The 283,171-nt window shown below is 41.7% G+C and overlaps 20 protein-coding genes across 47 annotated transcripts in view; 7 read left to right on the forward strand and 13 right to left on the reverse strand.

The window, feature by feature from the left end:
- Positions 1-2,252, forward strand: part of tas1r1 (taste receptor, type 1, member 1) — a gene marked incomplete at both ends in the record, with an annotated part of 4,531 nt that extends 2,279 nt beyond the window's left edge. The window contains 4 exons of the mRNA XM_079559002.1: positions 1-296; positions 553-771; positions 996-1,116; positions 1,327-2,252. The exon at positions 1-296 is cut by the window's left edge and continues 463 nt beyond it. Of these exons, the coding sequence (XP_079415128.1) occupies positions 1-296; positions 553-771; positions 996-1,116; positions 1,327-2,252 (1,562 nt within the window). The remainder of the gene's footprint in view (positions 297-552; positions 772-995; positions 1,117-1,326) is intronic.
- Positions 2,253-5,628: 3,376 nt separating this feature from the next.
- Positions 5,629-7,116, reverse strand: her12 (hairy-related 12). Its single transcript, XM_079558941.1, has 2 exons — positions 7,036-7,116; positions 5,629-6,575 (listed from the first exon to the last, which is right to left on the reverse strand). The coding sequence occupies exons 1-2, from the start codon at positions 7,096-7,098 to the stop codon at positions 6,012-6,014; spliced, it is 627 nt and encodes a 208-aa protein (XP_079415067.1). The 5' UTR covers positions 7,099-7,116; the 3' UTR covers positions 5,629-6,011.
- Positions 7,117-11,800: 4,684 nt separating this feature from the next.
- Positions 11,801-12,823, reverse strand: LOC306964456 (transcription factor HES-5-like). The gene is made up of 2 exons (XM_079558446.1): positions 12,705-12,823; positions 11,801-12,604 (listed from the first exon to the last, which is right to left on the reverse strand). The coding sequence occupies exons 1-2, from the start codon at positions 12,759-12,761 to the stop codon at positions 12,188-12,190; spliced, it is 474 nt and encodes a 157-aa protein (XP_079414572.1). The 5' UTR covers positions 12,762-12,823; the 3' UTR covers positions 11,801-12,187.
- Positions 12,824-17,376: 4,553 nt separating this feature from the next.
- On the reverse strand, positions 17,377-58,130 carry ubr4 (ubiquitin protein ligase E3 component n-recognin 4). Of its 18 annotated transcripts, none has more exons than XM_079558890.1 (106): positions 58,005-58,130; positions 55,999-56,096; positions 55,797-55,900; positions 55,567-55,696; positions 55,057-55,205; positions 52,447-52,546; positions 52,216-52,357; positions 51,227-51,351; positions 50,998-51,122; positions 50,847-50,906; positions 50,587-50,777; positions 50,413-50,512; positions 50,170-50,307; positions 49,965-50,082; positions 49,359-49,397; positions 47,438-47,625; positions 47,206-47,362; positions 47,037-47,122; positions 46,790-46,959; positions 46,306-46,585; positions 45,453-45,585; positions 45,267-45,346; positions 45,062-45,190; positions 44,397-44,579; positions 44,147-44,269; positions 43,749-43,978; positions 43,477-43,595; positions 43,290-43,387; positions 43,055-43,212; positions 42,777-42,983; positions 42,589-42,690; positions 41,917-42,017; positions 41,456-41,843; positions 41,304-41,367; positions 40,918-41,109; positions 40,771-40,841; positions 40,355-40,547; positions 39,271-39,504; positions 38,803-38,973; positions 38,374-38,556; positions 38,136-38,294; positions 37,879-38,031; positions 37,572-37,799; positions 37,226-37,383; positions 36,963-37,137; positions 36,524-36,725; positions 36,266-36,429; positions 35,976-36,192; positions 35,638-35,854; positions 35,215-35,247; positions 34,840-34,903; positions 34,577-34,711; positions 33,380-33,551; positions 33,153-33,275; positions 32,944-33,065; positions 32,744-32,855; positions 32,541-32,671; positions 32,291-32,468; positions 32,062-32,166; positions 31,670-31,807; positions 31,257-31,425; positions 30,988-31,192; positions 30,777-30,890; positions 30,495-30,704; positions 30,269-30,418; positions 29,813-30,040; positions 29,652-29,730; positions 29,148-29,387; positions 28,869-29,037; positions 28,646-28,790; positions 28,478-28,563; positions 28,316-28,403; positions 28,051-28,244; positions 27,738-27,977; positions 27,498-27,636; positions 27,239-27,364; positions 26,749-26,877; positions 26,222-26,571; positions 26,049-26,139; positions 25,887-25,971; positions 25,668-25,795; positions 25,458-25,587; positions 25,233-25,393; positions 24,933-25,042; positions 24,682-24,823; positions 24,459-24,540; positions 24,210-24,383; positions 24,002-24,123; positions 23,697-23,894; positions 23,287-23,367; positions 23,125-23,212; positions 22,896-23,023; positions 22,692-22,799; positions 22,492-22,608; positions 22,098-22,288; positions 21,841-22,014; positions 21,668-21,767; positions 20,891-21,109; positions 20,585-20,698; positions 20,366-20,508; positions 20,174-20,299; positions 19,907-20,101; positions 19,090-19,314; positions 18,927-19,017; positions 18,686-18,848; positions 17,377-18,508 (listed from the first exon to the last, which is right to left on the reverse strand). In XM_079558890.1, exons 1-106 carry the CDS (start codon positions 58,127-58,129, stop codon positions 18,444-18,446), a joined length of 15,582 nt encoding a protein of 5,193 aa, XP_079415016.1. In that variant the 5' UTR covers position 58,130; the 3' UTR covers positions 17,377-18,443. The 18 variants fall into 18 exon arrangements, with proteins under 18 accessions (XP_079415016.1, XP_079415020.1, XP_079415013.1 ...); XM_079558894.1 differs by having other exon boundaries at positions 40,400-40,547; positions 49,359-49,400; XM_079558887.1 differs by having other exon boundaries at positions 49,359-49,400.
- A 1,174-nt stretch (positions 58,131-59,304) lies between these two features.
- On the forward strand, positions 59,305-72,697 carry emc1 (ER membrane protein complex subunit 1). The gene is made up of 22 exons (XM_079559081.1): positions 59,305-59,440; positions 59,979-60,106; positions 60,262-60,327; positions 60,401-60,494; positions 60,786-60,914; positions 61,066-61,192; positions 61,564-61,713; positions 61,926-62,093; positions 62,173-62,244; positions 62,447-62,545; positions 62,632-62,728; positions 63,462-63,578; positions 64,251-64,450; positions 64,550-64,699; positions 65,260-65,421; positions 65,518-65,637; positions 65,892-66,029; positions 68,634-68,807; positions 69,103-69,313; positions 69,880-69,964; positions 70,038-70,167; positions 71,614-72,697. Exons 1-22 carry the CDS (start codon positions 59,349-59,351, stop codon positions 71,791-71,793), a joined length of 2,889 nt encoding a protein of 962 aa, XP_079415207.1. The 5' UTR covers positions 59,305-59,348; the 3' UTR covers positions 71,794-72,697.
- A 2,151-nt stretch (positions 72,698-74,848) lies between these two features.
- On the reverse strand, positions 74,849-86,322 carry errfi1b (ERBB receptor feedback inhibitor 1b). Its single transcript, XM_079558534.1, has 4 exons — positions 86,162-86,322; positions 79,504-79,657; positions 79,142-79,197; positions 74,849-76,661 (listed from the first exon to the last, which is right to left on the reverse strand). The coding sequence occupies exons 2-4, from the start codon at positions 79,548-79,550 to the stop codon at positions 75,748-75,750; spliced, it is 1,017 nt and encodes a 338-aa protein (XP_079414660.1). The 5' UTR covers positions 79,551-79,657; positions 86,162-86,322; the 3' UTR covers positions 74,849-75,747.
- A 27,900-nt stretch (positions 86,323-114,222) lies between these two features.
- LOC306964843 (hydrocephalus-inducing protein-like) lies at positions 114,223-145,699 on the forward strand. The gene is made up of 61 exons (XM_079559003.1): positions 114,223-114,328; positions 115,823-115,920; positions 116,066-116,205; positions 116,275-116,402; positions 117,390-117,506; positions 117,712-117,789; positions 118,514-118,648; positions 118,723-118,962; positions 119,034-119,154; positions 119,226-119,315; positions 119,443-119,613; positions 119,691-119,861; positions 119,934-120,061; positions 120,138-120,212; positions 120,289-120,472; positions 120,693-120,943; positions 121,566-121,715; positions 122,526-122,711; positions 122,780-122,962; positions 123,031-123,143; positions 123,227-123,409; positions 123,492-123,611; positions 123,680-123,839; positions 123,903-124,075; positions 124,239-124,437; positions 125,222-125,315; positions 125,394-125,484; positions 125,557-125,725; positions 126,020-126,102; positions 126,175-126,318; positions 127,242-127,314; positions 127,390-127,594; positions 128,358-128,599; positions 128,673-128,821; positions 128,890-129,085; positions 129,466-129,574; positions 129,670-129,897; positions 129,970-130,112; positions 133,413-133,646; positions 134,094-134,254; positions 134,420-134,493; positions 134,575-134,788; positions 134,913-135,101; positions 135,172-135,298; positions 136,390-136,555; positions 137,184-137,331; positions 137,422-137,629; positions 137,701-137,922; positions 138,624-138,793; positions 138,870-139,068; positions 140,261-140,413; positions 140,514-140,681; positions 140,762-140,871; positions 141,643-141,862; positions 141,943-142,152; positions 142,991-143,154; positions 143,519-143,669; positions 143,741-143,971; positions 144,056-144,280; positions 144,348-144,617; positions 145,339-145,699. Exons 1-61 carry the CDS (start codon positions 114,257-114,259, stop codon positions 145,546-145,548), a joined length of 9,816 nt encoding a protein of 3,271 aa, XP_079415129.1. The 5' UTR covers positions 114,223-114,256; the 3' UTR covers positions 145,549-145,699.
- A 1,089-nt stretch (positions 145,700-146,788) lies between these two features.
- LOC306964844 (tripartite motif-containing protein 16-like) lies at positions 146,789-149,078 on the reverse strand (the record flags this gene model as incomplete). The annotated part of the gene is made up of 3 exons (XM_079559004.1): positions 148,399-149,078; positions 147,966-148,258; positions 146,789-147,619 (listed from the first exon to the last, which is right to left on the reverse strand). Exons 1-3 carry the CDS (start codon positions 148,976-148,978, stop codon positions 146,789-146,791), a joined length of 1,704 nt encoding a protein of 567 aa, XP_079415130.1. The 5' UTR covers positions 148,979-149,078.
- A 1,343-nt stretch (positions 149,079-150,421) lies between these two features.
- Positions 150,422-155,877, reverse strand: LOC306964075 (uncharacterized protein). Of its 2 annotated transcripts, none has more exons than XM_079557926.1 (5): positions 155,737-155,877; positions 154,578-154,684; positions 153,330-153,442; positions 151,827-152,103; positions 150,422-151,284 (listed from the first exon to the last, which is right to left on the reverse strand). In XM_079557926.1, exons 1-5 carry the CDS (start codon positions 155,870-155,872, stop codon positions 150,439-150,441), a joined length of 1,479 nt encoding a protein of 492 aa, XP_079414052.1. In that variant the 5' UTR covers positions 155,873-155,877; the 3' UTR covers positions 150,422-150,438. The 2 variants fall into 2 exon arrangements, with proteins under 2 accessions (XP_079414052.1, XP_079414051.1); XM_079557925.1 differs by having other exon boundaries at positions 154,554-154,684.
- A 730-nt stretch (positions 155,878-156,607) lies between these two features.
- Positions 156,608-159,875, reverse strand: LOC306964845 (E3 ubiquitin/ISG15 ligase TRIM25-like; the record flags this gene model as incomplete). The annotated part of the gene is made up of 4 exons (XM_079559005.1): positions 159,234-159,875; positions 156,921-157,091; positions 156,657-156,716; positions 156,608-156,624 (listed from the first exon to the last, which is right to left on the reverse strand). The coding sequence occupies exons 1-4, from the start codon at positions 159,736-159,738 to the stop codon at positions 156,608-156,610; spliced, it is 753 nt and encodes a 250-aa protein (XP_079415131.1). The 5' UTR covers positions 159,739-159,875.
- Positions 159,876-160,576: 701 nt separating this feature from the next.
- On the reverse strand, positions 160,577-163,076 carry LOC306964928 (tripartite motif-containing protein 16-like). Its single transcript, XM_079559098.1, has 3 exons — positions 162,384-163,076; positions 161,980-162,245; positions 160,577-161,510 (listed from the first exon to the last, which is right to left on the reverse strand). The coding sequence occupies exons 1-3, from the start codon at positions 162,928-162,930 to the stop codon at positions 160,689-160,691; spliced, it is 1,635 nt and encodes a 544-aa protein (XP_079415224.1). The 5' UTR covers positions 162,931-163,076; the 3' UTR covers positions 160,577-160,688.
- Positions 163,077-164,740: 1,664 nt separating this feature from the next.
- alas2 (aminolevulinate, delta-, synthase 2) lies at positions 164,741-172,613 on the forward strand. Of its 2 annotated transcripts, none has more exons than XM_079558149.1 (10): positions 164,741-164,865; positions 166,741-167,106; positions 167,431-167,526; positions 167,848-168,070; positions 168,233-168,417; positions 168,678-168,857; positions 168,973-169,137; positions 170,462-170,730; positions 171,411-171,573; positions 172,182-172,612. In XM_079558149.1, the coding sequence occupies exons 1-10, from the start codon at positions 164,748-164,750 to the stop codon at positions 172,343-172,345; spliced, it is 1,929 nt and encodes a 642-aa protein (XP_079414275.1). In that variant the 5' UTR covers positions 164,741-164,747; the 3' UTR covers positions 172,346-172,612. The 2 variants fall into 2 exon arrangements, with proteins under 2 accessions (XP_079414275.1, XP_079414276.1); XM_079558150.1 differs by having other exon boundaries at positions 164,827-164,865; positions 166,745-167,106; positions 172,182-172,613.
- Positions 172,614-174,127: 1,514 nt separating this feature from the next.
- ttc34 (tetratricopeptide repeat domain 34) lies at positions 174,128-181,474 on the reverse strand. Of its 2 annotated transcripts, XM_079558962.1 has the most exons (8): positions 181,131-181,474; positions 178,912-180,580; positions 178,048-178,270; positions 177,676-177,868; positions 176,680-176,846; positions 176,243-176,516; positions 174,771-174,985; positions 174,128-174,699 (listed from the first exon to the last, which is right to left on the reverse strand). In XM_079558962.1, exons 2-8 carry the CDS (start codon positions 180,570-180,572, stop codon positions 174,157-174,159), a joined length of 3,276 nt encoding a protein of 1,091 aa, XP_079415088.1. In that variant the 5' UTR covers positions 180,573-180,580; positions 181,131-181,474; the 3' UTR covers positions 174,128-174,156. The 2 variants fall into 2 exon arrangements, with proteins under 2 accessions (XP_079415088.1, XP_079415089.1); XM_079558963.1 differs by lacking the exons at positions 178,912-180,580; positions 181,131-181,474 and having other exon boundaries at positions 178,048-178,310.
- Positions 181,475-183,768: 2,294 nt separating this feature from the next.
- LOC306964846 (tumor necrosis factor receptor superfamily member 25) lies at positions 183,769-188,019 on the reverse strand (the record flags this gene model as incomplete). The annotated part of the gene is made up of 3 exons (XM_079559006.1): positions 187,991-188,019; positions 187,744-187,843; positions 183,769-184,106 (listed from the first exon to the last, which is right to left on the reverse strand). The coding sequence occupies exons 2-3, from the start codon at positions 187,814-187,816 to the stop codon at positions 183,769-183,771; spliced, it is 411 nt and encodes a 136-aa protein (XP_079415132.1). The 5' UTR covers positions 187,817-187,843; positions 187,991-188,019.
- Positions 188,020-196,626: 8,607 nt separating this feature from the next.
- LOC306964847 (uncharacterized protein) lies at positions 196,627-199,126 on the reverse strand (the record flags this gene model as incomplete). The annotated part of the gene is made up of 1 exon (XM_079559007.1): positions 196,627-199,126. The coding sequence occupies exon 1, from the start codon at positions 199,099-199,101 to the stop codon at positions 196,627-196,629; it is 2,475 nt and encodes an 824-aa protein (XP_079415133.1). The 5' UTR covers positions 199,102-199,126.
- Positions 199,127-204,480: 5,354 nt separating this feature from the next.
- Positions 204,481-213,467, forward strand: znf362b (zinc finger protein 362b). 4 transcript variants are annotated; one of them, XM_079558045.1, is made up of 9 exons: positions 204,481-204,617; positions 206,363-206,426; positions 206,839-207,112; positions 207,189-207,293; positions 209,027-209,321; positions 210,080-210,304; positions 210,379-210,457; positions 210,532-210,690; positions 212,748-213,467. In XM_079558045.1, the coding sequence occupies exons 2-9, from the start codon at positions 206,364-206,366 to the stop codon at positions 212,865-212,867; spliced, it is 1,320 nt and encodes a 439-aa protein (XP_079414171.1). In that variant the 5' UTR covers positions 204,481-204,617; position 206,363; the 3' UTR covers positions 212,868-213,467. The 4 variants fall into 4 exon arrangements, with proteins under 4 accessions (XP_079414171.1, XP_079414172.1, XP_079414170.1 ...); XM_079558046.1 differs by having other exon boundaries at positions 206,866-207,112; XM_079558044.1 differs by lacking the exon at positions 204,481-204,617 and adding an exon at positions 204,638-204,862 and having other exon boundaries at positions 206,866-207,112.
- Positions 213,468-219,266: 5,799 nt separating this feature from the next.
- On the reverse strand, positions 219,267-238,943 carry ccdc30 (coiled-coil domain containing 30). 5 transcript variants are annotated; one of them, XM_079557987.1, is made up of 29 exons: positions 238,877-238,943; positions 236,942-237,115; positions 234,565-234,717; positions 234,189-234,309; positions 233,667-233,857; positions 232,578-232,664; positions 231,863-231,940; positions 230,416-230,572; positions 230,112-230,183; positions 229,840-229,955; positions 229,645-229,760; positions 229,368-229,560; positions 228,125-228,220; positions 227,806-227,934; positions 227,548-227,685; positions 226,710-226,888; positions 226,341-226,593; positions 224,249-224,371; positions 224,011-224,181; positions 223,725-223,934; positions 223,358-223,515; positions 222,359-222,524; positions 221,876-221,997; positions 221,664-221,805; positions 221,006-221,142; positions 220,412-220,529; positions 220,279-220,328; positions 219,953-220,156; positions 219,267-219,907 (listed from the first exon to the last, which is right to left on the reverse strand). In XM_079557987.1, the coding sequence occupies exons 2-28, from the start codon at positions 236,954-236,956 to the stop codon at positions 219,973-219,975; spliced, it is 3,675 nt and encodes a 1,224-aa protein (XP_079414113.1). In that variant the 5' UTR covers positions 236,957-237,115; positions 238,877-238,943; the 3' UTR covers positions 219,267-219,907; positions 219,953-219,972. The 5 variants fall into 5 exon arrangements, with proteins under 5 accessions (XP_079414113.1, XP_079414114.1, XP_079414112.1 ...); XM_079557988.1 differs by having other exon boundaries at positions 219,267-220,156; positions 231,863-231,937; XM_079557986.1 differs by having other exon boundaries at positions 219,267-220,156.
- Positions 238,944-241,915: 2,972 nt separating this feature from the next.
- On the forward strand, positions 241,916-246,832 carry emp3b (epithelial membrane protein 3b (MAM blood group)). Its single transcript, XM_079557927.1, has 5 exons — positions 241,916-242,008; positions 245,087-245,173; positions 245,535-245,637; positions 245,725-245,865; positions 246,619-246,832. Exons 2-5 carry the CDS (start codon positions 245,096-245,098, stop codon positions 246,792-246,794), a joined length of 498 nt encoding a protein of 165 aa, XP_079414053.1. The 5' UTR covers positions 241,916-242,008; positions 245,087-245,095; the 3' UTR covers positions 246,795-246,832.
- Positions 246,833-247,490: 658 nt separating this feature from the next.
- Positions 247,491-259,600, forward strand: zmynd12 (zinc finger, MYND-type containing 12). Its single transcript, XM_079558066.1, has 8 exons — positions 247,491-247,642; positions 252,644-252,773; positions 252,941-253,112; positions 254,578-254,747; positions 255,308-255,430; positions 255,517-255,601; positions 258,241-258,386; positions 259,464-259,600. The coding sequence occupies exons 1-8, from the start codon at positions 247,509-247,511 to the stop codon at positions 259,575-259,577; spliced, it is 1,074 nt and encodes a 357-aa protein (XP_079414192.1). The 5' UTR covers positions 247,491-247,508; the 3' UTR covers positions 259,578-259,600.
- A 5,302-nt stretch (positions 259,601-264,902) lies between these two features.
- Positions 264,903-283,171, reverse strand: part of rimkla (ribosomal modification protein rimK-like family member A) — a 21,448-nt gene continuing 3,179 nt past the window's right edge. Inside the window, exons 2-5 of the mRNA XM_079558061.1 lie at positions 274,469-274,699; positions 271,816-271,902; positions 267,642-267,845; positions 264,903-266,580 (exon numbers count right to left, since the gene is read on the reverse strand). Coding sequence (XP_079414187.1) covers positions 266,069-266,580; positions 267,642-267,845; positions 271,816-271,902; positions 274,469-274,699 — 1,034 coding nt within the window. The 3' untranslated portion in view covers positions 264,903-266,068. The remainder of the gene's footprint in view (positions 266,581-267,641; positions 267,846-271,815; positions 271,903-274,468; positions 274,700-283,171) is intronic.

The following is a 283,171-nucleotide window of genomic DNA, read 5'->3' on the forward strand; positions in this document are numbered from 1 at the left end:
TGCTCGGAGTGGCGGTGAAAAGCGCAGATGTTCACGGGTTTGCACAATTTGAAAAGACAGATTTTGAGGAGTCCATGCAATACAATGGAAGCGAAGAGGGTGGAAGTTCTGGAGGTGATTGTCTCCAAAGCACTAGTTTGTACAGTATGGCTAAAAACGATTATGCTTTGGAGACATACGACCTGACCTCGTCGTTTAACGTGTACAAAGCAGTGTACGCAGTTGCTCATGCGCTTCATGAACTTCTAGAATGTGATTCAGGGACGTGCAGCAACAGAACCGTGCAGCCATGGGAGGTGAGAGACTATTTATTCAGTTATAGTATTTCTACTCCACAGCCTAGTACTCTACAATCAGAGTGGCAAAGCAGACACTGCTGCGGGCCCCAAACTAAAGGGTGTACCATGTGAATGTGACAGTAGTTATGACAAGCATGTTGCTTCTTGCCTATGGCTCCTATAGTGTCTTGAACAGGCTAAGCTTTGGTCCCACCCAAAAAAATGTATGGACTGGGGGTAACAATAAAAAGTGTTGCTGCTTTCCGGTCCACAGGTGCTGCACTGGCTAAAGAGAGTTCGATTCTCTTTGGACAACACTCCAGTTTACTTTGATCAGAACGGAGACCCGCCCACAGGATATGACATAGTGACGTGGATCTGGAAGGGCCCAGTGTGGTCCCTGAGGCTGGTAGGGTCTTTCAGTCCGGACCCAGTCACACTTGTCATAAATGAAGAGCTGGTTGAGTGGCACAACGCTGGAGCAAATTACACAGTGTCACAGGTTAGTTATGTTAGTTTTCTTTTGTAAATTCTGGGCACTACACTTGCATGTAGCAGCTTAATGAAACTTGATAAACACAGTATTTGGTGTCATGACAGCACAACCTAAACAAACAGCTCTAGCAGTGGCTTTCTTTTTTCCAAAGACCCAGCCAGCCAACTGAGAGAGTACTTGTGAATGTTTACAATGGGGAGTTTGCTTCTGTTTCTGTACAGGTACCACTGTCAATTTGCTCTCCTCCCTGTCCTACTGGACATAAGAAAATCCAGACTGGACAACACGTTTGCTGCTTTGACTGCGAGGCCTGTCCAGCCGCCACGTTCTTCAATAGCTCTGGTAAACCAAACAACAAAGCCGCTTTCTTCAGGGTAGGAAAGGGAAAATACTCGAATACGCAAATGTACACAAACGATTTACTTTAAGCTGCATTGCCCGATTTCTCCTGTTATAAAACTGTAAAAAGAAGAGGAAGTTTGAACAATTGGATGTTCATGTGTGTATATTTTTAACCAGTAATAATTTTTCCCTCCTAATCATTTTCCTCAGATCCCACCGAATGTCAGCCGTGTCCTGCTGAAGAGTGGTCCCTCGAAAAAAGTGAGCACTGTCTGGCCCGAACCATGTTACTCCTGACTTGGGACAACCCACTGACCATCGCCCTTCTTTTCTTCATGGCCTGCTGTCTCATTATGACAGTCAGCTCCGCCATTATTCTCCTGCTCCACATAACCTCGCCGGTCGCCAAATCCGCCGGGGGTCACACCTGCCTCGTGATGCTAGCGGCGCTAACATTAGCCGCTTTGAGTTCATTGTGCCACTTCGGGCAGCCATTTCAGATACCATGTCTCATCAAACACCCCTTATTTATCTTTAGTTTCACCGTATGCTTGGCTGCCATTACAGTGCGCTCCTTCCAAGTCGTTTGTATTTTTAAATTTTCTTCTAAGCTTCCCCTGATTTATGACAGGTGGGCTAAAAAGAATGGACCGGAGTGGACGATTTTTGTTTTGTCTTTTACAGTCCTGATCATTTCAATTTTGCGTGTTGGCGTAGACCCACCAAAACCATCCAAAGATTTTGAGTTTTACCACGATAGCATAGTCATAGAGTGTAGTAATACCTTATCTATTGGCTCAGTGGTGGAGGTAGCTTATGTCACGATGCTTAGCATGCTATGTTTCTTATTCAGCTACCTGGGAAAAGACCTCCCAGCCAATTACAATGAAGCTAAGTGCGTCACCTTTAGCCTGATGGTGTACATGATATCATGGATTAGCTTCTTTACACTGTACCTGATCAGCAGAGGTCCATTCACAATGGCCGCCCACGTCTTTGCAATTCTCTTTAGCGTCTTGGCATTTTATGGAGGCTACTTCTTGCCCAAAATCTATATTATTGTTCTTAAACCAGAACTGAACACCACAGCACACTTTCAAAACTGCATTCAAATGTACACTATGAGCAAACAGTAAAAATAAAAACATTACCTACACATCGGTCATATCATACCAAGTCCGACTATTAGGGAAAAGCAAAAGTCAGAGATATGTTTGTTATTTTCTTTTGAGCAATCTAAAAGTTAGTTTGATAAATTACAAATGGATGGACAATATTTTGTACCTGTGCATTGCAAGACAACAGTAATGCCTTAGAGGAGGTCTGACAACACCATAAATACTCAATTATGTCATTATTCATGGCTAAAAACTACATAATCTTTTATATTGCCATTGAATTTAATATTATTGATTGTATGTGTAATTAGTTTTAGTTTTAGTTTATTTGAGCAATTTCAAGTTCCAAGTTGTTACAAAAGAAAAGAAACACAATAATGCCCAAAAGGGAGTAGGCTGAAGCAAACAATGCTTATTTATGCCTACCCCTTTCAACGTATTTACAAACTTTACAACTGCCGTTCTTTTACATTCCGGTTTGTTCTCTGAGACCAGCTCATTATGGTACAATTAAGATATACATAACCATAATCAACACATGGATTTGGATTTGGTTTCCTTCTTGTGTGTCTTAAATATTTGTCATCTGTGAGTACATTTCAGTGTGTCCAGGTCTATGCGTTAAAAGAGGCAAGATTTGAGAAGCTGTTGCCAAAAGGGGGCACACATAGGTAAATGCAATAAAAAGAAAATCGGATGACCATGCAATTGCAAACTATGACCTCAAGATGGTGCCACACACATGGTGCTCACAAACAGAGGGAGGTCTAGAAAAGTGTCATATAAGGCAGTTTACAGTATCTGAAACTTTGATTCTGATTTTTTTTTCTGAACATGTTAGTATGGCCAATAAAAGTTAAACATGTTGGAGATCATTGCAAATATTCTATTGGTAATAATTATCATAAGTTATTAGGTCCAACACACCAGGTTTTCCAGGTGCTAATAAAACAAATGGCTAGGGATTTTTATATCCAAATGTTGGTGTTTTAGTCGAATCAAATACAATGTTTACAATCACTCAATCTAATCATAGAACTTTAGAAATGAACAAGTGAAAATAAAATGTGTAAATTTGTTCTATGGCTTGGCTTCGGCCGTTATGCAAAGTCTACTAAATGACTAAATGAAGGCAATAATGTACTTTTAGATCTAATTTCATCTCGGCTAATGCATATTTGAAGACTATCCCAGGAACTATGGGCCTAAGGCGGAGCACACGATTTAAATTTAGGCTATTAACCCATTACTAACCCATAAATCAGCTCATGACTTAGGGGTGTTTGCCACAGCTGTTCACAGGAAGGTATGTGAGAAATGCGTGTTGTGGCTGGTTAGGGTCAGACTCATTGACCTTCAGTGACCCCTGGAGGAGAGGAGGGGTGATGTTCCCACAGTATGAACGATGCTGGGGCTGAGAGAGGAGTGTGCCACCACGGGTGAGCGGACACGCGGTCACATCCCACACTTAGAAGGCTACGAGGGACAAGTGGAGACATGTGCTGTTCAACTGGAGCTTCACTGGCTGTGCTTCACTGTGGGAGTGTCCGGGAGGTTTGCCCCCAAAATATCCAAAATGTGCACGGTGTAGAGTAGCGTGTTCAAGTTTTAACCCTATAAATGAAGAAAGTATATGATATTGTGATGTTTTCCATTTGTTATGAGTGTGTGAGATTTAATTTTTATTTGTTTTGTGCACAAGCAAGAAGCAATAAATGCATATAAGTGAAGTGAAAGGGCAAATCCAACAATACAACTTGGATCGTCAAGAATAACATCACAGACATAGCCACTCAGTGTTCTTATGCTATGTTATGACATCACATGCATGACCTCTACTTATAATGATGTAGCCTATGCATTGTAAACCCTCCTGTCTATGCTTTTTGTTTCTTTTTGTTTGTTGTACATTAATTTGTGCACTATTATTTATGTATTTTGCTTGGTCTGTATACCTTGTTTAAACTAAAAATATATATCTTGCATTTTAGCCAAACTAAACATCAGCCTCCTGCCTAATTGCACAAATCATGGGGAATATTTGGGGGATTTTGGAAGATTTGAAAAGACACTTCAGAATACTCACAGAAATGACAGACAGATGTGTTTGTAATGGTATAAAGATGTTGGTAAATTTCAAATAAATGCAACAGGACACAAGAGTGGGCCAGTTTTGATTAAGGCTAGATTATTTTGTCTGGTTGTGTAAATTCATCTAAATCTTTAACAAGTCATTCGGACAATATTCCACTTTATTTCTTTTTGCAATGTTGTTCTGATAGCCTACACCACACGACCATTCCCGCTCTGGTACATCCCACAAAATATACTCAGCATCCCCCGGATAACCACATCATACATTATCTCTTCAGTTTGTATGTGACAGAAATCTCCCGTTATAAATCAGTAAATTATAACCTGCATATTGGTTGGACCCGCGGGTCAAGCAGTCTCGTCAACCCACAGGTGTGTGTCGAGATAAACACAGCTGACCTTTGACTCGGCCACTTAACACTAATCTATTCATTAAACTGGGGTCTCTCTGGTGCAGTGATGACTCTTATACTCCCCATAGGCCGGCGCGGGAAACTGCATCAACAGATAAGGATTCCCTAAGGACGCAGACTGTCAGCACGTGAAAACATCAATCTGCTCTATCTCATCAGCTCAGCCATGGGATATATTAATGAAGGTGTAGCCCCATTTATCTGTGAGGATCATAGAGGTTGTCTGGGATTGTGTACTCTCTTGGGGAATAGTTATCAACGTGTGGCAGCTTATGAGACAAGGCTACATCGTTTGGCACTGTGCTGTTAGAAAACCACACTGCATAACATTTCATCCAGTACATATTTATGTATTTGGTAAAGCCAGTGCATGCACATAAACACACATGGGACCCGGCAGACTGTAGCTAAAGGGCTTCCATTGTTAAGCATTCGCACTCACTAACACATGCTAATTCATCCTGGCCTATTATACATGTTTTTAAGTGGAGCACCCAGATGAAGCCTACACAAGCACAGGGCGAACATGTGCTTGCCCCACACAAACCCCACACAAAAAGTTCCTCCCTGGCCTGAGAATTGAACATAGGACTTTCTTGTCGTACGGCACCACTGAGCAGATCTGACTTCACTGCGAGCAGAACATCGGCCTCATCATCCTTGATGATCTGATATACAGAATTATGCTGGATTTAATTATTTTACAAATTATCTTGACATGGCTTTTGAATGTGAGAGGAACAAAGAGCCACTCCACAGTACTTTAACTTTTACACATTTGAACTATCTCAGAAATACATTTAAATTTCTATGGATTTTTGGGAATATCTTTCAAAAAAGAAGTCAGTTTTTGTTAGGATTGCAACTTTTATTCATTGTCATACAAAACGATACGTCTCAATTAAGCGCATACAATAAACACCACAACACTTAACGCTCACACATCATTCAGCCTCACTCGCTCATTCTTAGCTTTATTTGGCAAAAAACACAAGAGAAATATTCTCAAAAACAGTTGCATTTAACACACAATTGCTTTAGCACAACCTTCACTCCACTGGAGTAACTACAGTTTGGTCCACCGTCATTGACAAAATCAGCAAAACAAACATCTATGAACAAGCACCACTGGAATATCCATCAATGTGATGATAAGAGTCACCAGATCTGGCCTACAGGGGGCACCACGGAGTCACTTGGTCCAGACTGTAAATCATCATCCTGATCACATGAACAGCCACAGATTGTCCCATAGTCTTTGAATAGCTGTTCACCAGGGCCTCCACATGGGGGCGCTGTTGGTGGCGATGTCTCGGGGCTGGAGGCTGGTGGTGGAGCCCTGGAGCCAGGCCTCAGTATGAGGTAGCCTGTGGACCTCCGTGCGGGGCGCTCTCTGAATCTGCTCTTTGTGAGGTACTCTTTGGACCTCTGTGTCGGGCGCTCTTCGAACCTCTTTAGTGGACACTCTTTGGTCCTTTATATTCGAGGCTCTTTGGGCCTCTTTATTGGATGCTCTCTGGACCCCTATGTGAGGAACTCTGTGGACCACTTTATGGGCTCCTCTTCGGACCTGTGTGTGGGGTGCTCTTTGACCCACTTTATGGGGTGTTCTTTTGAGCTCCCTGTACGGCGCTTTATGGGCCTCTACCTGGGGTGCTCTGTGTGCCTGTCCCAGCTGCTGTTTGAGGAAGCTCACGGTCATCTCCAGAACATCCGCCTTCTCCAGTTTGGGACAGGCCTCGCGGTGCAGCTCTGTCTCCAGGAGGACTTTGAGCTGCTCAATGCAACCGTTGATCCGGTCGCGGCGCATTTTTTCCACTATGGGTTTTCTCAGCTGAAGACAGAAAAAAGGATTAAGATGAATCAACGCAAAGGCATCACTGCTTCACTCCTCACTTCTGGTCAAAGTGCTTGGAAAACCAAAACCAAAGGCCCTTCTTGACCTGGACCATTATTCTAGACTTAGTGCAATTATAATTAATACAAAGATCTATAATTCGCAATGCTACCTGAGCATGCTGTAGTTTAGCCAGTAAGATTACACGATTTGAACACTAGAACTCAAACACTTCAAACTAGACAAAAAAATCGATACTTTCAGACACAAAGATGGCCTCTGTAATAACGAGTAATAACAAATTCTTGCCGTCCAACATTAAGAACTTAGCAAACTCTTTGATGAGAAATAATCCCAGGAATACATTGCACCCTTCCATGAAATTAAAAATACAACATACTATATCTACTAAAGCTTAAATGGCCAGTGGATCCATGAAGGGTCTACCTGCACTTACTTTGATGGGATCTCTCTCATTCTTGGCTTGCTGCAGGGTAGAGAAGCCGCCGCAAGGAGCCATCTCTGCTCAGTTCCGTGGTCACTCAGTTGAGAAGCTCTTTGAGGCACATGCTGCCCCTTATATACAGTGGCATTACCATAACAAAGACCCTATGTCCCGGGAGGCACTGGAGTTCCCACACTCCCCACTCCCAAGGGAACAATGCTGACCTGCGCATAGCAAAAAGGCCATTTATATACAGTGTCTGCTTTCCAGAGATAAGCAACAGGTAAAGATTGATGCCGGAATGTCCAGTTAAATTGTTTAATTAAAAATAGAAATAAATGGACTCTTCAAATAAGGGGAGCAGCTATCAGAAACCACATGCTTAAAGGCAGGCAATAAAGCAATAAAAGAGTGTGATTTTAAGTTCAAAGAGAAGTCTGTTCTCGTAATAAAAGCATTTAGCAGCTATGTGTCAGTTTGCTATTTGAAGGTACAAAAAAATCATAAATAATAACTATTTTAAGTATTAAGTTATGTTGGGTACGTAACAATTTGTCCTTAAGCTTTAGCCTTATGCTTTACACGGGACAATGTTCATTCACTCCACACATGGCAGTGGTCAGTAAATGTAGCCACAGCTGCCCTTTGGGACGGACCGACAGAAGCACGACATGCAAAACTCCACACAGAAAGACTTCATCCAGCATGGGGGATTGAACCTGGGGGGCCTTCTTGCTGCCCACTACTGCTATAACTAATACAACTATAGGACTGTGCCCCAGGGCAGGGGTTCCCAAACTTTTCAGACCACGACCCCCAAAATCACTCATCTAACAACTCGGGACTCCTCTGTAAAATGTACTCATCATTTAAAATAATTCAATGGTTTAATGATGTTGGTTTGGATACAGTTTCATATTTGGCTTAATTTCACTAAAATATAATGTTTTCAATCAAAAATACAGCAAATTCTAATGACCCACTTTGGGAACCACGGCCCTGGGACATGGGTTCCTAAAGTGGGACTCCAGACCACTTAGGGGGCGCTGAACTTGGGGCGCAAGATTATTTCAAGTTTTCATAAATAGTGACATTGTTTTTACATTTATCTAGGTGAATGACAACATGTTAAAGCCACATTTGAAACGTTTTGACCCTTGAAAGTAGCGACATATTTGGGAACCCCTGTACTCGGACCCTGTACTTTCATTACTGTAGGCCTTCAATTATTAATTACAATCACGTATTGGCATCGTAGACTTGTTAGTTAATCTATCTTGATCCAAGTCTAGCTGCTAGAAAAACTGAAGCTAACCTTTATGTGTCGGCATAGCCAGAGCCAGAGCCACGCGCGCTTGTCGCAGCCCTCGGAAGTCGGAGGTGAAGTTGGAGGTGTGCATACGCGTGTGGTTTACAGCTGCGGCGTCATGGCGTGAAATCCTCTGAGCGCGTGGAGGTGTGAAGAGCGCGAGGTTCCCACAGAGCCAAGCACGCGGGAGGGACAGCCGGACCAAGGCACGCGGGCTGGAGATCAAAGAGCCGAGGGCAGCGCGTGTCCTTCAGGTGTGAAAGCTCTCACCTCACCTGGGGCACGAGCCAGGCCAGCGCGTGTCTCCTGTCTGCTGCTCAGCGGGCAGCGCGTGTTTATGACAGGGTTCCCACGGTGCGGAGCGGCTCAATAAGAGTAAATAAAAGGTCTCATTTCAATACGGTGGAAGTAAAACATGTGGGCTAACGCTATGGCTGTGCATGAGGGGAAAGTTTGTCATGTTCAAAGCACCTTCCTGCTTTCACTGTAGCCACGGGAGCCCAGACCACGTGGGCAGAAAGGGGGGGAAATGGTCAACATGTCCGTACATTTAGTCACATTTAGGATAACTTAAATGTGTAGTTTTATCACAGTATCAATAGTTTACTTTGGCTAATAACGCGGTGGGCATTATTTCGGATTAGGGCAGTGTTAATATTTAGTCTTAATTTTAGTCAGTGATATTTTTCTTGACTAAAATTGGACTAAAACTAAATTAAAAGTTTTTCATGAGACTAAAACTAAGACTAAAATGTCCATATATTTTAGTCGACTAAAATAAGACGTAGCCTAAATAAAAATGAAAGGGAGAGACTAAAATCATCCAAACTTCTATTGACCGTCTGAAAGAGCCTCAGATCATTTAAATTCACTGCCAAATGAACAGGTCTGAGCTTTGTTCATGTGGAGCAGCTCCATGAAGTCGAGGACCTTGATTTAATATGACTATAATGAATATTATAAATATAAGTCGTCTTAATTAGTCTTAATTTTAGTCGACTAAATTGGCTGATTGATTGATTTTTTTACTAAATCTTGACTAAAATTAAATTACATTTTAGTCAAAAGACTAAAAATAAAATATGTTGTCAAAATTAACACTGGACTAGGGTAATTTACATCAAAATCAATCAAAATCCCAAAGTACACAATATATTTAAAAGAAAGAACAAACAAAAAGATTGCATAAAACAGACAAAATGGAAAGACCATTAGAACTGCGGATTTAAAAGAAACATTGCCACATTTGGGGAATGGTTCAAATCGGCTACATTGTTGTTAATGTCAGAACTTGCATTATGCTCTTAGGTCAGTGATTGTTACAACTGGCAGAAAATGAACAATGTCTTAATACTGATTTTATGTCCAGGCTGACGCACGTCCCTGTCTGGCCCCTGGCAGTGGCCCCTCGTCCTGACTCCCGTCCCAGATGTGGACCCTGGGGGTCTGTGGGCAGTCCAGCCTCTCCACTTTCCCGCAGCTCTCGGCGTTGACAGGTATGCAAATGTTAACTGTTTTTTTGTTTTGGCGCAAACATGGAAAACGCTGTGTCCACGACGTCGTCCGGGAGTAAATCTACTCCGGTCTAACAGACTGCAGGGAATTTAGTTTAACACACGAAACAGTTGAAGCTGTTAAAAGAGTAAACAATGAGCTGCTAACGGTTAAACACTTAAAAGGGTAAAGAGTGAACAACAGTATATTAAAGGCTCTGCATTTTAGAAATGTCTCAGGTTTCCAATGCTTCAACCAAACACCAGCCAGTGTTTTTCTAAAACCTTTATCACCAAGTAGGCAAGGCAAGGCAAGGCAAGTTTATTTGTAGAGCACAATTCATACACAAGGCAATTCAAAGTGCTTCACAGTTGCATAAATATGAGAAAACAAATACAATCAATAAAAACATCAACATAGAATTAATCAATTACAGTAAGAGGCAAGAGTGTAGATAAAATACTTTCAGTTATATGCAACTGAAAGTTATTATGCAGTTATTAAGTCTTGTTTAGATTCGCTCTGTCTTGAGCACTATTTTTAAGTCTTGTTTTGACTCGCTCTGTCTTGAGCACTATTTTTCTTGCTCGTTCACACAAAGTGACCTAACCTCTGTTTTTGTCGCTCCTTCTCCTCTGGACATCAACATAAAATTAATCAATTACAGTAAAAGGCAAGAGTGTAGATAAAATACATTCAGTCATATGCACGGGCAAACAGTACCACCTCATAAAATATTTGTCTGGTATTGGCTGGTTGCAGCAGGTAGAGTGTCTTTTTTGGTTATTGGATAGGTACACAGATACAAAAGCAGCCCAACAAAAGCTAATCTGCTGCACTTATGCACTATATGCTTTTATGAACTGTCGAGAGATGTGATGACAATGAATACTATAGCTGCAGCTTTTGGACTAACAGTACATGTGTAAACGGTCTCTAGTTGAACATGTTTAAAAAGACGAGTCCTTATTTAAATCAATAGTTTGGGGACAGCAGCAGCAACATGGGTCACAGAAATGGCTTCTCAGGAAAACCACAGCACTCATTATTTGCCCTCTCCGTCGACACATTTTTGCGAATAGTTCTCTATCTGTTCCTGCACAGTCCGCGGGGCAGCGTGAAGAGCAGCGTCCCTCCCAGAGCCCGCGGCCCGCAGCTTTGAACCCCGTCATAAAACAGCAGCAGTAGAGCTGGAATCTGTGAGTGTGCTATCTCCAGTTTCCCACACTCCACTCCATTCATTCAGCCCTCTGCACGGGACAATAGACGTGTGTCCTGTTACACATCGCATTAGCCCCACTGTTTGATCTCCTATCCACAGACAGGGCAGGGGCCGAAGGGGGGCCAGTGGGGGACAGCTGCTCTGGACAGTCGGACCCTGAGAAAGTCCGAGGACAGCCAAACTCCGTACCACTGAAGAGAAAAGTTTCAATGAGTCTGTGGTGGCACAGTTTGGAGGCGTGCTTTAGTGGAACATGGGAACACGGGGCGGGGGTGTGTCCGGTGTGGGACAGATGTCAGAGTGGGGGCTGATGGGAAAAATCTCAGGACAACAGAAACAGGACAGATTCACACACATTTGTCAGTGTTGAGGAATGTGCTTAATCTAGTTTCACACTGCACTGACACATGACGAATGATCTGCCAATACATGTGTCAAAAGGATTTAAATATAGGCCAGTTTACAGTCTGCCCATCCAGTCCACTGGTAGATCTGACCATACAAATGAGCCTTTGGTTTGGTGTTCTTTATCGTCACTTAGACATCTGTAAATGTGCAATGGCAGGTGCAGAGAGCTGAGATATAGAAAAACCACACTGACTTCTTATAACACCTGTTACTCTTTGCTAAAGTGAACTCTTTGAAAGAGGAAATGATAACGAGCCACAGACAGTGATGTTTTGTTTAACTTCATTTGAAGTTGAATTTATTTCATCTGCTTCTCAGAAGCATGATAAATAAGACAATCCTTTATCAAAGGCATTTCACGACGAACATCGTCTCACTTGTATCACAGACATTATAATTTATAACATTATATTAGACATGGGACACAGGTCTCAGTTTAAATCACTGTAATCATTTCAGATTTACTCAAACAGATCCACAGGATCACAGGCTCAGCAGATACTCAGTATCACATAGTTTCACTCATGACTCCAAAACACAACATGGTTTAACATTAGAACAGAGGTTTGTACAACAAACACAGAATAAAACTGTCCCAGAGGAACATCTACAGAGCTTCTACAGAAGTACACAGTCCACAGTGAGCACGTCACTGTCTCGGGTCTGACATCACAGACTTGGCTGAAGTCCACACTTGGTTTTGTACTGGCTCAGTCTGGTCCAGGTTAGTCCTACCAGGGCCTCCACAGGCCGTTGCTCTGGATCTGGACCTTGCTGTGGCCCTGCTGCAGAGGGGAGCGTGGGGGGCTCACAGGGGGACTCTCAGGAGCCCGTCCCTGGAGGTGTCCCAGCAGCCGCCTGTGGGCCTGTGTGTGCAGCTCACAATGGGACAGGAAGCTGACTGCCTCCTGGACGCAGCGAGAGTACCCCTCTCCAGAGGTTCTGATGGTGGGGGCGGGTGCTCCTTTAGGACCCCCGTGCTGCTGCCAGGCCCGCAGGTAGGCCACGGTCATCTCCAGGACGTCCGCCTTCTCCTGCTTGGAGTCAGGCTGCTGCCTCAGGAACTCTGGGCCCAGCAGAGCCTTCAGCTGCTCGATGCAGGAGTTAATCCTGTCCCGACGCAGCTTCTCCACCATCGGCTTCCTCAGCTACAGAGAGAGAGAGGGGACATTAGTGTTTCATTCATACAAGATATAAATAACATTTACAATCTGAAACATGATCAGCATGTGCTGGAGCGTAGCTTACCTTATGAGCTGAAGCCAGCGTGTCCTTGGAGCAGTGCTCAGTGACAGTGGGTGCCATCTCAGTCGTGGTGCTCGTGCTCGAGAGAAGAGCCAGTTGTGTGTGATCTGCTGCTGCTCTGCCTCTGCCTGTATTTATACTCCTCCCTCTGTCCCCCAGCGTGTGGGTCCAGAGCCCGCCGCACTTTCTCACAGTCCCTCGGCCAATCAGAGCGCTGGGAATGAGCTGCCACACGATCAATGGACTGTTTAGGGTCCCGGGACAATGCCTTAGGGCCTCATGGGAGCAGGTGGAGGCGTCTGGGGAAGAGGGGGGGGGGGGGGGAGTTGAGGCCAGGGGAGGGAGGGGAACCCGCATGGGAAAGCCCTGACCCCACACACAGGCAGGACGCTGGGGGTGATTAAGGCACACGTGGGGCACACACTTCAGCGCTGTGCGGGGAGATGACTTGTGGAGCGGAGACGTTTGGAGATGTTATAGGACACAGGCCGAGGCTTTCAACATTACAGAGCATTTAGATCAATGGCAAAGATTAACTTACAAATATAATGATAGGATAAACTTAAGTGCAGACCTGCTGGGCCTTCATAAATGAGACATGACCCACCTGTTGACAACCTTGTTTCTGCACAAAGCAAAAGGACCGAATAAAACACGTACATCCAACTGAAAACTACCTCGTTCCTACCTGGGTCTGGGAACTGTTTTTTTCCAATATCACTTGGTTTACTTGGTTTTTGATGCTTCGATACTAAAATATTTGTCATCCAGAACCAGAAAACAGAATATAGATTTGATGAAGATAATAATGCAAATCTAGAATATTGGGTTCATCTCAAATGTCAAGAAATGTGTGGGAACATTGGGAATAATTTGGGAGAAATTGGGGAAAAATTTAGGGAAATATAGGGGAAATATTAGTTAAAAAATGAGGGGGAAAATTGGGAAAACAGGAAAAAAAAATATGCAAAAAAAAAAAGTAAAAAAGAAAGGAAAATATGGGTAAAATAGGGTAAACAAAAAAAAGTAGAAAAATATAAATAAATTAAAGTTGGGACCAACAGCATCAAATTTGAATCTAAAGCTAAACGTTTTGTTTTTTTACTATCGATACTTTCATTTGTTCTAGCTTTTTTTTGTTTTAGTCCGACCTCACTCCCGCCCGCTCCTTTTGAAGTGTGATATTTACAATGTTATGATAGCGGTTGTTGTAGTTTAACAGGTGTCAAATGTCTCAGTTTCGGGGGGCACACTTCACTCACACCTCTCTCCTCCGCTTCCTACAGCAAACAAACAAAATGCTTCTTTCCTCTGGCTAGAATGAGTAGATCATATTTTCAGCCGTCTCTCCAATGTTTAACTTTTCTTATTACTATTATTTTGCAGACTTTATTGTCCGTTTAACCAGCGGCAACCTGTCGAGGGGGGGGGGGTTTCTCTCCAGAAATCAAATGAGGGGATCTGGAGGAATGCATGACGCCACACGATTAAAGCCCTATTACGAGGAGGCACACTTACCCCCCCCCCTTTTCCTCCCTCTGTCTTAGGACGTGAGAGCCCCGAAGTCCCGCTCATTCCCACACTCCACTCTCCTCCTGGACACTGCCCCGGAGCGAGTGTGCCACAAAAGAGAAGTGTGCCCCCCTCCTCCTCCTCTCCCCGCTCACCAAAGTCCAGGCTCACCATCTGGACCAGGGGGCTATTATTGAGGGCCGATTTGGCGTGAGAAACGGACACGAGGAGCCAGGCCAGTGGGAAAAAAAAAAAGTTGGTCAATAGTTTCGGTTAAGTTTGAAACTTTCAAGTCCACCGATTTGATTTAATTTTACGTTCCATTATAAATGAAATGAATGTTCCTGATTCATAAACTTAGCCATAAACTTTATGGCACAAAAAACCTCCAAAATTAGCTACTGTTTCTGCAGAAGAAATGTTGTAAACCTGTCGATTGTGAAAATTAAACCTGGCGGGTCGGGAGCCAAAAGTGGGTTGTGGAACCCTTTTCAGTGGGTCACAAGCCTATCCTAGAAAACAAATATTTCAATATTTATCTACTGATGAAGTACAGAAACACTACCCAAAGTCTGTTATTTTATTTTAGGTTAGATATAATGTTCAAATCTGCTTTGGGTCACAGCCTGTCCCGACACATTCCAATCGAGAACCACTGGAGATATAAAGATTGGGCACATTGCACTAATTTTAACACACAAAAACTTTCTTCATAAAACTAATACACTATTGTTATTCAAACAGTTTGTAGTAATTATTTGTGTCACTACTTTTCATGTAAATAATTGTGGCTATTCTACCCACCTCTGATCCTAGATTACACACTTATATTTAAGAAATGTACATAGTTTTTCTTGGTTTGACATATTTTTTTGAGGTTTTCCACAACTGTACATTGGGTCATGAGTGAGTACTTGTCCCCTTCCCTTATGACATGTACTTACTGTATGTCTTTATTTTTGTTTTACATAAAATGTTCAACTTTTGTTCATTACATTGCCACTTCATTGGTGTCAGATTATGATTGAAACAATACCACAAAACCACAGGCTTTATCCCATCATAACCTGTATTTTGTTAAACATTGGAGATAGTGCCAATTTTGTCTGCCAGAAGCTTAACTCAAAATAAAATCCATCACATTCTCATAGTCATCCCCTCATGTGTGGGGAACTTAAAGCAGGCGTGGGTAACTTTGACAGCGTCGGCCATTTTGAATTTGTTACATCTTGAAGCAGATGTTTCTGGTCCACGTTCCCACCACATTTCACCACGCACTCACCCCCTTTCAGACCAAGACCTGGACCAGATCTGAACCAGGACTTTCTCAGGACCTGCCCCTCCCTCCTGTTTGTTTTCTTACGGCTCATTGTTGTCTGTGAATTTACTCTCGTGGATTCACGTCATTGTTCGAGCCCCGGGATCTGATTGGTGGACTGGAAAGCCGAGCAGCGATTGGGGCAAAGTGTGAGAACCAGAGTCTCCTTTTGGTAGTTTGTATAAAAGGGAAAATGAAGTTGTAAAGTCAGGAATTGGACAAAAGCAGAGACTGGAGACGGCCGTCATGGAGGACCACAGTGCCATGTAAGGCCTTAGCATTATTTATATACTTAGAGAGACTTATAGATGTAATTACGTATTTGTAGCCTATGTATTTATTTTATGTTTTTTTTTTTTTTTATCTATCAATGATTTATCTTTTGTTATTATATTTATTTGATCCTTTTTAAATACAGATATTTCCTTTGCAATTGTTATGATTTATTTATTTGATCATAATAGCACACAATAATGAACAGTCATATATAAATTTTACGCAAATTGTAATAGATTGGATGGATGGATGGATGGATGGATGGATGGATTACTCAAACAATATTTGAAAGTAAATCGTGATAAATGCTTTTAACAGACTTTAGTGTCCTAATACTTTTATATAAACGATAACTCCAGTATTTTAGTTTATTACATAGATATATAAATCTTATTATAGCGGTCATGAAAGTGCTGCCGTCTTCCACAAGAGGGCAGCAAACTACCATACTCACTACCATGTTCTGAACATGTGGATAGTACTAAACTTTTAAGATTGTCTATTTCTTTTTCTCAGTTGGTGCAAGATCCTGGATTTGGAGAGGAAGCGTCCAACAAATGTCTGCCCTTCCTCGCAGAGAAAAAGATGATAATGATGCACAAAGCGGCCAGAGATTTAGAGACTGTTCCCTTCAGCAGCAGCAGATTGACCTGCAAAATGTACATAGAGCTGCATTATTGTGCTGTGTATGTACGTTTATTTAGTCATGCTGGATCTGGATCCAGGCTTTGTGGCATTTTCCTGCCTTAATGTGTTATTTTCTCCGAAAGTTAATCAAATGTAACCAGGGATTTAGACCCATTTAGTGATAATCCTTTGTGTAAAATGAGGAGTGTGTTTATGCCTGTGCATAGTCTGAGTAAACTAAACTATACTTTTTTTTTTACGTGAACTTGCTGTAAGAAAACAAAACTGCAGATTTGTGTGTGTGTGTGTAGGATAATATACTTAAATAGGACGTATTGCTGTATTTGTAAATAGATTTTGCCGTTATCCTTAGAGCAGGGGTGTCCAAAGTGCGGCCCGCGGGCCAAATGTGGCCCTCAGACCAATTTTTGGTGGCCCTCGGGCTGCTTGCTGTATCGGTACACATCAGAGATGGTCCTTTTTATTTAATATGTAATAATTCTACACAATTCTAACCTAACAACTAGCATTTTATTGTGAGACAGAGCTGGCATTAAGGTTTTAAGCATAAATAAAGGCATGAGGCACAATTTATACCTCTGCTACTCGAAGGTTTCGTGGAACTAACCACCGACTCATGGCCCTTCACCCCGTGTACGCTCCAATGTGTGGGCCCCCCATGAAAAAGTTTGGACACCCCTGCCTTAGAGCAACCACTGCGCCCTCCAGTGGCCAATCGGAAGACTTTCAACCACGTTGTCCTGGGCGCTTTACGCTGGTGTTTTACGTTGGGTTAGTTTGAATTGAGTTTGTATTTTCTAGTAAAACTACATACTTTGAGAAAAGTTCACAAATCATTGACTCTGGTTTCCCTTTCCTGAATAATCTGTCTGTACTGTGCAATAAATGTTTATAAAATAGTACAGTAGAACACGATCAGGTTTGGATTGGGAATAAGTAGGGCTTTATTAATCCTCAGTTAAAGTTTCCAAAAGCAGACATTCAGCGACAGTTGGACAAAAACACTTTCAGCAGCGGGAAAGAAATGACAAGAGTTCTGGGTCAACTCCACACTCCATGCGCTCGGCTTTGCTTCACATTTCCAGAAGTAGATTTGGATAAAAAAAACAACTCAAAAACACAAAGAAACTAGAGCCACAAAAGCATTAGTCAAGGCAGAAACGTGTTTCAGATATAACATAAAAAAAAAAAAATCTATTCTGAATTTGATAACTAAATCCAACGATTGTGGCGCTCATTAGGGAAATGAATGCTTTCTTTTTGTTACTCTTGTGAAGTCGATAAAAAACAAAAAAAGGGGAAAACAATTCCAGTTACACGACGACCAAAGCTTTAATGAAGTAGAGACATTACCAACTGAATGAAAACCTGCTCCTGTTTAAAAAGCGTCAAACCAAACATTAAAAAACAAATGTCACTCATAGTTTAAACATTGCACCCAAAAATGAAGAGAAATAGAAGAGAATGGTACGACTGACAAAAACAGGATTTATGGCGTAATAAATAAAGACAAACCTAAACCAACTGATTGTAAATTTCGATTTATACAATTATTCAATACATTTTGGGCTTTTCCTATTCAAACTAAACAGATTTCAGTGTAGTTCGCCTGGTGTTTTAAGATTCACTTCAAAAGTTCCTTATGATAAAAACTCTATGAAAAATTAAAATAAATTACTAGCGTCTTCATATCACAACCATGAGTCCTGTTTTGGGGCGTCCTCTTTTGAACCAGCGTTCTATTTTGAAACAAGTTTTCCAGAAGCGAGTCCATCATCGGAGTCTACGTTTTGTTAATTTTCTATTTATTTAGTGGGAGAGGGAGGTGAGTGGAAGCATGGTGTTACTGTGAGCGGTGCCGTGAGAAGAAATCAAATGTATTTGTTTTTCGTTGTTAATCATTTGAGCGTGTCCTGGTTTTAAAATCAGGGTTGTTGTTTTTTTCGGATGAGTTGTTTGTCGGAGTTAGAGAAGACGGGTGGGAGATGTTAGGGCACAGAGTTCAACAAGTCCTGTAGGAACGAGTCTGCGTCGGGGACTTCAGAGAGGAGACCTGCGGAAGGAGAGGAGGAGCGATTTAGGCACTGAGAATATCATCCTACAGAAACACTGACATTCTCTGCAAATGAAAAAGCGGAGAAAGGGACATTCGGGGACTGTTTTAAACGATTGTGACAGGATTTTCCCCATATTTGTGAGTCATTTGTTCGACCCTCCGCAGCGTACTGACCTACAACATCGAAGAACTCTAACAGGCTCTCTGCGGGCATGAGCTCGTCCTGGAAGGCTCGGAGCACCCTCTCCGACGCCTCGTAGATGGGCATGTCGTTGTGACGTACGTACTCTGCCAACGAGAAGGACCAGCCGCCCTCTGTGGTGCTGGTGGGCACCTTCTGTGGGACGAGCGCCACAGGGAGAGGGTGTTAGTCGAGGTTATGGGAAAGAGTTGGGACCACGGGTTAGACTCTTACCCTAAACATGTCGTAAACCATGTCCACCAGCCCCCAGAACAGAAGAGGAGACCGATAAACTGCATATTCCTTTGGTGCTTTATCTGTGAGTCTGCAAAAAGTAGAAAGAAAACAGATTAGTTGAGGTTTCCCTTGTACGGCTCTGGACAAAAGCTCGTCTCACTTGTTGATGGTTGTGGCGGAGAGCTTGCGGGCGTGTGCGGCGAGCAGCAGCCGTCGGAGGAAGTAGAGGCGCGAGGTCCTCCAGCGCTCGGGCGGCAGGATGTGCATGGTCAGCGTGGTGTAATAATGCGGGCCCTCCACGTCGTACGAACTCTCCACCCACTTCTCGCTCGGCTGCTCCTGGAAAGTCTGCAGGTTCTTCTCCTCCCGCGACGTAGCCCTTGTTCTGGGGGGGAGAAAGTGGTCGACAGAAGTGGACTTGAGTTACACATCCTGACACATGAACTAGTGTTTAGGGCTGGGTACCGTTAAATGATGCCAGTTTGGTATTGGTAATGAAGTTTACGTACTACCGGTATTGGGAAATTAAAGCATCAAAAGCAGGTACAGAAAAAAAAAAGCCATATCTTTAGATCCAAGTTTTGATGGTGTTGGTCCAGGAACAGTGTTAAAGGAAGTGACTTGGTTGTTTCAGCTCAAATACAAAAAATGTGCCTAATTTCTTTCCCCTATTTTCTAAAAAAATGTTTCCCAATTTCTTACATTTTTCATTACTAATATTTTTCCTGTTTCCCCCAATTTTTGCAATTTTTTTTTAACACAATTTCTCTCAAATTATTCCCAATTTTTCACACATTTCTTGACATTGGAGATGAGCCCGATTTTGTACCTTTGCAGATCTTCCACACATCATTGTTCTATTTTCTGATTCTAGACGACACAGGTTTTGGAAAAAGGATCTTTGCGGTATCGCTATCGAAAACCGTTAAAGTATCGTTAAAGTACCAGTATCTAAAACGGTACCGAGTCCTACGTACGTGTTGAGTACGTAGAGGACTGTGTGGATGATGTAGGGGATGAGGTGGATGTTGCTCTCTCTGCCTCCTCCGCCGGTGTCCACGCTGAACGACTGCTCCGTGGCGAAGCGTAGGAACAGCAGTTTGGTGTCGTGGATGTTGAGCTGGTACGTGGGTTCCCGCTGCCCCGTGCACTCCTGCAGATATGTGTTGTGCCTGGGGGGAGGGGGGGGGGGGGAGTACGATCAGCAAAATGTCAGAAATGAGAACAAACTGCGGTCGCCGTACCTCGCTAAACATGTGGCGAAGGCTGATTCTGGCACATGTGGCCCCCAAACCGGTAGCAGCCCGTTGCACTTGGTACTGGCGTTCTGTAAAGCTGCGCTCTCCCACTCCTCCCGACCCCGAGCCAGTCTGAAGAATTCAAAACGTTAAAGCAAAGATCGTTTCACTGGGAGACGGTAGCGGTGACGTGTTTACCTGACGGCAGCTAAATGGCAGTCGTAGTGGACTATGTTAAAGTGCGACACAGTGCTGTAGCCCTGCTGCTTCCGGGGCTTGTTCTCGAACTCCTCCAGGTTCACTCGCTTCGTAAACGTGTAAATCCCCAGCACTTTGGTTGGCTGCAAGAACACACACACAGACACACGCTTTAATATCAAATTCACTGTCCAGAGCAACAGTCTCGAGTCGCGTTACCTGAAACTTGTAACCCTCTCTACAGATGCAGCAGGTCAGGCCCGGCTCCTCGATGAGCTCCTCCATCTGCTTCAACAGCGACGTCTTGGTCACCACCTGCCCCTTTTCATTGGTCTGAGACGAGACGAAACAAAAATATACAAGCCGTTTCATTTTTATACACCATTTTTCTCTTCCCGTTAATGGCATGCTAGCAAATAGACGGGTCTTTGCATGTTGTCACCTCCTTTTTACTAAATATTTATAAGTTATCTATAATATATAATATTATATTTTCTATAAAAAAGAAGTTTCAAGAGTGCGTACCGTCATGCCCAGTGTCCCCAGCGCCTTCTGCCTCATGGCCATGGCCATGCGTTTCTTCTCTGCCCTGGTCTCCCTCCGAGCGGCATCGATCTTCAAATTGACGTCGCCGTGTTCCCTCAGAGCCTCCAGGAGGTTCTCCGCCAGAGTCCCGATGCCCTCGTCACTGGAAACCTGCTCGAGTTTGTGGAGGTTCGTGATGGAGTCTGTACCTATCAAAACCTGCAGAAGAATTAGAGTTATACGTCTGTTAAGGTCATGTGATGGTGGTTTACAAGCGTTTTTCAGACTCTGCCTTCGTTACATAACCTCAAAGTATAAGTACTTCTTTGCTGTGTAAAAGTAGCTTATGAAATCTGGTCATTCATTCAACCAGTTCCCTGCCATCCACCACCTTTAAGTTGTGTTTTACTCCCACAGACATTACACATATTCTCAGAAACTACAAGGTCTTCCCTTGAAAACACAACAAAAAAGCAACGAAAAACACAATAAAAAATCTGCTGAAAACAAGACAAAACAGGGGCAAAACACCAACAAATAAACATGAAAAAGTGACAAAAAAGCATTGAGTAGGCATCAAAAACACAACAGAAAAGTGGCAAAAAAAATAGACAAAAAAGTGCCGGAAAAGCAACAATAACACAATAAAAAACCCAGAAAAAGGACTTTTAATAGCTCGGATTTCTAGGCAAAATAGCTGGGGGGTTGCATAAATAGCAGAAGAATAAGCTGCTTAAAAAAGTAACCTAAGAATACCCTGTGTTTCACATGGAGTACCTGTGTTGGAGGGTGCTGTGTTGCTAAACCACGGAGGAGTCTAAGAATGAATGGCAGCGCTGGCCGAGAGAGGAACTTCTTCCACACGTCGGCATCGAGACTGAAAACAAAACCAGGTTGAGTTCATAACAAAAACAAGCAAGTGTTAACTGTCTTTTGGAGACTGTGTTTACTTTTTAGCATTGGGGATGTGCTTCTTCATGTAGTCCAGCGCGCTCTGAGTGATCCCTTTCTGAAGTATCAGGTCTTTGAGTTGGTGCCCGTTACTGTTGTTCTTGATGCCTGCTGCGATTTTACAGAAACAGTCCAAGAACACCTTCTCGTCCGCGCTGTGCTCCTCGTCATACCTAAAAAATTCAAAGTAAAACACATTTAGTTGAGCAGATTGTTAGATGTATGTGTGAAGAGAAGTGTGGAGGGAAACGCTTACTTGTCGAAACTGCAGCACGGTTTGAAGCGCTCCACGAGAATCCTCATCTTCTCAAGTTCTCCGAAGGAAAGGTAGGGGATGATGCGCAGGAGGCCTTGTAAAACACTGGGGTTGGAGCGAACGAAGGGAGTGTTGATCTGATCCAGCAGCATCACCAACTGGTCTTTGTCTCCCGTCAGCAGCAAATTACCCTGGAACGACGACGAGTGTACAATGCTCAAAGTCGCTACAGTTTAAGAAGTCGAATAGAAAGCCAATAAACAACCTAAAGAACAGAAACTAGAGCACAAGTGTCTTTAAAAGAACTCTTGTGAATAAAGAAACAATACAAGCGTCATCAGTAAAGTCAATATTTACACAGTTTTAAGTTTTTAAGGTTTAAACAGGGCTGTACCTTGTCCTCAGAGATCTCCGCATTGGCTTCATCCAGAATGATCTCCATGATGCTCAGGACCTGCTCAGCTATCGAAGCCCCTCCACTGTCTTTACTCTCCTGCTCGGCCACCAGCGCCTGGGATGAACAAGAGGTTTAGTTTGAACAACAGTTTACACGCCCTTTTATACAAATGCTCTGCTATGAAGATTCTCTCGCACCAGGTTGAGCGTCCCCAACATGACGTTGAGCGTGTTCATTTCTGGTTTGACGAGCTGCTGCCGGTTGATCTTCACCTTTACACAGTAACTGAACAACTTCAGCAAGACCTAAACGTGTGAAGAAGTAAATCATTAAGTAAATACATAGAGAAAATTCCATTATTATTATTACTGTTAATCTGTTGTGTTGTAAAAAGGTCTTACCGTGAGCAGATGTCTCCCCTGTTTGAAGTCCTTGATTCCTGACAGTCTGTTCAGCATACACTCCAGCCCTCCACACTGAGCCATGACTCCAGCCATCTTATACACCTCTTCATCATCCTCCTCTTCATCTACAAACAACAAGACATATACAGTTAGCTTTCATCAATTGACCAAAGCTGCAAATAACTTGTAATCCTGGAATAACCTGTGCCACCCTCATCGTACTGACCTGTGGTAGAGTCCAGAGACTCGATGAACTCCTCTGTGGCATCTCCCAGCAAACCTCTCATCCTGTAGATTATTCTCATTGGCTCTCCCTAAAGGAATACACATCAATTAGAAAACAAGCTTTTTATTGAGGCGGCTAATATCACTCAGTAGAAACACGTACCTCATTTGTCGGGCACCACACTTTCTTATAAACCTCTGCGACCGACAAATCCAAACTGATGATTTTGTTGTTCACCAAAAGCTAAAAAGATGAAGTTAAAAGTCAATAAAGATTATTTAAAGAGGTTGCTTTCAGGACATTCAAGCATTTTATGTTATTTTAGATTGAAGCTGTTCTTGAATGAAATAGTGATCTTTCTTTGAGGGATAGGGCCCACAAATCTTATCCTTACAAGTCAAGGTCCTTTCAAATGACACACTGACATACTTTTTAATACCATAATGAGATGACAGAAGACCTAAACTTTAAGCAACAGGGTTGACCTCCATCTCAATGTCAAACTAGGGGCTCTTTAGAATATCTTGCAGCCTGATTAAAAACTTTGCAGCGGAGCAAGGTCGCCGCCGTACCTCCATGCCGCTGTCATCCTCGAGCAGTGCCACCAGGTCACAGTCCTGGCAGATCTTGTTCTTGATGTCCCTCATGAGGGGCCCGATGCCCGGCTCGTTGCTGCTGTAGGGGTTTCCCGGCATGCGGCCCTGAAGGAAGTCCTCCTGCTGCGGGTCCTTCTCAAGAGTCACAAAGAACTCCGTCACCTCGTTCTCCTCCTGGACGTACGGAAAAGACATGTCACTCCATTTATATGAGAACTTATACGTCCGGCTCAAGCAGACAGATACTTTCTTACAAGATCATTATAAAAACAGAAACTCACAGGATAAATGATGCTGCAGAGTCTTTCAAATATAAAGACCGGGGTCCTGTAGTCGTCCAGATTGTACCTCTTCGCTGTTTCGATGCAAACCGCCATGAACGCTTTGGTCTCAGACTCCGTGCCTAGATGACAAACAGCAAGCCATTATATGTAGTTCCCTCAAATCGAGCAGCACAACGTCCTGTTTGCAAACGTGAACGTGACTCACCTGTGGTCATGTCTTCGAGCATCTCCAGCAGCATGTCCTGAGTCTCGTCGATGAGTTTGGTTCTCTGCACCACCAGTTTCCTCAGACACAGATAACCGTTGAGCACCGTGCCCACCAGGCGGCTCTTAAAGTGACGCTTTATGGACTCCACCTCCACAAAGGATGAGAGCAAACCTGCCAAAAACACACACATTTAATAGGATATCATTTCAGATTTAACCATCAATAATGAATTAACAAGTTACTCACCAGTAAGGCTCTTGAGGGCATAGCCTTGCTGCAGATCTGTGCTGAGAGTGGCCTCCTCTAATGCCAGAAGATTTGCAATTTCCTAAAAAAAGATATTAAAAATGAGTCCATTTATTTGATCAACGTAGGTGCACATTCAAAGACAGTTTTAGGCTTAGTTTTAACGCATTGGTGGGGCTTGAAAATCTACAGATGACATTTAACTGAGGCCAAATGTTTTTACCTTGGTGATGAGGTTGCCGATGTAGGGCAGGACTCCCCGAGCAGCCAGGTAAACCTTCCAGTGAGTGGGTTTGATTAACTTCTGGTACAGGCCCAGATACTCCACAGCGCACTCCCCAGCAACACTCAGCTCATCCAGGTAACTGCAGGGACACAGGCAGGTTCAACTTACAATACAGTGCTCTAGGCAAATACTTTTTAAACAATTTCCCCTATTCTACTTTGTTTTGTGAGGAACATCATTTTACATACCTCGTGAGAAGGTCGAGAACTTGCTGTTTGCGGCTGGGGATGGTGGTCAGAGCTTCCACGATGGTGCAGGCGGCCTGTCGAGCAGCTTGTGTGGCTGGAGTAAACAGAACCTGAAGCAAATAAATCCATAATGAAGACAATTGGATAAAATGAACAGTAATTAGTAAAGACTGGACTAAATAATGTGATTCAACAAAACATTCTGGATCAGGCATTGACTCCAAATTTCGGATACCCGATTCACTCCTTTGTTTGGGTAGTAGCTATAAAATGGGCCTCAAAACAGTCTTTATGACCTACCTGCCGGAGCCAGTTGTTGTGGCTGAGTTTGAGCAGTCGAGGGAACAGCCCGTCTCCCTTCCTGGACCTCATGAACTGCTTCCACTTCCAGGCGTATTTCTCCAACAGGTACTGCCTCCTCAGCTCTGCTTTGTTCTGAGGCTTGGGCGTGTTCTCCTGGCCTGTAGACATTTAATCATTACACACCTACACAGAAGAAGAAGTGAAGAGACGTTATAGTCTTACATCTCGCTGGGAGGCACTTCTTCCAAGCCTCGTATGAAGCTTTGGGGTCCTTCTTGAGCCAGAGCTGGGCCTGAGCGTGGATCTCATTGCTGTACGGTCTGATGGTGGTGAGGGACTCCACAGCTGCGTCCTGAAAATAAGGCGAAAGGACAGTCTTAATGTATATGTTGAAAATGGTATTGTTTTGTAATACAAGTGAAGGGCTTGTACCTTGTTTTTCTTGCTGGTGGGAGCCGGAGGCTTGATGAGCTTCTGCAGGATCCTCAAACACATTAAAGTGATGTTCTCCACAACAACGGGGGTTTTTATATTCACGGACATCAGGAACAGGCTCAGAGCTGCAACAAACAAATGAGGCATGGTTGTTGAAATGTTTAGATTCTTATTGAAAAGGCTACTTGATAAAAGGAGTCAAATAAATGCCATTACCACAACGCAGACGCAGCTCCCAACATCCTCCCTCTTTGGAAATAGAGTCTGTGAGCAACAGCATCTCGTACTGAAGGTTACTGACCTGTAAAACGGCAAAAAGACAGGTTGAAAACAAAGACTGACCATATAATACCTGCTTGTTATATTTGCGTGACTTACTAGGTCGGGATTGGCCCAGTGGCCTTTGAGAGCAGCGGAGACTTTGGCGATGATGAGGTCGTTCATCTGTTGAGTGGCCTCTGGGTGATCTCTGAAAACGCGCATAGAAATTAAAGCCACACAGCGGAACATTCTAGGTTGCACAAAGAGGGGCTTGAAAACGGCAGACAGACCTTGTGAGCAGGCAAACGAGCTGCCGGACCTCCTCCCTCATGGCTGCAGTTCCTCTCCTCAGATTGTACTCGAACAGCTCTCTGATGAGTCCCTGCAGTACCAGGATCTGCCTCAGGGCGGGGTTCGTGGCCAGGGCTCTCAGCAGAGTGATGCAGTGGCCGGTGACGGCGGAGGCACAGCCGTAGCACTTGTTGGAGGAGGTGTGACCGCAGCCCAGCACCGACAGCGCGCGGTACTGGGACGCCGTGAACGTGGGCTGGTGGCTGCTGCTGCTGCGGGATGATTTGGTGGCAGCTTCTCGCTGCTGAAGATCGTACTCCAATAGCTCTTTACGGGAGGCGAGGACTTTCTAGAAATGCAAAAAGAGAGAAACATATTAGTCAAGTGTTGGAAATGTAGTTGTGTCGCTTACAGACAATATTATGTGAGCTAAATTGCAGCCGTTGAGATCTGCTATCTGAGACTGTTCAAATAGGGATTTCAATTGGACTGCGATTATTCCTTAGGCTCTCCTGACAAGCTTTACCTGAATAATCTTGGAGAGGTCATCAAATGAGTTTTTGCAGTCTCCACTGTACTCCTGAGCCAGCTGCTGGATGTAGCGGTTCACGTTGGCAGAGGATGTGCCCAGGCCTGCTGCTGCTCCAGTGTCATCCTGAGAGAAGAGTAAATTACACACGACATCAGGTAAAGTTCAGCGGTAACTTTGTCAACTAATATATGTAATTTTTTTGTCAACGCATAATTGTTTTGCCTAAATCACAAGTAAAGGTAAAAAATACTAAAAAATAATAAGGCCTACTTAAAGTGACTATACGGAGTTTAAAAATGTTAAAATTAAGTATTTTCCTCCCCCTACATGTTCCAACAATGTCCTGATGTGTAGAATGAGCCCAGACCTGTTCACCACAACTGCCTCTAAAATCCTGCACTGTCACTAAAAACTGTGTTACTTCGGGTCCGAATTGCTGTCATGCACAAGCTTAATATATAAGGTGCAGTTTTTAAAACCCCACCTGTGGTTTCTCTGGAGCCGCCTCGTTGACCTTGGACAGCAGGCTTTCCAGCTGAGGCCTGTGGCCCATGAGCTGGTGGTAAACTCTGTCGGCTTTGTCCAAAAGAGTGTTGATGTTCGTCACAGCCTGGAGAAAAACGCACAGCGGGTTACTTATAGGCACTTTATATTCAAATGGAATATATCCAGTTTTATTTCGTCTTTGTTCTTTCTTTGAAAAAATAATAATAATAATAATAAAAACGTAGAAGTCCATCTACCTTCTTCCTGTCCTCTTCATTCTCAATGGGGTCCACGGCGCAGCATGGTTTGGCATAGAGCATGAAGTCGAAGCGAGCGTATTTACAGAAACCACAAGCATTGCACAGGAATGGGTCTTTCTCATCGTAGTTAATTGACCTAAAAAGACAGTTAATAGCTTATCACATTGTAATAAGCTTAACCAATGAAGTTTTGCAATCTATGTATCTTAAAACAAGACCTAGCTGGTGAGTACCAACCTGCACTTGTGGCACTGATAGACGTTTTCGCCGCAGTTGCCGCAGACCCCGGGGTTGGCCGGGACAGAGGCGCTGCAGCGGGGGCACTGGAGTGTCTCAGTGGACGCCTGGTAGTTCTCATAGAAATCGGAGAACTCGATCATGAGGTTAGAGGCGACGATGGGCAGAGGCAGGTCGATCTTCACCTCGGTTTGCCCGGGAGTCAGCTGCACTTTCTTCGCTTTGTGCCAACGAGCTGGTCTGGAAACGCGACAAAATACCTGTTAATACCGTTCAAAGATTAACCATCTCCAAAGCAGTCGCATAAACCCACTTGTTCTTCAGCTCCACGATGGCCTGCACGGTCCTGTTGTTGTAGTATAGGTTGATGGTTCGGACCATTTTGGTGCGCTTGAGGTCGCCGATCTTCACCGTGACTTTGCTGATGGTGTGGCTGCCGATGAGCTTCACCACCTGCTGTGTGGTGGTGTAGCGGGTGTCCACTTTGATGGAGGACAGCTTAATATTCTGGGGGAAACAAAGCATTAGCGTTATTACGTCTCCCAACACAAGAGGTTGGTTATTGACTGCAAACTTACTGAGAAAGGAACTTCCGGATTGTTGCACACCAGGCAAGGGTCACTTTCAAGGTAAAATCCATCGAACTCCACCAGACCTGACAGAGTGCTACAAGAGAGAGGATCAAATGGGATTGGCTTGTTGTATATCAAAGGTTCACTGTAGTAGAAACAAATACATACTTGTAAATATTCGAGTTGGGATGGTTCGTCAGGATGTGGTTCTGTGCCCTCAAGATTTCCACAGCCTTTTGAGAATACTCCTTGAGCTAAACAAAACATTTATTTTATTTCTGTTACGAGTAAACTTTATTTGATATATATAACGATGAAGGAGGCATCCAAACCAACCTTCTTCTCAGTCTGGGGGGTCTTGAGAGAGAAGTATCCGAGCAGGTCGACAAACTGCGCTGCTTTCCGGCCGTAGGCGGGCAGCTCTGGCCAAATCGCCCAAGTGAGCTCAAGAAGTAGCTCCTGTTGGGATTTACTGGAGTTCCTGAAACAAAAATATGAAAAAGGGCAGTGTGGTGGTAGTGGAGGCAGGTGTGAGAAGAACACTTGGCTAGTGCATTACCTGTAGATGTGCAGAGCGAGACAGTGGGCCTGCCAGCGCACTGCAGAAGAGTTTGACTCCAGGAGGAAGCAGCGCAGAAACTGGATGAGGGTCTCTTTGTCGGCGAACTTGTTGAGCTGACTGACCAGAGCCATGCACAGCTGGTCCTCTTGGCTTCCCGCTCCCTCACCTGCAAAAGAAATCAACAGAATTATGACGACGACAAGGAGTAAAGAATAAACATTGATATTTGTCTTTCCAATCTGACCTAGTATTAACAGTTGATAAAAATGATATTACCTTCTTTGTCTTTTTCCTTGTCCTCCTTTTTGCTCTTTTTGCTGGAGGACTTGCTCTGGGAGGATTGGGAGGCGCCGCTCTGTCCCGTGTTGGAGCCCCCCGCTGAGAAGGAGGAGGAGGTGGAGGAGGAGTTGGCCAGGACTTTGCTGCCACAGAGGGCACAGGAGAGAAGCTGCAACAGGACCGGAGACACGCCCTCATCCACCAGGAAACTCACTTGGAGCAGGAAGTACAACACCGCTGGAAGATGCAGAGGAGAACACAGCGTAAAGTACCAAATAATTAGACATTTATCTGAATATAAGGCGAAATGACGTAGAAGGAAAAAAAAACTAATCGCAGTTATGCCTTTGTTTTTAACTGTTTAAAGTGTGGGGGGAAAACGAGTGTGGGTGACTGCTTTTAAAAACTTTTGTTACAATAGAAGGCGTCTGGAAGATTGAGTTATATGATAGATATGGCCATCACTGTCTTATCAATCCTACAAGCCAAAAAAAGACTCACAATCATCCTTCATGCAGAATTTCTGCCAGTTAACGGTCCTCTGAGAAGCAATTTCAGCACAAGCCTTCAGGTGCTCCATCTGAGGGACAACATAAGATACATGTTTAACAACCAGGGATGTATTCATCTAAACAATCACAAAATTGATCTCAAACACTGACCAGGCTGATGAGCGTGTCGTACTGCAGCGCAGACCCAGACGTGGCAGTGACCACTCCCGCTCTGAGGAAGATGCCCTGCTCCTCCAGTAGTTTCTTGATGCTCCTCACGTGAGAGTCCAGAGTGTGCAGGTCTCGGAGCTGACGGTACTTCTCTTTAGAGCCGCAGATGAACAGCAGCAGCTTCCTGACCTGCCTCCGGACAAATGGAGTCTGCTGGATCATCAGGTACTGGGGAGAGAGATGGTTGGAAAACATTGTTATCCAATGCTTTGCTGAATATTCAGACTTTTCAACATGGTGAAAAACAATGTCTTCAGTTAATAAACTTAACTGCGATTTTAGAAACATTCTTGCTGCATAAAAGTAACTGGTTGGACTTCCATAAATGTTCTACACACCTTTGGAAGTCCAGTATATCTAAATATTAAATATAAACTTCCTACATTACAAATTTACCTCAGACAAAAAGTAGAACCAGGAGTGATCAAAGACAGGCGGAGGGATACGTGGGTTGGTGTCTGCAATTTTCTTGATCTGATAGGGCAGCCGGAGCACCATCTCTGTCAAAAGCTGTGAGTAGGCTTCAAATACATCAGCAGCATGGCCCTGCGGTGGAACAACAGACACAGTGATCTAAAGAAACATGCAAACTTACACTCAAACAAGCATTTATCTGCCATACCTTGACATACTGTCGCAGGAAAAACGGGCTCATGTCTGGGGGAGAGGAAGCCGTGTGGGGCCGGAGCAGCTGACTGGCCGCCACTGCCTCCTCTTCGCCCTGCTGGCTTTTCCAAAACTCTAACAAAGACTTGAGCACGTGCAGGCAGTAGTCGATGGCGCCCAGGCTGAGCAGGGCAGTGGCCGTGGCGTTGGAGATGAGAGACGACGACTGAAAATAAGAGAAATACATTGTCACAGAGATATTCAACTTTCTGGGTGTATTTGTGATTTGGAGAGGTACCTCAGATGAAGATTTGGAGCCAGACTTTGTTCGAGACATGAAGACGCTGAGGAGTCTCATGATGACCAGGTGGACTTCATTGATGGCGCTACGATCGTTTTTCTTAGATACGTCCTAAAAAAAAAGGAAAAACGCAGATGAGAAAATAGAAATGAGACAAATAACCTTTACATCATCACTGTTCCTCTCTAGCAGTTTTCATGGCCAATACCTTTTTGTTCATGCCCAGTTCTGCAATGAGCTGAGCGAGCAGGTCGTCCAACGCGCCCTTATCTTTCTCATCCTCTCCGTCGAGGTCAGAGGTCAACATGAGGATGACCTGCATGTACGGGATGGCCTGGACGCCGCCCACGTTGTGCAACTGATGGAGGTGCTGGAGGAGGCGCTCCAAAAGCATTAGGCGGACCATGTGCAGCCTGATGGGGACACAGTCATGGATGTCATATGTATCATACCATGAAAGAGTTTTGAATTGCTGACCTGTTGCTGGTGTGGATGTCACCCTCGTTCTCTCCCTCTCCCTCTGATCCCTCTCCCTCCTGCTGGGCGGTGGTGGTGCTGATAGCCCCTGTGCTGGAGCTCACGCTGCCTGGTCCGGCGGGGTGGCCCTCCACGGTGGTGTCCCCATAGGCACTGCTGCGACCGGACACTGGAAACATAAACCTTTGTCAGTAAATTACAGAATCAGATCAAATACTTAAAGAATTTTAGGGCTTTAAGGGGTAGGTAGCCTGCTGACATTTTTTGTTTTGAGAGGAAAGGTATAGGAGTTAAGTTCCGAAATTAATTGCTAGATGTGGTTATTAATAGAACTAAATAATAATTTCTTTCTTCTTCTTATTGTCTTTGTTTCCTAAAGTTCATATGTTTTCAGGGGTTTTTGAGTGACCCACCACTGTGCTCGCCGGCCACAGAGTCTATGGCAGACCCCCCGCTCTCGGAGCCCACGCTGCCCCCGTGTTCGGCCGGAGACGTCCTGAGCGTGGAGCCGTCTGTGGCCGCAGTGCTGCCCTCGTCGTCCGAGGCTGGGGCTGAAACCAGAGCAAGAGCTGCAACAGTAAATACCTTGCCGTCATCTGGACATTATTCAGCGTCTACACTTGCTCCAACCGTGCAACAGGCATTGCAAAAATTTGATTTTTTTTTAACTAAAAACTGAATAATCTTAATTTAGTTGGTCACATTGTAATAATATTGGTACGATTCGGGAGGTGGGGGGCACTCAGAATATAAATTAATGACTCAAAGGGCATGTTAGCCAAAACAGGTTGTGAACCAGTGTTACCTGATGCAGTAGTGTCTGAAAGAGTTCCAGCGTCCAGAGATGAGGAGCTCGGGGCCTGTCCAGAGAGACCCAGGCTCTGCAAGCCAAGAGCGCTGCTGCTGCTGCCTACACATGCCAGAAATGGATACAATTACTTTGCATATTTCAAGACACAGCAGTTGGGTAGCACAAGGCATGATGAATTGTCAGTTTTTCAGTTTGAAATGTTCAGTTCACAATGACTGACTACCTTGCTGATCTTGTTGCAGGCTGAGGGCTATGGCCAATTCCACCATTGTCTCATCATCAGCATCTGGAGGGATGTCTAACATTGGGGGGAAGCCCTCAGCTCCAGCCAGCAGAGCCTCCAGAGGAGACGGGTTTCCATTGTTCACATTGTCCGACGTGTCCAGGACCATCGACTCAGACTGAGGACGACAAAGAAACAATGTTGTACACTATTTTGACCCTTTGTTGACGCTCACAATGTTTCCACTCACCACCATCTCAAAGCCCTCGTGGTCCACCTCGCTCTGCTCCTGACTCTCCTGTCGGACCTCCTCGGATCCGGTCAGAACTGAAGACTGCATTTTGTCATCTGCATCATCGTCGTCGTCATCGTCCTTGTCTCCTAGGCGAGAGCAAACAAGTTTAATTGTTTGCACCTTTTGGCTTGAAACCACCCCAATGAAACGAATCTCACCTATTGGCGTGTTGGATCGTGGAGGAGAGGGGAGGGTCACATGGCGCCGCTTGTTCCTCGGTCTGAGCACTCGAATTAGAGCCTGTTTACAAGCGAAGCTCACCGATGTGTCCTGAAAGACGGTCAGAAAAACCCCCGTAAAGACCGGCGAAACATTTTACTGGTATACAGTCAAACAGTGATAAAAAACCTGTACTTACTGGACACAGTAACATTTGCATATAGATCTTGGAGGCTACGTTGATGTAATCCAGTTCACAAGTGCAGTAAGCATGAATGATGTCCACCAAAGCATTGACTGTGGCTTCTATATGGGTTAAACCTGTATCCACAAAGACAAACATGGGTGTAAGTATTTCAAGCCACTCTGGACCATCGTGAATACAATCTATTTAAACGAAAGCCTGACCTGGCAGACAAGCCGGTGCAAGAAAAGCGTTCTTTGGTTTCAGAGCGTGTAGTTTCCAGAAGTTATTCATAAGTTGGGAGATGAAATTGCTGTTTTCTCCATCAACGTGTTTGTGTCCATCATCTGTTTGGTGAATACAATGGAAATATCCGTTAATAACCACTGATTAAGTCCATGAAAACAAAAATGAAGTAAATCAACCAATTCCAGTGCTTAATGTTTCATACCGTCGTGATGCAGTGCCTTGTTCTCAGTGAAGTGAACCAGGTTGTTAGGTCTCATTATAGCGATGGAGCGAGCGGTGATCACCAGCCGCTGAAACACGTCGGGGTCTAACTCTTTTCCTTCTCGAGTGCTGCTGTTCAGACACTGCACTGCGTTGCTCAACAAGGACTGGTCCTAAGACACACACACCAAACATATGGGACTGTTACTGTAGTCAAAACAATACATTGAGGGTGCCTATAAATTCAAATGTAAGTCTAGAGGAAGGCACTGTTTTTTGCCTGAGGCTTAAGTTGGCATGGAAACATACATGGAGTTTAAAGAAAATGCAAAACAATGAACACAATGGCAATAGAGAATCGCAAAACAAAAATCACAATATTTACTATACATCATGGGCATGAACTTAAATGCAATTGCACACATTTCAATTATCATTTCAATGGTTGCAATTACAAATCACAATTCATTTAGGCCATGGTATATTCCTCCCAAAGAACTAAATATTCTTAATATGTAGCAAACCTGCAAACTTTAAACTTATGCAAACATGCTTTGAAATGCATGTTCTTCTTGTATTAGTTTAGATGCTTATATTTCATAGACGTCTAAAATCAACACAGTGATTAATTTTCATTTAACTAATATGCAAATCCAATTGCAAATAAAAAAAACAAAAAAAAACAAGTAAAAATATGTTGAAAGCTTAAGAAAACATTAAGCTCAAAATAAGAAATAATGGACATGGACTTAATTGTAAAATAAAATAGAAGTAGAATAAACCAAAACAAAGTATCGAGGACGGTAAGTGCAGGGGAGGGACATTCGACAGCCTCAGATTCTTTTGTCGAGGCTTAAAGTTGCACTACCTGAATTACTCAGTTATCAAAGCGTGAAAGTTGAAGGTAGTGGTGTAAAATCCCTCAGCTGCTGCCAAAATGCATGTATACCTCTCACAGACACTTCAACACATCCCAATTGTCTCGCTCGCTATGAACTTCGGCTGAGACAAGCTTCTAATCAAGTGAACAGAGAAGAGACGTGAACAGGGTGACAGCCAAACTAACACTGTCCTAATTTAGCCTCTGAAATGCAGCGTTTATAATGTAGATCTATGGCACTAAATGATGCTTACTCTACAACAAGAAAATAGTTTGATTAGAAGAGCTCTAAGTGTGGAGTCTAGGGTGGAACTTTACTTTGTGGTTGTGGTAGGCTGTGCGGCTGGTGTGCAGACTGGCCAGGAGTCCCTTGGTCTGCTGCTGGACTCCTGTCGGGGTGGGCATGGACAAGAGCAGAGTGGCCAACTCCAGAGCAGCAGACTTGTTCTTCTCCTGCAAAAAGAGAGGGTCACTTTAGGCATAAGACACTTTATCTGTTGCCGTTTGCGTCAATTTAAAGATAAAATGTGTAAATATGTTGCACTTGGACAGCTGTTCTGAGGCCAACCTGCATGCATTACCTTTTCGCCAGAAGAGCCCACGGCAAAGCAGCTTTCCAAAGCCTCCAGAGAGTTTACAACCAACCTGCAAAAGACAAAACAAGATTAACACCACTTCCACTCACTGGAAGGAAAACCCAAGCAAAAGAATAAGTAAAAAAAAAAAAAAGGAAAGTAAAAAAAAATCAGATCCCAACCTTCTACATATGCGCTAAACTAAAAGCAAAGGAACAACACTCAATGCAGGAGGAAAATGCCACTGGAGGGAGGAGAGGGTGAGTGTACAAGTGGAGATGGTGCATGGCATGTTCACTTTCCACAGGCAGGGGGCACCAGACAAGCAGCAAGGCAGCACAAAAAAACGTTCAAGCAAGCAGAGAAAGGTCAGTTACTAACCGGTCCAATGTTGACAAGGACTCAGTTTCAGAACTTTTTATAGTGTGTTTGTGGGAGCAAAAGAAAAAAAGAACAACAAAAAAAGAGTGAGGTCCACAGAAATAAACCAGTGACTTTGAATGATTCAGTTGAACAGAAGAGAGGGCATGCGAGACAGATGAAGTCACCATAGCCATGCGATATTTACAAGATATGATATGGAAAACATCTATGTCTAAGAGATTCTAAGAGAACAGGCGGGTTTAAGCCCGTTTACAGTTTAAAATGACTATGCCATCACTGGAGAAGCTGAGGTTGAGCACTATAATGTCTTAACTTAAATAGTATTAGCATGACTTATGATTGTATAGGACATATAATATTTAAAGCCAAGAAGTATTTGCCATAAAATACTAGTTAAATTAGAATGCACGAAGCCGGTACCTTTCGAGCACAGTGCCGCTGGCCGCTGTGGGGGTGGAGATCTCCCCGTCGCTGGAGCCGTTGCCCTGGTTCAGGTTGGGGCTGCACACGTTGTTGACCGAGGCAGAGGAGAAGTCCTCCGGAGTGTCCTCAGGCCAACCAAACTGCTCCTTGGTTTTGCCGTAGATCTTTATGGAGTCGAGCATAGTGACTCCAGCTGGGTCCACTGAGGCGCCGACTGAAGAGAGGATTCACAAAGCAAAGGGTGTTCATTTTTTAGACTTAATCTTTAGACAAATACTGTTTTCCTTTTTGTTTAGTGAAGATTCTGTCAAGTGATTGAACGTAGTCGCTCTTACTAAATATGGACAGCTTCTTGTCTGCCTGCAGGGCCTCCTCTCGGGTGAAGGGGAAGTCGAACCAGCGCGCTCGGGTCAGATTGATCTGCATGGTGCGCCCGAACACCTCCACGTAGGAAGGAGCTCTCTCTATGGCCTGGGTCCCCACCTGGACCCTCATCCCGGTCATCACCATTGAGCTGTTATTGTTCACAGCCTCCACAGTGAACCCGCCAGGCTGAGTGTGGAAAGTGAGCTTTAGTAACAAGGGCAGGCTAGTGATAAAAGCTTTTCAGCTCATTGGTACACACCTTGGTGTTGGCCACGTACATCCCGGTGGAGTTGAGCCTGTGTTTTATCTGCTGTCCATTGTAAACCTGGAGTAAGTCGTTACCTCCAAACTCCACCTCTGTCAGCTGCTGGTTGTGCTCAAAGAAATCCACAGGGAAGGTCACCTGACTGGAGGTCCGTGTAGCTAAAAGTCAAAGGTTTACTGGATTAGCCAGATACAAGTTCAACTAAATTGGTAAAGACTTGAAAGATAAATGAGTAATTACTTGAGTACTCACTGGTTGCAGCAGCCTTCCGTTTGCGGACAGGCTTCATGATGCTGATGCCACAGCTGGGCTGCAGTGCTGGCTGTAGCCAGTAGGAGGTGTTATCCACATTGGCCATGTAGATGCGTAAACTGCCATCTTCACACAGAAGAATCATGGTTGTGCGTTGCTGTTCATTGCTGGCAGTGTGCCGGATAGCAACCATGTCCTGAATCTAAGAGAAAGACAATGAGAAAATTGGAGAAAGTGTATCATTGTAACTGTTGAATACAACAGCAGTAAATAGTAACTAGAGAATGGTAAACAAGTGGCAAATATCTAAAAATGTACTGAAATGAACAAAAACAAATGGCTACAAATTAAAGAAAGAGAAATACGTCTTCAGAATAGCAATAAATCAGAATGAAACGTAGAAACAGTATGTAGAATCAGTGCTTTCTGTGATCCTTACTTTGGCTTTGGCCGGCAGAGTCTTGATCTCCTGGATGAGGAAAGTGTCTGGTTTGACCATAATGACCAGAGGGATCCCTGTAGTTTGCTGAACGCAGCAGACCAGTCCGGGGTGGTTCATGACTTCAGACCACTGGCACAGAGCGGGGGACATCTTACTGCTGCCTCCGTTTGACCTGAGGAGACGACAAGCGTTTCATTGTTCTTTTGTCCTATAACTTATTTGTCATTTCCAATCATTTCACTGTAAGCGCCTGCAGTTACCCTTTAATGTTGATGGTGAAGAGGCGCTGTACTTCGGTGGTACTGCGGCTCACTGTGGCAGCGAAAGACTTGCCCTGACTGTAGCTGAAGAAGAGCATCTGCAGCACATGGGAGTAATACACAGAGACGCCTCCCCCAGCCACCTGCCCATTACTGTCCTGTAGGGAGGGACAGGGACATAAGAGCCTGTTAGTAGACTAGCATTAGCAACCACATCAACGTGCGTCAGTGCAGTGAATCATGTTTGACAGACCTCAAAATCGTTCTCAGTAAATGTACCTTACCAGCCACAGAAATACATTTGTTCCGAACATTGTACAATCATTATACTAGCAGTTGGAGCTACCTTTAGGTCTTCGTGGGTAATCTCCAGGACATTGGTGACGTAGAAGGGGCCATGTTGAGCGCTGCTGGATTCATCCATAACCTGAGTGTACATGTAACCCGCCGAGGACATGATTACAATGATGTTTTTGCCTTCTTCGTTGAAAAAGAAGGTAGCGTCGCGAATCTTGGAGCTGGGAAGCAGGAAGTAGTACATCGGGCTCAAGGCATCCACGGACAAGTCGTAAACCTGTGTGACAAACAGAGGAAAAGTTAAAGCAAAAGGTCTTCGTAGTTAAAGGGTGATATAAAGACTTGTTAGACTGGACCTTGACAAAGTCTGCAGTGATGATGGCCAGCTCGGTCTGGGAGCCCGGGAGCCAGATGGCTTTGATAATGAAATTGCCGGTGGCAAGTTGTGGATGTAGCACTAAGTGATCCGACACGGAGCCTGTACTGCTGAAAGTGAGCACATGGCAGTCCTGGAAGAAAAAACAGAAAAGACTTTCAGACTTAAGTTCCAGAAATCTTTAAAGTGAATGAATAAACTGCAAGTGCAAATCAGACTGTAGGAGTTGTATCTGACCTTGAGTCCACAGACAGCCAGGTAGTCCTCGTTACAGGGATTTCCTGTGAGGCTGAGCACAGTGAATGGCACAGGAGCTGAGGCCAAGCGCGTCAGAGTCAGCTTCCTCTTACTGGAGTCGGCCTGCTTCAGGAGAGTGGACAACTGCAGCACTGTGATCTGCGGAGAAAACACAGGAGATTTCAGCACGTCTGACAAATTTGAACATTTCTATAACACATAAACTACTTCTCATTACCTTTCCCTTCTCGTGGCTGACTGCGAGGTGCTGTCTGCGTCCGTGCGGTGAGGATAGCACGCACATGGCGACGCGCCTCAGGACGTGTGCACTGATGAGCTGCCGAATGGTCTGGCCCTGGTCCCCGCTGTAGTTCATCCTCACGTTTTCAAAAGCTCCTTCCTGAGAGCCAAGAGTGGGCACCTGGAGAGAAAAACACAGTGAGACCACCTAACAAGACCTCACTTTCCCAGTTTAATAATAATAATAAACAAGGCATGCCACATTGTTGTTATTGTTAGAGGAAAATGTAATTGGCTCTCTTTTCTATTTTTAAATCTGTTTTAAACCAAATGTTATTGCATCAAAATCTTTATTTTGAAGCCCACACATATCTGTAGAGAAAACTAATTAAGTTAATAGCGTATTGAGGTTTTCTGTTTCCAATACCATGAGCTGGTCCGTCATCTCCACAGCTTTGTCCTGGGTGTGCAGTTCGTTCAGAGCCTGCTGGGCGCGGCTGCTGCTGCCCACAGCAGAGGCCTGCTGGAAGTTGGTCTGGATGGCCTCCATCAGGAACATAAGCATCTCCAGGATAGCTGCTGCTGTGGATGAGCCCATCTGTCAAAAAACAAGGCAAAATGTATTTGAGTTGGCGTTTTATCAGCAACCTCAAATGACCACTTCTTTGAACATTTCTTTTAACAACTTCAAATAATCCCAATGTGTAAGCCATATTTGCCAAAAGTCCTGGATCAGAGTTCCAGAGACTGTGGATATTCCTGACTTTACTGAGTAGAAATGTATACTATTTTAGTGGATAAAGATTAATATGATCTACATGCAATGTCTTATTAACTTAATTAAGTCTTCAACCTAGATTAGGTATTACGAGACTATAGTAATGCTTTTTCATACCACTTGAGAGAGCAGCTCCTCCTGGCAGCCCTCGATGCTCTTGCACACACTGCTCTTCTTGGGCCTGTCCTCGTCCCCAGGTTTACCGTCACAGATGGTCACCTTCCCCTTATCGGATGGAGAAGAGTTCTGGTGTCTGATCGCACTTTCGGGCATCCGCAGTTCACTTTGGAAGGCAGAGGACTCCTTCAAAGTGGAGCTAATGCCACTGCTCGGGCTGCGTTTGACCAAAGCCTACGTGAGAAAGATGGAGGGAAATGTATTAAATACACAACATTCACAAGTAAAAAATAATTTCTTATAATTTGAAGTGAAAAAATGCCTTAAATAATGACAAATGCAATAAAGTAAAAAGAACATTATTGGATGGAGGTGGAATCTTGGGAAACTTTTACCCATAAAGCTTTAGATTTAACTTTAAAAACATGCCACAGATAAAATGTTTGTGTTTTATCTAAAAGTAAATTAAATAAACTTAAGTTGTTAAAACTAAAATGATTCCTGAATATGCTTAAAAACACAGTATCAAAGGGGGAATTAACTTATTCCCAACAATAACTATGTCAGCACACACACAAATGCTTTACAGCAAATATTTACTATGATCATTTTTCAAATTGCATAATTGAATATCAAAACATGTCATGTTTACTGTATTTATTTCCCCCAGGTAATCCAGTTTAGAGCAGGGATGTGCAGAAACGCTGGATTCTGAATACCTGACACAAAACTGATACGTTTCCCTCCCCTCTGTTGAAATTGTCAGCGTAGAACTGCCATATAAATGTTCTACTGAAAGCTCATTCCTATAGAATTCAGTCATTGAATTAGTTGTACATTTTGTAATCATTTGAAGGTTGTAACATTTGCATTTTGGTTTATTCAGTGTCGGTATCAAAATTAACACTGAATCTCTAGTTTAGTTTTTTTTCTCCTTGTGCTGATCATACACTTGTGTGGGGAATAAATTAAACACATATTAAACACTGTTCAGTTGTATTCCACATGTGGTGCTAGCTATGGCCCTGTCTGGTGAAATGAGTGATGGAAGTCAATGGGAGAATGACTGTGGAGCCAAAGTTACCGCTGTTGTTCTCTTCCCATGATGACCTGAGGTATTCGGTCTCACCTGGCAGCTGCCATCCTCTTTGGCCCCGCAGTCACAGAAGAAAGAGCCATACTTGGCATAGGAGATCTCATGGTCTTTATGACAGACCTTGGCGCACACTGTGCACACACCTACCCCATCCACCATCTTACAGGTGTGACAGTGGTACCTGGAGGAGAAAGAGGTTTCAAACATATCATACAATGGCATCATTGTGGAGAACAATCTTTTAAACCATGAATGTGTTTGTGTATTCTGGGACCACAAAGATAACGCTTTCATCTTAGTGTAAAAACATTCTGTGGAAAACTGAATCTCAAACCACCATCCATTGACACACTGTCGTCACATACTCACAGACTGAAGAGCGTAACAGTTGAAAACTATTTTACCAGTGCTGGTTCATGAACTCCTTCTGCGTGATGGTGAAGGTGCACAGTTTGTTACAAAGCGAGTCTTCATCCTATGAACACAGGTAAGATGTTTTGTATTGAAACAGAACCATTTAAATTGTTTAAGAGCATCTGAACGCGTCTTACTGAATCCTCGGCCTGAGAGTCATCGTCCTCCACTGCCAGCTCCTCCACCCAGTCCGAGTCCACCTCCATGGCCTTCTCCTCTCCCTCAACCAACAGAGAGGAGTTCCCCTGCCCACTGCTCTGTCTCAGGGCATTCATGACGTCCGCCAGGTAGGAGATGATGTGGCACGAACACTCCAGCATACTGGCATGCTGTGGACACAAGAATAAATAAATACATCTTCTCTACGGCCTCCTTCTTGCCAACTCTAGTCCCTAGTCCATTTATCTTTATATTTATTTTCAGAAGTGGTGCAATCGCGATTAGATTTGTGAATTATGTTAAACACAGAGGCAGTGGCATTTGAGAGCAGCGTTGAATATACAAACAAATCAGTGAAACCTACCTTCCCTTGGGTCAGATTTGTGCTCACTTTTTCAACAACATTCTTTTGTGTCAGATATTTTTTGCTAGAAAGACAAAGAGGAAAACAATCAGATCCATTTGTCTTTGTTGTTGTAACATTTATTCAAACTTTAGTGCAGCATGAAGCCCTACCATCTTGTCAGCCAGTCGATCGCTGCCCTGTGCAGCTGTAGATGCCCCGCTCCTTGTCCAGCGCTGGCTAAAGTGGCCATAATAACCATAAGCTCTGGAAAGCCTGTCCCGTCCCCATTGGTTAGCATATCTGTAGCCATTGGTATAAGCGTACTGAGGAGGACAGTGCACACGCCCTCTCCGACCTGGCTGTTGTCCCGCACTATGTGTGTGGTGAGAAGCTGCAGAAGCTGTCGGTTTTCTTGAACTATGTCGAGTTGCTCAGAGTCTTTGGGAGGAGTGGCCGTCATTCTCGTTAACCAGGATTGCAGCCGAGACGGTTCGACACAGGCCAACTGGGCCAGGGAGCCGCATAGACACAAAAGGCTGGGATTGGGGCTCTTCTCAGCTGGAAATAATGGAAGATTTAGAAGATGTCTTATTACAGATTATGATTTTTTTTTTGCACTGTTTGAACTTACTGAGTTGGAAAAGTTTCGTAAAGAATTTGAGGACTCTGTTGCAGAATCTGGCTGAGAGGCTTTCATTGGCTGTTGCCATCATGATTTGGACGAGCTCACCACTGAGGAAGAGGCAAAACATTAAAGTGGACCTATCACGCTAAATGGACTTTCTTGAGGTTTAAGCCATGTTTGAACGTTGTTCCTTTGTCAAAGACAGACCTGGAGTAGTATTTCACAACATTCACGCAGTTTTGAGAATTCAATTTAGCTGTTTCTTCTTCAACGGTGTCAGTGCCTCGTTCTGTACATCCTAATTACAAGTGTGTCACTGTTCAAACCCAAAAACTTTTTAAATCCCATAATCCAACATTTTTGATTCTGAGGCGCTCTTTGCTCGAAGTGTTCATCACGCACTGCTGGAGCTGCTCACCACGCCGTGTCCAACCAGGAAGTTATCTTTTAAGAAAATTATTTCTATAAAACGTAAAATATTAAAGCAGAGGCACCAAAATAAGGTTTTTATGTCTATTTTTAGGCTCCATATGCATGACATGTTCACTGATATTATTGCTGTACCACGCTGCAAATACATGTAATAGCAAGTGTGTTAGCCCTAATCTCTAGCTAAATGCACATCCAGACTTAATTTTGAGCACACTGCAATAAAAAACACATGGCTATTATGGTTACCCGAATGAGAAGAACTCCTCCATTGCCTTTCGGACTTGACTGCTTTCCAGTTGTTTCTCGAGATACTGAAGGCACTCCTCCAGGACAGACTCATCCAAACCACTGAATGGGAGACAGGCAAATGGCATCACAAAAACATGTACATTTAGAGAAATATGCAGAAATATGCAGTTTTAAAGGCAAGTCACCAATTGGGGTCAGAGTGATTGGCGATGATGTTGTAACAACCCGTCACCAGACGCTCGTATATCCGGGCAAGGAAGGCGTCGGACTCTGAAGGCCCCAGGATCCGCTCCAGAGACGTGCTGCTGATTTCCGCCACGCTCTCTGTACTGCTCTCCAAAAGCAGTGGCAGCAAGGTCCGCACGACCTGGGACGGATTCAGCTCCTCCGTTCTAAACGAAATAACAAGTTTTTTCCACACCTTCGCTCTTTGTTTATTGCTGAAATGTTTGATTGCACGTACACAATGAGGTCTCCAATGAGGCGAACCAAAGACAGTAGGATGTGTTTTAATGAAGAGGCGAGCGGTAACGACTGGCAGCTCAGTGTGCCCAGATGAGCGGCCTGGATGGCACTGATGTAGCTCTCAGAGGGGATGGTGTCATTGGCAAACGCATTTCGCTGAAGGAATAAGCAAATATCCACGTCAGACACAGAGTCAGCTATTTTATTCTGGGGGAAAAAAGGTCTGTACTAACCCAAGAGCCAATGTTGGGAAACTCATTGGTGTGGATGCTGTTCCACGTCTCACAGACCGTCTGCACGGCAGTGGGCAGGTTTTGCATCACACTGGGGCCTGGTCAACAAAAAAATAAATAAGGTTCTTAAGTTCTTCTGACTGAGTAACAATGAACCATTAGTAATATGAAGTGGATATTCATCTACCGAGCGTGTTGGCCTTGCAGCGGGTTGACCCGATTGACAGAACAGCCGCGTATCCCTGAAGTTTAGCGTCAGTCAGTTTATTCTCTCCTTCCTCCGGGATGTTCATCAGCAGGTAGGACCTAAATCAGTAGTAATTAGTTAATGATATAATGTACATACTCACACATAGTTGAGAATCTAAAGGGCATTAGTGTCATTTGTAGCAAATTGAAAAGCGATTTAAATATCTCTCTGAATGAAGTGGAAAAGTCTTCTCCAAAAACTGTCCTCACCGTGTAAAAGCCGTGTACACGTCCGTCAGCTGCAGCGTGGCCGGTAACAGGTTCTTGGTGATCTCTGAAGACTTCTGCGTGTCCGCTTCAATGGCCACTTTGGACAGGTGTTCGTCCAAAGAAACCTGCACTTTGGAGATGACCGCATCCAGAGTATAGATGGCCTGTAGGGACGGCAGCTGGCGGAGATTAAGGATGGCACTGGGGTCGACGCTGGAGAAGGTGGAAATCTGGGGGGATTCAGGAAGAATTCATATCACGTTTTTTTATTCCAGTGTTGCCATTTTGAAATCTGCTACTGAAATGCTAATGATTGAGAACAATGGAACTGCAGTCTTTTCCAGAGTCAGTGTAGAATAAAAAGATATATATTTAAAGATCCCAGATTTGCACTTTACCTGTCTGGCGATGTACTCCTCTGCCAAGTCCACGTCGTATTTGACTGTACTGCACATTGCTGCCGCGGATTCCACCAAAGTGGCCGCTTGGTCGGCTTTCAAGCCCTGTTTCACCAAGTGCTCCTACAATGACACGCATGTAGGCTTTGAGAAATACAATAATACTCTCAACAGTGTTCAACAAACAGACCCAGGACCAACACTTCAGATACTTAGCATAGCAGTTGTAGCACGTTTTCTTTCAACCAACCTTGATCCAGTTGACGTAGGTGGACACTCTCAGACGCGACGACCACCTGAGAGTGTGGAGGATGTCGCTCTCACTCGGGTCACTGCAGCCCGCTTTCAGTTGTTCAATGTAGGCCTTGGACGGAGGCAGAACTCCCAGGATCCTCCACAGCACCAGGAAGTAGTACTGCAGTGAACACGCCTCCTGTACAAAGTCACAAGCATCACTCGGTGTAGATCTTTTACACATTGAGTGCCAAAAACGGAAAAACTCGTTTTTTGTGGGTTAAGTCTTCAATCCGAGAACCAGGCTGTTTAAATGCACACGTGATAAAAGGTGATCGATCTGCAGCAACACGAGGCGTTTTAAAACATGTCAACTATGTTGTCGTTGAAAATTGACTTGAAAATTAATATATTTAGGCATTTGCCTCTTCCCATAACGTTAGTGCCAGAGGAGAGAGCTGGAGAGAGGAGTTAATCAGAAAGGAGATTTTGATCCAAATCAGCCTCTGTTTTGCTTAGGATTTCTCAGGATGTTTCCATAGCTATAACATAGAATATGCTGTGGTGCTACAAATAGTACCACAGCATGAAAAATGGTCTGGATTGTTGGCACTCAACAGCTAAATCCCAAAAACAGCGTAGCACTCAATGTGTTAAGTCTGGGTAAAGAGTTGTCCATACCATTGCTGTGACTGGCTTGTTCTCCTGTCTTCTGGCTGTGTCAAACTGGGAGCCTGCCGCCAAGAGCGAGATGAGCCAAGTATAGAGGTCGTCATATTTTACAGCTCCACCAAAGAGTTTTGGAAAGACCTGTAACAAAAGTAAAAAGTCAAAGGTTAAGTGTGTACAGCATGAAAGCATAAACAAAAGATGAAGGGTGCATTACCTTCCCATCTAACCGACTGATGTCATCTTCAGAGGCCTCAGGAGACAGGACACAGTAGAATTTGGGTTGAACATTAGAATCTGAGGAAGAGAAGATAATTTTATACCCAGTTGCAAGTACACAAGCAGCTTAGATGTCAACAGTCTAAACTATTTTAGTAGCCAGAGGAAGTCTTTGTTTCCTCACCTGCAGAACAGTGCTTGGCCCAGTTTTCCTCCACCTCTTTGAAGCCATAGTACAGGGGCAAACTGCTGCGCTTGCCTCCGTCCTGAACAGAGCTGGGCCCAGAGGAAGGCGGGGTCAGGAGATTGTACTGCACCTATGAAATAAAAGGAATTGCACCATTTATTCCAACGCATACCAATAGAATGACCAATACATCACATAGTAGTAATTATAGTGGCGTTTTGACCTGCTGCTTCATTGCACTTCCTGGTTTACCTTGTTCAAATCAGAATTTCATTCTGCAATTCACAAATGGGGGTTTGCATTTCTAGATTCAGTGCTGTCTGTTTAATCCCAATCCAATCCAAATTTATTTATAGTACTATAGTAATGATTAATATTAATTAATTATCTATTAATGACTGTAGACATTAAACTTCCATAAAACCCAGTTTGCTTTGGCATGAGCTTTTTTATATCAGAATATGGGTCAATGAAATTGATTCAGGAATTCACCTCCTACAGAGACATGTGTAAAAATTTGCCTTTTATTGCTTGATGAATGTGAAATATAAAGTCATATATAACATACATTAATCAAGATGGTGTCCCAAAAATAAAAAATAAAAAAACAACAAACTATTCATCTTTAGGCTAATTTACCAGCCTATTGATTAAGTAAGTAAGTGCTTTATTGTCATTGTACAAGCGTACATCGAAATAGTGTTCAGGTGTCAGTCCTGAGCTGCTGCGGCTGAGCCGCACTGCCACTGTTCGTCAACCTGACGATTAACAATTGATTAATTAACTAATTAATTAATAAATCAATCAATCAATCCAATAAAACAAGCTCAATAGAAAAAGAAAAGCACACCTGTTCGAAGAGGTAGAGTGGAGCTCTGGAGTAATGCCGCAGCAGGTAGTCAAAGACCAGCAGCAGGCGGGCCAGGTTCAGGGGCACGGCCTTAAGCTGGGAGTCTCTGCTCTGAGCCACTTCGGCAATGGACTGCGTGACCTGGGTGAGCACGGTCCGCCGGCCACGCTCCGACAGGTTGTGGAAAAGGAGCAACAGCAGCTGGAGGTGCTCGACATTCAGGTCGTCTTCTCCGTGGACTGTGCCCTGGAGAGTATGCTGCTTCAGGGTGCCCAGAAATCTAGAACAAGAAAGTCACATGGATCACAAAATTACAATGTAACTGATGTACATTTTGAGAAAATAAACAGCGGTGCCCCCCGACAAAGACGAGGAGCCAAAACACAGAAGACAATAGTGATTGACTTTAGAGTTTTTGGATGCTAAACCACAATTTCACTCCAGTATTGAGCTTTACAAAAATTAGTAACGCCGCTAAACTTACCTTTCCCAGACCTTCATAGACTCAGGTACGTCTGGGTCTCCCTGGACAGTGGCTTTGTGCTGCCAGATGAGCAGCAGGCGGGACAGCACCGACAGAGACTGAGGGTGAATGTACAGAGGCCAGGGACCCTCTGAGAAAGGTGCGACTCCCAACTGCTGAAGGAGGGTGCTCTGCAAAAGACATAAGGAGTTAGGTTACCAAACCAACTACATGCAGTGGCTTTAGGAAGTAAAGTCTGTATTATTACCTGTAGGGCCGGTGATGGAAGATCAGAAGTCACCAAGGTGTGGTTGAAGTGATAGAGAGCTAAAGAAAAGGCTTCATCCGACGACCCTGGAGAAAAGAATTAAAAGTCAATCTCATTGGAACATCTAGAAGTGGTAAGTCTTAGTAAGAGTAAGAGAAGTAAGAGTTACCTTTCACGTCCTTATCCACATCCTTAATTATGCTGGCCAGTGTTGCCATGTGCTGCTCGGTCAACGACACGCTCAGGTAGTTGCGGATAAAGTTGTTTCGAGATTTGAGCATTGAGGTTGTGATGAAGTTCAAAATACTGGAAGCCAAACTAAGAAACTGCAGAAACAGACGGCCAGAGTCAACCCATTGTAAAGTGGAGTTCATGACACACCATAATGGATTTGTTAGTACCAGCTCCGGGTCTTTGCGTCCAGCTAAAATATTGCCATTCTCGGTTGGGTTTTGCTTGCTCGGGCTTTTTAACCTGGGGGATGTTTCCAAAGGAGGAGGTGGCGGGGGAGGCGGAGGCGCAACTTTGTCTTTAGATGGGGATATTGTCTCTTCAAACCACAGCCCCAGAATAGGTTCACTGTCATCATCTGCAGACATTTACAAATAATTAATGCACCAGAAAGATTATACACAACCCTGACGGTTGAAGCGCTTGTAGCGTGGCGTCACATTTAAAGCCAAAATGTAAAAGCTTAAAAAACTTCGGGACACCTACGACACTGTGAAGGAGGTGGACAAAAGCCAAAGGACTACAGTGCCAGTTTTGTGTTGGTGGAGAACAGCAAAAAAGAGGACAATAAAATCAACTTGCTCTGGTTTAAAATAAAAGCACCGACACCACAATTTCTTTACATGCAGAAAAAGAGAAGCTAACATTATAAGCTGTAGCAGCAGTTGTACATGTTCTCCCAGTAATCAAAAGGCGTCTTTCAATAGTAGCACTACGACACGGTACTCATGAGAGCAGATTTTAACAAACCAGTATTCTTGCCCTACTGCTTTATTCAAACTACACCACGCAATGTAATAGACTTTACTAATATTAGATGCTTACCAAATGTTCCAAACAAAAAAAGCTTTTATTCTCAAAACCGGAAACGGCTGTTTGTGAAAAAGCTTTGTTTTAGCTTAACATTTTATCTCCAAATGAATGTGGCAATATCACGACATACACTGATCATCGCCTAAGCCGGTGAGCACATGGTTAAATATGAGAAATGTTTATATATTTGTGCTTGTTGCCCTTTTCCAAACAAACAACTCTGCCTCCCATCGCAGAGGTGGCCCTACGTTTGAGAGGCATGAACCTCAGTCTGCTCTGTCCCGCCTCATACCGCTCCTATGGAAAGACGCCTAAAAGCTCCCAGTTATCAAAAGCTTTGCAAAGATTACCAAGTCAGCAGCAATAAGCTGTTCTTCTTCTTAGAAAACTATTATATGTAATAACAAAAGTTGGAGACAGTAATCAGTGAATTCTACCATCTGCAACCCGTCAGACCCAGAGCTAAAAACCATGTAGGTGAATCCAAACCCTTGATCTGGCGAAAAATCTATGTAAAGATTTTCTGTGTTGTTCTGTTGTACTTCCAAAAGAGCTTTGTCGGACCTACTACATTGTGAAGAATATCACAATATTTTGATATTCATGTGTGCATGCAACATACACAATCAGAACTGTTCAGGTGACAGCCAGACAGTGATTGAGCCCAACAAGCACAACGTCTGTTCAAGAACAATACCACTGTTTGACAATGTGTAGAATATAGAAACAAGTATAATATAGGATCAATTACAGTCTGGAAAACTAAAAAAAAAAAAGAAAAAAGGCACATTGCTGATCTGCAGTATTTATCACAATTACAGTTAGTGCTTATTAGTGCGTACAGAGAACAAATGGACACATTTGTCAATGTTATATTTAATTGTTTTTTTTGTTTTTTTAATTAATGGGTGGACTCATTAGTTGTTCATCAGCAAAGTAAGAAATGATAACAGGATGGAGAATGCCTGAAGGGAGTCCTGAAGTCCGTGTGTTTCTTGTTGAGTGGCTTTAACCAGCCCATTAAATTTGCTTTGATTCAAACCATGGTTACACATGTCAACACCATTGGTATTATCCTTACATCTACACTGAGCCACGGATGAATGACTTTGTCAAAGCAGAGTAAAATGTGGAATAAAATGTGGGTCGTGGCGTTTTGCCAAAGCTCCTTCACCAGTGGCTCGGTCCTAAACTACAGGGCCACAGCTCAGCCTACTGTGAGACAAACAGAACAGAATGATTCTGGGACAGTGAGGTGGACACTGAGTCTGTGCTGACCTGAGACACAAGCTGCACTTGTCTTCTCCTGTCTTCTCTCTGCTGAGATAGAGACTGTCACTACGCTGACAGCAGTGGTCAGACAGGTCATAGTAACAGTACTGTGTGGATGCAGTGTGTCGTGTGTGTTTACCCTCCTGACTGCTCCTGCCACGGGCCGCAGGCTGCACTCCTGTTCTACTGCCTCCTTTAACAGCTCAGCACTGACACTTGCCCATACAAACAATATAGAGGGTATGCAGACAGCGTTCCAGATTTGACACTCAGGACACTACAGAAAGTTTAGGGCTCTATTTAGAATGAAAGAAAGCATGTGCATACCCTCTACACTGCACATTCATTTCATTTCAACAGCAAACCAGTAACACTGTTGTCAAATGCAGAGACGGATTACACTGCTCCGATCCTGTGAGGGTTCCTATAATTACGTAATGTTACAGTTACTCACTTCGCACATTCATTACCAATACAGCATAGGCGATGTTTCACCACTCCACATGCAAGTAAAACAATCGTTAAATCTAAAATCTCTGCACTTGTCTGTAAACTGCAGCAGGAGCTCCGCACTCAGACGTTTGTCGTTGTATTTGGCCCGGGACGACGTACCTTGGCTACTGTCCTCCTCTGTGCTGCTAAAGTCGTCCTCATAGTAGGTGTTGGAATCCGTGGAGGCACTGGCATCGCTGCTGACTGACCCTTTCCTCTGTCGCTGCAGAACACAAGCCTAAAAACACGACCAGAGCATTTCATTTCACATCTACTGCATTTGAAAGACATCGAATACATTGTAAGTGAACTGTAGTGTCAGTACCTTTTTGTAAGAAGTGGAGAGCAGTGTGAACAGGAGGTTGGTGAGTGGCACAGAGTCTATGAGTCTTTGAACTCTCTGAATAGATGTGCTCTGGGCCATAATATTGAGTTCGGCAGGAGGACCGTCACTAGCCCATCCCTGTGAGGAAAATGGTGGGCTAGTAAAGCAACTCTGTATAACAAATGATCAAGCCTTGGAATTAAAACTAGCCAACATAAAAATTAAACGAGTTTGGCATTTTACCCTGTGCAGAGCCTCCACTTGCAGGTCCTGGAAAAGCGACGTCAGGAGCTTGATGGCGTGGTTTGCCAGGATGACAGATAAAACTCCAAACCCTTGGTGCCTTAAGCACAAAATCAAGATGGACTTAGACAAAGTGCAACAGACAAACATGCACAATCCAAAACATTCCCTTACCCTTTTCCAGGACCAAGTTTAGGTGAGCCAGCGCCGTCTTTGGTGCGAGCCGCGATGTCCCGAACTCGGAGAGCAGCCAGAGGGTCCTTCTCTTTGCCCTTGTCGGCCAGAGCAGTGGGGCTTAAGTTCAGAATCAAATACAGGCTGTTCAGCAGGCACCAAGCTCCCAGCAGCTGGAAGTTCTGGTAATGCTGTGGAAAAGGGGGAAGAAACATATGAGAAATGTGATCTTTGAAATGTCGTTTATCTTACAAACCTACCTCTCCCCCAGCTCTGCGAGAGTTACTGATTGCCTGCCCGATCATTTCATAGATTTCAAGCTAAGGGGGGAAAAAAGAGGTTGTGGGTTTTCAGTAATTAAAAAGCGCTCATGAGGGGGTAGGCATCAACAAATTCAATTCATTTACTTACACATTTTTGTACAATTGTGGCTGCATCATTTTCATAGTCCTCCTCTTTAGTCCCAGTGGAGGCAGAGCGGAGCTGTAAGCCACTCCCGACCTGCAGAATGGCCATGCAGGTGGCCACACTCACACCTGAACAAAACAAAAACAATCATATGATTCAGTGATAGTCATGAGGCTTGATATGTATATTAGCATGTAAAAGAGTGACATGGATTTTGCCTGTCTAAACCTACCTGCATACAGACAGCTCAGAGCCAGCACTGTCATGTCCAGAAGTCTCCCGGGTGTAAGTGGTTCAAGAACAGGGAGCGAGAGTGTGTCCAACGCCATTGTCACATCTATCACTAAAGAATGGAAACTGGGAAGACACACACACAAATGCAAGTTCAATAAAAAAAAATGAAGTCACACAACACTAAGCCGTGTCTTCAAATAAATGCTAAATGATCAGACATGTGCAGATTACATCGAGGATATGTTCTTACTAGATTGTACAAAGGCCTACGCACATAGGATGCACTTACTGTTGGGTTGAGTGGCTGTGGGCGTGCCAACCGCACAGGCCAGAAAGTATTACTGAGACGACATTAAATTTGTATTCATTGTTGTTGTATTTAGCATTACTGTGACTAAATAACCTGGCTAACACCATGCTGCTGTGTGCGCTCGAATTATTTCGAACTGCACAACAGCCTGGGGACCATGGCCGAAATCTCCGGTGGATTTGGGAACCAATCACAGAGCGAGGAGGGACGGCAAGACGATGACGCGCTATTCGATATATGGAAGCTTGTAGTTTATTTACGGATAATAAAAAAATATTTATTTACGGATCCAACGTGACAGCAGCAGACACGATGGTATTTTTTGATCAAGCTTTAGACCTTGTTCTAAATAATTTAGCTCAAAAGTTTACAGCGGGTACGTCATACGTCATCTCATACGATGATACGATTGGCCATGGCTACGTGCAGACGCATGAGACTTTTTTTTTTTTTTTCGTATCGCCCAATAAACGAGTATGGACGATCGTAAACCACACCTCTCCTACGAGAAAATGAATTGGTGGTCCCCAGACTAAAAATCACTTGTGATTTTAGTCTGGTGTTAGCCAGGCTAGTGACTAAAGAAAAACTCCCTGAAAGTTGTGAAGCAATGTTTTCTTATTCTCGCCTGAAAATCTTGTTTTTAAAAAGGCATGTGTGCACTTTGTCAAACATACCCATTGCGGACAGCCGTAGCATCTGCCACAGTGGCGGGCATGATAAAGAAAGAGTTGGCTGATACAGCATCTTGGAAGCGATTGATGTAGCGTAGGAAGTAGGGCAGGTTGAGGCACACTCGAAGCAATTTCTCAGACCCACCTAAAAGGCGACGTAAAGCGTATTTAAGTGCACTGTGAAAATAATGGCCAAAACAAATGCAGTTACAGCAGAGCAAGGTTCAAACTCACCAAGTTCCTGTAAGCTCGACACATTCTGAGATACAAAGGCATTTTTCATTTTAGCCTGGAGAGCCTGGTCTGACGTCTGATCATCACAGTCACTCTCCGCCTGGAAAAAGTAAACAGAGGGTCACATTAATATAGGGCTGTTTTGTTACCTTTATGACCAAAGCGTTTTACATACAGGAATCTTTCACATATTAACAGGGGCACACAGATGGAGAAAACAAGGACTGGGAAGTGTCTTGCATATGGACACCAAAAGTAAGCACAGCTGATTGGTGATCAAGACAACCTTCAACTTAGCCGGCAAATGTGTAGTAGGCAATTATTATTCCATTTCTAAAATTACAGGGAGAAACTGTACCTGCTTTTGTTTGTTCAATTGGGTATGTCGCAGATACTTACGCACGATGGCACAATGCGTTACGGGGCTCCCGGTAGCAGATTGCAATAGATTCACTCTCGCCGCAGTTTTATGAATTTAATAATGATGGCATTTTCCCAAATCTGCAAAGGGAAAGCTCACTGGAAGGACAACAACAATTTTCCTATATATATATATATTAGGGGTGTAACGGTTCACGGGGATGTATTGAACCGCTTCGGTTCGGCCTGTTCGGTTCGGTCCACTTGCGTACCGTTTCGGTGTATTATTTTCATTAAATAATGTAAATTTATTATTAGCGTCATATTAAGTGCCGCGGAACAAAGTTCCTACGCGGGTTTCCGCACGGACGCTATTGAAGCTGCATGAGTAGCTGAGAGAAACTCAGAAACTGCAGTCGTTGAAGGCGCTGGCTTTAAGTATTTGATTAAAAGTCTTGAGCCTCGCTACAATATCCCATCACGTCCGCACTTCAGCCAAAAAGTTATACCAGCGCTCAGAGCCGGTTCTTCCTATACGCAAACTACGCAAGGTGCGTAGTGTTGTTTCACTGATTAACCAACGCGTTGTTACGGGGACAGGCTCTTCCAGCGCGCACTCACTCTCCGCCTACTTCGCCACATATAAAACCAAAACGGAGTAGTCTGGTGAAGTGAATGAGCAGGAGAGACCGACCACCTTCCCCCTGTCTCTTCCAAAGCGCGAGTGCTTGTCCGCTCGTGTCCCGCTCGGCCGTCTGTTTCCCGGTTCCTCCGCGGCTGCATCATGTCACCCGTGTCCCGGGCGCAGCTCTCATGTTTTCTCTGCGCGGACTCTGGGCCTCACTCTCATTTAAACTCTCATCTTATTGTGTCTGGTGAGTCTAGAGTATCCGGACAGTAGTTTGGCGAATGGACGAGAGTAAAGCCGTTCTCCGTGCCCTTTTTGTTGAGTTGAATCCACATGGTTCTCATGAGCGCAGTTACTTACAGTAACTCTGGTTCTCTGAATGTGCACAGTCTAAAACGGATTGGGCGACTCGCAGGCTAATTCTCAGCGGTAAGACAGAGACAACAGTCAGGAGCAGGTTTCAGTTAGTTTTAAATCAGCGGTTCCCAATCTGTGGGTCAGGGACCAGAGGTGAGAGAATGGGACCATTTGCCATTTACTATTTTAAAAAGGGAAATAGACTAGTAGTCGTCCTAAATCCCAGTCTCACAGTGGTTTAGTGGTTAGTGGTCCTCACACAGGGGGTCGCTTTTATTTGTTTTATGCAAGAATTCTATTGTGTATTGGCAGCTTTTCAAAAGAAAAAATGTGTTAGTTCTTATTTATTTGTACCGAAAATTAACCGAACCGAGCCCTCCAAAACTGTGAACCGAACCGAATACAATTTTAGCGTACCGTTACACCCCTAATATATATATATATATATATATATATATATATATAGACGGTTTATCTTCGTTCCTGACGCTATAAATAGTACATGTAATACCCTCGAAACGATCAACAACACATCGTTATAGTTCCTTTACTTTGATGTGAAAAGGCTTTGTCTGTATTTTTTTATGTAGCAAGCACTGTTAAACCTTTTTGAAACGATTTCAGTTTGTGTAGGACTATCAATGCTTTCTGAACATATTAACACACTTTTTTTTTTTTAAATACCGCGATAATACCGAAAACCGTGATAATTTTGGTCACAATAACCGTGAGGTAAAATTTTCATACCGTGACAGCCCTACTTGCTATTTCACCAAATATGCTCTTACAGGCCCTAACGCATTCAAACCTTGTAGTCAAACCTATAAGCAAAGCAAAGCAGCAATATCTCCATGGAAACTGGCTAGTGATGTCCCGCTCCCAGATGAGCTCACAATAGAACAGACTCTGAGGTCATATTCAGCATTTAACCACCCATAATATGAAATGAACAATTCCACTGCATCCATTTTATTCAGAGCTACGTTACGCAGAACATAAACATGTACGTACCTCGAGCACCGGTGACTCAAAATGGAACCTAAATAATCAATATGATTTTGCCAGAGAAAAACAAAAACAATCTTTGCTTCTGTGTTTGTTTACATGTTATGGGGCCACAGAGCAGGTATGAAGCATGAGAAACATGTACAACGATTTCTAAGGGAGACCATATCCATGAAGTTTAAGTAGAGAATAATGGAAATAGAGCTGTAGGTGCCTTGTCATTATGAGCCGATTGACTAAATAACATATCCATGACATACCTGCATGTGCGCTGCTGAAGGGGAGGCCAAGATGGTGGTAAGGTCCGGGTTAAAAACTGAAGTCAGCTGATTGAAGAAGTTCATCTGTACTTCTTTCTGTCGAAGCTCAGGGTTCACAGTTGCAGTGGGTAGTTCCTTCTGGTCTTCCACTTTTAGACAAAAAAAAACACAATTACACTCTTAATCTGCTCTCAATTTATAAAGACCCCCAGAACCTAAACACAGCACGTCATTTCAATTTAGTCAACAACAGCACGTAAAGTGTTGCAGATAGACTGAATATTTAGTTACAAAAAAAAGTCTTAAGTAACTGGTTGACCCGGCTTTAAAGTTGTTTTTGTTCAGGCAAGTTTGTAGCATTAGTTCAAGGAAGGAAGGTGCTACATTGTGTGTGTGAAGCATTGTGCTGTCGTTTTAGAGGCTTAAAATAAATAAATAGTGTCTGTAATGGACATTTTAACCCCTAGTTAACGTCAGTCCTGGCATTATTGTGATACTCCTTCCACTTACCATCTGAGAGGGTTTTGATGGTTTGAGGCAACTTGGCAGACTTCATCATCGCCGTGAAAGTAATTATCTCTGTGCGGTCCAGTCTGCTGCAGCCGGTGCAAAGTCCTTTTATGAGAAGAATCAGGTGTTTCTGTGGATGAGGATGCATAAAAGGATAACAAATAAGACTCAGAAAAGACAATGGGATAAAAGCAAACAAATCAGACTTCTTTTCGCTGATCATTTCTCACCTGCGAAACTGCACATGCTTCATCCGGGTTCTCCAGGCGCAGGAGAGAAAACTCGATCAATACTTTGCACGCCGTTGCAACGGACAGCAACTGATTCCTTGGTACTATACGAATAAGGAGGGAAAATGGAGGATGCTTTGTAAAATGGGCATGAAGTATTACGGATGAGGATTATTTTGGTTGCGCTGGCTTTGATACATACTTTGTCCGCATACTGTGGTGATGTAATGAGCAGAAAGGGCCACGAATGATGAGTAGAAAGGCTCGTACTGTTTGTCGTGATGTAGAATATCTGTTTCACTGTAATGATAAAAAATCATAAAAAATAAGAAGGCACATAATATTCAAGGTGGCGTCAAAAAGTCTCTACACCGATTGTTGTGAAGAAAAATACTGGTGGTGTAAGATTTTTATACCATTTTTAATTATATTCAGACTAATAAATATATACACAACTCCTCAGCCACACTTTGTTATTACATTCCACCATTCAACTTCAACATTTAGAGCAAAACAATCTCTTCCTCCTCCACCTTGCCTCATAAATGTTGAATCTATCTGAGTCAAAAGCAAGTAGTAGGCATTTCAGATTTGATAGCATACACTAGAGGTTAGAAATTATGTAGCCTTGCACAAGACTTTAAAAAAGGGGATTTAGTCACAGCAGATACCAGCCACAGAAGCCTGTTAACCCAGTACATAAGCTGTAGTATGCAAATTTCTCAGTTTTGAACAGGGAGTTGGTTATCTTTAAATATTGAAAAATAGAATCATTCACCAAATCAAAAAACAGTCACTTAAATACAAATGACAGTTTACAGTATTTATTATGTGGGGGAAAAGAGGCAGGACCCGTGCAAGGCCATTGTATTATGTAGTCGGTGTTACAGGAAATGTTGTGCCCTCTCTATAGAAACAGAAACGCAATGTCAGCACTATGCACACACTGCTAATTGTTTAATTTACAAAATAGATTCTCTGAGTCTTTACATAGAAAAAAAAAAGTGTTATTTATTGGATTTTTGCAATTCATTATGTGGGAACAACTAAACCTAAAAAGATTATGAGTTTCATAGATAAAATAGATATATAGTGCTTTAAATCCCAGTGAAAGTCTTAAATAGACGCTCCTCATCTAATGGCTAATCATTAGCACATTGACACTGAGATTAATAATGTTATTTAAAAAACATTGTACATTTCCAGCCAGTGAAGTTGCATTAGTCTACATGTTAGCCAGAGTGACAGAAAAAGGGTGAACGACCATCCTTAAAAATGTCAACAAACAGCACAGCAGTTATGTTTCGTTTTCAGGAAAACAGTCGCAGCACGAAATGAATATGATCAAAGCTGTCAAGCTTCGAGTTGAATGCAGAAGATCACACTGTGGTCCCGTTAAATGTGTCAGGTGTGAACTGTGAAGGGAGAACCTAAAATACCAACACTGCTACATCAAGGCCCTATAATAAGGATCTACACTTATTTATCTAAGATCGTTGGAATATAGTATTACATCTGTGGAAGTCCATACAACATCCAACAACACATTATAGGGACAGATAGCTACATGCCACTGATCCCACCAATCAGCTAAAAATAAACATTAAGCCATATAACAACACACAACAAAACGTCAACTCAAAGTGAGTGGAGGGTCCCCGCCTACTTCAGCCCAAGCAGATGTTAACTTCACACTGCACCCTTTATTTTCATTTGTCATGTCCAAATAGACAAAATTATCGCCATGCAACAAAGTGAAGTATGAATTCTGTATGATGTAGTCGTATATCAGTGGTTAATAAGTCAGGTTAGAGGGCCCTTTACCCACTTCAGCAGCTAATGTTTGTGTTAGCTAGCTAATGATGAAGCAAAATTTCAACACGCTACATTCACTCTTCCGTAACATATTGTGCAAATGTGCCTTTCTGGTTTAACACCACAGCACGCTAAATGTGGAATACTTCAAGCAAAGTGTCACAACTACAAAAGCAGATGAACCGAAAGCGTTTAAAGTAAGTTGGCTAACATTAGCAGTGGAGCAAACGTCTCTCGCTGGTTTGCTGCAGTGTAAAGCTGCTAATGTTGGCTGTAACTTGATGCTAACTGGGAGCTAAACTAGCATGTTAGCCGACCAGCTGACTCCCGAGTGGCCACAGCCCCAAACTGGGCAGCCAAAGCAAGCAAACAAATTGACATTCAGCCCCTCACCTGTTTATTATAGACCCGACAAGCTGAGGTAGCTCCTTCGTTTCAAAAGCGGTGTACGAGGCTGATAAAAGCGGTCGTACGGCCGCGGTCCATTCGTGTTCCACATCTCCTCCGCTTGACGCCATCTTGAAATCCCACAGTAAAAAACTGCTCCTGCAAAAGATACCTTACAGGGGGCGCTGAAAAACACACTTTTGACTACTCCTGTATCAAAACTGCTGTGGCCACTTCAGTTTAAAAGAAATACATTACAGAATAAGTGTAGAAAATAATTAGTAATTAAATTAATAGTAGTCTAATAAATATTTTTTCCCATAAATGCATCCGTTGCTACACTTCTACGTTTGCTGATGGTGACTTTAACTTCTTACAAGCGTCACATAAATGTAGGTAAGAAGGAGTTTTATGGATCTGACATTTTTATTAGTTTCCAAATCACAAATATTAATCTGTGTTCCAACAGAAGATAAACATATTTTGTACGATTTATGTAATTTAATCGTAATTATGTTCTCTCTTTTTCTTCACAGTTAATTTCCAGCAGCAGACTGAAGTGTCCACAGCCCTGACTCCTGACTGAAATGAACCAACTCAACACTTGCAAGTTTTTGTTGGGCTACTTCAGCACATTACAGCAAATACAAGCTAAAGTAAGAAAAACAACCATGTATTTGACATTACATTGTTGTTTTCTAATAGAAAGACTTCAGTTCTCAACCTGATCGAGCAGTTCTTTTTCCCCAGACTAGAATCCTCAGCAGCAGACTGAAGTGTCCATGGATAATAATACTTTAGGATGATGTTTTATATGTAACTGCATATGCGTTTTAAATGTATGCCGTTTGTATTTGCGTCTGTTAAGTAGAATGAACCCATGCACCAACAAAACAACTGGGTAGAATAGGATCTAAATAACCCAATGGCCAGCATTGTGTTGGCTCATAGTTGTCCATTGGATGATATAGTTAATAGCAACCCAATTTAGGTTATTTTATCCAGATTTATCTATATGGCACTGTGTAGTTGTCAACTGTATATTCCCATTTGAAAGCCTGTATGTGATCTGTTGCTGCAATCAAAATTAAATTAAAATGCCGTGTCAGAAGATGATGACAGACCTAACCTGAGTCTACACATTGTTACATTATAACCTATCTATTACTTTAAATCCTTAGTAGCCAGAGCTGAGACATTATTATAGATTAAACCACAACATAAAGATAAGAAAATGTATATGTAGTTCTACTCCTAAACTCCAGGGGGCAGAACTCCTCTTGCGAATGACAGCAGTGACGAGCCACTTCCTTCTTCCTCCTCCCCCGATCAGCTCCATCAGCTGCTGCAATGGCCAAGATTATTCTGCTCTTTCTGAAATTACTTGGGGTTCTTTACACTGCCCAAGCTGTGTTTGAGGACCAAGTCGGGAAATTTGACTGGTAGGGGAAATATAGCTTAATCGGCTGCCTTTATAATGTGTTGCACGCATTTCATTCAAATAAACAGCTAATGCTAACACCTGCCATACATACCAACTAGCTCCGATCCCTGTTAATGTGAGGTCATTTTGCCATGGGGGAAAAAAACTGTTGTAATATAATGACATGGTTTATTTTGACCAGCTCCAATAATTCATGCTGAATGTGTATTGTTGAATGTGTATTATTGTGTATTGTGTTCATTTTAGATTTGCAAATTCATTTAAAAAAAAAAAATGGGTATTTGATTTGTCTTGAGTGTTGTTGTTGTTTTGTTTTATTTACATTTTAATTTTAGTCTTCAATATATAGCTTGCATCATAATCTATTCCAGTATTATTGGCTGTTGGAAATTGCTCAAGCCGTTGTACTTTTGTATCAGTGTTACCTGAAGTATTCAGAGGAAGACTTCCCAATTATGTGTTGACAGTCTGTTTATAAACCTATATGACTGCTGCCCTCATGCCTTCTCACAATCTCTTATTCTCCCTTTCACCAGGAAACAGCAGTATGTCGGCAGTGTCCGCTTTGCTCATTTCGACAATCAGATTCAGTCCTCCAAAAAGGTGCTTGTAGCCACCGAGAAGAATGTCTTTGCGGCCATCAACACAAGGACTGGAGAGCTGTGTAAGTAGAACCCTGAGTTCAGACGCCTCCACCTTTGATGTTAACGTATTTTTGTTTGAAATGAAGGTTTTAGAGTGAGTCCATTTCGATTTGCTGTTCTTAGCATGTGGCATTAGAGCTGACTTTAAACTTAAATTCTTGATCCATTGCTTTAGTCTGGCGCCATGTAGACAAGGCTGGACCAGAGGGGAACATTGATGCTCTTCTGTTGCAAGGACAAGGTATTGTTACGCTCGTTGTAGTTATTTTTTGTGTATGAATTTTGCATATTTAGATCTTAACATGTTTTTACAGATGCAGTCATGGTGGTCGGTGATGGTCGGATTCTCCGCTCTTGGGAGGTGAATGTTGGTGGACTGAACTGGGAGATGGTGCTCGATTCTGGAAGGTTTGTTATTTTAACCTTTCGTTTGGGCGCAAGTAATGATTATGAATGAGAGGATGTGGTCGTTTATTGTTAAGGGAAACAGGATTCTTTCATGAAGTATAGAAGTTAATAGCAGTGATACTGGAAGATGAGCTGCTTTACAATGTGCAATGTGTTACAGTACTATACGTTAGACGGACAGTTACAAATTACTCCAATATTAATATAGTAAATCAATTATGATCATTCATTAGCAGCACAAGCCATTAAAAACTCTTATTTTGCATTATTTCTTTGTTTTTTTATGTTTAGTTTTCAGTCTGCCTCTTTAGTTGGGCACCAGGAGCATGTGAAGTATGTTGCTGTTCTGAAGAAGGCTGCCATTTCTCTTCATTACCTTTCTAATGGACATCAGAAATGGATTGAGAATCTTCCCGAGAGGTAAACAAGACAAACACAGCTTGAATATGGCCTTTTCCTCGTTAAGTCTAGTCTGTTGAATATCTTTTAACATTTTGCTTTCAAATTTTACACACTAACGCAAAAGTTTGAATAAACCTGAATGATTTTTTTGTGTGTGGTTATTTACCAGCGACTCCGTGGATTACCAGTCTGTGTATTCTGAAGGAAAAGGAGAGGTGTTTGTTCTGGGGCTTGTACCGCACTCTCACATTACGGTCGTGGTTTACAGCATTGATGACGGGGAAATACTCAAACAGGTAAAACTATAGCGATTCCATTCAAAACCTGTATTAGTCTCATCGACACCATCTGCCTGAGATGTTTGTTTTGTACTTTTATTATATCTCTGTTTATTGTTTTATCAGTGGCGATTTACATTAACATGATAATAGAATCGAAATATAAAATCTAGCATGGTATGGGCAGAACAAGGCAGACCAATTCTCATGTTATAACCATAGTTACAACTAGGAAACACTAACTGTTAAGCTTTATGTTAAATCAAACTACATGTGAAGCGCCTTAGAAACTGTCTTGTTTAGAAAAAATGCTATAATAATACAGTAATAGCGCATTTTGCAGAGAAGGAATATAAAGTTCTATTCAATATGGTTATTTTCGTGTTCAGTTTACTGTTGAAGCTCCATGGATGTCCGACCTCCAGTCCAGCTGCTCTGTGATCGGGAAGGGCATGTTGACCTGTGTGGACGCTAGCTCGCTGTCCCTGAATATGTTAGACCTGCACGCACACTCTGAGATGAATCAGATCCCTCTACAGGTAAAGCTGCTACTCAAGGACAATATCGTGTTCACTCTGTCTCTTACAGTTTGTTTGTAACATGTTTGACAATATTATTATGCATAATCCCCACACTACTTTTGCAGATTATTAAATTCACAAGCTTGTTTTTCATATTATTCTGTGAGTCAATTGCAAACACAGTGGTTTCCTCTGCCCTTACATAGTCTTGTATATTTCTTCCGCTGCAGTCGATTGGTCTGGAGGCGTCGTCTTCTTTCCGCCCGGTGCTGGTTTCCTCTCAGCCCAACGCAGCTCGACCTCCGCTCTCCGAGTTCTTCCTCCAGATTGGACCCGACCAACACGTGCTGCTGCAGCTCAACAATGGACAGATACTCACACTCAGGGACTTCAAACCAGTATGTCATAGTTATTTCTTTATCTTTGTTTATCTGTGTACATACATTTGGGAATCTGTTCAAATGTCTTTGCGTGTAGGCCATGCTGGTGTCATTTGCTACCACCGGAGAGAAGACGGTCGCAGCGGTCATGTCGCCCAAAAACAAAACCGTGAGTAGATTTTGTTTTTATTTATGTTCATGTTTTTCGCCTTCTTAATACAAAATAGCCATATTTTCTAAAACATGGACAGTAGACGAATTCTCTAGCTTTGTGCTCCTGCCCAAGATGCTTCAATTATGTGGTTATTTGATTTCGATAATTGAAATTTTCCCAATAATTTAACAAAACATTGACTTGTCTATTTGAATAGGCCTCTAGTATTAACCTCTTCAGTGCTGAAACTGGACGCAGACTTCTGGACACGACGTTGATTTTTACCATGGATCCCAACGGAGGGAATCCAGAAAGGGTCAGTATAAGCTGCAGCTTTTCAAATCATGATCGTCAATCTTTCAGTCATTTCTATATGTGAATAATATACTTGTTTTTTTCCAGCTGTATGTGCAGGCGTTTCTGAAGAAAGATGACTCTGTGGGTTACAGAGTGATTGTGCAGACTGAGGATCACCAGCTCACATATATACAACAGCCAGGTACCTGCTATGGCAACTTCGTCGACTGAAATATTTTGTTAATTAATAATTTTTGCTTTTAGCTTAATTTAAAGTAGTTCATGATGACTATGTCTTGATACATGAGTGGACCGATGAGAAGTCTCATTGAGAAGTCAATGAGTCAATGACCAATGAGAAGTCTCATTTAACTTCTCATTAGAGCTATAAAAAACGTCTAAACATCCAGTGACAGTACCATAAATTTAAACGGAACAAAGAAGAAAAAGAAGAAATTCATTAGTCAACTTAATTTACATCACATTTTCATCGACTACAACTGCTTTAAAGCTAAAAATACAACAACAAAAAACAAACAACTAAATATTGACTAAAACAAAGAAAAAAAATGTCAAAAGACTTTACTAAAATTAAAGTTTGCTATCAAAATAAGAACTTAATGTGGAAGAGTGTCTTGATGGGTTTTGATCTGAAAGACTGGAGGTCTCTTCTTGATCCTACCACAGGAGGGCGATAAAGACACAACTTGAGATGATGATCCTTATTTAAGTCCACAAGACAGACACACACTTTAAATATTTTCAGTTAAGTTTCCACTATCCTTGTACTTTTGACCATATTCACACTGATTCCTTAATCTGTGAGCAAGGGACCCACTTTTTTTATTTATTTATTTTTACATGCATGGACCCTAGATTAAAATTATCATGATTTAACTTTATTGTTGAAAGTACTAAGGGCAGTTGTTTCGCAGGGCGAGTGCTGTGGACCCGTGAGGAAGCTCTGTCTGACGTGGTCACAATGGAAATGGTGGATCTGCCGCTCACAGCCACACAGGCTGAGCTCGAGGGAGAGTTTGGCAAGAAGGCTGGTAAATGCTAGGTTGAAGTTTGTTTTCTAAAGCGCATTTTCATATGAACTCTTGCAACAAACGATATTAAGATTCCTCAAGGCTCTTTACTGCGTACTAATTTACTCACTGTTAACAAAGATTTGAGGTGGCTTCTGGTGTTCTGTTGCTTCACTTGCTTTTGCTTTTGTCTTCCTTTTAATGCCTGACTTGGACACAGCAATTCAAGGTAACAATTTCTGTTGTCTTTTTGCACTTTTTACTCAATATTTAGTAGTTTATAGGATATAAGGGGAGGACAAGCCTAAATTCTGTGATTAAAAATATTTTTGATCTGGTGTATTTACTGGGCCTATCGGCATGAAGTTCAGCGTCTTCTCTGATTGAACATAAACTAAGGAGTTTTTATTTGGAGAGATTTTCATTCATGGTTAAATCAAACAGTTGATTTGTGAACGGTAAAAGAGACAGTCGTTCATACAGTTTAGATAGTTCCTTTGCAGCCTTGATCCCTAAAACACAAAGTCTATTGCAAAGCTGAACACATGTGCTCATAACTGTGTTTTGAAAAACTTTCAATGTAGAAAGTGCTCCATTTGCTTCTTGTTTTTTATCCATTTACCACAATAATTTTGTCCTGCTTCAACATGACCTACTTGTCATTGCCCTGACTGTATTTTCCTCTCCCTGCAGACGGCCTGATGTCCATGGTCCTGAAGAGACTCTCCTCTCAGCTGATCCTGCTCCAGGCCTGGGTCTCTCACCTGTGGAAGCTCTTCTACGACGCCCGACAGCCACGGAGCCAAGTCAAAAACGAAGTGACCATCGAAAACCTGTCACGAGACGAGTTCAACCTGCAGAAGATGATGGTGATGGTGACCGCCTCTGGGAAGGTAAACGTTTTGTTCGTGAGTTGCGACGAGCAGGAAATGAATACCATGATTATTTTCTGAAGGGATTTTTCGCCTCTTTCACCTCGTTTTTTCTTACAGCTTTTTGGCATCGATAGCAAGACGGGCACTATTGTTTGGAAACACTATCTGGACAATGTCCCGTCAAATGCAGCGTTTAAGCTAATGGTTCAGAGAACGACTGCACACTTCCCTCATCCTCCACAGTGCACTCTGCTCATCAAGGACAAGGTAATGGTGTTTTCATGTGTGGGTATTACGCAAAATCGACTTTTTAGAGCTCTTTACCATGTTACAATGTTGTTCTTGTCATCTCATTTTGTCATTTTTATGTTGCTCTTGGCTATTGTGTGGCTTTATTTTGTTTTTTTTACATTTTTGCCACATTTTTTGTTGCACTTTGATTGCTGTTATGTCACTTTTTTGTTCACTTTGCTGCTTTTTCTTTGCCCTTTTGTTACTTTCTCTATTGTGGTTTTTGGTCAAATTTTGCCACTTTTTTGAGTTTTGGTCATTTTTTTTGTCGCTCTTTTGTCACTTGGGGTTTTCACGCTTTTGTGTTGGGTTTTAATCCCCATTTTGGTCTTGTTTTTTTGTCACTATTTTGACGCTTTTTCTCAAGAAGCTTTTAAATTTGATTAAAGCCAAACTGGAGAAAATGTGCTCGGTTCAGGTGGGGATTAAGAGGTATATTTTCGAGTGTATATAATATATCTATGAAATGAAGGTCCAGAGTTTGTTGAATATGGGGAGAACAAAACCCCCATGACTTGTATCTTTTCTCCCTTCAGGACACAGGCCTGGCCATGCTCCATGTTTTTAACCCCATCTATGGAAAGAAGAGCCACGTCACCCCCCCTCTGCTGCCCCAGCCCATTCTCCAGTCCATGCTGCTGCCGCTGATGGACCAGGACTACGCCAAAGTCCTGCTGCTTGTCGACAACCAGTACAAGGTTTGTGATTCTCCAACTTTGCCACTGAATATTCAAATCCTTAACCACAATTTGATTATCTATGCATTCATTTCTGCGCCTTTGATCTTCTTCCAGGTTTCTGCATTTCCTTCAACAAAAAACGTCCTTCAGCAACTCCAAGACGTGGCTTCCTCAGTCTTCTTCTTTCTTATCGATGCAGATCAGGGGAGGCTGAGCGGCTACAGGCTGCGAACGGTAAGTTGTCATTTTGTCGTGATGCAGAAACAGCTCAACAGTTTTCGCTCATGTGATTTCTGTGTGTATTGATATTTCAGTAAATGTTTTTAGAGTTCTAAAAGACAGAGATAACATGTGCAGAAGACCACTTAGGATAATATAGTACTTTATAATTACTACCTCATGCGAGGCCACAGAAGTCTGGAAGGGGAACGGCTTTGTTAATTATCTTGGACACATTTCTTTCTCTTTTAACATCATTATATTTCCAGGACTTGTCCACGGAGCTGATCTGGGAGGTGGTGATCCCTGCAGAAGTGCAGAAGATTGTCACTGTGAATGGGAAGAAGGCAAACGAACACGTCCACTCTCAGGGCAGAGTCATGGGAGACCGCAGCGTCCTCTATAAGGTACTGATGTCACTTTGACAAAATATTTTAATTTAGCTTTTAAGTCATGCTAATTTAGTCGACCAAATCTACAGCCAAGCCCTAAGCAAGAATGGTTTGATGGTGAGGCCCTTTCATGCTGTGTCACTGTTCTAGTCTATTATATACTTTTCATTTGTCTTTAGATTTAGTCTTATTTTAGTCAGCGAAAGCATTACTTTGACGAAAATAATATAATTCATGAATTCATGAAGCTGGCATTGTTCTATGCTTCATTTTGCTCTGCTTCCCTTTTCAGCACAGCAGCAAGGGCTTGTTTTTAGCGCCCTCTGCTGGTGTTTTGCGTCACTACGTTTAAGTCTTAGGGGTATTTTCTAAAGTACCAGGGCTTGTTTTACAAGCTTGACTGAAGCATAATAAGAGGACTTGAAAGATGTTTTATTCATACTAAGCCAAATACACAATTAGCCTTTTGGCATCCGGTATTCTACATTAGGCTTGGTCTTGCAAAGTATTGTTTCCCAACCAAGGGCATGGAGATCCCTGGGGGTTGAATTGAACTAGTAAATTTCCCACTGTGATGAAAGAGAACCAGTCACATCGCTCTGTGTTCGATAAAGTCGTTAAAATGTTTCCCGCTAAGAGATGGAGAAAGTCGCCCACTGCTTGTTTAATATATCTGCTCGTCTTGCTCAGTCTTGCCTTTGTCACACCCTCGTTTTCACACATCACACCCTCTCGCTGAATCAGCTCCTTTTCTTTGGAGGGTGGGTGTAAAAATGACTAAAATCTCCTGTGATCAAAAGAGCGGGTGAATAAACCCTGACACAAGTGCACTTTGGTTTCTCTTTGTACGTGACGATCCCACTTTCATAATTGTCCTTCTGAATCACTTCCTCTCAGCCACTGTAGAAATAATGCTGGGGTTAACCATGTCTCCATTCACCAGCTCCTCTTTGTGTAAATTGTGGCCTATTTTAAGCTCTATATAAGGCATGAATCATCATCATCGTCGTAACTTTCAAGGAGCGGGACATCGCCTGCTTGTTTCCAGACAGATGATGATGCTGCTGCTTTGCTTTACGTTTTGTATTGCGTCCTCATGCAGACTATGTTTTATTTGATAACCCACTAAAAATATGCAATTGTCATGCACATCACCCGCCATTTTTGTGTATGCCTCATAATAAACTACTGCACAAAATTTTATAACAATTAAATCGTGTTAGTGGTTCTCATTTTAAGCAAGTCTAATATGTGTGAGAAGACAGAAACAGTTTATGGAAACAGGTTTATGGAGAACTCAATTGGGATAGAAGGTCTTGTACATCAGTAGTTCCCAACCTTTTTTGTTTTGTGGACCCCAAGTACCAAGAGATGGTGTTGAATTACTTGAAAGTGATAGAAAAAACATTGTATTTTATTGATACAAAGTAGATTCAACCTAATAAAGCTAAAACACTCAAAATCATTCATATTACTGCAAATTATCATTAAGCGCTAAAGTCACAAAATAAGTGATTTTACCAACAGGTTTTCTTACACGGTTCAAGGTTCTTTATTTGTCATTCCAACATGCCACAAAAACATGACACAATGAAAATCGGTCCTCAAGGCCCAGTGCCGAATCAGAAAAGATGTTTTAATTAGGCACATACTGTATGTTTCCTTCAGAACTCTATCTGTGGTTTATCAGGAGCTCTACCCACACAACAAAATCCACTTGTAGGGTCAAAGTAAAGCTCAAGACTGTTTTTTTATTATATAAAAAATTGAAAAATGAAAAATTGGTGCCTATAGATTTTCCATTCAAAACCATTTTCAAGCAGTATTCATATAATTTTCACTTTCAATTTAATTCCATGTACCCCTGGTTGGGAAACATTGTTGTAAATAATAACCTCATGGAAAGGAGCTATTTTGTTGCTTGTAACGACTGCCACCAAACGAGTCCATGTAAATCAGGGGTGTCATCTCATTTTGGATCTTGGGCTGAAATTCAGCTCCAATGGCGGGTCATGGGCCGCATATAATGTAAAGAGAAAATACTATTGAAAAAGCAACATTTTTCAATAAATGATTAAGAATATTGAGCGGTGATTTTCAAATGGTGCTGATTTGGTCAAAAGCCCGACAGGACTGTAGCCTAATGAGCATTATCCATTTACGCCACACTCGGTGGTAGTAAGCTGCTGTTGTAGCCGCAGCTGCCCTGTGGCAAGCTGACCATTTAGCACGTGGCTTTAATGTGGTGTTTATATCCTGTTCTCTGATTATCTTTTCTGGAAGTGTGGAATTCTTTCTTTCTTTCCTTTTTTGGCTGGTTGTTTCTTTAAAAATTCATAACTCTGCACATGAATGGTATTTTTTTTTTATTGTCATACTCAAAAATGTATACTCTACAAGTGAGGGCCGGATGTGGTGTTTGAACACAGTATACATTGTAGCGTCACATGAAATGGGAGTGGAGGACTTCCTAGGGTCACTCGGGTTTTTGCTTTAAGGGGTTCTTGGTTCCAAAAAATGTCGGAACCCTTAACCCAAATAACTTTACAAGCTGTACAACCATTAAAACTGAGGCCCAATGTCAAAACCTTTTTTTCCCTCTTCTTTTTAACCTTTTAGTACCTGAATCCAAACCTGCTGGCCCTGGTGACGGAGAGCACAGACCAGCATCAGGAACGCAGTTTCGTGGGAATCATTCTCATCGACGGAGTCACCGGAAGAATCATCCACGAAGCTGTTCAGAGGAAAGCCCGAGGTCCAGTCCACATAGTGCACTCAGAGAACTGGGTGGTGGTGAGTAGGAGGCATCCACAGACTAAATAACTGGGATTACTAACCGCATTCCCGTAAACATCTAATGGGGAAGTGTAGAGGCTTAGTCTACAAAGTAACAAATGTGAATATATGGGTGGAAAACTTTAGGAGGTACGAGAAATGAGCTACTTTGTAATGATATTTGCAGGAAATGTACTATCTGTTTCTAACGTCATCATAAAAAAAGAACAATTGAGAGCTGACGCACACAAACGAAAACAAACAGTAAAACCAAAATAAAAGCGTTTTGTAACCAGCTTCGTCTTTCCCACAGTACGAATACTGGAGCACCAAGTCCCGCAGAGTGGAGTTCTCTGTGATCGAGCTGTACGAGGGCATGGAGCTCTACAACAGCACCGTGTTTAGCTCTCTGGACCGGCCGCACGCGCCTCAGGTCCTGCAGCAGTCCTACATCTTCCCCTCCGCCATCTCAGCCATGGACGCCACCCTGACGGAGAAGGGCATCACCAGCAGGCACCTCCTCAGTCAGTTCCATAAATCTGTCAATAATCTCAAAATGCAGCAAAAATGAATAGCTTGAACAAAATTTCCTTTATCTGTTTCTGATGAGGAGATGACCTAATAACGTGGTTAAAAGCTAAAAGCATTCTGACTCTTGGACAATAGTCTACAATAGCGCACTCATTTGTTGATTTTAAATAGCATTTTTTTCCTTAGAGTGACTCGGCTGAAATGCATCTTTTTCATTGTGGAGTTATGCGGCAAATGTCATTAGGTGCAGCAGCTCCGTCAGACTAACCTACTTTCTTAGAGAAGAACAGCCCGCTCTGTCTGTGCGAATGAGATTTGCCACACTGCAACGTGACTATACATGTGGGCTATCTTCACGCGTGAGAAAACGGCTTCTCTTTACATTTTAACCTGCGATGTGAAACCTTTCTAAATGACATCTGAAGGGCTCTTGCGAATTGCTTTTTGCAGCAGTGACAAACCTTTACAGTAAACCACACTTGTACTTTTAATAAACTCTGTAATAGAGGGAATAACTTCATGTTCGGTCAAGCTAACACTTATTGTCTTCCTCTGTCAGTCGGTTTGCCATCAGGAGGGATTCTATCTCTACCGAAGATGTTCCTGGACCCTCGCAGACCTGAGATCGTGTCAGAGCAAAGCCGGTAAGTGCTTTCTGCTTTTTTAGAGGATGTGTTTTTTACTTTCCATATATATATTTATTGTTTTTGCTCTCAGTGAGGAGAACCTGATCCCATACGCGCCGGAGCTGCCGATCCGAACGGAGTGGTTCATCAACTATAACCAGTCTGTGTCGAGAGTCCGTGGAATCTACACTGCCCCCTCTGGACTGGAGTCGACATGTCTGGTGCGTTCGCTTTAGTTTCCCTTCCTTTCAGTGTAAATATTTTTACTTGCGGTCGATCGTACACTCTAAATAGATGATTCAAGAAACAGGTAAAACATTAAAGCAGTACTAAGTAACTCTTGCCCCTTGAGGCCATAAGCGCAACTGCAGGTGTCATGGCAAGTTACGATTTTTTAACTTATTTATTGTCTTGGAGAGTAAATACTACGCTGACAGGAAAGGCGAAGGGAGAGAGGAATATTGTACATCCAATTATACAATGAAAATATATTTTTTCACTCAAACTTGGCTGTAAATACTGTTTAAAGTGACGTTAGCCTGCAGTTAGCTTTGCCCGTTAGCATGTTAGCTTCTTCTTGGTGATTCCATTAGTGTGTATTGGTTGCTCCGGTCCGGTGGCAGTCAAGTTGCAAACATGGTTTTCTGGCCAGAGACACCAGAGGGGAATTAAAGACCCTCCAATCATCCCATAAACACTTGTATTACCCCCACAGGGACTACGAAAAGGATTTATTAAGGTAAACACGTTACTTAGTACTGCTTTAAAGGGGGGGCATTATGCAAAATCGACTTTTTAGAGCTCTTTATCATGTGACAATGTTGTTCTCTCATCAAAAACATACCTGGAGCTGTGTTTTGACTCACTTGCGCGTCTTTGAGTGATCTTTTAATCTTCCCCAGTGGATGCTCTTAGCAGAGCACCACCTAGGCCCTACCTATTTAGGAAATGCTTCCATAACCTCTTGATCTCTTGCTAAGCTTAATCCTCCTCAGTAAAAATACTCGTCATAGCTTCACAATAGCCACACAAGCCGAGAAATAAAAAAACAATCTCTTTATTTAAGCCAGCAGCACAGCAAAGGTAGGTGGTGGGAGTGAAGCTACCTGGGCCTGGAGGCGTAACTGCACCGTTGACAAGCCTCTCCCGACAGCACGTTGTTCAAGCACCCATCCGCAAACTTGTTCCCCTGGCTGTGGCCATCTAGCTTTCAGCCCGCGATGAGCTTTTTTTGTTTTCTTCATTGCCGTAAGAGTAACCTCCACTTTTCGCCAGTCCCGCACAAGTTTCTCGCTCACTCCAAATTCTTCCTGCTGCTCGATTACCGTTTTTTTTTTAATCTTCAGTAATACAGGAGTAGCAGATACAAGCCTTGAGCGCCCTCTAGTGGCCATCAGTGTGAAAATAACAAACATTGTAGGATTATATTATAAAGGATTTTGATATATAAGTCGCACCTGAGTATAAGTCGCACCCCAAGCCAAACTATGAAAAAGTGCAACTTATAGTCCAGAAAATATGATGAAATATTTCAGCTGTTCTCGATCAACATCGCATTTTCTAACCACCAAAGTGTCAGTGATAAAAATGTGTGTCGAGGTTATTACCAAATACCTGCCTAAAAATATCTAAAAGCATAATACGCCCCTTTAATTTCTTTTTTTCAGGTTGTCGCGTACGGCCTGGACATTTACCAAACCCGTGTGTACCCGTCGAAGCAGTTTGACGTTTTGAAGGACGATTACGACTACATGCTCATCTCCAGCGTCTTACTGGCTCTGTTTTTCGCCACAATGATCAGCAAACGTTTAGCCGAGGTCAAACTACTCAACCGGGCGTGGCGATAAAGTCCAAAACACAATAAAAACCCATCCGACTGCTCTACGCTGCACTGAGGACCCCCAGCTCTGAAGACACGAGGCGGCTGAGGAAGTGCCTGTAGAAAAACCCAGGTCTTAAGTTTGAACTGTAGGAACCGCACTGAACGGGTGAACCAAGGGATTAGAATGAGTTTTTGTGTGTTTAACTTATTTTGTGAGATCATTATAATCGTGCCATTAAATTTAACTGATAAAAGGTAGGTTTATTAAAATTTTACTTGCAAGAAATGAATAGGATAATTTTATATATAGCGTTTTTGCCTGAATAGAGAATCAACTGAAAGTGTGAAATGTAGTAATGCTTGTGATTCACTATAGCAGTAACACTGACTACTGTCTCCGTGCGGTACCCACTGCTATTGTTGGAGTTTACGGCAACTGAACTGTGAATGATGTCGGCCTGCTGCTGCTGTGAACGGATGTGCATTTGACAGGTTTCACAAAAGTAGTGTTAAGATTTTTGCTAAAAATGTTGACAGCTTTTCCAGGTTTAAACATCTGTTATCCTCGTCAGAAATGGAAGACGAGCATAAGAAGAGGAAAACGCTTCATAACTGTCACCTGTACATAAGGGCCATGAGCCAGTCCCAGTTCTGTCCTTTAAATACGGAGCTCTTCCTCTTCCTATGTCAAATACCATAATGTAAACTTTTTTTTGTCAAAGTCTCTTCTCGTATTCCCACTTTGTTGGTGTACAGACCAAGTAATAATTTGAAAAACACGAAAACCTGTCGTATGCTTCATATGTTTTTATAAAATACGTGTTTCTTTTCCCTTTGAACACTTTCAAAATGTCATGTTTTATGAACAGGCTTCATTTTGCAGCTCATACAATGTTTGTCTTACTCATTGTCAACCACAGTGGTCAATTAAAAGTTCTCTACAAAACTTTCTACACATTAAGTGGCAGTACTTTTAACTTCAGCAATACACGATTCAGGATTCAAAGACTAACTTTTGTCTTGGTGTTGCATTATTATTACAGGTAGTGCAATAGATTAGGGTCTATTAAAGAGCCCAGTTTAACATTGAGGTGCAGGGCTGGTAAGAATTACATGGCGTAACTATGGCAACTGTAACAATGCGGATTTCCAGTCTTAGTTTATTGCTAATTTCTTTAATTCCTGGGCCAGTTCACATGGCACAAAAACTGTCACAAAGTTCATCTCTTCATATGAACTGTGGTCTAATTATTCTCATAAAGGCATCCAAAAGTGGTGACAAAATTCCAAAACGTGTGTGACGTTGGCCAGTAAAATAACTTTCAGCCACAAGAATAATATGGCAGGTTTGTGAATCCAATCAGTGAAATAATGATCAGGGAAAACAGATATTTTATTTTTGGACATTTCTTTCAAAATCTGTTTCTCTCCCATTGGATTGTATTGGATTGGCACTTTCTCCAACTGAAATCGAATTCTAAAACATGAACACGACCTATTGATGCTTCAGTTCACTCATGTTTGAAAACTTGTGTGTAAAATGTGGCTACATCATAACATGAACAAATGTAAATTGCTAAAATAAGTGCAATCAAGACAGATTCAATAAGTGAATAAGTTACTTTATTTCTATAAATAGATTAAACATCAATGTTACATAAACGGCTCTTCTCAGAAACCTTTGACTAACAATATTGTACAGAGAAGGTTGTAAACACTCAATGTAACAAATCTACACCATTATGGACGGATAAATTAGGTCAGTTCTTTCATCTTTGATTCATGTCCTCAAAAGTTAAATCTTTCCACAGGTATGCGAGAGCATTTCAATGACATGTATAAAATGCTTCAAACTAGTACATTTTTAATAAGTGAGACAACGATAACTACATTAACTACTGGTGAAGGTGATAAAGTAAAAAATACTGCAATAAGTGACTATTCCATTTAAACAATCTTAAAATACATTTACTAATTACATTTATAAATATGTTTAATTACAGTAAGATTTAAGCAGCAATGTCAAAATACAACACGCAATACGTTTGGTACAAGCCCAGCTCGTACATAATTAAGTCACGAGGAACAGTTCAGTCATGATTAAATTGTAACTACATTGCCGGCCACATTAGAAGGCACACCTATGGTAACCTTTCTGAATAGCAGCAAAGCTAATCAGGTCGGTACGAAAATGCAGCAAATGAGTGATTTTAGCCTAATCAACGGTTGACTTTGTATGTCCCGTAAACTTCATTCTAGGTGGAATTTGGAGAAGCAAATTTTTCTAAGATTTCTAAATAAGTTGCTGCAATGTAAATGCATTTCTGCAGTATCAGGACATGCTGTGCCTAATAAAGTGGCCTCCGAGTGTAGTTCAGCCGATCCGCCGTAGCTTTAGGAGGTACATTTTTCAAACATTGGTAAAAAAAAAAAATACTGGAATGTTCAGTTTCCATGTTGACATCAAAATACTGGTAGGTAGCTCAGGATTGTATGTAGTTACAAAATTTAGGTCAAGAGGACTTAAAGTTTGATATTGTATGAACATTTCAAAGGCTTAAAAACCTAATCTTTTGTAACTATAGACTGTAAAAGAAGGGGTGGAGATGTAGTTGAGTCACAATTTTTCAAAAACCTAAAGTCGTCATTGTTCCAGTCCGAGTCACATAGGACTGGTTCAAGTCTGAGTCTAAATGTTCAAGCCCAAGAACATGTTCTAAATGTGTAAAAGTCATGCCACTATCACCTAAAACCGAGTCGAAGTCACTGGAGAGTTTATTTTTCAAGCAGTGAGCAGTGGAATGAGTGGAATTCAGCATTTAAGTATCCTTGAACCTAAACGTATCCTTTAAAGCGTGTTTATAAAAGGCACATGTGTCTCAGTCCTTTAGAGCAGTGGTTCTCAACTGGTGTGGCTTAATTGGGACCCACCATTACCCCAGAATGACGAGCCATGACCCAATAAGAAGTTGATTTGCTATGTACAACGCAAAATACTGCAGTGTCCCCACAAATCATGAGTGAATAACTATCATATAAGCCTTTAAAGCTGAAATTATGATTGAACTCGATAACAGTCACTTTATTGAACTCCGGTGGGGTTTCTCCACGTCCTTTACCTAAATTTTGAAAAATGTTTTCTGGGAAAGTCTCGTGACCCATTGACAATGATTCCGTGTTTGAGAAGCAATGCTTTAGACTGAACCTCAAGTTGAGTCATTGGTCACTGCCCCGAGTGGAGTCCCAAGTCCTCAGTCTGATGTGAGGGTCGAGTCAAGAGTCCTGGGAATGACTTGGAAAACAAGTCACAAGTTTGAGTCTGCTCCATCTCTGGTTACCCATAGCATTCTTTACAGTCTACAGTAAGATAGGAACCTGCACATTGGCCCAATAAAGACCTAACCTAGATGCAGGCGTCACCTCTCTTAAGAAGAGCTTGCTGCACTCAGTTAAGCTTTATAGTTAAGTGATTTATTGTTTAGATTGAGAGTGAAATGAATAAGTCTGAAGTGTAAGGCTTGTAGCTCTAATAACAGACATGTCCTCTAAAACAAATGATGTTGTGACCCTGTACTATCCTGGATAACCCATAAGGCGAATAGCAGATAATTTATGTTGTCCTCTCGGTTGTTTACATGCCAAGTTCCAGCCTCTTATCTATGTTAAACTAAGATACAATGAATTCCTTTGCATGAAAAATATTCCACCAATTATACATAACATTCTGACTACTGGTTGGAAAGCAGCATCCGTAGATTGTGGTTGTGATACATCTACAGTGGTCCCAAATAGAACTGTTGCAATTGGCGGTCCCGGTTAAGGCTACATTTCGGACATGTAGTCACAATGTTACACCCGATTGGTCCATTTCTATACCTCAATGTTGCAGACCATCCCTCCTAAATACTTGTCTTGCAGTGACAACGGACCTCATTCATACCTCCTTCATAACATCCCTTTATTGTCCATTTCAGTTCATTTATCGCTTTTTCCAGAAGCCTCCGTTTGACTTCCTGGTCGGTTCGCTCTGCAGCCGGTCCCTCCTGTTCGCGCTCGCGGGTCGACCCGGAGGTAGTAGGATGTAGTGCGTGGCGCTGGCCTGCCTTCCGTCTTTCAGAATGGGCACTATGCACGGCGAGGACTGGGCCGTGCTCACCGCCCTTTCGCTGTGATGTCTCTGTAGGGCCTTGCTGACGTAATTGGGATTAGCGGCGAAGCTTTGAGTGGGCGGCATCACTCCGTTGATGTAGATGGGCAGGCTTTTCGGACTCGGCGTCCTGGGAGGGCAGGGTGGGACTAAAGGAACTCTCGGTGGTATTCTCGGGGGTTTGTCATCGTGTGAAAGAGTCAGGTTTTTAGGTTTTATCGGTATGCGGGGTGGGACTTCAGGTTTGTCAGCTGGAACAGGAGGAACAGCACAAGAGTAACGCATTTTAGGGGTTAAACATGGGTCCGGTTTTGTCCAAAACACGTCTCCGCTGTCCCAGTTGCTAGCCCCAAAATGGCTGCCTCTAGCTGCCCCTCTGTCGTCGCACCCAGGCCACGAAAACGCCATATTCCCAGCGTCTCTATCAAGCGAAGAAGCGTCCTGATACGCATGGTTCACTTTCCCGTTCTGTTTACTGCTCCCCTTGCACGGGACTTTGGGGAAGGGTTTAGGAAGCAGGCAGCGTCGGTCACTAGTGAAGAACTCCACCTCCTGGTCCGCAGCTTCGTCCGACATGAGCTCCTCGGGGTCCGGAAGAGGAGGTAAAGGTTTGGCCTCCCGTTGGCCCAGGGCGTTGCAGCCTCGCTGGGCTGAAGGCACAACCTGGTCCCCTTCTTGAAGAGGCCGCCGCAGGGATTCAGAGCTGAGGTAAGAGTCGGAGAAGTAAGGCGTCTGGGACAAAGAGGCTGCGGAGGGAGGAAAAAGAAATTGTTGAGCTAAATATGAAGGATTTATCACATATGTGTGCAACAAGATGTACAACAAGCAAACATGTTTAAATCAAATGTTAATTTTAGTAAAAATATTTGTAATGTTGATTTATTCAAAATTATAAAAACAAAACAAAAACTGAGCCTCATGTTAAACTGTAAATTATGACTGGACTAAAGGATTGGGGTCTGGCTCCGGGCATTCCTTGCTCTCATGGACTGTTCCTTTTTTGATCCCCATTATTGAACACAGGCTTGGCATTCTGACCTCCATGTGTTTGTCATAACATGCGCAACATTTTTTTTCTTTTACTCTTTTTAATTTATTCTACATATAGTTTACTAGCATGAGCGAGCTTCAGTTAGCACAGGCTGAGCACTAGTTCATTCTTAATTAAAGTGATGGTCTGTAAGTTTAAGTGAGGAGAGATAGAGTGAAATTTGAAATAAACAAATATATTCCTCCGCTCTTTAACCACAAAGCCCTTCTTAGTTTGCAAAATGAGGAATATATTTATATTTATAAATTGTTTATTAATGGAAAGCCCCTTGAGATGCATACATTTGTAAAACAGACTTGTACTCTATCAAGTCTATCAAGTCAAAATAGTGCAAGTTCAGGTTTCAATTAGTTCAAACTAAGTGACTGAATTCTGGAGGTTCTGAGCTGTCAAGTGAGGTATGCCATGTTCACAAATACACTTGTGCCCACAGTATGCAGCTCATGGGAAGGTTGAACCTTGTTTTAAACACATGCTCCATAGCCTACCTCTAAATTTCATTCTTATTGCTTTATATTTTATAACTGGAGAAAATTGTGCCAAAAGTCTTGTATCTATGGTTTTGTTTTTTGTGGCTTCAAATGTGAGAAAATGTTACATTGTTTTGATCTCTGCTGTCTATAAGGGAACCATGGTTTGAACAACATTTGCCGAGGGGATTCTGCCATTACTGAACTGTATGCTTTATGTCAATAAATATCAAATATAAATCTTTACATTTTGTGCCTGTGAGTGGGAACTAAAAAAATAAGCTCCCTCATATGACTAGAAGGAGGGCACATACCAGCATTAGTGGGCGGCTCTCTACAGACATGTTTTTGTTTCTGACGGAAGAACGACTAAAAACACATTGAAAACTGAGGCTTAACCTATCGCCCCCTTCGTCAAACATCAGCCACAACACCCAGATTAAAGCTTTATCCACAACAGAGCCTTCCCACAACATCCGACCAGCTGGGACAGATAAACTTGTACTTTCCAGCAGATTAGGTTTATTTTCTACCAACTGCTATCAATTGAAGTCTGAACAATGGGCTGCATGAGCTAATCGACTAAAATACTAAAATAATTGTCAACTTAGTAATTCATGAATGGTACAGAAAATACAAAGACTCGCGGTGAGAAAAAAGGTTTCTTCACTCAGAAAGATCAGGGATCACATCAAAATTACACTCGAAATATGAAAATGTAGTGTTTGATGTAAAACTCATATGTCTGTTAGTATCTTCAATCATAATGTCCACAAGCAACATGAGTTACGTGGCTCAAATTTTGTAATAAAAAACAAAACAAAAAACAAAAAAAATGGATCGATTACTCTAGTACAATTGTTGAAATTAAAAAGCATTTTTGTGATCTTGGTGGGGACAAAAGTTTATTTCATTACAGTTGTAGTGTTTCTAGGGTTAATTTTTCACTGTTGTTATTCCCCCATTGAGCAATGGTCGTGACAGTCATGGCAGCGGGCTTACATTGCTGTATTAGCATCACAGTCACAGTGGTTCGGCGTGAATTCAGAAAAGCCAATGCAATGGGAAAACCAATGGGGACTTTATACATTGTAAAGCCTGGTTTTGCAGAATGTTAGACTTTCTATAGCTAGATATTCCTCCTGTGATAACTCTGGGGTGGGTACAGTTGAAGAAACCATGGAGTTTTTCACTGCATGTATTTTTAAAGTTTAAGCCCTAGGTTTTGATTGACAGATTCTCGAGAACTGAGGAGACTTGCTGCTGCTCAGCCCTTCTCACGGGGGCGGAGTCTCCCACTTTATTGTCCTTTTTTGGAACATGACTGAGCTGCCATGGATTCTCTCTCAACTAGTGTACTTAACGTAAATGGGAGGAGAGAGAAATGACAACTGAATATAATCTCTATGCTATTGGCACATAAAAACATAGGTGCAAGGTAGATAACTTTCCCACATACACACCAGCAGTACATACTACTCTGAGTGAGGATCAAACTATCTAAATAAACGCAATTTTAGAGCAAGCAGACCATGGCATGACATTATGCCAAAGCATAGTAAGGAGCCTGTGATAGATAAAGCTATAGCTTGTCAACAAGGACTACCCTACTTGCATTCAGTTCCCTATTTATTCACAATTTGCAAAGTTCGCAGGACAAATCAAAGGCTTAAACATCCAACTGCATGTACATAATGAGACTCACCGAATTCCTTGTGGATGCCCCTGAGGCTGTGGTCCATGTCCAGTCCGAAGCAAACTCTGGGGAAACAGGCTCAAATCAGTATAGAGCCGTGCACCTCGGAGTCAATCATTTCTAACAAGGGGCTCAGTGGTCACCCATTACATGTTCAAAAACACACACGACATATGCCCAACACACTCCAGACATGTCTTGTGATGTCCTTTTATGCAACTATTATTCGCTCACAAGATGCGACCATGTCCGGAATAACAACGTTTGAAAAAAACATGAGGATGCTTTAGATCAGAAAAAATGTTGACTACTATTTTAACCCTTATTTAATGATAAAAAATATTAATGCACAACAATCACATTACTCTCACCTGCTTAGATCATGTGGTCCCCAGAAGTTATTCTCATTCCCAGCCATTTTTTAAGCCCAAAAAGATATTGCAATGTTTTCTAAAAAGCATCAAAATTTGTCTGGTATCGGTACAGGACTCGCTCCATCACTGCCTCAGGCCACACACCGACCATCTGTGTAGGAAAGAAAGAAAAGGCGAGTTACATTCAAAGGCTTAACATGTTGACAACTTACAGACTGTAAAATAAACAAATTCCCCGACACATGTGGTTTCAATCGGAGCTTATGGGAGGCTTGGAGGGAAGAGGGAGATGTGTAAACAGCCCACATCTGGGACTGAATGTACTGCACAGCTGCACGGGGCAAAGGCCGCGTCGTGAAGTACAACAAACACATACAGAACGCATCAGGAAACAAGGTGCAGACAAATGTGTGGAGGTAATAGGTTTCTCAAACACTCAAATCTGGCTATTTATTGATCACGGAGACAAATAAAACTAGGACACTTTTTAGTGCTGCACGAACAAGTATCGCTATATTAGGAGATGCAATATATATATAATATAACATGTTGTAACTTTAAATGGGCAAAAGATACAGTTTTAGGCACGATTTTCCTAATTCACTTCCATTTTAGTCATGTTTTGGTCCCGACTTGATAAATTGTAAATTTTGCCTCATCTTGTCCAGTTCTACTTTATAATAGGCTTGCAAAATTAATCCACTGGGCTCAAATTTGCAATTGGTAAAGTTGCATTTAACACACAAAAGCCCCTTCCTGTGATCTAGGGCTGTGCTCAATAACAATATATCGTATCGGCAATATATATCGGTAACATGTATCGTATCGAGGCGCTTTTAGAACGTATCATAACAACGACTCCAATAAGACTTAAATTGCACATTGACTACACTGAATACACTGTATCTTGTATTATGGAATTGTGAAGTTGTGGGCAATACCCAGCCCTACTGGGGTCTGTACAAAAATACAAAATGTACAATTACACACAGATAAACACAGACCTAGGATTTATAAATGCATAACTGACAGCAGGTGCCAACATTATTAACATGTAATGTGCAAGTAGTATAAAAATATGGTTGCTGATGTCAGGCACAGATAATAAATGTCTTTTTGAAGTCTCTTGCTAAGGCATTAGGTGATTCTTAAATTGGTTGCTTTGGTTTATATTTCAACAGCACTGTGAACCGTTCAACTAGTTGGGAAAATATATCAAATTAAATTTGGGGTCAACAGACAAAAGTTTTTCTTTCAAAACAGTCACAGTCAGTGGCCACATAAACTGAAAGAATGACTGCACAAGCTCCCACTGTAGGCTATAGGTCGAGGAAGTGCTTTGCTAGAGGACAAAAAAGCAGAAATGCAACTGGGGGCGAAGGGTTTGAACTACGGATGTGACTCACAGGTTGATTTTTAGTTATTCAGGATTTAGATGGCAATGCTTTTCTCACAATGATCAATCAAAACACACAAAAAGATCTCTGTGCTTTGTCTACTCAGCTCCTCTGTGTGTTTGCCAAGCTCGCGGTTTAAACCCTGCTCTAGCACTTTTCAGCAACGTCCCGGCTCAACTCTGAGGGGATGTGGGATGGGTAGAGAGGGGCGTAGTGTCCTCCTCTGTCCCGCTGTCCTGACCGTAACCACATGAACAGCTTGTAACCGCGGTGACAACAGGGAGGATTGTGCGGCGTTCCTCTGAAGCCCGGAGACCGCCACCCCGCCGCCTCCTCCTCCAGCTCAGGCCAAGACCAACGGCAACTGCGCGTCAAAGGCAGTCCTGTCCTCTCAGGGTCAACATGACGGAGGGACATCGGACGTTTCAAGGAGATTACGTTGAAATTGAGCCGAATGAATTAGGAAAACGATGAGCATATTATGAATCATCTACATGGCAATCACCTGTGCTGTCCGGTCTAAAGCCAACGGAAGTAAAACTGCAATACTTCACAGAAAATAAATATTTTTTTAAAAAACGCAATTATTATTTTTTGCAATAATCGAGCAGAGCTACCTTGTAAAGAGTTGAAAAAGCTCCTTCCATGTAGCAGGGCTTCACAAAATATCGCAAAAAATATCATATCGCGATACTAGGTGATACAACATCCGTATCGCAAGGAGCAACAATATATCGCAACATCACTAAAGTCTTCATCTGACTGAGGTCGACAGATTTTTTTGACACAATTTGCTGAAAAGCTAGTTACTTTTTTGCGTTTAATTAGAATGGAACATATCAAATTGAAATGGTTCAGTGAAATATCGCAACAATATCGTTATTGCGATAATGCACAGCCGTATCGCATATCGCAGGTTACTTCATTATCGTTCAGCCATACTTTCGAGGCATTCTTTACTTTTGCTTACTTTTTTATCTTAAAGGAATAGGCCACCGTTTTTACATACTGAGATATGTTCTTATACCTTAGCTTTGACGAGTTCTTTAAGACCTGTCAGATCTTCACCCGTGCCTTCAGTCACGTGAACACAGCGCAGACAGCGTTAGCATTTAGCCTATAATGTAAGGCGTAGTAATACCAGGAGTAGTTTGGCATCCGCACAGTAAAGTGAAGATTACTGCGCAGTAAACTGAAGATTACTGCGCGGATTTCGAACTACTCCTGGTATTATTACGCCTTACAATATAGTTCCCCCTTTTATCCGCTTAGAAAATCCACATTGTTTAATTTTGTGTAATTATACTTTGTAGTGGAACACTTCACGTAACCATATTTAAATAGGGAAAACGTGGAAGAGCTTGGTAGCTTCTATCTTGACCTGTTTTGGAGCTATAGAGGAGAGAGGGAGAGGCTAAATGCTAACGCCGTCTGCGCTGTGTTTACGTGACTGAAGGCACGGGTGAAGATCAGACAGGTCCTAAAGAACTCGTCAAAGCTAAGGTAAGAACATATCTCAGTATGTAAAAACGGTGGCCTATTCCTTTAACGCCAGTGTATTTCAGCCCTGAGGTGAGTCTTTATTGGGGCACTTTCCACAGGAGGTGCCTAATGATTTGAATGAACAGTGTGTCAAGTTGAAACGTGTTGTGTTGGTCATGCCTGGATGATGGAGCTTTCTAACTGCCGAAATACAAAACATGGGCAATCATTATCAGGTTGTGTAAATGTGTAAAATAGCAAACTAACTTTAAAGTTGTGTCGCCACAATCCCTTATACCTATAAACTCCCCCATTGTAAAACTGCTGAATAAACCATGAAAAACCCTGTTACATAATGCAACAGCATACTGTGGGTCGACGTCAATCCGAAACATCCATAACTCAGCATCAAATCCACTACAAAGGGCTTCCACTTGAATATTTACGCCTCTAAAACAACCCAACATGGCGTCACATCCGTCAGTGGGGCTCGGAGATGGAAGAGGCTGAACAATTACGAATTCTACCCACAATTATTGCCATGAATGAGGCCACTCTGGGCTCTGAATGGGCGCTTTGTGCGGGTCTGCTGCAGCCTGAACTATCCCAGGAGGTTCGGACACAGGGACACTCCATGGTGACAAGAAACCCGTCCGCAAGCATGGAGTTTGGAGCGAAACGCGAGAGAAAATAGTTTGTTTATGTGGAGCAGAAGGCATTCGGTGTGTTGTTAGCCTTTAGTGATGTGTAAAGAGTTCTGTTGATGGGAAAAGGGAGACTTGGTCGTTTTTTTGCAAAGGGCTGACTAATGGTCCTGGCATGAATTGCAAAGGGACTAGTGCAAAATAAACAGCGACTAATTTGTCACTATTGGATACGCTGCCTTTGTAAGAAATCTCCCATTTATCAAAAATAATGCAGTGCAGCACCGAGAGACCCTTCCCAAAGTAGAGAGATTATCTTGGTCAAGAGTGCCTCGCTGGAAGGTTAGCCAACTGTGCGTGTGCCTAGTTTGAACTCCGATGAAACCTGCCCTGACACAGAGAGAATATGTAAACAGACAGACATCGGATACGGCCAATGCAAAGTCAATCAGACGTGCTTCCCATTTACAATGAGGCTCTGCCTGAGGGCAAAAGCAAATCTGTCTGTGGAGATAGTGAATGGGATTTTCACTTATGCTCCAGGACTGTTGAGCTCCATAACAAAACTATTTTTGCAATGCTTTGAGTAAAAAGAAAAAAAGATGAAAATGGAGTTCAGTAGTAACAACTGTTGAGCCATTTGTACTTTGTTTAGTGGTTTAGTTGTTAAGGTTAATGTCAAGTTTAGATTTAGCCAAATTACTTTTTTGCTACAGTTAATGATTGACATATTTTTAGTCATTTTGCATCTGTCCTTGACCGCGTTTATCATTTTTGCCTATTCAGTGCAGTTATTTTTAGCAGCGGAAGGAGAGACCGCGGTAAAGCGTCGCCTGTATGCTTGTGAATAAACCACCTCAGATGTATTTCTGGAATAGACATTAGTTTGTTTTTTAAGTGTTGCAGAAGTTTCGCTTCTCATTCAAGAAGCTCCGTTAGTGACTAAAGATTTGTATTTACCCAACACTTTAAACAACCAAGTACATATGTCAACTTCAGACCTTTTGAATACAAAGGAATAAACTCCTGTATGGCAGAGCTAAACATGAACAGCGGCGCATATTACAATTAACTGTATTTTAGTTGGGATTCAGTCATGACATAACGTAATGTTTATTACAACAACAAAAAAAGAGATAAAACGCAATTTTTGATGATGTAGTTAAAAAGCAGTTTCCACTTGTATAAACAGGCTTCTTAACTTTACTAAACCCATCGTAGTGGTACGGAAAGACTGGAGCATGCATTCTATCTTTTCTTTGCATAGGCCTACTAGTTTTTGTTTTCTATCCAAAAGAGATTGATAGACTGTTTTCTTGTCACAATACGTGCAATCTTCTCAAATGAGTATCCACTTTAGATAGCTCTTTAGTATCATCTCGTATCAGCGTATCAACTTTGACAACCCTCATCTAGTAAAGATACAACATTCTGCAGATACAGTTGCTGTTTCGTCACAGTGGAGGTGGAGTGGAGAACTTGGCAAAAGCTTTTGTTTCTCTTTTTCACATTAACCAAGTAAAATGACGTGAATATTAATGCACTTATCTAAAAAAAATGCCATGTTTTACCACAGTTTTGCTCCACTTTTCAGCCACATACGTTTGGCAGACGAGTTCCTAAAAGGAGCATGTTTCAGCCAAATCGTCAGACTTCCTGAAGAGATTGCATTGTTGTCATGATTTCGATTTCAACCGCAAAAAAAATCTCATCGGACAATAGAAGGCGTCTGCTCCTCATAAACAATGACGAGCACATTCTGCAGCTGAGATAATATTGTCCACCAATAATACGGACACAGAACTTTACCGCTTCACTCAAACTCTCCTTGAGGTCTCCAAGTTCATGCTTCTTCCTTTTCTTTTCTTTTCTTTTCTTTTCTATTCTTTTCTTTTCTCTTTGCTTTATTTTTTGTTGGACAAGGCTTTATGAGAGATATTAGGATTTGCAAAGGAAACAGAGAATGTAAACACAAGATAATAATGTCACACCGGAAATTATATGAGACAGCAGCAAGTCAGGAGAGTTCAAGAATAAAGTGTGGTGTCTACAGGAGCAAAAGAAGGCGCAGTGCGGTTTAGTTCTGGGTTTGTTCCTGGTTTAGACAGTCCTGAAGTCTGCTTTTTGTCACAACCGGATTTATTTAGGTTAGCCCAGCTCTATTTTCGGAGTAAATATTGTATCCTTTGGTTATACTTTATGGTTTAGCTATACCCAATACACACCAAGTCCTCACTTAGTCCCACTTTAGCCCTGGTTTGAATCTTCTTAGAAACTGTCAAGAGTGTAATATATTGTTTTGTGACTGGCTTAGTCCAAGACCAAAAATGTGACATTGTTTAAGTGCATCTTATGTAGCCTACCATATTTTTATCCCAGTGTAGACTTTCTCATGACTTTCTTTAGTCCTTTAGGTCATTCATTAGTTCTGTGACAAGATGGAACATTGTATTTCTGGTCACTTCTGGGCATTTAAAGGTGCCAGTAAATCAGTAAGCTTATTTGCTTTCAACTGTGGGAAAAGATGGTCAGCGTGCATCTCTTATAAGGAAAATATTCACCAAGATGGTATAAAAGGGGTCTTCGCTGTAAAAAGAAAACATGGTGGTGTCTATATTTTGTATTCATACAGAAACTGCTCAATAAATTAAACAGGAATAGGAGGCTGATGCATTTTTTACTTTTTATAACAGAAATTTAGTACAGTATTTCTGATGAAGTCCCTCTTTCCCTTAATGTAGATGTTAGAATGGATTTAGTTAGTTAATGTTAGTACAATGTTAATACAGCTGGGGGCCTCTGTATTTACATTTGCTGCTTTTTAGGGAGAGAGAACTGCGCCAACTTGTGGCGTTCAAGTCAACCTCCCTTTTACTCATAGATTTTCATTGGAGAGATTTGAAGAAACTTTAGCAAGACTAGAACTTTAGCCAGACTCAAACAATTAAGGCACCAAATACGCAAAGAACGCGCATTACGCACAGCCTTGTAGACAACATGACTGTAAATACACAGAACTAGATTTGCCTTAATTGTGCAAAACGCTGTAAAAAGTGTACAAGAAAATGCACTGAGTCGATGTTTCAACTCAACTTTTTTTTACATCATTACTAAGATTTTAACATGTCTTACCGCGTATAACGTGCCTGGATAGTCCCATTGTGGTACCAAGAGCGGTTTATCCAATCCTTTTACGCAAAATGCCAAGTTTTTCTTCGTTTTTACGCAGCGAGTTCCCCCAGCGAACCTCGGACCATGTGCACATCCCAGTTCTGACAACACTCCGGGGCGGACACAGGCGTTTTGTCACGGTGACGCGCGCTTCCTCCTCGCCTTTTATAAACTTTTCAGCTCTTTCCACGGCTTAGACCCCGCCCCGTCGGTCCTTAAAGGGAAAAATACCTCTAGAACCCACCAGCAGCCAAACTCTGAGGAAATCTACTACAGTGTTTGGATCAGAACAGAAGAATGTTGGAGAAGAATGCTGCGTGAGCTGAATATGATTAAGTGGATGCAGCTGAGTTTTACGCGTTTCAGTGGAAGAAGACTTTACCAAAAGTGTGGACGTGTGTGGAGGTGGAGGTTGTAGACTACACAAATTAAGCCGTTTTGTGCATTCCTGGATGACAATTTACGTGCAAAAATTCCCTCCACAAAAGTCAGCCAGCGCCACTGGAACATAATAAATATTTACAAATATGGAACTGAAGTGGTGTTGTGTCTGGAAATGTGAGTGCATTGGAGACAGCGGGTGTGTGCTTGTTACTTGGTAATACAAACATTTTGGATCGGATGTTTTGGCCATTTTTCTTCTTTTTCTTTTTTTCATCTGGGGAGGCTTTGGTTTGGTCAATTTGGTTGTTTGGCATAAGGCACACGTTTCGTCTTTGTAACGCAGTAGCCACAGCTGTCCTGGGGTAGACTCTCGAACTTTCGAGGTTTTATCTTGGATAAAGGCTTCAACCAACTGAGCTGCTGTTGCCCCTCTACCTATGGGCCTTAACTGAGGGGTCTTGGTGTGTTCTTGGGTATTGACACTTGGAAACATCTCTATTGGCGTAAGAGACCACAGGCGTAGAATGGTAGCCAAGTATAAAACCAGTCAGTGGTAAACTGATTGAAGCCTAGGCGTAAATTCAGCCTGGAAGACTAATTCCATGCATCACGACCTACCTCCAAACTAATGATCGCGTCTGGAAGGGTGACACCTCCACCTCGGCCACATCTTCGTCGCAGCCAATCATCGCCTGCGGTCCCGCGTTTAAGCTCAGGCGTCCGCTTCCCTGCTGTGCTGCGACACACCTCCACCCCTTCACCGCTTCTTCTGTCCGTGGCTTCACCCTGCTACATACTTCATTGATCTCCAATACTACCAACAGTGTCCAGGCTCCAGGGGAAGACATCCCTAACCTACTTATCCATACTAACCAAGATCTGTATATTGATATCTACTGCTGGGGTCTGATCGCCAAAATATCACTGCTTTTGTCTCAGAGTCTATCCAGGTTGAAATTTGAGCAGAAAAGCACTGAGCCCATTTGGATCAGGATTTTCACAGTAGGCTATAATGTAAGATGGATAGCTGATAAAAAAAAATGCTATTACGATATTCTACTGTAGCTATAATATGAAATTATTGTAACCATTTTTGCTCTGTATGGAATTCCCTCTGACGTCCCACTGCAGTTGCAGGTCCTGCCCCAGTCCAGTCCCAGTACATTGCGGTCCTCTGGGAACTTACCCGTCATGCACTGCAGTAAACAGACTGCCCCAGCGGAGATGCGTGGGCGGACGACGCCGGAGCCTGTTTTTGAAGCCTTATGTTCTGGGTGAGAGTTCAGTGTTTGTGTTCAACTAGGAATCTAACAAAAAAAGACAGACTAAATACACAGGAATACTAATCTGCTGCATGTAACTAAGTAAGGATGCAATCATGCCATAATGTGTACAACATAGACTATTTAAGCTATTAATCAATTCACCTTTGTATTGGGCTTTACAAAGGCACCTGCTGAAGTGCTTCCCAGAAATGCAGTACTAAAAACACATTTCAAATACAAAATTAATAATAATAATAACTGTGATTTATAGTGCCAGAAGCAATTTTAAACAGGTCATTTTATAAATTAGTTTTAAATAAAGGCAAGTCACAGAGTCAGTGATGGTGTGTTGAATGGTCCACTGTAATAGTGTAGGCTAATTATTTCACTTTTCAATACACGATTGGCCAACTTTAAATGAAACCATGTTTACAATTATGATATAATTATATAGGCTACAGTTTTTGGGTGCTCGGGCCAGTGAAAACATAAGTTACAGGACAAAAACTGTAATATTTTAAACCTACGATACCACACAATTGGCCTAATACCAAAACCGTCCTCAAAAATCCCTTTTAACAGGTGTTGCAAGAATCTCTCATAATTGCTACTTACTGTATATTTTCCACAGGCCCTATGCAGTATGATTACTATTTAGTATTTACAACTGAATAATAACTACCAATGTCATATATTCTTCCACATCACATTCTGGGTATTTCCACACTGACCTTGTCTTTGCCAGTATCAATGGCGTCTGTTTGCTCAAACGAACAGTCACTCGTCAAATACACGGTTTCACCTGTTTCCTGTTGAGTAACAAAATCAATGGAGGACAATGGTCATCAATGTTCCCATAGTCAGAGGCAAAAAGGAACCGGATGCTACATCTGATCACGTTGGGTTCACATTCTAGAATTTGATAGTGGTTAAATATCCAATGGAAAACAATCGGGTACATTTTTGACACTGTTCTTTAAAGAAATATTCAGCATGATCATGTTAATCTTTTTTTCAAACAATGAAAGAGGAAACCACTAATTAAAATGTTGGTTGAGGTACAAACTCATCCATAATCCACAAATGTCTGAGTTTACAATATACTAAAGGAAGACAAGAGTAATTTCATTCCAAAACTGGATAAAGATTAGACATTAGCAATAAATCAGGCAGGTTCAAATGTCAGCAAAATGAGTGCAGTGCGGTATTTGTCTGTTAGAAAGATGTAAGTGTCTAGTTCAGTCTCTTTTGCCAATGTCTTGTGTCTAGCGCCTTAAGTTGCAGTTTTGTCCAGGGGGTAACATGCATATGCTACTTTCATGTTAAACATTAGAAACAGCCCTCTGTCCGTGTGGGCCGCTCTCCCACAGGACGGGGTCAGGGCACTTCCTGCTCCAAAGGACCTCTGTCCTACAGCTGTCAGTCCCGCCTCGGTCGTGGTTTAGACATAGTTAAGTCCCTGGTCCTAGTCTAACCTGGTTTGGTTCTTTAAGTCCTGGTTTAGTCCTGATTTAGACGTCTTTTCATGTTCTTAGTCCTTGTTATTCCTGATGTTTGCCAAGTTTTGTCAAAGTGTAATCCCAGTTTAGTCTTAAATCAACATACTCTTATAGCTCCCACAACTTTTATTTTTAAATCAAAATGAAATGTTCTGGCTTATTCCTTTTGCTCACAAGGTTACGTTAGCATGTACTTCATCACCATTTATGGACATCCGACTGTGCATTCTCGGGCCAAAAAATGTCATATCTTTTTTATGGACCTGTTGAGAGAACTGCTCCTATAGCACTCCTCCTCTGACACCTCGGAGACATGAGTGCAGTGTACGTTAGGCTCTAGTTTTTGTGAGGGGGTGTTTCCTGGTGGGTCGCAGCCTCAGGACGGGGTCAGGTCACTTCCTGTCCCACTGCAGACAGGACAACCTCCCACAGCCGCAGGAGATCTGTCAAAAACATCAGCTACATCCATTGCTACAATTAATCATATTTTCATACCATTTTCTAGATACGTTTCTTATTTGTTCATTTTACTGTTTGATAAAAAAAAAATGTAATGTTTAAGTCTGATTTTTGTTAGAATCATGATTTATTTATGAAATCACTTGAACAGTGAGTGATCAGTGCTCTTCTTACCTCACACCAAGAAGGTCTCGCTTCGATTCCCTGATCGTGCGGGCCTTTCTGTGTGGAGTTTGCATGTGCTCCCTGTTTCTTGATGAGGCTTTCTCTGGGTGCTCCGGGTTTCCCCCATCATCCTAAAACATGCACAATAGGTAAATCCTCCAGCGAGGGGCTCCAACCAAGCTCCAAACCTAAGGGATCAGTCCATGGGTCGTTGCTGTTGTTGTTGTTGTTGTGGTCCTGTTCTTGATGAGATGAAGGACAGGTCAAATTTCCCTGTGGGGACAATAAAGCAACATGATCTGTTAATGGAAAAAGAAATTTAGATCAAGTTTAACAAAAAAAAGAAAAACGTATGGTTTAATGTTACATGGTCTGTTTAATAACCACCGCAATCACTGACACAGGCAAGGTGGGTGATATTTTGTCCAATAACATGGAATTGCATAGAAACATGATGCTTACTTCCTGTCTGTGTTGTATCCCTATGGAGAGTTAGCCGTGTCTTGCCGAAATAACTATTTAAACAGTGCGTGGCAGAAACCAAGCAGCTGTTAAATAATTACTTACATGTTAAAAACTTTACTCAGAATGTAAATTTCACCGGAGGAGACTTTTGTTTTAGCCTTGAAGCTAAAGGCTAATGATGCTAACATATGGTAAAACAGCACTACAATCTGAACCATTTCTTTATGAATTGGACTTGACGTTGGATTAAAATTTCTTCTTTTATTTATTATTCATGATATAATTTTTTTTTGCCCTACACAGGCCAACAGGAAGCTAGCCTAAAACATTGCATGTACTGAGCCTTGTATTAGTATCAGATATCCGCTATTCTGGTAACTGGAATTAATTCAACCACCAACCTGGAGACCTACATAAATCTCTTGCAAATGAAGTACATTACATTTCGAAGACTGTCCATGATACCCCTCATATGGAGCACACATCTCTCAGTGTGGCTGTTTCACTGCTCGCTGTGTAAGTAGGTGCTAAACACACGTGGCTGGCAAATTCATTAGAGTGGGCCTTTAGAATCTTATAGAGGAACCAGCTGTGTACAAACATGAAATAGTGATTACCGCGGCGTGTTTGTAGAGTCACGCTCGACAGGACCCCCACATTCCACTCATATATGAAAACTATCAGTCATTTTAATCAGCGGGCTGGAGGACGCATTTACTGTAAAACCGATAAACCATATGGGAGGACTCCAAAGGAAGTACTCGGTGTATTAAGGTGTTTTAACTGCCCTGAACAAAGATGTGAGTGCACTATATGTGAATTTAAAAGACGCCTTTAAAATGATCACAGAATGAAATGAATTCAAAATATTTACCTTGATTTCACTAGTATTGACAAGTTTGGATTCATTGATTTGATCTGGACTGGTGAGTCGGGGCACAAAAGTAGCTCACAGGGTTGTTGAGAGTCATTAACCTTTTCCAAATATGATTGCAGATATACTGTTTTGATAGTCAGACTAGGGATCAGTGCTTAGTGAGGAATTATATTTATTGTTGTCAAAATGGTTTTCGTACAGGCTCGAAGATGAACTTGTCATGACCCGTGGGCCGTGACTTATTATAATAAGTTGAATGTGGGTCCTGATGCTAGACCAGTTGACTTAACATGGTTTTAATGTCAGCAATGGACCTGCCAGTGTCGTAATTTTTTATTTCATGAAGATCCCCATTGAGTGTCCTACCAAAAAGGAGTTTACTAAAAAGTTTACCAAAAGCTGTTCTGCTAAAATATGCTTAGCAGGACAGTTCAATGGCACAACCTGTCAGGATAAGTGTGCGACTAAGTGTAGCGTCTTGGGACCATTGTCTGAAAAAAACATGGACGTAGCATCGTTAGCTGCTAAAGCCAAATAGGAAGTGGGGGCAGGCTCCAGAAGTTCTTTGCTGCTTAAAGGAACAGGCCACCGTTTTTGATTTTTTTGAGATATGCTCTTACCTTAGCTTAGACAAGTTGATGCATATCTGTCTGGTCTTTACACATGCGCTCAGTCATGCAAAAATACCGAACATGTTGTTAGTGTTTAGCCTCTCTCCTCTATGGATCCAAACGAGGGTGAAGTTAATAATAATAATAATGCCTTACACTTGTAATGCGCTTTACAAGCCTGTATTAACAAGTTTCTCAAAGCGCTACATTGTCGTCATTATTCATTCACTCCATACTCGGTGGTGATAAGCTACTGTTGTAGCCACAGCTGCCCTGGGGTAAACTGACGGAAGCGAGGCAACCAGTCTGCGCCATCGGCCCCTCCGACCACCACCAACCACTCACTCACACACCACATTCACCCCAGGCTTCCTGGTGTTACCAAACGGTCTCCCATCCAAGTACCGACCAGGCCCTTCCCTGCTTAGCTTCCAAGATCTGACGGGATTGGGCATAGCAAAGGCGGTATGACCAAGTTAGAAGCGACCAAGCTCTTCGACACGTCCCTATCTAAATACGGTTACGTGAGCGTTTACAGGATCCAAGTATAGTCACATATCCACTTAGAATGTTGATTTTCTAAGCAGATAAAAATGGGTACTATATTGTAAGGTGTAATAACACTATAGGAGCACTTCAACTTAACTGCGCGGACATCGAAAATAGGGAAAACATGGAAGAGCTTGGTCGCTTCTAACTTCACCCCCATTTGGGTCCATGAGGAGAAGAGGAGAGGCTAAATTACGCACTTACGCACTCATAAAGACCAGACAGGTACGTGTCAACTCGTCTATGCTAAGGTCAGAACATATCTCAGTATGCAAAAATGGTGGCCTATTCCTTTAAGACTTTCAGGCATTATTGACCACAGGCCTGTCATCCTTACCTCAACATTCGCCTTATAACGCGCATCAGTGTCCTAATTTTTTTGGTCCTATTTTTGTTTTTCTATTTTCGCCCTTTTCTAAATATAAGAGCTGGTTCCAAAAACCCAAATTGTTAGCATGAACCAGCTTCCGTTAGCCCGTGCTATGGGGCAAGCGACACTGTCACATAGTCAATGCTGGAAACCCATCTCCAGATCTTCAGTGAAGTTCATGGTCAGACTACTGATGATTTTTGTATAGGGAAAACCAGAGCATCCAGATGTATGTTTTAAATGAATGCTGCATGTCTTGGATACAGGATCTCTATATACATAAAGAGTCCCTTAACTCGATATTCACATGTCTACGGCTGACAAAAGCATTAGCTCAATTCAAGCGATATTGATATCCCTGCCACAACTTAAGCTAACCTCAAATTGACATTGCATCTTTACATTGTACTAACTGTGGCTAGGTTTTGGACGAAGTGCTATCCTCTGAATCAGGCTTCTCGAATGTCTGATGAGTGGGTTTTTGTGCACAGCTTTTGGCCTTGAGACAGCTCAGTTATCAAAGAGCGGAGAGGGGGAGGAGGAAGAGGAGGACAGGAGGAAGAGTGATGGTCCGGGCGACTTTGATGACTAAAGCTGTGTGGGCCTTAAACAAAGAACCGTGTGAACTGTGCGGAGGTCATTACACAGCAGCAGACGGATAGGGTCAGCGTGTCAAGGGCTGCTGATATGGGACAATGACAGACTGCTACAAAGGTGCATTGTGGGAAATGTAGTTGGCTTCCCCGTCATTGAAGTGAGTACGTTTTCCTGCTTTTCGGGTAAGGAGGAGCGATAAAGGAGAACTGTAAATCACATACATAAAACCTCCGGGTTTGTTTGCCTTCCATAAGAGAAAAGATCAAAATATGTAACAATTTTCTTATAATTACAAGTGTTTAAACCCATACAGCCTACATCTGACCCAATCAATAGTCAAATATGAGCATTATTCAAACAAAAACAGGGTGATTAGTCTAATGCAGTGTTTCTCAGACTGTGGTACATGTACGACTGTGGTTCTTGGGCTTTTTCAGGTGGGTCGGGTCATCTGAAATTGTATACTTTATTCATTTAAATTAGATATAAGATCTTTAAAGCGACACAAAGACCCCATTTAGGATTTGAACCATTGGAATTTGGGATTTGAACCCAGGAAACCTCTTGCTGTGAGACGCAGGTCAGCAGAGGGAAACTTCGTTCACTGTGAGGATTCTCACCAGTTTCTTGAACTTCTGCCAACTCCTTTTGAGTATCGACAACACTGTATTCCTGTTTTCTTTCTGTGATTTGCTGAATATTTTACACCCACATTAACACCATCACAGCAATTCTAGTTTATGAGGCAAAACCGGAAATAGCTGACACACTTTTCCACTGTTATCCAAACCAGACAGACAAATATTGATTTGACTGGTACAGAAGCTAAGGTCAGACTGTTCCACTTGTTTCTACGAAAAATCCATCGATTCTGGAGAAAACTGTTTAGCAAGTGCTGCAATAACAGTGGATCCCAATGCAATTTTGTTTAATGTCTGAAGTCAAGCAAGGTTTGGAACTGCTTGAGCCCACCACTCGTCGCCTGCCAAAAATTTAAATAACAAAAATCACAAAAGTTATAAATTTGCTCAATTAAAGCAAAGTTGGATGGATTTGAAAATCACAAGGTTCCATAAAGTTTGTTTTCAAAAGAACTGTCTGTTTTTGCCAGAATTTCATTTGGAGCAGGGGCCTGTGCAAGGCAATGGGAGAGGCGCTGTATTGGAAACAAATCTCCAAACAGAAAATCTCCAAATGTTTTCCGTGATCGTCATTTGGAAGTGATTGGATTCACAAACCTGACACATTCCTCTTATGGCTGACAGCCCTTACATCTAACCAACATCAAGCACGTTGTTTTGTTGTCTCCACCTTTGGACATGTTTATGAGACAGTCATGTGACGTTGGTTCATATGTGCCGAGAGAGGAGACGTTGATCCTTGTGACAATTTTTGTTTCATTTGGATCGGTCCAGCCATTATCGAGATAATAATCCTAAAAGAAATCGACAATTCAGTATTTTCATGTTTATCACAGTTACCACAATGGGATTCGTAGCTGCAGCAACAACATTTTTTAAAGCAGTACTAAGTAACTCATGCCCCTAGAGGCCATACGCGGCACTGCAGATGTCGTAGCATGTTGCAGTTTTTTACTCATTCATTGTCCGTGAGAGTAAATACTACGCTGACAGAAAAGACAGAGAGAGGGAAGGGAGAGACGGATATTATACATCCAATTACACAATGGAGATATTTTTTTCACTCAAACTTGGCTGTAAAAACTGTTTAAGTGGCGTTAGCCGGCAGTTAGCTTTGCCGGTTAGCCTGTTAGCTTCTTCGTCGTGATTCCATTAGTGTGTATTGGTGGCTCTGACCTGAATTTGCAAATGTTCTTGGGCTTTTTCATGTGGGTCGGGTCATCTGAAATTGTATACTTTATTCATTTCAATTAGATATAAGATCTTTAAAGCCACACAAAGACCCCATTTAGGATTTGAACCATTGGAATTTGGGATTTGAACCCAAGAAACCTCTTGCTGTGAGACGCAGGTCAGCAAAGGGAAACTTCGTTCACTGTGAGGATTCTCACCAGTTCCTTGACAACACTGTATTCCTTTTTTCTTTCTGTGATTTGCTGAATATTTTACACCCACATTAACACCGTCACAGCAATTCTAGTTTATGAGGCAAAACCGGAAATAGCTGACACACTTTTCCCCTGTTATCCAAACCAGACAGACAAATATTGACTTGACTGGTACAGAAGCTAAGGTCAGACTGTTCCACATGTTTCTACGAAAAATCCATTGATTCTGGAGCAAACTGTTTAGCAAGTGCTGCAATAACAGTGGATCCCAATGCAATTTTGTTCAAAGTCTGAAGTCAAGCAAGGTTTGGAACTGCCTGAGCCCACCAGTCGTCGCCTGCCAAAAATTTAAATAACAAAAATCACAAAAGTTATATATTTTCTCAATTAAAGCAAAGTTGGATGGATTTGAAAATCACAAGGTTCCATAAAGTTTGTTTTCAAAAGAACTGTCTGTTTTTGCCAGAATTTCATTTGGAGCAGTGGCCTGTGCAAGGCAATGGGAGAGGCGCTGTATTGGAAACAAATCTCCAAACAGAAAATCTCCGAATGTTTTCCGTGATTGTCATTTGGAAGTGATTGGATTCACAAACCTGACACATTCCTCTTATGGCTGACAGCCCTTACATCTAACCAACATCAAGCACGTCGTTTTGTTGTCTCCACCTTTGGACATGTTTATGAGACAGTCATGTGACGTTGGTTCATATGTGCCGAGAGAGGAGACGTTGATCCTTGTGACAATTTTTGTTTCATTTGGATCGGTCCAGCCATTATCGAGATAATAATCCTAAAAGAAATCGACAATTCAGTATTTTCATGTTTATCATAGTTACCACAATGGGATTCGTAGCTGCAGCAACAACATTTTTTAAAGCAGTACTAAGTAACTCATGCCCCTAGAGGCCATACGCGGCACTGCAGATGTCGTAGCAAGTTGCAGTTTTTTACTCATTCATTGTCCGTGAGAGTAAATACTACGCTGACAGAAAAGGCAGAGAGAGGGAAGGGAGAGAGGGATATTATACATCCAATTACACAATGGAGATAATTTGTTTCACTCAAACTTGGCTGTAAACACTGTTTAAGTGGCGCTAGCCCACAGTTAGCTTTGCCGGTTAGCCTGTTAGCTTCTTCGTCGTGATTCCATTAGTGTGTATTGGTGGCTCTGACCTGAATTTGCAAATGTGGTTTTCTGGACAGAGACACCAGAGGGAGATGAAAGACACCCCAATCATCCTTGTATTACCTCCAGAGGGACTACGAAAAGGATTTATTAAGGTAAACAAGTTACTTAGTACTGCTTTAAGGGGAGACACTATGTGAAAACATGTAACTAACATGACTGAAATAAATAAATAAATAAATAAATAAATAAATAAATAAACACTACAGGCAAAACTAAAAAAAAATCAGTTTTCAGGTTTTGGGCCAAATTGGTCTCTGAACATATAAGCTTTCACCCGGAAACAGAAAATATGCCTAATCTTCACAATAACATGTTTAAATATTGCGCTGATGTTTGCCCATAGACTTATATGGGACAAGGCAATTTCAAGGGCCTTTTTCTCAAAACACATTTTTCTGTCATTGTGGCGACACGATGTCCACGTCAGTCGGACCTAAAGACTACAAATTTTCCAGCCTTGGACTGAACAATATTTAGAAGATTTTTTCAGAGGGATTTTTTATTATATAATCCCTGGCCCCATTTATTGAGTTTTGATTGTCAAAAAAAAGGCGAAAATTACATTTTTACAATTTTTTCCACTAAAAAACAGCTTATTTTCAAACTAAACATCCAAAATCCCCCCTGAAAAAGTCTTGGTAACTCATTTATCAATAAAATGAAACCATAAATTTGAATGTAGCTCTATCCATTATTCAGATTTCGTCACCGAAAAGATGGGAAATTTGGGGCATTTTTAGACATAAAACACCTTGTTCTTATATGAAAAGATAAAATGGCAGAAAACTTGCAATGTATTTTTTTCTCACATTTATGCCAGTGATCTACAGTAAACGTTTCAAATTGATATCTGTAAATATACATTTTTTCCCTATTCACCTGCAGTGTCTCGCCTTATTAAGTTATAGGCTGTTTTGAATATGTCACATTGAGATGTCACGTAGCCACAACCATGTTTTATTTCATATAGGATTAGTTTGCTCAGTAAAGAACAAAACACTTGAAAAGAAGATAAATCATGGTGTATTTTGACTTGAAATTAGAAAATATAATGAAAACAATGCAATAAATAAATGGAGTAAATCTACTAGAATTCCATTTATGCTGCTGACATTCCTTTTAGCAAGACGTCTTTCCGTATCAAATTGCCACTTCACTGTTGTAAAACTATGATTAATGAATACATACCGCCATCAAACTAAGTAATGACAAGAAAAACATGCGAACCGTCATATGCACTGGTATAATTTGGTTTGACATACTCTGGCACCTCCCTGTAAAGTCGCATTAGTGTAGTATTAGTGAACTCATGAGGCGAGCAGATGGGTTTTATAGACCCGTGCGTCCTCATTAAAACCTGTATGTTTGGTGTTGATTGTCTTGAGCTGGCCATAAGTCAAAGTCCAGATCACCCTGTCATCCCGCACTCCCACCTGCACAGGAAGGACTTGCGGTGCTGGGTTACATCCTTTTGTATCTGCGATCTGTCACGTCCTGTTGACTCATGGTGACATTGAGCTTCAGTTGTTAGCCCTTAACTTAGTCACGGTCCACACTTGTTATCTTGCACTTAAGATTTCTCTATGCCGGTGGTTTATAGGCATTTTAAGACTGTCAACGTGATAAGTACAAAACCAACCCTCCGAAAAAAGCATGAGAAATCTGGAGAAAGGCTCCGCAAGGTTAAGGAATTGAGCTAATACCTGTGAGACAAATCCCGACCACTCCCCGAATAAAGAGAAAGACAATGGATGGATGATGATAATAAGGAACTCAATGTCAAATGAGCAAACCTGCACTTGGATCACTTGTATGTCACTTGTCTGTGGACCTGCTGAGGAAGGATTGACCTCGAAAAGAAAACCGGACCCATTTAGTTTGATTACTTCAGCTCCTGTGGGAGGATCAAAAGAGAAACTTAGAAAATGTATTCCCAGGGTTTGATAAAGCCCTATTCTGTGCAAATACATCTTCAAGGGTGTCCATCGTCTCCCCTAGGGCCTCGTCTCAGTGGGACATGCCTGAAACGCCTCTCAAGGGAGTCATCCAGGACGCATCCAGAACAGATGTCGAGCCACCTCAGCTCGCTCTTCTTGGAGGAACAGTGGCTCTATTCCAAGCTCTTCCTGTGTGATTGAGAATGCCGTGCTGGTCAGTACTCTTGATTAACTGTACCTTTATTTTAAAATTAAAGTTTACACTTTGAGGGGCCAGTTCTCTTCCAGGGTGTGATCTTCCCAAGGTTCAAGGGTTCTTTATTGGTACCCGTAGGTACTTTTGTTTGCAGAAGGGAATACAGCAGTCCACAACATATAACTGTCCACTACAGGACCTATTGTATTGTGGTTCCAGTTAAGGTTTTATTTATATTGTAGTCTTAAATATCCTGGCTCCATCCCTGGCTCTGGTCCTGGTTAATATTTGACTCAGGCCTATAATTTCCCATTGACTCACCTTATAATCAAACTTATCTCTATTTTCGAGATTCCTCCCACACATCTGCATCTGTCATTCAAATTAAGGCCTAGCTTAGCCTCTAATAAACCAGACAAGTTCGAACTAAAGTGTGGGCTTTGAAGTTATTTCCTGGCAACATGACTAACCCATACAGTAAGACCAGCTTCAAACATGAGTCAGGCGTAACCACATCCATGTATCCCTTGGATTTAATTGCTGCTTTATTACACAATGCAGCTAATAATAATGCTCATTAAGTAAATATTACCAAGACAGTTTATATATACATGTATTATTTATATAAACGTACACATGAAAATCTTAATTTAACACTTTTGTGTTTGCTCATCTCAGTCAGATCGTCGACAATAAAAGGACGCTCTGAAATGTTCAGTTTTACTTTATTGGGGGGGTCTGAAGGGGCCAGAAAACCAGTCTGTATCCATTGACCGCCTCATACAGTGCAGTACATCTCCTTCGCATACAGTTGATCAAGTTGCTGATTGTGGCCTGTGGAATGTTGGTCCACTCCTCTACAAAGGCTGGGCGAAGTAACTGAATATTGGGAAAAAACAGGAACACGCTGTTGTTTGCCCCAATCCAGAGCATTCCAAACATTCTCATTAAAAATGGCATCAATAAAATGCACCTGTGTTTGTTGTGTATATCAACAACCTGATCAACTGTATGCGAATGAGATGCACAGCACTGTGTGAGGCAAACAGTGGGGACTGGTTTACTGGCCCCCTCAGACCCCAATAAAGCAACTCTTAAGAGAAATTAGTCTATTATAGAAAAAGTTTTATGTTATGAGTTCACCCCATAAAAAAATTAACAAAAGAGCAAAAGGGTTGTGTTTAAATTTAACAGTGTTGGCCAAAAGAATACTTGCAATTAAGGGAAGTGGAAGAGGATTTCGGAGCAGTGCTTTTAGAGAAAATTACTTTATTTATAAGTATATGTTAAGCCCCTGGTCTGAATTCTGTATGTGGGCCCTTATCAAGACCATAGTCCAAAGATAGACTCTTAGGCAGAGCTACCTAGCAGGAGAGGAAACACCCATTTATTTAATATATCTGGGATAAGATTTTCAAATATCATCGATAGAGTGTAGTATTTATAACTTACACCCAAGATCTGACTCTCATTTTGTTTGGATTACGTATTTGCCATAAGAAGGTATTTCTGGGTCCAAACCCTCTTATAAACACTGTATATCTGACACCTTACTGTGTATGAGCTGTTCCTCTGATGCACTCATTCCCATCTCGACCAAAGAGAACAGCCCTGGTCCTGTCTGCTCCCTGTGGATTCAGGACACAACACTTTGCCTTGACCATAAATAAACTCTTGGGAAATGGGTTACTAAGGATGAGGGAAGGTGAGCAATAATTTCCATTACAAGGAGGTTGTTTGAATGCACTTTGTGGTTTCGGTTTATAGAAGGAAACTATCGCTCATAGGACAGAGGGCGACAATACAATTCTACATTTTAGTATGTATAAAGGGACTGAAAGTAGGTTTATCTTCACTGGGGTAGTGGTTTAGCTTTCGTTTCTTGTTTGATGAACTGACTTGTCATGACATGCGAGCCGTATCTGAGGGGTTCTCAAAAATGAGTAAGAAGTTTTTTAACCAATACAAGTGGCCTGTACTTTGGGAGAATCGTGTGAGGCAACAGTACTCTCGGTTTTGGTAACTTTTCCGACAGTAATTATTTGAACAGTTGATTTAATAAACCTTACCATGTTTTCATGGCTCTTAAAATGTGCCAACAAACATGCTCCAAATGACCAACTTGACACAGAAAATGTTATTTTTACAGTGGGCAATCAAAGAATGGATTTGGATGCGAACCTAACCTATATCTTTTGTCAACATCTCCATGGAGACGAGCTAGACACGTCCCGCTCCCAGTAGAGTCAGGTCTGAGGAGAGGTGAGCCGCTCACAGCAAACACACATGTTTGTTTGGTCTTTTTCTTTTAGGTATTTGTCAACAAAAATAATATCTGTAATAAAATTAATTTCATTCTATTTATTGGGTGAAATATTACATATTGTGGCTTTAACCGAGAGCTTTACTATTAAATGCCCAATAAGAGTTCATAGCTTACATTTTAGATTGTGAGCAGCGGTCCAAACTCATTCCTAACATTCGTAACAGTTTTCAAATGCCCCATTTCTGCAGAAGGCCGAGTTAATGACCACCTATCAGGGAGCAACGCTATCATGTGAATGTAAACAACAACAATCTACTACTTAAAGTGATAGTGTGTAAGTTTGCAAAGTGAGGAAAGATAGAGTGAAATTTGTAAGGTGTAAAGTAAACAGTCAAATTCCTCCCATCTTTAACCACAAAGCCCTTCTTAGTTTGCAAAATGAGGAGAGGAGGAACAGAATTTTCAAATGTAAACGATCAAGCTCCTCCCCCTCCTCCTGATTGCTGAGATCCGGGAACTATTACTTAGTTTTACATCAAAATGCAAGACCAGGTGGTCAATTTTTAAAAAATTATAAAATTTGTAAAACATTTAGACTTCCAGACTCTCACTTTAATGTTGGAGATATCTGATGTTCTCCAGAGAAGTCCTAATGGTTGCAGAGGTTGACAGGAGACGCTGGATGTTTGACACAGGAGAAGTTTATTTTCCATCAGTACGAGACTCGGGGACATGAAGGCTCAACACATTGTGGTCATTGAAACCAACTATGCTTCTACAGAAGAGGGTTTAAATAGTCCTCGGTGACGTCAAAAGAGGGCCAAGAATGCAAGTAAAGCTTGTCAGAGACAAATTGGCCAAGGCACATTAATTAGTGCATAGCAGAAGGCTTCTGAAAAGGCTTTGTTATGCCAAGGGAAACAGATAAGTGTTTGTCAGAGGCAAATAGCACCCTAAGAGTTATTAATAAGGAATGCCAACAGCACAAGAGGTGTCCTTGGTAGACTGTGCAGGAGCTAGAAAATTCTCTAACAGTTCACAACTGATTAAAGAGGCCTTCAAATTAAATGCAAAACGCACAAAGGTCTTTCTATACAGGTCTCTGATTTTACAACACTGAAGGACAATCAAATGCTATTCCACTATAGGAAAAGTCCAAGGCCTTTAGGGAACCATTAACTGATTGGATTCATACAAGTGCAGGGAGGCACTGGAGGCACAATGCAATAAGTGTCTTGCCAAAGGTCAGAACTACAGAACATCGATGACGAAACATATCTTGAAGCATATGCGCAATCCAAAAACTACAACTGAACTACATATAAGGGGTAATTGCATTTAATTAAATTCTCTGATTCAATGTTACCTATTCCCTGTCATCTTTCTCAATCTTCAATATTAAATCAGTACATCTTGTCATTAAAAGTGACACGCCCTAACAGAGAAGCCTAGATGAAGCAGCATTTCCTTGATAGCCCATATACACGCTGCTATGTAAACAGTGGGGATGTTATGACAGGAAATGATGCCTGGGTGATGTCAGAGTGAGGGGCGGGGCTCGGGGTTTTGAAGGATCTGAGTCAGAGCTGCAGTGAGTCAGGCCCAAAGAGCGAAAAACACACGGAGCGCACACGGAGACGCAGAGAAACAAAGGAAACGTGCCAAAGGCTGTGACAGACGAGTCGTTTGCTGCTCTTGTGTGCGCACCAGACAAGAAAGGGCTTCTACATAACCACTATTACTGCAGCTATTATCACAATCACTACTTTTTCTAATGCTACCACTGTACTGTACTGTATGACTACCCCTGGAACCATTCTCCATACAACTATTGCTACATTACCACAGCAACCAAGTGTTTCTGCTATAAGAAAAATACTACACAAGCTTTTTACTACTGCATAAACCACTCCTATCTCCACATACTGCTATTACAACAAGTTTAACTTGCCGTAATAATATTGAATTGCAATAGGCCTACTCATTTCATTGTGAAATCGCAGTACGAATCTTTGAAACACTCAATACATTTTAAATTTTGGAAAGGCTGTAAGTATCCACATCCACAAAAGCTGTCACACAGTTCAGCGTCTTCTCTCTCACACAAATGAACTTGAATCAAATGACAATATTCAAAATGATGTTCTTAATGTTGGTCAGATCGATGAAAGGACTGTCAGAGGAATGTGTCAGGTTTGTGAATCCAATCACTTCCAAATATTGATCAGGGAAAGAGGTTTAGACAAAGTAGTCCAATATGGGCCTATTTTAGACCAGTTTTAGTCAAGCTACAAAAATATCTTACTGTTTTCAGTAAATAACATTCAGTATTACACAAAATATGTGGAATTATTACCATTTTCAGTTTATATTTTGCTAAAAGTAACTCAAATAGTGTAACTCCGTTATATTTTTGAGACAGTAATATGCAATACAAACATAATACATTATTTAAAGCTGTAACTATATAGAATATATTTAAATTTCAAAGTGACTTGCTCAACACTGGTCCCAATTTAATCTTCATCTTGGCCTGGTGACACTGAAAAGATTGTATGAGTTGGTACTTACAGTGAAAAGTTTGATAATCATAACTAAAGCATATCATCCTAGCCCTTATAGACTCCTTGCTTAATTTATATGGAGCCACTTTAGAACTTTATACTCTGCAAAAAGGTAATCTAGAAATAAGAAACAATTTCTTGAAAAGTACTTTCGTCCTTAATTTGAGAGTCTAATGTGTACATGGGGCAAGATATTTACAGTTAAATTAAGAACTAGATGAAAAAATAAAATCTTAATCGACTTTAACTCCCACCTTAACCCAGCAATTTTTCTCTTTACCCAAATTTGTCATCTTGTCATCACTTTTTCGTCAGATTTTTATTATGTTTTTGTCACTTTTTGTTGTTTTTGTTATGTTTTTGTAGCTTTTTTGTATGTTTTTATAATGCTTTTTTTAAATAGGAGAAAATGTTTAGGTTAAGATGGGGGTTAAGAGGTTAAGTGTAAATATCTTGGCCCATGGTCAGATTTCTTCGATTCTCAAATCAAGGATAAAAGTACGTATTTCAAGAAAATGTCACTTATTTCAAGATTTTTGCAACAAATAAATTCTTCTCCCTTCTGTGTACCAAGAGGGATGTGTCTTGCTCAGGGACACAACAGCAGCAGGAATCCACCCTCCAACCTTGTGGCGTTGGTTTGACTTGTGGAGCCCTTGAAACTCGGTTTATTTGGAGTGATGCAATTCTTGTCTTTGAGTGTTCGGTGGATATGGGCGGCGCTCCACATTTACTCAACTCCATTTATTTGAATAACTTTTTGTCTTTCCTATTAAATCAACAATAACTCATAGATGAGAGTGCACAGTAACCCAGTTAGTATTTTCTTACGTCATGTGTCGGAATAATGACCAAAAAAACGTAGTAGATTTATTGGAAACTGCAGCTTTGCCAAGAGGAGTGGCACAGTCTGCTGATGTAATACAAACCTGGAGCAGGGTCAAGGAACTGCAATCATTTCGTCATTTCTCTCCTTACACGCCCTCGCTGCTCAAGTATACGGGCTGTTATTACTACAGCATGATCCGACAGGGCCAAAGAACTCTGGGACGTGTGCCAAACCAGTCATTCGAATGCTTTTGTTACCCCTGACCTGACTTTATTCATACCGTGCGGTAATTGACATGAGACACCTCCCTTTGCTGAAAGATAGGCAAGTGTTGAATTATATTAGTCATAGGCAACAAGATTTTTTTTTCTTTTATGACCACAAATTACATGTGGCGCATGCTTGAAGACACGTTCTTCTATCAGGATAAAACTGGGTCAATAAAAAAAATCTCAGAGACCTGGGATAATTAGTTGTCAGGTTAAGCCCAGTTAAGGGAACAACTACTGAAAAAGGGTGTTCCACTTTAATAAGCAGATCATCATTTTCAAGCAATATGGGTAAGAAAAAGGATCTCTGCTGATGAAAAGCGTGAAATAGTTGAATGCCTTGGTCTAGCTGATTCAGAGCACACACGGGTTTGTGCAGATAAAGGCACAATGAGGACGGTTTCTGCCAGACAAATACATCAGATTAAGAGAACAGCTGAGAACACCCACCAGAGGCTGCAGTTGTGCATAAACCTTTTATCCGGCCTCCCCTAAACTGTTAATTGAAGCTCACAAGCAGAAACGGCTGCAGTGGCTCAGAAATACATGAAGACTCATTTTCAAACAGTCTTGTTCACTGATGAGGCCGCGTAACCCTGGATGGTGAGATGGATGGAGTAGTGGATGGTTGGTGAATGGCCACAATGTCCCAACAAGGTTTGTTGGTCTGCCCCTTAAGGCCCTTTTAGGCTCCCTGAAGGTGTGAAAGAAATCCTACAATGCTACAAATTCAACAAATGACCATTTTCAGTCAATTACAAGCTGTATTGAAACGACGAATTGCATAATAATTTGGAACAGAAGATTGAGTGTTTTACAATAATTTTTTTTGATAATAAATACAGTAATCACTGGGAGATTTTTTTTCCAACCACATTCAAATGATCCTCTACCAGTTAAAGACTTGAAACTTACTGACTCTCATTTGAGTTGACAGTTAATAACTAAACCAGGACAAAAACGGGACTAAAATCAGGATTGACACAATCATAACTATTTTTACAAGCCAACATGGCAACAAAAATAACTACTCTTATGCTGATCAAGCCTCCTTTCATTCACACTGCTTTGTTCCTATACTGACCCCTTGTGGACTTTGTGACTTCAACAAGAGTATGTAAACCCTTTTTTTTTTTTTTTGCCAATGAATACACCGATAAAACTAATTTATAATATCAAAAGTTTATTGACCATAACAACATTGAAAAACTTTAATTATTGACAAGGGGTCTTGAGGACAAACAAGACTGAAGCCATTGCAGGCCAAAAATCTATCTCAGATCAAAAAGGATGTAAAGCAAAATGTATCAAAATCAATTGTAAGGTTATTATTTAATACAACACAACTCGTACAGAATTTAACTCATTGCAACTTCAGAAACTGTCAGAAAGGAGAGAAGTTTCAAAAATCTCTTCTGCAACAGCTAAAAACTCATCTGTCGGCATATAAATCACATCAGACTTCGTTCTACTTTAGGAATCACCACATGGTCTCCCGGAGTCATGAACACTGCTCCAAAATACAGCGGCTCCGTAAATTTACTCTCAGTCTCGTACAGAATGGACAGTCCTAAGCCTATGACAGAGTAAAAGCTCAAAATCCCCTGTTGATGGTCCAGGAGGACGGCCACTTTATTGCTGTAACAAGTAACCATGTCCCGTTTTTGGTACTTTGAGACACCAAACCACCTCCACTACACGCCCAGGACTTGTCGTTCAACCCCAGAACAGCTTGCTTTCCTTTGCCCATTCTCTCAATGCTTTTGTAGGTGAGTCCGATGAAGCAGTCTCCACGGGGATATACCTCGAAGTAGCACTGTCCGGTGAGTGGCTCTCTGCTCAGGACTTGCACACAGTCGGTGAAGCAGTCGGGATGGTCTGGGTAGGGCCTTGGTTGGGATTTAAAGGGGGGTATTATGCAAAATCGACTTTTTCAAGCTTTACATCATGTTATTGTGTCATTCCCTCATTAAAAACATGCCGGAAGTGTTGCCTTGGCACATTCACATATTTTTGAGTAATCTGTAAAAACTCTGATGGCAGCCATTTTAGGGATAGGTTTGCCTGAGTCCTCCTAGGAACGCCCCCACCTCCTGGAGACGCCTCCACCAGCCAGACAGCGTGTGGAGGGGGCGTGTCGGAAAGGGTCAGAGGTTGTTAAAGAGACAGAGGCCTATTTCAAGACATTCACTACAGCCATTTTGAGAGAGCAATTTTATACAAGGCAGTTATTCTAATTTACTGCATTTACAGACCAACAGAAGGTTGCATCATCATTGTAGTGTGCTATAGACTGGTGCTATGTGATTGAAATACCCCCTCTTTAAAGATTGCCCATTGGTTTCCTTTACACGTCGTCTGCAGTGTGACATTTCCATGCTTGGTGTTGAGGTCCCATGTGATTGTACGGAAAGTGGCCTCCCAGTCCCAGAGGTCTGTGTGCAAACAGACTGCGGGTCTTGCCTCATGGAAAATAGGCAGGGTCGTGACACACATTGGGTCGTTGTTTATGCCAAGGGTGAACTTCCTGAGGGGCAGCCAGTGACGAAAGGTGTGCCGCATCTTGGGTACTTTAGGCATCTTCAGTAGGGAATTATTTTGGAGGAGAAACTCGTAAGCGTCTTGTGTTTTTAAAAAGGATTCACGGAGAGCTATCTGTTCCTTCAAATCTTCGATGTCTTCATTGAGGGTAAAAAACAATACATTTTATATTTAAATAAGGCACTTTTTATTTTATTTTATATAAAATTAACCTCTTACCCCTTGCCTTAACCAAGCGCATTTTCTCCAGTTCGGCTTTACCCAAATTAAAGCTTTAGACCAGTGGAACGGCTCATCTAAAAGCCAAAAAGTCAAATCTTTGCCACTTTTTGTTGTCATCGTACAACCGTACAACAAAATAGTGTTAAGGCGTTAGTCCTGAGCCGCTGCAACTGAGCCGCGCAGCCACTGTGGGCCAACATGACCAGCATGTTTTTGGAGGTCAGGGAAACCGTAGCACCCGGAGGAAACCTGGCTGGCTGCCTTCAGTCTCCTCTACGATGCACCGCCTCCTGGGTTTGTTGTCGTTTCAGAGCGTGGTGTCCTGCACTGGTCAGCTCCACCTCTTTCCTCTTCTTCCTTCACACCATCCTCTCCACCCACTAAAGTCTTTCACCATCTACTGGAAGAGCTTAGCAGTTGATCCATTTTATTCTCCAGTGAACGTCCATTAGCCTTTATATGTTGCTCTTATGTTGCTTTTTGTCACTTTATGACGCTATTTTTGACGCGTTTTCAGCCTCGTTTACCTCTCTTTTTTGTTTCTATTTTGATGCTTTTCTTAAAGAGGCTTTTAGATTCTGGTAGAGCCACAATGGAGAAAATGTGCTCGGATGAGGTGATTAAGAGCTTAAATAAAAATGGGTTACTTTACTTCGCACATCTCTTGTTTGGAACAGGTGCATAAGAGAAGGCACATATAGGCCAAACGTAACAGAAAAAAATCTCTTGCACACTGTCTTTCTTGCAACACCAGTGTTCCTTTATTTAGTGCCACGTTTCAGACATGAGCCTTGGTCAAACGGTCTAATGGAAGCCATCGTTTTTCCTGTTCTATATATAAAACAAACTGCAGTGGAGTCAACAAAAAACTATGTGCGAAGCAGAAAGAATAACACATAACAGGGCCAGCGATTTTCATTCGAATCAGAATCCACATTACATAACATAGTGGTAAAATAACAAATGTCATAGCACAGCATTATTTGGCACTCATTTGGACTCTGTTCCTATGCTGTGACATTATCTTCGACTAAAAAGAAAATCAATCATGGATCCCCAGCTAACCAAAAAGAAAAAGTTTTAACCCTCTACTCAGAACAAATGTTTGGGCGCCTCTGGTCTTGTCAAACAACTGGTCATTTAAATCTAACATTGGCTTAATAACTCCATTTGTATCATTCATTCTTTCATTCCTTGTGCTCATGCAACCGTTTCTCTTCTATTCATCTAATGATTAAAGAAGACACGGCTTGCTTGTATAGGACAAAACTCATATTCTTAAATTGTGTGTTTGTCTACTAAAGATAAACCATCAAGGAAATCTGCAAATGTGTATTGGTTACAAAGCACAATTTTGTGCCAACAAAAGCTTTCATTCAACTGTATCTAGTCAACCTGTAAATGCCTACATGTGGCTGGTACTTCCGATTGGTGAAATTACATAGCAATGTGACTGACGGTGGTTTCACAGTGAGTAGGGCACTTACCAAAAGCACATGGAATCCAGTCTGAACTCCATGTTGCAGAGACGTGAACTGTTGCTCCATAGACATGCTTTTCTCCTTCATCAGTTCGATCATCTTGGAGAATGTGTCCTTGCTGAGCTTCAGTACAGCGTCTGCAGAAGAGCTTCTCCTCCTCCTTCTCCTTCAGCTCGACTCTCTTTTTGATTTCCTGTCTCCTCTCCTCCAACTCCCTCTCAAGGCGAGTACGTTCTCCATCTGTCCAGACAATTTCATATAAATGTAATGTACAGAAACAAAGATAGCAGTAATCCACTCCCACTTTCTGAGCATACCAACATCAGTCCTTGTATATATATGAAAGTACTGGACAAATAGGAAGCATGCTGTTGATGCAAGCTTTATGAATAATGCTACAGCAGTGTTCAGTGGAGCACGCTGATATTCATTGGGAAAAAGAAATATGAACTTAAAAAAATTACATGTTGAGCCTATAACCACGGCCAATGCAACAATAGTATGCTCATAGTCACATTATTTATTATAAAAAGTGGTTGTTCATTTCTCTACTTCTGTCAAGTTTACAGTTTACTACTTGTGTACAGTTCATACTCAAAATGTATTACCCGGAGAGTGGCTGAGTGGACTCTAGTTTGATTCCCAGGTTCTCGCTCCAGATCTGAAGATGGGTGGCAGGTGTCATGGCATAAGTATCCACTTGTGGGACATGGTCATAAGGAGGCAGAGGATGCGTGCAAATATGAGACTCAACACGCATTTATTTGAGACAATATGTAAAATAAAACACAATCAATCATGCAAAAAACAGAACAAAACAGCAACATTTTCCTCAAATCCAGCCCTACCATAAAACTGAACAAAAGATAGAGCTGTTCTCGGCACAAACAAAGACCTACAAGAGATCCTCTACATCTAGAATCACCACATGGTCTCCTGGATACATGAATACCGCTCCAAAGTACAGCGGCTCGGTAAATGTGGTCTCGACCTTGTGCAAAATTGCCAACACCTCGGTAAAAACAGAGTAAAATGTCAGAACCCCACGCTCATAGTCCAGGTGAATGCCCACTCTATTGGTGCAGGGATTTGGAATGAGCAACCATGTTCCATTATCAGTACCTTGAGGCACGTAACCACCTCCGAAACACGCCCAGGACTTGTTGTTCAACCCCAGAACAGCTTGCTTTCCTTTGCCCCTTCTCGCAATGCTTTTGTAGGTGAGTCCGATGAAGCAGGCTCCGGTGGGACAAACCTCGAAGTAGCACTGTCCGGTAAGTGGCTCTCTGCTCAAGATTTGGACACAGTCGGCAAAGCGGTCTGGATGGTACGGGTAGTCCAGTGGTTGGGATTTAAAGGTTGCACATTCATTTCCTTCTGAATTCGGCTTCAGCGAGACATTTCTGTGGGCGGTGTTGGGATCCCATGTGATCGAGCAGAGATTGGAGGATTCCAAACGCGTCTTTCTGACCTCCTTGAATAGGACCTCCGACGCTCGTTCTTCATTGAAAATCGAGAGGGTAGTGACACACATTGGGATCTGGGTTTTGTCGAGGCTGAACTTCTTGAAGGGCACCCAGTGATGACAGGTGTACCGTTCCTCCGGCAATTCAAACATTTCCAGGAGGGCATTATTTTTGAAGAGAAAATCATAGGCGTCGCATGTTTTTATGAGGGCCTCACGATGAGCTATCTCTTTACTCAAATCTTCTATGTCCTCTTTGATGTTGTCCTGAATGAAAAAAACAACATAAGTCAAGTCAATTTAAAGTAAACCCGGTTTCTACAGATGGAGGCAAGTCAAATTGAATTTGCCTGGCCTGCCAGACACTCCTCCTTTCTGTTCAAAAGAAGAACCGTCTGGGTGGCTGCGATCATTTCACGATTTTACCCACATCGGTCCAATCACGCACTCTTCCAAAACATTAAAGACGGTGGAGCGGCGACCGATACACTGTTTTCTTCTGCTCTTTCATCTGTTTTAAATCATTCGGAAAATATTAAATCCCTAAACGCGGAGCAAGAAACAGCGTTCAAAGCGCTCCTCATAAAAAAGGAAATTTTTGGAAAGGCTTCCTGCCACTTGTTACTGCGACGTATCTCACATTGCTCTAATTGGTTGATGTCAGGAAATCGTTGAGATCATGCTTGCTCCAAGACTATATGTCTTTGAAATATCTATGAAAAAGCATGTAGTTTGGCAGGCCAGGAAAAAATGTAATGCTTTTATTGCCATTTAAATTCTAAATACAAATTTCACACTAACAATAGCAAAGGCAGAGGTAAATATAAGCAATTGATGATCCAGCTGAAATTGTGTGTACCGTTTTCTGGTTAGTCGAACATAAATACATCACTGTACTGTACTGAGTCGGCCAAAGTCTAATTTTCTTTTTGTTCAACCATTTCTCCACTTTTTTGACTACTCTGTATTATCTGTATTATCCATCCATCCATCCATCCATCCATCCATCCATCCATCCATCCATCCATCCATCCATCCATCCATCCATCCATTCATCGCCGGGTCATGGGGGCAGCTGTTGGAGCTGCCCAAATCACATTGCACCAGCCCCAATGGCTCCTCCTGCAGGTGGTGGGTCCACGGAAGGGCGGCCTCATGGTTCTAAACGGACCTGTTGGTCTCTCATAAGAGGCTTCTGAACCGCTCTTTGTCTGACCCGTCACCTATAGTACCTGTTTGCCATGGGAGACCCTACCAGGGGCACGAAGCCCCCGACAACAGAACTCCCAGGATCATTCAGGTGCTCAAACCCCTCCACCACGTTATTGTGGCGGTTCCAGGAGGGGTACTCTGTATCAAAGAAAGACAATTACATCTACAACATAATTGGTCAGGAAACACCCATGATCCACTAGACTGTACAGAAGTTGGAGACACCACCCTGCTACATCCATTTTCTACATTTAAATGATAAGGTTCTTCTTCCCATTGGTGGAAACTAAGCAAGTGTGCTCAACAAACACGGTTTACCAGTGAGCGCTGGACTTACCAAATGCACATGGAGTCCAGTCTGAACCCCGTGTTGCAGGGACCTGATTTGTTGTTCCATAGACTTGCTTTTCTCCTTCATCAGTTTGATCATCCTGGAGAATGTGTTTCTACTGAGCTTCAGGGCTGCGTCGGCAGAAAAACTTCTCCTTCTCAGCTCCTCCAGCTCCTTCTCTTTCTGCTCGACTCTCATTTTGATTTTCTGTCTCCTCTTCTTCAACTCCTTCTCAAGGCGGGCATGTTCTGCATCTGTCCAGACAATGTCACATTTAGAGTGGAAAAAGAGAGAAAAACACACATTAGCATACAGTTTATCATGATTTCCTTGACAAGCATGATCATTTATTACACGTCACCCTCTGTTGGCACAGTAGGGAGTGAACGGTGAGGCACTAGTACAGCTATCAGATACCAGCACGGAACTAAGTAGTGAAATGGAAAGATTAAAAATGGTTTTGGGCTTCAACAGATTGAACTCTTACTCACATTGTCACGAAACAAACCCAACTGCAGATATTTTGCTGGCGAACGTGACCCACATGAAGTGCAGGAGCTAACCTTTGAGCTGGTCGGGTGTGCAGGGAGGACACGCGCTCCTGTCATTTGTACAAAGCGTCGTGTTGTGGTGGGCAGAGCCGACTCTCTCAAGTTTGTTTGCGGACATTTTCAAAGATGAAGCAGCTCTTACTGACTCAGTTTCTATTTAGAGTGAGAAAAGAGTGGCATGGCCAAGTACACGGCGGAGCAAAGCTAAAATCAGGTTGTCATGACCCCACTCCCCACAGGCCGCTAACTTTTAAAAATCGGATCAATTTTTTCATTGGCTGTTTGTTTCAACCACTTCATCACAGCGCCGCCTAGTGGTGTCCAATTCACTTGAACCTGTCCTGAACCCCTCGCACTCAGTCAGTCAGTCAGTCAGTCAGTCAGTCAGTCAGTCAGTCAGTCAGTCAGTCAGTCAGTCAGTCAGTCAGTCAGTCAGTCAAACTTTATTTATGAAGCGTTTTGCATACACATCCACGTTGGTGCAAAAAATAAAATCAAGGTTCAGTGTAAAAATGAAGTCCATGGTTTTGTGTGTACATTTCTGTACACACAAATGCAGGTCGGATTCTCCGGCTCACTGCTGGTGTGCTAGGTTTTTCCTCTTGTATTTTTGTTCCATAACCCTTTTTCAAAAATTCAAAATGACTGTCTGACTGTGAATGGTCCCACCTCAGAAGCGATGGCGTCCTTTGTAGAACGTCATGAAAGGCCAATTTGACAGAAAATTACACGGAATCCACATTTTTGCACAGATTTGGCCCCTTTAAAGGCATGTGGTCCTAAACTTTTGATCAGATGCAAAAAGGCCCAGATCAGTTTCTTTCAATTAAAGGTTTACTCAAAAATATGTTTGTCCCACTCCCATTTCTTCTTGTTGCACATGGAACAAGAAGACGTGGAACCATGTTAAGATTTTTTTTTTTTTTTTTGCCACGAGAGTTTTTACTAAGAGTTTGTGTCGCAGTGCATTTGAACGCAGCGCGGTTGCATAGTAACCAAGGTGCGCAGTGACGCGCCAGAAGTGCACTGCTTGTACAAAGGTAAGAATCGCCGAACACTCGAAGATTAAATATCTTTTCGTGTTTAATCAACACCCTGCGTTTGATTAATTTGTTGTGCAAAATATGCAGCAATGTCTTCACTTCGTCCATAAAGTAAAGTGGACATGAATATTCCACTTTTAAGTCGATCTTCGCAGCTAGCTAACTGGATCTAACAAAACGTTAGAACATCACAGTTTATTTATATTATACCTGAATAAACGGCGCTTTCGACTTCGAGGTGAAGTGGGTGTCGTGCAACTAGATTTCTTTATTGCCTTCAAACGTCACAGTAGTTTGAACTTTTTGTCTACAGGTATAAAGCAGAGAGCAGTGCAGTTTTTGAGTTTTTTTATGGTCATATTCAGTGAACTTGTGATGGTCTGACAAACATCCCTGGTTCATTGGGACTCCCAATCTACCACAGTATCTGATTTATTATAAATCTGAGTATTAAATGATTTGAAACCGTATTTCCCTGCAAAAAGCCATTTGGACCAGCTAATTGATTTTTTGTGTTAATTTTAAAGAATCTAGTGTATGACAGCGACTCACATCTTCTGTTTTGGGTAAAACAATAAAATAAAATAAAAAATATCAGTTTTGCAGCTGTTGAAAGACAAACACATTTTTGTTGCATTCCTTTATTTTTCAGGTGTTTGCTATGCAGATCAAGGGGCCAGATGTATTAAAATGACAACTCAGATTCCGAAGAAGACCAAAGTGACCAAAGAAGTCTTGAATGTGGAAGAGAAAATGACAAAGGTATTGGTCCCTAACTTAAAATGGTCAAATAAAACAGGCCTATTTGTATAGCTTACTAGGCTTTGTGCGTCCTGTGTGGGGTCATTTACTGAGAAGTGCGCGCTAGCCAAATGCACATGGCACGTCCAGTTGTGCCCGACTGTAGTGGAGGATGATAGTTAATGTTACAGACTGGACAACCGAAAGGATGCCCTTTACCTTTTTGGATTTTGATTGATTTTGACAGTTTTTTCACAACTGTTTAAGTGGTGTTTAAGTAAGTGATAAGAAATTAAACGCATGTCTCTCCCAAGACATGAGCTACTATAGATGTGGACAGCTAGCCTATACTCCAGAGCCTGGGAAAAGACTGCCATGGCACTCTGCGTGTATAGCACCTCTCTCATTTATAAAGTACAGTATTTATGTATATAGAGTACAATGTATATATTGTAAAACGGGGAAATTGAGGAGGAGCACAAAGTGTATGCATCACTGGTTGCACACAGTATATTCTTCAGTGCATGGTAGGCTACAGGAGTCCACCCCATGTTATGCACAAGTAGTCCATAACCCCACGCATCTGGTCAGCTGTGGAAAAGAAGTCAGGGCGGGCAGTACGTTGACCACCTTAACGCATGTGTCTGCCTGTCTGGAACCTCAACTATGGTCAGGAGATCTGGGTAATGACCGAAAGGCCAAAATGAATTTCCTTCGCAGGGTGGCAGGGGCGCACCCTTAGAGATAGTGTGAGGAGCTTAGTCACCTGAGGTTGGTCTAAAGTGTGCATTTTAAGGCTTTTAAAATGAACAAAACACATGGTCAAATTTATGTTTTACTTTGTAGCTTTTAGAAAAATGTAGTTGAGTAGAACTTGTTATAATTCTCTTTCCAATATAGTGGAGTGAAAGTAAAAAGTTCTTCCTATACAATACATGAGTAAATTTACTTCACTGACAACCTCTAATTATTGTTTGATTTTGCCACTCCATACAGAACTGATGGTTCTCTTTAGAAGGAAAATAATGAATATGTATTACAGTGCATTTATAGTGCTTTTCACATGGCACAGGAGCACTGGCAGCACACATCTGCAAGCAGCCTTTCACAGACATGGTCACAAAGCACTTTACATTTGTACATTCACTCCATACTCGGCGGGGTTCAGTTTCCACTGGGGGAGACTGAAAGAAAGCTGTCGTGACTGCACACATCTGCGCCAAAGATCCATCTGACCACCACCATCATTCATCCTGGCCTATTGTACATGTTTTTAGTGGTAGGGGAAACCGGAGAAACTCAAGAAAAGGATTTTAATGCTGTGATTCACCATAGCAGAACAGTGACCAGCTTCATGGTCCCACAGTTAGTTCAAGAAAAACTATTTCTATATTTATTCATTTTGATGTTTTTTTTTTTCATATATTACGCTATTAGCATTGATGTGATGGGAATGATGCATAATACCCTGCACACTCACTAAATGTCTTGGGGTTCATTTCTCTGCTGCAATAGCATGACATGGAAATAAAGCTGATAAAAGAAAATGCTCCCTGTGAGATTGGTAGCCCAGACCAAAAACGGCTCTCGAGAAGGCAGCGCATCCTCAGCAAGTAAGAACCTATATATAAACATTGTCTGGGAAATGTTATGTACACTTGAATGAATAGTGCATTTAAGATGCACTGTTACTGTTGTTACTGTAGTATTAACCATGGAAATTGAACTGACTGACTTTTCTTTTGTCTACATTTCCAGGTATCAAGTCCCTGAGTGCTATAATTTGGATTTTGGTTATGTGATCCTTGGCAGAACACCTAGCCACCCTGTGGATATCACCAACATGGGAGCTCTGCCCGGCTCACTAACGGCAAACTGTAAGAATCTAGTTGGCACCGGTAAGACATGCAAAGTTTTAGCACAACAAAGCTATTGCTGTCAGTAATTCATTTCCTTATGTGTAAAAGGTTTCACGGTTGAGTTTGAAAAAGTCAAGGACCTGCCTGTTGGCCAGAAGCACATCTTTACTGTGACCTTTGACCCTCGAGGAGCTAAACTTCCTCTGGGGGAAGTGTGTGCAGTTCTGCAAATACAGGTAATAATAACTCTTGATTTGATCTTACGATTCAAGACCTTTTCCATAAACCTTAAGTTTAGGCTTGCTGCTGCATTGCCATGTGTGCATTCTTTTGGTATAGATCAATATTTGCAATGAACATCAGTTAACTTTCTCCACATGTTCCCTCCTTACATAAACTACTTCAGATGGTTCTCTGACTTTTCTGAGGTTCTTGACCTTTTATGCTTGCTTGTGTTGGTCCTGCTTTAGAGCAGTTATAGTAGGTCACATGAGACAAACAAAAGGCCCGCGGGCCAGATCCGGCACGCGAGATGATTTCATCCGGCTTTCTGAGTATGTAAAAAAGTGAGTCTCTAGCCCATTCTTGTGCGGAGTTATGAATTTTTTAAAGAAATAACCAGAATGCTCGCTGCAGCCACTAGGGGGCAGCTTAAATTTAAAAAAGGAAAGAATTGCACACGTGTCCAGCAGAGGGCACTGACATAATAAGAGATAACATATAGCCATGTGGTAAATGGTCAGTCTGCGCTGTGGTTACAGTAATAGCTTACCACTGAGTGTGGGGTGAGTGAATAATGAACACAATATAGCACTTTGAGAAACGTGTGACACGGGCTTGTAAAGCACAATAAGTGTAAGCCGTTATTTATGTATTAGGCCACAGTCCATTACAATATTTTCGGCCCACAGCCCGTCGTGGGGGCTGAATTTTGGCCCACGACCCAAACGACATCGACACCCCTGTAAAGTAGGTGATACTCAAAGGACTAATGGTATTCTTTATAGTGAATGACTTGAAAGGTTGAGAACCACTCCTTTAGAGACAGAGAATGAAAGAGGTCCAGAATGATGAACACTTGTGAAGTTCTAAGTCCTGACCGCAAAGCAGAGTTCCAGGCGTGACAACATCCTGCACCAAGATAGATATATTTGTGATTCAAATAGAATCTGACTTAAGGCATAGATAAACCATGGCTTTACAATCTGCATGTGGTTTTCTAGGATGAGGACTGGCTGACTGTTGTCCAGTTGAAGCTGAGTGCTGTGGTAACTGTACCGGGCTGCTCAGTTTCAACAGAAAAGCTGGAGTTTGACACTATTCCATGTGGCATGTGCCAGGTAAGAGAAATCACTGCAGTGAGAAATCTGGCCCATGGCAAATGTGACTGTTGACCAATCTCTGTGTGATTACTTTTGTTTCTTCTTATATCCATATCTTATTTCACACCTGGAAATCTAGATTGTCAGTCAGTGTAGTTTTGGCCAGTTATGACCAAAAAGCGGTACTTTATTGTAACATTTCTTGATAATTCTTGATTCTTAGATGAACACAGTACAGCTGCTTAATTCTGAGCCTGTGCCTTGCCAATGGAGCATAGCAGAGGAGGTGAAACGAAAAAAGGTATAACCTTTCGTTGATTTTTATTCTTCAGTGGGCTTCTGTGAATAGCAAAATACTAATTCCGGCTTAACTGTTTCCTTAACACAATTCAGTCAATATGTTCTTACTTTTTTAAAGCTGTAAAGCTGTAATTGCAAATAAAGATGTGATCCTTTTTGCATTTTTTGTGCTGTGAAAGTCCAATGTGTTCAAAGGCGTGAAAATGTGCCCAGTGTTTGATAAAATGAGAGTTGAGTTTGGAGAAATGTATGCAAAGTCTGAATTGTGTTTCTAGTGTGTGCCTAGTATCTTATCAATTGAGAACAGTTGCTTAGCCCAAGGGTGGCACAATATATTACCAAATAAAGTTATTGTTATTACAATATTAGGTGGCACAATAACCACCACAGGAAAAAACTATGTAGCGTAAAAGTGTCTTGATCCTGATTTTTTTTTTTTTTTTTTTTTTAAGTTTATACACAATTTGAAACTAACTGCTTACAAGTTGTTTGAAACAGAGTGTTGAAATGGTTTAGCAAAATATGGTAATAATATAGTGACCACAATATTTAGGACGGTTATTAATTTTGAATGTTGCAATTTTCCTATGTCGTGCTGTCCTTACCCTGAATATGACTATGAATATGAATATGAATATGAATATGAATAACAAAACTTTATTGTCCACCATGGTGGACATTTGTCTTTGGCATCACCTTGATGTGATTTCATTCTTTGTTCATAGGTTAACAAGTTCCTCCCTGCCTACCAACAAAAGCAGCAGCCTCCTTCGGTGGTGTTTGAGATGGTGCCCAGCTCTGGTGTGCTGTCTCCTGGGCACAGAGTCAATGTTCAGATCATGTTTACCCCTTTAGAAGAGGTAGGGGACGCCGCCTAACTACTGTGTGCATTCGTAATTTCATTCCAAGCTCATTACATACAATGTCTTTGTAGGCGATTTACAGCAAAAATATTGTGGTCAGTGTAGCAGAAAGCGACCACAAAGTGTTGATTGCTGCACAGGGCAAAGGGGAAAAGCCACAACTGAACTTCTGCCCACCAGTGCTGCAGCTTGGGCCCTGTTTGCCTTTAAGCACTGATGTGGAGGCTGTGATTACTGTTAAGAATCCATGCTCCTTTCCTATTGAGTTTTATTCCCTAGAACTTGACAAGCAGTATCTTGAAGAAGAGGAGGTGTGTATGTGTAGTAATGTTGCTTGCTGTCTGGTGAGTATGAAATGGTCCTTTATTATTATGTTTTGCAGGTCCTCCGTTTGATGCAAGGTTATGACAAGAAAAACAGGCTGCAACTGCCACCTAGAAATCCTGGAGAAGGACTTCCTCGAGAAGTACTTGACGCTTACCAACAATTCTCTTCGAACCACGGTATTATTAGCCAATGCACAATCAGTTATGTTTGTGGTGCCACATTAGTCAACCTGTCCATCTTTCTGCAGACAATGATGCAGAATGTCATATACAGAAGAGACAAATAGATGGTTTTGAAAATAAAATACCCTCTACAGCAGTGGAGCTGCCCACATTCTGTAAGTCCAACTTCAAAATATATTTTGTTACTGAAGTAGCTACTAATGTCTCAAGGTAATTTATATTCACTGCTTAGAAGTTATTTTTTGAGCAATTAAGGCCAGCCTATGTCTTTGCTCTGTGCAGTGCTTTCAGAATTGAACAGAGAAGGGTCATATAAAGAACTAGGTTTACTGTCCTTGGACCCAGTATACAAAGCCATTGCTTTCCATATGGGTCTTGACCTGTCCCCTGACCTCCTGGCTGCTCTCAACCGCAGGGGTATCGCCATCATTGTGTACGGAGCCCCAAAGACTGGTTAGAATCTACTGTCCACACTTGTTTCTTCAGTTAAATCCTGACAAACTAGACGTACAATTATGCTTTCTTCAAAGATATCAGCAGCACAGCGGCGTCTCTGGCTCAGCACTATAAGGGCGCTTTAATAAATGTCGATGCTGTGGTGACAAAGGCACTGGTCAATGGGACCTCTCCAGCAAGCCTGACTGCCAGACAGCTCTTTGACCAGGCTGCTGCAGAGTATTTAGCAAGTGTGGGTGACACATGTAAGTCATATATATATATAACTTCTGATTTGTTTTCCAATTATCTCAATATTAATAGCTGCCTCTGTTTAGTTGTTCAGACAAATAGCCCAGGATCTGCAGCATCAGAAGTCCTCGACAGGGCTCCAAGCTCTGCTGGTGTCTCTTCTTACAATGGAGAACCAACAGACATAGAAACTGCACACATTGCTCTTTGCTGGGTATTGTCTTTTCGATTGGTGGTCTATACCTTAATTTGTTGTAACAAACAAGAGCAGTACATTTATTTGTCTTTAGGCTGGAGATGAGGCCACACTCAAAACTGCCCTGCCTGAACCTGTACTAATTGACATTTTAACTGAAAGATTTCAAGTAGGTTTTACATGTAATTTTCTTTTTACATATTTTTGTTTATTGCAAAAATAACTAACCTTGTGCTGTATCTCAGTCAAGTGATTGTAATCGTGGCATAGTCATCAATGGGCTGAAGTCTGTGTTTACTGCATCAGTAACAAACACTTTGCAAGTTGTCCTTAAGGCCCTCCACAACAGGAAACACATCTATGTTGTGAACTTGACTGACTCCTATTCTGCACTGCTGAGCAGAGAGAAGGCACAGAGAGAGACTGAGGGTAAACTCTTCTTACCATTAGAATTGCCACTACGTTTTTCAAATGTTTAATGTCTAACTTATTTTTAATGTGACTTATTGGCTGTGTACAATGGCCCATGTGGGCAATAAATATTATTTTTGTTTTTGTTGCTGATGAAGGACCCAAGCGTCCTGTAATTTAGTTTCGATGTCCTGCACATCAAATGAATAAATTCTGCCTCTGTCGTCCTCTCTGGCAGAAGCCCAGCAGCGGGTGGCTGAAAGTGAGAGGCTGTGGCTACAGGAGTTAGATGAGGAAGAGTGCAAGGCCTTGCCAGAGGAGATGAAACGCTTGATTGAGCAACAGAGGCTGAGACTAGACCCAAAAAGACTGTCCAAAGAGCAGGTGCAGCAAAGACAGCAGGCTGACCTGAAACAGCCCAAAACGCTGGATCTGGGCTTGGGTAAGGGACACCAAAACCACAAGGATCCACCCATAGATGTCAACATGGTAAGTATGTATTGAATTCATTTGACTAATGAAAACTTATGTTTTTGCAACAACAACTAAAGTTTCTGTTTTAAAAGGAGACCTTTCTGTAGTAAAGTCAATTCTGTTCAAAAGAGCAAAATTTAATGTGCCTGATGCTCTGACAAAGAGAAAGAGAAAGTGAATGTTTGGGAATTGTTTGCTAACCATGAATGGTCTTAATACGAGAATGTTTTGAAATATAAATTAAAGTGGTTGATGCTTTGTTTCAATAGATACAGACGGCATTGGGCCATACAAAGGGAGCGTGGCTCAGCCGAGGGGGAAGAAATATTTTTTTATGCAGGATGGGCTGTTGAACCATTTTGCTCTTCTCCATGTCTCGGTATCTTTATTTAGTAGAAACATATTCATAATTCAGCATTTGTGAAAGAAATAGTGGAGTAATGGGAGAAAGTTTAGTTTTTTTTATCTTCTTTGTTTTCACCCTCTGGCTGCATCGAACATGACTAAGGGGCAATTCCAAAAATGTCGTCTGTATCTATTGTATTTAGTGTCTTATCAATTTGGAAAAACTAATAAGTGTAATTGCTCTGATTTGCAAACAAAATCCAGTTTTCTGTAAAGTGTGTTTGTCCTTTAGTCACTGGTGAATGAGTTCCGTGCTTATGATGAAAGTCAAGCCCAAGTGGATCATATCCTGCAGCACTGGGAGCGGCTCCAGGGTGTCCTGCTGGTGCCTGTCCCCGGGGAAGATGTTCCTGGTTATGAAGAGTCCACCACAAAAAAAAATGTAACTTTCTAGTTAAATGTAATGTACATATAGGATGAACAGATAAATTTGTTCTTAATCATAACTGAACATTTTCATCTGGAATAACAAGCTCTAAGGGCAGTCGTGCATAACAATCCTTCTCAAGGAGAATTACATACTGTATCTTTAAATACTGTTTCTTCTTTAAAATGAACATAACCATTTGGTAGATAATCATCGCATTAGGATAGCGTTAGTGGAAGTGTCTAAATCAAACTTTCACAGGTTTATGCTGCTGCTCTCAGAGGTGCAGTTTCTGTGTCAGTCTGTCCCAGCCCCCATGTCCTCCATATAGGGGAGGCAACTGTTATACCTCAGCGCCAACTCTGAGTGCCCACTCCCTGTTTCACTACATGTCACACTTACTGTACGTAAATGTGCCCGAGTTAGCATAAAAAGCACATATTCATCGGTAGTCACTTAATTTGGCAGATGTCAAGGCCAGCCTAAAACTGCATGATTGTATAATTGTCAAATTTAGAGAGAAAAAAAGTAAAGTTAAAGACAGAATTAAAATCATGCAATAATTTGCAGAATACAATATAGTTAGTTAGTGACTTCAGTTTGTTTCCACAGATAGAGTGTTTTTGAAGCTCTAAATTCTCAACTGAAGAAGTATAAAGTAGCTGTAGGAGCACTGCATCCAGTGTCCTCTTTACCGCTGTCACCCCCTTCCTGGCTTTAGGTGTCAAGTTAATGTAGCTTAAGAACGCACTTAAACACATTCATGAATGAGGCCCAGTGAAAAATTATATCACTTACTACAAGACAATTTCTCTGCTTTCACAGGCTCTAGTTGGAAAAGGCAAAGGAAAGAAAGGTCCTAAACCTCCGTCACGACTCAGGCAAATTGAAACTACTGAAGATAAGTTGTGTCCAGCAAATGTCATCCCGCACCTTGCAATAAATCAGAAGGAAAAAGACTGTAGTGTCTTAGATTTTCTGCTCAGAAACTCCCTGCCCTCAGCAGATGAGGTATGCCCATGTATTACAGTCTGTAACACTTGTTTGAACTAAATGTGTATTTTCTTCTTTCTTTTTAGATTTTAGATGACATGGGTTTGGGGCCTTGTGGTCCTCCTATTCCCCCTCCTGTTATATTCGCTTTAGTTCCATTTCCCCCAAACAGAACTCAGAGGCAAGTAAAGGAATGCTTCACTTTCCTGACACCCTCAGATCATGAAGCGTCTGAGAGAAAAGAGGAGCCTCCAGTAGGCCCAGTAAAGGTAGTCATTTGTCAAAGAAAGTTGTCATATCTCTTGCTGCAACGTCATCACATGTGTTCTCTCTAAAGCCCAAAACACCCGGTAAAGTCAGAGCTGCAAAGGGAAGTCTGTGTATGTCTCTGACCTCACTGTCCGCTGAAGACCAGCAGCAACACACTGTTAAGCTCAAACGCAACCAGAGGCAAAGAACATTTTACTCACTACACTGTCTTTGGTCTCCTGTATTGACTCATTGTGTGTTTTTGCATTTATTCATACGTACAGTTTGACCAATTTCCGCTGGGCTGTCCCTGCTAATGATGAGATCACCTTGAGGTTGTGGTTCTACTCAGAAACCCCAGGGATTTTTGAGCAGACCTTTCACTTTGAAATGGCGGGTACTCAGATACAGTGGCAGCTTCTCTGCAAGGGAACTTGTGCATATCCTTCCATCTGCAAAGACTACATGTGTGTGCACATACTTAAAATGGAGACAATCTTTACAGCGATGTCCTTTGGTTGACAAATGTTTTATCCCCATTGGTTGCAGGACTCTTTTTGCCAATAGTAGCAAGGCACCACATGTAAAGGACGACCTCCAGAAAACCTACATTATAAATCCTGGATATTTTGAGTTCGGACCATTACTTTCCAGCAAAACTAGAGATAGGTACAAAGAATATAGTCATGAAATATAAGCAAACCTTGCAAATGTTTTATTTATGTGTGTTTTTGTAGATACAAACAAAACAAGTACCCAGGTAATATGGAAAGACTTGCCATTTGTAACACTTCAGGGCTGGAGGTTGACGTCCAGTTCAGCTTCCAAAATGACACTCAGGCCTCAACATATCTGCTCGAGCCCCCCGCCATGACTCTTAAACCAGAGGAGAAGCAGGTATTGTTCATTAGCTTGTACTCACTGTATGAATAAAACTCACATTTTTGTTTTGTTCCCAAGGATTTGATGATATGGGCCTATCCTACCAAGCAGGGGCAAATTAAGGATAGTATTGTGTGTAAAATTAAGGATAATCCTGAGAAAGTTGTTATTGATGTTTCCTGCTGGGGGGTTCGGCCAGAGCTGGAGCTAGATGCCAAAACCCTGTCCTTTGACAAAACTGTAATACACAGGTACTTTTTATAAAGCTTATTTTGTGACTGTAGGTCCTAATAAATATAAGTGTGCTGTGTTTATGTTAGGTACAGTTTTTTCAAACAAGGGAAAAACTGTATTTATTGTGAAATCATCAGCAATTCTACAGATATGTGCCAGTAACTACATTTCTTTTCTTAGGCGAGTCAGTCGTACAGTGAGCCTGCACAACAAGACAGCCCTCCCTGTTTCCTGGAGGCTCCAAGGAATCGATGAGCTGGGGGATTTGTTCACTGTGCCACAGGATCAAGGCATTGTTGCGCCTCATTCCACGTTCCCCTTAAATTTACACTTTAGAGCCCAAAAGCCTTTACACATTAAGAAGAGCCTGCGAATAGAGGTGCGCTGTCTACAACTACTGCTACTGCTCATTCATTGTCCTATAAATGTGTTTTCAATGACATCATGCATACTTTTGGTGGCCAGTTTGAATACCGAAGTAGCATTATGCAGCACTACAACAAGTAACAATATCTCTACTCAGGATGAAAATGAAAGACAACTGATTGACTGTCATTTTTAGCATCAAAGAGGAAACAGAAAACCTTTCTCTGGGATTTTTACAGTTTGTCATGTCAACAGAGTCTCAGTCTGAGTCAAGATGTTAGCATGCAATTGGTTAGCTGTCAACCAACTGTCAATGGCTTCAACATGATAAACACATGTGTGGCTGACTTTTATGAACACTGAGGAAATACTACAGTAACAGCTCAGCTCTTACCTCTGTCACATGTTGTAGCCAAGGTTTGGAGTGAACCGCACTCCAAGGTGTTGAAGCTAAATGCTAACCGGTAGCATGCTAACATCATTAACACTGACTCACTGGTCTCTGGGGCCGTGTTTTTACTGTTATCTTGAGTTATGATTACAAGTACATAAAAATGCCACTGTGAATCAGTTGTCTTTCTTTTATATCCTGAGTAGTGATATTGTTACATGTTGCAGTACAGCATGATTCTACTTCGGTATTCAAAATGGACGCCATAACAATAAAAGTCACATGACTGAAAGGCATGTATAGAGCTCAGGATTGTGTTGTCAAAACCTTTAGGATTTCAGGAATTAGTGGTTCTGTATTTTATGATTATATTCCAATTACTAATAGATATACTACTTTAATGCAGGTTTCAGATGTGGAGAAAATTGTGGGCATTGTTCAAACTGAGACTGTTACAGTCACAGCTGAGGCCTACGATGTGTCCATAAGTATAGAACCAGGTAACCCACTCTCTGAAAGTGACTACACAACTGGAATTGTATATTTTAGACCGCTAGATTCTTTGTTTCTCTTGACAGATTGTCTGAATCTTGGAATCCTTAAAGTGTTTGATGAAGCAAAAACAAGTCTCAGAATAAGAAACCATGGAAAATATGAAATTGCCTACAAGTAAGATTGTGCCCTGTTATTCTCTAAAATTATGTCAATGTAGCTCAACTGCACACTTCATCTTATTCCAAGGTTTACCCTGGAGCAAACCCATCCAAAACAACCACAACTGGAGTCTCTATTCAGCATTGCACCTCAAAGTGGCAAAGTGATGCCTTGTGACAAGTCAGTAACTGTGCATATAACCTTCAAGCCAAGGTCTGAGATCCGCATTGAAGAGCAGCCTATACTTCTCTGTCAGGTCAGCCCTTACACTATCAGTGGTGTGGCTTTTCACAAGACACGGACAGACTCAAAGGCTTTATTGATTGTTCTCGATATAAAAGACTCTTCTCTGAATTTAAACACTGTCACACCTTCTATATTTATTTTCTCCTTGTTAATACATTTTGACAGTGGTGTGTAGAAGTTTTCAATTTCTACATATAAGTAAATGTGCTTTTCCTCAAGCAAAAGCATAAAAAAATAATTACAATGTAAATGTACTTTTTTTTTTTTTTCAATTGTCTCCAATTACATTTTCTTTTTTCTGCAGGTTATTGAACCTCATACTGGGGAAAGAGGAGAAACTATTGCCACTTTAGTAACTAGGGTTTCAGTTCAAGCTGTCTTCTCAAGGTTTGATGGTTCTCTTTTATTTCTCTCATATTGGTAGTGTATATAATTCTTGTGTGAAATGAATGTCTGCAGGTACAAAGTCACTCCTGCCCGTGAAATTAACTTCGACCCCATGGTGTTAGGGAGCAAGAAAACCTACAGTCTAATAATCGAAAACAATGGGGTTTTTGAGACATTGTTTTCAATCTCAAACCCTGATTTACATGAGCGGGCAGCGTAAGTTACACACTGAAACACATACACATCTCAAATTACACTTATGCTCTTTGGTGCTTTAGTTTTTTACTTTTTCTCGTGTGTGTTTTGTTTTTGTCCATGGCTGAATTTGCCTGTGATGTTTGTTACATTTTGTTCCAAATCTGAAAATGTTGCTTTTTATTAAATGTTTATATGTATGAACATAGACCAGCAACACTGTTAAATAAACCTCAGCTGGAACCAAAATGAATTGTTCGCAACAATCTGTAGCTTGAAATAATCAGCTTGACTTTTTCTTTAATGTATATTTTTAATGTTGTTTTATTTATATACATTTACCCTGAAACTGACTGATGCACATGTCATACACAGAACATGTTGCACAGAGAGATAACTTTATCAAAAAGGGACAAAAATCTTTAACAAATAATTCGATTGATATTACTTGAATGGGCTGTTACAAATGAAACTATCCACCATGTTTAGAGGTACTAGCAAACAAAGTCCATTGACTACATAGGCTGCATTACTGTCGCTATTAGCACTTTAAAATGAGAGAAAGAACCGCACAGCAACTCTGTTAGCTGCCACATACATTTAACACAGTGTCCAAATGCTGTGAATTATTTGAACAATTACTCAATTTTCTATTTTCTATTGTGGAATTCACTGGGAATCCTAGGAATCTTAGCCATTGTAATGACACAATCCCAACCTCAATAAATATAAATGACAAATACTTTACCTGAAGATACTGAGTGAAATGTTTGCAAAAAACAAAAACACAAAACACACACAATAAAAAACAACCTAAATAAAAGAGGTCCTTAGTCAACGTATTTGCCTTAGCTTAATTTGGCCAGTCGACTTCTAAAATACTTTCAATTCAGTGGAGACATTTATTATCCATTATTTGTTTGTCTCTTCTTTGATCATTTTAGAAGCAAGAAACCACTCAATGTTGTCAATCCTGGAGGCAAAATGAATATCCAAAAAGACTCAAACTTAAAGCAGGTAAGCCTTCATCGGTAAACATACTCACTGTTACAGTTCCCAGGTTTTTCATAAGAACATTGTGTGTGTGCTTAGAACCGGATCACTATGGGGGTGTTCTCTCTGCACCCCTGTAATGGAGTAATGCTGCCTGGCGCTCAACAAGTGGTGACTGTGGACTGTACTGCAGATCAGCTGGGCAAATGGGATAAGACTTTGATCATAGACATTTGTGACCGTCACCCCTCAGACCATCCGGATGGGATACCGTACAGACTGCTGGCTGAAGTTTACAAGACTGGTACCATACCCTATGTGCTTTAGAAACAAATAGAGAGCCACACTGTGGAAGATGCAGGTTACATGTTTAAAGCCCAAGAGCTGATTGCTACATAAAAAAATATACCAGTGACACAGAATATGCTCTTAATGCTCTTCAGTGGGCCCCAGAACAAAGAATTTTGCTCAGCTTTTCACCAACAATATGTATTATTGTGGTGGGTTACAAAGTGAAGCATTTGAAAGAGGATCTACAGTATAGTATTCAAAAGCGAATTATACAAAGTCATCTTTTCTGAGCTTTTAACCATGTCATCACACACCTGGAGTGCGGTAATTTGCTTCATTCGCATCGCTTCGAAACAAACGCCGAACCCATTGTGAGCAGTTCTGCACATAAACTGCATTTTGTCACAACAGTTAGAAAAAGATGACTGCTTGTACTGTGTAATATTTTGAAAATTACAAAATCACACTGCTGCCTCCAGAGGCTGCACAGACAAATACAGTCCTTACAGATAAAATGCGTTCATCACCATCAGGTCTTTAAGCCACAATTTTAAGCTTGATATGCTCACTTTAAATCTCATGTATAACTGTCTGTAGTCAAAACAAAGATAGGCGGGTGATGTCCCACTCCCAACAAACTTACAAATCAGGTCGGAGCAGAGTCGAGCTTGCTCACAGTATTTAATGTTTTTAATGTTTGTATTTTATCTGTTGAGTGAAATGTTGCACATTGTATGACCTCACAAATGGTGTCTGTTTTTTCTTTTCTTTTTTAGGAATAGTGTCAGACATGAGCTCCATCTTTGAAGAGCACTTCCTGTGTCAGAACAGCAAACAGCTGTCGTCCGAGCAGTTCGCCGATGCTGAAGGCATTTATGTCATAGAAGAAAACAAGTTCATTTTCAACAAAATTCTAGCGGGACAGACTACAAAAGCACGCATCAAACTTACAAATGACACCAAAATTGCTTGCTTTCTCAACATGGCCATTAAATATATTGGCCCAAAGCTGGAGAAGGTCATTTTTTACTGTAATATTATACAGTTGTTTAATACGAACCATGATTCAGTATCTTTATATCCCCCAATAGACATCACATCAGGGGGACATTTTTCAACTGTCTCCTACGACACTGTCCATACCTGGTCAGTCGCACCGTTTTGCTGAGATCACCTTCTCTCCGCTTGTGGGCACAACTTACCATGGTGTATTTGAGGCGTCAATGGAGGGAGCCAACAGGTATTATGCTGTTTTATCACCCAAATATGGGCTTACCTCACTCAGCTTGTGTCTTTCTTTATATTAAGGATAACGCCCATAGGTAAAAACAAGGTGCTAGAGTTTGACGTACTGGGAGAGGGGATCCTGCCACGTGTTTGTGTCATTCGTCCTGCCCTTAAAAACAGTTCGGGTGAGCCACTTCTGCGGTTTCAGCGTGCTTTGATTGGGCAGAGAAGAACGCAGTCAATTGTACTGCTAAATGATGGGAACGCACCTACTCAGGTAAGACTGCCCTTAACCTCTTACCCCCCACCTGAGCCGAGCACAAATTCTCCTATTCGGCTTTACCAAAATCTAAAAGCTTCTCAACTTGAAAGCAACAGTGTTAACGCCTCATTTGAAAGCTATGACCCACAAAAGTGATCGTAACTTTTTTTTTTTTTTACATGTTTTCGTCACGTATTTTTCATGTTTTTGTCACTTTCGTCATGTTTTCATCACACTTTTGTTACTTTTCGTCCTCATTTTGCTCGTTATTTTCAAGAAGCTTTCAGATTTGGGTAAAGCCAAACTGGAGAAAATGTGCTCGGTTGGGGGTGAAGAGAGTAAACCAATTACTGGACATAAATGTTGTCATAAGCTATGATCATTGATGTTATTAGGTACTGATGGACATGCCTGACAAAGATGGAGTGTTTTCCCTCCAGGCAGCACCAGGCAACAGCTGTACTTCCATAAATACTGTACTACTTGAGACCAGCTCTTCCCCAGGTACACGTAAATACTTTCTAATGGAAAAAATAACAGTTTTAGCGTTGCATCAAAGCTAACTACGAGATCTGGTCACATTTGTTTTTCTTTTGCAGAACCCCAATCTGCATACAGAGCCATTTCCCAACTAAATGTGAATGAAAAGGCTGAATTTGAAATCTGTTTTTGCTCCAAAATGGCCCAGAAATGTTTTACCAATGTGTGCGTGGAAGACAACCACGAGGTCATTACGATATCCGTTTTTGGAGAGGCCTTCGAAGAAGTTGTCTCTCTGGAGAACATCAGGCGGCTGTTTCTTGAGTCTAATCAAATTGTCGACGATGGTTAGTTCATCAAGATAAAAGATTAACTCATTTTGAGCTTTGAAAACAAAAATGTCATTGATTGATCAACAGGAAATTATGAAGTTGCGGATTTTGGTCACTGCCATGTGAATGCGCCATATGAAGAAAGCTTCACCATGGTCAACCACAGCAAAGACAAAGTGCTGAGGTTTGAGTGGCCTCCAGCGGGACCTCAAGTCAGTTTCTCTCCACAGGTAAACCCAAACTCTAAAAGGCTTCATTCAGATGTTACAGGAACACTTTTGGTTTGGCTTGTTGATATTGGGGAATGATATTGTTCCAGATCTACATATGAAGCACTTGGCCAAATTGCTTTCATACTAGAAATACATGTCAATGTCAATGTCAGCTTTATTTGTATAGCACGTTTACAACAACACTAGGTGCCCAAAGTGCTTCACATACAGGTACACAATATAAAATTACAGTACAAAACAACAAGAGAAGCACACACAATAGAGTTATGATGCAGCTCAGCTTAAATTGAACGCCAACGCAAACAGATGTGTTTTAAGGGCAATCTTAAAGTTTTCTATGGTTGGAGCAGCTCTGACATTTGGGGGGAGACTGTTCCAGAGTTTGGGAGCAGCCACACTAAACGCTCGATCTCCTCGCGTCTTTAAACGGGATCTGGGCACGTTCAAAGACAGCTGGTTCGCAGACCTTACTGATCTGACTGGGGCATAAACGGACAAAAGCTCAGAGAGATAAACAGGAGCAGATCCATGAAGACATTTAAACACAAGCATCGAGATCTTAAAGTCGATTCTATAGCTGACAGGCAGCCAATGGAGGGAGGCCAGCACAGGGGTAATATGTTCCCGCCGCCCTGTCCTTGTCAGTAAGCGTGCAGCAGCGTTCTGGACTTGTTGTAGGTTGAGTGAGGATTTGTCCCGCCCACAATAGAGCGAGTTACAATAGTCAAGACGCGACGATATGAACATATGAATAACTCGCTCAAAATCGCTGTGCGGAAGATAAGCTTTCACTTTACTTAGAATTCTAAGCTGGAAGAAGCTGCCTTTTATCACAGAATTGATTTGTTTGTCGAATTTGAAGGTGTTTAAAGGTTTCTGGCAGAGGCTCGAAGATGAGGAGCCATAGAGCCAAGAACCTCATGCGGGTCATTTTCAGATTTGCTGTTGTTAAAAACAATAACTTCTCTATTTTTCTCGTTAAGACTTAGGAAGTTCTGGGCCAACCAAGTTTTTACTTCTTGAAGACACTTTAAGAGGAATTCAATTCACCTTATTCCGTCCCACCCACTTTTGCCACTTTTTGCGTTGTCTCGGCACTTCCATTGTCCAGACACTTCTGGTCGAGCGCGAAGCCCGTTCATTTTAACGGAGAACGAGGGAAAATATTCTCCGCTCAGATCTGATGTTTATTCGATTGATTTGTGTAAAATGGCCAATGTTCATTTACACCAACATGTCAACACGGCACCGTTTCTCTGCGCGGCCTGAAAACGGCTTTGTTTTCGTGTAGTGACTGATTTTATGTGGACTTCTCCAGTCCCATGTTAACACATAGGAGAAAAGGGGCGGGCACAATTCATGGTGGCGCCCACGCGAGCCTCCGGAATAAGGTGAGGGTTTTGCTGGAATGTATATAAATACATACATTAAATGAGTTTAGACGTGAAACATGCAAACACCGCATTGACTGATTGTGCGGCAACAATGGCTCTCTTGATGGAACTAATTACCTTCTTACTGAACTGAGCTCATTTTCTCCAGTTCAGCTTTACCCAAATCTACAGTGGAGAGCAACTGTGCAAGACTTACAAAAGTGATCATAACTTTTCGTCACTTTTTTGTCTGTTTTTGTTTCCCTTTTCATTGTGTTTTCGTTTCTTTACTGTCATGATTTTGCGTTTTCGTACTTGTTTTCATCACTATTTTTATGCTTTTTTTTCAAGAAGCTTTTAGATTTGGATAAAGTCAAACTGGAGGAAATGCGCTCGGTTAAGGCGGGGGTTAAGAGGTTAAAGTGAGGAAAGTCACAGGTTGACTCTTTGCCCGAGGGACCTGTACTAGTCAAAGACTAGAAAGTAGAGTCACATTCTTTTCAGCTAGGGCCAACCTGTCCCGTGGCATCAAAAAAGCCAAGAAGCAGTTCTCCAAAAAAATAACGGATCACTTCAGAGACAGCAGAGACACTCGGAGTCTGTGGGAGGGCCTAAAGACCATCACAGACTACAGGGCTCCCCCACAGACCTGTGACAGTAACACTGCTCTGTTGAACGCGCTGAATCAATTCTTCGCTCGCTGAACAGAACCCCAGCACAAAAGTCAACACCCCCTCCAGAAGACCAGGTGCTGAAGCTATCTCCAGAGAGTGTGAGAAGATCTCTGAGCAGGATCAATGCACGCAAAGCACCGGGTCCAGACAACATACCAGGTCGTGTGCTGAAAGTTTGTGCTGATGAACTCACTGAAGCCTTCACAGACATTTTTAGCACATCTCTGCAGCAGACTGTGGTCCCAACATGCCTCAAAGCAACGACCATCATTCCGGTGCCAAAGAAGTCACCACCCTCCTGCTTTAACGACTACCGCCCACTCCTACGTTAGAATGCTGTTTTTAGACTTTAGCTCAGCATTCAACACTATAATCCCACAGCAGCTAATACACAAACTGCTCCACCTGGGGATCAACACATCACTGTGCAACTGGCTGCTGGACTTTCTGACGGGGAGACCACAGGCTGTATGTGTCGGCAGCAAGTCCTCCAGAACCAGCACACTGAACACAGGGGCTCCCCAAGGCTGTGTGCTGAGCCCCCTCCTGTTCACTCTGCTGACCCATGACTGCACTCCAAAGTACGACTCAAACCTCTTCATCAAGTTTGCAGATGACACAACAGTGGTGGGCTTCATCAGCAACAGAGACGAGTCAAACTACAGGAGTGAGGTGAGCAGTCTGGCCATGTGGTGCACACAGAACAATCTCTCTCTAAATGTGGAGAAACAAAAGAGATTGTCTTCTCCACATTTAGAGAGACTTTCAAAGAGCGCGAGTCCCAGCCTCCGTTATGTGCAACTTCTACAGGGGGACAATAGAGAGCATCCTGACCAGCTCCATCACTGTGTGGCACGGCGCCAGCACTGCCTCCTGCCGAAGGAACCTCCAGCGCATCGTGGGAGCTGCGGAGAATATCTGCGGCACCCTTCTCCCCTCTATTAAGGAGATGTTCTCCACCCGTCTCACCCGCAAAGCCATCAAAATTGCCAGGGACCTTTCGCACCCATTACATAGTCTATTCAAGGTTTTGCCTTCAGGGAGGAGACTGCGGAATCTACGAGTCAGTTCCAGTCGACTGAGGAACAGTTTCGTACACAGGGCCATCGGGAAGCTGAACTCCCTAACCTCCCTCCCACCCCTCTTCCCCCTCCTTCCACAATCAAGGATGAGAGAAACATAATTTCAAACCATTCACATGGTTTGACAAATAAAAAATCTTGAATCTTGAATCAATGGTTCTCTTCCAGGTGGGCCATCTTCACGCTGGATGCTCCAAAGAGGTGACTGTCACGTTTCGCTCCAGTCAGCCCATCAGTCTGAGCAGTAAGCCAGCGAAATGCAGAGTGACTCGGGTGGTCTTCAAAGAGCCTCTGGAGCAAATGCTGGACTGGGACGACAGGCAAAAGAGTGTCCAGTGGACGAGCAGCGATAAACAATCCTCTGCCGCACCGTCACCATCACCACAACCCGCCAACACTAAGGTGTGTGTAGGATTTTGTTTTGTTTTGTATTTTAACCTTTAACACTTTGGGCAGATGTAGTTATTGTAAAGGGAGATCCTGCAGGCAAAATCTGATGACACTTTAGATTACAGCACGTGAGTTCCATGTGTAGGTACAGGGAACAAGAAAGTAATTACACATGTACAGGTATGTATAAGCTAAGGCTTACAAAACTGATCCTAACTTTTTTGCCACATTGTCGCTGTGTTCTGGTCACATTTTTGTCATGTTTTTGACGGGTTTTTGTTTTACGCTTTTAATGCTTTTAAATATATTAACTATTAACTATTTTCCCCCTTGTATTTATGTCAGTAAAACAGGAAAGGTTACAGTTTGATTTCTCAATTGTTTTTCCTATTCACCTATTCATTGTTGTGATGTAGCTTGACTTGTGCCACTAACAATCTCTGTGTTTTTGTTATGCAGGTTATCACAACAGACCCTGAGCCCAGCTGCTCTGTGGAGGACGGCTGGCATTTGGATCTTGAACTGCGCATCAATGCAGTTTGTGACTTTGTGAAGTTCAGCTGTGACACGGATGCTATAAACTTCAAAGACACAATGCTTTTTCAAACCAGAGTTCAAAAGTAAGTCGGCCGAGACATTTTTTCACTTCACTGGATAATATATTTTACCGTATTATTGTTACAAATGCTCATTCCCTTTTTATATCAACGATGTTACTGTGATGTAAAGTAAAGTGCTAATGCTGCTGATTTAACCATGACTATTAATATTCACTATTTTGACAGATTGCGTATGACTAATAAGGGAAACGTGAATCTGGAGTTCACGTGGAAAATTGAAATGAACCACGATAGCGCAGGTTCAGAAGCGTGACATCTTATTCTTGTGCAGTTTAAGTTTGGGACTTGAGGTAGTTAATGGTGGTTGTATTTTTGAATAGAGACAGATGAGACAGTCGCCTCTTCTCCAAGCGGAAGGTCAAGCGCTGTGACTTGTACCTCCAGCGGGGTGTCTCTGTTGGGCATTAACCCGGAGCTGGTCCCTTTCACTGTGGAGCCTTTCATAGGGATCATTAAGCCCAGAGCCACTCAAGAGTTCAGCATCGGCTTTTCTCCCCTGGAAGTTTCCCAGTTTGAGGGAACCCTTATCTGCAGGTAAATGTTTAGCTTATTTTGGTTCTTTGCAAAATTGACTTCAGTAACATTCATTTGATTTCGAACTCTCAGCTGTGTTGTCTCTTGATTTGACTAAATACAAAGTAAAATCTCTTTTGTGCAGCATCCCCAACGTGCAGAAAAAGGACCAGCTTCCCTCCATTACAGTGCGCGGCTGCAGCTCCATGCCCTTTTGCCACTTCGACATTGAAGACTCAGATTACATGAGTGGAAGACGCAATTCTGCGTTTAGACATCCAGAGACCAGAGTTGTTGAGTTCATTGCTGTTGGTGAATCTGCATCGACTACAAAGTAATGGAAGAGAAGGCTTGTATAATTAAACAAAATGTATTGATTGGTTGAACATTCACACTTTTTGCAGATGTTTCTTTGTGTTGAACCCAACAAACCAGCCCTATACATTTCAGTGGAGATGTGAGGACACAAGTGGGAGATCATTCCAGTGCCTCACTCCAAGCGGGAGCCTTCAGCCAAAGGAGAAAGCGGAGGTTACAACTAAAACCACTGTCTGTAGCAGGAGTGCTCAAACTATGGTTTTGAATCACTTTTGGTTGGCCCTCAGGCTTCTTGCTGATTTGGCCCATATACTTGTACCTGTTTTATGCAATTTCAAAAATGCTAACTCTGTTTAGGCAAAATAACAAACATTTTGATGACAGACCTGTACTTAAGGTTCAGAGTGCACGTAAAGGTCAAAACTATAGTACTACATGAATGACTCACAGATACTCAACGATTGGACACTCCTTTTCTATAGACACTGTTCATGACACTTTCAAATCTTATGTCTTAATTTTACGTGTCATGTTTTAAATGTATTTTTTCTACTTTTTCAAAAACATGGCTCAATTCACACGATTTCATAAACAACTCTTGACCAGAGCACTGGGTTTGTCGTTCACAACATATGAAGCAAAAAGTGGACATATCTTTATTTGCAATTTCATTTGAAAACACATCGTTGAACAGTGTTTATTGTTTTGCTGTGGATTGCTTTCTGTCGGAACAAAGTTTATGTTTTTACAAGAATCTGCACTTCTCTCCCCAAAAAATTCAGTACTTTGTGAATGGGTTCAAAAGAAAAAGGAGCGTAATGTTTGGATAAATGTGTGGGTATAGCATTAGATTAAGGTGTGCTCATTAAGTATTAAAAAGCATTAGTAATCATTTTAGGGTTAGGGTTAAAGTCAGGGTTAGGTTAAAGGTTGGCTATGAATCAGTGTTATTAATGCCTATTAGTATGTTAACAGATAAAAGTATAATAAGCAGTGTGTTAAAAGTTTACAAGCCTATTATTAATGCTTATTAATACCTTATTAATACCTAACAAGCATACCTTAATATAAAGTGTTACCGTGTGTTATCGAGAGACACAACCGTAATCAGTCTACTGCCATGTAATAATGCCAGCAATACTTTACCTTTTTACAGAGAGCACATTCAATGCACTGGATATCCCCAGTACTTACATTAAATATCCAAATGCATTACACTTTAGTTTTATATGTAGATTTCTGGTCAGTTCAGTATTGAAGTATACATTAAAAAATCTCTATTTCATAAGTGTGTGTGCTTACAGGTTCACTTTAAGTACGTGTCTGCGCAGACTGATGTAGTGGAGTCATCCTGGAGCTTTGTGATTGACACTGTGTCGGTCACTGTTCCCTTTCTGCTTGTGGGAACAACAAGAGCACCACTTATCTATTTTCAGCAAGCGCTGATAAACTTTGGGGACTTGCTTGTGGGTATGTATTGGGATTTTCCTATGCCTATAAAGGTTTAACACCTTATTTAATTATTCTTTATTGTATTATTGCAGTCTGTGTATGTGTTTAAACACTGTTGCTGTGAGTCAGTAGCTAATACACAACTAGATTAAAAATCGAAAATTTGATATCAGATTATGAAAAAGCAAAAAATAAAATTCAATGACATTTTGTATTCAGACCTGTTGTCATTCATTTGTTTTGTTTTTTCTATTTGGACACTAGTGGTCCTATAATGCATTTAAATATATATATTAGTTAAAAAGAAGATATGTTTTGAAAAATGTGTCGAAGAATACAAGTCTTAGGCAGTAATATTTTCCAACATAAAATTAAAAAAATAAAAAATAATAAAATTAGTATTCACACACTATATAACTACTGCCCTCATAAAACTGTCTGTCTGTGGTGAAATCCATTCATTTCCCATGATTCAGGTGTAAACATGAGCAAACATATATTTTTTTTGTAATAATATGACCAAAGGATTTAAATAAATAGAAGGATATGAATACTCCCTGAACTCACTGAAGGCGGTTAAACACATACAATCCATAATCTATACGCACTTTAAATGGTAGTTAATCTGATTGTGTTGCACTCACAGGTAACAAGGCAGAACAAAGTGTGCACCTTGTAAATGCAGAGGAGATGTCCCTGCAGTTCTCAGTGCTGCAGCCATCGCTCCAGTGTGAGGACCAGCTCTCCTACCTTGTTGTGCGGCCCATGAGCGGAAGGCTAGGACCCAAAGAAAGGTTCAACATCTGAAAACACACGCACATCAAGATTTTATGTGACGTTTTGCATTCAATTTGATCAAACTTAACCAGTGTTTTTGCCAATAGGTTCCCACTATCTGTGTCTTTTACACCGAATCGCCAAGGCTACGTGAGCTTTAAGATGTCCCTGAAAGTGGACAGGATACGAGAGCCGCTTGTGCTAACTCTAAAAGCCGACTGTATTTCCATGAGCGCACTGGTTCAAATTGAGAAGCCGAATGGTGGTTTGAGAGAGCTCAGACCTGATCACCTCGACAGCCTCGACTTTGAAAGGGTGAGGAAACAGCATCACTTGCAAAATAAGTGAAAGTTAAAAGTTCGGCTCACTCTTGTTTGTCTTCATAGGTTGGGGTTTCAGAGCAATCTTCCTTCCATTTCTTGGTTTCCAACCTCGCAAAATGTGGCATGGACGTCGCCTTTGACATGGCAGGCCCCAGTAATGCCCTGCAGCACTTAAAAGTCGAGCCAACACAGGCAACTGTAGAGGTCGGCGAGCAGCAGCAAATTTCCCTGTGGTTTTGTCCCCTGCGCATTTGTAGCCTCAAAGATGTGAGACTGAGTATCAAGGTGAGTATTTTATCGATCCTTAAAACTATTGAAAATGTCAGTGTTATTGCAGTTGCAGCAAGGTCGAGAAGTGTAAGCACTGATACCTAGGATTGTTAACATTATTAAAGAAATATAAATAATATTATTTTAGTATCGGACTGCTATTATGAAATGGAAAACCTAAAAAACAACCACTTCCTAATCAGCTATATGTTACCTTAAGGTACTCTGGCGATTATGGCTTAGTTTGAACATGTTAGGCAAGTCATTACCCAAATCTGGAACCAAGATTTGGGTTTCACCTCATTCGAAAAAACTAAGACCTTCAAAACTCATCTAAGCTTTTTCCTTGTTTTTGTTATCACGTTTCAGTTTTGCATTTTTAACCACGTTTTCATTCCTTTTTTTGTCGCAGTTTTTGTCATGTTTTTGGTGGGGTTTTTTGGCCGTTTTGTTTTTTTGTCGTGTAACGTAGCTGTGATCAAGCCACAAAAATGTGACCAAAACATGTCAAATAATGAACAAAAACGTGATGAAAACACAACCAAAAATGACAAAAACGACAGTCATAATGAGACTTTTGCCAGTCTTAGCTTTCAAATAAGGCTGTAAGCTCCAGTAGATTTGGTTAAAGCTGAACTAGAGAAAATGTGCTCGATTAAGGCGGGGGGGGTAAGAGGTTAAGTAATAAAAACAATATTTTCTATGAATCTCCACAGGTGTCGAATGGCCCAACTTTTACAGTAGAAATCAAAGGCAAAGGGGTGGCACCGAACCTTGACTTTTCTTTCACCAAACATCATTTTGGAAAGTGCCTTGTGCACAGTCTCGGGATGTTGGCTCCTTCCCAGACGTTGCTCATCAAAAATAAGGGCAAAAGAGACATCAGGTAGGTCAATGCACCTTACTATTGTATTTCGTTTTTTATTGCATAACATTTTTTATCGTTGTGCTGTGTTTTAAAGTCTACAGTGTCAGTTTGAGAACACACCTTATCTGGAGGTCGGTTTTCAACCCAGCGTCCTGGCTCCTGGTGCTGATCTGAAAATTCCCATCACATTTTATCCACAAGAAGCAAGGCGCTACCAGGAAATGCTCAACTTCACCCTAAACAGCTGTGTCACCAGACAAGTGGAGGTTATTGGACATGGCATAGATTTGAAGGTGAGCACATGCACATGTACAGTGGGAGGAAAATGTATGTGAACACTTTGGAATTTCTCACATTTCTGCCTAAATTGCTCATAAAATGTGGTCTGATCTTCATCAAAATCATAAGAAAGTCTGCTTAAACTAACACCACCCAAACATTTACATGTTATCATATTTTTATTGGCCATAACATGTAAACATTCACAGGACATGGAGGAAAAAGTAAGTGAACCCAGGAATCTCGCTGAACTGCAGCGGTTTTGTAAAGAAGAGTGGTCCAAGATTCATCCTGATCGTTATTCAACTTTGGGTTTATCAGTCCACAGAATATTTTGCCACTATTGCTGAAGAGCATCCAAGTACTTCTTCGCAAACCAAGGTTTTTTGAGCGAAACACACATCATGTGTGGCAGACAAATGGAACAGCACACCAACATCACAACCCTATCCCCACTGTGAAGTATGGAGCAGGAAGATCATGGTGTGGGGCTGTTTTGTTGTCCAAGGACATGGTCAACGTGCTATCATCAAGAGCAAAATTAATTCACAAGTTTATCAAGATATTTTGCAAACAAACCTGAGACATTCACAACAGCGTGGAATCCCTTGTATTAAATAGCTCACTGATCCTTCTTTTGCAGCAAAAGACTTTTCTCTAGTTGCAGATTAGACGCTCACAACAATCAGGATGAATCTCGGACCATTATTGTCAATTTTGTTGCTTTTCCAGCATGTTGTTATGTCACTTTTTTGTTGTGTCTTTGTTGCTTTTTCATAGCTTTTTTGATGCTTCTTTGTCACGTTTTTGTCACTTTTTGTTGTGTTTTCATCCTCGTTTTCGCCGCTGTTTTGATGCTTTTTTGTTGTTGTTGAAGCTTTAAGATTTGAGTAATGCCAAACTGGAGAAAATGCGCTTGGTTCAGTCAGATGTTAAAGCTATCAAGTATCTAAGCGCCCTTTTATTATTTCCATTTTATCATGTAGCAATGTGATATAAAACAAACTTTCCACAATACATGTTGAAAGTGTGTGGAAGTTAGTAAAGTTCATCTCTCATAAAGTCTATTGGTCATGATTTAGAAAGGCACACGCCAGAGTGTAGAATTCTAAAGAATATAAAGCATCATTGCAACTATTGTGATCAAAATGCTGCAGAATGAAACAGAAGAGAGGATGTTGATTGGAAATATGAATTCTCCTCTAGCTGGATGTGGACGATCCCAAACACAGAAGAATTGCGTTTCGGTCACTAGCACCAGGGAATGCCATGAAAAAGCGTGTAGTTCTGGTCAACCACAGCACTGTCAGCCTCTCTTTTACTCTGCATCTCAACTCTAACACTCCGCTGGACCCAAAGGTATTGACGATATAAACTGAGCAAGCTGCTTTTTTGTTGTTGTTTTTTTTTCAGAACAGCTGCATTGAACTTGTTTTGTATTTTCTGGTGTGCCTTTTAGGACCTGTCGGTAACTCCCACAGGCCAGCTCATCCTCCAAGCTGGGAAGTCGTGCCCTGTTGATATCCAGTTTTCTCCCAGACAGCACGTGCCAAAGTTTACTGTGGAGCTGCAGGCGAAAATCCTCGGCTTGTTACACCCTTTGCTGAGCATCCGAGCGTCCTGCCAGGTAAGAATTAAACACACAAGTGACGTAGGGAGATCAACTTTTACTATAATGTGCAATAATTGTGTACTTGTGTCCAACAGGGGGTACAGGTGAACCTGGACCAGAACCACGTAGCACTGGGAGCTGTCGTCCAACATGGCAAAACCAGCAGAAAGATTGTCATGATGAACACCGGGGACGTAGATGCCAAGTGAGTTGTGCAGTTTCTTCTTTTGGGTGTAAGGCGATAGATTCCAATTTAATTTTTTTTACCTCAAACAAAATTTAAAATGTTTAAAACCTCCTAACGCCCACCTGAACCGAGCACATTTACTCCAATTTGGCTTTATCCAAATTTAAAGCTTCTTGAAAAAACAGAAAAGTGACAAAAAAGTGATGAAAAAAATGAGAAAAAAGTGAAGAAAATGCAACAAAAAAAACACAAAAGGGCAACAGAAAAATGTGCAAAAAAAATGTATTAAAAAAGCAATTAATTGTGGTATTTTTTGTTTGTTTGAGTTTTGTAGATTTGGGTAAAGCTGAACAGGAGAAAATGCTCTTGGTTAAGGCGGGGGTTAAAGGTGCATTATGCAACTTTTTATGTGGAAAAAAGTTGATATTTGTGCGCATTTAGTGACCCAGCAGCAGAGTGTTCAGCATGGTGCCTTTACTTTCCATCACAATAGCCTCTTCAATGCTCCAGGATCAATTGTTTGGAAGGTTTTCACTGCTGATGGACCCGCTCCCCAGAACACCTACAAAACTAGTGTTCCTGGAGCGTCTGAGGCCCACTGTGATGGAAAGTAAAGGCGCCATGCTGACCTCTCATACAGCCGCTGGGTCACTACAAGGTCAAATACACAAAAATATAAACTTTTTTTTTGCATAAAAGTTGCATAACGCAGCTTTAAGAGGTTTTAACCGTCATAATGTCTATTTATTAACCGGCTTCCCACTACCTTGTTCAATTCTTGCTCATTAGGTTTTGTTGGAAGACAGAGAAGTTCCCTCCTTCACTGCGCATTTCTCCCACTAAAGGCATCGTCCATCCGAGCATGGAGGTTCCCTTTGAAGTGACCTTTGCCCCAGTGCAGCTCAGTGACGACAGTCGATTTGAGAATCTGCCTTGTGTTGTGGAGGGTCGCAGCTCACCCTTAACCCTTACGGTCACTGGCTCCTGCATAATGGCCCCCGTCAAAGAGGTTGCAAAATTTGCATCAAATCAAATCTCTTTCTCAGAACTATTAGCTGATGTGATATGTCTTTTGTTTCTTGTGTCCAGACAGTGAATTTTGTTTGTCCCGTGCGTCGCTCCCACACTCAAAGCCTGTCTGTGCAGAACCCCACGCCCCTGCACTGTTCCATCAGACCTGTGATTGAGGGCGACCAATGGAGAGGCGCACCAGTCATAGTGTTAGAACCTCTTGAGAATAAGATGTTTGAAATCACATACCGCCCTCTTACTATGACCACAGAGGCCAGCAAGCACCAGGTGAACTGACATCTTTTTAGCCTCGTTATTGATGGTTGTGACTTCACGTGAATGGATGTAGCTCTGTTGACTTTTTTGGTAATTGGTCACCGGCCACTGTGGCTGGTGGTTTTCTAAAGTTACGTACTAGCCACCAACTGATTTCACAAGCCCAAAGTAAAACGTATATTTAAAACTTCACTCTATGTTAACGTGATCAGATTAACAAAAAACCTAATAAGAATGAGCCAAAAATAGAACCACAGTTTGCCTTGGGCTTGTATTAAATGCATAGTTGTTGAGCTACTCAGCCTGTTATAATAGTTCTATTTCTGGTTTAATGATAATCTCTCCTTTTTGCATGAGCTGGATTTAGCCAGTGCGAGAATAAGGATGTGTTTATATTTAATTGCCTGCAATCATTATTTCATCAGTTCTAATCCCGTCAGGATTGTCATTGTGTCCTTGCGCTCACACCTTGTGAGTTGTTGGTTGAGGGAGCTAAATGTTGAACCTGTTGCTTTTAATTAAAAAAATAATTATTTAATTTTTGCTATACGTTTCTAGTGTAAGGCTTGGTCCTGTCTCTGTCTTCTTCACACAAAAAATCATCATGATCACGATTCATTTCTCATGAACATTAATTTAGTTTATTTGAGTTAATTGCTTAAATATATTCATAGAGGATATGCAGATTCTATTTCTAATTAAATAGGAATGAAAATTGAACCTCAAATGAATGGACAATTCAGAGAATAACATTGCAGTCAATTTTCCTTTGCTATTTTGACATGACAACAAACACATAACTCATAAGTATTTTCTCATGAAGCCTGATGAACTGTTTTTCTTTCTTCAGGGATCACTTTCTTTCTTTCTCCCGGACGGGACAGGCCTGCTCTACTCCCTACAGGGAGCCGCTGAGGCTCCTAAGCCTGAGGCCACTATTGTACGGGAGGTGCCTGCAAAAACTAAACACACAGAGCTGCTCCCAGTTCACAACTGGCTTCGGAAACAACATCGGTAAAAAGACTATTATACTATTATACTACTCAGTTTAATGAAAAGAGCAGGAAATGTTTCTTCTGACTTGGTTAACACAGTGTAACTAACAGCTGATAAGTCTTGTTTTTTATTTGTCCAAAATAAAACTATGTTCTATTAAGGGAAGACACTGGTTTGGTTATCTTCTCAACATAATCTTACACTTGGAAATGCCTTCTCTTAGATTTATGTCTTCAACAAAACGTTTCAAATGTAAATCTATATGATTTTTCCTTGTCTTGCTTTTAAAGAACATGCCTTCTCTTTCTGTAAACCTGCTTTTGTTTCATTTGGTTTCAAAATGAATTCATACCCTCATTATTTTGTTTTGTTGTTTCATTAGATTCCGCGTTGTGCTTGAGATTGTCACGCCTGAAAAGCCAGATGCCACAGTGTCCCTCACAGGGCTGGAGTTCATTGATGTCCCTGCTTCAAACACACGAGACTACAAGCTGTCCTTTTTCACTTATAAAACAGGACAATACGACACCAAGGTCTGATTTTATATTCTTCTTCTTTAATCTATAAAATACTTTTGTAATATCACTTTATTCTCCCTCTTCAGGTAACGTTTCGTGATGACACGTCCGGAGAGTTTCTGTTCTACCTCATTACTTTCAGGGCATCACCTTCACTCGTGCGGTCCACTATAGAGCTGGTGACCAATGTCCGCCAAGCAGTTTCAGCCGCAGTGCAGGTGGAGAACCCTCTCGCCACAAATGTCGTCCTCACGGCAGAGTGCAAATGCTCTGATATCAGTGTCCCACTCAAGCACACTGTCCCCGGACTCTCCCAGGTACAGATTTACCCCTTCATTTCTTATTCCACAAGCTGTGCGGTCTGTCCCAAAGGCATTAAAAAACATGTGTTTTCCCCCAAGGATTCAGTGAGCTTTGACTACCTGCCCCTGCAATCTGGAGAGACGACAACACGATTGACACTGAACTGTAATGAGCTGGGACACTTTCATTATGACCTGGTTCTACAAGCTTTCCCGCCACCTCCAGAGAAGAAGGTGCGCTTTACTGCCTCGCTCGGCAACAGTCACTCAGTCACTGTCAAGTTTACCAACTTTTGTCGCACCAGGACTGACTTCTCTTGCAAGGTGAGGAACAGGCCACCACTGTTTGAGTGATGTGCTGAACATGATCATAATGAGATGTTTGCTGCAGACCGATTGCCCCGATTTCCAAGTGGACAGAAGTGTGACCGCAGCGGCAGGCTCTGAGGCCAGTGTTGAGGTCTGTTTCGAGCCTCACCAGCAGGGAAAGGTGAGAGGGCAGTTAACGCTGTACTCCCCTGTCGCCGGTGAGTACGTCTTCCCTCTGCATGGAGTCTGTGAGCCGCCCAAGCCTCAAGGGATGTTCAACATCAGCGCGGGGCGCACGGTGTCTATACCCTTCAAGAACGTGTTTCTGGAAAAGACTGGATTTATGTATCAGGTATGACTTACAAAATACATATATATTACAAACTGTTCTTATGTGTTTGTCTCGAGTGTCATAATGCAAGGTTTACAAAAAGGAAGGGGATGGAGGGGTTATTTTAAAATGAATTTTGAAAATGATTTCAGCCAATTAAGTAAAATACAAGCATTTACTGTGTCACAGTAAAACATGTGTTTTTACTGTGCATGGTTCATCTACATAGAAATGATGCTTCTTTGCTTTGACTAGAAATAACCAAACTTTAGGTTAAGTGTAAATACTTTAGGTCCTCTTTCAAATGCTTTATTTTCATAAATCACGTTAAAAAACGCATATGGATATGGATATTGCTGCATATTGTTTTCATATGCAAGAGTTTGGTTGCTCTGCAAATCAAGTTGTTTTTCTATCGCCAAATGACACGATGACACAGACATCAAACAATGAAACAAACGACTCTTATGTAGCAACATTAATATGACACTTAATGTTCTGCAGTTTTGCTTTAAATGAGGTCCAAATACCTCATGAACTACTGATTATAAATATATCACTCGCCGCTTAAAATTATTACCAGCACAAATGACATTTGACAATGGTGGGCCCCTGGTTGTTTGCTTTATTTTTCAGTCACAGTCTTAAGCTTGGACGTTTTGAAAGTATAATACTATGGCACAGTAATATACTTCATAAAGGAGCTTTTTATCTATTTTCTATTAAACTTTTCTCCTGTCAGGTTAACAACCCATCATTTACCGTAAAAGGAGCCGAGACCATGGACTCCAAGAGGACACAGAACGTCCTGGTGTCCTTTGAAGCTCCGACAGGGAAGGGGACTGGGCCTTGGTATGGCAGACTGAACATCACCAGTCAGCGCTCAGACGCCCACAGCTCACCCTACAGCTGGGTCTTCCACCTATTCGGCTTCAGGCCGGCTTCTTCATAGGAAATGTGCTCTACACAGGCTAAATGTCCTGAACATACATGTGGGCTGCAGGATGAACTTCACTGTTTTTTGCCAAAACTAGCTTTGTTATAAGTAGCATTGATTTATACCAGATTGTGGGAATATATGTTTTTTGTAATTAATAAATCCATGCATAGACAATATAATATAGTGTTGCATTTGCTCATTTTGTTTGTAAAGTAACAAGATTGAACTGAACAGGAACTAAAATGAGCAGCTGCCGAGTGGTGGAAGAAGTGAATAACATTACCAAAAAGTATAGATACAGAAGCAAATATTTGCTTTTTCTACTTTAGTAGAACAAAAGTCAAGTTAGTGATGTAAACGTGAAATACTATAGTGTATGACTGTTCCGAAACGTCGGGAAATGATATATTTAAAACAGGTAAAGGATACATAAATGACCCAAAAGGAATCATGTCTGATACATTCAGAAGAAAAAAATGCTTTAGTTCTTTACTGAACAAAGGATTAAAGATCTCCTCACGATATAAAAAAAATCTGTCTTAGACTACTTTATTATTTAAAAAAAAAATAATGAATGTATCTTCTCCCAGACTTTTAAGCTCAGTTTCTCACAGTACTCAAGTAGCATTTTCCCCAGGTACTTGTTTTTACTGTAAAGTAAATATTTTTAGCTATTCTGGCCAACATTAAATAACAAACCCTTCAAAAACCTAAATATGGTGGACTAGGTGCCCCAAATTTCTATCATTACTTCTTATCACAGCTGGGGAATAAAACATATTAACTGCTTAAGACTGTTCTGGGGCGGAGACAGCTGCGCAGGAGAAAGGAGGAGGGGGAGCTGACCAGTGCAGGACACCATGCATGCACCATGAAAATATTGGTTTAAAATTACATTAAAAAAAAAAAAAAGTTTTAAAGAAAAAGACAAACATTGCTGCCAGACTCTCCATCATGTTTTACAAAATCATTTTATTTAAGAATCCTGATTGACACTGAAACAAAATTGACACAAATGTATTTATTATAACTATCTAACAACTAACAACGCAAATGCTTAATATGAACTGCAAAAATGGAGAGGCAGGGAATTAAAGTATTTTCCTTATCTAATAATACTAAAGGTTCTACCTACAAATTATACAAAGATTTGAACATCTTGAGTTTTGAACAATCTGAAGCCACCACTGCCTTTAAACAAATCTTAAACCCAACTCTGAGGAACCAAGTTGTGATTCCCAAGATCTGCTGCTCACTTTAGCTTAAGAAACTCAAAAGAATCTTCACCACCAGTAAATCTAACAGCAACAAACAGTGGGTGATAAAACAAGGTCTGGACTTTAGCAAACTGAAACATCTCGTCCCGACTGATGCCGAAAAAGGACACATTCCCTGCTGTCAGGTCTAGAAATACTCCCATTCTGGAGACCCTCTCAAATGGAGGGTTCATCACTTCTAGCTTCTCTCCGTTGTGCCACATTGAGACGTCCTTACCATGAAAAGACAAAGCCCATGAGATGTCACTCATTCCCAGAACAGACCCTCTCCCCCTCCCATTTCTTCCAATGCTCTTGTATGTCATCCCCAGAAAGCCTGGTGGTTTAATCCACTGCACCTCGAAGTAGCACCGTCCGGTTAGCTCCTGGCTACTCAGGACCATCTCCACACCTCTGAACCGGTCTGGATGGTCGGGATAGTCCTGCTCCTCCTTCACCAAAGTGATTCTGCGGTTTTCCTCTGACAGCACCAGTTGTTTGTGGGCAGTATTGGGGTCTAGAGTGACGTTAATGCCGTATTGCAGATACTGCTCTCTAGTGGTGGGCTGTTGCAGCAGCAGCTTGATTTGGGTCAAAGCCAGTCCCATGTTGGTGCAGGTCTGGAGTTTATCTGTGAGGTCACACAGAGCTTCAGTGATGTCTGTAAAGCCCGGAGGCTCTGCAGCACTGGAGGACTGTGGCTGGTCCCTCAGCTCGGTTAGATGTTCACATTTCTGAAAGAACTGCCCTGGGTCTCCTGTCAGGGAGAGTGAGTCCAGCTCCGCCCGCTGTCTCTTCAGCTCTGAGAGCTCCTGCTCCAAATTCTCCTAAAAGAGGAACAAAAAAAACAATATACTTTTAATCGGAGTGGAACATTTCTGCTCAGGAGAGGATGACCTTCTTCTCTTTGCTCACAAGTTGCTGTCATATTTGGTCAATATCATGTGTTCTTAACAGACTATAAACCCTAGAAACCTGTCAGTCAAATTTCCCAGGCAATAAAAACAAAGAAGTTAGTTTTAAAAAATGATTGAAGCTAAACATCCAAGAAGCAAGTCATTACAATTTGAATCAGACTTTTCTGAAACGTATGTACAGTCTGATGTTAGTACATGTACTTAAGCTACAGCCTCTACAAGGCCATAAGAAAACACTTGGTGATGCATATTTGACCGATCGGTAAATCCCAACAATTACCTGGAGCTTTTGGACAGTCGTCCTCCGAGCTGTGATCTCCACTTCCACCTCGGTCTGCCGCCTCTCCAAAAGCTGAATGAATCCTTGGAAGCTCACAGACCTCGCCCTAATCTCGTAGTTTGCGGCATCACTCGTGCCATCCACCATCCCTTCAACCTTCTTCTGCTCCTGGTTGAAGTGCTGCAGCCGCTCTTCATAGCTCTTCCTTTGAGAAACCATCACCGCCTTCCTCTGCTTCATCTCAGCTGCGGTGGAGACAATCTTATGGCCTGTGCACAAAAGTAACATGCTGCTGATAATGCTGCTTTGTCCTGCATTACACCATTACATAATTACTACCTCATCACATCAAATGGAGACATCCCTACAATTAATCTCAATGTGCATATTTGACTGTGGGACTGTTTACCTTTATGTTGTCTGGCTGCACATGTGGGACACACAATCTGGCGGTCAGTGCGGCAGTACATGGTGATGTACTGGTGGTGGATTGGGCAAACGCTTTCCTTCAGATTTATACCTGGCTGCACCAAAGTGTGGCGCGTGTAGGGCTCTTTGTGCATGTGAGCCCAGACGTGGGTTTCACAGAATGATATCCGACACCCCATACACGTTTTTTCTGCTTTACGCTTCTTCTTGGGGCACACATCGCAGGCCACATCTCCCGGCCCAGCGTACACGATGCCCCCCACCCTGTTCCTCAGACCCTTCACGTCCAGCTCCAGCGTGGTGTTTCTGAAGAGGACGGGCCTCGGGCTGAACTTCTCTCGGCACTGTGGGCAGGTGTACCGGGGCCGGCCGTCCTCTTCGTCCTCTTCATCCCAGTGACTCGAAATGCACTGCGAGCAGAAAGTGTGGCCGCAGGGGATAGTGGCGGGCTCGCGCCACACGTCCCGACAAAGGAAACACGAGAACTTTTCAGGCTTAAACTCACGTTCCTTTGCAATGAGGTGGAGTAGGGGCAGAAGCCACTCGCCTGAATTATACATTTTCACAGATATTTAGATTGTGGCAAACCAAAAACACTCAAAATCCATGCAAGAAAATTTGAGGAAACGAAGACTAGCCGCCATATTTACGGTTTTGACCTTACGTGACGTCATATCCGCCAGCCAATCAGAAAAGACCTTCAGAACAGGCTTAATGTATCTACAGAAGAACAGCTACAGCATCGTAACCGTCCGGTTAAATCAATAACGCGTCAGTTCGAAGTCTTCTGTTGAATATACTTTATTAAAACTGGCTCTTGTGTATTGTTTGTGATCACAGACGATGCAAATACACGTCCATGGGCAGTACATGAATTTAAATAAAGTGCGTCGGGTGAGGCGGCTAAAGCTAGCTTAATAATAGCTACGGGTCCACAACGATCCATGGTCCACAAGCGTTAGCATTCACTCCTGGAATCTCTCGTTTGAGCAGCGAATAATTTGTAGCTCTACGTAGTGGAGCTATTTTGACCCGTTTTCCAATGTGTAAAACAAGTGAGTGTTTTCAGCTGCTAAAAAGGTTATTGCTCCTATTAAATAACACGGTGACCGGAAGTGGTTTACTCATTTAGTGGAATGCGGAAGTCGTTAGCGCATAATCCCTATTTACCGTTTACTCGCTTTGCAATCAATCACACAAAAAAGTAATTTATGCAGTATTCTTTGTATGTTATTTAAATGGCTACGACCGACGAGAAAAAACATTTACTTCAAATAAGTGAACACATTTTCTTCAGCAAGTCACTTTTTCAAGAATATTTCTTGTGAAACATGAATCACGTCTCACTAATTGTAATGTTTTCAATGCATTTGATTATTTTTTACTCTTTACAATTTTCAGATCACATTATTTTTGCTCGAACAGTAAATCAGAACCTGTCAAAAGAATTGTGCTGTTTTATCTATAGTGCGACCTTAAATTACACTGTACTTCCGCTTTTGATGGCAGACGTGAAACTGTTTGTACAGACTGACGACACTACAGGACTGCCAGACCCCAGTTTCACATCCTTTTCGGAAATTGTGTAAGAAACTCAATAAAAGCTGTGAGCGAGAGGCGCACTCTGAAGATGCTCCGACGCGTCTCTCCCCTTGAAAGTAAAACTAATTCTGTCTTGTGTTGGGTTTGTCCAGGTATACTTACACTTCACACCTACATCACTCACCCCTAGTTGTAAAAACACAGAGAAATTAAATTGAAGAATTGTATTTATTCCAAAGAAATATTTCAAACAACAACGAAAATATGTCAAATGCCAAAATACACCCTGCAGTTTATGACCATGAGCGAAGTAAATGCAACATACAGCAAGTGTCAAAAGCAACAATAGTAAATGCAGAAGTATTTCGTTCAGTGTACAATAGAACAGTACATTTTTCAAAGGATTTATAAAACCAATAAGTTGTGCATCAATAAAAATATGCAGCAAAAAAACTTAGTGATTACTAGGGATGAGGCACTAATGGACAGGCTTGTCCTTTAAATCTGGAATCCAAATCCGGTCTCCTGGGTACAAAAACAACGCTCCAAAATATAGGGGCTCAGTGAATTGCGTTTCCACTACATGGATGTCGCACAATGAGGACCCTCTCACCAGGAAGAAGGTTAGCGTGCCAGCCTCCTGATTCAGATAGACTCCTACTCTGTTGAGCACATCGGGACACAGTACCCAAGTATCACTGTTGTCCATTCCTTTGTATTTGAAGCCGCCTCCGAAACACGCCCAGGACTTGTCGTTCAGCCCCAGAACGCATGGACTGCCTTTTCCCTTTCTCTCAATGCTTTTGTAGGAGAGTCCCACGAAGCAGCCACCAGTGGGGCACACCTCAAAGTAGCAGCGTCCCGTGAGTGGCTCTTTGCTTAAGACCTGGACGCAGTCGCTGAAGCGGTCGGGGTGGTCCGGGACGTCTGCGGCTGTTGTGGCCGAAAACGATGCACATTGATTTCCGCCACCGGTCAGTTCGAGGGAGATATTTCTGTGGGCCGTGTTGACGTCCCACGTGATTTTACGCCAGTGCTTAACAAAACCCTCTCTCGCAAACTTGGGCTGGTCCTCATCGTCCACACGAGTGTGGTAAAAGTAACACCAGGAATTCACCTGAAAGGGGATTTGTGGCCTTTTTAGGCCCTGCTTCCTGAACGCTGTCGTCTCAGGGTCCACGAGTCGAGCGAATTCAGGGGGAGGGATGATGGGCAGAGCTCTACATTTACGAAAGACGTCAAAAGGGTCTCTATTCTTGAAGATAAGAGTCTCCCTCTCTTTTTTCTGCTGTTCCCAGAAAGATGTGTCCTCCTTCACGTAGTCCTGGTTTAAAAAAAAATAAAAGTTACAAAGGCATATTTATACAGGACAAGCTTAGTTCACTCAAGCTCAGGCAGCTTCTTTGTTATTTTTTTCCTATTGTACATATTTTTAGTGGTAACCTACGCCGGGGAGAACATGCAAACCCCACACCGAAAAGCCTTCGTAGTATAGTCCCTATCTTTACACCCACCTTCTTATTTTCATTGGCATCAAGTTTGGAAAGACAGACAAATATTTATAAACACAAAACAAATTAACCATATTATCAAGAAATGTATTATATCAAGTTATTGTTTAGTCTATTATTGAAAACTACTGAAACATTTTGGTATTGTATAACCTGAAAATCCATAAAGCAGGTTCAGAAACTCTACAAGTCTATACATCAGTATGAAACTTCACCAATGGACTAAATAGATGGAGTATATTTCCTTAATCCACTGTATACTGCTATGACCATAGGTTTTAATCTTCACCAAAGACCATTGCTCACAGGAAGTGGGCGAGTGTTAAACAATTAAAGGTTATTGAATCGAAAATACCAGAAGGTATTGGATTCCAAATCGTGTGATGTGGTTTTTGCTTCTGATCTCTTGTTCCACAGATTTCTTCTTCTCCTTCAGGAGTTTGGTCATCTCTGTGAATGTGTGACTGCTGAGCTTCAGTGCTGTGTCGGCAGAAGAACAGAGGCCTGCTGCAGTTCTCTTCAGCTCCTCCAGCTCCTTCTCTTTCTGCTCAACTCTCATCTGGATTTTCTGTCTCCTCTCCTCCAACTCCTTCTCAAGGCGGGCACGATCATCTTCAGGCAAGGAAAGGTCACTTTCTGGAAAATGAGAAACGTGAATGCATCTTTTTCTGACATGCGCTAAATGCTCGGGTCTATCCTGTGGCCATCAAGAGATGATTGTGAGGAAATGTCTGAAAAGGACTAGAGAGTAAACCAAGCCATCACTTTTGTACTGAAAACCTCTACTGCCACCTGGATGGAGATACATCATGGAAACACAACGCAGACTGACCCCTCTTTGTCTAAGAATGAAGAAGGTTCACTTTTCGCAATCATTACTGTTGACCTGTGTCACCTGTGCCACAACTGGCCCCTAGTCCTCCAGTCGCAGGTCTGTTCTCAAGCAGACCACTAAACCTGCAGAAATTTAACCATCGTTACTAATGTAAAATGTGTGGATACATCTGTGGACTTGGGAGAACTCACTCGAGTGTTTTGGGACTGTCCAAAACTAATGAAATATTGGAAAGACATACAAAGTGAAATCAAATCAAATTCTGCAATCAAATTATAATATCGTTTAAAAGTGCAGTCCTTTCTGTTATTCAACTTAAACTGTGAAACTAATATATCAAAGACTCATTACATGCAAAGTGACATATGAATAGACTTTATTATTATTGTTCTAATTTTGATTATTATGGCTCAGCTTGTAAAAAAACCCAAATTAAAGAAGTTAGAAGAAGAAAGTAGAGAAGTTCCAGACACTTGTACGAAACGCAGTAAGTACAAGGGTCTGGTAAAACCAGGCTAGTATCATATGGAGCAAATAACCCCCTCTGGGGGTAATACAAGTGTTAATGGGACGATTGGGGGGTCTTTCATCTCCCCTGGTGCCTCTGGCCAGAAAACCACAATTGCAACTTTCCTGCCTACGGATCGGAGTCACCAATACACACTAATGGAATCACGAAGAAGAAGCTAACAGGCTAACAGGCAAAGCTAGCTGCAGGCTAGCACCACTGAAACAGTATTTACAGCCAAGTCTGAGTGAAAAAAATGATCTCCATTGTGTAATTTGATGTACAATATCCCTCTCTCCCTTTGCCTTTTCTGTCAGCGTAGTATTTACTCTCACGGACAATTAATGAGTAAAAAACTGCAACATGCTACGACACCTGCAGTGGCGCTTATGGCCTCTAGGGGCATGAGTTACTTAGTACTGCTTTAAATGGAAATTATATTTTCAGTTCATCTTTGTTGTATTCATTGTTGTGCCTTTAAGTCTAAGTAAAAAAAATTATAATAAATTGTGGACTTGCCGAAAGCGGAGGCGTGAGTGCTCGTGCTCGTCAGCGTGTTGCCGGTGACTGATGTCAGGATGCCAGCCGTGGTGGTGTTGCTTCTCGTGATGTCATTTTCAGAGAGACTCTGCAGCAAAGACAACACTTTGAGAGGATCTAGCGGTTTCAACTTTGTCAAGCAACGCTGTGAGATTTTTATTCTCATTGAGCCATTTCATACTAGCTCATTTGTACTGACAGAGAGAGGAAATGACAGAATTTAAAAAGGCATTGGGATTGTTAAAAGATTATATGAACACGTTTGTATTTGTACTCATGTCTCTATGTATAACCTGCATTATTCATTATACTATTCCTTGCCTGTGTGTCCACGTTGCAGGAGCTGGTGTTGGTTTGCCCGGTCAGTTCGGGGCTGTTGCCTGAACTGACCGGGCGTGATTTTGTACATGACTCTAATGTGGTGCTGGTCTGAGCGGTGCCGAACTGACCCCTAGGCAGAGCAGGCGCTGTGCTCTCCAACATGTCCTGGACATTAAGTTAAGTTATACTTTATTCATCTCTGTGGAGAAATTTGACCCATCCTCACTGTCGCTGGGCGACCTGTAGGAGCAGTGAGCTGCCAGCGTGGGCCGGTGCTCTGGGACCCATCTCCATGATGACCAGGCTTTTACCACTAACCTACGCAGACACGGGTAGAACATGCAAACTCAACACAGAAAGGCCCCGTCCAGGTGGGACTCGAACTCGGGACCTTCCAGCTGTGAGGCACGAGCACTAACCACTGCGCCACCATGCATGAGCAGAGAGGTCAGCTTGTGCAGTAGTTTTCGAACTGTGGAATGTGGTCTTCAACATTTTTCTACCTGTGAGCTACTTTTAGGAAAACCAGCTTTGATAACACTTCAGTAATAACAGGATTAATAATAGGTCAAAGCTAACATTATCATTTCAACACAAAGGAGAAATTAATTCAGTTTTCTCTTTACTTTTTGAACATTGCAGTAATTATAGTAAGGTTTTGGAAGATTTTGTACTTGCAAAAACCACACAGAAAATATTTTTGAATCAATTTGGGACTCAAGACTGAAAATCAAATTCACATCCCTATTGGTGGCACTGGCAGGTCAAAGACCACGTTCTTCATTTGTGATCGGTTGGATGTAATGTACTAGTCATCCGTGTGTAAAATGAGCGAATATGATGATAAGACAGGACCAGTCTTTCCTTGCTGCCCTCACCGTGCTGGCCTTGGCCTGGCTCACACTTGCGGTGTTGTTAAAGGAGAGGCTGGTGCTCTCGGTGGTGGTGGTTTGACTGATGTTCCCACTCCGATTCCGTCCAGACAGGGACTCGCTGGAGGTGCCTGTACCTACAACAACACGAGACGGCATCAATCAGTCAAAAGAGCAGGTTATCGTCAACTACACTACAGACCCTGCACTAGTTCTGGTAACGGTCCAGATGCTGCGTGGGACATGACTCATTCATGAACTGAACCGGCACTTATTCATATCATATTCATATATTTGATAGGGACAGTGCATGTTAACAAACATACAAGGCAAAGACAAAAGTATGCACTGGTTGGTGAATAAGTCAAACCTTTGGATTAATGGGCAAGTAAGTGAGAAATGTGCCTTTAGTGGCCAAAGATCCTGAAAGTTTCAGTCACTCAGTATAAAGTCTACTATACCAAAAACAATCTTTGTTGACACAAATGCTAAATTTTTACATTTTACATTATCTCAGAATCAGTTTGGGTACCTGTTTTTGCAACTACATTATTTTTGGTAGCATAACATTCTACCTTTTAGCGAGGCCAGCCCTGCCAGCCACAGACATTCATTTGCCAAAAATCCATCCAACCATAAACAAAATGTTTCATACTTGTTGCTGCTGCTTTGGAGCGTTAGAAACTCTTATAAAAGATAGGGTTGGGCCATATCGTATCGCAATAGAATTTTTTATTATCGTTGTAATCTTTTATATTTTGGTGGACACGATATAATTTATGTTAAGCTCAGCTCCATCAGAGCAGCATCAACACTGACTGTGTAGGACACAGGAGTAGGTGCTTGAAAAGTAAAATGAAGGATGTAAACGGCTTGAGTAGATCATATTTGTGAAGAAATTGGTATGGTGCAGAAAACAAAAACAAAACCAAAACCACACACCCACACTTACTTTTCCCAATAGCAGTAAGGGTGGAACTTTGAAGTAATTTGTCCGTTGTCAATTGTATCATCAAACTTCTTTTTTATATTGTGATAGAGATTTTAGGCCATATCGCCCTGCCTTAATATCGAGTCTTTACTGGAAACCATTAGTCCTTGTTTAGGTTAGTTATTATTATCATTTGCAGTCCCAGCTATGTAAACCAGATTCCTGTTTCTATGACTTATAATTAGGGCTGCTACGTACTGTTGCTGAGGGTGGTCTTGTTCGACCCTGAGGAGGAGCTGGTATTTGGGGCCGAGGAGCTGGCGGTCCTGGTAGAGGATCTGGAACTGGAGCTTTCGCAGAAACTGCACTTCTCCATTGCTTCGCTGTCCATCATACTGTCTGTCATATGCTGCCGAAAGCAGAAGAAATAGACACATAACAAAAAGTTAATGATTAGGATCTGCTAATACATAATTCAAAGCCTTGCGACAGGAGATGCCACAGTCACAGAAGGAAGGAAAAGGGGCCATATAGCGTATTACAATAGTACTGACCTGAAATTATAGTGTGTTTTAGTGTTTGTAATATTCTGTGAGGTTGTGAGTTAGTAAAGATGTTGGACTTACAATATATTTGAAAATGACCCCCTTCTTCTGCGGAGAATTGAATGATGACCCTCCGAAAAAAGAGTCGTCAAACGGGCTGGACGTGGTGGAACTGAACAAGCCTCTGCTGGAGCCATAACCTGGGCAGAGACAGGCGTCGATAGAAGAACGCTTTACAAATCAACCCAGTGTTTCAGATGTGAGAGACTATTGAGGACATTGCCGATGATAATGTTATAAACATTTTCATTATACAACACACTTTTTTTGGTTTGTAACAATTAATTTAACAAATGTAACTTTAGAAATGGGTACAATAAAAATAAAAAATAAATCATCTGCCAGACTGATTACCATAGAATACGAGTTTGTCGTCTCCAGATGCACTTTTGGTTTCATAGAAGCCGCAGCCACAAGTGCCCGTGCTAGTGCCCGTGGCCTTGCCGGTGCCCTTGCCAGTGGCCTTACTGGTGTTGGTGGCTTTGTTGGTGGCCTTTCTGGTGTCAGTAGCCTTGCCAGTGGCCTTACTGGTGTTGGTGGCCTTGCCCGTGTCGGCCTTGTTGGTGGCCTTGCCGGTGTCAGTAGCCTTGCCAGTGGCCTTACTGGTGTCAGTGGCCTTACTGGTGTTGGTGGCTTTATTGGTGGCCTTGCCGGTGTCAGTGGCCTTGCCGGTGTCAGTAGCCTTGCCAGTGGCCTTACTGGTGTTGGTGGCTTTATCGGTGGCCTTGCTGGTGTCAGTGGCCTTGCCAGTGGCCTTACTGGTGTCGGTGGCCTTATCTGTGGCCTTGCCGGTGTCGGTGGCCTTACTGGCGTCAGTAGCCTTGCCGGTGGTCTTACTGGTGGCGGTGCCGGTGCCCGTGCTGTTGTCGGGGGCCTTGCCGGTGTCGGTTGCCCTGCCAGTGCCCTTGCTGGTGTCTCTGAACATATTTCTGGTGTCTGTGTCGATGGTGGAGCTCGTGGAGGAGGTGGTCGGCTGACCGTCGCCTATTGGTCCATCTGCACCTGTAGCTTAGAGATACAATCAGTGTCAGAATCATCACCATATTTAACACTAACCCAAACACTATGTCTCTATGGAATGCAATAACTTTAACATAACCTTATTAAAAGGCAGTGCAGCATCCTTCTGGTTAATTTCTAAACTGGCTTTAGCCATAGGATCTGGCAATTAATAAAACCCAACAAGCAGTCATCAGAAAACACAAAATCAGGATCAAAACTGAAGGAAAACTTTAATAAATTAGGAAATGCTTAATAAAACTGAACCTTTACTTATTTTTAAATTCTATTCATTGTTTGTTTTTGTTTGCAAAAATATGTCAAACTCAGTCTGATGAAGTCTTAAGTGATTATTGTGGCATATGACTCGAAAACGTATACAACACGCCACGGTTTGGCTAAGGCAAGGGGGTTTGAACACTGATGACGCGCAGGCAGAACAATTGCATAAGGTTACAAAGGTTTATCTCCTGGTCGTAACATATGAGGAAAACAGGCGCTTACATAGAACGATGTAATGGAAAACGATTCCTCAATAAGTGCAAATCTCTCTTGGTGATGATGCAGGCCCAGCACAAACACTACTCAGGTGAGCACGCGCAGATGTTGAAACCACGTCCACGGTAGCACCAATCACTGTGGTGCAGAAGCGCGTGACACATAGCGTGTGCACGTACACTCACACAGCCTTCATTCATGAAAGGAGAAACCCCTATGCAGCTGCTATAGTCATGTTGTGATATATTGTAGCTTCTTGCGATATGGATATTACATCAAGTAATATCGTGATACAATTTTTTCCACCAATAGATTGTGCAGCCTTTTCCATTTACACTTTTAACGAGTCTATACATCTTTTTTGCATTTTTTGTATGAAACAAATTAGATTCTTAACACACCGTAAGTGATAACAGCCGACCACAATCAGAAAGAACTTAAAATCTTATGAAACCATACTTTCTTATTCTATATTATGTTATATTTTTATATATGTTGTTTATATGTTTTTAGTTAGCAGGATCAGCGATTAATTATGTTAATCATGGATAACATCATGTACACTTTAATACAGTGTATACAATACAAATGTTATTATGGTTTACATCCATTTTATACATAATTTAGTCCAATTTCAGACCCGTCTTAGTCCATATTCGATATTGTACTGGGCCTGGTGACACTTTGAAGGTCAATTGTTTTAGGAGGTTGTTCTCGGTGTGAAACGTTTGTGAACCTTTTGCTGTAAACTTCGTTCTGGAATTTTTAAAAAATGGGTACAAGAAAACTGACCAAAGAGTTTGTTGTCCCAGAAAGCACTTTTGGTCTCGAAGACGAGGCCACCGCTGGTGCTGCTGTGGCTGAACAGATTCCTGGTGTCTGTGTCGATGGTGGAGCTCGTGGAGGCCGGCTGACTAGTGTCTAGTGGACCCACTGTGCCTGAAGCTTAGAGATACAATCAGTGTCACAATCATCACCACATCTAACACTAACCCGAACAGTTTGTACATGCAACATGTAACACTTTTTAAAACAGTCCAGTCCAGTTATTAACTATATACTTTAACACAGGGGTCACCAACCTTTTTTCAGCTGAGGGCTACTTTAAGAGCATTAAGTTGTCCGAGGCCTACCAGTAAAAAATAAAACCTGAAGACTTAAACGTACACTGTTCACTTATAGGATATTGACCCCATATTATATTAAAATAGCTTTATTTTAAACTCATACTGAGTCAAAAGAACAGAAATAACTTTAATTTTAAGAATCAGATTCAAGAAACTGAAGTGTTTTACACCTCAGAAAAAGTCCCAAGGGCTACTGGGCATGCCCCAAAGGGGCCCTTGGTGCCCGCGGGCCCCACGTTGGTGACCCCTGCTTTAACATAACCTTAATATTAAAAGGCAGTGTAGAAGGATGTGGTCTAAAAATAGACAACATGTTGAATATGAAGACACAATGAAAGCAACCAACTTTGTTAAAGTGCTGAGGTTGCACTCGCACTAATTGGGACTTTATTGAGGACAGGTGCTGGGATTGTGGAGGCAGGAGAGCATCCCTCTGGTTCATTTACAAACTGGTTTTAGCCATAGGATCTTGCAACAACAAAAACTTACATGCCCAAGTTAGGAGCAAACCCCGGGCTTGACTTACCTTTGTGCTGGTCGGCAGGAGGACTACATTGCAGAGCGGTACCCTCGTCGTGCACAGGGCTGGTCTCCTCCTCCTCCCCCTCTTCCAGACTGTCCCGGGGCTCCACCAGCCTGTGCTGCATAAACTGGGGGACATTGTAATGAAGCAGGACATGCTTGTCGCAGTAGGACGCCTTGCACTTCAGACAGGACTTGACGGCTTTCCGCTTGTCCAGCGGGCAAACGTCACACGTGATCACCCTGGGTGCACTCGTCTCTGCAGGGGATAGAAAGACACTGTTCAGCTGCTCCACCAAAGCCTCCAGCATGGGGTTTTTACACAGGGGAGGCCGGTCCGGGAATGTCTGTAGGCACTGCGGGCAGGCGGGCCGGTCCTCTCCATCCCAGTGCCTCTGGACGCAGACGAGGCAGAAACTGTGGCCGCACGGAAGAGTCACCGGTTCCCGGGGCAGATCCGAGCACACGCGGCAGCAGAAGTCCCTCCGGTTAAGCCTCAGAGCAGACATTTTCTTCTACAGCAGAAGCACGTCAGTCTGCCATCCCTCCACTAGAGTCTGCGCTCTTTTGGTTTGGAACGAAATAATCCCCAAAGTAATTTAAACTAGAGCAAACTGTCCGCTGCAGACCCGTGCGCCAAACATTAGTGTCGTCACATCCGGTTCACGAGCGACGGCTGCGCTATTCATTTTGTGTCCACGTTATTTTATTTTTACCTCATATTATTCAAAATAAATAAATACACACTTCTTTACTATTACATTGACCATTGAACATGAACAAAATGAAAAATAATGATTATTGTATTTAAAAAGTGCAGAACTGATTTGATCTAAACTTGATGGTACTTGGAAGGAGAAATATTTCACGCGGTACTTGGCGTAAAAGGTTTGGGAACCACTGGACACTGAGAACTGTGAACATTCTGAAAAATGACACAACTTCTATATTTCCAAATAATCTAAGTCTAAAGGATGTAAAGACACAGATATATGTAAAGAATAAGGACTCTTACTTTCTTTTTATTCTCTTTATTCGAACATCAGTGAAAAGAGTGAAAAGGGAAACCATCCATGTTCATAAACCTCTAGCATCATCTAGTGGTCAAACCTTTATCAAAACAGACACGTAACAATATTATCGGGGGAAATTTTTTTACTGAGCCTTTTAAAATATGTATATGAAAAACAAAACACAGCAATAAATTGTAATTAATTGCAAAAATCCACACATTCTTTGCCACAGCAGTCTCAGCAAAGATGCTCGAACATCCCCATCCACACACTTCCTTTGTGCACAGTATCGGCCCCCGTCATACTGCTATAATAGGTACAGATTTGAACTCAAGAGTCGCAAAAATATATTAATTTTATTTCTGCGTTATCCAGGTGTGTCCTAAGTCCCAACAAATGTAATGGAGCTGAAGTTTCAGTTTTAGTGCAACCTCTTTTTGCTAGAGTTACTTTAACTTTACAAATTCAACAGACGAATCACCAAAGGTGAACCCAACAGCGACGTAAAGTGGCTCAGTCAATGTTGCATAGACTTGACCACAAAGCTCCATCTCTTCAGGACCTACACCATAAAAGGAAATGATTCCAGCTGGATGATCCAGAAACACTCCTATAGTCCCACATTGCCGTGTGTTTCTGACCTGCATCTCGTCTCCGTTGTGCAATATGTGATTGGATCTGCCGGTCTTCAGAGCCCAGGACACATTATTATAACCTAAGGCAGATTCTTTCACATCCTTCTTCCTCTGGATTCTCTTGTATGTGAATCCTAAAAAGCTCAGTGTGCTCCCACACTCTACCTCAAAATAGCACTGTCCTGCCAGCGCCTCTTTGCTCATCACCTGCCACCGGTGACTGAACCGGGCTGGACGGTTGGGATAGTCCTGCTCCTCCTTTACCACAGTGATTCTGCGGTTTTCCTCTGACAGCAACAGTCGTTTGTGGGCAGTATTGGGGTCTAGGGTGATGTTAATGGCATATTGCAAATACTGCTCTCTGGTGGTGGGCTGTTGCAGCAGCAGCTTGTTTTGGGTGAAAGCAACGGTCATGTTGGTGCAGGTCTGGAGTTTATCTGTGAGGTCATGCAGAGCTTCAGTGATGTCTGTAAAGCCTGGAGGCTCTTCAGCACTGGAGGACTGTGGCTGGTCCATCAGCTCAGAGAAGTGTTTATATTTTAATAAGAACTGCCCTTGGTCTTCTGTCTGGGAGAGAGAGTCCAGCTGCGCCTGCTGCCTCTTCAGCTCTGAGAGCTCCTGCTCGCAATTCTCCTGAACACAGAGAAGAAAACAGGACAGTGCCAAAAGGAAACATACACACACACACGCACAAGAGTCTGCGGAGTTAAGGACCTCACCTATACTTCACACCACAATACAGATATTTATCAATATCATTACAAAGAAGACTTATTTTTAAACATTACACTAAAGATAATACCGATAATAACAGCGGCAGCTTCTCCATGCTGCCGCCGTTGTTGGGTTCACACGATGTGGAGTGTGAACCCAACAACAGCGGCAGCATGGAGAAGCGCAAGTCCATGTACACGTACGACTACAAGAAGCTGGGATTTATCCACAGATAATAGTGAAAAGTGTACGTTTAAGTCTTTAGGATTTGTTTTTAACTGGTAGCCCTCGAACAACTTAATGCTCTTAAAGTAGCCCTCAGCTGAAATAAGGCTGGTGACCCCTGAGTTAGACTATCTAATAGATAGTATTAGATAGTATTGTTTACCTGAAGCTTCTTGACGGTTTGCTGCCGCGCTCTGATCTCCTTCTCCACATCCGACTGGCGTTTCTTCAACAGACACATCACTTCTTCGAAACGCTCACAGCTCCCTAGTTCCACCCCTGCAGCAACTTTGAGCAAGTGCAGCAGCGGCTCCATTGACACCACCTCCTGTGCGTGGAACTCCAGCCTTTTGTCTAACTGGCCCATTTGGTAAAGCAGAAGCATCTTCAAGTCTCCCATCGCTTCCTGAGCAGGTTTTACACTGTGACCTGTGGACAGAGGTAGCCAGGAAAATGTTTTGTTTCTTAAAGACCACAATGATGTACATGTTCAGGAGCGTAAAGATTTGCTAAGCATTTTTGTTTGTTCTTTCATTGAAAAGTACTATGCTAACAAAATAAAGTTACCTCTATGATCTATAGTAGCACAGCGGGGGCAGACCAGCATGGAGTCGGTGTTACAAAACATCGTCATGGGCTGCTCGTGGAGAAGGCAGTCTTTCTCCACGTGTAGATCGTCACGGGGTGCCACTATTTTGTGCTTTTTTGACGGAAAGTTAATCAAATGAGTTCCAATGTGGCTTTGGCAGTATGACAAAGCACAAGTAAAGCACGAGTTCACCGCTTTCTGCTTCTTCTTCCAGTAGCAGAGATCACACGCGACGTCCTCGGGTCCAGCGAAGCACTTCCCCTCCTCGTTCCGCTGCAGTTGCTTCATTACTTTGGTTATCTGCTTGTTCCTGACCAGGACAGGCCTCGGGCTGAACTTCTTCTTGCACTGAGGGCACGAGGGCGGCCGATGAGCCTCCTGCCCATCCCAGCGCCTCGTAACGCATTCAGAGCAAAAGTGATGCCCGCACGGGATGGTGACCGGGTCGTTCAACAGCTCCGAACAAACATGACAGGTGTACGTCTTCGGGTCAAACTCACGGTCGTCGAACTCGTACTCCGCCATTTTTATGCGAAAGCCACACGACAAATACTTACATTCGCTCCTGTGGTGGGTGAGAAAGTGGAATCAAGCGTAGTGGCACAGTTTAACCAAATTTTGTAAACGTTTGGCCGTGTTGTTAAGAAGAGAGCGCCATGTTTGAAACGGCGTCAATCACTTCCGGTGTCAGCAGCCAATCAGAAGCAAGATAGGAGCGGAAGTGCCTCTCAACTCTCAACACCGTCCACAACAAAAGTTAAACCGATCATTTTTCTAGACAGAGAAATATTTGGCCTATGTATTATTTATTATTGGTAGTATTAGTGCTATTTTTGAAATGTGGGAAATTTCTAAATAATTTGACTCAAGTACTCAGCAAAAAGGAAGGTATGATGATGCAAACCAAAAGGAATAAAAAAAAAGGTTAGTGCTAGATCGTATGCTCCGGAGGGACAGTCTGCTGTGAAAACGTGAGATATCATGACACAAATTGAGGTTAGGGCCAGGGAAATGGTTAACTTCTTACCTCCCGCCTGAACCGAGAGGATCTTTTTCCTCACGTCATCAGATTTTTTTTTCCAACATTTTTTTGTTGGGTGTTCAACTCATTTTTGTAACTTTTTTGTAATTTTTAATCACATTTTTGTCATTTTTTCGTCAAATTTTTTCACTTTTTTGTTGCATTTTTGTCATTTTTTTGTCATTTTTTATCAAATTTTTGTCATTTTATCGTCATTTTTTCGTCCATTTTTAATCAAATTTTTGTCACATTTTTGACAATTTTTTATCAATTTAAAAAAATAAAATTGTCACATTTTTGTAAATTACAAAAATTAGTCAAAAATTTGTCAATTTTTAATCAAATTTTTGTCACATTTTTGTCATTTTTTCGTCAATTTTTTGTCAATTTCTTGTGACATTTTTGCCACTTTTTCATAAATTTTTCGTCACTTTTTTGTCACATTTCCATCATTGTTTTATTGCTATTTTCACAGCTTTTTTCCAGAAGCTTTTGGACTGGGGTAAAGCCAAACTGGAGAAAATGTGCTCGGTTCAGGTGGGAGTTAAGGGGTTAACTTTAAGGATTAGGATTACTTGTATTTTTAGACAAACCATCTCATAGATCTATACAAACTCACAGCAGACCGTCCCTCCGGAGCATACGATCTAGCACTAACCTAAAAAAAAATCCTACTTTATTATAAAAAAAATGGCTGCACATTTACAATGCAAATACAAACACATTGTCGCATTCACACACCTCCCCAAACATTGATTGTTCAAAGCTTGTGTAACAGCAGCATCTTTTCATACTTTTTTGATTTATTGCCCTGTATATATTTCTATGCCCTGTACATGGTCCCTATGACGTTTATCAAATCAACAGCTGAGGCAAAGTTGCGACCTGTTCAAACGACAAGTAATATCAAAACCAAGCTCACTGCATTTTTTCATCTTAAATGTTTCTGGCCTATATGCTGTTTGTGTTCATTTCCTGTTATTATTTAAAAGGCCTCTAATGTTAAAGGCTTTGTCATTTAATTTTACCTCAGCTGATTTGAGTTACCTAAAGGCACTTGACATATAGGTCTAGTGTTCTGCTGTTGTGCGCCTCAGCAAAACACTTCACTCCACTTCACTGCCTCCTCCAGACACAGTTTATGACTGGTTACGACAGGAAACTGCCAAATCCCAATGTCTTGATCTCTGTGGCAACCTCAATGAGGACAGGAGGAGAAACCAAAATAATATGAATAAGTAATAGTAAATGAATAAATATGTATTTGGCAAATGTAACTCGGGTGTGTTTTTTGTGTCATTTCTTGGCAGGCCCTGTGAACATGAGGGAGGGGACTAATTACATCATGTGCACATTTGATAAACTCTCCTCCCCTGCTCCTCTCTTAACCTTCCAAACCATCAGCTGTCCAGGCGTTCGTCCTCAGTGCAGGTCAACAGGTGAGGCCCGTTCATGTTTTAATACATTTATTTGTTTTGACTTTATGAATTTATACCAGCTTCGAGATGTGGGAGTGCTATTACAGGTGGCTGTGACATTGGAGGGGTCTGACCACAATTATGGCCTTGTAGTTAAGGGTTTGTTTAGGGTTTGTAATTTTCAAGAGTTTATATTGTTTTGAGTTCTAATACAGTACAGTCAGACTTCACAACACAGTCACAGTCATAGACATAGGACTTTTGTTTTGTTTTTTCTTTTTGATATTGCATGGATTGGTACATTTTGTTTATGTGGGCTCTTAAATTGAAAAAGCACTAATTTAATCCTGGGCTCTTGTTCTTTTTAGTCCCTTCTGGTCATTTTTGTTCAGTTTTTATTATTCAACAAAAATGTGTGGAGGTTCAGTAAAGTTCAAGTCACTATGACAATGACGTAGAAAGTATCATTATATGAGAGGATGTATCAAGAACCAGAAAGTTCTAGGAGTTTCTAATTCTGATCAGTTTCCGTTTAGACCTGGTTTAGTCTGATAAATCCATTTATTTATTCAATTCTAGGTTTGTCTTTTTCTGAACTCCAATATGAAAACACAAGGACAGTTTTATCTCGCCCATAATAATATATAGATAAAAATGCACATTTTGACCCAGTTATGTGGTTTAAAAGCCACAAATCTGATAACATCTCAAAACAGAAACCCACACAAATCCTTAGAAGTCCCTTATCACAAAACACCAGACGTTAAAATGACGTATATGATTTCAGCTACGAAGCATAAAATGTGTAGTGACCTTTTCGCAGCAGAAAGAAAGACCATTTAGACTGTGAAGTATTGGTACAGGTGAATGAAAAAGTGAAATGAGATGTAGGCCTATAGTTTATGTATATTTGATGGATTCACCCTCAGAATTGGAGTTGCGTCATTTTTCTACAGAGGCGACCTGCTACGTGATGATAATATTTAGTCAGGGGCCGCACCCACCAGGAGGGACTCACAGCTTTTTTTTTTTTTACTATTACTTAGTATTTTACTGGAAGACATTTCCTATCTGACATTGTTTATTCTTTCATAATTTATCACACAATTTTTACAGACTGCCAAATATTTCATTCCCACCATTTTCACGTACAGCATGACTGATTTAGAAGTTCACTTTTGGGTGTTGAAATAGCTGAATAACCACACTTTTATTTGCTATTTGTCTATCCTTTCAAACCCAGCTTGGGTACAGACCTTGTGGGACTACAGCTTTCAAGGTTGTACCTTCTTTGCTTTTCTTTCTTCTACTCAATACTTTCTATTTTTACATATCAGTTATGCTTTCATAACCTTTCAAATCGATATCTATATTTATTAAGGTTTTTCTTCAAATAAGTAAAGTTAGTAAGTAACCAATTTGACCAATTTTATGCCCATATTTTACTTCTGTTTCTCTTAACATTCATCAGCTGCTTGATCAGAAAGGTTTAGTCCTATAGAGAAATGAGCCTTAGCTTTCGGTTCAGCTTGAGCTTGTGCCACCAGCTCTACAATTTAACTGGCATGGCAAACAAGTTTATTGTTTCACTTCCTTATTGGACAAACAGAAAGTGCCATACTTAGGTAAATATTTTTAAACTGTTGCCGATTTAGGTTGTGATTTATTTTAGAAACTTGCATAAAGATGTAGAAAAGGATAAATGACTGAGCACCTGCAGGTTGGTACAGAGACAGGTAGAGAGAAGAAAGTAGAGCAGGAGAGGCTTAGGGAGAAAATATTATGCTCCAACAAAGACCACCCAATTTAACCTCCTCTGGGTCTGTGAAATGCAGGGGGTAAGATACTTTCAATAAAAATTAACTGTTATTTGACCCATATGTGTTTCTTTCAGAGTCAGACAGCTCAGATCCAAAATGGCCGCCTTCCTCCACCACTGCCCCTTCCTGAAGACAGTCCCTCAGCCAGCTCTGAGGAGAACCGGAGCCGCCCTCATGTCTATGGCCGACCAGTGCCCCATCATCACGAGGCAGATCAGCGTGAGCGCCCTGGCCTCGCTGGAGAAGCAGCCCGCCAAGTCCGGACAAGCCCAGAGAAGAGTCCTTACCCTGAACCAGAGGGTCCCCGGTTCAGACCAGAGGAGGACCATGGCTCAGACCGCGACTGAGGTGGCGGTCTCCGTGTCCAAAGGATGTCCGTTTGTGAGCTCTCAGATCGGCATGGTGCGGGCCAGTCCGGAGGTGCAAGAGGATGTGCAGGAAGGTGAGAGAGCAGATAAATGATGAGTAGTGTGTAGTACGTAGGTGTAGGGAATAGGCAACTTCAAACACCAAATCTGCCCCCCCGGGAATACATTCTCTGGCTCCTCTAAAGACCTGTACTATTTTCCAAATCTCCTGGGGAAATAACCCGGCACCTCCTTTTTGGCGAACAATACTTTCATACAAAGTTTCCAAGAAAAAGCAACGGCAGTCAGTATCCTTGTATTCGTGAAGGAGCTAACATGCTAGTAGAAGTAATTGAATGAAATGATCAGTGGAAGTCATTGTTATTACTCATGAAGGACATTTCTCTACTCTTTTACAGGGAGAATGAAGTCTCTGTTGAAGAGTCTTAAAGAAACTGTTTTACCGTCTCCGGCTCAGACCGACGTGGTCTCAGACCTGCTCAAAGAAAATATGGGTACGATAGAGTAATATATATTAAAAATGTGGTTGAAATAAAATATAACTATAACTAAATATAATATAACTGCTCTACAATTGCTTTTTTTGTTCAGTTTGTAAACAACAGTTTCTAATTATGGGACTTAGGCAGAGAATACATTGGACAGTTAGTAGCCAAGATAATAATTTTAAGATTCTTACTTTACTTATACTTTGCTATTTTATCGTAAATGTTTGGAGATTAAGTGCAGCATGTTCATAACTCACTCCTTTGGTGCACTAAAAGAAAATGCATCTATAAGTAAATCCTTTTCACTGTGTGTCCCGGTCTGTATAGTTGGCCCGTCTTACGACTACGACCGTTTCTTTGTGGAGAAGATCGGTGAGAAGATGCAGGACCACACGTACCGAGTGTTTAAGACGGTGAACCGCAGCGCTCACTCCTTCCCCTTCGCTCAGGACTACTCTGTGACGGGGCGAGAGGGAGCGCAGGTGTCTGTCTGGTGCAGCAATGACTACCTGGGAATGAGCCGGCACCCGAGGGTCATCAACGCCATCAGGTAGGAATCTGTTGTTTAAGATGTCTCTGTTCTGCGAAATATTGGACAGATACCGTTGTAAGTAAAGTACAAGCATCAATTTTCCTTTGGTGGTGGCTCACCCCTGGTCTAACATGATTCATTTGCTGTGTATACCATTTGATTCTAGTTGCTTTTTTTCAGTTCGGCCCTGGACAGACACGGGGCGGGGGCCGGTGGGACCAGGAACATCTCTGGGACCAGTAACTACCACGTTGCGCTGGAGAAAGAACTGGCACAGCTTCACCAGAAGGGCGGCGCTCTCGTGTTCAGCTCCTGCTTCGTGGCCAATGACTCCACACTGTTCACGCTGGCTAAGATGCTTCCAGGTATCACCTACAGGACACTGAACCAAAGCTCAAAGTAAATCCAGACTAAATAGAAGCAAGGTTTTTAGCACAACATATCAGATTTGTCCAATTTCCCCCGATTGACAAATCTCTTTTGCATCCATATATTTTTACATCTCCTTTCTCGTGGCCTTTTATGCTGTGTTGTGGATAAAAAGCTAGTGGTTTTAGTTAGTTAGTCAGTTTTGCCTATGACCTCCCTCCTGTGGTCCTCACGGTGCGTTCACTGTCCCTTCCAGGCTGCGAGATCTACTCTGACGCGGGGAACCACGCCTCAATGATCCAGGGCATCAGGAACAGCGGGGCCAAGAGGTTCATCTTCAGACACAATGACAGCCAACACCTGGAGGAGCTGCTGAAGAAGTCCGACCCCAAGACGCCCAAGATAGTGGCATTCGAGACTGTGCACTCCATGGACGGTGAGGTTACGACCGGGTCAGAGTTTTGTGGGGGGTTCTATCTGTCAAAGGTTGGCGCAAAGTAGTTGCAGGAGTGATTCCCTTATGAATAACCCCCCCCGTCTCTCCTGTTTAGGTGCGATCTGCCCCCTGGAGGAGATGTGTGATGTGGCGCACAGATACGGAGCTCTGACGTTTGTTGATGAGGTCCACGCTGTGGGTCTGTACGGAGCCCACGGAGCAGGAGTCGGAGAGAGGGACAACGTCATGCACAAGATCGACATTGTGTCTGGGACTTTGGGTGAGCGTTGTGTTGTGGAATAAAGACCCTGCGATGTAGATTTACACTGCACTGAATCTGAAATGTGAAGATGTTGTGGCTAAACTAATCTCTCACTAGCATTTCTAAAACAAATGATTTGTTGCTATAGGAACAACAAGTCATGTGACAACAATCAGTCAGGCAGTGATTGGTGATTGATCCAGCGCGGCTTGGCTGCGTCCCATATTGCATACGATTGCATGTATAGAGTATCAGGTATAGAGTGTATGTGACGTTATATGGCTGATACTGATACGTGTATTTATATATAAATATTACAAATTTACCATTTCCATTTGAGTTCGTGGAATAAATACTCAGAAAGTGAATATAGCCTACATTTACAGGAACAAAGATGGTAAGTTAAGCAAAAGCTGAAAAAGAGAAAAGTCCGCACAACTAAGTGGCTCCCAGAAAAAGTATTTATTACTTACACCACATGTAACGTTTCGGGCCTACGCCCTTCCTCAGACATTTAACGCTAAGTTAAGCAAAAGCTTCATGTTCATTTAAATATACTAAATTATATATAATATAATAATAATAATAATAATAATAATAATAATAATAATTATGTGTATATATATATATATATATAAAGAATGTGTTCAATAAAATATTTATTTACTATAGATTTTTTTGTGTTACTGCTGTAATATTTCACATACTATTTTTCTGTTAGTTCTAGATGGCATTATTGCATTATTAATTCTGAATAATAGTGCCGTTGTTTTCAAACCAGGTTTTCTGTGTCTATTTTTTTTGTTGTAGAGTAAAAAGAAGAAGTGTTCTTTTGACCTTCTTTCACTTTCTAGTATTACTTTCCACCTCTGGAGTTTTCTCATCAGTTTGTTCATACAGTGCATTAGTACATGAATTATGAAGTTACAAGTCTGCCTAAATAGGAGCTAAAAGAGTTCTGCTCTTCCCAATGTAACTTTCTGCTGTATTTCTTTCACTTGTGACTCTGACGTGACCAGAGCTCTGGTCAGATGAGGACACCCTGTTATCCGCGCTGCTCTGACTGGGACTGCAGAGATAATGGCGTCATCATGTGAAACCCACAACTCAAAGAGAAAGATTAAGCGGCTATTTAAACTGTGTTTTTAGAGACAGAGCTGTTTCAGACACCACAGTGTTACTGCAATGCATTTACGTCATTGTAATATGGATTATGTCTTTACTGGGGGCAGGTGGAAAGTAATAGTTGTACATCAGTTAACATCGTCTCACATGTCATTTATCTTCTAGTATTTCTTGCAGCCCCAAAACCATCTATACTGAACTGTATTTTCTGTTTCAGGTAAAGCCTTTGGTTGTGTGGGCGGTTACATTGCCAGCAGCGCCGCCCTGGTGGACACAGTCCGCTCCTACGCGGCAGGGTTTATCTTCACCACCGCGCTGCCCCCCATGGTCCTGGCGGGGGCGCTGGAGTCCGTGCGTGTGCTGAAGAGTGCGGAGGGCCAGGCTTTACGCCGGGCCCACCAGAGAAATGTGAAGCACATGAGGCAGCTGCTGATGGACCGGGGGTTGCCTGTGGTCAACTGCCCCAGCCACATCATCCCCATACGGGTAACTGGTTTCCTTTAGCTAGGCAGTAAAACATAGACGTGTGGGGGCGGGGTAGTTCTGATAACACAAGGCAATATTCAAAGACCCAGCAATAAAGCAATATATATAACTTAAATTTAATTTTACTTACAGTACGTCATCCAACTATAACAAATATGGTAAATATATGGTTCCTTCTTGCTTCAAGGATTTCAACCACATGGCCAAAATCTGGATAGAGACCATGGCAGTTTTAGATCATATGAATATATTATACAATGACGCAGTTCCATTGCTCTTAGCCTCATAACCTCCACCTGAACTGAGCACATTTTCTCCAGGTTGGTTTAACTTTCAATTGAGGCGTTACTCAATGCCTCAATTGAACCATGTAGATTTGTATGAAGCCGAACTGGATAAAATGCATTTGGTTAATGCGTTTCTGAAGAGGTTAATCAAAGTTCTGCTGTTTTTGAGCATTTGTAAAAGTTTAAGTCTGTGCTAAATTCCATTCTTTCCCTTCATACATTAAGATAATACCTCTATATACTGTAAGCGCTTAGATTTTTTGAGAATAAAAAATAGTTTTAACATATTTTACATCAGACTTCAGTCTAATAACTGGGCGATGAGCAGAGAGGTATGAACCAAAGACCACTGTAAACTTTAAGACATTTTGTAATCATTCTCTGCGGTTGTAGGTTGGAAATGCAGAGCTGAACACCAAAGTCTGTGACGCTCTTCTGGAGAAATATGACATTTACGTCCAGGCCATAAACTACCCCACTGTTCCCCGAGGAGAGGAGCTGCTGAGGCTGGCCCCCTCTCCACACCACCACCCCGACATGATGGAGTACTTTGTGGGTGAGTCACTTTTTGTTTTTTTACTCCTTTATGCTCATAAATCAAACTTATCACACAAAAGAGGATACAGTTGTCCGTAGTGAGTTACACTTGGACGAATTAGGAGTGCGTACTTTACAATACTGGGACCTGGACCAAGTTTGCTGCAATATACATTATTTAGAGCCTTAAACAGGAAGTTTTATTACGTTATTTTGTCAGGACTGGTATTGAAATGTATTTTCATGTACTAGTTTTCAGTAACCAGAGTGTTTTTGATTTCTGTATCATACTTTCAGCTTTAAACAGCTCTCTGAACCTCTTAACCCCCACTTTAACGGAGTGCATTTTCTCCAGTTCGGCTTTACCCAAATCTAAAAGCTCCTTGCTGCCTACAGGCCAGTGTAACGCCTCATTTGAAAGCTAAAACTGTCCCTCTTCTTTTTTTGCTGTGTTTATTTTTACATCTCGTTTTTGCCACTTTGTCACTCCACATATTCAATGTTTTTTAGCAGTAGTGGTGGTAGTATTAGTGTATTACTGCAAAACATTTCTGTAGACGACTTGTTTGCCAGAGTAACAGGCACATTGTGTGTGTTATACATTTAAAAACGTGTTTCTCTTCCCAGATAAACTTGTGGAGGTGTGGGAGGAGTCTGGTCTCCTGCTGAACAACCCAAACCTGGCGTCCTGCACCTTCTGTAACCGGCCGCTGCACTTCGACCTCATGAGCGAATGGGAAAAGTCCTATTTCGGAAACATGGAGCCTCAATACATCACTGTGCTGGCTTAGAAATACTAGTTAATATCCGCTAAAGATATATTATGCATGTGGATATTATTCTGATATTGAAACTTGTGGTCTGGAGTTAACATATTTATAAACAATTGAATCATGTGAAATAAGATGTGCCTTTTAATGGTAAAGACGAATCCTGCACTAGGCACTTTCCCCAAATATTTAAGAGTGAAGCAATAAAGGCTTGCCAATTTGAAGTGGGTGTGGTTATTACATTCAAGTTCACGTTTCTACTGGGACATCAGTAGAAGTAGAACGTTAAAATGAATACGCATGCTGTGTTACCTGGTATGTTCAGCATTGTGTTAGAAACTAGAGCCAACTGTAGTGCCGATACTGATTTTTTGGTGGATTTCTATTAGCTGATGCCGATATTTTTAACCTATTTTTCCAAATGTCTGGTCTATAAATCCTGTAAAAACATAAACACTTGGCCACTCCAGTAGTGGTCAATTTTATTCTATTACTTAATGTTTCTGTCCCAGCTTTGATTAGTTGCTGTTAGCATTAGCCTGCTGCCATTAGCATTAGCATACTGTTGAGATCAAAAATACAGTTGCTATTGAATTCTCCAGGTTCTGTGCTTCAAAATGACATGCACCATGTCCAGTTTGACGGAGGTTTAGTGAAGCTTGAATTTAAAGGAATAGGCCACCGTTTTTACATACTGAGATATGTTCTTACCTTAGCTTTGACGAGTTCTTTAGGACCTGTCTGATCTTCCCCCGTGCCTTCAGTCACGTAAACACAGCGCAGACGGCGTTAGCATTTAGCCTCTCCCCCTCTCCTCTATAGCTCCAAAACAGGTCGAGATAGAAGCTACCAAGCTCTTCCACGTTTTCCCTATTTAGATATGGTTACGTGAAGTGTTACACTACAAAGTATAATTACACAAAATTAAACAATGTGGATTTTGTAAGTGGATAAAAGGGGGAACTATATTGTAAGGCGTAGTAATACCAGGAGTAATTTGGCATCCGCACAGTAAAGTGAAGATTACTGCTCAGTAAAGTGAAGATTACTTTGCGGATTTCAAATTACTCCTGGTATTATTACGCCTTACAATATAGTCCCCCTTTTATCCGCTTAGAAAATCCACATTTTTAAATTTTGTGTAATTATACTTTGTAGTGTAACACTTCACGTAACCATATTTAAATAGGGAAAACGTGGAAGAGCTTGGTAGCTTCTATCTTGACCTGTTTTGGAGCTATAGAGGAGAGAGGGAGAGGCTAAATGCTAACGCCGTCTGCGCTGTGTTTATGTGACTGAAGGCACGGGTGAAGACCAGACAGGTCCTAAAGAACTCGTCAAAGCTAAGGTAAGAACATATCTCAGTATGTAAAAACGGTGGCCTATTGCTTTAACAAACTTGCGGCAAACCAATGTTCATCGTTTCTCTGTTCCCCTGAGGCCTAGCTTTGTGGGAGGACTTTATAAAACCCTGACTTGGGTCTTTCCAATGCAAAAAATGTGGAGTCTCTATCACTTTGTCTCCCAGAAATATCTGCTTTTATCAGCGCTACATCGGCCGTTAGCCAATATTGAAACCTCCCCAAATATCGGTCCGATATATAAGCTGGCCGATATATCGACCTCTAGTGTATATGAAGGATACATTTGATCAATTAAACGGAGTCTGGAATGGGAAAAAAGTTGATGAGCGAACAGTAAATAAGGTTTATTTGTAAAACAATTTTATTTCCCCGAGTAGAGGGAGACAATTAACCACAGTGTTAATTCACAAAAATACATGAGATTTGAGAATCACTTCGCTTGATCAGTAACTCTACACAAATACAACATTAATTCACATTACATGGGCCGGCCACTTCTCTTTTTACTCTCGTCCTGAGTCTCCGTAAGTCTGCGTTCTCACTATCCACCACTAACCCACATTCAACCAGCGTCCACGCCTTGTCCAACTGCTGCTCCCCGTAGTGCTGCAGCGCCCCCTTCAGGAAGCACTCCGCCGCTCTCATCCTCCCCAAACAAGACTCTATACACCCCACTGCCTGGTCCCGGTGAAGTCTTAACGCTTTGGTCAAATCCTCCAGCGCAGGACCTTCTTTGGAGCTCAGCATCAAACTCCGACCGCGTCTACACAGGTCTTCGGACTGGATTTTGAGCTCGTCTTCGCTGCAGGGGCCGCTGTTGTGGCGGAGGACGACGCGGTCCAGGTCGGAGATGGCGCGCTCGTGGAGGCCCAGCTGTGCTAAGCAGGCGGCCCGCTGGCGGAGGTACAGCAGTTTGTGGTGCCCTACGGCTTGGACAGAGACAGTGAGGAGGGACAAGGCCTGGTCCCATTGGCCGCAGGAGGAGACTCTGCTGGCTTCTACTGCGGCAGCCTGAGGAGAGAAATTAGGTGTATATCTTTCACTGTGACTCCAGTACAACATATACCTGTCCATTGCTTTACCTGTGCAGTGTGTTTCCTCTGGCGGACTGGCATGAGTCCTACCAGAGTGTCCAGCACATGTGAGTCTTTCTCTGTGAGTTTACCGAGTCGGAGCGCAGCGCTGCAGTATTTCTGTTCCAGGGCCTCCATCACCCCGAGTCGCCCCTGAGCCACAGCGTCTCTGGGCTCCTGGCCAAATACCTGCACCAGGTGAGCTCTGGCCGACTTCACGTCACCTAAAGACCGGAAATAAATGCATGAAGTGTATTCTTTTAAACAACAAGGCAATGTTTGTAGTGGTCAAAGAATACGACACTTTTGACCATCAAAACAAAGGCCATGTTCCACATCTTTGTGCAGAAGTGCCTGGGTTTCAACTTTTGACAGACTGACTGCTTAAATGTCATGCCAAAACAACGGCAGCATGTAGGCCCTGGAACTGGAACACGAGGCCAAGCTCCAGGTCTGTGGGTGAATCAACTGCTTCCAACACTTCTACTTTATCTAATACCTAGGGAATTTGTAGTAGTTCTGATGAGAATGGTTATGGTTATTTGCTAATATGGAGGACCAGAACTGCGAAAAAACTATTAATGAATCAATAAATAAATACAGAAATAAATTGTTCTTCATTTCTGAATTTGTTAGCTAAAAACGTTGTTATAGCCACATATCAGGCTTCAGACTCAAGCTCATTCCATTCTTCAAATGTGTATATTGAGACAGAAATCTTAACTTTCTTTTTTTCTTTTCTTTTTTATTTTTTTACAAAAATATTAACTTTTCTTTATCTTAAAGGGACAGGCCACCGTTTTTAAATGTGCTCAGTTTACGTGACTGAGAGCACACACAAAGACCAGACAGGTACAAATGAACTCGTCTAAGCTAAGGGAAGAAAATATCTCAGTATTTAAAAACGGTGGCCTATTCCTTTAAAATGAATCATATTGTAAAAATATGTATTAATTTATTCCTAAATTTCAGCATATATTTTATAATTTTGGCTGTTGCGGTCCTCCATATTAGGTACTACTAAACACGAGTCAGGGAAACAATGTAACGTGTGTGAAATAACTTGCCTATGGGTTACATATGCAATGGAATATGTATTTGTAGTTTGGAGGTACATAATGTTATAAGACATACAACATTAACCTTAAGCCCTAACACTAAGGCCCTTAGCCCTTGGTTTCAGGGCGTAGGGAAAGGGCAAGGGCTAGGGGAAGGGGTAGGGGTAGAAAAGAGAATTGAGATTGGGCCTTTGTCTTACATTATGTACCTCCAAAGTACTGATACACAATAATCCATTGTGGACCTATGGGTGACAGTGGTGCAGTTGGTAAAGCGGGTCGTCTCATGATGAATAGGTACAAGTTATTACTTATTGGTTATTGGTCAATCTATACTTAACATTGTACTAAATTTAGGAGGTACAATCAATCATCAAGGGTAGACAAAATAAAGTGTAACCCACAAGTCATGAGTTGTCCCACCTTTAGCCAGCAGTAAATCCACGTAAAGCAGGTGCCACCTCGGGTCTCTGCTCTCGGACTTCAGCAGAGCTCCACACACCACGCTCTCCTCTGTGAGTTGCTCCTCCTTCACTGGGACGCAGTGACAGGACAGCGTGTGTGCCAGTTTACCCATGCAGAACTCATGCAGCCAGTCACACACCAGCATGCGGGCTTTGTCTTTGAGAGAGAGCAGGTCTTTGGTCACCACGTCAGGGTTGATCTGCAGAGCGGCCAACACATCCTGAGTGCACTCCTGAACACACAAGAGAGGGGGAGATGATCGGAAGAGTTGATCCTAGTTAAAAGTAAAAGTCCAAATGTGTATATACTAACACATGACTGACACAGGAAGAGGGAAGCCTTCACATCACAAACAAATGTCAAACCAGGGGAAGTCTTTTCAAGTCAATTGGTACCTTTTGTTGGTTGAGCATGAGGTAGGTGAAGCCTCTCCCACACAGGGCTTGTACATTGTTAGGTCTGTCTTTTAAAATGGCACTGAAGTCGTAGATGGCTGTCTTTCTTTGGCCCAAAAAGGCGTAACACCGAGCTCTCTCCAGCAGCGACTCAGAGCCATCTCCACCTGTGGAATTACAGAGATGGCAAAAACACAAGGATGCAAATACATACTTGCACAACATTCATTCAGTCATGGAGTGTTGCATCTGACTTCCTGTGTGTTGTTGTGGATTTTCTTACTTAATAAAGCTTAAGAGAAGTTTGTCTAGTCAACATGTGAATTTATTACGCATGCGGAGATTGTGCGCTCAGACGGATCTGTGTGCAAATCTGCCGAGCAAGGTTTCGTAACAGATTTATATACAAGTACATCAAAAGGCGGTACAGCAAAACAAAGACATGGTGATACATTTGGAGATGTAAATGCAAGCGGTCAAGGAGCGCTTTGCATGGGAATGAAATCAGGCTGGTAGAAGAGACCATTGTCATGTGAAGTGGGCCATGTGGGCCTATTGTCTTTCTAGGTGCGAAACGACCCTGCCCAGGATCTTGACCAGACCCAGGATCTGGATCTTTTGTGGGAAGGAGTTGGCCCATCTTGGCCTATTGTCTGTCTGGGATACGGGAAGAAGAACCGGTCTAACCACACAGCAGGGAGCCAGGCCGAATGGCGCCGGTTTGGTTACTAGCTTAACTCTAACTAAACTTACCACAACACTGTACATAACTTTTCCCTGTCCTCACTATATTGTAAATGAAAAATACGACTAAAAATGTATGAAATGGTAAAGTGTCCTCCGTTGAAGCAAGTTATAACAAGTCGTAAGTGATTATCCATCCGTTGCTCGACAGGGAACAGTTACAAGTTAGCGGGATTTAGCTTCATAAATCACCAATTAATTAAAAGAAAAGAAAGGAAAGGATAATGAAGTAAAATTGAATATGCTACTGACCAGAAGCCATGATGCCGATGGACAGATAAGCCACTGCCTCCCTCACGCTGCTTTTGTCTCTCACTGCCTCCAGGATTCGTTTGGCCACAAAGTGACAGTGTTTCTGGAGCTGGGACCGGTCTTTCTTGTGGGCTACGGCCAACAGGGGGCGCAAGCAGCTCGTGTCACCGCACTGGATCAGCTTTTTCAGCAGCTAAAGGAGAAATTATGAGAAATTCTGTGTAAATTAATTGAAGTTTAAGTTACAAACTACACTGATTCAAAACTCTGTGACACTTTTTTTTCTCCATTGTTCAACATTCCAAAACAGGAAATTCCGGAGTGAAAGGAAGACAAGGCAAGTATAACATTAGAATACAGAGGGTGTCAGACCTGGTTCGTGTCATAGAGGAAGCCCCTGTGTAGCTGCAGCAGCGCCAGTCGAGCCAGGACTGGAGCTCTGGGAGAGTTGGGGCCGATGGCCAGCAGCAGACGGTAGGCCTCTTCCACTCGACCGAGCTGGTACAGGGAGTCTGCACTGAGGATCTGAGCGCTGTCTGAACCAGGCTGCAGCTCGGACAGGAGAGAGGCCAGGCACTGCACACCTGCCGGGGTACTGGGATACATACACAGTTGTTAAAATGCAATCTAAAGCTGAGGTTTCATCGAAGCAGCTTCCTCAAGGCTGTGTATCACTGCAATGTACATTTACAGGAAATGTATATTGCAGTGATTTCACCAAATAAGACTCTGGGCTCTTCCGCTGTGTCTGTTCAAGGCCGGACATATACTGCATGGCCATGGTCTTTTTCACGACCCATTTCACTCCGCGGTCACCACGCTCAACCTTGAGGAAGCTTCTTGGATGTACAAGTGTTGAAACTTAATGAAGGTAGTAAAAGAAGGCATAATCTGAGGAAATTGTTTGCAAAAGGATATTCTAGGACAGGGATCTCCAACCAGGAGCATGGAAGCAATAACTCGCCAAGCCTTTCTAGCTCGCCAACGACTTTTCTACACACTTGATAACTAACCATTTTAGATGCATTTCCTGTTTGTTCTGAACATGCTGAACACAATCAGTGACTAAACTCAAGACACTTTCTACCATCTTGACAATGAATCCTCCTGGATGACCTCCACCTCAGTTGCATTTTAAAGTCTTTTTGAAGTATGAGTAGTTCTCCAATGTAAAAAAGGTTGGAGTCCCCGTTCTAGGATTGATGTGGAGAAGTACATCCTCCAGTTCAAACTTACCCTGACCTGTGCTTGTCCTGACTCCCATCCTCCTCGGTCTCCCTTTGCTTCTTCTCACTGACACAAGATGGCGACCGCCCCTTCCCCGTCGCCTCCAGCATTACTCTCCCTTGCTCCAATAACACCGTGAACAGCAGTCCTCTGTAATTCCAAGGCACTAGGCTCCGAACGCACAATGCAGTCTCTTGAGGATGCAGCCTACTGGCCGTCATATAATCCAGGGCTGTCAAATAATTCAGGCCTCCGGTCATCCTCAGCAACCCTCTTCCGCATAAAGCTCTCACGCAACTTGACGGGTGCGGCGTGTTGTGCTCAATCACCGCTTGAAAATCTTCCAACGCTCCTTTATGGTCGCCGGAAAGCAGTCTAGCGTATCCTCTTAAGACTTGGACTGTGTTTTGGTAACTCTGTTGGCCTTGCCCGCTTGCAAGTTGGCTACAAATTGACAATGCTTCCTTATGCTCCCCTCGGAGCAAAAGACAATCAGCAAGGCGTACCCTGAGCTCTCTTCCTCCGCCGTCTGGCTCTAAGTGGCACAAAGTTCGTAAATTTGTTAAAACAGGATCTAGTAGCTCGACGCCCTCTGTGGATCTTAAGTCCGGTCTAACAAGCACACGTTCTTTAAACTCGGACAGGCCTCTCTCAGCTTGTTGCTGTAGGTGACTACGAGCTGCCATCCCAGTCCCGTGGTCTGTGAAAAAACGTTGGAAAAAGTTTCTTGCAGTTGCAGGGTGAATTTTGAACGCTTCGCCAATATCGTTACATGCATCTTGGATTCTTCCCACAAGGGAGAAGGAGGCAGCGGCCCGAGCAGTCAAAAGTCGGCTTACTTTCTCCACTTCGAAAGAATTGTCATTGCCATTTTGATCCAAGATAGTCGAGTATGCTTCCACGCACTCAGTAAATTTTCCACTCAAGAATAAATGTTGCGCTTTAAGTTCTTGTACTTCCAAATTGTCCGGCAATAGCGCTAACGCAAACTCAAGCGCTAACAACGCCAGTTCATTGTCTAGCCGTTCATATTCTTCCATTAACTTACCTTCAGACATCCAAGAAAGATGCGTCTGAGCGATCTGGTCTGTAAAAGCGGCAACTATTTTTGCCAGATGTTGACCCTGTCTGCTTTTTACTAACTCCACAGCATCAGTTTTGTCTTTGTGAAATGCTCTGAGGTACAGTTTTAGCCCCGTGGTGGAGTGGCGGTCGGAAAATAAGCAAGCTAAAGCCCGTGTTAGCTCCAAAGCCAAAGTGGTTTTACTCTCTGGAGGCGGGTTTCTCTTGCCTTCGAGAATGGACGTACAACGGGCAAAGATTTCTTCACAACCATGCCCGCCATTCAGAAGCAAGGACTCCATTTTATAAACAGTCGCTGAGATGTTATTTGGGCAAAGCGTGGACAGAAAGACAGCGACTAGACCTTTATTCAGTCCCTCGGGTTCACAGTTGCCATCCAGCCAGCTTTCCAAAGTTGATACGATGGCTTCGAGATTGGGCAGTTTTCTCATATGGGTCACAGTGGGTCCGGCGTGAGACCTGAAGGCAGACATGTACAGAGATGAAGCTTTGTCGAGCTCGCCAGCCCCTAAAAAACGGTCTGCTTCTTCACACAGCTTAAAAAAATGGCCGCCATGATGAGATGGAGAGGTCATGGTCAACAACATAGGCCCAACTGCAAAGAGACAAAGAAAATACAATGAATCATAAAAACACACTTTCTCAGTATATGATTTCATTTCCTTATGTCACTTATGAATGATCCCATTTAAAGTTTATTTTTTTTATTTTGTGCAGTTATGGCAATTTATAGCAATATCAACTCATATAGACTATAAAAATCCCTGTGGAAAGATTGTTCAAAGAGCTAAAATAACATTTGAGAGTAGGTCAAAGGCCATGGAACAGCTGATGTGTCCTGTGAAAGAGAACTCCAGTACAATTTTAAACTCGCCATTAATTTATTTTGGAGTGAGCCAAGAATCCAAGAAATCATTGCCGTTTTGATGACACATTCCCGAGGACAACTTATTTGGCTTACAAGTTTTTACTTTTTGTGGTTTACAGACAAAGTCGGCTATTCTAATTTTGAATCTGATTATTCCTATATTTTCGTTGAGCAAATCTGCTTGTTGAAAATGTTTTTATTCACGTTCACAAAGGCTACAGGAAACACGCTGCCCACTCGCACTCCCCATGTCCTTTCACTAGGCCTACACACCTACCTGCCGCGGTCGTGACCTGTTTTACACCATTTAAAATAAGTAACTCCGTGACGTTTGAAGCGTGAAAAGCGTCCTCGGCCACGGCCGATGTCACGTCATTTTATCAGCGCGAACACAGGCTTTAATCCAATCCAGCCCGGGCCCCTTTCTTGAAACTCAATAGCTTTGGTTCACCGTCTCCAGGGCAACAGGTGTCCCGCTTGTAGCCTGCAACAAATCCTGGTCTGAAAACTTGTTGAAAGCGTTTAAGTGTAGTGAGCAAGTTTGATCTAAAAACAAGCTGGAGAAATGAAGCCCCGCGCGCTGCTGTTATCCCTTTACGCGCAGTGCGTCAGAATGAGCTCGCGAGGTGCTACGGTCACTGGCCCCGTTTCCTGGCAACGGCTAACGCCGGACACGCACAAAGGCACGCGCACAGACTGTGCCAGGCTAGAAAAATGTGTTAGTATTAGCCAACTACGTGCAATTACAATCAAAAGTCTACATTAAATAAAGTTTTTTGATGGAACAAAAATATACTGAAACCAGATTTGAAATGGGGTAATCGGCTACAGCAGCGTGTGTTTTGAGCAAGCATATTTTGTAGAACAATGTTTGGAGAAAGGAGTGGATAGTAGCCATACATACAGAGCAGCGAGGGCTCTTTGGGCTGAAAAGAAATGTGCAATTCAACGTTGTATTGTCGTATTGTCGTATTATGTTGTTTTGTGTTGAGTGGTGCTGTGTGGGGGGTTGGAATTCTATAAGTGTTGCTCCTTCCATCCCCTTTTCAGACTGTATGCATGGACATTGATTGTTCCTTTTTTTGTGTTATCTTTTATTTTCTGTTACAAAGAGATTCCCTCCTGGAACCGCCACCTTAACGTGGTGGAGGGGTTTGAGCACCCAAATGATCCTGGGAGTTGTCGGGGCCTTGTGCCCCTGGTAGGGTCTTCCATGGCAAACAGGTCCAAGGTGACGGGTCAGACAAAGAGCAGTTCAGAAGCCCCTTATGAGAGACCAACAGGCCCGGTTTGAACCATGAGGCCGTCCTTCTGTGGACCCACCACCTGCAGGAGGAGCCATAAGGGGCTGGTGCAATGTGATTTGGGCAACTCCAACGACTGCCCCCACGACCCGGCAACGGACAAGTGGAAGAAGATGGATGGACGGATGTAACAAACAAACAAACAAACAAACAAACAAACAAACAAACAAACAAACAAGCAAACAAACAAACACGTCTCTTTGTAAGTGTGATAAAAAGTCCATCCAACTGTAAGCCCCTTTGGGACAAAATATTGAATTTTATTATTACTATTATTATAGAAGACAATAAGGCAACTTGACAAATACACACCATTATAGAGAAACAACCTTTTTTAATTTTAGAATAAAACAATATTATATCAATATATATGGACAGTACAAAAAAAAGTCCAAGCAGATTACAGTAAAAAAACTCTAGATGAGCTACATCACCACAGACCAGAAAGCTGCCTGACGGAAAACAAACGTGGTGAGTCACACTATGGACCAAAGGTCTGACTTCACGTGGGGATTTACAGCTTCCTTAGAAACATAGACAACATGTTCCTTCAACAAGAAACACACCAACCAAAAATACATACAAACTTCAAACGAAACACAACACGTTCCTTTAGCTTTGTAAACACAACTGGTGTTTGTGGGAAATTCCCTTCTGATTTCAACACTGTCATACAGACTGCCACCATAACCACAGACAGTGAGTGGGATGGTTTCACCTGCAGAGGGGCGACAGTGGCACAGGTGGCAGAGCGGGTCATCTCATGGTTGAAAGGTCAGAGGTTTGAATACTGGCTCTTTTAGGTGCACACTGCCGTTGTGTCCTTGGGCAAGAGACTTCATCCACCTTCACCCCTCCAGTGTCTGCCTACATTGGTGTATAATGAGTGTGTAGTTCCTTGATGAAAGCACTTTGGGTAAAAGCACTATATGTTGAAGCCATTTAGTTTACGTTCCTTCAAATACTGGAGAGAAGTAGACAAAAACACAAAACAGTGGCTCCAGACAGGCACTATTTCTGTAGTACTGCATGAGCTGCTTCTTCTACCATAGAACAAAAGTGTGATTCCCATATGGTTGCATAAAAGATGTAGAAATGGTAGAAAGGCTTAGATTAAGACAAGTAGTAATACTTGGGTAAAGGTACCTAATATATGGGAAATATCCAGGTGTAAATGTTCAGTTTCAGATTGAAGGCTACTATAAATTAAATTCTCAGTAAGTAATAAATACATCCATGCAGTAAGTTACACTTGTTTCTTTCCTATATCATACAGATATGACCTTGACAGTGGCTAATTCATTAATTAGTACCTAGAACACTTTTGAGAGATTGCACAATGGAACACACTGAATCTACTATATCATTCCAAATCTTTGTCCAATCCTGCAAAAATATTTCCCGGATCCTTTACTTACTAAACTCCAGAGAAATGGAAATTCGTTCCTCGAAACGGGCTCAAATTAAGAACTGGACATTGGTCATAGCTTCAAAAAATAGCTGCCAAAGAACAAAGCAACAGAAGGCCACACACTTCTGTAACTCTTTTTGCTTCACCACAACATTGAGGTGCCAATATTAGCAGGGCACTGATTTTATCCCAGGTCCATATTAGTATCTTTTTCCTGATATCGTCACGCACTGTGGCCTCCAGTGCAGCTTCTCTAGACTCTCCATGATCATCTCCGCACAGCCTGCCAGCTCCATGTAGCGCAGTGCTGAGTAGACGTCCTCCATGCTGGCGGAGGACTTCTGGCTCCACAGTCTGAGCTGCTGGTACTGTCTCTCCATAGAGCTCGAGCCCGCGTCCAGCTCCACCCTCTCCAGCTGCTGATCTTCCACCGACAGGAGGCGCAAAAACTCCTTCCAGCGCCGCAGCGGCACCTCCTTTATCACCGCGTACATGACGACGGCGGGGAAAGGCTCGGAGAGGTCCTGGTCTGGACGAACTGAGGGAGACATGAAAAAGATGGTGTCCAAAAGTATACTTTGAAATGTAGGTAACGGCGAGGAAAATATGTTGTGCTAGTGTTGACTTTGATTAAGTATGTCTGAAAGGGGACAACAACTAACAAAACAAGAAGTAGTAAGTAAGTAATCTTTATTTATATAGCGCTTTTCACAGACAGAGGTCACAAAGTGCTTTACAGTGGACAACAACTAAAACAAACAGTAAAAGACAGTAAAAAAAAAAAATGCATTCAAAGAGGCAGCTCAGGGACTGCGGATGGAAAATAGCTGCTGAGCTAAATCTGGGACCAGGATTTTAAAGTTAACTCTGGAGGCAACTGGAAGCCAGTGGAGAGACTTTAGAACAGGAGTAATCTGGGCTCTCCTGTTGGTCCGGGTCAGGAGCCTCGCTGCAGAGGTTTGAACATACTGTAGGCGGGTCAGCTCCTTTTTATTTAGGCAGGTGAACAGGCTGTTGCAATAGTCCAACCGCAACGACACAGAAGCATGAATAATGGTCTCCTGCTCTCTTTGTGAGACTCAGCTTGGCGATATTGCGCAAATGAAAGAAACAGTTCTTTAATAATTTTCTCGAATGTTGCGCTTGAGACATGTCTTCATCAAAGATAAATCCAAGGTTTCGTAAACTTGTCTTGACTGACACGCTCAGGTCTCCCAGGTGTTGTTTAATACCCGAGATGACACTGTCGCGGGCAGCAATGAGTGTCTCAGTTTTCTCTGAGTTTAACTGGTGACTGTTCTCACTCAGCCACTGCTTAACATGGGACAGGCAGTCAGGCAGACAGGCAGTCAGGCATGGGACAGGCAGTCAGGCAGCTTAACATGGGACAGGCAGTCAGGCAGAGGAAGGTTTGTGGACTTCAGAGGTCTTGAACGAGCAGTAAAGTTGTATGTCATCCACAAACAGGTGATAAGACACATCACTGAACCTCTGGATTACCTGTCCAAGAGGGAGGATGTACATTAAAAACAAGAGTGGCTCTAGGACTGAGCCCTGCGGAACACCCCCACTAATCCAAAACAGAATCAGGCAAACTGGATCCTATAATACTACCCTACTAATATTAGCACTAAACCAGGCCTGAACCAGTTATACAGCAGTGCTAAACTTGAATAGTTGAAGTGCAAAAGATTCTGCAGTGCCACCAAAAGCCTGGACACTACTGATGGTTCCTGAACAATATGGTCTACGGTGCTTTTCATCAACCATCACCACAAGAGCAACTGCAGTACAACCACTGCTAACCTACTGCTCTAGTGTCAGTTATGCCACTTTAACAGTGCATTATGGAGCTTTTTGGTGAAATAAAACTTGATATTTATGTGTATTTGACCTTGTAAATTACCTGCACTATATGAGTGGTCTGCATGGCACCTTTACTTTTGATCACAGTGGTCTGTAGAACGCACCAGGATCAATTACTTTGTTGTTTTCTAGTGAGAGGGTGCGTCACCTGTGAAAACCTTCCAAACAATTGACCCTTTAGCGTCCTGGAGACCACTGTGATGGAAAGTAAAGGCGCCATGCTGACCACTCATACAGCTAGTATAGGTCGTCAAATACGCACAAATATCTTTTTATTTTTTTTCATAAAACTTGTATAATGCACCTTTAACTCACTGGTTTTCAACACATTTTCAGTGTTCTTTTTATTCCAAACAGGAGGTCAAATGGGGACTGCAGGCCTTAAGACAGGGGACACCCTGGTTGGTCAACAGGTAGTTGCAAGGCAGATGACCATTAACGGTGACATTCACACAATCACAAGAGGCAATCACATTTTTTGCTTGGGCAGTGCATTTGTGTGGCGGGAAGAGAAGTAAACCCACAGTAATATGAGGAGGAAATGCACCCACCTCTCAGAGGCAGGCTGATGTGGCCTAGTTCTTGCACATCAAATGCCTCAAAAACATTTGCATTTGTTCTTGTGGTAAGGGGGAGCAGAATGTCTCGATGCTATTTACTTTACAGTTCAACATGATAAGATAAAGAAGGTTAAATTCGAAGGCGGTGGATGTATTCCTGTAGTTGAAACCGCAGGGTTTTTCAGAGCACAGTGAAAGGCCAAATTCAAACAACAGGAGGTCAGGAAGGACTGTTGGTTATGGGGGTCTTCCGGACAATTCACACTCAGGTCGAAACCACATCATTCAGCATGAATTTAATCTTTAAATTCACTAATATTGTCAAATGCGCATTCCTTTGACAACCTGCAGATACAGTGCCTGTATGATGATTCTGTTATATTTCAAAAAATAGAAAAGTGAAAAGTGGGGCTTGCATAAGTATTCATACAGCATGCATGAATACTTTGTGGAACCCCCTTTTGCTGTAATAACAGCAGAAAGTCTTTTGGGGTTTGACTCTACAAGGTTTGCACATGTAGAGACTGACATTTTAGCCCATTCATCTTTAAAAAACAACTCCAGCTCTGTCACATTAGAAGGAGAGCGTTTGTGAACAGCAGTTTTCAGACCTTTCCACAGATTTTCAATAGGATTTAGGTCAGGAATCAAAATAAAATCTTCATGTTTAGGGTTGTAAACATGACAAAATGTGCAAAAGTTCAAGGTGTATGAATACTCACAAGAGGCACTGTATTAGGGCAGCAGTTTTCAAGCTTCTCAAACTCCAAAAGACATTTATGGTGTACCTTTTGAGATAGAGGTGTTTTATGTTGTATTATTCATTCACTCTGTACAAAGACGCTCTGGGGTTGACTGACAGAAACATGGCTGCAAAAATGGGCTCAATACTACCAGAAAAAGTAAAGTCCATCACACCACCTGTTCTTATATCTTTGTGCCAATCGATTACAATACATAGGGTTAAAGTGGTATGTGTTCAACTTTTTTCAGCATTTGCGATTCATGACATGTGATAATTGAGGGATCCGAGAGCCTGTGACACCAATCTTAGCTTATCCACACCAGTCCCCGAATGTGTTGTGACAAACACGTAACTGAAACCGGGTCCCCAGAGTTAAATGATTGGTGCATATACAATGTGCATTTAGAGTTTTGTTGGTTTTTGACCTCAGTTTAAAATATGCTGCTTTGAATAAAAAAATACAGAAACATTGACTTTTTAGAGCTTTTTACCACAGGGTTGTTCCCGCTGCAGCTTATACAATGCTCCTCCTTGTTTTAGATCAAAATTGCAATTTCTAGCCCACACAGTGTAAGACAGTGATCAAGAGGCGTTTGAAATTATTACAAAATGTTATACCTCCTCCTTGAGGAAACTTTGTGATTCTAGTGACTGTGAATGACTGTTTCACTGTATCTGATCTGAGACATCTCTGCATACAGTGAAGAGCTTCACTTTTCCCATTATACCACCTCACAGCAGCCACAAGATAAGAATCTGAAGTTTCACAAGTGCACTGAGAAAAGGGTGCAGTTTCCTACATTCTCTCAGGTCTGTAAATTCACAGTGGCTTTTTGGTGAATAAGATTTAAACTTTTTAGGCCTGGTAGTGATGTGCCAACGACAACAAATGTTTTAAAATCTTCATACATAGACATTCTTGTAATTTATACAATATAAAATAAAGCATGTCATGATGTAATATATACTGTACACATCAAAACAGACTAGATCCTGCACGTTACCTCTGTGTTCCCCCTCTGGCAGAAGGGGGGGGCTGTGAGCAGGATACGCTGGGGGGCTCATCACCTCCATCATGGGGGTTTCCTCAGAGATGGTAAACTTCTGAGCATGGCAAAAGGTTTAGACATTTAAGTTACTCCACTCCACACATGAACTTATGATAACATGAAATGATCGAAAGTTTCACACCGACACGAGTCACGGCACAAACATGGAGATACAGATCAGGAAAGGCCAATATGTACGCACCAGTGTGGTCGGGCTTTGAAGACATCCTTGTTCTGTTCAGAGAAAAGATAACGGTCAGTTTCCTGTCTCAAAAAGATCTGTCAAAATGCAAAAAAGGCACACGCTTTGCAGGAACACACACAATCACTTGAGTAGGTTCACCAACACCACAACCTCTTTCCACTGGTTTTTGTGAAATTATTTGCTCAGAGAAACACGGAGGAAGCAACTGTACTAAACAAAACAAAACAAAAGAAACTAGTGTGGCTCAGATCAGTACTGTTAGCTCCCGGGTCTGTTTCAATTGAGAGTTCTATCCCCATACAAATGAAGGGAGAAGCCTGTCCTTATTTAAAAGCATGGCGAGGTATGGCATGTCCGTTTCATGGCATTTATATATTTTGTGGTTTAAGTGGTTTCTTTGTTATTTACATATTATAGAAATATGTTTCGTGGCCATTAGGTGTTTATCTGACCACACAAACAGTAGAACCTTAACTGAATAGCATTTAGCTCCGAGGACACTTTTATACGCTAACTCTTGTCTCGAGTAAAATCTGAAAAGATCAATGGGTTGTCAACAGCTGGAAAAATCTGGATTGTTCATCATTTGTGATGTTTGATGGCTAATGGCTATAGGAAGTATACATTGAACAGGCCAACGGGCTCTAAAAGGTTTCCTGAAGTAGCCTTGCTGACTGACAGCATATGTCACGATCAAAGGCCACTTTTCTGTTTTATTTCTATGGATAAAGCTTCATACTAGGGGCGTGGCCTAGCTCAGTGGTCACCAACCAATGGGCGAGGGAAACTTTTCTCTTTGGTCCTCATGGTGGAGAGCTGACATTGCTGTAAAACACCCCCTTGTGGCCAGGGGCGACAACAAAAGACACTGTAAACAGCGTTTCGATGAGCACTTTGACCTTTGGAGCACTGTGGTGGCTAGTGGGTGTCCGCCCGCTCTTTTGCCCTTTTAACGAACAGGCTTTCTAGGAAGAGATTAGGCAGCCATGTTAATTTCACAGACCACTCGGGAACATTACAATGAATGGGGCTGAATGGGATCCGCCGATCCCTATTTATTAAATCTATGTTAATTTTTTTCTTTCTTTAAAAAAAAAAAATCTTGTATAACCCCTTGAGTAATTTGTTTATACCCCGAGTACCCCCCACCTGAAGGATCCTGCCAATATTTCTACAAAATGATAAACTAAATTCCGATTATTTGGCAAATGAAGCACTATACAATACACAATATATAAAATACACTCCAATTTAAAGATTGGACAGAAAAACATAATTAAAATCCTACGAACCTAGACTCTATTGCCGAGGGGGAAGCTTATTATGGGAATCACAATTCTTCTACCCTTTTTAAATGTTTTCTGTCAGATTACATGCATGCATATTTAGCACAAATAAACAAAGTTGAGTCAACCTCTGGTCCTTGTGAATTTCTAGTCTCATTCTTGCAATAGAGAATTAAGTGGAAAAACTGGCACTTGATGCGAGCCGTTAGCATATTACTGCTTAGCATTAAGGTTAGCATTCTCTGTTATTGATGTGTTTATAGGCCATTGAAACACTTTGCTCCTCTGCATGTGTCTTTATTTGGTAGAAAATACATCCATAATTCAGCATTTGTCGAATTAGCGGTGGGTCGTAAAGAGCAGTTCTTATTCCCCCGTTTCTTTTCCTGTATGGCGGCTTCGAATTGGAAAGTCCTTTATGTGGGTGTTTCCAGAGTCTGTATCTATAGTTTAGTCGTCATTGACACAAACTGAGGGGAAATAACCATGATGAGCCACATACAGGGATGTTGGCCTATACAAAAAATGCATGAAAATGAATAAACTGCTTTTTTTTTTTTTCCAACAAAAAAAGCAGAGGTGAGTGTGACTAAATAATCAACTTGGACTGTGGAATAGCACTGTTCAGTAAATAAATTTGAAGAAAATCACTGTATATGAGGAGGATGATGTCCCTTACCTGAAACAGTCTGAGGAGGCGCCTCCATGTTTCTTATGAACAACAAAAGGACACAGTATACCAGCGGGAGCAACAGGACGAGCAGCAACAACCAGACCAGTGGACTCCGACCTGCAGGGGCTGAGAAAACATTCAGCATCAATAGCTATCATAGTATAGTACCACAAGTAAACAGTTAGGGTGCTTCATTCAGTCATTTCCCTGCACACATTCGGATGTAGCGGCTTTTGAAGTAGCAAGAGCAAAAGCAGTAGTGGCAGTAGAAACTGTAGTGAAAGTTCTTGCAGTTGTAGAAATATGAGTATAGCAGTATTGGCCCCTCATGGCTTGGGAAGGAGCCATGTCATTTATCAAAAAGACTTTTTGCAAATCCAATCCAATAACAATAAACAATAAATAATGACAATAAAATGTGATATTACGTGTTTTAAAACACTAAGGAGCTTCGAGTTACGTTGTAAAACTCACAAGAGCGTTCGTCTGGAAAGTGTATGAAGCCATATTTTGATGTATTTGAAATTGTCTTGCATTATTTATGATTGTGTATTGGTCAGTAGTTAAAGTGAGTATGGACTTGCCTGGTGGAGTTGGTGATAAAGTGGCATTTCCCCCCTGAGAAGTAGTTGTAGAGGTAGTGGTAGGAGTAGTAATAGTATTTTTTTTGTCTTGTGGAGTGTGCCTAAAGAACAAAACACATTAGATTACCTTAGATTTGATTTACTTTCCATCTGTATGAGCCAATGTCTACTGTACCAACAAGCTTTTCTATCAGAACAGACAATTGGAAGCATCTGAAATCTTACTTTTCACAGTTTCCAGCCTTACAGGGATGGCAATTTCCGTGTTTGTAGTAGAATCCTTCTTTGCAAACACACCCGTGATCGGCATATTCGGTGCACTTTAAAATCATGTTCCCTGTGAACAGATCAAACCAGAATCAAAATGTAGTACTTGTGAGGGCTGTCAGCATTTAAACGTGTAGGATGTGCTCTTATTTCACAAAGGACACTACATCTTTATCTGAACTTCAGCTGCTTGGACACAAGCACAAGTTTCAGTGGTTAGGTTTACACATTACATCACAGAGGGCCAGTCAATATTCGATTGATAAATGTTACAAGACATGTCCTCAAAAATGATGACCTCCATTAATCACAAATGTGAAAGATTGAATCTATATCAGATAATAAATATCAGATTATTTCAACACAAGCGAGACAAAGCAGTTACACAGTACGTGTCATGTTGCACTAACAGCAAAGTACTACTTAATATACACGGATAAAGAAATGAAGTACATTCTGCTTGAAAGAGTGGGAAGAAGAGTAGTGTCAGTAAGAAGTTCTGCTTTTTATACACCACTATAGTAATCTGATAACAACTCCATGAATCAGATCATGATCAGATATTTGGTCTGCATGTATGTGAACATCTTTAACTACTGGAGGCTGCACTAACACTAATAAGGACTTGATTTAGGACAGGGGCTGGGACTGTGGAAGTAGGAGAGAGTCACTATATGTTCATTTATGTTGGTGATAACCATAGGATTTCAAAACCCTTAGTGGTGGACTCTGCTCTCGAATAATAAACTAGAACTACAAACACAAAATGTAGAAATGAACAACTTGGACATTGATAATGTAAATGTGTAAATGTTTTAGGTGCAGATTTTGTCACCAAGTATGTAGATCAAGTGTTGCGCTATATCATTTACAGTACAAGTATATACGGGTTTTAGAATTTAAATTGTAAACTTACGACCACATGCTTGACACATAATGCAGGGCCCATTGCTTTTTTCCTTGAAGTATCCTGGTGGACAATTTAAAGCCAACGTTGTTGAGATGAAGAGGAGTGTCAGCACACTAACCTGAAAATACCAAATATCAGACACAGGGTTTACGACTGTCACTACTCTAGATCCCAGACATTACAATGGATTGCAAAATCAAAGTTCTTTACCAAAGAAAAACAAACAGTGTCAAACTAGTCAAAATATTATTTTTCCAAGTAAGTGTTTTATTGCGTACAGCGTACAACGAAATAATGTTCTAACATATAGTGTATATGTATATGTATGTATATATCTACATATATACATATACATACACATATGCTGTGAATAATTTCATTGCAATGGTTGTATTTACTACGTGTATTTAATAACACTGTTTGATCAATATCAATTTAACAATATCTTGTCAGGATACATTACAAATCACAAGAGGCCGATGCGTTCTATGATTGTATCTATATTCTATATTAAGTGTCTAGAATACAAATAAGTGGAGTTTCCAAGAGCTTGAAACTGTGAATCAATTTCCCATTAAGCGTAAGTGTGTTGATTGATTCTATCTGAATTAGGGTCATCCACAGCACACAATAGGCTCAGTGTCATGATTGTAATATCTGTATATGATGAAGTATTATATAGCAGTGTATTGTCCCACTTCTATCTATCTATCTATCTATCTATCTATCTATCTATCTATCTATCTATCTATCTATCTATCTATCTATCTATCTATCTATCTATCTATCTATCTATCTATCTATCTATCTATCTATCTATCTATCTATCTATCTATCTATCTATCTGTCTATCTATCTATATTGCAAAAATGAGCAAAATCCGCCATGTTTCTTTTGAGCAGCAACAACCTTTGATATATTTGAGGCAAAACTATAAAAAAGTAAACACAAGGTGAGAGCTGTCGGACAATCATTCACTTGTGTCACGACTATTGAACAAATAACTGCAGTATAATATTTGAAAATCTAAGTTGGCTTATTATTACAGAATGGGCCCGGAATCCCAGAGAGTTTGGATGACTCATCTGAACTCAATACCAAAGAAGGATAAATGCTACGCTGCGTCTGTATTTGTGTTTCTGGTCTCACTACTACCACAACAAAAATCTGCATGTTAAAGGTGCATCATGCAACTTTTTATGTTACCAAAAAAGTTGAATTTGTGCGTATATTTGACCTCTCAGTGACCCAGTGGCTGTATGACTGGTTAGCATGGTGCCTTTATCTTCCATCACAGTGGATCCAGGATCAATTGTTTTTTGAGATTTATATATATATAAATTGCATAAAAAGTTGCATAATGCCCCTTTAAAAAGCCCTATCAAATATTGTGGGATTATTACATTTTGAGTCATCATCCCTTTAAATTTTGTCCAAAGAAACAACAAGACAACTAAAATTCGACTTACCAGGCTCATGTTGTACGGTGAACTCGAACATAAGTCATTTACTTTTTAATCCAGCCTTCACTATACGGTAACAGTCTACAATCGAGTGCCCCAAAATGTGCTTTCTTGTGAAGGGGCCGGAGGTGTAGCCCGTTTGGAGTTCCGACAGAAGTGGTGACAGAAACAGGAAACATATTGAGGTAATGTCATCGCACCAACCTCTAAAGAAGAAATGCGTCAAAACTTCTCAGAACGCGCGCTTCCACATTTTCCACTCACCCACTGCCTGCATCTGTGGCCGAGACTGGAAATGTGACTGCATTTTTAAATTTGACTCATTTTGTTTTCTTTCTGAAGAGCAGAGTGGACACGAGAATGCTGTAAACTATAGGATATATAAATATAAATATATATACTATATAAAACATTGTATAACTGTAAATAGAGCTTTTCCTCCCCATATGGTCTGAAGCCAGCGCCTACTATGGTGAGGTAGCAATGTCCTTCTCATGGCATTTATATCGTTTCTGAAGAACACATTATTAGATGATGTTTAGTGGTGAACCCAACCCACAAAAATTTAAAAAATTAATTATTTTATTTATACTATTTCATTTTTATCAATAGCTATTTCATCAATGTCTTCCTAAAATGGTGTTGACATCATCCAAATGTGGCTGATGGGTTGACAGCATTTGAAAACATCTGGATTGTTCATAATTTGCGACGTTTGAGGCGGCATAGGGAAAATAAATTAAACAAAATACATCATTCTCAAAGTTTACCTCGCTGTAACTGTTTCCGGAGGTAGTACACATCTGTCCTTTCTAGTTTTAGCTGTACAAAGTGTTAAATGTAATGGTTAAAAGTCACTGAACATACTGAACAAGGTTAAAGGGATATTTCTGGATCTTCTCTCTTCTCATTTCTCAGTATGTTGCTGATTTCTGGAGATTTTTTTAATTTTATTTATTCTTTTATTCATGCAGTGCTCATATTTGAAGAGTTTAGTGGTGCTAGGCTAGTGTTTGGCTAGTGCATGTCTATGGTAACTAGTAGCCTGCATTAAAAACAGTCTGACCCAAGCACAGTGCACCTGAGGCAAATCACTTCTAACACCTGAGGCAACCCATATAAATGTCTGTGTTGACTGAATAATTCCATTTTGCCATTTAAAAGAACCATTTTGCATTTAAAATAACTTATATTTGAGCAGCATCAGCTTCCTGGTTGTAGGATCTGCTCGGTTACCGGATCTACAGAAGTTTGTTAAACCTGCGGCCGACATTACTACACGTGGAATTCACAAAGGAGCTTTCGACAAATCAGATATGGCAACGTTTGGAGGACGGATGATTTTGAAGAGGTTTTTAATGCAGGCTACTAGGTACCATAGACATGCGCAAGACTAGCACTAGCCTAGCACTAGCCTAGCACTAGCCTAGCACTAGCCTAGCACTAGCCTAGCACTAGCCTAGCACTAGCCTAGCACTAGCCTAGCACCACAAAACTCTTCAAATATAAGGACTGCATGAATTACACACAAAAAAATCCTGGAATATCTCTTTAAGGTGGACATGTGATTTGTTGATCTCTGTGGAAATCTGTCCTCTGCCTTTGACCCAGGGACCCATCACCGGAGATAAGCCAGGCTGATGGTCAGAATCACTTGACTGGAGGATGAACTTGTTGTACGTGTTTGTAGGGGACACCGAGGCGCCCTAGGAAACCTACAAAGACAAGGGGAGAACATGTAACTCCACACAGAAAGGCCCCACCCGGCCCGGGATCAAACCCTGTACCTGCTTTTTACAGTGATGCCAGATTCAACGTGAATACATTCAGGTGTTGTTTGTATTGGGTGAATAAGGCCCATGTTTTACTAAACATTGGCTAGAACAGAGATGGGCAAAGTGTTTGGCCATCGACTCTCTTTCCATATTTTTTTTTTAAACCATTTTTGGGGGGCATTTTCCAGTATATCAGAGGCACCATGACCAGACCCCTGCCACAGTGGCGGAAGTGCCTCTATATTTTTCCCATTTTATTCATTTATTTCATTCAAAAGTGACATTCAAATATATACAACAAAACTGCAGTTTGAATGAAAAATAGAGATATTGTTGGCGCGGCCTTTGACTCATTTCAGGTTACTCATGTCGCCCTTTGTAAAAATCAATTGCTCACCCTTGCTTTTGAACAAGGGGCTAAACATGTAGGCTGATTAATATTATGCAAATAGTCCATTGCTGAGAACCTGTTAAATGTCACCAAATACAGGAACTTTTGTGTCTTAAAAAAAGATTTACTGGATGACTCAAACTCAAAAGTCACATTGTATAAAGTTGGTTCTGAACCTGCACCTTTGCAAACAGGTTTTGCAGGTTTGATCTGGTAAAAAAGGGCCCCAATGCTCATGTTCACCCCCAAACTGTAGAAACCATCTGCGACTGTACGTAGGTCCTGAGCCGCCAGCTGTTTGAGCGGACCGAGGCCTTTATTAATACTTTCGCATGAGTTTGTAGAACACATTCCTTGGTAAGTCCTGGATTCAGTTTGGTCCAGCTTCAAACTGAGCTAATTCTGAAGCATGACCAGCATGTCACAAAATTAAAACCAGAACACATTAATCACAGGAAGCGGTGTCATCTTCTGATCTATATCTAAACATATGCGTCTGGGTCAGTGGGAGGACTCTTAATCTCTGGGTCATATCTAAAGATAATACAAAGAAAATGTGCGTAAATAAGCACATACTTCCCACCACAAGCTGCTGAAGTCACACTAAAGACGAGTCATGGGAGCTTGACTTTACATTAGGGTGGAGATTATGTTAAAACAACCTTTCACACTCTATCAAAACCAGGGCTAAACACGGTGTGCCCTTTGTGAATCGTAAAAATGATGGTACACTTTTTTCCCCTGCTATTTTTATTTTTAATAACGTCAGTATTAAAACTTTTAAGCAGATTTTGGGTCCAACAAAAGCCTGAATATCAAAACACAGCATTTCCCCAGATCTATCAAACAAATACCATCAAAACAATATTTATCGACAGTCATTTTCGGGAAGGACAATTATTATTTTTTGGATGAAAATCCTGCCTTTGCCCAAGTAAAGGCAACACACATATTTAAAAATAATAATTCTAAAGAAGAAAGTACACGATCTTCACATTTTACTACTTAAATTTACTGGTAAAAGTGGCTAATTGGTGTTAAAGTAAAAGTACATCAGTAAAAAGCTGTGAGAAAAAGTGTCTCTTGAAAGTTACTCAAGTACAAACAGTAGCTGAGTAGCCCATTATTCGCCTAAACACATTTAAACATTTTCTTTTCTGCGCACAAGTTGGATCAAATGTTAACGGAATTGTCAATTGTATTTATGTTGAAATGTATAGTATTGTTTGGCTGGCGGAGAATCACTGCTTAAATGAGCTGCTCTCCTTCAGCACACTGATCCGTTTAGTTAAAACGGAGGGCCTCATGGTCAGCCTGGAGGCTGCGCAGGAACTGCTCGACCTCTCTCCGCAGCCTGTCGTTCCTCGGTCGGTCGCGCCGTAATATCTTGATACTGTTGGCTCTGTAGAAGGACCTCCATGGGATCTCCGCGGCCCTCATATGATACTTCACAGACTCCTCAAAGTCATGTTGTTCATGTCTCAGAAACTTGCCGTAGAAATAGAACAGCATTTGTTTGCTGCTGTCCTCCAGGTCGCGCCGTAGGAGCTCGTTGTAGATGCGAGTGGCGTCAGCGCGGCTGCGATTGGATTTAGCACAGATGTCGGCCAGTTCGATCTCCTTCAGAAGGCAGGAGTCTGGGTACAGAGAGACGACCTCGCGGAAAAGAGACACCGCACGGTCAATCAGCTCCTGACTCGCTGCCTCCCTCTGCAGGATTCTCCACTTGAAACACATGGCGAGACAGGCCTTCAGGTAGCGACTGTCGGGCCGTGTGTCCAGAGCTTTAGCAGCCAAATCCATGGCAGCTTCCAGAGGTAGGACACTGCGGTACAGCTCCAGAACAGTCCTGATGAGTTTGTGTATTTTGTCAGGGTGCAGCAAGACCTGAGCCGCCAGAGCACGCGCCTCAGGGCCCACCTCCTGACCTCTCTTCGCACACTGTCTGAGGTACTCCGCCCTCAGCTCCTGGTTCTCGGGGTCCTGGTCTAAAGCCTGTCTGATCTTTGTGAACAGTTCTTCGTCCACGTCTCGCCGTCTCTGAGAGTCGAGCAGAGCAAGAACCTGAGCACTGCGCCACTCGACCCGCCCCGGCTCCTCCCCCAGAGCCCTCTCCCACAGCTCCCCCGCAAAAAACTTCCGGTCGTTATTGAAGTGCATCAGACTGAAGGCCTTCTCTGCCAGCACCTCCGGGTGGTCTTGCTCTGTGGAGTGGTCCTCCCTTGTAGGATACTCCCTGCTTAGCTCCTCTACCCGCCTCAGGTACTCGTGGCTCAGGGCGGTCTCTCCTCGCTCATGGTGAAGCCAGGCCAGGTTGCTGTAGTTGACGAGGAGCGCGGGACCCCTGAGGGCCTCAGAGGCTGAGGTGAAGACGCTCAGGGCCTCGACAGAGTGCCCCAGTCGGGTCTGGATGAAGCCCAGCAGATTATAGATTTGTCCCCTCCAGGGGTTACTCTCATCGAGGAGGAGGTCTTCCAGTTTGTCTCTGACAGTGAAGCAAATGGCCTTGTTGCGCTGCATCTCCCAGGTGAAGTGGCATTGCAGCTCCTCGAGGTGGGTGCTTGAGGACCTCCGCTGGAGTTCCTGTAAAGCGTCAAGACTTTGTTCCCTGAAGAAGGAATCATGGTCTATGCCAGCTGCCTTCTCGTAGTACCTGATGGCCCTGCGGCGGTCGTGCATAATGATTAGGTGGTGTTTGGCATAGCGGTAGTAGAGAAGCTGTGTTTCGGGTGGCTCCATTTTTCGTTGGAACAGCATTTGGTACAACTCCTCAGCTTTGGAGGGCTGGGATTTACCATACAGATCTGCCAGGTCAATCTCCTTGATCAATGCCGTGTCAGGGTACAGAGAGATCACCTCCTTCAGCAGACTGACGCCTCTCTCCATCAGATGGCGCTGTGAGCATGCATCTTGAGAAAACACAAGTCTCCACTTGTAGCAGAGTGCGGCGCAGGTCTTCACGTAGCGGCTTTCGGGGTGCTTCTCCAGAGCTGCTTCTGCACACGAGATGGCCTCATCCACAGCCTTCATGAAGCGGTAGTACTTCAGTACTGACTTCAGGCCACTGTAGCTGCTATAGGCGATAGGGATGATCCGGGGCACCAGCTCCGCTACCTCCTCCTCCACCTGCTCTCCTCTCTTTGCTCGCTGACTGAGGTACTTCACAGCCAGAAACATGTTCTCTGGGTCCTCCTCGTGGGCTCTCTGCACCTTCAAAAGCTCCTCTGGGGTCATTTCAGCGGGTGTGTGCTCGTTGGTGCTTATGAGGACGATGGCCTGAGAGCTGCGCCACTCCACCCGCTCCGGCTGCTCCTCTAGCGCCTGCTCGAACAGCTCTGTGGCTACTCTCCTCTGCTGCGGACCGAACTTCATCAGAGTCCAGGCCTTCTCTGCCAACACTTCGGGGTGTAGCGGCTCTTCTGCAGGCTCTGTTGAGCAGCCCTTCTCTGTGGAGCGGTCTGTCCCTGTGGAGTGGTCCCCCCCTGTAGGATACTCCCTGTTCAGCTCCTCCACCCGCCTCAGGTACTCGTGGCTTAGGGTGGTCTCTCCTCTCTCATGGTGAAGCCAGGCCAGGTTGCTGTAGTTGACGAGGAGCGCAGGGCCCCTGAGGGCTTCAGAGGCTGAGGAGAAGAGGCTCATGGCCTCGTCAGACCCCAGTCGGGTCTGGACAAAGCCCAGCAGGTTGTAGATGTGTCCCCTCCAGGGGTTACTCTCGTCGGGACAGATATCGAGCAGTTTCTCCCGGAGCCGCAGCAGCATCCATGGTTCTGAGCTGAGGTTCCAGGTGAAGTGGCACTGCAGCGCCTTCAGGTGGAGCTCTGAGGGAGGAACGCTGTGAGAGAGGAAATATAGAAAATTTCGTCAGCAACTGGATTTGACTGTATTTAGATTGTGAGATGCCCCTCCTCCATTACTACCTACACATGGAGGAGAAGCTATAGTATCAGGGAGCCAGTAAGATATTGAGTTATGTCAGAGTGAAGTAGTGCCAAGGAGAATATACGTAGACTACATACTGTATAATGATGCATTATGTACAATGGCCATTCCAGGCCATTCATAGGAATTGTGCAATGTTCTGTGTGAAATGTATTAATCCTCCTACAGGAGCAAGATGGTACTGTACCTACGCTGTAAACTCGGCCCTTGCGGGTTGGGCAGAGCAGCAACAAGCCTTCACACGTCCAGGATTTGTCATTATAGCCCTACTCTGAAAATTTTAAAATGTATTGAACAAAAATCAGCAACACAAAAGTGATACCCCGCCTCAGTGTGATCATACTTTATCTTTAGAAACAATTATATTCTTTGGAGCTTGGCTCAGAAGCTGTTTCTGACAGGTGTGTAGACTCCAGGATTCTTCATTCTAGTGCGTTCTGGAGACACGCCAATCCACAAGGGCGTAGTACCGCAGCACCCTGCCATGAGGGCCAAAAAGCAACGATCTTCGCCTACTGGGGTGCCCGCCAACCCAGCACTGATAAGTGAAGAAGATGGATGAATGGAATTCATATGATGTTTTTGGTGTGGCACAGTGAGTGACACCTTTTAATGAGCTCCTTGTGGAGTGCCCCGTTTTGGTACAAGAACAGCATAGGCATTTAATAACACTGACCTGTCCTTTAGTGGGCTGGGATACATGTTTAACACAATACCTATCATTTCCCATCATTTCCCCCATTTACGTCAGACTTCAGGACACTTTGCTTCAGTCTTTAAAAGGTTGGAAAGTGCCTATGACAGATCAGACGGCTCACAGCAACAGTCATGTCTCTACAGGCCTAAGACAAACCGGTTTCACCTTTGTCCAACAATTGTTGCCTTTTTGGTGCTGCGTCATTAAAAATGTATAGTAACTTCATCTGTTTTACAGGTTTACATTTGAAAACATTAAACTATTTTTGCATTGCTAGGAAGCAACTGGTACATTGTCATCAATGGTGGAAGAAGTACTGAGCACAGGTGCAACAGATTTACAGGTGAAACATCAGAGACTGAATATGTCCCTGGTGTTTTCTGACTTTACTGTGATGTTTCTCACCAGAATGACTTTACTATAGTTGTGTTTAAACCACAATGAGAAACACTTATCATACATACTAAGTACAATACATACTAAAAATGTATTGCAGTAGAAAGTACAGATAGGCTCTAGAGTCTAAAGTGAAGTAAAACTACAAAATAATTAATACTTTTTACGTTGTTACTTTTCCAGCTGAGATGCCAAAACTGACTATAACTGTAATATAAGCAATCAGAATGTTTCATCTTCTACTGGCAACTACACAACAATGACATACAAAGACAATGCAAAGACCAATGTGCAAGAATAAGAATTTCAGTGATGGCATTAATCAATAACATGTACAAAATGCTACAACTACATTCATTAATGTCACAGTTTTTTACACAGCCTATTCATTTTATTTATTTACTTTATAGGATGTAAATTTTAATATCATAGTGTTATAAAGATGTTTAATGAGTACTTGATAGAGTCAGAAAACAAGCAAAGCTGCAGTTCAGCTTTGCTTGTTTTCTGTTTCAGACCACAATCTTTAACCTACCAAGTCCAAGCCAGGTCTAAAGTAAAATCAATACTAAACCAGGTGAAAGCAAAGGACTAAACTAGATCTTAAGACTCCTGCAGTGTCTCACCTCATTCTTCTTCTTCTTGAGATGCCAAAAAGACGTCAGAGAACAGCCGGGTAAATCCTGGTCACTGTTTTCTCCTGGTTTAGACCTAGTTCTGGTTCAGACTGCAGCCACACCCGGGGCGGGAGGCAGGCTATCCTGACTTTCAATTTCAGAGAAATAAAAGAGTAAGTGAGAGGCACAGAGTACCTTTTTAGGGACAAAACAAATGATACTTAAATGTTTTTTTTTTTTTTTGCCAACCAACTCAGATATAGCTATAATGCAAAGCTACGTGGCCAATTATATTCATACATATGATCTCATATACTTTTCTTTGCCAGCAGAAGCCAAGAATCTTGCACTCACCGCAGTTTATCATCTGTTCGTTTGAATCACGAGTGTAAATCACAGTTAAAATTCATTGTTACCTTGAAAATGTGTCATTAATTTAACTTAACCGTGAAGCACCTTGAATTATCTTGTGTATGAATTGTGCTCTACAAATAATGCTGCCTTCTGCAAAGCAACATTATAGAATAACATGAACTAAAATAACAACAACCCAAAAACATATTTAAAAAAGAAAGAAAGAAAAGAGCCGTACGACCTAGAAGTAATTACATTAACTCCAATATTTTAGACTGTACTTTATTGAAAAAATTACAATGTACTATAGTTTGGATGCTACAGTTACAATTTCTTTGACAAGCATTGCAATTGCAAGACATTTGGAATATTAATACCCGAGAAAAGACATTTCATTGACCTTTTTGTGACCTAATGGCTGTATACAGTTTGTAGTTTTTCTGGTGAGAGGGTCCGTCACGTCAGCAGTGAAAACCCACCAGAAACTCTATAAATAATTTACACCACTGTGATGGAGAGTAAAGGCCCCAAGCTACCCACTGGGTCACTAAAAGGTCAAATACGCACTGTTTTCCGCGTAAAAAGTTTCAAAATGCACCTTTAAATAAAAGTGCAAAAGTATCCACTTTCAATTGAATGCCTACTTTAAGTAAATAAAGTAAAAGTGTTCCACAGATACAAAGAGCCATTTCTCACGAATTGTGCTCGAAGACAGAATGCACCACTGCAGTTTTCAGATTATTTCATTGTGTGGTTCCTGATGAGAACAGCTTAACTGCATCTTTAAACATGCTCCTAATGACCAGCTCACCACAGAACATGCTCTTACTGCACTGGGTAGTCAAAGAATGGATCTGGATGAGGACCTATAACCTGTTTAAATCTCAAATTCCCAAACTGACTTCAGTCACGTCTCCATGGAGACGAGCTGGAGACGGACCCACTCCCGGTAAAGTTACCGTCAGAGCTGAGCCGCTCACAGCAAAGGCTCATGTTTGTTTGTACATTTATGAGGTATTATTTAATGATGAAAATATCTATTATAAAATAAATGCTTGAATTTAAATTGCATTTATTGGGTAAATGTTACACTGTGTGGCTAAATTAACCTCAAAATACTTTAAATCCAATTTAAAGATGTAGAGTAGAAATAAATACACGGTTTCTAGAAGATAAAGTCACACAAATTAATCAAAAACTATTTAACCTCTTAACCCCCGCCTTAACTGAGCACATTTTCTCCAGTTCAGCATTACCTGAATTACCTAAAAGCTTAATGGCCGGAGAACTTACAGCCTCTAGGCCAGTGTGACGCCTCATTTGAAAGCTAAGGCCTTCAAAACTGATCGTAACTTTTTTTGTCGTGTTGTTGCCGCGTTTGTGTCACATTTTTGAAGAGACTTTTTGTTGTGTTATTTTTTTGTTGCTTATTCATCACTGTATTGTCGCTCTTTGGTCACTATTTTGTCGCTTTTTGTATTGCGTTAATGTTGCTTTTCTGTAGCGTTTTCGCCACTTTTTGTAGCGTTTTAAAAAGTAAAAAAAAAAAGTGTACTTTTTTATACTCCAGCCTAACGTCAATTGTTCTTTTTTGCTAGTATAGTAGCAATAAATAATCAAGGCTGTGGGAACCCAGGGTGCTGAGGGCGCTGCAGAACCCCCTGGTGGATAGTTTGTGAACTGCAGGCAATATTAACACCTTAACTCCCACCTGAACCGAGCACATTTTCTCCAGCTTTACCCCAGTCCAAAAGCTTCTGGAAAAAAGGTGTGAAAATAGCAACAAAACTGAGACGAAAACAATGATGGAAATGTGAAAAAAGTGAGAAAACATTGACGATAAAGTGACAAAAATTTTACAAAAAATGGACAAAAAAGTGAGAACATTTTGACGAAAAATTGAGAAAAAATGGACGAAAATTTGACAAAAATGAGATGACTGCCCCCCCCCAAAAAAGTGATGAAAAAAAATCTGATGTGAGGAAAAAGATCAATTTAGTTTTGTAGGTCTTTCAAATGAGGTGTTACACTGGCCTACAGGATTTGGGTAAAGCTGAACTGGAGAAAACGCTCTCGGTTCAGGCGGGAGTTAAGAGGTTAATAAATAGGATTTATGCACAGAAAAAGTATTTTTGGGGGTAAATTTTGTCCCTCAGCGGCCCCTAACTAAAATATCTCCCCACGGCTCAGTAAATGATAGTATAGAGTAGGGCTGAAACAACTAATCGATTAATCGACAACTAATCGATTACTAAAATAGTTGTCAACTATTTCAGTAATCGATTAATCGTTTTCTAGTAAACACAGACTAAAATAGAGCAAAAAAGACATGAGAATTATGTAATGTGGATGAAAACCTACTTTGTTTTTTAAGTTAGGGTCTGCAGTGTTTTGTACATTGTAAATTTCATAAATATCTGTCTTTGCCTCGTCCAATCAGAAAGCAGAATTAGCACTAATAGCCTCCCACAAACATTTACTTTAAGTTTACTCCATCAACATGTCCTCAAGCGCCGCCACTTTAGCTTTATGTGATAAAAAAATTGAAAAAATACAATTTCCATGCACCTTTCACAGCCAAGCGATTAATCGATTAATCGTAAAAATAATCGGTAGATTAATCGATTACCGAAATAATCGTTAGTTGCAGCCCTAGTATAGAGTTCGGGAATGTGACGTCATATCGCTAAGCATTATGGGATTAGCAGCCATTGTAAACTAATGGAGATTTTAATAAAAGTTAAAATACTGGAGTTATTGTTCACATTAAAACACTTGGAGACCACAGTGAGTTAGATGTATTTACCAGCAGTATCTCAGCTTTTTATACTGTTTTTAGCTAATGTTAGTCTATGGAAATGTATGCTAACAGCTGCAAAGATGGCGGATCTCCATGGTAACTGTGGACATTCCTAGACTATTGTCGTTATTCGCTCCGTGGGGATGAAAACACCACTACTAGATCTAATATAGCAGTCAATACATTTCAACATCAGTGCTATTTCCCCCACACAGCACCGAACAGATGCTTCAAACACTGAAGCAGCAGCATTATTATTTAGTAATAGTGACTTGTATCCCTCCATGCTGCTGCTGAAAACAGCCGACAGCCGCAAACGGCACCCAGAAGTGAACAAAGCGACCCGGAAGCGGTGGTCCGTCTGAGGCAGCAGGGAGAGAGAGCACATCCAGCTTTAAAAAAAAAAAAAAAAAAGAGAAAAAAAAAAAAAAAGAATTGCAGCAAAAGACATTATCTGGAAGCTGGTTAAAAGGTACGTACGCGCGTTTTGTTGCATGTGCAGAGGGCGTTGCGCACGACTCCGCAGCGCATGCAATAATAATAAAAAAAAAAGGAAGACGGAAGAATAGGCTACAAGATGCATAGCGAGTGTGTTCAATCGTGCAGCTGCTGCGCGGTTCGCCCAAAAGTTGCAGAATGGGGATAAAAAAGGGGGAAAGTGGCCAAGATGGCACAGCGTCTGCGAGCGGAGACGAAGCCCCGGGAGTCCGCGGGGTGGTAAGCGGTGGTCTCCCCGCTTTTGGAGCTCGCCTCTTCGTTTCCGCGCTGAGAGAGAGTGTGTGTGTGTGTGTGTGTTTTTTTTTTTACGGGGCATGGATGGTTGTTGTAGGAAGTGTCAGTTTTTTTAAGGGGAGGCCGGGCTATTCAAAGGCGCTGTAAACAATCATCCGAGCCCGTGACATGATAAACACACCTTTGTCTCCGCCGCCGCGCCTCCTCTCCCACCGAACACCAGCATCCTCCAAAGACCCACACGCGTACATTTTTTGGGGGGTCTGCAGAATATGGCGTCCCCGCCTTTTAAAAAATAAGGCTGCCATTTTTGTTTCTCTTTTGTCTGGGAAATGTTTTTAAGAGAGTCTGAGAGAGAGAGAGCGCGGGGCCCCGGGGGTGCCCGCGGACCGGAGACGTGTCCGAGAAGTCACCTACTCCCAAAGTTAGCTTTACGGATTCACGGGGGTTTTGGAGCTTCTTTCATGGGGAACACGAGCTGATCATCTTGAGGAGAGTTCACGGCGAGACAAAGGAGCAGGGAACACAGAAACCTGAAGCAGCCAGGGATTTCATTTCACAGGGGCAACACAGGAACAATATTTGCATTCCACATTTTCAATAGTGACAACTGGCAACTCCTCATATACCTTATATACTTATAGTGTTATTATAAGTGGAGTGTGGCCTGCAACATATTGCATAGTGACAAAATATGAATATAGGTTGTCTCTATATTTCTACACCTGCAATGTTATTACGACTATTACTACAATACTATTTTAGCACAAAATATGATGGGCCAAGATCTTGTATGCAACTTTTTGTGTGGAAAAAGTTGCTATTTGTGCTTATTTGACCTTGTAGTGACCCAGCGGCTGTATGAGAGGTCAGCATGGTGCCTTTACTGACCATTCTGACCACTCATACAGCCGCTGGGTCACTACAAGGTCAAATAAGCACAAATAGCAACTTTTTTTTTCTTTTTTTTTTCTTTCTGAATAAAAAGTTTCATAATGCACCTTTAGATGCTTCAAATATATCGGCCCTTGAATAGGTGAATGTTGGGGATTCTTCCTTGTATTTAACTGCGCTGCATCCATTGTTCAAGATTCAGTTTATGTGCAGTACAAAACCACACTGCGATAAAATGTTTAAGGAGCTCAAAGTGCAGTGTCGACACATAAAAGGTCACAACATAAAAAGAAACAAATGCCACACAGAAAGTTTAAGGTAAAATACTGTGCAATAAAAGTCCATACGAAAATGACAGAGCTCAATCGAGATGACTTAAAGATACGTAAATAGGTTCTTTAAAATAGATCTTCATTACAGTTCAATTGTTTAGTTAAAGGAAATATTTCATCTTTATTTATTATTACAAACAAAAAACCAAAACAAAAATAAACAAAAAAATCCCAGCCTTCTGTGCCGCCAGCGTCTTTCGGTTTCAACTTTATTACAATGTAGTAATAGCTCTAATAGATCCGTCTTGTGTTGTTTCAGGATGGCGGAGCCTCGGTTCAATAACCCGTACTTCTGGCCTCCGCCTCCCTCGATGCCTGGCCAGGTAAGTCTGCTCTGGCTCTGACAATTGCTCTTCATCACAGCTATTCTTAGCCCTGTGTGAATGTCTTCAGCCACCTTTTACCAGTCTGTCTCCGAGAGAACGAGATCCAGCCCATCCGTAGCTACTTGTGTCATACTCTGACCTACGTGTTATTTTGCTGTAAATTTAACTATTTTACCACCTAAGATAAAATAAGAAGAACTTTTTTTAGTAGCACAGAGTTAACGATATGATTGCTTGCTCTGATTCGACCCAAACTAACGTATCGTACTTTTGCTCGGTCATGCTCGTGACGTCGAAGTTCTGAGAAAAAAAAAAAGGTCCATATTCGCGGTACATTTCACTGGCGGCTCTGAAGACACTGACACTTGGCTGCCGTTTTCTGTTGAGCATGACGCGTTAACCCTTTCAGCTGGATAACCTCGTGCTCATTAACAAGATCAAGGAGCAGCTGATGGCCGAGAAAATCCGCCCGCTACACCTGCCCCCTACCGCCGCGCCGTCCCAGCAGTCGCTTCTGGTGTCGCACTCCCCCTCTCCCGAAGGGGGCGCGCCGCACGGTCTCACAGGGCCAAAGCCTCAGACACAGCAGCAGCAGCAGCAGAGTGTACCGGCGCATCATTCGCAGGGTTCTGGACAGCCGGATATCGCGTTACACGCTCGCCCGGCCACCAGCTCCGGGCCAGGTACTGAGGGGTGGAGTTGTGTGCCTCTGTTGAGCCTACAGCGTTAATTGCAGGCTAATAATATGCTTAATTACAGATGGAAATATGGATGATAAGGCAGCAGTGAAGGCCAAAGGATTGTGGGAGGACTGGCACATGAGGCAGCTCAGTGAACAGGCAGCGCGGCTCAACCACAGATCAGGTAGGTGTCTGATCAGCAACGTCTTCCTCCAGTCTCCTTTGCAAACCCATAAAAGGTGAGAATTAGCCGAATAATGTAATGGAATTTACCCTGTGCTTGTTTGGACCAAATATGATGCACAGCCCAATCATGCACAGGTCATTCACAGGTTTAGGCAAATCTAAACCTGTTCAACCAATGTAGTCTACACAATCCTAAGACACAATAGACCTGATCTTGTGTTTCTAAACGCAGACTGTAGGCTAGACTTATACGCTGACAGGGGGCGCTCTGTGAAATGTAGTGGTCCGTCCCCAAGCTTTACTTCCAACAGAACGTGGAATATTTTCAGGTTAGTGTTTGATCACGTTTCTGCAGCGTGGACTGGTTTTTCCCCCGCGCTCTCTAATGCCTCCGCTAGAGCAGGACCATCGATGTATATATCGGGGCATGGACAGTGTTCAACTCACTGTGGGAGAAATGGTTTGCGTTTTTCCTGCGAGAGCTTAATAAGATGCATGTGATGTTGGTGTAAAGAAGAAGAGAACAAAGCAGAAGCAGCAAGAACTCGTTGTCATCAGCGATAGGGCTGTGCAATTAATTTAAATTCAATTACGATTATTACTCTAAACGATTGCAAAAATAGATTGATATGAAAAGATTATTAAGGATGCCCTCTCGCTTGTCCATCCGAAGCGCAGAAAGTCCGTCCTGCGCGATTTCTGCGACACGTCTGATCCAGTCTGATGGAACTGTTGTATTTGTTGCATATCATTGGAATCATTTTTATACATAGCTCTTGAGATAACGCTACTGTTGAGCGCTCACCTTTTGCTGAAGTTCAGAAGCCTAAAACTCTTCTTCAGGAGCTGATGAATGGAGCTCAAAGCAAAGCATTATTTCATGCTGCTGGGATTTTTATTTCTGTTTGCTTTGCATTTAACCTGATACTGGCAAATGCTTTGGTCTGACTTAAAGCTGTGTGATGATGTCATCAGAATGTGGCTTGGTTTGCTTGGGCAGGTGTGAGGGCTGGCCAGCAGGGGGCAGAGAGAGGCAGAGAACTCTCAGAGGATGAGTTTAGAAACTGAGAATATTTAATATAATTTGGACATTTTTAATTGTCCAAAATATTTTGCATAGTTTTCTTTGATTGATGAATAAATAAAAACTTTTTTTTAAGGCAATAAATAATCGTTTGAATAATCAGGATTTCAATTATGACAAAAATAATCGTGATTGTTATATTTTCTGTCATTGGGAAGCCCTAGTCAGCGATGCTTGTAGCACACCAACGCCTCAGCCGACCCCTTGCATTCTCCCTATTCGACCCCCTCAGGCTACTGGTGAAAGGTGGTGGATGTTTGTACGCAAGATACCGCCTTTGCCTTGAGCAACGCTGTTGTTGTGCCAGAAGATCGGGCCCAATGTGTTGAAACCTATTGGCAGTGGCAGCCATGTGTCAATAGTGAATTTATTTCGTGACAAATTAAACATTTTCATTTCACAATGGGAGTTAGGGATGAATAGAGAGATGCATTATAGTCTCTGAGTCCCTTTGGCCTGTGCCCCCCGGCCCCACCAAAAAATGCCCCTGGAGATGAACAGTGCCTCCCAAAGTCCAGAATCATCTCAAGTAAAAAGAAAAGTACCTCCAATTTCAAATGATTTTGTGGGGATCAACAGTAAAACATTAGCAAGACAACAGGGAAATTCTGTCTGCAACTTCAACTTTACTTCATCCCCCCTTCCAGGTTTAATTCCTTCCTCAGATGCTCTGACCCCAACCACGCCCACCTCCAGCTCCCAGAACCGACTCAGCGGCGCCCCCTCTATCAATATCCTGTCGGGACTTACCTCCGGCCCGGGGATGGACCACATGAAGGCTGGGGGTCTGGCAGGACTCCTGGGACCTCCTCCTAAAGCGCCCCGGGGGAGGAAGAAAATCAAGGCTGAGAACCAGTCCGGCCCGCTGCTGGTGGTGCCGTACCCCATCCTCGCCGACCAGGGCTGCGTCACCGTTCCGTCTAAAGAGGGCAGGACGTACAGGTGGGATAGGGCTTCTTCCGTCTGATTTGTACAGTACATAATCATTTGAAGATGATATCAACATTTGTAATCAAATAGTTAAAAAGGGTTGGAAACATTTCTGAATCCACTGTATAAGCCCAATGACTTAATGTCCCTGTAAAAGTTAAAATGATGGCGTCAGTCCGATGACTCTCAACTAGTTAACATTAAAAACAAAACAAAACAAAAGTTACACGATCCAAGTCTAGTTACACAACATTAATAATACCTTAGGAGCAGGAGGTGATATAGTTAAATCCTGGGAGAGGCTTAATGCTAACAACGTCTTTGGTCTTTTTGCGTGACTGAGCGCACGCACAAAGACCAGACGGTTATGCATCAACTCGTCTAAACTCAGGTAAGTCTCAGTATGTATAAATGGTGGCCTGTTCCTTTTCTCCCTGGTGTTGTAGCATGAGGTGAGCTAGACACATATCACCTATTATTGTTTTATTACTAATACTTCATACGTGTATCTTTGTGCTCATGTTTTTACATTGTTAAATTGTAAAGCACTTCGGGCTCTTCGCATTGTAAATGTGCTATAGAAATAAAGTTGACATTGACAGTGACAACAGAATAAGTGTAAGTAGCCAATATGGTCGATTTCTTTTGAATTTCCTGGTGGTGAATACCCAAGACTAGTCCATGAGCTCTTTAAAATGTGATAACAAGGTCACGCAACATATTCTCGCGTTACCTCTAGTAATGTCCCTTTTTTTTAAATCTCCTCTCAGGTGTAAAGTGTGCCCGCTGACCTTCCTGTCCAAGTCGGAGATGCAGATGCACTCCAAGTCCCACACGGAGGCCAAGGCCCACAAGTGTCCGCACTGCTCCAAGACCTTCGCCAACGCCTCGTACCTGTCCCAGCACCTGCGCATCCACCTGGGCATTAAGCCCTACCACTGCTCCTACTGCGATAACTCCTTCAGACAGCTGTCCCACCTGCAGCAGCACACCAGGTCCAGTGAATTCAAAATGAGGAGTTAGCTCCACAACAAAGCAAGATGACTATTTTTGATCTTGTGCTCCCCAGAATCCACACTGGTGACCGGCCATACAAATGCGCTCATCCTGGCTGCGATAAGGCCTTCACTCAGCTCTCCAACCTCCAGGTCAGCTCCATCCCCGTTTTTTCACCTGAAATAATGTGAGAATATCACACATTAACCGAACTGCCCGTCCACAGTCTCACCAGAGGCAGCACAACAAAGACAAACCATATAAATGTCCAAACTGTTACCGTGCCTACTCGGACTCCGCCTCGCTGCAGATCCACCTTTCGGCTCACGCCATAAAGAACGCCAAGGCCTACTGCTGCAGCATGTGCGGCCGGGCCTACACCTCAGTGAGTAACACCTTCACATGACTGCAAATATGTTCACACACACAGGACATCCCCTCAGAATCACATACAGTATAGAGACCATTTGATTTACGCGGCCAAAGGGACAAAGTTTACAGCCCGGTGTGCAAAAGTTTTCAATGTCTTTCATACAGAGCCACTGACTAATGCCGAGTCTGGATATTTGGATTCAGTTCAAAAGTATTTGCGTGACAACTGAATGACAGAGCACCTCATTCTTCCTGAGCTCATCGTGATAAACTGTACCATGGAAGAACGAGTCATATCCTTAAAGTTAATTATTACAGAGCAATTCTTGAAATTCCTCTACCACAGACTTTTTTTTGTATCAGAATCATCAATAAGCTGGAGTTGGTAGAATAGAGTCCGTATGGCTATGTCCTTTTTAAATCGTACCAGACCATTATTGATGATGTGAGAATTATGCACGACACAGAGCAGGAGAATAACCATCACAGATTAGCCGTTTGTAAAAGGCTTCTGTGTTTAGATTGAATATTTCCCTGGGACTCAAGAGTTTACAAAATAGAGTTACACAAAAAGCCACCAGAGGCCACAAATCACATTTTTCAAATTTTCACTTGAGTCAATTAGAAGCACGTCTCCGTCGGAGTTCATAGGGTGCACTAACACTGTGCTAATGTAGCCTCTGACTTCCTCATTTGTGCTGGAGGAAAATGCGCTCTATTTGGATACACAACAGCGCGCATTGTCTGCTGTTCTTTCCCAAATGTTACAGTGTAGATCTGAAAGAAATAATTGATTTCCACAGCTCTGATGATAGAAATGGGTAGCCTGGCATCCAGACTAATCTCCGATGTTTATTAATTAATAAACAGGAGACTAGTCTGGCGACCCTGTCTTAGAAAAGCTACTGCTTGAGGCGGGACTAATGTGGGACAACCAAAGCGCATAGCAGCCAATGAGAACATAGCGGATGTGACGACAGAAACAGCGACAAGAAAGTTGTCGTCATTCGGACATTTACAATGGCGCTCCTGCCACACAGAGTTCAGTAAATGACTTCTGTCGTTTATGTCAGAAAAACGTAAGAATACAAGCATACCGGAGCATTACGTGAAGTGGTTGCTTGTGTTGAAAAACTACAAAACAAAGGCGCAACAACGTGAGGCCCGTTCAGGGAGCTGCTCTGATTGGTCGGTAGGCTCCATATCGCTGCGTCACTTCCTTTGAAAGCGCGCAATGGAGTGTTGCCAGACCCTCTTCTGTAAAGAAGCGGAGTCTGGTTGGCGAGACTAAGAAATGGGAGAACATGCTAATCTGCACAGGGATGAGAGTTTAAACACTGACAGAAAAAGACGTTTTGTGTCAAGGCCGAGAGCGGAAGAGGGAAGTGGACTAGATTTGCAGGATTAAATATATATTTACTGAAATATGCACTAATGAAAGAAAGCACTCCAGGTGTTTTTTAAAATTAAAATCTGTACTATTATGACATAGTTGAAAGCCATTTTTGGCTAAAACATAGTTAACACAATTATATTATGTAAGATTTTTGCTAAAAGTTGAAGCCAGTTTTCTAGTTTTTCTATTTTTGTGATGTTTATGGTTTCACTTCCTTATTGGCAACGACAGGAAGTGACATAGATGAAGGCAAACGTGGTTAAAGTGTTGCCGTGCCGACTATGTTAAGTCAATGGGAAATGAGTCGAACTGCTCTGGACGATACCTTTATCTATGTCACTTCCTGTCAGCAGCCTGAAAATCCAATGAAAAATAACTTTTCTGTCCAACATTTCTTCATTAAAATTGCTGTTTCAATTAAATAAAATGATAATTATGCGACTGATGGTGTCCTTCTAAACAAGTCATATTTCTAAAAGCATTAAAACCTGTCATATGCACTTTAACAGCACACACCTGTCTATACTATATTCAGCAGCATATTTTGTTCTCCTCCTTGTTCTCCTCCTCTGCTGATGCAGTGCCTGCCATCAGTAAAACCTATTGTAGCATCTGTCATTTTAATTACAACTCATCAATGCAGTTTAATGCAACATCAAATCCTACCCTTACAGGAGACCTACCTTATGAAGCACATGTCCAAACACACTGTCGTGGAGCACCTCGTGAACCACCAGTCTCCGCAGAGGACCGACTCTCCCAGCAGCATCCCCATCCGAATCTCCCTCATCTGATCCAGGAGAGGGCACCCGGCCAGGACACGGCTCGCTCGGCAGGCCCACGGCCCCGCGGTGCAGCTCGCTCACCAGGCTCCGCACCTACAGCCGCCCACACCAGGCTCTCACAGTACGACAGCCATTTGAACCGAATGAAAGAGGTTCGGAAAACACAAACGGCAGTATTTTTGCGAATGTATCGTCTCGGCTTGTTTTGAGTTTTAGAGGATGGAGAGATCGAAGATTGTTATGCGTCATATTTCTGAAGCACTTTTTTAGTAGGCGTAAACGTAAAGCGCCGGATTGATTGGACGTTAGACGTTAAGTTAGTCCATGGCCTCCTTCAGACAAGGCAAACCCGGTAAACGACAAGACAGACAGGATTGAGAGGCGTCCACATGTATTGAGTCTGCACAGGTAGACCCTTCAACCTTATTTTTTGGGAGCAGTAGCTTCAGATTCCTCCTCATTTCATTACAGTCTCTTCTTCTCAGATGCAAAAGATATTTCCCCCCCTTTCAAAAATAAGCAGTTTCTCTTTCTTGAGAAGATGCTTGGAGAAGCTGAACTCCATTGTATGAAATAGGGAACTGAGTCTGGCTGGCCAGGCTAATAAAAGGCATCATGTAGAACTAAACCTTGTAAATTCTATTTAACATGATACTGAGTCACCAGGATGAACACACTTACAGCACTTTTGTCCTACATATTTTAATAAATCAATTGACTCCAAGTACACATATTGTGCTTTAAAGAGGGGGTATTGTGGTTTTTGCAGGTATTTGGTTTTAATCTCAGCAGCTAAAATAATATATCCATGAGTTTCACTTCCTGTTTTTTAAGAGATCTCACCATAACCCTCTTGCACCTTTGCAGTTCTAAATAAATAGAGACAGAAAAAGAAAAGACCTAGACCCGTATGACTGTAGTGCAGCAGGAGTTTGAGAGTTGAGGGAGTATTTCCTGGACCCGTAAGGCCTTAGGAGGAGGTTTTTGGGAGCTGCTGCGGTGCTGAGTGCAGCCAATGGTGAAAGAACAACAGCATAACATGGCAAAAAAGCTACAAAAAGTCGATATTGCTTTTGATTAATGTTGGCATCCATAAAGCCTGCTTTTATCCAGTGATATATAGTCTGTACTTCTTATCACATCATGGACACTGTAAATGAGGCAGGAAGATCTGATTATGAGAACAGTTTTCTGCCTTGTCAGAAGGACGCCTATTTTTTTTTTCCTTCCATTAAATGTTTTTTAAAATGTGCCACATACTTGCCCTTTTAAAAAAAAAAATATTAAAATAATTCTTTGTTTCCTGGGTGTATCTAGAGACATCCAAAGATCATTTTAAGCACTTTGAGGCCACTGGGGTTCAGGCGAAATGTGGAGAAGCCAAAGGCAGCTACAGCCTCAGTCCTGTTCCAAGTTCGTTACAGGGTCAATGAAAATAATTTTAAAAAGGCAATCGGTGAAGACAATTGAATAATCCGGTGATTGTATAAAAAACTAGTGCAAAATGTAGAAAACGAATGTCGAATGAATCCCCCGACTTTACTCCACGTTCGATAATGGCACCTTTAATGATCAGAAAGTGATCAACTCTTTGTCAAGTCTAGTTTCCCTTTTCGTGCCATAAGAACCTTAACACGGTTTCAAAACTAAATGTGTTTTTCTGTACCTATTTTCAACAAGTCATAAACATCAAGATTTTAAAGGTCACCAACTATGCTCTCCATCTAAAATGATGCAGAAGTTTTTCAGTAAACCACTGTCTGTAGCTCTTTCTGGTGGATCTCTAGGCTTCCAAGACCAAAGCAAAGACTATTTTCATATTGTCACCCAGTTCAACTAGTCTGTAAAATCAAGGCTTGAACCAAAATCTGAAAATGTAAATACTTTGACTTTTAGTTCAATTTTAGTCCAATTTTTTTGCACCAGATACCATTAGAGAAGAAATGCCTTCATTAATACCACCTTGAAATGCAGTAAAATATATTTGAATCAAGTGGTTCTAACCAAAAATACGACCGTTTTTATTTATCCATAACTAGACCTAAAGCATCCAAAAGACGAGTGTGTAAATCCTAGATGAAGCCCATGCACCACAGTTTGAGAACCATTCTTCAGGATATGGCATTATTTCCCCATAACTAGGCTACTTTCAATTGATAAACACAATATAAAACACATTCATATTTTTGGAAACAGCATAATTGGCGACCTTTATTTTGCCCCACAGTAACATTGGACCAAAATGTCAAACTCTGTACAGCTCCTCCAGCCCCTTTTAGCATTTTTTACATTCATAATAAGCTTTACCAACAGTATACTCCACCTCCCACAGGCCTCATGTTCTTCTACATCATTGTACTCAGTATGGTTGTATTTTTGCTGTAACTTTTAACCTCTGGACGGTACAAAAAATCCTCTTCGGGCACTTGTCGAGGAGGAAGTGCAGGAAGTTTGGAGGATTATGTTTGTAAAATACGTTTTCACACACACTATATAGATTCAAAATACTGTTATAACTCAAGCCACTGGGCAAAAACAGTTACTTTACAACAAACCCTGCCTCTTCAACTCTCTCATCTGACAAGTGGGAGTTTGTACATGTAATCCATAGTAGCTTTTTTAAACATATTTTGTTTTTTGTTTTTTTACGTCTTTATAAAGAAGTTATTGTAATTATTTAGCCAATTTTTATGATAATCATGTATTCTATATTTTTTGTACCAGTGAAATATTGTTGGAGTGAGGTTCGAGTCTGTGGCTGTGGATAGTGCTGAGAGGAGAATATAGCATCTAATAATAGCAAACTTCTGGGTAGGTGCGGTTTCTTGTCGCAGTTTTTTATCCCTATGAGGCAAAAAAACAACAACGCGTCGCCATTGTGGTGGGTGTCGATATAGAGTTCGGGATATTCCACAGTTACCATGGAGATCGGCCATCTTTGCAGCTGTTGGTAGACATTTCCATTGACTAACATTAGCTAAAAACAGTGTAAAAAGTGGAGAAAATGGCCGTGGAACGACTCCGTCAGCTGCTGAGTTACTGCTGGTTAATACATCTAACTCACTGTGGTGTCCAAGTGTTTTAATGTGAACAATAATACAATTGTGCTAATCCCATAATGCTTAGCGATATGACGTCACATTCCCGAACTCTATTAGCCTATCAACACTCACGACTGATAACCATAGACTGTAGAAAATAATGGACGTCTTATGCTCACTCCTCCCCGTTTACCAGAATGACCACGGCCGTGGGGCAATTCATGGCGGATTTACAGGCTCCCCCTCCCCAGCTCTGACGAAGCATGTTCCTAAAAAGGACATACGGGCGGGATTTTCACCGTAGACTCGGCCCTTGCGTGACGTGTAGCTCGCGCTGCTCCAATGCTAACAGTCCGAGCCTCATTAAATACGAGATTTCAAAAAATCATATTACGAAAACCAGCCTGGTTTCATATATTGTTATTAACCCAGCGTTATCTCAGGAGGAAGATCTAGCCTAGTCTAGCGTTGAAACAATTGAAACCAGGCTTTAAAGTAGTTTTTAACGTGTCTAAACTCCAATGCTTTTCAATGGGGGCCTAGCGGCGATATGGAGGTACTACAGCAACGGCGGAGCAATGGCGGCCCCCACGTTTGTGGTCAAAAAGCAGAGCAGCCAGCGGCCATTGCTGATAACACGCTATAGGTACAGACGGCATCTGTGGAATCGTCCATATATGGTCATGTTTGAAAACAGTTAAGGGGGGAAACAATTTTGAAAAAAATCTAAACTTTCTCTAATTATTCAAAAACTACTGTAACAAATGCTGAATTATGAATATAGTTTTCTACTAAATAATGATACAAAGACATGGGGAGGAGCAAAGTGGTTCAACAGCCCATAAATACATAAATAACAGAGAATGCTAACATGATGCTACATGTTAGCATCGGGCTAATGCTAACGGTTAGCAAGCGCTAGCTACAACTGCCGTTTTTTCACTTCTACTGAACAATCTGCTGTGAGAAAATATCCAAATGGGCCCGATTTACACTTGACTTTATTTGTATGTGATAAAGAAGTTCATATTCCACCAGAAAATGGCAAAAGAGTGGAAAATTGTGTTTCTCTAAAGATTCTATTTTCCCCCTCGCCGAAGCCACGCCCCCTTCTATGACGAGATGCCGTCTGTATCTCAGTCATGTGTGTTGATAGGCTAATATTGGCACCCTTCACAATGGCGACGTGTTGTTGTTTTTTGACCAATAGAGAGTTAGCCATGTTATATATATTTAACAAAAGGCAACGTGTCAGAAAAGGCTGAGTTCATTCACCAGAGGAGATAAATGCAAGTCGAGGCTAAAGGCTAGCATTAATTTGATGCTAACAAATGCTAAAGTAGTGCCACAATTTGAGCTCATTTTCAATTTACGTTAAAATGTTGACAGGAAGTAGTTGTTGCAACACATTAGCCGACAGGAAGTTAGTCTTATCTAGCAGTAGGTAAATTATAAAGGGTTTAGACCTAGACTCATATTTAAAGATTTTTTTTATCTGTTCAAGCACTATTTACAGCTACCGCTTCTAGCCTAGCTTCAAGAGCGCTAAGCTAACATTTTCAAAACGTGTTCATTGCTCACTACTTTGTAAATGTGATCCTATCATTTAAGAGTACTTCACAAAAACGTGGCTGATAAAACATAAAGTAATGAGTAGGCCTGTCACGATAAGTTCGATTTGTCGATATATTGAGCCACAAAACTGTTGCGATAAACGATATTATTGAAGACCTTTTAATGCCACAGAAACAAACTCTAAAGCTTAAAAATGACAGTAAAGCTTTGTTTGAAAAGTACTTCAAATATCCCATGAAATAGGCTACTACTTAGAGATGATAATAATTAAAAGCATTAGAAAAATGTGACATGAAAGTACAGATGATTTTTCAAACAATAAGTTAAAATAGTATTTATCGCGACATCCCTAGTAATGAGTAAACAAACAAACTCCTATAGAGATTTGGATTGTGTTGTCAAAACCACTAAGACTTCTGGGATTCCTGGTGCATCATTACATAAAAATAAAACCAATATAAAATCCAGTCCAATGGAAAATGACAGACTTCTATGGTAATGTTTAATTCATGACAATCTATCCCAACTCTATATTAAGTGGAGCGGCTCCATCTTCACCTCACCTTAGTGGTAACTGTTGGTAGTCTCGCCTCACAGACATCGGGCATTCTGGGTTAGTATTTAAGACCAGCTGTTTCTTTGAGAAAGGTCCAACAGAACTGATTGAACAAGTCTGAGAACAGTTTACCCTAAAAAACAAAATATAGAAACTTATGGGCTACAAGACTATTAAAAAATACCAAATGTAGGATCACATTCACAAACTACTAAACCATCTGTTGACTGCCCCCATCTGGCTGTCCTGTGTTGCAGTATTCAGTCGTATCATTTTACTTTTACTTTTATGCCTCTAGTTGAATATGTATTAACTCACGTTTCTCAATTTAAAAGAAGTATTACGTATGTAGATTTACTTACACACTTTTTTCCTCTGGTCTAATGCATTGTGGTTTCATATGAACCTGTTTCTAGAATAAACTAAATATGCACAGCCAGGACTGAGAAACTATCAATGTCTGAAAAAGGAAAAACAAGCTTTGTATCTTTACCTTGTTTATTAAACAGACTGTTATAAACTTCCACATTTGTATTGCATTCATTTGGTTAAGGTACTGCAGTACTTGCAGTCAAAGTTGTAGCTGTAGCAGCAATAGGCTATAATTTTGTAATATTGAAGTTTTCAAATGAGTAAAGAACTGTGTGTCAAAGGCAGATAATGCAGTGTCTCCTTAATTCCGTTTTCTGACTGTACTGACTCGAAATCTCTTGCACTCTTACTTCCGACGCCAGTGTTTCTTTACTTAGGAGGCGAAGACAATGTGTGAGAGGTTTTATCATATTTAAACAATCAAAATTATGAATTATTATGCTAGTAAAATGTCCAAAATTAAAAACGCATCCCACAAGTGCAACGACTTCAAATGTATTTTTTTTAATGTCTTTTTGATTGAATCAAAATAGTCAACAAAACAAGAGACTTAAGTTTGTTTGAAGATTTTTATTTATGAAAATATCTGTTTCTAAAAGTATTTACATGAACACAGTATCTGTAACTTGTCTGTCGCATTTAGGCTTCCGTCTTCGGACGGAGACAAACTGTATCGTTTTAGGCACATTGTACACATCATACCAACTCTTAACCAGACAAAACAAATAGTGGTCTAGACTCTAAACACTAAACACGTGATGCTGATGGTCAGCGTTTAAAGTAGAAGTGCTGCTTCAACATTTGTGAAGATTCTCATCCTGTGAATACTGAAGAGATTACAGCTGAGTAAAAACTTCAGAAGTACCGCTGTCACTAAACACACTGAACAGCCTTTGACACTTTAAAAGGAATCCATTTAACACCTTGAATATTTATCAGACCTGCCAGTGCAGCAAGATCTTTTATTTTTTCATATAAGATGTCAAAATACTGAACCATTTAGTTAATTTTGCAGTTTCACCTAAAGACGCATGAGTTGAGAAGGATCTTTGTTTACTAATACAGTATTTTCACAATGGGCTGTTCAGTGTATAGTGCATTTGCATTATTCTCCCTAAATTTCACGCTGAAATGAGATTTGACACAAAAACCCAATGTATGAAAAAGTCTTTCTTTCCCAGACCTCTCTCTTAATCCTATCTGCTACATCTGCAAATGTAAACAATATATTAAGTAGTATAAAACCATAAAGTGCTCACATCAAACATCCCTATATTTATATACAGGCCTCACCTCCTTCAGACTCTCTTTGTTTGTATCAAAAATATCCAGAGACTTAAGACTTGACTGGCAATTTACTACATGTACCACAGAGGAAACGCGTGATGGTCAAAGTGCCTTAGAAAATCATCCCTCTACAAAATCTTAACACAAGAGGCATTTTTTTACCTGAGCCGAAACGCACTGAAAGCTGTGACTTGTCTTTTACGCATTTATTTCTTCATCTTTCCTTGTGGATCGATGCTACAGCTCGAACAGTTCCTCGAAACCTGTTGGGATTGGAGCCTGCTCAGGTCTCTTCCTGGTTCGGGGGCCCATCTTCGGGTTCTTTGGCGTCTGGGGGAGCCACAGGCGAGGTGAGGTTCAGGTAACTCTGCTCGGTGAAGCTGTGAGAGGACAGCCTGGTCCCGTCCACTTTCACTCGGCAAAGGGCGTCCAAAATGTCCAGCTTTTCACGCGGTGCTGATGTAAAACTGAAGGAAAAAATTAGATATTTAAATGTGTATGGGAATGGAAAAGTAAAAGTCTATTAAAAATGGACTACTTTTATATTTAGGGAAATATAATCCTTTGATAAACCTGTTGAAGCTCGTACCTGACTGACGACGTGTGCAGCTCACCGAAACCGTCCTGGGACTGTTTCTTCTGCAAACAGGAAATATTTACGAGACCATGGTAACGTAGTGCACACATGCAGTACACAGTAGCCGAACCGATAGTGGTCATACCTCAAAGTTATACAGCGAGTGTGCGTTCCTCAGGGCGCGCTCCAGAGAACACACCTGATTGGACAGTTTCAGAGTCCGCTCCTGCAGCTGCCGGTTCTCAGCCTCCAAGACGGTGACTCTGTAAATGTCACAGAGGACGATGTTATAAATGAAAGACCACTCCGGGTATGTGTGTGACATGGGAGAGGAAGTATTATGCCTTTTGCAGGTATTTGGTAAGAAACTCAAACACATCTTTATCATTGTTTTACACTTAGTTGGAATATATAAAGATCCAGTAAGGGGCGGGCCATATGGTATCACATATCGTTATATCTGTAACACGTTCGTGGATCTTCTCTCTGGAATTTTAATAAAAAAATATGTGCTGCACCTCTTTGTAATGATTCAACATTAAAATGGGACATTATGGTATTGGATGGTGCATTTATTTCATTTGTTTAAAGCTTGACTGAAACTGTTGAAAAGTGTCTCTGTTAAAAAGATGAATTCCTTACTGGATTTAATACATGCGGCTGCTTCAGTGTGTTGTGTCCATTCCAAACTGTTTCCAGCTGTGAAAATGGTCAGTTAAGCCTTGATATGATGATTTACTTGTGCTCTACGGTTGACGCCGTCCTCATGCCTTTGCTCCCCATCTCCTCGGCTTCACTGATCCTCAGCAGCAGCTCTCGCCTCTGCTCCAGCAGCTTCTCGTTCTCCTGCATCACTGTGTCCGTGCGCTCCTTCTCCTGGAAAACGCGCAAACATCCCGCTTTAGTCAGAATTAGTGGCATCCTATTGTAATCCTTTTTTGGAAACAAACTCCATTTTCAAGGTTCACAATGACATTCTACTATCCATGGGCAATAGAAAACAGTCCTGCTGCTGATCGTTCCATCCTGATCTCTTGCCTGGCTCATCATGTTGGTCATCACGGTCCTACAGTGGTTCAGCTCCTGCTTGACGGAAAGGACCTTTGTGGTCATGGTGGACGACCACTCTGCATCTGTAGCTCCGCTTTCCTCTGGTGTACCACAAGGCTCCATCCTTGGCCAAGTCCTGTTCAGCTTGTACATACAGCCGCTTGGGTCCTTATCCTTTCACCTGTATGCAGACTATCTACAGCTCTACCTGCCCGTGCTCCCTAACCCAGTTGTGCCTTTTAACTCTCTCCATAATTGTCCGTCGAACTTAAAATAATGACTAACTTCCTACATTTAAATGAGTGTAAAAGTGAGTGCACAGATAAACCAGAAGGGGGCAGCGGTACCTTGTGGCAGAGGCTGGAGGCGAGCAGGAGGTCGTTCTCCAGTTTCTGAATGAGTCGGTCTCTCTGGGCTGTAGCCTTCAGGTAGATCAGTTTGGCCTGCCGCAGCTTGGTCTTGTGCTGGGACTGCTTTTCGTTGTACTTCCTGGTTCAGACACAGAGAGTGTGATTGACTTGTGAGACTACTTTTAAAAGCACACAATACGATCCGTTACCTGACGTGCGAGTCCAGCTGGAGGAGCACCTGCTGCAGCTCAGACTGGAGTCGGTCACACTCAGACTGACTGGATGCCAGCTCCTCCTGAAGTTTCAGAGTTGACTTTTGGCTGTTTTTTCCCTTTTGAAACGTAAACAATATAAATAGTTTAATCATTCAAGAGAAAATATCTAAAGTATGCTGTTGTTTTTTAGTATATAGCTGACTTCTTTCAAATAGCTCATGAGCAGAGTAGTAAAATATATGTTTGAATTGGGGAACTGGATACAGCAGATGATCAAAATAAATGTGTTTGGTCATGTAATTATACCAAGCCACTCTGCAAAACATTCAAGGTCATGGTAGCGATGACAAACATGCTCCCAATGCACGGAAACACTTATGCTTTATAGTTTAGTCTGCTGTTGTTGAATTTGTGACCTTGACAGAACCACTTTTTGTCTAACGCACGCACAGTAGGTTGACATCGCATGTTCCTGACCTCCTCCATGGCCTTCCTCAGCTCGCTCTCCAGCACGGCCAGGCGAGTGTCCAGTTGTTGGCTCCGGAGGCTCAGCTCGGAGTTGGCTCTGGTCAGAGACGCCTCTTTGAGTCTGAAGGCCTTCACCTGCTGCTGCAGCTCCTCCTCCCTCTGCTCCAGCAACTTCCTGAGAGAGAAATGTGGGCACAACTAATCAACTTGCAATGAAAAGAGAAAACAGGAGAGAACAGAGCTGCTTTACAAAATCATGAATTCAAAGCATGTGGGATTCATCAAGCAGAACAGATGATGACTTACTTAAAATGAATACAAATGGCCAATGATTTCAGAGACAAGATCTAAATAATGAATTGAGCCAGGTTGAATTTATGGTTCTATTTTGTTGATTACAAAGATTTTCCTGGAAGATTTTGGAGATCTAGTTTAGTTAGTAGCCTCTTAGCTTATTTTTTGTTTTGTGCGGGTTCAATAAATCCAGCTAGGAATTCTAAATTAAAAATCCCTCAGAAAACCTTCAAAATATTGTTAAGCACAAGACTAACAAAGTTTGGAGGATGCAGGTGCTACAAAAGGGAAGATGTTATTACAAGTGTGCAAAAATCTATTTCAGAAAACTGGCCCTAAAGTTTTGTAACAGCAAAACGGCGTCATCTGAGACGCCTTTTGTGCTATATGTGGATACCAAACACGTGAATATTTTTGTGTGAATGTGAATAGGTGTGGGAAAGAAGACGGGCCACTGTGATGGTGAACTGATTTCCTGAAAAACTACGGTGGGTGAGTTGAGAAAAAGTCATAAAATAAACATGGTAAAGGGTGTGTTAAGTTAAATTAAAAGATGTTAAGGAAGAAAACTAGCTAAAAATGTCTAAACTGATGACTGCGTGAAAAGTCTAGGCTTTCACCTGCTTTTTTCAGTTGCACAGTTTCAACTCACTTATACCAAAAGTTGTAACCATGTCCAATTGCATTGTCCCTGTGTAGACAGCCGTATCTGACCTGGCGATGTGCTCCTCGTGCTGCTGCGTCCTAAGAGCCGACAGGGCGTCGCTCAGGTCCCTGCTGTCCCTCTCCAGACGGCTGTTCTCTCCGGCCCGAGCCTCCTCCAGCCGCAACATGTGCTGAGCCGACTTTAACTGCTGCTGCAGCTCCACCACCTGACCACGAGTACAACTTTACATTCACGATCAATTTGCCCAGTAATATTCTTGGTTTTAGTCGACATAAAATAATAATTTGCAGTCTAAAATGAAACAAAAAGTAATCAAATGAAGACAAAAACTATGACAATATTTAATTTGTTACACCTTTGTATATTTGTTTTAAGTAATGGCACCCATCAAGTAAAACGCTCCACCGGCCTGACCTTCTTATCCGCTGTGATGAGGCGCGCTCTCTCGGCCTGCAGTTCCTCCTGTAGCCCGCTAGTGGTGCTGCGGTTGGAGGTGGTCCGTGCCAGCTCCAGCTCCAGCTCCCTCATCTTATTCTGCTGTCGGCTGCACTCAGAGACCTGTGATTGGATGCTCTGCTCGGCTTGGATTAACTTGGTCTGGACCTGCTTCAGCTCTGCACACAGCTGCACACGAAACAAGCAAAAAGCCTTGGCTACACACAGTCCCTTGTCTGAGTAGAAAGCAGAGAGCGATGCCCACCTTGAGTTTCTCCTGCTCCAGCAGTGTGTTGTGTTTCTTGATGTCCATGTTCTTCTCCTTCTCATATCTGAGCTCCCGTTCGGCTGAAGTGAACAGACTCTGGGCTCTCTGTAAATCCTGCTTCATCTGTCGCGCCTCCTCTACCCTTTGGTTCAGCACCGAGTCCTGGGACTACACAGGCAAAAACATACTTAAAGGATGAATTCATAGAGGTGTGCAGCAGTGAGTAAATGAGTACCTTAATGTGACCCTGCGTCTCGCTGAGTTGGGCCTCCAGAGTCAGCTGATGCTGAGACGACTGTTCCCGCTCTCGGTCCAGTTTGGCCTGAACTTGACTGAGCTCCAGCTTCAGATTGAAGATCTAACAAAAGAGACCTGGTTTATGAAATGCGATAAAAGCAGCTCTTACTGTTCCTGATTACTTTGTTGTAACCTGAAATAATGAAACACATCTAGTGTAGTTATTCCGAATGCTGCCAGCAGAGGGAGTTTCATGTACTAATGCTGTTCAATGCTACATATCCAGGAAATGCTTTCCTCACCTCTATATCAACTGCTAAGTTTAAGCCTTTCATTGCGAAGTAAAAACACTCGCCATAGTTTTACTACAGCCACATGGGCAAAACAGGGAAAATGGGAATTTTCTTCTTTTTGTTTTCTCTTTATTGAAACAGCTGCACAGCGAAGGGGAACAAGAGATTTTTTAACCAACAAAGTGTAAGACTTTAATAAAGACGTGAATGAGCTTACTACCAAATACCTGGGGGAAAAAAGCATAATACCCGCTCTTTAAGTTGAACACATAGTGCTGTCTTTATGGGATCTGCTAATCTGCACATACCTAGACCTCAACCAACATGTCATGGAAATAGTTTTGTTTTGTTATTAGAAAAGAGTTGAACAAATTAAGAAAGAAAAAGGGGGTATGGGCCTCCCATGTTTACGAGAATATTTCTATGCTGCCCAGTTGAGGTCCCTGGTTTGTTTGTGCTCTCCGGTCTACACAGCTGGATGGAAGGATATAGAGGGGACTATGATTAAAGGAATACCACTTAAAGCACTAATAGCAGATTCTAAATTGCAGTCCAAAATCAATCTTTCAACTGAACACATATCATTCACAACAATTACAGCCTGGAATGAAATAACCAAAATCTGTGGTTTACAGGAGGAATCTAAAATCCTGCGATGGTGTGCATATGACTCAGAATTTACTCCTAATAATTATGACAACAGATTTAAAACATGGATTTTGAAAGGATTAACCAACTATAATTCATTTGTCCACAAGGGGGCTCTGCAAACATTTGATGCTCTGAGGCAAAAACATGGGTTGGGCCATGAAGACTTTTTCAGGTACCTGCAAGTCAGGCACTATTTCAATCAGAATATTAAAATACCTTCACCTGACCAAGGGCTCTTACAAACATTTATGTCATTAACAAAATCCTTGTCCCTTACCAAAATTATTTCCAAACTATATAACAGCATCCTGCGGAGTAAACGGGAGAGCACCTACTACGTGAAAGAAAAATGGGAAAGAGAAGGGCACCTTACAGTAACTGAAGAGAAATGGGATCACATTTGTGAAATTCAGTGGGTCTCAACTGGGTCAAATACATGGCGTCAATTCTGCTGGAAAAACACAATGCGTTTTTTCATTACACCAGCACAAAAAAGATACCAGGGAACAGGAGATACATGTTGGAGATGTGGGGCTGCAGGGGCAAATCATTTCCATATTTTCTGGAGCTGCCAAATTATTCAAGAATATTGGGTAGAGATTCATCAACATATACAAAATGTATTTTCAATTGTTTTCCCCTTATCATTCAAAGCAATCTATTTTGGTGACATAGAACTGGATGGTCTTAACAATGGAGACAAGAAACTACTTTATATTCTCTTAGCGGCAAGTAAAAAGGCCATCACCAGAAGATGGCTCAAGCCTGGAAAACCAACAAACGAGGATTGGATCAACATTATTCACGACATCTACATCATGGAAAAAATTTCATCTCAGTTGAAACTGCAAATGGACTAATTTTACAGGATTTGGTCAAAATGGACAGAATATGTCAACCCGATAAGATCTGATTTCATGTAAAGTTGAAATATAAATACTGCTGATTGCTATTGTTGACAATGCTATGTAAACCAAAAGGGTACCCCACCTCTCTGTTGTTCATTTGTGCGAGTTCCATATGTAAAAATGGAAGAGCAAAATCACATTACTACTTTTTTCTTTGAAAGAAAATATGTAAAATGTTATTATTTGTCTCTTCAATAAAAAATAAATGTGAAAAAAAAGAAAAGAGTTGAAACCATACCTGGTCGGAACTGCCCTCTCTGGTCCTCACAGGGCTGCCCCTCTCCTCGGTTTGTAGGCTTTGTTTGTGGGCCGTAAGTGCTTCTTGGGTGGACTGCAGCTGGTCTCTCTGGTTCTTGAGCTGCTCGTTCAGACGTTGCACCGCCATCTCCAGCCTCCCCCTCTCCCCCTCAGCGCTGATCTTCTCCTGGACGCTGGCGCTCAGCTTGTTCTGGAGCTCTGCGATCGCGTGCCGCTCGGACGCCAACTCGTCCCTGAGAAAATAAAGGCCATGTTGAGAGGAGCTAGATTTTATGTCTTAGGGAGTTTAATTTACGCGGTTGATAGTTTTCTAAAAAAAAAAAACTCCAACGACACAGTTCTCTCTCACCTGAGTTTGTTGTATGCTGACTGCACACTGTCCAGCTCCCCTCTCAGCCGGTCGGCCTGCTGCTGGAAATGCTCCACCTGGATGTCGTTTCCTCTCTGGGCATCTTTAACCCGCCCCTCGGCCCTCACTTGCTCCAGCTCGATCTCCAGCCGACTGTAGGCACGCTCCAGCTGCGCCATCTGGAGAGGAAGGTGAGAATGGTGTTTCAGTCATTTCTACAGTGGGGGAAAAAATATTTGGTCGAAATCCAATAGACTAATAAGTCTATGGAGAACTGACCAAATACTTTTTTTCCTCACTGGTACATCTCATAATTCAGCGGTCATCAGAGTGCAACTGAAATATTAGTACAATTTAAGGAATGCAACAAAAATCCATGGGGTTTTATTATGAAACCATTCAGCTAACCTTGTAGTTTAGACCTCTACAAAAATATGATGAAATGTTAAAGCTTCTGGATAGGTTTAAAATGTACACGGCGAACCAAAGCTTGATTTTGAAACATAAATGGCAGATAGATTTTAGAATGATTAAAGGGGGGTATTATGCAAAATTGACATTTTAGAACCTTTAACTATGTTTCAATGTTCTCATCTTCGAGCCACTAAAGCATCTTTGAGTAATCTTTGGATCTAGTGGCTATTCTTAGCATTGCAGCAACAAGAGTTCCTACGTGGCTATGGTTAATACTTTCATTGCCGGGTAAAAAACACTTGCCGTAACTTCACAACAGCCACACAAACTGCCAGATCTATTTTTCTCCTCTCCCTTTTTTGAAACAGCGGTGCCGCAAAGGGAGCAAAAAGACAAAAAAAACAATTATGCCCGATATCCAAACCTTTTCCTCCAGAATGGCCTTCTCTCCTTTGACCTGCGTGAGGCTCTTGATGAGAGTCCGTCCCTGCTGGCACTCGGTCTGAAGACTGTTCAGCTCCATGTTCTTTTTCTTTACCTCCCGCTCAGCCAGTTGAAAAGCCTGACAGAGCGACAAAGTGCAACTCCAAAAGCTGATATTTTAACCAGTGAGTAAATGAATGACTGCGTAGTTGAACATATAATCTTTGACAAAGCATCTGGGGCCTTGTGTGCGCTGTACCTCCTTGTCCTTCTTGAGCGCTGCCTGAGCCGCGCTGAGGTCCAGCTCCAGCTGCTTCCTCCACTCCATCTCCTCCGTCAGATGAGCCTCCATCAGAGCCAGTTTCTCCTGAGCACTATCTCTGAGATGCTAGAAGTGACAAGAGAGGCCACATTGTTATTGTATCACTGCATATTATTTACGTTGTTTAAGATTCCAAGCCTCATCGTACATTGCCTGTGACAATATTAACATTTACCAATTTTAAGCACAGTACAGAAGAACTGGAAATCAAATATACAAATTATCATAGTTCTCAAAGTTAGTAGTAAATTCCTACCAGTTGTAAAAAAGACTCGTTTTTGATGTCTTCTCCATTCTTAAGGGGTTTCTCTTGAGCCTCATGCCTCCTCATTTCAGCTTCTAGACTTTTTATCTGCACCACAACAGTTCACATATTAACCAAACTCATTACTTTATACTAGTTCTGCATCAAGGGTCTTGTAAAATGCATCATTCATTGATTTACACCACTTTTGGACACCCTAGTCCTGGTATTTTCACACGGTACGTCTTCAGAACAGGTCTCCAATCTTTTATGCTACTTATGCTTTGATGACACTTGTGTAACTAACTTAGGTGAAGGTCACCCTGGAGGGTAAGAAGCCAGGATAATAACTAGAGATGCACCGATCCAGCTTTTTTGGTACTGATGCCAATATTGGGGGCTTGATTATCTGCCGATATCCGAACCGATACCAAGAGACTTTCTTAAAAGTGTCTTTCTCGGAGTGAAAAAGTGAATGTTCGTTTCTCCAGTTTAAGATCAATAAAGTCTTATCTTTTCTTGTCGTGATGCTACAGATCATGTTTTTCCATTTGTTTATTAATAGATAATATATATATATATATATATATAATTTATTAATAAACAAATGGAAAAACATTTAATCGGGATCAATGGGCTTTTTTGTATCCTTGGCTGCATCAAAGGCTTTTAGGTGAATTAATACAGTATAAACAACTCACATTGATCTGATCCTTACAACGTGCATTAAAAATATATTAGATCAGTTATTCTTTAGCAGCATTTCATAAACTAAAATACACTTGGCTACCCCATCACTTTAGGTATTTCTATCATACTTTCAGTTAATTCTCGTTAGCGCTAACATGCTGCAGCTAGCTTTAGCATGCTGTTGCTAGCCGCCACATTTTGTGGGGCGATCGAAAATGCATTTGCAGAGGTGAACTTAGCGATTACATTCTCCAGTTTCTGGGTTTCAAAATGAGCATGTCTATGTTTTCTCTTTATACGTGTTCGCAGATTGTGATCGGTGTATTAATTCAGAACAAAAAGGAAGTGAATAAACAATGTGGCCCGTCATGCATGTGTAGAAATGTAGAAAGACATTGGGAGGAGCAAAAACAACTGCTTGTTGCTGAGCTATTGGTTGGAGATCCCTTGTCGAGAACATTTCCCAACGATTTGATGAAATGTAGATATGAGCGGAAAAGGGGAAACCATTCAAAATGAATATGTGCCGGGTATTACATTATATTATTATGCCTTTGTCCCTCACCCTCCTGTGCAGCCCCTCCACCTCCCCCTCGTGCCGGTGCCTCTCCTCACGGCTGTTGTTCTGAGTCTCTCCCAGTAGGGCCTCCAGCTCCTCGTTCCTCTCCTCCAGCTCCTCCTTCTCCCCCTTCTGTCGCTTCAGCTGCCTCTGGAGCTCCCGCACCTGGACCTGGACGTCCTCCATTGCTGCCTGGCACCTGGGAAAACACACAGCGCGTTTACAGACGCCGTGAAGGGAGAGTAGAGTAAAGGGGCTGCCTGTGATCTATTTCAGAATGTACCGTTTGTGGATAGGATCGCTGTCGTTGGTGAACAGGGCGGATGTTGTTGGGTCAGTACCAAAGCCCTGCCGCTGCTCTTCTTTGGAACAAACATCTGGGTCGCTGTTCCTTGTGATCTAGGTGCACAAATGCAGTGTAAAAAATAATAATAATTGGGAGCAATCTTCTCAAACATTTTTACAAACACTGACCAACCTTATCCATAAGGTTCCTCTTCTCGGCCTCTAAAGTGTGCACCCGGTCTCTCAGAGCTCGGCTTTCAGAGTCCAGTTTGTCGTTTTGATCTTTGGCTTTCTGCAGCTTCATCATATCTGTAAAAAAATACAAATAAAACACGCGCACACACACACTCTCTCTAAGACTTTTTTTTTGCAGTTTGCAGCAATATAGTATAAATAATGTGTCTTTAGCTCTTTAATTGAAATCACTGCAACCCAAAGTCATGAGTTTACACAAGTCAGTCTCACCACTGATTTTGAGTTTGTCCACTTCCTTTTTCAGGTGTTCTACTTCTTGGACTGCTCCTTCAAGCTCGCCCCCTGAGATAATAACAAATACCATGACAACAATCTGGAAAATGTACCTCATGGGTGGTCAAATAGACTCACTGACAATTAGATTCTCAATGGGTAATACACAAGACTTCTGTTTTTTGCAATAGAACTCCACTTTGCTCCCTGAACGTTATAAAACCTGCTAATGAACTCTTCCCTGTGAAGAAATTGGGTGTTACAAATACATAAGGAAAGTGGGCATGGAAAGTCCCCGTACCACTGGAGTCTACGTTGTTGTTTTTGGCCCCGTCCAGTTCGTCGGTGAGTCTCCTGATGTCCTGATGAGCCATGGCCAGCCTCCGGGACGCCTCTTCCAGGTCCCGCTCCAGCCTCTGCCGCTCCATGCGCTCCTGGGTTATCTCCTCGATACGCGCCTAAGAGCAACAAACTGGTTCAAAGCACTTTATTCACAAACGTTATGATGAAAAAATAATTGTAGGAAGGCGCATGCAGTTTGTCATCTTTGCAGTCCTGGGGATAAAAGGATTAGATTTTAGTATTGATGTGAAAGACTTTTCACTATTGAGCAGGAACAGAACACCACAAGGAACAATGTGTTTTGGCAGATTTTACACCCCTGATGCCCTCCCAACTGCAACCAACACCACATCACACCACACCATATGACAACAACGCTCGAGGGACATTGGAACCGACTGCCTTCTGGTTGCAGGGCAATTGACTGTGCCACTGAACCCCCAGTATAAGTATTAATCAGAAATATCTAGTCACACTTTACAGCACGGTAAAAACATGGTAAGAGGATGGAAAATGGAATGGATTTGGCTAACTTCCTGTTGGCCAGTGTAGGGTAACGACTACTTCCTGTCCACGTTTTAACGAAAATTATGAATAAGATAAGAGTAAAAAAAGAAAAGAAAAGTGAACTAAACATCAAGGCGAGAGTGTTCATAAAAATAAGTTCAGATGGCGGTGCTTTTTTAGCACTAAATAGACGTTAGCCGTTAGCTTCAATGCTAAGACGTGGCTAACTCTCCACAAGAATAAAAAATACAGGACAGGAAACAGTTGAAACCCTTGGAAGTTAGCATCATACTGCTTTGCAACATTTGGAGTTTTTAGCCTGGCAACTCTGCATACATGAATGATAATGCATCATGAATAATAATAATAATGCATTTTTCAACTGTGTTTTCATACTATTAGCAAGAACAAAGCGTGTTACATGGTAATTTACAGTCATTAAATATGGTTAGGGTAATCACATTACTGTGAAAATAGAATGACAGATGCTTGTTTTACATTAATTATTATTAAGCAGGTAGCATAAATACCTAATCTAACCTGCTACGATGCTATTACTGTGCGCTGTAAAGTGAAGCTCTACTCAATATTTCAATGGACCGCAGCGGCTGGGGATTTCCTTTTGTGGGCACCATTTGGTATGTGCAGTGATGTCGGACAATGATTTAACAAGCTGTGCGCCAGACGGCCTTCAGTTAAAACTGTCAGCTTCTGCTTCTGCTTTATAGTGAGAGTTTATATTAAAGTGACAACCTGTAGAGGACATGCTTCAGCCCCGTGACATGCGTAATAGTAACACTGGGTTAGTGCGTGGAGGTCATGCATGCACAGGTATGAAGTCATTGCTGTGGCTCCATGATTGAGGTTAGTTGAAGTGAAGATTGTGGATTTGGACGTACAGGAGTGAGATTGTGTTTACTCTGACCAGATCTGCGTAGACCAAACAGCTTCTTCCATGGACTCTGGTGCGGACACTGCTAAAAATCAAAGACCAACGTGCGCAAAAAACTTACAAGGCGGTAAACGTATGGTCACACATTCATAGCATGTTTCCTAGAATGCAGTTATTTGTTTCACAGTCTACCGTCTGTGGATGTGGAGTGGGAATGAATAATAGCACTTTGATAGGCTTGTCAAGCTTGTAAAGCGCAAAGTCAAAGCCAAAATTATAAATATATCAAGATGAACAACGGATTCTCAGACATCCAGGTAGATAAATAACAAGAAGCCATTAAAACGATACAGCTGCAAATTTTTTCTTGACTTTCTTGGCGCAGTTTCGGGGTGAGTTCCTTCTCCTGAGAGCAATCGAAACACTTTGTAATCTTGTCGCCTAATCTTTTCTAAGTCAAGAAAATGTCCATCTGTATCATTCTGTTATATCAAAATGTTCATATTGTAATAGTAAATGGCAACTGTATTTGTTTTCCACTTATCAGTGTTACCAGCAGAGACTAAACTGGACATTAATGTTTCTGTCATGATGGCAAAAACTACAATGGAGCGTCTTCAGATACAGGACTGAAGGATTCAGATGCACAAAAGCACACCTGCGAAATTCATATAGATCCATTATGGCTCCAGGTCTCCATGGAGATATGTGAATGGGCTCACCTTGGCCATGTTCTCCATTGTCTTCTGCATTTCCTCCTTCTGCGACCACAGCCCCTCGCCCACGGACTGCCTCAAGTGCTCCATCTCCTGGGATCAAAGAAGCAAAGAGAAAATCCAATATTAAACAGTTTAAGCTCTGAACAAGCAGTTATTACCAGTAAAAAACAGATTCAAACAAACAAACAAACAAACATGGCTGAATGATATTGAAGTAACCTGCGATATGGCTGTGCAATATCGCGATAACGATATTATTGCAATATTTCACTAAAACATTTCAACACAATATGCTCCATTCTAATTACACAAATGTTAACTTGCATGTGAAGTTGTTCCCCTGCATCTTGGCCTCTTGAAAAATAGATTTTTAATTTCAATTACTTTTATCCTGGATAAATAAATGGCAAATAAAAACAAAAACAAAAAAACAAATTGCAAGTAACTAGTTTTTAAGCAAGTGTCAAAACAAGGCTTAAAAAAGACTACATCAGGACTAAAACAATTTATCAAGGAAATGTTTGAAGGGACTATACAGTGTTTAAAAATGTTAAAATTATGTATTTTCCTCCCCCTACATGTTCTAACAATGTCCTAATGTGTAGAATGAGCCCAGACCTGTTCACCACAAATGCCTCTAAAATCCTGCACTGTCACTCAGAAAGGTGTTACTTCAGGTCCGAAGTGCCGTCATGCACGAGCTTAATATAGAAGGTGCAGTCACACGTATGACCTGAGGTGGCAGTAGTGAGAATAAATTGGCGAACTTGCATCTAGCCCCTTTAACTAAAAGTGAACTTTTGCAGATTTTTTTGACTGAGTTTACAAAAAAATATATCGATCCCGCTCAGATGGAGGCTTTAGTGATATTGCAATATATTGTGGCTTCTTGCGATACAGATATTGCATCACCTAATATTGCAATACGATATATTGTGCAGCCCTACAAACAATGGATTAAATTTGGTTTCTAGATAGGACATTTGTCATCTGTATCTGACCCCAGCCTCCTACAAACCACTGAGGTTTACAGTAACAACAAGTGTAATATATACTATTAATACAAAAATTAGACCATTGCTTTACATTTACCTGTAAATGCATTTCCCTGTATTCCCCGCTCAGACTGTGTCCCTCCAGCCTCCTCTCTGCCTCCTCGAGTCGCTCCAGCAGAGTGGCCCTCTCCACCAGCAGATAGGCCACCAGCTCACTGGGAGTGTTCAGGCCGATCTCCCCCAGGTCCTTCTGGGCCAGCATCTCCGCCAACTCCTTACTCTCCCCCTCTGAAGGAAATTAACATGCAAATCACTGGACAGCAGGAGGCAGATGATTTGCTGTGGCTAATTCACATGATTTCAAAATAAAATAGTTGGGTTTGCAAAATATGGCCACTGCTTGAAGTGCGTTTTGTAACATTATTTAACATTAGAAATAGCTAGAATCTTTTTGAAAGAACACAATGTGCAAGAATACAATAAGCTAAATGTGTTACTCGAAGGCTGGCGAAGAGGAGATCTTTCTAGTGCATGAGGTCAGATGTGCAGTATTCAGTGTTTGGTATTTGAAATATGCTGACAGATGGCAGCCTTGCTCTGTATATAAAGTACTAGTTACCCTGCTGCTGCCGGATGTGGTGAAGCTCCAGACGCAACTGCTCGTTGTCTCTCTCATAGTCTGCCATGAGACTCTCTCGCTCCTCCAGGAGGCCGCGGATATGGGCCACGTAGCTTTCCACCTAGAAACAGCGTCACAAGATCTGTTGATTAGCATTAGTTAATAAATAAATAGTTAAAAGTTGGATGTTGTTTGTTTAATAATGTTTTTAATGTTGGATGTACTGCCATTAAGCAATCCATTAGTGGACAAAATTACCATTACTATCATTTCTTGTTTCAATATCATGATGTTGCCATATTGTTGCACTCCTAACACTGTATTTTACCATATAATTCTTGCAAACACAGAGAGCCTACAGGAGTGTTTGTTTCACCTCCTCCATCTCGCCGGCCTGCTGTGTCCTGAGACTCCGCAGCTCCTCATTGGCCGACAGCAGTTTGGCCTCACACTCTCTGAGCTGCTGTGCCAGGTTATCCTGCTGCGGCCCACGACTGAGCCCCGGAGGAGAACCCCCTTCCACTGGGACCTGGGGGCCACAGCTAAGTCAATGAGGGAAAACTACAAGACATACAGTATTCAAGATAAGTACGTGTTGAATTACAATTTCTACTTGAATGTTGTACTGATTAAACAGTTCGACATCTAGTTTGTCATCACGGCTGGTGTCTGATCTATTTACCCGACACATTCAGGAGACGAAAGGACAACAGCGGGGCATACCGCCACTAAGCACCTGTCACTGAACTCAGAGCTGTACAATAAGGCCTGTAACCGGAGAGTGCAGCGAGGAGGGCCGCTGAAGGACAGGAGCAGACGACATGCGTACTATTGTTCACAAAGACCGGATCGGGTCTCTGCTCGAGGTACTTACACATCAGACCACAAGAGACTGGGCTGTGTCAAATACACTTGACTTTTGATATTTGGAATATATATATTTTTTTAAACTAAGGTCGCAGAAATTAGGTTGATTATGTGGAGGTTTGCAAAATATTTAACAGCTACATAAACAATTCCTCCAATTCTTCTTAATCGAGTGCATTTTCTCCAGTTCAGTTTTGCCCAAATCTACAAGCTTCTCGACTGGAGCTTACAGCCTATTCACCTTATTCCGGAAGTTCACGTGGGCTCCGCCATGAATTGTGCCCGCCCCTTTTCTCCGATCAGTTAACATGGGACTGGAAAAGTCCAGATAAAATCAGTCACTACACGAAAACAAAGCCGTTTTCAGGCCGCGCAGAGAAAAGGTGCAGTGTTTACATGTTGGTGCAAATGAGTGCAGAGACAAGGCAAAAAGAGACAAAAGTGAGCGGGGCGGAATAAGGTGAATAGACCAGAGTAGCGGCTCATTTGAAAGCTAAGACCTACAAATCTCTTGAAAAAGAGAGTTTTAATCTCAATGAATTATTATCCTGAATAAATAAAGGTAAGGAAAAGCTGATCGTGACTTTATTGTCGCTGCGTCTTTGTCACATTATTGAAGCGTTTTGGTCGTGTTTTTGTCACTTTTATGTCATGTTTATGTTGCTTTTTCATCGGTTGCTATTGTGACACGTTTTTGTCAAGTTTTTGTGGCTTTATGTTGCTTTTTTATCCTCGTTTTCTTTGCTATTTTGACTCGTTTCCAATAACCTTTTAGATTTGGGTAAAGCCAACCTGGAGGAAAAAAAAAGTGCACTCGGTTCAGGTGGGGGTTAAGAGGTTAAATATAAATAAAGGGTAAAAACAATCAAGCACAGTAAGTACACAACTACAGTAAGTTTTACCAGGTTTCCTGAACTACTTTGATCATTATTCATTGTGTTCTGAAAGTATTTATCAGGGCTGGGACAAAATATCGGATCGTATCGCAATCCTTTTTGCTGCAATATCAAGAATTGATACTTTATCAAGCATCGCAATACTTTCAAGACTTGTGTTTGGAGGCATTTTTATCACTCCTTTGTTTTCCAGTAGAACTTCAGTAAATGTCAAATGGCATTTGTTTTATAAACTTTGGAAACATGACTTTTTACACATTCTAAGGTAAACATATTACTTGTCATAAATATTGTATCACAATATGTATCGGATCATGACTAATGGGGAACATCCCAGCCCTAGTATTTATACCCATCTATTAATTCCTATGTTATAATTATGTTAAAATCTGAAATTCAAAATGTTCAACTTATACTATACTTTTTCTCCAAAAATCTAACATAATACAAGCTTGTATCATGGGCAGTCAAAGGACTTCACCACATACCGCAACTTTTCAGAATGTGGAGCTCAATGGAGCACTAAGAGCAATGAAACAACTTGCAGTTGTTGTAGAGGGTCTGAAATGATCTACTTTGATGACCCTACACAGTTTTTCTATGTAGGGCCATCTGAGTCAAAGTTTTAGTGGTATAAAAGAAATGTATTTTATTTTAGTTCAGTCACAGTTATAATAAAATAGAAAAAGATCAAAGATGTCTGAACACTGAACACATTTGTATCTGCAACACCAGGCTTTGCCACAGAACAGTGTTTCCCAAACTCATTTTAATTGGGCCGGCATTACAAAGGGTAAGAAGAATGTTGACCCACATTCATGGTCTGGTTTAGTAGCCTGGCCAGCCATAACCATTTTCTCAATGAGCTTCATAAGGTCGTCCCCTGAAATAGTTTCCACAGTCCTGTAAAGTTAAAAATCCAAAACATCTGACTCTACTGTATTTACTTACTTCTACCTATTAAACGACTGAACTAATAAAGCAGCATACCTCTCGAGGATCCATGGTCACTTTTGGAACAGGAGCATCATCTGTGACACAAATGTTTTCCCTTTTAGGTCCAGTCCACACACCGGAGTCCACATGGCATCTCCCAAAGAGTACCTTTATAAACTAAATCCTTTATTGTGGTTGAATACTGTCCATAGCAACTGCCGCTCTCCACTGTAACAAAAGCACAATAATGTGGTCAAGTTTGGACATGCAGACAAATGCTTAGATACACATTACATGACCTCAAGCTATGCAAAAAGGGAAGCTGATAAGCCGCAGCTGAGAGATAGATAGTCGTAAAACAGACATTCAGTATTGTTGAGTTTAATCTCTTGTTTAACCCCCACCTGAGCCGAGCACATTTTCCCCAGTTTGGCATTACCCAAATCGAAAAGCTTCTTGAACAAAGCTTCAAAATAGCGACGAAAAAACGGATGAAACTACAACAAAAAAGTGAAGAAGAAAAAAAGCAACAAAAGAGTGACAAAAACACAATAAACAAGCGACAAAAGCGATGAAAAAGTGATGTAAAAGCAGAAAATAAAAGAGCCACAAAAGAGCGATTTTTGGCTTCTGTTGCCATGCTGTGACTTCATTTGCATATAGATCAAATACATTTTTCAGTGTCACTTATGTATGCCTCACCAAACCAGCAGTATGGAGCAGATAGACGAAGTACCCTAAGTATCTCTGTGTTACTTCAATGCGCATTGTACATCTTAAAAGGTGCATTATGTAGCTTTAAATGCTGGGAAAAAGAAGAGTTGATATTAGTGTGTTTTTGACCTTTCAGTGACCCAGTGGCCGTGTGGGTGGTTGGCTTGGCGCCTTTAGTTTCCATCACAGTGGCCTCTCTTTTTTTTCTAGGGTTACTGTTTTATGGATGTAATCTATCCATAACCATGGAGACAGTTCCATCAGCAGTGAAAACCTACCAGAAACCCCAAAACAATTGATCCTGGAGCATCCCAGAGGTCACTGGGATGTAAAGTAAAGGCCCCGATGCTAACCACCCATACAGCCACTGGGTCAAACATGTATTACCAACATTTTTCCACATAAAAAATTACATAATGCACTTTCAAGAAAGCTTAAAACAAACTTAAATAGGGAGAATGCAGTCTCCTCCAGTTCATGCTACCATAATAACAATACGGTCATCACAATAATACCCTTACACTACTGCTGTTTTATCCAGTCAGCTACAAATGTCATAGTTTCTATTAAATAAGGAATTACATGTCAAACATAGAACAAGCTATAATAATAAAATATAGATGCAGGGTATGCTGGTGATGCCACAGCACGGCAACAGAAGCCAAATGAATGCATATTACACTGTAGTTATCTGTAATTATTTGTTCTGACACAGTCCAAATGTTGAGGGCTCTGTTTAGAATGACTATACATCACATTCAACAATTAACTCTCTAACAAGGTGACCTAAATCAGTGCTGACTTGCTGATTCCTCTTACATTCTGCTCGACTATCCAACTACTAGACCAAAACATTTCCCAGCTGTCCCCCAAAATGTCTGCAGAGGAGGAGCAACTGGGCTTCTTTTTCGTGGGACAAGAGCTTTGCATTCCTCAAGCATGGAGCCTCAACGAGGGAAGGCACACGCTGTCAGTACAATGTGTAGTAATCTACGCCAATAAGCCCTGAGCATGAGTCAGATTTTGTAACCCAAAGTGATGAAAAACAAAGTTAGTCCCAACTTGGGAAAGGACACAGGGGGGACTTGCAGTGAGCTAACTTAAAGCTACGCGCTAACGGGAACATTCGCTCTGGCATTTTCAAGTCTGGGTTCGGATGGATTCGGTAACATTTTATGCACATTTTGGTAGAAAGTGGGGGTTAGGAAATGCAGTAAAATGGTAGTTCAAACACTGAAAAGGAGGTCTCTGTGTTGTCTCTGTGGATGTACTCACCATTTTAGGAGCGTTGGAAATGCTAACGGGCAGGCGCGGCGCAGGGACTTGGCTTCTGTGGGTTCCTAGGCAACGGGTCGTACCATTATCAGAGAATGGGGGTAAAGCCAAAGGATTTAAAGTATGACGGGTTTTAATACTTTTGAAAATATTACTTATTTGAAGGATGACATCAGCTGCATAGTTATTATTTTTATTTCAGCAAAGCAGCAATTTTAATGAAGGGTAGAACAGTTATTTGTGTTAAAAAATGTAAGCTGCTGACAGGAACGTAACATGTAACTTTACCTCCATCTATATATTATATAGATCAGGGGTACCCAAACTTTTTGTCTCCAAGGGCCAAAATGAAAAAGTGTCGCGGGCCAAACACGAAAAACACATATAACTACAAATTATGAAGTTACTTTATTTTATTTACTTTTAATGTTTTCGATACACTACATTTGCATTTGTTTCTATCTATGCATCTATGTTTCTATCTATAACATGCTATATTAATACTCAAACTCAAAGAAAATGCCACATTAGATTATTTTGAAAGTGTTAGTTCAGCATCAAGTCTTTTATAAGTCACTTTTTATTAACATATACTGTTGTTGATGTTAACAACCTTTGCAATAAAAGTTGGAAAACTGTGAAAGTTGCTGGTACAACGCTCTGTAATCGATAAATACCAGAGAAAGACACCACAACAGTGTTTCCTTTGTGAAAGGAGTGAAACAGCGCCCCCAATTTGACGCTGGTGGTCAAAAATTGTACTGCATCCATACTTATCTTTGAGAATGAATAGAAGAGAGTTAGTATTTACCACATGCGCAAAAGAAGGTCACTCTGTGGCGGGCCAACAAAATTGTTTCGGCGGGTCAAATTTGGATCGGGGGCCCCACTTTGGGCACCCCTCATATAGATAGAGGTAAAGTTACATAGCAGTTTGACTCACTCATTTCTTATCAACTTAACATGGTCAGCACGGCAACTTTTTTTCCCCCAGCACGGCAGCAGTTTCAAATTGTTTGCCTTCATCTAAGTCACTTCCTGTCAGTGTCCAATAAGGAAGTTATTTATTTATTTACAAACAAATTGGCAATTTTGAACAAGTTAAAATGACAGTAGTAATTCAAGGCACCAGACACTAAAGCAACACAAATTAAATAAAGCATAAAACAAAATAAAGATTCATTCACGCACACTCGCCCAAAGCAGTTTCCATTCGGGGGGTTTCTTCAAAAACATTCAGATTATCAAATACATTAAGACGAGATAGTGCAGATTTACATTTCATACAATTTAAAGATATCAGATTGTTTCCTTCAAGTTGTCTTTTAAACACTGTAAAAAAATAAAAATATGCTTGACTTTTTTCCATTTGCAAGAATGAAAAAAATATTTTTGAAAGGCTTAATAAATTGTTCAAAGCATAGTCCGTCTGTGAAGCTATAAAATCACAAAAATGGCCAAACCAAAGAAAGCTGGGTACGATATACTTTTAACTATATTTTTTTTGCAAAAACTGTGTCTAATGTGTCATGTGCACTTTAAACCTTTTGGAATATAATAATGTACTATCAACGTTTAATAAAGCATATTTTATGATACAATTCAATAATGTGCGTCAGTAGTGCTCGTTCGGCAATAAAATGGACAAGCAGCCTGACTAAACCGTGCAGGAGGGGAACCAAAGATCTAGTTATCAACAAGTAGCATGTTTGCTATACACTAAATAAATCTTTATTTAAATTTAAAAGTACGTTTTATTTCATATACATGTGATGTGTTTTTGACAACCATCATCTGCTTTTGTTTTTTTAACCCATGTTGCCAATTACACCCAGTTATTGAAAATGTAACAAAATATTTTTAATCTGTCAATGCATGATAAGGCAAGGCAAGGCAAGGCAACTTTATTTATACCGCGCATTTCGTACACAAGGCAACTCAATGCGCCTAACATCTGTGTGTGTGTATATCTATAGTTGTTATTAGCAAAACAAATAACTACTGCATGAAACGCAAAGGCCAGCAGGGGGCGCTGTTTGCAGCACAGTTTGCCTATAGGTTTTTTCTTAGTCAAGAAATGTATTACAAGCCTATTTGTATTTATTGTCCTCATTTAATTATCAAAATAGATAGTCTCCAGTTTTGTAGTAATTGCTTAATAAATAACCAACAATACAGCAGGACACTTCTATAAAAATCTCAACAAAATGTATTATTTCAATGTACATATTTTTTGCTTTATAGTATTAGTTTGTGAGTCCTGGAATCTGAACAGTGACTGACACCTGACACCCACTTTCACAATTACATCCCTTTTCCCATTTGGATTAGATTGTTCAGTCCATGTTTATCTTTGGTCATTACTTCATCTTTCTGCTTCTTCACACAAAACAACCAACTATATGTTTAAAGTCATACTGTATAACATTTCAGCCAGTCATTTTATACATATTTGCCTATACATATAGCCTGACATGAGGTTCCAAATGCTTTTTTTTAATAACCTACAGCAAAAAAAAAGCTTTGATCTGAACCTTTCGCTTTAGGAGCACTTTGGCATCGCGGTGGGCATGTTTGTTTATGTGAATGTTCTGCAGTGTGGCTTTAAGAACTTTGTTTATTCCCCTAAATTTAAAACCAGCCCACGAACTGCCCTGCAATTTTACACCTCCATGTTGTTTCCATCTCTTTGTTTCCATCTCAACTCATTCTGCCCCGCTGCAATGTGTGTTATGTTGCAGTGCTGTGTGTTTTTCAATCTCCCAAATCTCACAGTGGGTTGCCTGATGAACGGACGACTGCCCACAAATTACCTGATTCCTCTCTCTTTCAAGAAGCTTTGTTTTCCCAGTTGGCATTTTATTACAAGGGCCTTTTTTTTAAGCAGTTTTGCGTGCAGCTCCCAGCGGTGAAGGGTGGGTCTTGTGCAGTCCGTTTTTTGTTGGATGATGATGTTGTTTTGAATGAGTGCAAAAGGGAGCTCTGTTCTGCACAGAGGAAGTGGGCGTCAACTTCAGAAAAGTTTGGGATGGAGCGGCTAAAAAAGAGGGGAGTAGGTGTGGTCAGGACAGAGGAGAGAGGAGGACCACCAAGACTGGCACATACGATTTTGGAGAAGAAGAACATCGGTGAGTTAAGACTTTTTATTTTTGCAATGAAATGATTGTTAAGACTGTTTATTGTCTTTTGTAGCACTTGAAAGCAGCATGGAAAAGCCACTGTATCTATGTACAATATACAAATCCTGGACTAAACTAGTACTGTATGCCCCAACCACTACAAGGATCATTTAATCTACACTAGGCTACTTTATATTTGCAGCTAGGCCTACTACTGCTTTTACCACTGCCAATACTACAACATCTACTACTATGACATCTTTCTTAGATAAATGCACTTGAAGATATTGTTAACTTCGCAATACAAAAAAAAAACGGATAAAATCACACTTTGTTGTTTATTTACCAAAGCCGTTCTTGGAATATTCCCTCAGAATCTCACATGTCTTTTATTATCATCACACGTCACTGTCAAATCATACGCTGGAAATTAGACACGCAAATATTCAGCTGTTCGTTGTTTATATACTGGTCAAGACGGTCGCCACACACAGCTGGAAGGTACTAGCTCCTATCACAAATGTATAGGGTTTGCATGTGTCATTTGTCTCCCTCATCAAACAAAAACATGGAGGCCAGTCCTTCAGCTACTACTTCACTGTCTGTGCTGACCTGGTTGCCCGGCAGCACTTTCAGGAATGTACAAATTTTAGTACGATGAGAAATGACATCAAGCACTATACACTACCCTCGTATGTCCAATGGCCTCAATGGTTTCAATTTTAGTTATGCCAGTTTTTGAGATTTTACCTAATGTTCTATATGAGCACAAATACTTTCAAATAAATAGTTAACACTACAGAGGGTATGGCACATGGTACATCGAATGTCAAAAATGTACCTGTACGTTGTCACAAGTAGCATCATAGAGTTAACATTAGCAAAAAAATGAACTGTATGTGTGTTTGTACTTTGGCAGTATATTGTATTTTAAAGTTTTGTTAAGAATAGAATCTGTGGTAGTAGTAAAAGTAGCCTGCTGTTGATGATCTGAATTTATTTAGATGAAAACTATAAAAAGTGTCTGTTAAATCCCCCTGATCTTTTATTGGGCGTCACTGTTAAAAAAAGCAAAGTAAAACTGTCTAATAGCAAGTGTCATTTACAGCATGTGGTATTGTACTTCTAAGCTTCTGTTGTGTGTATGTGTGTACAATCTGCTATAATGAACTAATCTCATCTGTGATAGTGAGTTCACAGCCCACCCACTTGGACCACAGCCTCTGATAAGCATCCACAAACATCTAACAGCGCCGCCGTGTCCCAACATCAACTCTTTTGTGCCTCGTGCCTCCTCCTTGATCTCTCATTTAAGACATGACGCTATAACAAAGAAAGAGAAAGCTGTATATTTTAGATTCCCCTCAAAGGTTTTAATAGACTTTTTAGCAACACAGGATATAGGGAACAGCTTTCTCCAGTTTGGCTTCATCAAATCTGAAAGCTTCTTGAAAGAAGTGTCAAACTAGCAACAGAAATGAGACGAAAACAAGGATGAAAATGCAACAAAAGAGTGACAAAAACGGGGCAAGACAAGAAGAAAAATAATGACAAAAAAGCACAAAAAAGCATGAACAATAATGAAAAGGAGGATGAAAATGCAACAAAAGCTCAAGAAAAAAGTTATAAAAAGTGATGAATATGCACCAGCAAAGCCATGAAAGAGTAACAGAAAAGTGACAAAAAAGTGACAAAAAAGCCATGAAAAAGTGACAAAAATGTGATGAAAGAGTGACAAAAAATGTGACTAAAAAGTGAAAAAATGAGAGGAAAAAGTGACAAAAATGTGACAAAAACGTGACAAAAACGTGACAAAAATGTGACGAAAAAGTGACAAAAATGAGAGGAAAAAGTGACAAAAATGTGACAAAAAAGCCATGAAAAAGTGACAAAAATGTGATGAAAAAGTGACAAAAAATGTGACTAAAAAGTGAAAAAATGAGAGGAAAAAGTGACAAAAATGTGACAAAAAAGTGACGAAAATGTGACGAAAAAGTGACAAAAATGAGAGGAAAAAGTGACAAAAATGTGACAAAAAAGCCATGAAGAAGTGACAAAAATGTGACGAAAAAGTGACAAAAATGTGATGAAAAAGTGACAAAAATGTGATGAAAAAGTGACAAAAAATGTGACTAAAAAGTGAAAAAATGAGAGGAAAAAGTGACAAAAATGTGACAAAAACGTGACAAAAAAGTGACAAAAATGAGAGGAAAAAGTGACAAAAATGTGACAAAAAAGTGACAAAAATGTGACTAAAAAGGGACAGAAATGAGAGGAAAAAGTGACAAAAAAGGAGCAACAAAAAAAGCAATGACAAGATTTTTTTTTGTAGGTCTTAGCTTTCAAATGAGGAGTTACTCTGGCCTATAGTTTGTAAGCTTTTAAATTTGGGTAAAGCTGAACTGGAGAAAATGCTCTAGGTTAAGGCGGGGGTTAAGGGGTTAATCTAAAGATCTGTGTTTCTTAAATGCAAGATCATTTCTATAAAGTAAAAAATAACCATATTATACTTTTCTCCCCATTGTGCATGAACAAATAAAACCATTTTTTCTTTTTGTATTCTCTGCCAGACTAAATTGTTTTGACATTAGTGATAGAAAGAGTTAGTATTTGTAGAAACAGCAGCAATAAAAGTAATGTTAATAGTATGTTTTCATGCAGCAGCACACACTGCTCTGTCAGTTCATGAGCACATTTCCAGACCAGACCTTTTTTTTCTTTTCTTTTCTTTCATATAGCTTCTTTAATGAAATCCAAATGTCTGGAGAATTACAGAGCGCCCATACAGAGGATTTTAATTGGACTGAAAGTTTGGCTCGGTTTACATTTTCGCTGGGCACGCCTAAGATTTCAGCATGTTTTCTGTACTATCATAACACACAGGGCAGGCAATGTTTCAGTCCTAACTTACCGTTCTGTTTTTTTGTTTTTTTTTTCATTTAATTTGAACACTGTGCGCAAGTCTCTCTTTCCACTATTTTTGAAGGAAAGCCGGGATTTTGGAGGTGGATTTGATTAATGTTTCTGAAGTGCTTCTTTATGTCGAAGGCTCTTGACTTAAAATCTGCTTTATGTTTGTTTTAGGGGAAAGGAGAAGAAAATGGCGTACCTGTTAATGTTCGTGACCCTGCTGCATCTGATCACGCTGGCCATGTTGTTCATCGCCACAATGGAGAAGGTATATGTTGAAAATAGACCTGGAAAATGAGCATAAAAATACATAAAGGTTAAATAAATAAAAGAATACACCGCAGAGGTGTCAAATCTGTTGCATGGGAGCAACCTGTACCTCTCCAGTCCTTTCCAAACATACAAAAACTGCCTGCATAAGCTTGATAAATCACATTGTGTCTTGTACCTTTGTGCATCAAATGATTGAGTTTTTAACACATTGATCACACTATGTAATCATTTAGGTTAATATTGTGTAGTCTGCTGTACTACTACATACTTACATCATTATGAGCTGCAAGAAAATGTATTTGATCTATAATTTACTCTTGAAGTGCTTTTCCCACATGGTTTTGTTTTGTTTCCAGTCTTGGTGGGTGTGGGACGGCATGGAGAACTCTGATCTCTGGTACAACTGTAGATTTGACAACCTCACAGGGACATGGCTGTGTTCCTCGTCCAAAGAAACTGGTACCAGCATTCCCCCCCCCCCCCCCCCCACTAATACTCACATTTTCGTCTTCATTTTCAACTGTAATGTTTGGGTGTATATGTCAGAGTGGCTCCAAGCTGTCCAAGTCCTCATGGTCCTCGCTGTGGTCTTCTCCTCGATGTCCTTTCTGGTTTTCCTGGGGCAACTCTTCACCATGTCCAGGGGACGCCTGTTCTACTTCACTGGCCTGTGTCAGATATTCGCAGGTACACGGAATTACGTTTTAGTACACTGAAAATGAAGACAAAACAAGGACCTATCTCAAGATAAAATAAAACAAACATAACATAACAAACATAAAAAAACATAAAAAAAACAAAATGTATGAATGAACCTGAATATTTAAAATTGTATCTGTTGTATCTTGTGGCCCTAATTCAACTAACCTGAATGATGACTGACGATTTAAGTGATTTGACTGTGTTAATTGTGATGGCAATAAAACAGGCAAAAGAGGTGGTAGCAATTGGGTTTTCAATATCATTCTCATTAAAGGTGCAATATGCAACTTTTTATGTAAAAAAAAAAAAGGTTGATATTAATGCGTATTTATTTTTTCAGTGACCCAGCGGATGCTTGGATGGTTAGCATAGTGCCTTTACTTACAATCCCAATGGCCTGTAGGGCGCTCCAGGTGGACGCTCCTGGTTTTTAGGTTTTCACTGCTGATTGAACCGTATCTATGGTTACATATACACTACATTCCAAAAACCTACCAGAAACCTTAAAAACAAAAAATCTTAAATAAACATTTGATCCTGAAGCATCATTGGAGCCACCGTGATGGAAATTAGCCTAAGGTCGCTAAGCTAACCACCCATACAGCCGCTGGGTCACTGAAAGGTCAAATACAAACTAATATAAACTTTTTTGTTTCCATAAATAGTTGCATAGTGCACCTTTACTATTAGACAGGTGGTCATGATGTTATGGCTGATTGGTGTGTTTGTGTTCGGTAGGTCTGACAGCGCTGTCTGCAGCTCTCATTTACACTCTGCACAATAAGGAAATCCTTCAGGACCTCAAAGAGCTGACCCTGGGGCACTTTGGATACTGCTTCTTTCTGGCCTGGGTCTGTGTTCCTCTGCTAGTGCTCAGTGGAATCATTTATTTCCATCTACGGAAGAAAGAATAATACTAATGTAACTGAACAAGGACAAATGTGCCAAAAGCTAATGCACCATGTTTTTTGTATGCTTCTAGTGTAGTTACAAGTAGCCAACTTATGACCATGTATTTAGCAGAAAACCAACACAATGGAAGGGCTGATTTTTGTATTTGAGGTAAGCTTAACAATACACTATAGTGTGTATGATATATAGGTTCTTCTCAGTCTTATTTTGTATAAAAGAATAAAACATCTATTTTGTGCCATAAAATTGTGCTTTGTTTGTATCATTTCATTCATTGCAGTAAGTAGCCTACAAAAAGACACACAAGAAATCTTAAAAGTAGTGATATAGCGTGGAATTAGTCGTGTGGGTTGAGGCTAATATCGGCACCTCCACAAAGTGTTTTTTCCGGTTGCTTTTGGAAACAGCATAAGCAGCTACCAGTGGGAAATGATAGGCTTTCTTGTGAGCTACCATTGTAGTTTTATTAATAAGTAGCCAGAAATGTGTCTTTTTTTTTTTTTTTTACCAACCTGTTTTCATGATACAAACTAAATCGTGAAACAGGTGGTGTTACAAATAAATATAATATAAGTCAGTTCTGAAAGCTAGCTTTCAAGAAGCGCATGCCGTTTCCATGGTGACCACCAGCTGTTAGCTAGCTAACTAACTAGCGTTAGCTGTAAAATGTTATTTTGTAGTCCTCCGTTCTAGCTTTCACATATTCTGAGTAAAGTATGGAACCTGAACATTTACCAAACATTTTCAAAATACTTCCCCTCGCTTTACCGAAAGACACCACAAAGTTGTGTGAACTTTGCCAAGGTAGAGCTTCCCTGGAGTGCGCGCAATGTCGAGTCACCTTTTACTGGTAAGTTTGGCCACAGGGTAGCTTTGTTTAATGTCAGGTGTTGAACATTTGCATGATATTTTCTTTTCTTCAAGATAAGTACACATTTATTTTATTTAAAGGCTACTACCTTGAGGCATGGGTTGTGTTTAATATTTCTACCATGCTTTAAAGAAACCTACGGTATATTCATATTTGTGAAAGTTTACATTTTTTGCCCAGAACTAGCTACCTCTTTTTATTAGAGAAAAAAAGCACTCTCCCTTTTAGAATAAACCGAGAGTCTGGTGTGCCAGGCCATGTATGTTCAGTTACCATTTCAGCCTTGTTTTGGTCCAGATTCAGCCAGTTATCGCCATTTCCCCCTTCATTTTGTGCAGCCCTAATCCATATAAACTTTGTCTCCAAAAAAATACAGGAAAATGCTTGCGGTCAAGTTTGCTTTAGACACTAGATGGCAGTGTGCACCGCTCGATAAACTCCCCCGTCGGAAAAATCCCACGTAGGCATTGTTGAGAAAGCCTCGTCATGTGACTGCCTGCTGTGCTCTGAGGAGGGAGGGAGATGCCTGGAGTCTGGAGAAGGAGAGGAACAGCTGGATAACAAATGATTTTTCCTCATGTCACTGTGAAGGAATTACTGCCTACGCGCTAATAAAAGACGGAACCCAACAACACATCCATTCCAAGTCGTATATTAGACTCCAGCCCCGGCAGCAGAGCGTTAGATGAGATGGGGGGGCCTCCCTGACGCTACAGCCACTGCCTTAATTACAGATGATAATGGGATGGGGCGTGTGCGCTTGCAGAAATCCTCTGTCTTTCTTGGCTTTGGCACGGAGCAGAGAGAGGGAGAAGAGAGTAGCATGTGGCGACATTCCTCCTCCGGGCAGGACTTAGAGAGAGATGAGCCACTAAAACCATGTCTATTTAAGGGAGATTAGAGCCACATATCCTGCCTATTCTGCCCTGTCTAGAACACTGTAGGCCACGATGCGACGTGGAAAGGCAAAAGACAATAAAAGGACAAGGCAGCAAGACAGTTATTATTTGCAAGATGTATCCACATAGCGCATAAAAGGAGTTGTAAATGTGGTGATGTCATACAGATAGGGAGGTGGGGTTCCTTGGGCTTGTGTCCAGTGTAGCAGCTGGAGATCCGTCTTCAGATTATTAGTAGAGGTCGACCAACATATTGGGGGATTTTATAATATCGGTTCTTGGGCGATCTAGAAGCCGGATATTTCCAGGACCTTGCATTTCGGTATTGGCCTATAAAAATCCAAAATAATCGGTATCGGTAGAAAAACCCATATCGGTCGACCTCTAATTAGGAGTACCTTAACTGGAGTTGTAGCCTATTTTGCATGTTTTGGGTTTATGGGAGAAACCGGAAGCACGAGGGGTAAACCACTCCAGACAAGATTGCAGCTTCACAATCACTCTGTCTGCCAGGAACCAAACTCGGGACCTTCATGTGGTGAGGCTGGACTAACTCACCACTCAGACATCATACAGCCTCATAGCATTAACAAAGGTCATTACATTACAAAGCTATACCAGTCCCAGCCGAGGAGTATTAGCTGCACATTAACAACAATATAGGCCTGATGTCGAGCCAAGATGCCATAGTGGTGCAGTTTAACCTGCCCTATGCAAGCAAACATTTGTCAGCCTTATTTAACATTAACTATATGCAGTACCTCGAGCTATTGCTTAACGTCGCCATGACAACTGCGCAAATTTTCTGAAGTTTATCTAAGTGTGTAGTCACAAAAACTAAGCCTGTCAGGAGAACTACTACTTCGACACTTTGCCTATTGTTCTGTAAATGATAGAACGAGCGATGGGCTGACAGTTGTGTGTTTCGTGTTTATTAAAGGTACACTGCGTAACATTTTGAACTATACTGTTGCTGGCAAAACAAAACATGCCCTTAATGAAATTCTACTGCCTTTCTTATCTGAGGAGAGGTGAGCCTCATAAATGTTTGTTTGTACATTTATGAGGTATTTTTCAATGATGAAAATATCTGTCATAAAATAAATGCTTGTATTTCAATTTTATTTATTGGGTAAAATTCTACGCGGTGTGGCTTTAATTAGTATGGTTAAAGTGATAGTCTGGAAGTTTAAATGTATAACAAATTTATATATATATATAAAAAAATGTATATATATATATAATGTATATATGTATATATATATATATATATATGTATATATGTATATATGTATATATGTATATATATATATGTATATATGTGTATATATATACATATATATACTTTTCCTCATCCTCCGCGGACGGTCTTTCTCCTCCAAGCTCGGGTCCTCTACCAGAGGCCTGGGAGCTTGAGGGTTCTGCGCAATATCTTTGCTGTTCCTAGAACGGCACTTTTCTGGACCGAGATGTCTGATGTATTTCCTGGGATCTGCTGGAGCCACTCCTCCAGTTTGGGGGTCACTGCCCCGAACAAGGCGGAAATGTGCGAGATGCGAGAACAGGGCTCTGATGGAATGCTACTACTCCAGTAACCCTAGCCAGAGGGGCTACATGCAGAGGATGTGGGAGAAATGGTTACTTCGAAACCCACAGTCCAAACTCACGGCAAAAAACAACTAGTAGCTCAGTGTTCCAACATCCACAAACGGCAATTGCTATCACAACTTGAGATTGACGAGGTACAACACCAATGCTCCGGCAACGGGGAGCCAGGACACCAGATCAGAGGGGAGTTAACACCAGCCCCCCCAATGGAGATTGGGTACGAAGCCCCAATAAGCGCCATCACGCTGAACAAGGCAGCGACTGACCTGAAAAATAAGACCATGGCAAAAATGTTCAGCAGGCAACCCCGAAGCCAATTACAGAGGCTAAGAGACGTACTGTCAGAAAGTCTCCTATAAGATGTGAATGCAGCTCTGAGAGCAATTCCTACATCAACCATCACTGAAACCAATGAGCTGATATACTCCACAGCAGCAGTGATCCTAGAGACGCTTGGCTATCGTAAGAGCAACCATGAGATGAAATACCCACCATGGAAAAGAAGGCTGGAGGATAACATCAAGGCAGCACGGAGGGAAGTGAGTCAATTGACAGAGGCCTTGAAAGGTGCAATGAAAAAGCACGTACCCAAAAGGTACAGCCAGATGCCCATACCTGAAGCATTGGAAACTGCCAAACAAAGGCTCCAAGCCTTGGCCAGCCGCCTAAAGAGGTACACGAGAGACAACGAAGCCAGACGAGTAAATCGTCTGTTCGCAACTCAACCAGCGAAAGTGTACGCTCAGTGGCAGGGTAACAATAACAGAGCAGACCCACCAAGGCTGGAAACTGAACAGTACTGGAAAGGCATATGGGAGAAGGAGGCAGCACACAACAGTGATGCACAGTGGCTGGTGGCTCTGAGAGAGGACCACAGCAACCTCCCTGAACAGAATCCAGCTACCATCACAGTGGCAGACGTCCAAGAAAGAGCCTCAGGTATGAAAAACTGGACAGCACCAGGCCCTGACATGATACACGCCTACTGGCTTAAGAAACTCACGGCTCTCCATGAGCGCTTGGCAGCACAAATGAACCAGCTGCTGAGAGATGGGAATCACCCTGAATGGTTAACCGAAGGGCGCACAATCCTGATCCTGAAGGATCCCTGAAACCCCAATAACCTGCCTCTCCCCAATGTGGAAGCTCATGTCCGGCACCATAGCGGCTAAGATAAGCGGGCACATGGATCAATACATGAGCACAGCTCAGAAGGGAATCGGTAAAGATACCAGAGGTGCCAAACACCAGCTCCTGGTAGACAGAACAGTCGCTCGAGACTGCAGAACCCGACACACTAACCTGAGGATTGCTTACAAGAAAGCCTACAACTCACTACTGCAACATACTTGGATCATTGAATGCCTGGAGCTATACAACATCAGCAGGACTCTAAGAGCCTTCATTGCAAATTCGATGAGGTTGTGGAAAACCACCCTTGAAGCCAATGGCAAGCCACTTGCACAAGTCTCCATCAAATGTGGTAGTTTAATTTTTTTTTTTTTTTATGTATGTATTTTTTCCTCCTGCATTGACCAATGAGACAAGCTTCTCTCGTGAACTAGCCTGTCAAGTCCAATCGGGAGGGGTGGGGGAGGAGCTTTATCGTTTACTTTTGAAAATTCTGTTCCTTCTCTTCTCGTTTTGCAAACTATGAAGGGCTTTGTGGTTAAAGAGGGGAGGAATTTAATTGCTTCCTTTCAAATTTCACACAATCTCTCCTCACTTTGCAAACTTCACTTTAAGAAGTACATTTAAAGAAAGGGATACTTTGGTTTTGATGTGCTCGCATTACAATTTCAGTTTGCAATGCCTCAATACAGCGAACATCAGATTCATATTATCACGGTAGGCCTAGACAGAATTACTGGAGATTTTCTTAATCAAAGTCATTTCATAAAATAACTGCATATCACTTCTCCTCCTGTCTCCTGTCTCTGAACTCTGTCTGAGCTGATATGACTAATAAATCCACAATCACAGCAAGGATACACTCCCATTATCACATCAGCTCTGCCTGTCCTCCTCGTGTTACTGTGAACCGCTGCTGACTGACTGACGTGGCCCGGTCCCTCTGTCTCGTCCCTAAGCCATCTGTGTGCAGGACTCATACTGCCGCTGACACATGTGCCGAGCAGAAGGAGAGATGAGAAAATAACACGCTTAAAAGTGGTGGAAAACCCAACCACTGACTCTCCCCACAGAAGAGCACAGAGCAAGCACATGACACTCCGCTTATGTAATGCAGTACAAGTGGAAAGAGAACATATACGCCAGATGTACTTCATTTTAGACAGAGAGGGATTCTTAATTAGATGCACAGCGCACAAACGTTGTTTTCATCATCTTTTGGAAAACAAAACAAATTTCATTCCACAAAAAAAACATACAAAAAGGTTAGGTAAATGGCTTTGCAAGGTCAGAGAAAGTTACGAGAAAACTGAAGTCTTCTCTTTATTTGTGTCTGTTTCAGTGATGCCAGTCACCAGTTTGCAGATTGGGTTGGGATTCATGAGAAGATCTGTCCACTGTTGGTTCCTATTCGAACATGGACTCTCCGGGGTTCCACTGGAGAAGGGAGAATCGAAAAGAATATTAAAAAGGTACTGCATTTTTGCTGTGTGGCCTGTGGTGTGTAATGTAATCATTCTCTTGCAACAAATCTCTTCTTCACCCCCTTTCACCCTGTGCCGCCCTGCCAAATGAAGCCCACAGGCCAAAACACACTTAAACAGATGAATAGATATCACTGAGTTCATTTTGTTTTCAGAGGGAGCTGATTGCTATTGCCAGATCCATAGCGGAGGCGAAGGTGGCTGAAGGGAAGCACGAGGAGGCTCTTCCCGGGGGTCAGGCATGCCTGTCCCTTTGCGTTGACGTGTTTGGCTCCAGCACCATTGAGCTGGTGCCTGCGTACCTGCTGCTGGCTGAGGCTTACCTGGGTGAGAGGGACAGCTTTCTGCAGTGCTTTCTACAAATAAAGGACTAGTACGCAGAATTAACATACCTCGATTTAAAGAAACACTGTGGGAAATTCCAGGTTATACGCTGCAGCGTCATTAGAGAAATCAAGCTGCTCTAAAATGATAAATAAACAAACAAACAAACAGGGTTTAAATTATTGTATTCTATTCTATTCATTGGGTGAAATGTTGGCTTTATCTCTTAAATAGAAGTTTGCGGTTACTAGACATTTGATGTGAGTACAGCTCTTATCATACACAGACGACAACCAGCCTCCACATGTCCTGAAAAACGAGGGTATGAGCAAAAAATCAGCCAGAAATTTCCCATTTTGATTAGTATTCTCCATGTGTCAGCAGCATTGCTCAGTTGCACAACAAGGCAGTCACAAGATTCTTTCTTACAGGTCAGATACTCTACAAAAAACAAAACAGTAAGCTAGCATTTGTGAATAGGCAGTCAAGTCAATATCTTCTCGGGGAAAACTCGCATTTCCTTTTTTGTATTTTTTTAGATGTGGATGATGAAGTCAATGTCAATGATCATAAAGCAACACAACTAAAGGTTCAATCTGAGCCTGATGATTTTAATACAAATGTACATGCCATTCTGCTTCCACTGTTAAGTTATTATCATTATTAATACTCATATTTTGCATGTGTTTTTTTCATGACCCTAATAGTCTCGTGCACGCTGTAATTGAACCGAGAGACTGAGACTCATGCATGTAAACATGTGACACCGGATTGTAGCCTTGGGCTACACGTCTACAAATCCTATAGTAAATGATCATGTAGAGTTCACGAGCTCAAGTCCACCAAGTCAGTCCAGACAACTGTATTTTAATTTGAAGGACGGATGGAACATAGCTGTGTTTAATAATGATTATTGTTCTGGAAAATCTTCATTAACTTCTACAATGAACATGATTTACTTTATCTTCCTTTAAAACAGAAGTTTGTCAGGTTTAAGTTGAAACAAACATTGTTTTAGGGAAATGTTGGTGTCTTTTTGCCGTTTAAAGTTGACCTCTGAAAGAATAGTTTCTGCTATGATGTAAAGAGATAAAGATTGATAGAAAAACAACCCCTTTGATAAACAGGACGAGCAGGTCAAACTCCAACTTCTTCAGAAAGACTCCACTGTGTGAGTGTCCATTAAAACAGTGGCTCAATGGTTAGACCACTGAGCCATGAATCAGAGGGTCAGTGGTTCCAAAGCTTCAACTAGTGCAGCCTGTGGAGGTGTCCTTGAGCAAGACACTTGTGCCTCTCTGTGCGACTGAGCCGAGGGAGTGTTTGGTTGGTGCAGACGGGCGACTGGCTACTTTTCTGTCACTCCTCAAATGTACAACACTCAACAAAATTTTTATTTAAATTGAGACTTTAGACCAATCATTCAAACAAGCATTACTTTTATTTGTGTGCATCTTTGTGTGCCCAGGTTTAGGAAAGCTCTCCCCAGCTGCAGAAATGATCTCTCAGGCAGAGTGGGTTGTGAGCAAAAGCCCAGACTGTGACCACGAGTTGAACCACCGCCTGCACCGGGCTCTGGGCCGGCTGCAGACCGCAAAGGGGAACTTCGACGACGCGAGCCTCAGTTTTGCCAATGATGTACGGTCTGAGAGACATTTTTAAAGGACGGGTAGTGACTGTTTCAGAGCTTTCCAACATGTTACAATGTTGTTCCTTAATCAAAACGTAAACCACTAATTTATTTTCCAACTATTCAAAGTGCCATGGTTTCTGCCTCTTTTTTTAATCCTAAACTTGTCCATTTCCCTCCGGGCTCCTTCCACTGCCCTAAATAACCAAGAAGTGATCCCTGTAGCACTGCTTACTCCTCCTTTGCGGAGCAGCAAAAGTCTAAAACATCCTCTGGAGCTTTGCTACTACAAAAACACAGGTCATGGATTCTAAAGACCATGTTTTAACAGTAAAATACAACCGTGGAGTTGTGTTTTGATGTGGAGTGATGGGTTATAAAGTCAACTTCACTTTGAAAAAGCTGCTTTAGATCAATCTATTTTTTTTTCTGAACAACAAATGTACAATTGTGATCATGTGATGTGTTTGAAATGATGATCAAATCCAGGAAAAAGCACAATTCCCCGCTTTAATGATGAATCTATATAACAACGAACTTACTGTGTTTTATTTTTATTTTCTTTCAGATTTACCACGCAGCGAAGGCGTATGGTCTGGAGAGCACAGTCTGCAGATATGGATACTTTCTTATTGCCAATGTTTTTGCCAAAAAGGGAAAAACGTTGATTGCTCGGTCTATGTACAAAGAGGTAAAAAAAAATGGTGGCATACCATAAAGCGAATATTTCTACCCCAACTCGTACTGATTACCATTGTTTTGACATTTCTTTTCTAGGTGGCACAAACCTGGCATTCTCATCTGACTAAACTCATGCAGCCGTTTTTGGAGAATCCGGAGGCGTCGCCACTCCCCACATTTGGTATTTCCTCTTGGTTGTTGTTGACATTGTTCAAGTATCTTAGTGATTAACAAATTGTAAGACTAGTTTTCTCACATCATTCTTTTTACCTTTACTTGATAGAGTGTCAAAACTATGATTTTTACGATCAAACAGTAACTTAGGACTGAAGTGGAATTTTAACACTCATCATATTCATGCTGTAGCTCAGCAAACCATAAAGTAAGCATGCAAATAGAGGACGAGACAAGTAGTAGCCATTAAGTACGTGTCTATATAGCTGTGCATTGTTCCATTCTGAATCACATTGAACTTAAGTGCAACAATTTACACAGGCGGGGTATGGATGGAGAGGGTGAGTCTTTAATCATATCCGGATGTTAGTTTGTGACTTGTTCAGGCTAACATGTATGTGTGTCGCCTGTGACTGAACAGACTGATTCCACCAATGTTCCGTAAAGCCACGTTGCAGAATGTTTCAGGTCATAAAGATCGACTAAAGATCAACAAAGATCAACTAAACAGCCATAAAACACACTGATAAATAAGCAAATGCCAGAAATACCAAACATGCTTCAGATAAATAGATGCAATTTTTGCAGTGGGTTATCAAAAATAAAGCGTTTGATTGTGGATTCATGTGGATTTAAACCCAGTTCCTTGTCTTGAAATAAAAAGCTGGGCTTTTTTTTGGTAATTACTTGTTTATTAAAAAACTAAACAAGATAGCGAAAAAACAACAACAACAAATATCTAATTGTCAACTAAACAAACCCATAAATTGTAACCTGACTCCATCCATTGTTCAGTTTTTCATTTTGGCAATTTTACACATCTTATTACACAACTTGTCATACATTTTCCCTCATAATTGGTCAGTAATCTCCAACAAAGGTTTGAAACGGATATCTATATATCAAATTATCCTTCTCTATTCACTTGCATGGTCTCGTCTAACTAAATAATATTGAAACTTTTATTATAAATTCAATAATGAATCAATAGATAAATAGAGACATTATTTATGTAACTTGTTTACCTTAATAAATCCTTTGCGTAGTCCCTCTGGGGGTAATACAAGTGTTAATGGGATGATTAGGGGGTCTTTCATCTCCCTCCGGTGTCTCTGGCTAGAAAACCACACTTGCAGCTTTCCCTGCTCCGATCCGGAGGCCCCAATACCCACTAATGGAATCACGAAGAAGAAGCTAGCAGGCTAACGGGCAAAGCTAACTGGGCTAGCGCCACTTAAACAGTATTTACAGCCAAGTTGGAGTGAAAAAATTAGCTCCATTGTGTAATTGGATGTACAATATCCTTCTCTCCCTTTGTCATTTCTGTCAGCATAGTATTTATTCTCACGGACAATAAGTTAAAAAAAAAGCAACTGAGGTGGCGCTTACTTGCAGAGTTACTTAGTACTTATTTATGGTTGATCCAAAAACAAGTTAAAAAGGTTCTTCATTTCAAGATTAAATTGTATGAGCTTAATAACAATGATCTAAAAAGCTTTGAAGTTAATATTATCGTAATAGTTAATTCAGAACGCTCTTATTAGCATACATTACTCTTTAGCTCCTCCCCTCAAAACAACAGTAAACATGAATAAAAAAGATAAGGTCAGTGATGTTATTTTTAGTTATTATGGTGGTGGTGCGATCCACAGGCTAAAGCCCAGATTTGCAGACGGAGTGGAGCTGACACTTCTCTGTCTCCATCAGTGCCTCAGATCTGACTCCGCCCCGCGGCCTGATGGGTAATGGGCCTGATGCATTCCGAAGACATTAGACTCGTAAAGTATTTTGCGATGTTATTAATTTTATATGACCGTGCTGACGGGTGAAGTCTCTCCATCTGCTTATGGAAGGAAGCAACTAGCAAGTTAGCACTGTGTAAAGGAGCAGGAAAAAAATGGAAAATATATATATATATATATGTAGATGCAGAAAACTTAGAAGCAATGGGTAGATAGTTACAATGTTTTACCTTAACAGTGACCTAACAAAAAAGGTAAAGGTTGAATAGAACTTTAAAAGGACATTGGTCAAATACGTCCCATTGCGATCCCCGAATGTGATGACAAAAACATTTACCGATTGCCTACAAAGCATTTTGCTAATAGCTAGCAGCAGCTGTGCTTCTTCACTTCCTTAAAGCTGCTTCGCTCGGTGGTCAAAACACTAGCAACCACCACAGTGAGGTAAGCTTGGGAGGATCGCTGGATAATTTTTCTGTGCTTCATTCTGACCTCCACGTGTTTGTCTTGTCAAACTGCTAGCATGAACGAGCTTCAGTTAGCTCAATGCTATGGAAGAAGCCACCCTCACTAAGTCCATTCTTGATTTACAGTCTATGGTTTAACACATTTTCATCTGAAAGAACTGACTCGGAAATACGACAAGTGAACTGATGTGTTGATTTGAAAAAACGGTAAATCATAGTTTAGACTTTTTTTCATTTGCTTATCCTATACTGTTGTCCAGCGTCTAAGCAGCTCTGAGGCTATTATTGATAGTGTGTTGCCATGGATGATGGTTATTCAGAGATTTTACGAGTATACCGAATTAAGACATGAAATGCGAGTGCTAAAATGTACATTATTATTTTTTAAAAGGCCTGACTAATGCATAATTCATATCGTTTATCTCCCTCCTCTTCAGACAAAGCCAAGCAAGTGGAAGTGGACAACATGCTGCAGACCATACTGGACTTTGAGCAGCACCAAAGCATCAAGGAGCACCCCCTGATAGCGCTGCTCCTGCACTGCCTGTCCATGATGTGGTTTATGGCGGGCGACTGTGTCAAGGTGAGTCCCGTAACCTGGGCTTTAACGTGTGACACACTGACACCATTCCCAGCAGAGTCCACCGTTGTCTCTCGATCGGATTATCTCTTAATGAGCTCAGGCCGTAAAGATGCCGTCAGGTTTAGCGCGAGGGCTTGTTGACTTCGCGGTGTAATAGTGCTGATAATGAGTAACCCGTTAGGAGCCGCGTTCTTGAACTGTGGGACCCGGAGGCCAAGTTGAACTCGGCCATAAAGTTAGGTCAGTTCACGTATGTTTGGGTAATACTGCCACCTCCTCCTGAACCATTCAGCACTCACGACCCATATGCAAAGTCATTCAAAGTGCTTCACAGAGCTCAAGGGGGCAGCATGAAATTACAACATAAACAATCATCAGCTCACATCTTCGGGAAGACAGTCGTCAAAGTGAATCACAGCCTCACCATGTTTAGTCTGGACTCCGGGACCAGCTAGAGAGTCCAAGATTGTTGATATGGCTCTACAGAGATGCCCTGTACTCATTTTTTTTTTAGCTTCATTTACCTTCTCGGTTTTAGACAGTTAATTATTATTATTTTTTTATATATTACATAAACATGATCTACCTGTGTCCCCAGATAAAAAGTTAACATGGGCATGTAAGATATTGACTTCACTGACAACAATTGTATATTTATTCCCAATTACAAGTTGTTGTTTTTTGTTGGAAGTCCCATTTTAAAACTGCAAGAGTGCTTGTTACATACCCTTCATTTAACTTTCCACTGCACTTAATAAGTCCAGCCTCTGAGTTCCTGCCCCTCTGACTGGTCTGTGGAAAAACTTGCTTTTATTTTTTATTTTTCCAACTGCTACTAAATATACTGCCTCAAGATCCTAGTTTCTACTTCTACTTGTGTCAGTACCACCACTACTACAGGACTCGTTACTTCCTACTTCTCCCCTCTGTTGTATAAACACAAATCAGAACCGATTGGATCAAATGACCGGGTCAACCACTTTTTTTTTTCCTTCATCCTATCCCTGTTATATAAGTAGGCTTTATTCCCCCTGGAGTCTGACAGCTGTTGCACTTGTGTTCATGTTTCTGTACCAGGCGAGGGGATTTGGACAGTCCGCCCTGCAGACCAGCCAGATGAGCCCACAACAAGAGCTGAGCGCGGCCATTCAGAGTCTGCTGGAGCTGGTGGACATGTGGTACAGTAGCTAAGAAGTAGTGCGGCCAGTATTCCCAAAAAGCTCACTTTGCCATAAAAGTGTGAATCAGTCAATAGCCTTTCCTTTAGTCTTGTCAGTCATTGGTACACCGGTAATTCATCTGGAAATGATTAAGTGTAATTTACATATTTGCCACGATAAAACCCTGGAGGTACATTGTCTTGGCTCAGGCTGCAGTCAGTACTCGTTTGACCTTATCCAACAATAGTCTTGCTAGCTTGTTCACCCATTTCAACTTTTAACAATGTAGGCCTAAAGCTGACATGATAGATTAACATAGAAATCCGACAAAAACTTAGACCAAAAATAGAAACATTGCTTGATTTAATTCAGGGGTGCCCAAACTTTTTGTCTCCGAGGGCCAAAATGAAAAAGTGCCTCTGAGTCGTGGGCCAAACACGGCGATGTCAAGCACGAAAAACACATATAACTGCAAATTATAAAATTACTTTATTTTATTTTTTCGATAGCCTACATTTGCATTTGTTTCTATCCATGTAAATAACATGCTATATTAAAACAAATGGTAACTATGGCAAAAGCCTAGTTTTAGTAGAAAAAAAATCAACCATTGTAACAATTTAGTGCAAAAAATAAATAAACCTGTATCTACAGCTCCTACAGTAACTTTACCTCATTTGTTAACTCAAAGAAAATGCCACATTAGATTATTTTGAAAGTGTCAGTTCAGCATCAATTCTTTTATAAGTCAGTTTTTAACATATACTGATGTTGATGTCAACAACCTTTGCAATAAAAAATTGAAAAACTGTGAAAGTTGCTGCTACAACGCTCTGTAATTGATAAACACCAAGACACCACAACAGTGTTTCCTTAACTTTGTGAAAGGAGTGAAACAGCGCCCCCAATTTGACGCTGGTGGTCAAAAAGTGTACTGCATCCATATTTACCTTTGAGAATGAATGGAAGAGAGTTAGTATTAACCACACGCAGCGCAAAAGTAGGTCACTCTCTGGCGGGCCAACAGAATTGTTTCAACGGGCCAAATTTGGCCCGCGGGCCCCACTTTGGGCACCCCTGATTTAATTTATTGTTGAAATATACTTACTGCTGTAGTTGGGCAACAGTAAGTTCAGCTTTACCCAAATCTAAAAGGTTACAGCCTATATCCCTCATTTGAATGCATTTTTTTAAGCGTTTTTGAAGAGTTCTTTTTGTCGTGTTTTGGTCACTTTTTTATCACTCTTCTGTGGTGTTGTTGTTCCTTTTCCATCTCGTTTTTGTTGCTCTTTTGCCATGTTTTTGCTTTTTATTGTGCTCTCGTCTTTTTGAAATCACTTATTTGTCACGTCGGTTTTTTTGTGTTGTTTTTTTCGTTTCTTTTTTCATGGTTTTTTGTTGTGTTTTCATCACGTTTTGTCCCTTTTTAGATTTAGGTAATGCTGCTCGTGGCAAACAAAAAATTTTTCCTTCTATTTCAGAATTGAGTTCATCTTTAGCACAAACATGTTGGATCATTTTGAGAAAGGTGCTCAAGTTGTAATGGGAGAGAAAAATAAAGGTGGAAGGAACGTCTGGGATTTGGGTCGGTTTCACTCGGGCGATGCGGCTTCTCCCAATAACTCAAAACATGCACACTAGGCTCCAGATGGGTAACTACAGACTAAGACCCTAAAACCGGCATAAGGCCAATTTTCCCATGTGGAAAAAAAAGTGCACATATAGAAACAACTGGGTACCTTTTGTTAGCAGTAACATCAAGCGGTTTCTTTACAAAGGAGAAAACACATTTAAACTGGTTTGGAATAATGACATATTTTATTGGAATCTAAAAAAAAAAAAAAAAGAGGAAGGATATAGCTGTATATTTACACCATTTTGAACACTTGGGTTGAATTACAAATTGTAGGATGCATGTGTTAACACTGTAACAAAAAAACAAAAAAAAGAAGAAAACAGAAAAAGGCAGGGGTTTTATTTCGTCAACTATTTCGTACCTTTGGAGACGCCAAGACTTTCTCTTTTCTCCCCAAATCTTATGTAATTGTTTAGTCCCACCCAAATCCGAATCTGATTGTTTATTGGAATTACGGGATTCACATTTTCATTCGCCCCGAAAACGAAAGATTAAATAGTTGACCATAAATTCCCCGCAAACCAGAAATAAATCATCGTTTTGCAAAACACTTCTTCTACCCTCAAGCCCGACCCCGATTTCATTCTGTACAACTTCTTACACAACTTTCAAAATAAAGCGTCTAACTACACGTATTATTTATTCAATCAATAGTAATGAATTTTTACAACAAGACCTTTTATTTTGGCTTCGTCTCGGTCGACAGGCAGTGTTTGAATTTGGCTCGATTCCCTTTTCAGCTGTGGCAGCAGTAAGTCCAATATATTACAACAGCAGCTTTTTTTTTTTTTAGCAAATATAGCAACATTATACTCCAATTTAGTACTTCTGGTCCACATTGTAAGGATAAGGATGAAGTATTTGGGGCAGTAGTTAAAGGGATAGTTTCATATTTTGTTGGTGCTGAATTAAACTGTTGGGGCTAGTTTATTGCCTGCAGTAGAAAGTGGAGAAGCAGACGGGAACAGCTATACTTAAGCATTTCGACAATATTAGTACCAATAAGTACCAGAACTGTTCCAATACAATAGTTTTTGAGCAGAGAACTCCATATTCCAAGGAAACAAGGTACAATTTGCATTTAAATCTTAAACATATATGCTAACTATGTTGAAATGGGTAGTGCAGCCTGTCATACGCACTTAAACAGCTCCTGCCGTCTTCTCCGCTCTATACAGTAAGCCATAAGTCGCCGCAAGTATCCCTTTAGCAACCTTTACAAAATATAGAACTAATCATTGTTCGTCTTTGTTAATTAGTAAACCTACTCATTTGTTTGCATCTCATAAAACAAAACAAAACCAAAAGAAAAAGAACGAGGGGAGAGGACATTCATTCATTTCTATGGCTGGCTTTTAATATTAGGATTACAATATGTACACAACATGGGTTTGTTACAGAAAGGAACAGCATGTGGGGGAACGAACAACTGGTGTGAGAAAATCGGGGAAGGGGGGAAATCCGTTCAAATATTTCAGGTTCACAGTTTGTCTTTTCCTCTAATACGGTATTATTTATTATTATTATTATTATTTACACTGGACAACGTCACAGTAGTGTTAAAAGGTGGTGCTTCTTCAGTGGAGCTGCTGAGAGGGCTGGACTTAAGCCATTTGATGTGTTTCCAATCCCAGTTTTCAACGTGAGAAAAGAGTGATGTAACATAGAAAGTGTGAAATAGATATGTTTTTTACCGCGTTACCTCGAACCAATACTGCACCTTAACAGGTTTCCGGACAAGACCGAAATCCAAAAAACCCACAAAATGCAAAAGTATCAAGCTTCCACAGCAGCAACACTTCTATTGAGACATATTAGTGCACACAAGTTCATTTCAGAATACCATAAATTAGATAGGAACAGGGACCAAAATGAACCCAAGCGAAAGGAAAAAAAGTGCCCTTTTAACCGTGGCACACACGCCACATTGTCTCATACTGTCGTTTTTCCGTCAGGTCTATACATCGTTGTTTGGCATTAGGAGATGTTATGCATGTGATTGCTGCATTCAGGCAACCCTCGGAAAATTCCAAATACTTTTGATTGCTTGTTAACACATTAAAAGGAAATTGGAATATATAATGTTGAACGACGTAACAAGCAATGATGTGTTTTAGTGCTGCACCATTTTAGACAAAGTATCTCATTGCAACCTTTCTTTTTTTTTTTTTTTAAAGAGAACATTTATGAACATTTCTCCAGCAATTCACAGACTTTCCGGGGGTAACCTGAATGTGCTTCGTGTCTATATTGACAGTGTGGGAATGCATTTATAAGGGAGTTAGAGATGGGAGGATTTGGCTTGAGATCCAGGCTGCTTCCCTGAGTTAGATTCAACTCAACTATCCTGACAACAAAAAAGCCCAGTATTTACGTATACTAGCGTATACTGTAGTAACAATAGCAGTAGCTGTGCATTTGTGCTTTTAAATTTGGCGTTTCAACACAGATGTGTCTGTCTAGTAAGAACAAGAAATCATAACTCGTAAAAAAAAAACAACCCTGGATATTTGTTTTTAAAAACATTCTTCTGTTCGAGACTTCAAAAAATAAGTAACTTTGTATTTGTACACCATGTCAACGCATTTTGCAGATTTAAAGATATTTACTTCAGAAAACGTACACAATATTTTAACATCTACAAGAACAAATCTACGTATGTTAAAGTTAGCACCAGTTTACAACTTATTTCGACGTTTGTTATGGTTCTATACAAACAATAGCTTATTAAAAAAATCCATCTTGGCAGTTGTATTAAGCCTGGATACGCTAACCTAAAGAAATATGTACAAAAGTGGGTTAAAAACGATAACAACGGCTAGTTTAAGGTTAAAAAACAAAGAGAGGAGGGACAAAATTGTGGATATGTTTGAATATATCTAGTTGAGGTAGCCTTTGGACCTCGGCTTTTAAAAAAATACATCACCCGAGCCTTAGAAAAACACAAATGGATGTTTGATATAAAGTGCAAGACGTTGAATTAAAAAAAAAAGTGGCAGTAGTGGTGCCACGCTGCTGGTAAGGCTAATCATCTGAGGAGCTAAAGAAAGGGGCTAGAATAGGGCCAGGCAAATGTCTATTCTCAAAAAGAGGCAAAACTTACCGCTAACGAGATAAAAGGTTCCCTCAAATAAAAAGGACACACTTCCCTCTCTATGAGGTTTCCCATTTTGGAAATACACTTCCGTTGATATTCTATTTACAGGTTATTGCCCAGCCCTAGTCTCGCTCAAACAGTTGAACAGATACGTAATCGTTTGACCTCAAGTTTGGATTTGCCTATAGCATACTCAGATGCATAGTAAACATAGTTGACGATTCATTTTTGCAGCTGCTGTACTTTATATATATCAGTTTGGAGAAATGAAAGCCTACAGACTAATTAGGTTAATAAGTGTATTGTTTGTGTTTCATAGAGGGCTAATTGTTAAGCTTGGTCAGCCTTTATAGTTTTTGATTGATTTGATTTACTTATGGACAGAGTAAACAGACAAAGGCGCTCTGTGCACGGAAGGTTTTTGGCTAACTTCCTGTTGGTCAGTGTAGGGTAAAGACTACTTCCTGGCAGCATTTTAACAAGCCACAAATAAAATAAATCTTAAATAAATGTGAGGGCAGGTGAGTTAGTCAGATAGTGGTGTCATTTGAACATTTGTTAACGTCAAATCAAAGCTAGCCTTTAGCTTCGATGCTAAAACAGCAAGTCTCCTCAAGAAGGAGACTTGTAAGTTATTATCAGCTGCTTGTTTTCTGTCACACACTGTTTATTTAAATATTTATTTCAACAAGACTTCGCTAACCCTCCATAAGAATAAAACACAGTCGTTACCCCAGGAAGTTAGCATCATGTTGCTAACATTTCGAGCACAGAGCATATTGTCCTAATATCCAAGAGTAACAACCAATTATAGCTGGGTTTCAGTGACATGCCTTTGTTTTGTAATGCGGATGTCAGTGTGAGGACTTCTTACCGTTCAAAAGATAGAATATGGCAACTGTCCTTAACTTTCATCACAGTGAAACCCATCTATAGGGGAATTGTAATACACACCCCTTGCCTTATTGGAGCTAAAGTCTTTACTTACTGTACAAAACATTACAAAATTATAACAAATACAGGGTGATATTGTTATAAAAGCACGAAACGTGTGCACGCAAATAAGAATGACTAACCAAACTAGCAATTACTGTTTCCCCTATGTTAAGTACTTTGAATGTATTGCTACATTGTACTGCCAGTTATAACGTGCCTTTTTGGGGCAGTAAAACAAAACAAAATTAGCCTTTCACCTACCACCTACCCATCATAAAATGTTACAATTGAAGATATAAAAACATCCCAGTAATATTCCCAATAAACTTAAAGACAGTTTGGATAAGACCCTCTTGCAGTGAATAGGCCCAACTTTGAGAGAAGAGATGCAAAGAGGGGAGCGTCAGGGGAGCAGCCTTCAGATCTGTGTTTTTGTCAACGGGTCACTTCATTTTCACAATCAAATTTGACAATTTACGGTTGATATGTCGCTAAAAGGAACGTCTATGTACTTTTACATGGATTCCGAGGGATAGTCGGGTGTTTGCTGTAAGGCGGGGCAAGGCGTTTTTTGTCCTTTCGCTGCAGTGGGTGATTGTGAGTAGAGATTTGAGAAGCGGTGCATTAAGCTAAAGCATGTTGCGCTACAATGAGAAGCTTCAGTCAGGGAATGCTGTATATGATCTTAGAAAAGGGCCGCAACGTAATAAAATGAAAATAATGAGAGTGTACTTCCAAACCCTACTGTAGTGAATACATCTCGCCCACCTTCCGCTGCGCCACCTCGACTATCCCTCTTAAGATATTTAAATATGTACTTGAAGGGTCATTTCATTCTCTCCCTTTGCGGCCCTCACTCAGTCAATAGCTTGATCTCATTGGCCAGGAGCGTGTTGATGTTGTAGGCAGGGTCGTCGGCCAGGTCGGGCAGGGTGGGGGCGGTGGCCTGGAGGGGCGAGGACTGTGCCGGTTCGGCCGACTCCGGGTCGCTCTCGCTGGACGTGGAGCCCACGCTCATGTTGCACACCGCCTCCGGCAGAGAGGACTGCGGCACGGGGCAGCACACCTCGGGCTCGCTGCTGGTCTCGCTGGTGCTGGACACCACGGAGAGCAGCGACATCTTCCTGGTCAGCCGGTTGGGCAGCATGGACAGGGCGAAGTCGGCCACGGTCCCGGCCACGTCCATGCCGCAGGCCTGGTCGAATGCGATGAAGCCCACGTTGGCGTTGGCCTCGCACACCACGAAGGAGCCGTCGTTCAGCTGCAGCAGGTCGATGCCGCACACGTCCATGCCCAGGATGTTAGACACCTCGATGGCCAGCTGCTTGCCCTGCTCGCTCAGAGGGCACATCATGCCCACTCCGCCTGGGGAGACAAGGAAATCAATAAATGAATGCATTGTTACAAAGCCTGTTAAAGTCATTAAATGAATTATATTAAGAGCAGTGTTTGTGGATTTCCAAGCATTTAACCCCTTCATAAATCCAAACATCCCTCGAATATCAGAATTCACTTCATTCAAAACATCATGGAATGTATCTACAAATGAAAAATATATAATGGTAGACTATTTATTAATTTAAAGCTCAAAAAATACACAACATTCATTTAAAAATCAATATATGTGTTTTATGTGCAGACAACCAGGTTTTACAACTAGCCATATTTCTTCAACCTAAGAACTAAACATGAAAACCTGGTAGAAGATGCACTTCATTAAGATCCTAAATCAGTCTGTAAGGTCCATGTTCATCCTGGCAGGATAAGCCAACGGTTCATCTTAACTTGCATAAAGAGGAAGGGCTGACAAAGCTATCAATCATCATTAACCCTCTTCTTCAAAAGCATTCTGTTTGTTCTGGTGCTTTGTTGTGCCTGGATTTCTACAGTAAATTACCCCACAAAAATCAATGACTCACTATTTGCAAAGCAGCACTGGGAGGAAGAAGGATGCCAAATTACAATTGATTCTGCACTGATCCACTTGTATTTTGTTGCTTGTTTTCATTTCCACATGGCACGTTACATAAATGCAGAATAATCCAATGGCCGTGTCCTAAATCTGTCAGAGAGAGTTACGGCCGGAATTACAAAAACAAAAAGTGCCTCAGCATCGTCCTTCTGAACTGGGTCGCTGTGTCAGTGGACATCCTCAGATCTGGCAACGCTCCCCGGATCCCTGACTTTGAAACGAACGTCCTCACAACCTGCGCTCCCTGGACTCAGTGGACGGCTCCAAAAAGAATCTTAAGACTTTATCTGTTTTGATTATACTTAGTGTATTTTTCATATGTTGTGTCTGTGAAAAAGCGCTGTACAAATAAAGTTCACTTACTTCCTTGCTTAATTTTGCTACTTTCACCATCTGCGTGTGAATTTCTACAACTGTTCTCAGCTATCTACGGCCCTTCCCGGTGCGTTCGTACCCAGAGAACAGTTGCTCTGCATGCGTCCGTCGGTGGAGCAGCGCAGCATGGAGCCGATGACGCGTCCTCCCACCAGCACCACGCGGACGTCCCGGCCGTGCGACTCCTTCACGTACTCCTGGAACAGGTATGGGGTTTCGTGGCGGATCAGGTGACACAGGTCCGTCAGGTGGTGCTTGTCTCGTGCCAGGAATACCGCTTTGCCTGGACAGAAATGGGAGAAGGTGTGAAGTGGTTTGGCAAATTCGATGCCAACATACTGTGGTTATTGCGAGCAATGTGGTTGAATGGCTTTTCTCTACTGTGCAGCATGCTACAATTTGGATGGGAAAATGTCAAATGGATGGCAGGGGCCAGTAACTTTATGGGCAAAAGACACAGACGGCATCTTTGGAATTGCCCATTTATGGTCATGTTCAAAGCATTAAGCAGGGGAAAACCATTACTTACTAACTGCTGCTGAATCATGAATATATATTTTTGTAATAAATAAAGATACAGAGACATGGAGAGGAGCAAAGTGGTTCTACAGCCCATAAATACAAAACAATACGGCCAATGCTAACCAGGAAGCTACGTTAGCTTAATGCTAGTACATATGCTAGCATTAGCAACAAGTGCCGTTTTTTGCTTCTAGTGAACAATTTGCTGTGCTGGTGTGTGATGAATCTGTTTACAGTCCGCCAAAAACGGCTAAAAAGAGTGAAAAATTGTGATACCAAGGAGAGGTTTTCTTCCCCCTCAGCTAGGCCACGCCCCCTTGTATGACGCGTTGCCGTCTGCTGCTCTCTCTTCGCTAATTTTGAAAGAAATGTCCAAACATACAATCCACATATGTCGAAGAATATCCTTGCCTGATAGTAATTGTGTCCAAAGACAAGGATTGTTCCTGATTTTATGGCAAAACGAAAAAAATACCTAATAATCAATGTGAATAATGGGCACGTGAGCCTGCCAATACGATGGTGATTCATTAGACAGTAAGCTGTAAAAGGCAAGTGGAAACCTAGCTCCAGGCGACGCTCCTGCTGCTGCACGTTATATTTCGGAGCCACAGAGAGCAGCCACATGTGAAATGAGTAAATAAATCCCGGCGATGGACGACTGTGAGGAGGAGTTTTGGAGTTGAAGGTGCCCTCAAACAACTTGCACCAGAGCAATTCAAATACATTTTAATGGACCAGATTTTTCAGAGGTCACTGGACGGTCATTTGGTGAGCCCCCCACCGCCATATTGCATTACCATCATTGCTCAAGTAAAATTAAACATTAACATATATTCATGCTATTTAAACCCCTTTTGAAACCACAGAATAATACTAATACTTTCACTTGTTACTTCAGCTCTATCTAACAGCTTTTCCAGCTCTACTTTATTATTTTGAAGGCCTGATGCTAAGCACATACCAGATCTGAAGCGCATGACTACTTAATATGCCATGTCATAACGATGTTACCTCAAGAAAATCACATTTAATCCCGACACTAATGATTTTTCAGTTATCGGTAAGAAGTTTTGTTACCACTTTGAAGCCTTCATTTAGTCTTCAGAGTGGATGACCATTTTAGAGAGAATCGAGCAGCGGGACTTACAAGAAAAAAAAGGTATCGAAAAGACCCTACATTATTTTAAGTTGCCAAACATAAAATGGCGATGCTAAGGCACTCAAAGTCGTTGAAAACCCTGAATAAAGCATGAGCTTAGGCATTTCGCCGTCTCCTTTTTACATAACCCTGTGCTGAGTCGACGGGGCTGTTTGTTGGCTGCAGTGTTGCTGCTGCTGACCAAGCCATGTGCCACTGTGTGTTCCTCCTCACGTCCGACCGGGACACGCCCGCTTTCTCACACACGCTCGAATATGTCAGTTTTAATTAGCACTGGGGCTGCGTGTCCGGAGTGAGACGTGGGCACTTCAGTAACCATGTGATGTGCGGATCTGAGCAGCAGGGAACACGGCGTAACAATATACAGTCACAACAAAGACGAGGTCCATGTGCTCCTTCATTGGAAGCGGACATTCTTAATTATTTCATTTTGTAGATTGTTTTGAACTCTTCATTCGCTAATTTGGTTGCTAATGCTGAATTGCTGATATGATTTCCTGCAGAGGGTTGCCTAAGCATTTTTAAGAAGATACGAGGAAAGAAGATGCATTTTTTTTTTATAGAGGTCAACCGATATATTGGCCCGATATTTGGGGATTTTAGTATATCGGGGAAACGCCGATATCTCCAGGACCGAAAGTGATAAGAGCCTTCCTGTTCTTTTTGCATCGGAAAAGGGGTCAGGGCTTTAAAACAACTCCCTAGACCTCAGTGGAAAAGAGAAACATCGCCATGAAAATTGGTTAGCTACAAGTTTGTTAAATACTGTATGTTTCACTAAACCATGCTGTATTAAACCATGCTGTATTAGCTGCTTTTGAAGCACAGAACCTGGAGAATTCAATTGCTGTGTTAGTTTTAACCTCCGCAATTGTATTTTCATCGCTGCGCAAAATGCCACGGCTAGCAACAGCATACTAATGCTAACGGAAACTAATCAAAGCTGGGACAGAAACTATGATTGAATCACAGTAAAGTAATAATATAAAATTGGTCACTGCTGGAATGGCCAAGTATTATTGTTTTTACAGGATTATAGACCAGATATTTGGAAAAATCGTTCAAAAATATCAGCCTCATCCTTAGAAAACCCATATCGGTCGACCTCTGATATTCAATAACTAACCTGAATATGGCAATAACTATATGATATTTTAATCTTTATCTTATTTTATGCAATATGGCTTTGATCTGTGAACAGAAAGAGCACATCTAAAAGGCCCTGGTGTTCCCGTCCCCTGCCTTTAGGGCTTGTTTGTAAACGTGTATGACCCCCGTCTAAAGTTTCCTTCCTCTCCCAGACACCGCTGACCTCTGTATCACTCACAGTAGGGACTGAGTGAACAATAGTCCCGGGCCTGTCCCACCAGCGCAGGCATTGTTACGCAGACAAACGGTCGGTCCCAACTCTAACTTGACCCCCATTCAGGCGTCTGGAGGGTCTGTTTACCTCCTCTACGCTCAGTGACCCCCTGACCTCTGGCCAAAGTCCAGCCCGGCTCTTTTCTCATGCACAAAAATAAAAGCCCTTCTCCGCTCAGGATGAATGAGTGTTAGAGACTGAACTGGATAAACAATGCAGCGTCATATTTTCCATAACTGACTTAAGCTTGACCCTTGCTGTTGCGATATATATAATACCCAAAGACAGGGATTGTTTAATATCTGTTTTGTATCTCTCCAGACCTTTCCAAGTAGCTGTTTGCATTTCTACAGAAGCTTGATAAGTCCTATCTGATTACTGTCTTGGTCTTACAGTATCAAATAGCATTTATTTGAACATGCTGAGCCCCATCTGCAAACATTTAGAAACACTATATTCATTCTGTTTCTTTGTGTTGTAATATCATCTTGGTTAACCTCTGAGCGCATTTTCTCCAGCTCAGCTTTACCCAAATGTAAAAGCCTCTTGACTGGAGAGCTTATGTACAGACTATAGGCCAGTGTCGCGCCTCATTTGAAAGCTAAGACCTGCCAAATTTATTATAACGTTTTGTTGCAATGTCACCGCGTTTTTGTCACATTTTGAAGCGTTTTGACGTGTTTTTGTCTCTTTTTTGTGTTTTTTGTTCCCTTTGTGTTGCATTTTTATCGTGATTATGGCACTTTTTACAATAAGGTTTTAGATTTGGGTGAAGCAAAGCTGGAGATAATGTGCTGGCTTGAGGTGGGGGTTAAGAGGTTAATACAAACTGTCCTTGATACACTTAGTCCAAGAGTTACTGAAATATTCCTAGAGCAAAAGTAACTTTCAGCTATTTTAATTTAGTCAGTCACAAAATACATGATAATTTAAAAATACGCAAAGCTTCAGTTTTGGTCATAAATTTCCTATTTTAGTTCCATTTTATCCTTTAGTTTAAGTCTTTTTTTTTTTCCTTCTCAGATCAGCCCCGAGTGCAAATCTGTAATCCCGACTCAGAAATGATCAGTCACTGTGTGGCCGGGGCGCGACCAAGCAGCACAAAGCCTTACTCGTGTTTCTAATTGGGCTAATAAATGAATGCCTGAGTGAGTTAAGCGGTCATTAGTTTCTTATGAGGGGATTTTGCAATGAGCTTCTCCTCACCTCTGTGTCCGCGAGCGTTCTTCACCACCACCGGGTATCCCAGCGGCTCGGCCTCGTCAATCATCTTCCGGAAGTTGTCGTGACCTCCTGAAAAACAAACAAACAAGAAATTCATAATAATTATCCAAAAATGCGCGTTGTGATTCATTATTAGTTGGACCTGAATGCTTTTTAGTGTCATTTAGGGCTCCATAATATATCACCAAAGCATTGCAGCTGATCTCCATGGTAACGCAGGACAGGAAGCGCAATACAAGATAACAAACAGCTTTCCATGGACTTAAACTTTGCAGAAACTGACCAATATCCATAATTCAACCAAATCCAGCAGAAATTCCACACACTGAAAGTTTCAAACATTTACTCTGCATCTTTCAGTCACCAGAAAACCTTTTTGTATTGCATAATGTTAGAGCTGCAAGCTAATAACAGTTGCTAATTATTTGTTAGCATTTTAGGCAACACATTTTATAATATATCGCTATTTTTATGCTTTAAGATGTCGCTGCATTTTGAGCTGTACCCAGTGGTTGTAGTAATTCCTGTTGCTTCTTCTGTGACAGTAAAAAAAGGGGAAAAGTCAAGGTAGATGAACAGTTAGTAACTTTGTGATTTCACGTTCAGCTTGGCATTATTTGCATTATCCAATATGGCGGCAAGTGGCAAAAAATTAACATTCAAATTGGCCGGCTGATATATCAGGCCGATATTTCCCTTTTTTTTTTTTTTGCATTGAGATAAGTCGGGGCTTTAAAATGAGTCCTCCCGACAACTTCCTAGGCCTCAGGCGAACAGAGAAACCCTGTGATGAAAATTGGTTAGCTACAAGTTTGTTAAATACAAGTTTATCCAACTAAACCTCAGGGAATATGGACATACATGTCATTTTGAAGCTCAGAACCTGGAGAATTCAATTGATGAGTTAGCAATTGTATTTTAGGTCGCCGCGCAAAATGTCGCAGCTAGCAACAGCATGCTAATGCTAATTAATGGCAGATATTCAAGGCTGGGACAGAAACTATGATAATAAAATAAAATTGGCCACTGCTTTTTACAGGATTATAGACCAGACATGTGGAAATATTGGCCGTGTATAATGTGTATTTTCTCACATTGTGCAGCAAGTACTTTTTGTGATTTGTGAACGCATTTTTTTTTAAGTAAAAAGTTCCCATTCAGTCAGACGTTATTGATCCAATTTTTCGACCAAGGCAGCCGATATCCGCGCAGCAGCTGAGTGAGCAATGATTTATGGGAAGAGAAAGGAAAAGGGTAAACAAGGCCAAAGCTAAACCACACATATGGCAACAAAAAACACAAAGATATATATAAAAAAAAGACTACTAAACCAGGACTCTGTATCTCTTACCCTTCACCTGAGAAACCCCGGTCCAGTTGCTATGGATACAGATAGCGGCACGTTTTGGTTCGGGGGGTGGGAAGATTTGTTCCGATCCCTGATATTTGAGCCAAACCGTGAGCAAGGCGACATTAATAAGGAGCAGCTGACTGACTGTGGTAGCAACAGCTGTGCACTCTTTTTTTCTGCATTGGATCAGGCACAGGCATGAAAATGTGTGAAAAATGTTGAAAAATGCAGCGCTAATGGCGGTCTTCCCTTCACTCCCGCCATCCACGCTTCCTGGTTCTGCCACTTCATCGTAGGTTTTCCACATGGGTGAGGGATATGGTTTAAAAAGGAGACTGCGATCTTAAAATACAGCATTTCCATAACCTGAAAGTCATGTGGCACGTTAGATTTGTCCAACTTACAGCAGAGTGGATTTTAGCTAAAAACTATGGCGACGTGATACGTGTACTGCTGCTTCTGGTGGTATGCTCGTCTGCCAGTTCATGTGTTTATGTTTTATCAAAAAATAAGACATTTAACTACTAAAATCATTTTTAATCTGTTCAAGTATGCAGGCAAATTCCTAAAGTATTGCATATTTTTATAAGGAGACACTTGCAAGTGGCCACTGAAGGTCAAAAAGCCAAACCTCAAATTCCTTCGGGGCGTACAGATGTGGCCATGATATTTCAACATGAGGTTCTGTCGCCGGATCATATTTAGTGGTTATGAAACATGCTTGTAGAGGTCGAACTACAGATTACAGGTTCACAAGGAATCCTTATGGACAGCTTTTCCTGTTATATCACCCTAAACAATGACCAATTGCAACTAATAAAATGGTGGTTTTGAGTCAATCGAGTAACTGTCCTCCGCGTTGCGCTCTTGACGTGAGAATGCCATCTTTTATCGAGAGAAATCCAAGGCAACGGGAGGCAGCGTGTTACGTAAGCTCACTGTGTGACCCAGTGCACAGAGCCGCGGCAGGAATGTAGGCCAAACATCCTCCCCCTCCTCCTCCTCCTCCTCCTCTTCCTCCTGTGCTTTCATCTGAACAGCTACAGACGAGGACTGAACAAGGACTGGACCAGGACTAAAATCAGAGACTCAACCAGGAGGAGGAAATAATGGGCTAAGCTAGGTCTGAGTCTCTGTTAGACCATGACTAACCCAGCTGTAAACTTGAATTGAATCAGAAATAAACCAGCTTAAAAACATCAAAGCTGAGAATCATAGTAAGGATAAATGCGGCTTTGATTAAGGCAAAATCTACTACTTGATTATAAACCATGCATTTCATACCGTATGAGTAGGTATCGGGCAGGGGTACCCCGTGTCCTGCCAGCTCTTGGAAAGTCCAGAACTTGTTGACACAGTTGAGAATGGCCTGTGGTCTGTTGATGAGCCGACAGCCCATCTTCTCCAGGTGTCTGAGGACCGTGATGTCGCTGTCCGACTGCACCCAGGGCGTGGGCACCCTCACCATGACCACCTGAGGGTACGAGGTCACCAGCTCCTGGTCCACACGCAGCCCTGCCACACAGGAGAGAGGAGAGAAGGTCAGGGATGGGTACTGGGGAGGGTACAGTTTTCCCAATGAGAGTCATTTTGTTAATACTGAGGGAAAAATATAAGAAGGCATGTGAAAAGAAGCTACGCCTCAGAGTACATGACTAATTATGTCAATTAAAACCCATGTGCTACGTCACTACTCTCCCTGACTGTGACAAAACTCTGCTTCCACTCTAAGGGCTAAGTGAAGGCATCACAGAGCTAACATTAATCCTTTCGAAGCAGGGAAGGATCAATGAATAGGTTTAGGTACATCTTGTTAAGACAACAATCCCTTGAACATTTGTCCTCTATTGGATCAACCCAAGTTTAAATTTCAATCTGCGATGACTTGTTCCATTTGACCAAATACTGAACTGAACTTTTGACAGTGGTGTGCCTTCTCATGTGCCGCGCTCCCTCACACTGGATCCCTGTGCGTGCACAGTAGGACGTTGTCATCTAAGCTTCTTTTGGCTCTTTCTTTCATTCACATGAACACAGAGTTAGCTTTTTATCACAACACAGGGACTAACGGTACCAGGCTGAAATACAGCACCCAAACAATACAAAATACGACATTCGGGGGAAAAAAAGTCAACTGTTCAAATGAATTAGGTCTCAACTACTCTCAACTACGAGAATCCTGCTCAAAGCAAATAATTTAGCCCTGAAGTTTGGTGTCATTCCAGGCCACAGATAGAATTTAATGAATTTAATTTAATTTTTTGATTGGGACACTCATGAGACTCATGAACGTAAACAGGCCACGCTGGATTGTCGCCATCAGCTGATTTCCATCCATTGTTGTGCAGTTCATCTCACAAACAGATTAGACGAGGCCGGGCATTCACAAAGTGGTATGGCTGTAGCACGTCGCTCAAATGCTAAAGTCAAGAGACATTCACGTTCTTTTTTATTTCTTTAAAGTGCATATGACACATTACACACAATTTCTGCTAAAACATAGTTAACACAATTATAGTTAAGATTTAGCTAAAAATTGTAACCCAGCTTTCTTTAATTCGACCTTTTTTTGTGACGCGTATAGCTTGTATCTATGTCACTCACTAACTTAAAAAAAATCAAATAAAAACTTTTCTGCCCAACATTTCTTGCTGCTTTACCAAAATAAAATGATTATTACTTACAACAGATGTTATCCGTCTAAATAAGCCATATTTTCAAAAGCATTAAAATCTGTCATATGTATTTTAAGCTGCTTAAGCGTAAGCTGTTTTATAAGGACAAACCAGGAGTTTCTCAGATCAGTTACTCCGTTGTTTTCATTCTGTCACATTATCTTCGTGTTGTCCTTTTGTATCATTTACCTTGACATGCTCCGGCGGTCATCTGCCGTCTCCCGCAGGCGTCACATGATCATAGATACGCCGCATTTTATCAGCTGTTGACGGGAGATGACCGTCAAAGCGTGTCAAGTCCTGATATAGTCAATCATACCCATGGGAGCATCCAGCAATAAGACTATAGGTTCCACACTGTACGTCTTTGTAAAAAAAAAAAACAAGAGCTTATCCAAGTCCAAAAACCAGGGCTAAACCTTATTGACACATTACTGTTTTAATTCCGTTTGCCAAGCCTTTCCAACTCTTCATAATCGCAGCGTTCAGCTCATCCTCAGCTCCTGCAGTATTTGTATCAGATGTTGCAGATACAATGGTGCGTTTTGTTGGGATGTGTGGCAGTGTGACAGCGCCAGAGCCATGGGGTGCACATATCTCCACTCCGATCACACTCAGATGAAGCAGAACACGCCTGCAGTCAAAAGAGGCGCACACGGCAAAACGCCACAAGAAAACGCTTTTGGTGAAGAACCCGGAAAGTACGAAACTTTTTTTTGGTGCAGCTAAATCTTTTTACCCATTTACTTCAAACAATTCAATGACCAGTGTAGCATAAAAAAGAAAGATGAAGACAAAGCTTATGTTATCCCCACCAAAATATAAATCTATCATGTTGAGTCAAACTGATATAAAAATCCTGCATGGTCTTTATCTCCCCTGCTTTGTCTGGGATTTTGAGTTTGTCGCTTGGTGTTGTTTATCACAGATGGCCGACGCCGTGGACCCTGCCAAGGATTTAGAGGCTCCTCGTTGGGCAGAGCAGCGTTACTGTGTTCAAGAAAGAGGGACGATATGAGAGATACGAGACAGAGAGTGCAGGAACAGTGCAGAAGTGACGCGACGTGGCTAAAGTCATGGCATAGTGGCTTTGTAGCTCAAGGCCTTGGTTTTATTTAATCTTGGCTAAGTCCCGCTGCAGGCCTGTGTTTAGTCCGTAAGTTTTATACTTATGGTCTTGTGAATAAACGCTCCAGGGCCCGCAGTCTTCTGACGTCTCTGAGGGCGGCATAAAAGTTTGAGCGCATCCATCATCTTACAACCTGCACTCGCACACAACAGAGGCTGCACTCTGCTCCCAGCGAAGGACACGAGGCCGAAGAAGGAGAACTCATTCATTATAGACTCATCGTTCATCAATTCATCTGGAATGCCGACACACGAGGCCAAGGGTCAAGTATACAGCGCATTTACAAGCAGTACTGACCCAAAGTGCTTTGCATGTCAATTAGAAATAGCACGCAGAAACATAGTAAATGAAGCTATAAAATGTAGGTAAACCTGCAGCTTGATCAAAATGTCTCGCTCAGCAGAGGAGGCAGCTCGGACTTTCCAGAGGGAGAGAGAATTCCAGAGTTTAGGGCCAGAAACAGCAAAGGCTCGGTCACCTCTAGTTTTTAGTCTGGATCTTGGGCAGTCTTAAAGCAACTGTGGTCAGAATGCCTCAGCACTCTGCCCCGGAGTTTGCAAAGTCAGCTTCAAAGTGCCAGATCGGGAAGAGCATGCTGAACTAACTCTAGTCTGTGGATGAAAAAAAACAAATTACAATAGCCCTGTTGAAACTACTTTTTCAGATTGGATGGGCAGCAAATCGGCCTTCACCTTCCCCAAAAGTGTCAGCTGGAAAAAGCTTCTTTCCCAAGACTCTTTGCAAATGGACAACAGTAAAAATATAGATGGCAACTCACCAGGGAAAAGTTCAAGTTGACCAAAAACTACAATTTCTGTTTTCATTTATAAAGTGACAGTCGTTCACATTGTCTAGACATTTGAACGCCATCAGCTAAGCAGTGAAATGATATGAGTAATAATGAATTCGATATGTCAACACAATTGAGGTACTAAGAAACGACGAGGAACTGCCCGTGTCTATCTCCTCCATCTGTGGACTCCACTGTTTGGATGTGGGTCAGTGTGGACACCTCCACCAGGGCGGAAGGTCAGAAAACCCTCCGCACCCGTCTGTATCAGTAGGAGTCTAATGCAACACAAATATTCATACTCCAGCCACAGATCCCAGAGACCTTCTCTGTTCGGGGCCATGCTCCAGGGTTGGACAGTGCGCTGATTGTTGTGCTCAGCTTGGAGCAGTTACAATGGGAAGAGACAGACTATTTAGAGCCCTGGGAAGAAAGCATGAATAAAGGGCGTTTATTTGATTCAGGACAATGAGATTTTGTCAGATGTTGGAGCTAAATACTGGAACTGTTCAGTCCTAGTGCTTTACTAGAACTTCTACCTAGGCTGGGTATCTTTAAAAGGTAAAAATACAAAAAGAAAATTGAAAAATGTGGGTTGTGAGACAGAGCTAATTAAATTGACTTGGTTATCCCAACTCAAACAAATGAGTTGGAATTAATGTGTTATCCCAACTCAAACAAATGAGTAGGGATAAAAAAAACAAAAAACTGTTATTACAAACGGTTTGAGTCTGGCTTGTCCGTCCTGTGCTCTGGAATTTGAGTACTGAGTCCAGGTGTCCAGCTGCAGGAGTCTCAAATCTAAACCAGAAATGACAAGAATGTGACGCATGCCGCCATGACCTCACAAAGCATGCTGGGGGATTTGGTCGACCAGTGCTTGAATTGTTTACCTGGTCAGTACAACTTGTTTAGACCTGTTTCCCTCGTGACTAAAACTAAAGCTGCCAATTTGATAGAGCCGTGATTTTTAACTAGTTTCAAGCTTTGAACCTCAGAAAACCACTCAACTTTTCCTTTGTATGGAGAAGTTTTTTTACTACATGTGGGTAGAAAGAAATGATTGTTAACTGGTAGAAAAAATAGCAATACTTTTATGAACACTACTATTGCTAATTACATTTTCCAACTTCATATTGTGAAGATGTAATTTAGTTGAACAATTTGACAGCATTGTAATAATATACAATGTTTATAGATACAGACGGCATCTCTGGAATCGCCCATATATGGTCATTTTTGAAAACAGTTGAGGGGGAAAACAATTTTGAAAAAATGTATATTTTCTCTAATTATTCAAAAACTACTGTAACAAATGCTGAAATATGAACATAGTTTCTACTAAATAATGATACAAAGACATGGGGAGGAGCAAAGTGGTTCAACAGCCCATAAATACATGAATAACGGAGAATGCTAACTTGATGCTACATGTTAGCATCGGGCTAATGCTAACGGTTAGCTAGCGCTTGCTACAACTGCCGTTTTTTCACTTCTACTGAACAATCTGTTTACACATGACTTTATTTATGTGATAAATAAGTTGATATTCCACCAGAAAATGGCTAAAAAGAGCGGAAAATTGTATTTCTCTAAAGATTCTATTTTCCCCCTCGGCGAAGCCACGCCCCCTTCTATGACGAGATGCCGTCTGTATCTATATGTTTTCCTTCCTTCAAAGCTATAAAACGCCTGGTTTAATGATGCAAATATGTCCATCTATTTCACTTCTCTTTTGCATGTTGTATTACCTATAACCATTATTGAAATAGCCACTCGTTTGCTGTCCACGACATTCCACCGCTCTCCCCACTGCCTCATGATTATGGTCTCTCTGTGGCAGTCACTTCTTGTCCATAATTACATGCTCGCACCAGGGTGATCAGCTGTACACAACTGTCTGTGCCAGTCATGCACGCATCAAGCCCCGCAACCGGAGTGAACTGGTTTGGGAGACGCCGGATAATATTTGTACCAGAACAGAAGCTCACGTCACATGCTCACTAAATGTTGCATAAAATGAGAGACTACTTTTGATAATACTGCTACAGCTGACTGCCCCCACAGCTGCATCAGTACATCTGCTACAATAATACTTTTGCTACTACTCGTACTTTTAATGTGTTACTCTATATTGCTAACTCAGTGGTTTCAACATAATGTGTTCAGTTTTAGTCAGGATTTTTCTAATTTAGTTTGCTGCTCTGTTGTTACTGTTTTACCTACAACCACTGAGACAAATGCAGCATTACTAAACTAATATATTTTTACCCCCCATAATCATTATTTTTCACAATACTGTCTAAACTCGCTCAAGGCAAAATACACATCTACATGATCTAATATTGGCAAAATCCAGAAATATAACATAATAAAACCCAGCTTTAACTGATATGTGTGTGTGTATGCGTCACTATGCGTGTGTGTGTGTGTGTGTGTGTGTGTGTGTGTGTGTGTGTGTGTGTGTGTTGTTAATTAGGCCCAGAGTCTGATGTAATGACAGTGAGGTGCAGTATTCATCAGACTGGGGTAAGGACGAGCCCGCAGGAGCCCTGTAAAACTCACACATCATCTTCACACCAGTAATTGATTCAAAGAGTCAAAATAAAGTTCTAGTATTATCAAAGAGAGCCGGCTGTACTGGGCATTAAACTGTTTAGCTCTGTATAGGGATATCCAACTCTAATGTTATATGTTTTTGTTGTCCAGAACACAATGAAAGAACATCGACAATCAACAAATCAAAATCATCTTTAAATTTCTATCTTCAGAAAGTCTGTTTAACCACTGCAGCTGGATCAGCAATGGGGTTAAGACTTTGCAAGGACAGACGAAACAGCATCACAAACACAACAAGGCTTGTCCTGCTGCAAAAAAAAAAGCACGAACATCTGCTTCCACTTTTGGTTAGAGTGAACAAATCACTCGTTTAGTCCCCGATCAGAAAATTAAAGCCAGAAAGCTGACATAACAGGAAGCAAAACAGCGTGAGCTTCACCTGGTTACAGCGACAAGCACCCACAGCCGACAATTAACCTAAAGGTCAGGTTTTCATGATATGCTGATAGTTTGGGACAATGCTGGTCTGAACGTATCAATAGTTCTACAGCTTTACAGCAAGGAGGTGGCAACTGTGTTAAAAAAAAAGTTTACAGTGTATTTTGTGAAACATAAATGGCAAGAGGAGTAATTCGTATTCTTAGTGTAGAACTGTGACTCATCGTGGATCTTATGTACAGTAATAAAAAGTACTTCTCACTACAAAAAGTGAATATCAAGCATTGGCTTAAATGACCTGAATTGAGGAAATGTTTCTTGTTTTGAGCGGTTTTCACTCATTCAGACACTTTTCCTGATCGGACCAAGTTTACTTTGCTTGTTTGAGGACATTTCAGACCAGTTCTAGGGTAAATCTCGCTTGAAATAAGAAAGTAAAATTGCCAATGAGATAAGACCAATTTTCTTACCCCATTGGCAAAGAAAATGACCTGAAATAAGGACGAAATGTATCGAAACGAGTCAGAAACATCTCAGAACAAGTGAAATAATCTCAGACAAATGCCCAAGAACTTCTTAACTAGTCAAAACAACTAAAATTTGGATTATTAGGCTCAAATTGAGATGTTTATACTGATCTAGTTAAATACTTTTTGCAGTGTTAGCTATACTATCCAACTTCTGTATTCGCTACTCGCTCACATTGCCAACCAATTGTCTCATTAGCAAAGGGCTATAAACAAGCCAAGTGTTAATCTGCCATGTCAAGAGTTCAGATCCCGAGGAAGTCCAGGATTACGTCCAGACTGGGCCGGACTGGACTAAGCCATGCTCCAGTTATGTGTCTTTTTAGATCACGCTGTCTAGACAGGTTCCCGCATTGGCCTGTAACACGTAACGTCTCAGGGCATCGCTAGTAAAATCAGGTAAACACATTGTGCTAGATAGATCAGGTGCGTTAGCTTCAGGGCTAATCGCTAGCCTAGCTTCTAGGTCATCTAATCAAACACAAGCAGCTAGCAAACAGTGAAGCCAAGCTAACACTATGTGCCAATACTCAATTATGTACTTTACAGGATGACATACCCACTTTACAACTGGAAAAATGTAAATTAGCAAGCACTTGAAAGACTCTGTGCTTGGAATGTTGTAGCTAACTTCCTGCTACGTTCATAACTGTTTTTTCATTTTCGACATAATTATTAAGTTTGATTATTTTTGTGTAAATTAGTTCAGACTAGATCAGCCTTTAGCTTGGAAATGGCAAAGAGTGATGTCGGTATTGAAAGGCTTCCTTTGAGAAGTTTCAGATAACTCCAAAGTCCTTTAGTGTTAAATTCTAACAGTGAGCTTAAACTTGCTATCATTATCCACATTTTTGGTCGTGGTGAAAGATATGTCGGGAGAAATTGGAAATATATCTTGTCACAATTATGACATTTGCGGATTGTCCTTTTTGGATATTTCTTATTCATATGCAACGCAGGAATACTGGCTCCTGCCCCATCATGTTCTCTATGAAAACACTATTATTATTACTACACTATTATCCATGATAAAATGTCTTTAGCTGTTTGGTTACCCTGATGTTGTAGCTCACATGTGCAGGCCTAACATCCTAACCACGACAGTAGAAGTGTCTACAAATATCAGGTGCTAATTAGCCTGACGAACATCTCATCTGACAGCACCGCCTCATTTTGTACAGCCTTCACAAATTCCTCTTTCCTCTGTCTGACGAAGCCTCCCGCTGTTACCAACAACAGAATCACAAAACACATCCACAACAGTAATAGTTACAGTGTTAATCTCGTTCACTATCATCGTTTTTAATGGAACACCTCTGCGGACTTGCTTTAAATTAAAATGATTAAAGCCACACTGCAGAACATTGAAGGATGTATCTTGCTATGTCAAAAGAGCATCTATACTGACACTTAAAGAAACGTTTAGCAATGAAGCATTTGCCTACAAAACCTGTTTAATCATGGGTATCATCGAAACGCCTTTAGCTATCTGAGCCTGTTCCTACAAGTGCATCACCTCATAAGATAAACAAAAAACAAAAACTTGACTGAATGTGACTTAGCACTTAGCTCAGAGGCCACTTTTACACTAATTTGTATTTTAAGTAAAATCTCTGTACTTTCAATGATTTCTAACTAGGCTTTGATCTCACCTTCATGTGGTCGATGGTTTGACAACAGCTGAAAACATCTGGATCGTTCATAATTTGTGATATTTGGCGGCTAAAGCTAATGCATTTGTTCGGATCGATCACCGCTTGCCTTTTTTATTTCTATGTGTTTGGCTACCTGTATTTGAAGCAATGGAGACGAGCTGGAAACAGTGTTAATTTCGTCGACTAAAATATTTAGTCTTAATTTGAGTCAAAG

Source organism: Gobius niger (genome assembly GCF_951799975.1).
Source record: "Gobius niger genome assembly, chromosome: 6".
Lineage (NCBI taxonomy): Eukaryota > Metazoa > Chordata > Actinopteri > Gobiiformes > Gobiidae > Gobius > Gobius niger.

Excerpts from the sequence above, each read along its gene's own strand:
- LOC306964928 (XM_079559098.1), bottom strand. The coding sequence starts at position 162,930 with ATGGCGGAGTACGAGTTCGACGACCGTGAGTTTGACCCGAAGACGTAC. Across the intron at positions 162,246-162,383 it reads TGCTACTATAGATCATAGAG|GTCACAGTGTAAAACCTGCT; the intron begins GTAACTTTATTT and ends CTCTGTCCACAG. Across the intron at positions 161,511-161,979 it reads AAACCGTCAAGAAGCTTCAG|GAGAATTGCGAGCAGGAGCT; the intron begins GTAAACAATACT and ends CTCTGTGTTCAG.
- LOC306964075 (XM_079557925.1), bottom strand. The coding sequence starts at position 155,872 with ATGATGGACAGCGAAGCAATGGAGAAGTGCAGTTTCTGCGAAAGCTCC. Across the intron at positions 154,685-155,736 it reads CAAGACCACCCTCAGCAACA|GTACAGGCACCTCCAGCGAG; the intron begins GTACGTAGCAGC and ends GTGTTGTTGTAG. Across the intron at positions 152,104-153,329 it reads CACGCCTCCGCTTTCGGCAA|TGACCTTTCCTTGCCTGAAG; the intron begins GTCCACAATTTA and ends TTTTCCAGAAAG.
- emc1 (XM_079559081.1), top strand. The coding sequence starts at position 59,349 with ATGGCCAAGATTATTCTGCTCTTTCTGAAATTACTTGGGGTTCTTTAC. Across the intron at positions 61,714-61,925 it reads TGAATCAGATCCCTCTACAG|TCGATTGGTCTGGAGGCGTC; the intron begins GTAAAGCTGCTA and ends CTTCCGCTGCAG. Across the intron at positions 62,245-62,446 it reads TGTCGCCCAAAAACAAAACC|GCCTCTAGTATTAACCTCTT; the intron begins GTGAGTAGATTT and ends CTATTTGAATAG.
- her12 (XM_079558941.1), bottom strand. The coding sequence starts at position 7,098 with ATGGCTCCTTGCGGCGGCTTCTCTACCCTGCAGCAAGCCAAGAATGAG. Across the intron at positions 6,576-7,035 it reads ATGAGAGAGATCCCATCAAA|CTGAGAAAACCCATAGTGGA; the intron begins GTAAGTGCAGGT and ends TTCTGTCTTCAG.
- emp3b (XM_079557927.1), top strand. The coding sequence starts at position 245,096 with ATGGCGTACCTGTTAATGTTCGTGACCCTGCTGCATCTGATCACGCTG. Across the intron at positions 245,638-245,724 it reads TTCCTCGTCCAAAGAAACTG|AGTGGCTCCAAGCTGTCCAA; the intron begins GTACCAGCATTC and ends TGTATATGTCAG. Across the intron at positions 245,866-246,618 it reads CCTGTGTCAGATATTCGCAG|GTCTGACAGCGCTGTCTGCA; the intron begins GTACACGGAATT and ends TGTGTTCGGTAG.
- ubr4 (XM_079558886.1), bottom strand. The coding sequence starts at position 58,129 with ATGGCGTCAAGCGGAGGAGATGTGGAACACGAATGGACCGCGGCCGTA. Across the intron at positions 50,341-50,412 it reads AAGTGGAGGCTCTGCACAGG|AGTTGCTTTACTAGCCCACC; the intron begins GTAAAATGCCAA and ends TTTGTTATACAG. Across the intron at positions 38,295-38,373 it reads TCAGCCACGAGAAGGGAAAG|ATCACAGTGCTGCAGTTGTC; the intron begins GTAATGAGAAGT and ends TTTTCTCCGCAG.
- LOC306964456 (XM_079558446.1), bottom strand. The coding sequence starts at position 12,761 with ATGGCACCCACTGTCACTGAGCACTGCTCCAAGGACACGCTGGCTTCA. Across the intron at positions 12,605-12,704 it reads CGCTGGCTTCAGCTCATAAG|CTGAGGAAGCCGATGGTGGA; the intron begins GTAAGCTACGCT and ends CTCTCTCTGTAG.
- ttc34 (XM_079558962.1), bottom strand. The coding sequence starts at position 180,572 with ATGTTGTTGACCATGACCTCTCCATCTCATCATGGCGGCCATTTTTTT. Across the intron at positions 176,517-176,679 it reads TCATGCTCAACCAACAAAAG|GAGTGCACTCAGGATGTGTT; the intron begins GTACCAATTGAC and ends TTGTGTGTTCAG. Across the intron at positions 174,700-174,770 it reads AGAGGAAACACACTGCACAG|GCTGCCGCAGTAGAAGCCAG; the intron begins GTAAAGCAATGG and ends TTCTCTCCTCAG.
- zmynd12 (XM_079558066.1), top strand. The coding sequence starts at position 247,509 with ATGGAACCTGAACATTTACCAAACATTTTCAAAATACTTCCCCTCGCT. Across the intron at positions 252,774-252,940 it reads TCGAAAAGAATATTAAAAAG|AGGGAGCTGATTGCTATTGC; the intron begins GTACTGCATTTT and ends TTTTGTTTTCAG. Across the intron at positions 253,113-254,577 it reads GCTGGCTGAGGCTTACCTGG|GTTTAGGAAAGCTCTCCCCA; the intron begins GTGAGAGGGACA and ends TTGTGTGCCCAG.
- errfi1b (XM_079558534.1), bottom strand. The coding sequence starts at position 79,550 with ATGGCTGGGAATGAGAATAACTTCTGGGGACCACATGATCTAAGCAG. Across the intron at positions 79,198-79,503 it reads GGACCACATGATCTAAGCAG|AGTTTGCTTCGGACTGGACA; the intron begins GTGAGAGTAATG and ends CTGTTTCCCCAG. Across the intron at positions 76,662-79,141 it reads GGGCATCCACAAGGAATTCG|CCTCTTTGTCCCAGACGCCT; the intron begins GTGAGTCTCATT and ends CTCCCTCCGCAG.
- alas2 (XM_079558149.1), top strand. The coding sequence starts at position 164,748 with ATGAGGGAGGGGACTAATTACATCATGTGCACATTTGATAAACTCTCC. Across the intron at positions 167,107-167,430 it reads GCAAGAGGATGTGCAGGAAG|GGAGAATGAAGTCTCTGTTG; the intron begins GTGAGAGAGCAG and ends ACTCTTTTACAG. Across the intron at positions 168,858-168,972 it reads GACTGTGCACTCCATGGACG|GTGCGATCTGCCCCCTGGAG; the intron begins GTGAGGTTACGA and ends TCTCCTGTTTAG.
- LOC306964843 (XM_079559003.1), top strand. The coding sequence starts at position 114,257 with ATGACAACTCAGATTCCGAAGAAGACCAAAGTGACCAAAGAAGTCTTG. Across the intron at positions 116,403-117,389 it reads GTGCAGTTCTGCAAATACAG|GATGAGGACTGGCTGACTGT; the intron begins GTAATAATAACT and ends GTGGTTTTCTAG. Across the intron at positions 126,103-126,174 it reads GTTCAAGCTGTCTTCTCAAG|GTACAAAGTCACTCCTGCCC; the intron begins GTTTGATGGTTC and ends GAATGTCTGCAG.
- znf362b (XM_079558043.1), top strand. The coding sequence starts at position 204,813 with ATGGCACAGCGTCTGCGAGCGGAGACGAAGCCCCGGGAGTCCGCGGGG. Across the intron at positions 209,322-210,079 it reads AAAGAGGGCAGGACGTACAG|GTGTAAAGTGTGCCCGCTGA; the intron begins GTGGGATAGGGC and ends ATCTCCTCTCAG. Across the intron at positions 210,305-210,378 it reads CACCTGCAGCAGCACACCAG|AATCCACACTGGTGACCGGC; the intron begins GTCCAGTGAATT and ends TGTGCTCCCCAG.
- ccdc30 (XM_079557987.1), bottom strand. Across the intron at positions 229,761-229,839 it reads AGAGGAACCTTATGGATAAG|ATCACAAGGAACAGCGACCC; the intron begins GTTGGTCAGTGT and ends TTGTGCACCTAG. Across the intron at positions 220,530-221,005 it reads GCGTCAACCGTAGAGCACAA|AGTCACCGTCTTGGAGGCTG; the intron begins GTAAATCATCAT and ends TGACATTTACAG.